The following is a 285,943-nucleotide window of genomic DNA, read 5'->3' as shown; positions in this document are numbered from 1 at the left end:
TGCACTCATAAAACTGGAAGTGTAACCTGGAAATTGAATGCATCCTCTTGGAATAATTTTTATCTATCTCATATGCTTACTGGGGTCGGTTAGTATGGCAATGTGTTCATTTGTTCCATCCTCCACCCCAGCACCCCCGCCTCCCCTCCCCAAAAGAATACCTTTTCACAGACCTTCTCTGCATCTTTCCCAGCAAGACTTATTCATGGTTGAAGGGAAGAATGCTATTGTGAAAAACAGTGGTACAAATGGTGGGTTAGAGGCCCTGGTCTCTCTCTGGCCTTCTGATCTAATTCCTAGCAAGTGTCAAGCCACCTAGGTAAAAGTGCACAGTCCAACTAAATCTACTTTTAAATGAGCCCCCACAACATTGCTATCCCAGTGATACCCTATGAAAAGGTCAAAGATGGCTGATTTCAGCCTACATTAAGGCAGACTTCCACTTCTGCTCTAGGAAGCACTGTTCACTGGGATTCCAGACGTTCTTGAGTTCTACTTTGCTGTGGGTAGAGAAAATGAAGACCGTTTCTTTGTTTGGAAAGAACACCTGGTGCCTTTAACCCAGGTGGACCTTGCTAACAAGTCATTCATATAAAAGAGGACGCTGAAGTCCCCCAGCCCTGCTCACAGCAGAAATGGCATTTCCTTATTTCTGTCTCTTCTACTCCTCCACAATGACACTTGGCACTCTCTCAAGCAATATTTCACCCTTAGCTCTCTGTGTACATAGCCTAGCTGTTGCAGAATATTTGTTTACACTGTGTGAAGATGTGACATTGTGACTGGTTTAATAAAGAGTTGAATGGCCAATAGCTATGTAGGAGAGAAGAAGTGTGACTTTGGGGCAGAAATAGGAACTGGGGATGAATCTAGGTTTTTGTGAGATGACAGCCAGACACTAAAGCAGTCTATATGGTGCAGAGGAGAGATAAACAATCACATGGCAGATCAATAAAAACAGGGTAATTTAAGTTACAAGAGCTAGATGGGAAAAAAGCCCAAGCCAAGGCCAAGCTTTCATAATTAGTAGTAAGTCTCTGTCATTATTGTGAGCTAGCAGCCCAAAAGAAAAGTCTGACTATACCTAGTAGTTAGAAAACTGCTTTTCCTACTGAGTGCCAAAGCCTTGGGACCCCTTCAGTGGTCTCCTGCTTGGCCAGGATCAGATCTTGAAACTTCATTATAGATGGCTGAAAATGAAAACTAAATGATGAGCAACACTCAGATGTCCACATAAGATAACTTTGAAACTAAACGGTCACTTGAGTGACAAACCTCAATGTCAAGAGATTCGACTCACCCTGACATTGCAGTTTAGACTTCATGGGGCTGACTGCTGCATATGACATTTGGGACTATTTGTGTGCTCTGCCTCATTTTCAAAATTGCTTTAAAAACAATGCTCTTGCAAGTCCACTGTGATTATGAGTTGCAAAGCAGTAGAGCTCTGGGACGATAAGAGAAAACCCATTAACAGGAAGATTTGGGCCTTGGGAGAGACGGCTCATCACTTAAGAGTATTTGCAGCTTTCCAGAGAGCATGGGATCATTTCCCAGCATTGACATCGTGGCTTACAACCAGCTTTAACTTCAGTTTCAGGAGTCTAATGCTCTCTTCTAGCCTCTGTAGCATCAACTAGTCACATAGTGCCCAGATAGAACTGCAGGCAAAACACCCCTATGATGGGGAAGTCCTGTGTATATGCCAATAAAGCACTGTTAGCCAATAGGGAAGCAAGATAGGTGGGACTAGGTGTCCAGGAGGACTCTGGGTAGGAGAAACACAGAGAGTCATCATGTAGGTGCCTTAGGGGTAAGAAGCCCGGACTCCTTTCTCCGGTAAGAGAAATAATTAGATGGGTTAAAATACTTAAGTCAGAGCTAGCCAGCAAGAAACAAGCAAATGGCCAATAGCTTCATAATTAATACAGCGTCTTGTGTGTTATTTGGGGACTACAATGTGGCAGAGCCCAGGAGACTGGTGGGGAAAACCAAAGTGGCTGGCAAGGAAAAGGCTTCACTCAACACCCCTACACATAAAATAATGTTTTTAAAGTGGGAAAATTGACCAAGCAATTTGTTCTTTCCTGTTATCACATTCTTCCATTAATCCCATGCTTCCTACCACCATCCCCACGAAGTCCCATTTGGCTTTGACTGAATGGTTCTGATCACGCCCTTTATTCCTCCAATAGCTACGTGTGCACTGATGTTCTATGTGGATGCTGTGCTTTATGGAATGTATCCATGGTGATGATACCTGCAATTAACCTGTTCAACTTAGAATAATGTCTGTTTGGAGCTGTTTAGAAGGCACATCCTGGCCTAAGTCAGCCACCATGTGTCTATGTGCTCACATGGAAAAAATGATTGGGCCAGGAGAAGCACACTCACCTCCAATTCTAACTAGGAAGTTTAAAGACAAGGTGCCACTGTGTATACATTTTAATCCTTCTTGTTAACAAATTTAAGCAGGCATGGTCATGAGAAGAGAGTGGCTGGATACAGAACTGGACTATCATAGTTTAGGGTAAGGTTCTAGCAGAAGTCAAAGCTTACTTCTAAGGTCTTGAAGAAACATAATAAGGGAAAGATAAATGAGAACTCTGAAATGTTGTAGAAGAAGGAAGATTCTATGAAAAATTATCAAATCAAATGTTGTGAAGTACATCATACATGGGTCAGAGAGAGTCAGATCTCCTGGAACTGGAGTTACAGGCAATTGTGAGCTGCATGATGGGGCATGAGGGTTAGGAACCAAACGCAGGACCACTACAAGAGTAGCTCATGCTCTTAGTCACAGAACCATCTCTCCAGTCACATGCTCAATATGTCAGTATGAGGTAAATGCACTTGTTTATTGATGTTCAGGGCAATACAATTACATAACTGTTGTTAAAGAGGAGTAGAAGTTTCTGGTACCTGGGAATTCTCCTAGTTAGACGCCTCCAGGAAGCCTTGTTCTGATAAAGGAAGTACTCATAATTTTCTGGTGTTTTTCACTAGTAATACATTTTCTCAGAAGCAGACAAATCAATAAAAGAAACACAATCAACACTTCATTCTGAGCAAAACCAGAATTTAATGGTAAACTGGAAATGAAGTGAAGGGGACCCTGGGAATAGTAGTGGATGTTGCTTGGTCTCCTGTAGTCTATCATATATCTGCCCCTCCCAGGAACACAGTCTCTCTCCCATTACAAGTAGTCTTATTCTCCAGGTATATTAAGGATCCCTGCTTTTCCCTGACCAACGGATAAATATCAGAACTAAGCTTGGCCATTCAGATTCTGTCCCCTAGGACTTCTAATCTTGGGTATATTAGCATGATGGCAGATTAGTTCCTGCTGAGTGGAGTCCTGGAGACACCCTTGGTTCTACTGGAGCTCAGTTCTGGCTTTTACCATCACAATGAGGTTTACATTTACCACCACAGTGACGTTTACCATCATAGGCTTCCAGCAATTTCCATTTAACTTAGCCAAGTGTTTTCTGTTGCTATGAACCTGGTAATCTTACTGCATACGAAAGCCCTACAGAGTTCCATGTTGTGAGAGCCAAGAGGAAAGTGGGGAGTTCTGAGTCAGTCATCTGAAATCTCAAACAATCTAGTCAGAGATAGGTATGTTGATAGTGCTGGAACCTATGAGTGCAGGAAGAGCTTAAGACGTGAGGAGAATATGGAAAAAAGGAAGAGGGACAGGAATATGAATGTCTGATGGTCAGGTCAATGGAACCAGGTTAGAAAAGGTCACGGTGGGAGGAGAGAGGGAGAACAGTGCATTCAGAGGAAGACTGGTGCATACCTGGGAAACAGAAGCTAAGAAGAAAAAAAATTAAAGTGCATAGAAGCATCTAGAAACATCAAAATAATATTTTGTTGGATGTGGCTAAAGTAAAACTGGACAGAATTGTGCACTGAGGCTCAGTTTCCAAAGTTGATGCATAGTTGGGGGGGGAGAGACAGAGAGAGGGGGGGACTCTCTTATGCTTCCCAGTTTCTGTCTACTCTATGGAAATAAGGCTTCCTTCAGATCAGGATGGGTAGATCGGTAGAGCAATCATTGTGAAGCCTGAGAATCTGAGAGGGCCAGATAGGAAGAAAACAGGATGCTCTACAAAGAACTCTGTTCTGCATATCTGGGTGAATTCCCCCCCTTGGTGTTGAGGGAATTAGCCAAAGACATGCAGAATCCTTACAGTTTCTTTTTGGAAAAGAAGAAAACTGCAGCTGGAAAACAATTTCTTTCTGAAGGAAATTAGGGTGGTGACTAGTAGGGGGTTGGGATCTACAAGTAATCAATGTAACATCATCAAACCTGGTTGGTTGAGAATCATGACACCGAGGGTCCTTGTGTTTCCTTCAGGACAGCGTGAAAAATGCCTGAGTACAGTTCTGTGCATTTCAACCTGGTTGGTAACTCCCACCCAGTGTGTGTGATGAGTCAGCTTCTTGAGGGTGGGTAGTGGGCTGGTAACTCCCACTGGTGTGTGTGATGAGTCAGAGTTCTGGAGGGTGGGTGGTGGGCTGTGCTGCAGGAGTCTGGGCTTACCCACACCACACAATGTTTTATCAACAACTCTCACAGAATACTGGAGTCGCTCTGTGGCTGACTCAGCTAGACGGAACAGCCTGTACACTGGATATACAAAGACGTCACAAAATGGCCTCTATGCGTCATTCATGTACAGAAACACATCAGTTTATTGGTTACTGGAAAGCTGTTTACTGAGGTTCTAGAAAGATGAACATCAACGTGTTCATGATGATCAACACTGAGTGGGTGGCTTAACACAGATACTAATGTTCTCTCTGCTCATCTCCACTTAATAAACTTGTAGTGAAGGCGTATTCCTCCCACAGGAAAATACTGTTTTAAAAGATACATTAAAATAAGTCAGATGAACTGTGTGAATAACTGTAGCTCAAGCAAGGACCGTACTTCCATAAGTGAGAGCGAGAGGTAAGGTTGGTCTGAGAGGAATATTCAGAAGTCTATTCCAGTTAGTGCTTTCTAAAGGGACAGATGGCTACATCGTGCCCTCAGTTAAGTGCTTGCCTTGCAAGTATGAAGCCTGAGTTCCAGCCCAGAACTGGTGTTTTAAAAGGCAAGACTTGGCTAGGGAGATGGTTCCATGGATGAAGATACTTGCAGGCACACCTGGCTAGCTGGGTTCAGTCCTTCCATATGACAAAGGAGGCAGCCAATTGCCGCAAGCTTTCCTTTGACTCCATAGTGCTCTCTCTCTCTCTCTCTCTCTCTCTCTCTCTCTCTCTCTCTCTCTCTCTCTCTCTCTCTCAAAGATAAATAAAAAAGAAAGAGAAAGAGAAAGAAGGAAGGAAGGAAAGGAAGGAAGAAATGAAGGAAGGAAGAAAGACAAATTTGAAGGCATGTAATCCCAATGTTGGAGAAGGAGAGACAGGTAGTTAGCTCTCTGGGACTCACTAGTGAGATAGCCTAGCTGAATCAGTGAGTGTCTAATCCTGTGAAAGATTCTGTATCCACAAAAACATAGTGGACAGCATCCTGAAAAGCAACATATGAAATTGACCTTTTGCCTCCCTACCCACCCACACACACACACACACACACACACACACACACACCAAAAGTTTTGGATAAATACTATAATGGTTTAATGAGGTGTGGTCAGAACTCATACAAAACACTGTGACAAGTTCTGAGTGCCGTATACTAATGAGGGCATTGTTGGTCCATAGCAAGAATAGTGGAAAGGTAAGTTTGACGTCCCTGTCACCTCAAAGCATATGTTTCAGATCAATTGTGATGGAGCAGAGAAGACTGAAAACAGAAAAAATATGTGATAACTGCCATAGAACAGACTTGCCATTGATGGAAAAGGACATAGTTAGAGACACAGACCTGATGGACTCACTGTGAAGTAACTACAGTTGGAAAAGTTTCCAGCATCTGAAAGTCGGGGAAGGTGGGTAAGAAACAGGAGTGACCATCTTGAAGATTACAAATGGAAGTTTCTGTTCTGCCTGGTCCTGAGCCCTTTTTGTCCCAAATAAACACACAGGGGCTTATATTAATTGTAAACTGTTTGGCCTATGGCTCATGCTTCTTATTGGCTAGCTCTCTCTTGATTACGAACCCATCCCTATATAGTCTTGGCATACCCAAGGATGCGTGGCATCCTATCTTCCCAGTAGCTACATGGTCTCTCTCTCTCTCTCTCTCTCTCTCTCGTGTGTGTGTGTGTGTGTGTGTGTGTGTGTGTGTGTGTGTGTACTCATTCTCTGTGCCCCTCTTCCCAGAATTCTCCTAGTCTGGTAGCCCCACCTATACTTCCTGCCTAGCTACATCCTGCCTGGCATTGACTGAAATAGCTTTATTAATCAACCAATAAGAGAAACATTATTCACAGCGTACAGAAAGACATTCCCCCATCAGAAGATAACAACAGAAGTCATGAATGGCAGTCCTATTAGGTACATCTGACAACATAGTGGCGATCCAGAAACATTCTGGAAGATGACAGAGAACCACCCAGCCCCCAAGGAGTTGGGATATTAAACAGGCAACAAAGGAGTTTATTAAGAAATGGGATTCAAGAGAAACATCCAGTCTGGGGTTGGTGGCACATGTCTTTAAAACCAGCACTCAGGAGGCAGAGGTGTGTGGATCTCTATGAGTTTGAGACTACCCTAGTCTACATAGTGAGTTCCAGGACAGCCAGGGCTACATAGAGAGACCCTGTCTCAAAAGAGAGTGGGGAGTCAAGGCAGCTGACCTTGTAATTCTTGAGTTGTAGTTTCCTAACTAGCACTACCAACATCACATGGTAACTAGTCAGAAATGAAAATTCCCCACGCTATTCCTTACAACCTAGGAGCCAAAGACACCCAGCAGCTTGTCTGAGCAGACCTTCTGAAATCCTAATACATGCTCAAGTTTGAAGACCATGAGGTTGGGGGACTCTATTAGCTACTTTTCCACTGCTATAAGACAGCATGACCATAGCAATTTAAGGAGGAAAAAGTTTATTTGAAGCTTACAGTTTCAGAGGGTTAGAGTCTTTGACCATCGTGGCTGGAGGCATGATAGCAGGCAGGCAAGGATGACACTAGAGCAGTAGCTGAGAGCTCACATCTTGAGACACAACCATGAGAGGGAGAAGGAGGGATGAAGTGAGCGACAGAGGGAAGGAGAGAAAGAGACTGGGAATGGTACAAGTCTTTTGAGACCTCAAAGCCTACCCGCATTGACACACCTCTTTCAACAAGACCACACCTCGTAAGCTTTCCCAAACAGTTCCATGGACTGGGAACCAAATGTTCAAATATAAGAGCCTGTGGGAGCCATTCCCATTCAAACCACCACAGAGACTAAGTTCATGGACTCTACAGCCAAAAGATCTAAGCTTAAATATTAGCTCTGCTAGCTTTGTGTTCTCAGTTTACTCGTCTGCAAAGTAGGGGTTCAAATGATATCCACTTAAAGGAGTAGCTATAAGGACTAATAACACACACACACACACACACACCTTTAAATGGTAGCTCTGACACTTGCATTTGTGAGCTAATATAATTTGCTTCATTAGTCATTATGGCGAGGGTATATTGGTAAAATGGAGCCTCCTATAACACTGCTTGATATGGAAGTACAGAAGCTTGGATTTGAGAATCCTTTCATATGGGTTCCTCAATAGCCCTCAGGGAGGAGTTAGCAATTCCCGCTGTGAAAGCTGTATGCTTGGAGACAGCAGGTTGAGTGCCGTATTTGCTTTAATATTCCAGAAGACTGAATGAGCTGCCTTCCCTTCCAAAGAAGCAGATGCTCTCTAGGTGAGGTATCATAGACAAGACGTAATAGAAACAGGTCTCTGGTGGGGAAAGACGCTAGAACCCTAGTGGTTCTGTCCACTTGTCTAACATTGTCCAGCCCTTAGCACTCGGGCTGGCACCAGGCCTGTGACTGCACTATGAAAGCCACCTCCATATCTCCATTCACACGAACACTTCCCTTTTCATTGTTGCCTACCATTTCCTCTTGGATAACAACTGCTTCAGCCTTGAAATCCAGATGAGACATGATTTTGAATCTGGAACTCATGTAGCAGATGTGTGTTTGTAACAGTGTGCTCTTTTGTGTGTTTTCTTCCCCTAACTATAGAGTTTTTCCAAGGAAATAAATGTGGCTCTACTCTCTTCACACAGATACAGGCAACGCTGTCAGGTGTTCTATTATATTAGAGCAGTTTTTTATGCTTCAATGAGATCACATACACACATAGTGCATGTGTGCACGTGCATACCCAAGGAGGGCTGTAGACCCCAATACGCCCATTCTCAAAGGACTAGGGATTGTCTCAGCATGGAGAAACTCATATTTTGAAGATAAAATAGGGGAATGTTTCTCATGAGATCCTTGGTTTCCAGAATTGTAGGAGAAAGAGAGAACTTGTGGGTTCCTGAGATTTAAAACTTTGGGACCTTTGGATTCATTTTAATTTCTGAGTTTCAAACCTTGAGACTATTCATGCCACACTGGTTGTGAGGAGCATGTTACACCATGTTTATGCTCTTGGAAAGTAAAAGCCAGGAAGGACACTGCTACTGTCTTCCAGCAATTCAGTTTCTTAGGTTTGCCCTAAGGAAATCGCTGGACACATGCAACTAAATGCAAATACAAAGAAATAGTGCTGAGAAATACCAATGTAAATACTCAGCTGAATAGATATAGTTAGATTCAAATAAGTGAGTGTTATCTATTAATAAAACGTGATAATATGTGCCTTGACATAAAAGGGTATTTTGGATGTGATGTCAATGCAACTTGAACAACGTGGAGAAAAGTCTACAAGATTGCATGCCAAAATGTTACAGAGAATTACCGGGGTTTTGTTTTCTTTTTTCCAGTAAATTTCTTGTTTCCATTATCTGAGTTTTTTAGTGTGACTGTAACAAACCTGCCTTCCTCTTATGACAAATAAATGAGCGCTACCTATTGATGGGGGAAGTCCTGTGTATATGTTGTCCTATTGGTTGATAAATAAAACACTGTTGGCCAATAGGGAAGCAAGATAGGTGGGACTAGGAGTTGAGGAGGGTTCTGGGAAATGTTGTCAAGGGTAGGGGTCACCGTGTGATCCTGGGAGGAGAGGGCACAAGTCTGGCATTCTTGGTAAGATAAGACCTTATAAAATATATATTAGTAATTATGGGTTAATATTTAAGTCAGAGCTAGCCATTAAGAAACCATAGCAAACAACCAACAGCTTCATAATTAATATAGTGTCTCGTGTGTTATTTGGGGGTTGAGACAGCGGTGGGACCCAGGCAGCTGGCAGGAAAGAAATCACGTACAACCAATGAGAAAAATATTAATAACTTTGCTTCATGAATGCAAGCTCCCTGGTCCCATGTCATTTCTAGCTTTGCTCCATTTTCTGTTCTGGTAGACAGCAAATCGTTGCCTGCTGTGTGTGCAGCCCTCCCTTTCCTTTCTCCTGAGCCTCCTCCATACCTGCCACTGCCCCTTCCTTGGGCCCCATTGACTCTCTCCTCAGCATTGGCAGGCCACCTCCTCCAGTGTGAAACACGCTGACTCTGTGTTGTACCTCTCTGTGTGCTTTCGCCCTCCTTCATCGATGACATGTTCTCCATCTGCTCTCCTGGTCCTTCTCACCCTGCTGACCTCGGCTGTTAGGGATCCTCTACATGCAGTCCAATCTTGTGGGCTTGTTTTTTTGTTTTTGATTTTTGTTCTGTTGTTGTTGTTGTTGTTTTGGTTTGGGTTTTTTGTTTTGTTTTTTGAGACAGTCTCACTGTGTATCTCTGGCTGGGTTGGAACTCTCTATGTAGACCCAGCTGGTCTTGAACTCACAGAGATCTTCCTGCCTCTGTCTCCCAAGTACTGGGATTAAAGCTGTGTGCCATCATGCTCTGTCTTAAATGAAATCCTATCTTTACATACATACCCTCAAGTCTCAGGCTAGTATCTCCAGGCCTCTAAAGGTCTACTGCCTTCTCCACATGCCTGGTTGAATACATAAGCAGCATCTCAAAGAAACACTTTTTAAAAAAATTTCAAACCTATTCATCTCCTGCACTCTGATAAATCAGCAAACCTTAAAAGTTCTGTCTTCAAAGTATCCTGTGAATCGGTCCCTGTCTCTGCCACTCCTTCTATTACTACCTGAGTTCAAGTCACCCCATTCATCCCTGGGAAGAGCTGCCACAGACTCCCACATCCATGTGTTCCACTCACTCTGACCTTGCTGCTCCCGAAACTGGTCAGGGCCCTTGTCCTTAACATATCCTCTACCTAAAATGTTCTGTCCTTAGCTGTCCCATGATTCATCCTCCTGCTTTCTCCTGTTTTCTGCTCAAATGTCTGTTTTCCTGCCTGTGACATCCCATCACACCCACACTTCCTTATTCACAGTGCTCACTGACATCTCATATGAGATGAGCAAGAGCCGCAGAAGCACAGTCTCGAGAAACTGCTCCTTCGCAAACATTACGGAAAAGTTGATTCTCCCAAACTGTATTCTGACAAAGCTGTTTGCTCCCTGCAGAGCAGTGAGAGAAACAGTCTGTTGATTGACACGTCGCCTGTCTCTCTGAGATGTTAAGTCTGTCTTGCCAGGAGCTTGCCATGTCCACTGATGCACCCTCCGTACCTGGAGCAAAACCTGAGCTATAGTAAGAATTCAGTAAAGATTTGAGTGATCTGCTCACTTAGTCTCAGACTGGAATTTCTTTTTCCTTGCAACTCTCTTAAGTCTCAGAGCTTGGCGTGGCAGGATCAGGCTAATAGGAATGTCCATGCAGCACAGAGTGGGGAACGGAGCTGTAGCCCTCTTCTGGATGTCTCCAGCGTCTACTGAGATGTGGTGACAGAACAGTGTGGAACAGTAGAAGTAGGCTTGGATAGACCCCAGCACTTCCAGTCTGGGCTGGGGTCTCAGTCCACTGTCATGGAGGTTTCCTTTTGAGCAGTTAGGTTAAGAATAGAAGGAAGAAACGTTCACTCTGCCGCAACTAACCCTAGACCAGATTGGTTCAATCAAATTAAAACTTAGACGAGAAGAGCCCAGCATGTGTAGCTATCCTGAGCCTGCTCTCCCACAGCCCCTGAGAATAGTCACATTTCTATACCTGTATCTCTCACTCCTGGTTCCCTTAGCTTAGCTTTGGTCCTGCAGGTGTCCCAAGTCACCCCTGCACCAACATTAGTGTCTGCCATTGCTGAAGTCCTTTATCCAATCGTGTAAATAACTTGGTACCTACTCCCAAACACTTTATCTCTAGGCTGGTACATCATGTATGTGGGGCGGACAAGTGTTAATTTGGGAGCGCATATGTGTGTATGTTTGTGAGACAGGAAAGTGTCAATTTGGGAGCACATATATGTATGTGGGGAGGACAAGTGTTAGGTTGGGAGCACATATGTGTGTATGTGTGTATGTGTGTGGGATGGGCAAGTGTTAACTTGGGAGCATGCATATGTGTGTATACATGTGGACCCAGAACTCAGCTTCAGGTATTAACCCTTGGGAACTGTCGTGTGGTTTTGAGGCAGGGTTTATCACTAGCCTGTATCTCATCAGGTGAGCTAGGCTGACTGGCCAGTAGGTCCCAGTTATTTTCCTGCCTCTACCTCTTCACTGCTGGGAATACAAGTGTTTCCATCATGCCAGCTTAAAAAAAAAACAAAATCAAAAACCAAGTTTTTCTGAGAATTTCATACATGAGTACTGTATTTATGTAATTTTTCACCTAACCCTTTTCATCCTCCAACTCCTCCCATGTCCCCATGTCTCCTACATTTCCCCTCAAATTCATTACTTCTTTATTATTGGTGTATGTGTGTGTGTGTGAGAGAGAGAGAGAGAGAGACAGAGACAGAGACAGAGAGACAGAGAGAGAGAGACAGAGACAGAGACAGAGACAGAGATCAGATATTTTATATTTTTGCATGAGTTCTGGAACTCAAAAGTTCCACACAGCAGCAAAATGCCTCTGACCCATTACAATGACCATATTCTTTCTCTGTCATCACTCTAGTTATTTGGGTAAACTGAATACAAATCAAGAGTCCAGTGATGGGTGTTGTTCTTTTGTTTAAGTTAAAGGCAGGTGATCGCGATGGAACACAAACCAGGAGCTATATAACCATGGAGATTATTACAGCGCAAGAGAAGATAGAGAAAGGGGTGAAGGGCAAGAGAGCAAGAGAGTAAGAGAAGAGAAGAGAGGAAGGGGTAAGAGGAAGAGCAAGGGAGCAAAGGGGGGGGGTGTCTGTTTTTTAAAGGAGTCCTTTACACCTGTGTGCAGACTTAGAACCTGGGCTGACCAGAGCACTGCCTGAGTGCATTATGCCAGGTAATAGGGTGGGCAGACCAGCATAATGCCTGAATCCTTACAACGGCAACTCCAGATCCGTCTGCACCTCTGATTTGCTAGGCCTCTGATACTATGCTCTAAGGGAGCCTGAGCCCAGGGACTGGGGCAAGGGGACATGGTGTCCCTAACACACTGTCTCGTATGGACATAAAACTACGTGCTATGCTTCCTTTCCATGGGCTCCTAGAACTCTTTATTTACTTAAGACGACATAGTCTTTGGTCTGACTCTACCACGTGTTAACGGATTGCTTTGTTTGAAATGTGTTTAGACACAGACTTGGGAAGCAGTCTTCCCCTGGGAAGAGCAAGTGCTGGCGTCTCAGGCAAATTTCAGAGCTGAAGACCTAGTTTGTGTTCACTTGTTTTGGAAACCCTGGGAAATGAAACAGTAAACAAGTGGCTAGCATTTGTTTCTGAAGAGCTGGGTTCACCCCGAATATTCCTTGATATAAATATAATTTTTCTAAATAGGTAGGTAAGGAAGGAAAAGCTAGACAACCAGACAGCAAGACAGCTAGATACGGGGCAGCTCCAGTCATTGACACCTCCAACCCTGGACTTCAATCTGCATCTCTTATTCCAAACCTGAAAAACCCTCAGAGACAAACCTGACCAGCTCCATTTGTGCCAGCGTCTCCCGCACAAGTCAGCTATGGTTAGAAAGAAGAGGGCCATGTCAATCAACACTGCAAGTGAGGACCCTGCCTGTGAAGGGAATCTGATTCCCTAAAGAGAGGCAGATTTCTTAGTTTTGCTTCACTAGGACCAAAATACCCAACAGAAACCAACGTGAAGAGACTTAATTGGTTCAGGGGTCCCAATCCATCATGGTGAATGTATGAGTTACTTTTCTTTTACTGTGATAAAATCCCACAACCAAGACAACTTCTATAAGAAAGAATTTAATCAGGCTTATGGTTTCAGAGGGTTAAAGTCCATGAGGGCAGAACAAAGGCAAGGCAGCAGGAACAGCTGAGAGCTCACATCTCAAACCACAAGCAGGAGTCAGAGGAGGACAGGAAGCTTTAAAACTTCAAAGTCCACTCCCTGGGCACACCTCCTCCAAGGCCACACCCCCTATCCTTCCCAAACAGTTCCACTACCTGAGGGGCAAGGGAAGGGGGTGTCATTCACATTCAAAGCACCACAGTGGAGATGCTCAGCAGAGAAACTGAGTTCATAGCAGTGGAAGCATGTGCCAGAGGCCATTCACAGCATGGAGAAAGGTGGGAGGGTCTTACAGCTCCAACAAAAGTCCAAGCTCAATGTCTGCTTGAAACCAAAGACACTGTCAGATGTGGGCTCCTTACAATAAAATGCCAAGCTGTGTACTTCAGAGGAGGTACAATGGCACAGAGGCGCCACTTCTCTCGGGGAAAGTCCTTCAAAAGAGTTCATAGTTACACGCCACCAAGCCTAGGATACGCAGAGCCTTGCCGATTTCCTGTAGTGCTCTTATGGAGCTCTTGCCGATTTCCCGTAGTCCTAGTGCGGAGCCCTTGTCGATTTCCTGTAGTCCTCGTGCGGAGCCCTTGGCTTCTTTTAATGGAACAAATCTAAAAATCGAGCTCTTTGTTCACAGCTTTCGACTTGCTCCTTTGCTGGACAACTGAGCATTTGAAAATCCCTCTGCTGTTCACTCCTGGTCCTCACTGTCAACCTGACTAAAAGCGGCCGGGCAACAGCCGTGTTGCAATCTGAATGATGGGATGCCGTGAAATTCCATCTTAATTATTATTAATCATCCCATTGCTTTTGCGTACAGCTGCAGTCAAATCTTCAAGGACATGGGCAAAATGTAGACTTTTTTTCTTTTAGAGAGAAAGTAACGTGAATGGCCTCTTGTTCCCAGCAGAGTCTTTGTTTCCATCTGAAATCTCATAACTGCAGTCTCTGCTGTCTGCGCGCCTTACGATGTGCTGGCTTTTTTTTTTTCTGCGTGCCTATCCGAGTCACCCATTCATTTTAGTCAGAGAATTCTACAGATTCTCTAGTTTACCTCTCCAAACTCTTCCAAATTCTCTAACCAGCTGTCAAGGTTTGTGACTACAATAGTCAGATTTGGTCACAGCAATTACCTTATTTCTCTGGTATTAATCTTCTGTGTTGGTTTACACAAGTGGCCAGAATGCCTGCCTGGAATGAGGGAGGAATGATTTCCGCTGGCTGATGGTGTTTAAACATTTCCATGCATGGCAGCGGTAAGGCAAGGGGAGCAGCCCACTTCGTGACCCATGACAGATACTGTTCACATCACGGTGGACCAGGGAGCTCTACATCAACCAGGAATCAGGGGCCAGGCTGCAACCGCTGCAAGTCTGCCCCAAGAGGCTATTCCCACTGGCCAGCCGCTACCTGCTAAAGAGTTCACAGACCCCCAAGACAGCACCAGCTGGAGAACAGCATTCAAAACACGAGTCTGTGTGGAACAGCTTGTATCCAAATCTCAACAAGGGGCCTCTACTCTCCTGACTCCTTTCCTTGGGGCTAACCTGGGAGCAGATCTTAAACTGACTCCTAAGCTAAGCCATTCCTGTCTGCCCTTCTCCACCCTCACACTCCCTTAGAGACCACGCCATTGCTGAAAAGTTTCCTGGGCCCCCTTCTCCCTGGCTCTCAGCCATGTGAATCTCTGACTCTTGTTCATCTGTCTCCTGAAGTCACTTCTGTGAAATTCCCATTCTGGAGGGAACTCCTTTAGGGCCAATGGGATGGTACTGCTTTTTGTACAAAGGACACTGGGAAACCAGAGCTCACACAGACTGCTTTGGATTACCTTTCTAATGGCAGTAACAGGTCAAGGGGAGTCACTCAAACTGGTTCTCTTTGTGGCTGCTGTTACAGAGTAGGGAGCAAACTGACTGACACCACACACAGGCTAACTGCAAAAGAAGGTTCTTCCTGGTGGGAGGGGCTATCTGGCTGTCACAGGGAGAGAAAGGTTATTCCTAATGGATTCTATACCCTATATAGAATGAATTACCAGGTGCAAAAAAAAATCAAAGCAGTTTTTTGTTCACCTTCATATTTTATTCTTCCTCTGTAGAAATTGCATTTGCACTCACATCATCAAACACTAAGTGCCGTAACGCATTTTTCTCACAAAGGTCATGAGAAGATGCCACAAGTCAGACATATTTTTCTCTGAATTGAACTAAGAGAAAACCCGGCATGCTTAGCTGACAATGTGTGCCATGAATGTTAGTTACATAGCCTCCTGCTGTCTCATTTCCTTCCTGTGGAGAGTTTTGAGGAGACTGAGTAAATGTTTAAAAGAAGAACCTAGATTAGTGCCTGTCATGTAACAAACACGTAAGACATGTTAGCCACCAGAAGTGTTTGTGACATCTGAAGGTAACATTTGTGCACCTCCTCTATAAAAGCTTCCTTCACTCTACCCTGATCTTTCTCCACCATTAGAGAAGGACACTCAATTGGAGCCCTTTGTACTATATCTCGGGTACCCAGGGTGATACTGGGTATGCGCATGAATGCTTGCTAGAAAGCCATCTATGTCACAGTAGCAAGAGGTAATAGGGTACACCATGAGCCCAGAGAGACTTCAGTCTGTGAAAGCAATGGATACTCTACTAGCGGAAGGCTGTGCATGACGATTGCAAAGGAGTGGAGAGAGCTAGCAAGGAGTTTTGTGTGAGTTTCAAAAGTTGTTTATCCCCTTTGTTGTTGTCTGCTTGCATTTTGTTTTATCGGACAGTGTCACATGCATTGCAGGCTGGCCTTGAACTCACTCTGCAAGAGATGATGGTCTTGAATTTCTGGTACTCCTGCCTCCGCCTCCCAAGTGCTGGGGTTATAGGAATGCACTACCACTTGGCGGCACTTTAACCCTTCTTATCCTTCTTCATCTGTAACATGGATATTAAGACTTACTCAAGGTATTTTATGAGGACTGGATATAGTAAGGAGAGTCTAGTGTTTTATTATAATAAGCATAAATGATAACTATGTGATTTAAAAAATTAGCTGTTCCAGAACTTCCTTTTCTCAAAGTAGGATAGCTCAATGACAAAAATCTGATAATACAATCAATTAATGCCTCTGTGTTTGATTTACCTTCACCAAATACTCTGCAGGCAGTAAGTTTGTTTCCTATACAGACACCTAGAGAGATACTTCAGTAGGAGGCCTGACTCTTTTGAGCCTTTTAGAAATGGACAGGTATGAGAGATGGTTCAGCAGTTAAGAGTGCTGGCTGCTTTTCTATAGGACCCAGCACTTTTAAATCCCCAGTACCTATATGGTGGCTGCCAACCATCTGTCACTCTTGCAGTTCCAAGACTTCTGACACCCTCTTCTAGCCTCCATGGGATGGAGCATACAGGTCAGTATACAGACATACATACAAGCAGAGCATTCATACATATAAAAATTAATTAAACATTAATAGTCGGGTGGTATAAATGGAAGCTTTTATGCATTCTGCCCAGTCCCACATGTGTTTCTAAAATAATCACTCTGAAGCTTAATATTAATTATAATTGTCTATCCAGTGGCTCAGGCATATTACTGGCTAGCTCTCGCAATTAATTAACCAATTTCTATTAGTTTATAGTTTACCATGAGGCTTGTGGCTTGTTAACTCACAGGGCAGTAGTGACACATGTTTCAATCCCAGTGCTTGGGAGACAGAGGTAGGAGGATCCTTAAGTTCAAGTCCAGTCTGATCTACAGAGAGAGTGGTAGGACAGCCAGGGCCACACAAAGTAACCCTGTCTCAGAAAACCTAGATAAATAAATGAAGTAAAATGGCTAGGTGCTTATAAATTTTCTCTGGGAGTCTCACTGAGCTAGACCAGTTCCTGTTGGAAGAGCGTATGGGGGACCTGGACTAGATGCTAGCATATGGCAGCCCCTTCTTGTTTAGACACTGGATATTCCTCCGAGATGCCTGCCCGATTCCCTCTTGCCTTGAGCAGTAGAGTCAGGACAGTTACAGAGGAGTGCTTTGTGAAGAGCTCCTTTTCACATTTGTCTTATCCCGGGAACACTGTGAGTACGTTTTCATACAGAATACTTCATTTTAATGAGCTGAGAGATGTATCATTAGGCTTAAGAAATGAGGCACAGAAGACTCCAAGGTCTGCTGAAAATCATGGCAAATTGTCTAAATGTGCAGGGCAGAGTGTCTCCAGAGAGAAATGGATGATAAGCTGATAGCCTCAGTGACCCGCAGAAAGAGAAGGTGGGTGACCTGAGAACACTTTCATGTACCCCCTCTGAACTTCAAATTTTTTGAACTATGTGAATATGGTCACTTGCTCAAATCTACAGTTTTTAAAGATGAAGAATTTAAATGGAAAGCCTACCCCTACCACATTAATTAAGCTTGATGCTTTAGCCGACTAGCTCAGAAAATACATTTTAGTTATTCCACTGGTGAGTCCTTTTAATGTTCTTTAAAGCGAACTTTGCCTTTGATCACAGATCTCTATGTTCACAGTTTTTAAACTTCAATTAACTTTTTGTGGGAAGAACTCTTAGATTTGAAAGGAAGCCTTGTTAGTTCCTGTGTTGACCTCTGACCTGATATTATAGGAAGGGCAATACTAAAAGCATGAAGAAAAGAAGAGCATTCTCTCTCTCTCTCTCTCTCTCTCTCTCTCTAGTGTGCATGTACATGTGTGTGTGTGTGTGTGTCGCGCGCATGTGCGTGTGTGTGTGTGTGTGTGTGTTACTGTTTCCATTCACTGTGACGTCATTCTGATATTGGGTTAAGTCTCCTGTGACTAAGATCAAAGAGTGGCTAACCTGGATGTTGTAGAAACGTCTTTCTCGACATTCCTTCATTCCTCGGCATGGGGTGTGTGGACTAGAACTTGATCCTGGATCCTATTTGGATTTTCCCATCTCCATCTTCACTCACCTTCTCTCTGCTCAGAGTGACTATGGCCTCCCAGGATCGCCACCACCGCCATCACCACCCCACCCCTGCCACACACACAACAAAGTCACAGTGCGCCCTCAATATCTCAGGTCTAGCAGTGTCATCAGACATGAGTATGTACTGGAATCACTTGGGGGTCTTACTAAGTCCCAGATTTCACAGCTGCACATCCAGCGTAAGTTTATGATCCAGAAGGTCCAGGGTAGGACTCACAACTTATCATTTCAAACAAGCCTCTGGCGTGGTATCAAGGACTTGAGATCCACACTGGACACCCTCTTGTGTATGTAATTCTTTAACTGGCATAAGGGGAGGAGCTTGGTCCTGTTTCAACTTGATACCCCATGCTCTGTGCAAGCCTATGGGAGGCCTGCCCCTTTCTAAATGGAGATGGAGGAGGGGTGGGTAGGGAGGGGGCAGATGGGAAAAGAGAGGGGATGGAAGGAGAGTGGGGAGGGGAAACTGGTTGGTACACTTTTAAAATGTTTTTAAATAGAATATATGTATATTTTAAAATCTGAACAACCTTTTGGAAAGGCTCCGTGGGACTGGCTGCTGTTGCAGTGGTCCTGGGTTCAGTTCCCAGCACCTGCACAGTGGCTCACAACCACCCACAGCTCCAGGTCCAGGGCATCTGACGCCCTCTGTGACCTCTTCTTCACCAGGCACACACATGGTACATATACATATATGCAGGCAAAATACTCACTCCCATAAATAAATCTTCTTTAAAAATAAGAAAGGCTCTGTATTTTATCAATAAATTAATTCTATAAGGTGGAAAGAGATTGGATATTTGGGACAAGTGAAATGGGTTCACAGACTGACCTTGTCATTTGCTACCTTGTTCATCTGATGATACAGAACAAGAGTTTCAACTTCCATCAGCCTTGCTTCTAATTTCTTCATCTGTAAAATGGGGACACTGGCAACTTCTTCACATAATCGACTAAGTACAAAGGCTGTGGACTGTTTCCTTAGCCCTATGCCCTTCCCTGACTAGCAACGGACTGTGCCTCAATTTGAAGGTTTCCTCAAATTTCACATGTTGGAAACTTAACCCCCAAAGTCATATATTAAAATTATTTGAAAAACAGGGCCTGTGGAAGGTGATTGCCAGAGCCCTCGAGAAAGGATTAGTCTCTCTTTGAATTTTTGGAATGATGGTTGTGGGTAGAGTGGTTTTGTAAAAGAAGTGAAGGCCTCTGGCAGGCTTGCTCCATCTCCCTCTCTGAAGCAGTCTACTGCCTGGGCCTCTGCAAAGTCTTCCCCAGCAGGAAGCCCTCATAAAATGACTCCTGCCCTCTAAGACTGTAACAGTTAAACTTCTCTTCTTTACAAATATCCCAGGTATTCTGTTATATGAACAGAAGACAGACCAAAACAAGCCACTTACCACTCAAAATATTAACCAGTCCAGGAATATCCAGGATGAGAGCAATTATTCAGGTACTTATGCCTCTTTGCACTTACAAAAGAAGTTGATCTACACTATCATGTGAAGGAAATGTAATAATTAACACCTTGACTAAACCCCCAAGATAATGTTTATGTATGCAGAGCTTGGAAGCCAGTAACATCTCATTTAAAGCTCACAATGACTGGAAGAATGGCATTATAAATCAGATTTTATACAGGAAAAAGAGGCATTTGACTTGCCACAATTGCAAAGCAGGGTCCCAAGCCTCTGACTTGTGAATTTGACTCTTCAATATGCACACAGAAATACTTAATGATGGTATTTTGAGCATGAGAGACAGGAAAGAGGGGTGGATATTTTTGCTTCAAAAGCTATTCTTGGAGCCACCTGATGCCTGGCAGATGATTTGCAGGGGAATTTGGGAGACTGTTGAGAGTGGCTGCATATATGACTCCTGGGCTGTCAACTCAGGAAGGATGCACCTGATCCAGGTGTCTCACGGACTTTCCACTCTGGATGGCGACTTAGTGCCAGTTGGCTTTCTAGAATGGAACATTCAGCGATCCTGCTGACAGACAAGCTTCCCCCTTTTCCCTTCGTTCCTTTATAGTTCAAGCCTTTATAAGGCAAGAAGGCACACAGTTGCTCCTAACCATGGCTTTGGAAAAAGGGAAAGAGCATATCTTGGCTTGGACTTTTGTAAGTGGAGCTGGCCATCAGCCAACATGCTACCAGTTGGGTTATTTATACTATAAAAGGAAATCATTTAATTGCAAGCTACTCATTTTTAGCTTTTGTCAAATCCAAAACAAACGTGTATCTGTAAACCAAAATTAATAAAACAAAATACTTAGTGGCTAGCCACATAGCTTCCTATCATAAACAAAAAGTCCCATGTAATTATCTATTTCTTAAGCTTGATGTCTAACTGGCCATGTTTAATCAAGACTGGCTTGATCCTGCCTCTGTCCTTCCCACCCCAGAACCATCTTTGCTTTTGAGAGGTTTTCTTAATTCAGATGTAAGAGTATCCATCAGGCTTTCATGTAGTTTACTTTTTAAATTTCATTTTGAGTTAAGGGATGATCGAGCAAGAAATATAACCTGTGGTCAAGTGCATTGAAACCAGCCAAGGGAGAAATTAATTCTCAAGCTGGCACAGAGTTCAATAACTAAAAATGGGGTTCTTGTACTTAAGGGCATTTGGAACTGAAGGGTAGTGACAACAAAATCATGTGAGTTAAAAATGGGCACCCTGAGTGTTGAGAGGAAAACCCCCACTGCCTTTCCTACCTCCAGCCTGAGACAGAACATAACTTCCTTGATGTTGGTATGCCTAGAATTCAGAGTAAGTCCCCTCTGGGACCATGTCACCAGGGCTCAGAAATGAGATCTGGTGCTTAGAGAAGAAAGCTTGAATGGGGCTGCCTGTACTAGACTGTGAAATCCACCAGGTTCAAAACCACCCTTTGCCCTCTTTCTGCAAGTGAGTGTGAGCCTCATTTGAAGTGAATAGAAATGAACTCTCAGAGGAACCAATAACTGTGAGGTGGATCATTTTTATATTGTAAACATGGAGCAATTCACAGAGCTCACAGACCTTGATTAAGCCAAATCAGAGACATTAAAACCTCTTTATGAAGTCTCAGTGAAGGGCTGAGGTGAAACCTGTTTGCTGGGCTGTTGAAAGAATCAGTACGGATGTGCCCCTGGTAAAATTCCTAAGGTCATGAAAATATGAATCACAAGACATGGCTGTCTCTATATTGTGAATTTCTCCAGCTGAGAGTGAGTGTTTTGAGGGAGGAAGATTGACCAGTTGAGTCAGTTGACATCCAAAGCACAACCTGTCTCCTGGGAACGTACAGAGTCAATTTTGTGAGCTGTCTCGGAAAGCGTGCTGTTTCCCAGCCAACTGGGATAACATCTGCCGCTGGGATTCTTGGTCAGTAATCCGCGACAAGGAATGAGCCAGACACTTCTCTGTTGCTATGATTTTTGCTTAGTACTAGATCTGCAATAATTTGCTCTACAGAATTCTGAACTTCAACTCTGTCTAGACTCAAATAAATCTGACACATGTCATAAATAAGGAAGACAAATGTGAGACAAACAGGCAGAAATGCGAATAACAAAGTCAAGCAGTCACACTCTTTCATTCAGTAAATATTGACAGAGCCCCAAGTTATAGAGGCTCTGCTGTATATAAAACACTGGAAGACAAAGACAGCCCCTGCTCTGGGAGGGGTGAGGGGTGTGGAGGGAGGGAGGCTGTCAGGCAGTTACAATACAGAATAGAAACGCTCAGGATGGAATGTTTACCACCAGTGGTCCTGGGAGCTCAAGTATCCTAGTCAAGAATCCTGCATGAAAGAGGCTGCACCTAAGAGTAGGAGAAGGGACCAAGGAGAAGAGGGAACAACTCAGGGTCAGCTGCAGCCTATCCAAAGGAAGATGGGAGAAGAGGTGGGGTACCAGAGCCATGCAGAGAGAGGTGGGGTACCAGAGCCACGCAGAAAAGAGGTGGGGTACCCAGAGCCACACAGAGAAGAGGTGGGGTACCCAGAGCCACACAGAGAAGAGGTGGGGTACCAAAGCCACGCAGAGAGAGGTGGGGTACCAGAGCCACGCAGAGAGAGGTGGGGTACCCAGAGCCACACAGAGAAGAGGTGGGGTACCCAGAGCCACACAGAGAAGAGGTGGGGTACCAGAGCCACGCAGAGAGAGGTGGGGTACCAGAGCCACGCAGAGAGAGGTGGGGTACCCAGAGCCACGCAGAGAAGAGGTGGGGTACCCAGAGCCACGCAGAGAGAGGTGGGGTACCAGAGCCACGCAGAGAGAGGTGGGGTACCCAGAGCCACGCAGAGGTGTAGTACCCAGAGCCACACAGAGAAGAGGTGGGGTACCAGAGCCACGCAGAGAAGAGGTGGGGTACCCAGAGCCACGCAGAGAAGAGGTGGGGTACCCAGAGCCACGCAGAGAGAGGTGGGGTACCAGAGCCACGCAGAGAGAGGTGGGGTACCAGAGCCACGCAGAGAAGAGATGGGGTACCAGAGCCACGCAGAGAGAGGTGGGGTACCAGAGCCACGAACAGAAGAGGTGGGGTACCCAGAGCCACGCAGAGAAGAGGTGGGGTACCAGAGCCATGCAGAGAGAGGTGGGGTACCAGAGCCACGCAGAGAAGAGATGGGGTACCAGAGCCACGCAGAGAGAGGTGGGGTACCCAGAGCCACGAAGAGAGAGGTGGGGTACCAGAGCCACGAAGAGAAGAGGTGGGGTACCAGAGCCACGAACAGAAGAGGTGGGGTACCCAGAGCCACGCAGAGAAGAGGTGGGGTACCAGAGCCATGCAGAGAGAGGTGGGGTACCAGAGCCACGCAGAGAAGAGATGGGGTACCAGAGCCACGCAGAGAGAGGTGGGGTACCCAGAGCCACGAAGAGAGAGGTGGGGTACCAGAGCCACGCAGAGAAGAGGTGGGGTACCAGAGCCACGCAGAGAGAGGTGGGGTACCAGAGCCACGCAGAGAATTTGGGACCGGCAGAGTAGACAAAGGAAGGAAGAGAATTCCAAGAAGGTGGGAAGAGGAGATTAGCTGGGCAGGATGAGGAGGAGGGAACTGAGGAGAGAGGTTGGGGGCAGCCACAGGCACAGCTGAATTGCTGTCACCTCCCCTCCGCCTAGCAGTTAGACTGCTGGGGGTGTCCACGGTCTTGCTGCCCTCCTACCAGAACAGCTCTAACTCCTACAGGGACTCTTGGTGTTCAGCAGGCTGAAAGGCAAGCAGGCCTTTAGAAAGAATTTTAAATTCATTTAAGAGGTCCTTTGGTTGCCTGTGTCTACAGTCCTAGCCACTCAAGAGGCTGGGAAAGAGGATCCTTTGAGTCCAGGAGTTCAAGACTAGCCTCAGTCTAAATAACTGGAAAACAAAAATGAGTGAGAAGGGGGTGTGGTTTGTACCCAGTAGATCAATTGACCTTCACCATTGATAGTCTGCAGACAGGTACCCCACTGAGGACCACAGTGGAAACAGCTCATTTTGTCCTCCCATGATTCTGTATGCATCCCTGTTCACTGGCCTCCATCGGCTCATTTGAGGAATGCTTGCTCGGAATTCCTGGTGTTCGCTGCTCCTTGGTTGAGCATCCATTTATAGAATAACTAGAGGGAAATGCAAGCTGGTAACTTTCCAAAGTCAAATTTTAACCCAATGTTCAACTATATTTTAGTGAGGAAAGTGTTATAAAAGAAGTCAGACAAAACAAGAGAGCATATGTCTTCCCAGATACTATGCCTTTTAGCTTCCTAGTTCCTGTGTTTAAGTGGGGGGAAGGGAGACCTATGGAGAAAGGAGGCCGTTCTCTCAGCAGCTCAAACCCGCAGTTTCCACCACTAACCATTTAACAAGCAGGTCCTCTTGGCTGCTTAGTGAGAAATGGACCAGAACAGCAGCTGGGGGCTTATAGTCTCGGAGTCAGAGATGACCAGCAGCAGGGGCTTTAAGCCGGCTCAAAACTGAAGGATCAACGGATACCAGTAAAAAGAATTAATTACCATTCCTGGCCCAGTGCTAACACAAGCTAAACTGTAAAGTCACGGTAGGAAACGAGATGGGCTCTCACAGAACAGCCGTTAGCCAGCTGCAAAGTTAAAACTAGCATCAGAGCATGGCTAATTACTTCTTCCTAGGTTGGCCAACGGGAAGTGGAGCAAAAGTTTTATGTTCAAGGAATCCATAGACCTAGACAGAATGTGTCCAGGTTGGTAAAAACCTCAATGGACAAAGTCTTGGTGGACACAGGCAATTCGTTTTTTGTTAATTTCCTAGTTTGTCTGCCCTCTTATCTCTTGCAAAGCAAGCTATTGTTTTCCTATATTCCAGTTTCATTAAAATCCCCCCTAACATTCTTTTGGTCTCCTTTGGTTGTCTGGAAGGTGCTCAGAGGATGGTACCCCAACTTTCGCTCACCTAAACCAAGAAAGGCGATCTTCCAATTTTTTGGCAACACTAGTTCAGTTTGGTGTTTGTTTTCTGTGGGTTGGATTTGGTAGGGGTGAGGCATGTGGCTTTTGTTGCATGTGTGTTGTGAGTGTTAATGCATATGAGTGCATGTGATATACACATATATGTGCATGCAAGCATGGAGTGGGGTGGAGGTCAATGCCAGATGTCTTTCCTTGACCATTCTCCATGTTTATTTTTTGAGGCAGGGTCTCACACGGGACCTGAAGTTCATGGGTTCAGTCGGGCTGACTGGCCAGCAGGCTTCAAGGATTTGCTGGTCTTCCATGTGCCTGTAATCTGTATCTCTGGGATTACTACTTCACTGCCAAGCCCAGCAGTTTACGTGGGTATTGGGGCTCTGAACGCAGGTCTGCGTGCATGTGGTACTCTATTGACTGAACCACCTCCAAGCCAGAATAATACCTGTGTAATAGCAATGGTAATTAAATAGTGAGAATCCACTCTTTTCTTTCCTCCTACTTCTTTCTGTTTGTTCACCACCTATTAATTTCTTTTAACGCACTCAGGAACCATAACGAAAAGTTAGCCAAATAAACATCTCTCCTCTACCTCTTTCTTGCAGTTTTGTTCCTCATTTTTCTTCCCACTTCCCCTTAAAGATTTCTCTGTCTCTCCTGCAGGGGCTGCAGGCCATAATTAGTCCTGTGAAAGTGAGCAGGACCTTAGTATCTTTTGGGCTTGTGCAAACTGGCTGTAGGGCCCCAATCCCAATGCAGTGATCTCTAAAATTACTTTTAGCTTTGGTTATCTGGGGGAAGAAGTCCAAAGAAGCCTACTTATAAATCTCCTTAGACGACATACCCCGTGAGAAGTTGCACTCATAAATTCCATGTGTGCAGTACTTGATAAACAGCTTGGTCTTTTTTAGCCACACACTGTAAACATAACCATCAACCCTCAACTATTAAGCAGCAACAATGCACCATGGAAGCCACCAGCATCAGCATCCCCCCCCCGCAGGATGTTTCCTTGTCTGCCTAACATCTTATTACTAATTGTTTTCAGCCCGCCCTGCTATTTCCTTTCTGCCACTAAGTAGACTGTGCCCAGCTGTGGTTAAAATGGAGTACCTAGCAATGAGATCCAGGCCTCGTTCCTCTGCCAGCCACAGGAGACCCTACCGTGTCCGGCAGAAGCCCTCACAATCCCATGTGATGTGAACCACACTATGTCTCTACTTCTCTCTGCAAGTTTCAATTCTTAAAACTTGGTGATGCTGAGTCCCTTCTTAGTTTCCCCCTAGCAAACTGAATTCCTCTCTGTGGGCACATTTCCTCTGCCTTGTTCTTCTAACCTCACCTCCTTTCCTTTCTGCTTCCCATTTTGTGAGCATCCTCCTGAACTGAGTCCACTTTGTTTAGGTGCTATCCCTTTCTGCTCATTTTAATTAGGCAAGCTATAGGTTCATTCTCTCTTTCTCTCTCTCTCTCTCTCTCTCTCTCTCTCTCTCTCTCTCTCTCTCTCTCCCACACACACACACACACACACACACACACACACACACACACCTTAACAACCTTAACAACAATGCTTTATTTATTTAGTTCTTTTTAGTATATGTTTAACACACACACACACACACACACACACACACAGCTTAACAACAATGCTTTATTTAGTTAGTTCTTTTTACTATATGTTTAAACAATGATTACTTCTTGGGAGTGGGGTTAGGGTGATTTGTGACTTGGGGTTAAGACTAGTGGACTAGAGTGTTTTTACATTCATTTAAACTGTTTTTCTATTGCTTAAAGTGTTTTGTTTGTTTGTGCCTAGGCGAAAACCACAGCTCTCATCTTAAAGGGAAATAGAGACAGTTTCTTCTGGAGTCATGAATGACCATAGTCCAGGAACACAGATTTAGGTTACCCCAAATTCCATGTCTCAACATGGATGCAGTTTTGTGACATTTTATAGTTTTATAGAACAAAGAAAGTCATAAACCAAGGTAAGCTTAGGATTCCATTGGTGGGTCCATCAGACAGTTGGATTCAGCAAGATGGGGGAAGATTTTCTACAGACCCAAGATGCTATCTAATGACATTCTTAGCTTTTGAGTTAGTGGGAGGTAGCTAAGTTAATAGATTGTGAAAAACTTTATTTTTTGTTAAGATGTTAATTGTGATACAGAGGTAGGCAAGGAATAGCTGTTCCAAAGGGCTAGAATAGCCCAAGATAAGGTAGTTAGCCTCTGAACCTGCAACACCCCCCATTTCTCTATGTCCTGAAATTCTAGCCAGCAGATCGTCTCTGCGGACACAGGAATTATCGTTCACATTTGGTTGGCCTTTGTTTTGAAACAAGGCTCACACAGGTCAGGCTGGTCTTGAGCTCCCGGTCCTCCTGCCTCCGCCTGTCAAATGCTGGTGTTACAAGTGTGTACACCTGGCATGCTTGAAGTTTTTACAATTATATGTTATTCCTTACAATGAAAACAGCATTTTTTTCTTCCATAACCCCTTTAAAGTCTTCAGAAGGGAAAATAATTCCTGCCCAATGCTTTAAAAATTCCTTTAAAAGTGTGGTTTTCTTTAGTAAAGACTCTCCAAAAAGAAGAGGGTAGACACAAGAGTGGGAAGCTGGGGAGGGGTAATATTTAAAGGCACCCTCCCTGCCCTTGCTTGTGTGTGTGTGTGTGTGTGCAAGTACTGTGACCTTTGAAGGCTGAGTACAGAAGTAATTTATATTATTATGAAATAAGGCAAGTTATGTTACTTTGAACTGTACATGGAGGTTCACATCTATAATCCCAGAACCCAAGAGGCTGAAGCAGAAAGATAATAAGTTTGGACTAGCCTTGGCAACATAAGGAGAAACTCCATCTTACAAACAAACAAACAAAAAACCAAATGGTTTTTGTTTATACTGATGAAAGACAAATGAAAATCCTGGTTCCTAATTGCCCCTGTAAATGTAGAACACTTTCAAAACCTGTATATGTTGCTATTGTAGTAACACACACACACACCTGCAAACCACACAAGACTCTTGTCTTTGTTGGAGGTTGACGAGTTTAACTAGGGTTCTTTTGCTCAATGCCTCTCACTGAAGTGTGGGGATATCACAGTCCTCACAGGAATTGAGGGGGTCAGTGGATGGACGAATGCCATCATCTATACAGGCCCATCTTCTAGGATGAGCATTAAGTGGAAAAGACAGAAAACAAAGGACAGATAAGGTCCAACACAGGCATGGATGTCTAAGTTATTTTAGCTGCTGCTTTTTAATACACTACCATACACAAAGATTTAATACACTACCATACACATGCATTTTTAAAATTCATTGACAGCCATTCTGTATGCCACAAATAAATCTGCCTGCTAGGTCTAAGCTGGAGGGTGGGTGGAGGCTAACAACTAGATTTGAAGGCCCAGAGACTTGGGGAGGAAATTGCTAGTCTCTAGAAGTACTCTTTCAATGGGTCTTACTTAATTATAACACGTGTGGGCCATGGTATTGCTCCAAGCTCAGATATCAACCCAAGTTACGTTATCTGTTTTTCAGCCACTTCCTGATTCTCATAAGCTACTCACAAATCTCTTTCTGCATTCCACCACTGTGTGTGACGTTGCCGTCAAACGCTATCACCTCTTGCAGCTTCCACTGGGTTTCTGTGTCCCCCTCCCCAGGTTTCAGTGAAAACAGAGTCCACTTTCATAATTAATTTTTTGCTTTTAGCATTTTTTAATGTGAGCTGGGTGCAGTGGCTCACACCCTTAGTCCTAGTACTCAGGAGGCAGAGACAGGCAGATCTCTGAAAGTCGAGGCCAGCCTCATCTACACAGCTAATTCCAGGACAGCCAGGGCTACAAAAAAAAAACCCTGTGTCAAAAAATCCAAACGACAACAATTTAGTATGAGCTTTTAAGAAGTGGCACTGTCACTTACATCTTTCTCTCCTAAGTGCAATCATTTGACTAATAAAATGCTTCCAGGTTTTTCTTATTTAACCTACTATTCTTCACCTCTCAACAGCTAAACTCCCTACATCACATGATGCTGGGGTCCTTTTCCAAGTATCTGGTTTCCAGATTGATGCTGAAATTTTTCTAGGTAATTGTTTTCCTTGCAAGTGTTCTGGAACCAGATGCCAGCACAAGGTAAATGCCACCTGCAGGCACTCTGGTACAGAATTTTCCTGAATCTGTGTGGTCTGCTAGGTTCTTGATAGGCAACGGTACATTCAGAAGTATATCTCCACTCCTGTTACCAGTGTGGAATCATTGCTTCATTTTAAAGTGAAAGAAGTAAGATCTAGGGACAAAGTATCCTGAGATAATTTAGCTATCTGGAGACAGAATCAGGAAATATGCCAATTGCCCACAATCCGCTCTAGTAAATATTATGACCAAAACATCTTAGGGAAGAGAGAGTTCATTTTGGATTACAGTTCCAGAGGAATGGATAGGGTCCATCATGACAGGGAAGGAAGAGCAAGACAGGGAAAGCTTGGTAACAGGATCAGGAAGCTGGCTGATCACATCTTCATCCACACAGGAAACAGAGAAAGAAAGAACAGGAGGTGGAACCAAACCACCTAAATCTCAAAGCTGACTCCTAGTGACACACTTCCTCCATCATGTGATGCTCTACCTCCTAAAGCTCCCCCAACTTTCCCAAACAACTCTACCAACCAGGGAAGAAAAATTTTAATGCATGAGCCTATGGGGGACATTTCTCATCCAAAACACATTCTAGTCCAACCTCAAAAGACCCCATAATGTTTAACTGTTCAAAAGTCCAAAGTTTCTTCTTAGACTCAAGGCAAGTCTGGTACCCTGTAATATTAATATAGAGAGATAGATTAGAGATAGATAGATAGATAGATAGATAGATAGATAGATAGATAGATAGATATGTAGATGGATGGATGGATGGATGGATGGATGGACAGACGGACGGACCGACAGATAGATGGATAGACAGACAGATGGATGGATGGATGTGTGTCTGCATGTACATATACCTTCAACAAAAAATGGCATGGAATATACATACACATTCAAAAGAGGAGGCAAAGGCAACAGTGAGAAGATAAGGACTCAAATTAAGATGGAAGCCCAGCAGAGCAAATTCCAAATTCTTTAGCTCCATGCCCAGAATCTGGAACTTCAATTTCACAGGTCTTGGATGGCTCCACTACTCCAGCATGGCTGCCTACAATATATATCTCTCTTGGGAAGTATGCTATTTGACATGGCTCTGCTATGCTATGCTAACCTCTTGAGACCTCCCCTTCACGGCTTCATTCAGTGGTCTTTCAGTGCCTCCTTGCTGGGGCTCCAACCCAACACATTACTTCCTGGTCTCTGGTTCTCTGACACTGTGGAGGATGAGATGAGTCCATGACCTCCTCAGTCTTGCATCATTCATGCTCCAGAGCTGGGGCCACACGAATGGCTCTGTCCCATTTGATTGCTTCCCCAGCACACAGTGGTAGAGGCTTCTGTAAGCTGAAGCTGATAAGTAGCATCCTGAGTCGTTGGTTTCTAGGAGCAAGGGACCCTGCGGGCTCTCTTTTCACATGGTAGGGGCTTATCTTGGTGACATCTTGCTCCTCTCTCTCTCTCTCTCTCTCTCTCTCTCTCTCTCTCTCTCTCTCTCTCTCTCTCTCGGGACACTTTTTCTGCTGTTTAAGAATGCTTCCCTTTTACAATTACAGCCTCCTTCCCAGCAACTGACGGCTGCGGCTGCAGCACTGAGCTTCCCAGTGCTCTTTTCCTTTCCAAACTGCACCTCCCCCCTTTTTGCTCCTTTTCACTGTAAACCTGCATCTGAGTTATCAGTAAGCACCACCCACACACTCAGTGTTGTGCTGTATTGGAATTTCCTTCTCAACAAAATTAGTCCAATGCTTTTAAATCCAGCCTCACACAGATTCTCCAGAGATGACAAAACACACACACACACACACACACACACACACACACACACATATATATATATATATATATATATATATATATATACACACACACACATACACATATACATATATGAAATTGTCCTGAGTGTCCTGTAGCTGTTCCTGATAGAGGGTTTCCCTTCTAAAAACCCACAACCCAGGGGTCTACTGTCCACATTTATTTCAGCACTCTTATCTTCTACTTCATTTTGGTTTGTGGTTCCAGAGAGACGAATCCATAAGGGCAGGGAAGGCAGAGAAGCCCTTAGGGGAAGCATGGCAGGCGGAGCAGAAAGCTGGCTGCTCACATCCTCATCCACACTCAGGATGAGGGAGAACAGGAAGCGGGGCGGGGCTATCAGCCATAGTCATACTCCATCAAGGCTCTGCCTTCTAACCGCCTCGGACAGTGCCAGCAAGTAAGAACGAAGTGATTGAATAGATGCGCTTCATTTGATCACCACAAGTATGACTTTAGTGTCACTCAATAATGTCTGTGTAAAAATCCAGTCTCTATTGAGAACTATTAAGAGGGTGGAAACTTAACCTGAATGTGGTGTTTAGAAATGTGGCTTCTGGGAAAGATTGTGATTTAATGCATTCATTGGGTGGAGACAGAATCCCAGCGGCTTCGCAAGCAAAAGAAAAAACATTACCATGTAGGACCCTGGTCACAGTTTTATTTTTATGATAAAATATCTTCAGTTGAATCTTCAACTCAAAATTTAAAAGCTCAGACTTAACAGGGATAAAGCTGTAAAATTCAGTGTCTTCTAAGAGCCACCAACTTAAACTGTTAAATTAAGACACATAAGTTAATTTATTTTCAAACTAAAGCCTGAACTCACATTTACTTGATAGATGGCCCTCCGACTCTTCAGAGAGATGCCGAATATGGCATTTAAAGTGTTTAATGGGGGGAACAATAAACAGAAATGTTCCTAGTAGGAACCCTAAGGTCTCCAAAGAAGACAGATGGGCACAACCACTCCACCTAAATTAAGGCAACACTAACCACTGGCAAAGCTGCCCCGTGCCTCGGCTGCTGCCCGGGCTTTGCCCAAGCTGTGGCACTTCTGGGTTGATTGCCCCGCTCTGCCTGGTCAAAATAAGGTCAGTCCCCCAAGGTTCTTCTCCAGAGGAGAATCTCAGAGATGTGGATCTGGTAGCCAGAGGCCAATACTGCTTTGCCTGTGTGACTGTCCTGTATGGGAGCTGAAGGCCTAGGACCACTGCCCAAGGAAGTCATCAAGACCAGGGCAGGCTAGGGCAACTGTCTAGGTAGTGGGGAAGCCTGTCACTTTAATTGATGTACATGCTATTCAGATTATACCTCCTGCTGTAGTTTACCCTTCTCGGGTCTCTGATGATACTAACTGTGGCTTTCACAGCAGCCAGCACACAACCAGCTCCTCCCCCAAGGTTGCAGCAGTCTCTTCTTCATAAGTAAAAATCAGGCCTCAGGCCTACATTTCCTGTGTCTCCAGCTGAGAAAACATTGGCCTTGCTGCCAGACTCTGAAAGGAGATAAACTCATGGATGCTTTTAACCCAGATCACGTTGGGGTTCCCAAGCTTTTCCTACCACTCAAAGGCATGAGTCTACTACCTTTTCACTTAAAAAAAAATATTGTAAGCGTCAGGGAATCACTTTGAATCCATCTTTCACAGTCAAATGCACTCTAGATAAGCACTCCTGTCAACCAACAGCCTGAGTTTGCCTGCCTACTCCTGAGGGTGGGATTTCTCACCCTTTCCCTGGCCTTGGGACCCCTTCACCAACTACCAGGACCATGGGTTCAGAAGTTCAAATGTACACTCAAAAAAACTTTACCCTAAACTCCTTAACTTTACCTTCTGTCCCTAATCTATATCTGTTCCAGCAGATTTTTCAACCAACCAAAGACTGCAAACTGCTCCAAACTGACCAGGCTTAGGTGCTTTGGACAGGATCCCCAACCAGCCTGAGCCAGGCATCTCCAGAGTGACCTGCCCCGTGGTCCAGCCACACAGAACGTCTGTACTTGCCTAGCCCCGGAGGGTCTGCAGAGCCTGCACCTGGACAGCAAGTGAAACAGCTTGCTATCCCCAGCCTTGAACAGCATTTAAGCTTTCTTGGGTCCCCAACAATGATGCCCCAGTGTCAGCAGGAAGGAAGTAGTCTTAGAAGAGATTATGTCATCCCTTATCATTTATTATCAACAGAAAGGCTGAAAGAGACCTTAGGTTTCAAACCCAGGACAAAAGGTACCTATTTTAACATATCAAGGGGGCCTGGCTGCCAGGTTCTCCCAGCATCTCTCAGTCCCTACCAGTTAAAGAGTTTGACTGGCCTACCCCGCCCTGTATCCTAAACTTCTCCAGCTAAGGGGCTGGGCTGCCCTTCCCTAGGCTTCCATTCCCTATATAATCCAGTCATTTTGGTTACCTGTCCTTTTGTCTTCCCTGTAATCTCCTGGCTTTTCCCTTTCCCCTTTCCCCTCTCCCTTCACCCCTCTCCTCACTTGGTCTGGCTCAGGGTCATGTTTACTCTGGACTCTCCAAGATATCCCTGCCTCTGACTATGCTCTCTCTTTTATCTACAATAGACTTTCTCCTCCACTATAATTAGGAGCAGTCACAGCCTCCTTTTTTTTTTCTTTTTCTTTTTTCTTTTCTTTACTCAAAGATAGAGCAAAGAAGACAGAGGAGAATGTCTGTTCCCATGCCACAGCTTATGGGAGAACACTAGGACCAAACAGGGGCAGCTGGCCCCATCAAAAGCAATACCTATAAGGTAGGGATAATTCTAAACAGGGGCATCTGGCCCCATCAAGAGCAATACCTATAAGGTAGGGATAATTCTAAACAGGGGCATCTGGCCCCATCAAGAGCAATACCTATAAGGTAGGGATAATTCTAAAAAGTGTTTGCATTTAAGAGGCCCTGATAAGAAAATGAAAATTCATACACTGGGAGAAAATGTTTCCAACTTATATATCTAAGTAAGGGGCTGGCTCCCACAACATTTAAGGAACTATAACTCAACAAAAAGAAAAAGACTCCAATCAAAATGTGATCAACAGATCTAAATAAATATTTCACCAAATAGGACATAGGCATTTCTGATAATCATAAGAACATGCACATTGGGAAAATGCACGTTAAAGCCATGGCTGTCTCTTTAAAAAGCATTACTTTATTTTTGTGTGCATGAGGGTCTTGTCTGCTTGTCTATTTGTGCATCCCCTGCAAGCCTGGCGCCTCTGGAGATCAGAAGAGGACGTCTGATTTCCTGAACTGGAGTTATGGATGGCTGGGCGTCACCACGTGGGCACAGGAACTGAACCCTGTCCTCTGCAAGAGCAACAAGTGCTCCTAGCCACTGAGCATCCCTGCAGCCCCACTACTTAATGTCTTCCACACCCACTAGCATGGCTGAAGCCAAAAAGAAAGGCAACAACAAGCGTTGCACAGGACTTGGAAAAATGACAACTTTCAGACCTCGTCGATGGGGACGGAAATGGTACAGTGCTTGGAAAACAGTTGGATGGTTTAAAAACAGACTAACACAAGTGCCACCGTTCTAGGTAAGCGCCTCAGAGAAAAAAAACTAAGCTGCTGTACGAGGACTTGTATACAGCCTCATTGTGGCATCTCTAATAGTCAAACACAATGCTAACTGAAAGAAGCCAGATCACAGGAAAGTCTGTTGTGTCGGGGATCTGACACGCTCAGCTGGCCTCACCAATGTATTCTGCTTACATGTATGGAGACAGATTCTAGAGAAGTGGCTGCCTGGAGTTAAGGGTCAAATGGGAACTTAGTACCAAAGAGAGGAGGTGAATTTTAGAGTTAATGACAAGTTCTAAAACCTGGCTGTGGTGCCGACTACATAACCCTGCTACTTATTAAAAGTAACTGAAGTAGCTGAACTTAGTGGTGCCTACTTTTAATCCTTGATCTTGGCTGGCAGAGCTCATTTCGTTGAGTCCAAGGCCACCATGGTCTACATAATGAGTTCCAAGGTAACCAAGGCTATGCCATAAGACCCTGTCTTAAAACATAATAAAATAAAGTAATCGAAGGACTGCAGAGATGGTTCGTGGTTAACAGTGCTCGCTGCTCTTCCAGAGGACCCGCATCACATCGGCCAGTCACAACCACCTGCAGCTCCAGCTTCAGGATATCCGACACCCTCAGCTGGACTCCTCAAGCACCTGCACACACATGTGCATATACGCACAGACACATGTGCATATACATACACACACTTGAGCACACATAAATAAAAAAATTCAAAAAATAATTGGACACTTACAATGGACACACAACATGTTCAAGAGCTTTAAAGTTTCACCTCTGCAGAATGTTTATCTTAGCCTTATTCATTGATGTCTGAACCTATGAGCCCAACTTAGTTTGTTATGCATTTCTTCATTTCGGACAAAGCTTGCATCGTGAAGGATGGTGTTGAAACCCTATTACTGCTTTGCCCCTGACATTATTTACCCTCGATTAACAACTGAGCACCTAAAGCTATGAATAAACTTTGAAGTATATGCTGGCTTTCTTCAGCACGCGGCCGTAAGCTGACAATGTTAGGCAATTTCTTCAGACTCTCACATTTCACAGGCAGATCTGTTTGAACTATTAAGCCCAAAAGAATGACTTCACTTCGTTCATTCAATTAAAAGCTAATTGCTAAAAAGAGATCACATATTTTAATCTTATTGCGGTCATCTTTTGCCACCAAAGTCTGGGTCCTCTTTTTCCTAGCAGCATGGCCTTCTTCCCACTAGGAGGACATTAGCTGACTCTGGTTTCGTGTTGGTAGCAGGTCAGCAATGTCTGCCATCTGCTCTAATGCCATCCAGACATCATGTGACCTGCTTAGAACTGTGCTATTTTAGTAATAAGAATTACCCACCTAGAAAAGGAGCCAGAGTAACAAGTGGCAAATTAGGTTTCAGTCATTGGAATGAAGCTACATCTCTTTATCAGACTATTTACGCAATTGTCTTTTCTAGGCAGGCCTTCACTGGGCTCTGTGCTGCACACAAAGACGATGATTTTGTCCCGAGTATCAATCCCAATCTCTCCTTTACCGAAAAATTGAAAACTACTATTTTCAGATTCTTTTCATATGGGATCCCAGATGCAAGCTAGAGCCTCCCAGCTGAAGACAACTGAGGGAGAGTTGCAAACAGAATGAGCTGGGGCCCCCAAAGTCCAACCATGGAAAACAAGCCCCTTCTTTTGCAATATGCCTTTTCATTCTGGTGTAAATCTTGTTGCTTCTGAGTCCATTACCAGGACTTAATCACAGTTTGTAATGTGCTTTCTATGTGGAAACTTTCTGGCTTGGCCTTTAAATTGTATTTTGGCAACAAATTATCCTTGGGGGGGAAAATGGACCCCATGATCTCATGCATCTCCTGGAGCTCGGAGAGCCCCATTCCCCTGTGGCTTCCTCCGTGGGGACAGAGGTGCCTCCTGTTAAATGTTCCACTCCCTCATTCTTGCCTCTTCCCCTGTGGGTTGTCACTTTCCTGCCTCTTTTCCTTCCATTATTTTCTCCACAACAAGTGTCTTCCTCCTCTCAGTGCCCTTTCCCTCCTCAGGGGACCGGAAGCACTCGCTGGCTCATGAGGAAAGAGACACCAGGCTGAGAAGGAACAGACCAAGCTTGGTGGCTTCCTTCATGCTTCAGGCCTCTGTTCTCTGTAAACCCGGTGTTTGCCATTCTTTTTAAATCATTCATATAATAACCTACCACAGCAAACTCTGTTACATGGACACTTTGTGTACTTGAAAATAACGTCCTCTGTGTTTACCCACAGGATCATGAATGGTAAAACAAATACACCCAAAGCTTGATGGCAATTTCATTAGAAAGCATGGGGTAGTCCTTAATTACTGACATAGGACAATGGCCACACAATAAAACCATTTGTGGAACAATATGGCTGGAGTAACCCACAGTTTTTTTGAGCTAGATGCTATTTGACTGTTGTTGGGAAGGAACCTGGAATAATTTTAGTGGCACACAGAAGCATTTACATGGGGTGGGAGACAAGTTCCAAGGAATAAGGAAGGAAGTTCACGTTTTGTTTACGTACTTCTACATTGGTTGAATGTTTTAAATTGGCATTTATTTAATACTTTAACCAGAATACCCATTTTAGTTACCTCTTGGAAACATCTTCTATATCATGGGTAGTGCTTTATTCATAAGCTCTAGTCACTAAAATAAATTTTCTTACCTATCAGGCATTATTTTAGTATTATTTAAAATATATCCTTAGATAGATAGATAAGATAGAAAGGATAGATAGATAGACAGATGGGTGGATAAGCAGGCAGGCAGGCAGACAGGCAGGCACATAGACAGACAAAAAGACAGAACTGTTTTTCTCTTTAAAAGAAAAAAGAAAAAGAGCCAAGTGACCCCAGCTTTTTATTTTGCCTCCAAATGACAAACCGACCTCCCTCTGGCTTCTCCCCATTAAAACCTCTTAATCACCTAACCACAATTAGCATCTAGTCCCATGTCCTAGCAAGTCACAGATTCCAGGGACTTAAGACGCAGTAGAAGTACATTTTGAGAAGGGAGCCTGGAGAGTTGGCTCGGTGGTTAAGAGCACTGGGTGGTTAAGAACACTGGGTGGTTAAGAGCACTGGGTGGTTAAGAGCACTGGGTGGTTAAGAGCACTGGGTGTTCTTGCAAAGGGCCCAGTTTTGATTCTTAGTGCCCACACAGAAGTTCCCTACCTCCTTGGGATTCAGACATGCAAACGGTGGAAAGCATCCACACACACAAAATAATAATAATAAAATAAATCTAAGTAAATAAAAACATAAAATAAAGAGGTCTTAAAAATATTTGAGAAGGGAAGTCACTGAGCTTTCTTTTCCCTTATTGAATTCAAGCCAAAGCTGTATATAACTTTCCATACAGCTCACATTATATGTAACTTTATATATTAACTCACCATCTAGAGAAGAGACTCAAGTTCTGTTTCACAGATTCTAGCTACCATAGATTGATTTTAAAGGTTATTTAAATTCTGTTTCATTTGCTGCCAAGAATTTTCAAGATACCATGAAGCCTACTATGGTGAGGTTTTCCATTTATTTCACCAAATAAAGCTATTTCCCCAAGTATGTTCTTGAAGGGGAACAGTTGGCTTTGTTAGTAGCAAGCTATGGTGATACATGGTCTACTACAGCAGCGGACGCATGAAAACACATATAAGCCTTATTCACTGCACCCTCCCCACATAACCTGACACATCTTCATGACAGAACCCTCCCCCTGCATCCAGTGCCCAAGGAGGAAGTCAGTAAGAATAACCTGAGAGTGTGATTTCCTCCCACTTCCCGACACTGTCCCGCCTGCTTAAAGACAGACAGCCCTGCATACACAAGCTTACTGCCATGTGACTGAGACTCATTTTTCCGGACAGGACAATGGCTCAGCACCTCAGAGTTCCTATGTTTAGGGTCAGAGCAGGCATTCTCTTCTGCCCAGATGTGATGAGTCAAAATGGAAAACACACGTCCCATCTACATGTCTCTGGAAGAGTGAGCCATTATTTATTTTATAGTAACTGTATTTCCTGGAAACAGCATGGGCCTGAAAATACTCATATCTCATAATTAGAGAATGTTGGTTTAACTATGTTGGTTTTACTTATATATCTCTAGATTTGTCCCACCCTTCCTCCTTGGAACTCTGCTGTCACTGGCCTCATGAAGCCACCTCCACTTTGACCCCCTACACTGTTTCCTGACTAGTCTCCTTCAAGTACTTGTCTCCACTATACCCATGTTCTCCACATAAATTTAAGAATGTAAATCAGATGCAATCCTAAACTTCCCACTGAGTATCTTGTGTTGTGTTCCCGCAATGGACCGCTCCCGTGCCCCGCCCCACCGTGGCCTTGGCACTGTCCCTATACCTCAGCCACCATGACCCAGCTACACTTCGGCAACCACACCTTGCCCACCCTGCCTTGGCCCTTTGACATGCTCTCCCTCCACCTCCTGCCTGAGACTTAACTTGCAGGGCTCTTCTCGGGACCCTCTTCTTCTCTTTCCTCTCATTCTCCTCAGAGATGTCTCCTCTCACCACCCTGTAGAAGAGGCTCTCTCTATTCTCCCCACAGCCTCTTCTCTTGGTTCACTCATCATCTCTATGGTTGTTTACCTCCATCTCTCCTGTGGAAGTGGGCTTATGGCTGTATCCCACTTAAGCTCTTCCAGCCTAGAGAAGACACCCTATCACCCGGGCAAGTTATCATGAGCTACTTTTCACACAGCCTTCTGTTCAACTACCAAATGGAAAGCAGTAGACCTTGAGAAAGGAGGGGTGCAGTTAACTGTGCACCAATTTGAAGGGTATGTTACAGGTCAAGTGTTGTGACAGGGAAAGATTCAGATACAGTTTTAGCACAGGGTGTAGAAGGCTCATTTCCTTCTCCCAAATTACACCAAAACATCAGTCACCTCACTGCTTTATTTGAAACAGTGAGACCTCCAAGATCCCCAGAAATAATGAGAACACTTTAATCTCTTAATCTCATTGTAAAACTACACCTTTCCCTTTATATAAGCCACCAGAGCTAATTTTTAAAAGTTTTTTTTGTTTGTTTGTTTGATTGATTTGGTTCTTTGAAACAGGGTTTCTCTGTGTAACCCTGGCTATCCTGAAGCTTTCTCTGTAGACCAGGCTGGCCTTGAACTCACAGATATCTGCCTACCTCTTCGTCCTGCATGCTGGGATTAAAGTTGTGTGCCGCCACCGACCAGCTAGTTTTTAATAATAAGGATTATTTGTGTATTTGTGAAAATTTAGTCAAAACTAGAGATGTGACTGTTTTTATAGGGACCTAGGTTTAAATATAAAAACTCAGCATGAAACTCACTAGATATATTTTACCTTGGCCAAACAATTCCAGTTTGGAAAGAAAAAAGGTCTTGATTGCAGCAGACAAAATGGAAGACTAATTAAGACAACGGCCTATTATGAATCCCGCTGTGCTATTCAGATGAGCTAGCATACGCCACTGAACCTCAACAATGCCTTAGGGAATGTAGGGCATGCCTCAGCCTTCAAAGAGCTAAATTTGGGGGAAGGGGCTAATATATTTTGCTCTTGTTACATTACTGAGCGTTTTCTAGCATTTATTGGGTGTTTGCCAGTGCCAACCTCTCTGCTAGAACTCTACGTGAATATTTTGATCTCATCCTTGTGACACCACTGGGTGCTTTGACTACATGGTGATTTAACAACTCAAGTACTGGAGGCTCAGAGCCATTCATCGACTCCTTCACCCATACCTAGCTAGTAGGTGGGAGAGCTTACATTCTACCCAGACCTGCCTGACGGAAGGGTGTAAAGCAACTCAAACTTGATTCATTCTTCTCACCGTATCTGAGATGGGTTGTGTGACTTTTCTCCTGCAGAGGATACACGGACTTGAGTTTCTGTCAATACATGGCTCTAACACCTTGGAGACTTCCATCTTCAGGGGAAAGTGGGCAGGGAGGCTGAAAGGGATGTCATAGGGCCTCACATTCACCTACATCCAATTGGAGAGTCCTCAGTAATCTGCTATCACCTGTCTGCATGGGAGACAGGAATGGCATCGTCCTATGTGCCCAGGACGATGTGGGACTGTCCTCATTCTCATTTCAGCAAAGTCCTCAGTCCCAGACCAACCAGGGTGGCTAATCACCCTAGTGCTGGAAGAAGGGAAGTAGCTTTGGTGAAGAAGCGAGGGTTGTGTGACAAGACAAGGGCAGATGGAGAGCCACAATAGTCACCTTTATCCCTGATGAAACTTGCTCATAAAACAGGGCTTTGATCTACCGCTGGTGAGGCAGAAGACACTGCCCACGTGGGGAGCCTGGCATTGGGACTCAAGACAAACCTCACTTTCTGCAAGCAGATCTGCCTCCAATAAGGAAACCGGAGCTGAGGCTCGCACATTTGCCAACAAAGAAGCTGCCCTATCTCCCTGAGGGGAGAAACGGAAGGATTATGAGGAAAGGCATGGAGGACAGGCCAGGTTAGTGTACCAATGGCTCTTCTCAAATAGAGAAAGAAACACCATGCAAAACAGGTGAGGGTAAAGCATTTTTATTAGCACATACTAATTATAAAAACAGTAGGTTGTATTGTGACATTTCCCTATATATGGGATGTATATATAATTTATATATACATATATATTCCATATAATACACATAGGAAAGAATTTTAAGCACAGATGTAAAACCCCACTGGAAGCATAGACTGAGTGAGGTATACAGAGGTCTTAAGAAATCCCACAGTTTGTAATGGAAACGTCCTTGTGACAAGAATAAATCATGGTCCTTACCATGAGTTAATCCCAGATAGGCAAGTGAGCTGCTGTGCTTGCCCAGCCAGCGAGTGTCAGAGCTCAAATACAAGATCCCTAACTCTGGACCAGGGTCTTTCTCCTTCTAGACTGTATCTCTTTCTAATCTAACTGTAAGAAGAGCTTTTCTTAGAAGATCATGGTTTTGGTTGCAGTTTTTTGTTTGTTTGTTTAAATTCCAGAAGTGACGTTAGTCACTGTAGTCGTCAAATTCCCTATAATGAAACCCCTGAAGCTATCTACTTTAGAAAGCAAAGAGGCTTCTTCAGCTCATGGTGAAGTCCAAACAGACAACTCTGGTGAGGCTGGCAGCCCCAACTGATCACTCATAGTAGACAGCCTCACAAGGATGAGAGAAATAATCACATGGTATGAACAGAAAGCCACAGTGCACAGAGGACATAGGAAAGCTTGGTCTTTCTAGAACTAACTTGGGGTCTCAAGAGAATTACAATAACCACCCCCCACTGACACATCAGCAGTTACCTTCCCCTAGGCCCTCCTTCTTAAAGCCCGTTCTTTAATCACCGCACTGAGAACCAAGATTCCAACACACACTTAAATCAGCCATCTCAAAGGAGGAACTGAGGCCGTGGAAATGAAATTATTTGCTTGGGGCCATAGGGATGAAAGGCACATGCCAATCACAGGGCTCTGGGGACCTGTTGTCCCATTGCCAAGGCAGGCTCTTTCTAGCATGTCTCTGAATTCTGCCACCAGGGTTGGCTGGGGGCATCTCTAAGTGTCACTGTGGACACTGTACAGGAGTCCCTCTCGTCCCACCACGTGGCTGGCGTCCTCAGAGCCAGCAGAAGAGTCTCTGAGGGCACTGTGTATCTGTCTTCAGAGGTGAAATAATGATTTTCCCTGTACCCCGAGAAAGCATTAGTTTGTCCCTTAAAGTGGTCTCACCTTGAGTTTTTTGAGTGATGGAAAAAGATGATCCTTTGGTGCTACAGGATCTGTGAGTTCTGAGATCTTATTCAATATTTTCAAAGTAGTTACATTTTATTTCCCCAGCACTAAAGTGTCTCAGGGCTTCTCTGCTGGCGTAATGAACACTGACATAATTTACCTAGAGACAGGGGCTTTTTCCCTTAGACACTGAGACAGCCTAGGGCCTAGGGAACTGGTCAAATGCTGGACCTGCTTACCCATCTCTGTCTCATGGCTTCTTGCTTCCAAAGCTGCTTCTGCTTAGTTTTCTCTGTCTGCTACTTGGTTGAGGCTGCGCGTTATAGGTTTATACACTTCCTGGACTGTGCCTTTGCATAGGTTCAGTGTGTCAGGTCCCCAACTGTCCCTCAGAGCATGTCTAGGGATACAGGACAAACCAAACTGCTTCTCCTACTATGTTCCCACAACACAGGCCTTGTCCTAGCCAAACATGTAGGGGTAGGGGTGTTGTCTCACAACCAAGCAAGCAATCAGCATGGAGGCAGGCATCAGCTCAGTTCTGACACTGTGCATGGGGACATACCATCAGATCCCAGGCTGAAAGCTCAGTCCCACGAGACGGCCCCCTCTTTAGAAGCCAGTTTTAAACCCTAGGTTGTTAGGACTGTACTTTCAATTGCCCATAAGTCAGCACTGCACTTGAATAAAGTGCTACAATGGCTTACAGAGCTCAGAGAAACATTTCCATCCACTGTTTGAATTGTAAAAGGTACCACAGATGCAGAGATGCTCAGGGCAGGTGGATGGGAAGGAGTGTTGAGACTCTAGCCCTCCCTGGGTAATCTCCTCAAAGGTTGGGGGATGGAGAATGGGGGTCAAACATCCCAATGCATCAATCCTACCTCAGTATGATCTATGACTAATCTCCATCCTGAAGCTTGTTAGAAGCTGCTAGACCATCAGTCATCTCATTAACATACAAAAGGCATCACTTTGAAGATTCCAGGGTCTTAGGAATTGTATACTAGGAAGCAAGGCTGGAGAACAAATGCATATTTCATCATATCACAGCACAGACCATTTCTACTCCTGTTGCCATGGGTTCATTCTTTTTTGTTTCCTTATTCCAGTTTTTGAAAGACAGGGAATCTGATTGGCCCAATTCATCGTTTTCAATAGCGCAGATGTCATACATAACACACATACTCTTGGGCTGCCTGTCAGTCAAGTGCCCACCTGTTGGCTTTACGGACGCTGTAACGATACGTGACACACAATTACGAATGAGAAATTACGAAATGAAGCTAAGTATTTAATGTAGAAAATTACTCACAAGATACCAAACCCCGAGAAGCCCAGCAGATCTCAGCTAGCGACTGGACCGGAAGCCGAACTCCAGGAAAAAAAAAGAGCGAGACTTCCTGTGCGCTGTCTTTTATGCCTTCCCCCGTAACGCCCCTAGCCATGCCCAAAAGTGGGCTTGGCTAGTGACGTAGTTCCACCTACGTACGTATACGTCTTTACGTCCAGCCGTATACGTCTTTAGTCCTGCCTAAAGTGGGTGTGGTTAGCGGTGTGGTAAACCGCCCTTTTACTACCTCATCTGTATGCGCCTCTAGTAAGTCACATGTTTAATGGCGGCATAGACTTAGTAAGTCACATGTTTAATGGCGGCATCAGACTTCCTCCTACACCCACCTTATACTTGTCAAAGACAGTTTCCATCACACAGTAAATTAAGAGTCTACTGGTAGGGCGGTTTCTTGAAAAAGAAGCAGAGACACTGTATGTCCAAAGCATTTGGTTTGTTTGTTTTGTTTTAATCTTCTAGAACTGAATTTCTTAATTGGCAGTTCTAATTTCTCATGATTTATACAAATATGTTATTCAGGAACTCTTTATTTAACTGAGCCCCAGCAACGCTGTTCCCATCTGTGAGCTGGTTGGCACTTTTCCAAGAGTCTATATTGGATTTCTCCCCCCTCAAGCTGAAATTTCAGTATGACTCTGGTGGGGAGTGAACGCGCTGAGCTCTGGCCTCTGAGGTTCTACTGAAGTCTGGTGACCTCTGACTCTTAGCCATTCCTTGATGACATCTTTCATAGAGGCCCTTAAGTACTAGCCCAGACCTTCATTCTCATGGACAGACCCTATCTTACGGCCCCTGATAGAAGCTGGTGGATTTAGGATCTTGAGGGGATACACATAAGTTAGCAAGAGAAACAAAAGAAGGGATTTAGTATTCATTAAGCATCAGTAATGGTGTGAGATTCTCATGGCACAGATAAGGCCCGGAGAAGCCACCAAGTGTAGGAAGGAGATTTGGAAATTAATTTAGATCTGTCCAACTCCCAATCTCATTCAGACCGGATAGCAGAGAAAATGTAAATATTCCAGGTGAAGAAAATGGAGAGGGTATCAGGCCGAGGTGCAGTGAAGAGCCGATAGAAAGGACCAGATTCTCATTGAGGACACAGAGAGGTTATCATCTGTGGTAGCCAGATTCTTATACAATAGAAGGGACAGAGTCACTGGCATATTTGGAGGTCACGGGCAGTCACAGAAGCAGGTCAAGAATGACGTCTCTGAGGCAGCTGTTTAGATTAGAGGATTAGTCTGGAGACAAGTGTCACACAGGTTGGACTAGGAAGCAGCTAAAGGTGATTTAGACATGCAGCTCTGGGGGCCCTTTTAATCTCAGAGAATGTTTCACAATTGGCTTCATCCTTTCAAGCATGAAACCCGTCCCATATCTCTTCTCTGTGACGTTCATGAGCCTTTGATGAAGAGAAATGCTGGTAGTTAGCACTGGTAGCCCACACCTTTAATCCCAGCACTAGGGAGGCAGAGGCAGGCGGATCTCTGAGTTCGAGGTCTAAAGAGTGAGTTCCAGGACAGCAAGAGCTACACAGAGAAACCCTGTCTCCACCTCCCCACCCTCATGTCCCACCTGCCCCACCACACCAAAGAAATGTTGGTAATTTCTTGTAGTAAATCCTACCAGAAGGGGCTGGAGAGATAGCTCAGAGGTTAAGAGCACTGACTGCTCTTCCAGAGGTCCTGAGTTCAATTCCCAGCAACCACATGGTGGCTCACAACCATCTGTAATGAGATCTGGTGCCGGTCCACATGCAGACAGAAAACTGTATACGTATATACATTTTAAAAAATCCTACCAGAAGCTTACAAAATTGAAGTTTGGGGGGACACGTGGGGTGTGTATATGCATGTATATACTGGTATATGTACACACATGACCATGGAGGCCAGAGGCCAGCTAGGGATATCAATTCCTCAGGATACACCCACTTTGTTTTTCTGACAGTCTCTCACTGGCAAGCAGGCTGGGCTTGAAGGTGAGTGAACCCTCGCTGGTCTCTATCTCCCCAACGCTGGCATTACAGGCGAGGGCCACCACTCCCAGCTTTTTTATTTAGGATCTGGGGATCAAACTCAGGTCTTCCTAGTGCTTGCATGCCAGAGGTTTACCTAAAATTGGGTTTTTGATTTTTAAAAACAGAACTCTTGGAAGAGTAGCGAGCACCGAGAAGCTGAGTCTGTGGTCTAAATTTCCCCTGAAAGTCTTAACCACTGGTGTGATTTTGTATCTGTATCAATCACACCATTTCCATCCCTGCTCTCTGTTCCTGTCAGGCAAGTGTGAGAAGAGAGATGATTAAGATAAAGGAGAAGTTCCCAGGACTTTACCTTCTACTTCTCCTTTTTCTTTCCAGAGTAAGATGACCCAGGGATTGCAAGAAGTCGTAGGCAGTAGCTACATTACTTGTGGATTTTCTTAGGGATGAACAAAAGGAACAAATTAAATTATTTTCTCCATGCATTTTGCAGCTACTGAGGCTAGTCATAAAATTTGGGTATGGTACACCAATTACTAGCTTTTAAGCATATATTTCTGTCACCAGAGGCTGAGTATAAGGTTTGGAGGTGAGTTAGTCAGCTTTTTTGGTGAGAGGAAGAAAGATTTTTAACTCCAAGACCCTCTGGAGGTCTGTAATTATGTAGCTTCAAAGCCAGTAAATCAATAACGAGTTCAATGACAGCGATAACAAAACCTTGCACGAAGCAGGGGTGAGTGGTTAAAATGTCCAATTCTATATGAAGACTCCAAGTACTTAGAATCTGGCTTGGCTCTAAAAATCAACTCTTAGCTTTCCCGGTTCCCAAAGCCTGGGCTATTATGACTCTACATATATGGACAGTTCAAGGACTGTGTAAGCATAAATGCAGGCCCTAGCTGACAAGTCAGGAGCTCTACTGTTGGGTGTGCATGAAGATCTTCTGTTGATATGCCCCATCCAGTAACTCCAAGTGGCCTGATGATTAAGGTCACCATGTCTTCCTCTTGGCCCCGTCATGGCTGGACTTAGTAGACATACAGTTTAGGAGTTTTAGGTAGGAATTGTTGGAAATAGTAACACAGAATACAACTGATTTGGTTAGAGCAAACTCTCTGCATTGTCCCAGTGGTAAGTAGTTCAAACCCAGGGAGGTTCAGGTAGGGTCTCATGTATGCATTTGCAAGTCTTAGAACTTTAGAATCTAAGCAGACTAGCCATGAGAGAATAATCGTTCGTGGTGTGTAAACTCCTTGGGAAAAAAAGTTAGTGACAGGATCTTGGTGATTCTTGAGCAAGGAGAAGAGGGAGGCTCGGCTCTGTGTCAGTCTCTCAGAAGGAGGATGAGCCCTCAGTGAGCATGGGATTCTCTCATTAGAGTGGAGAAGGGACACAGTTTATAGTACCCAAACTGAGACATTCATTTTTAGTTTTCTTAACAAAGGGGAATCTTTGAACATGACAAAGAGCTGTATCTCCCTTTCCAGGGAACTTGTAAATTCCTATGTGGTGACTATGTCAAGGGACCTTAAAATCTATGGTAATTCATGGCTCAGACAGTTCAAGGTTATCTGCAAGAAATTAAGTTGTTTGGGATGGGGTCAGGGTTGTGAAAGGAATAAGGCATGTCAGGGACGGAAGGATAATTGGGAATAGCGGTCAAGAATGAAAGCAATTATTGAGGAATAGAACACCCTAGAAGCAGTAGTAGACAGAGGTGGGTCAGTGGGTTTGGAAGGAGGTGACAGCAGAAGCCAGTGGGGGAGAGAAGGAGACGTGGGTTTTAATTACAGAAATACAGCCCAGTGGGAACCCAGAGCGTCTGTGCCCATAAACCAAGTTTGAATATCAATCAGTATGGGCTGTGTAGTCTACACAGACAAGGCTTCCTCTGAATTGCTGCTCATACATTGGCTCCTGTGAAAACACCACCATTTCCACCTATTTGGGGATGTGAAAGGTTTAGGATGGTGAACTCAAACAAGGTTAGCCTGGGAAGTTTGACAGCTGTTGTGGTGAGGGGACCCAGGGGGCACTCCAAAATGAGCTGTTGAGATCAGAATTGCCCTACTGTGTTGAGAAATCACCTACATGCCTGCCACAGTTACATAACATCAAAATATATGATCCAGTGTTTTCTGATTGTGTCCCTGAAAGTCTGCTTGCTGTGCACACAGCACCAGGAGGGCCTTCTGGTGACCCTTGGGTCAGATAAGGAGCCCGAAAGGCTATGTGGCTGCAAATGTCTACTTCAGTTATTGCTGCACATTTGAGCAAGGAGAAGAGGGAGGCTCGGATCTGTGTCAGTCTCTCAGAATTAGGAAAGCCCTAATTTTGTCACTGACTCTTTCATCCCATAGATTTTGTAACTTTAGAACAGTCAAAACCCAGGACTTAGCAGGCAAGGTACATGCTTTTACTGAGAGCCATCTAGCCATTTAGAATAATTCATTCATTCTTGCTTTGGAACAACTTTCCTTTGAAATGAGCAAGTTAAAACAACAGTAAATGTGTGTCTCATACAGTTTTTGTAGGTCAGAAATTCAGCAGGGGCTGACTTGTGAGGTAGCAGTCTAGATGTCAGTCAGGGCTACATCATTTGCAAGCACAACTGGGACTGGAGGGGCAGCCACCAGCATGGTCCACTCATGTGCTTCTCGGTATGGTAACATGATGCTGGCTGTGGGGAGGAAGCCTCAGCAGGTGGAATCTCTATGGGGTTTTGGAAGGGTCATGATTTCTGGCTACCTCATACCATGGGATACCAAAGGAGAGAGTAAGGTGGAAGCTTAGAAGACTTTTAGGCATTTGTTTCAGAAGCTACACTCCAACATTTCTTAAATTGGTCACAAGGTCAGCCCTACCTAGTGTTAGGAGGAAACTACCCAAACATATGAATGCCATGAGGCAAAGGCCATTGTTGGTCACAATGAAAGCTGTCTACTACAATCGGAAGGGTTACAATCTTTTGGGAGGTATGTGGCAACTTCCTTGTCAGTCACTGTATGTGCTAAGGCTGCTGTGATCTTATTGTTGTAGCTTAAATGGGAAATGTCTCCCATAGGCTCATATGCTGGATGCTTGGTCCCCAGATGCTGGTGCTATTTTGAGAAGTTCTGGAAATTTCTAAAGATGGGATCCAGTTGAAGGAAGTAGGTCCCTGGGGTGGGGCCCTATGTTGCTGGTGCCTTCCTGTCTCTCTGTAGTGAGAAAAAAATCCTTTGTCATGCCCTCCTGCACCATGGTGTTCTGTACAAATGCACGGGGCCAAGTAACTATCAAATGATCCCTTAGAAACCACGAGCCAAAGTAAATCCCTCTTCTCTTGTTTGTCAGGGCAGGAGTAGGGAGTTCCACCAGGTTCACCAATCACATAGAAATCTCCCACCTGCGTCTCTAAGCTCTCAGTCTGTTTGGTGAGGTCAAGTGATATTTTACCACAGTTGGCTGAACAGAAGTGTAGGCTCTGCGATCAGAAGACTCTGGTTTTCTTCCACTCCACTCCATCCACTACACACATCCCATCTACTCCATACACTGTACACACTGCACGCACTGCACACACTGCACACACTGCACACACTGCACGCGCTGCACACGCTGCACACACTGCACGCGCTGCACACGCTGCACACACTGCGCGCACGCTGCGCACACGCTGCGCACACGCTGCACGCACTGCGCGCACACACTGCACACACTGCACACTGCACACACTGCAGGCACTGCACACACTGCACACACTGCACGCACTGTACACACTGCACACACTGTACACACTGCACACACTCCACACCCTCCATCCATTCCATCCACTACACACACTGCACACACTCACACACTTCACACACTGTACACACTCCACACACTCCACACACTCCACACACTCCATCCACTCCATCCACTACACACACTCCACACACTACACACACTACACACACTGGACACACTGCACACACTGTACACACTCCACACCCTCCATCTACTCCATCCATTCCATACACTGCACACACTGCACACACACACACACTGCTCACACTGCACATACTCCACACACTGCACACACACTGCACACACTGCACATACTCCACACACTGCACACACACTGCACACACTGCACATACTCCACACACTGCACACACTGCATGCACTGCACACACTGCACACACTCCATCTACCCCATCCACTGCATCCACTGCACACACTATGGCTATGGCTTCTGTAATGAGGATTAAGCAATCTCTCCTGTCGTTGTGGGGAGAAGGCTGGCTGTGAGGATCAAACGTAGTAAGACATGCAAAGCACAGCCAGGCATTGGTGGCGCACGCCTTTAATCCCAGCACTCGGGAGGCAGAGGCAGGTGGATCTCTGTGAGTTCGAGGCCAGCCTGGTCTACAGAGTAAGTTCCAGAACAGCCTCCAACGCCACAGAGAAACCCTGCCTTGAAAAAAAAAAAAGACATGCAAAGCACTTCTGAGCTCAGAGCTTTCCTGCGAGACATCTGTCACCACAGGGGTCATCGCACTGCTGCACATCTTTGCTCTCCTCTAGCCACTCACCCACAGAGGAGAAGCTTCACCAGTGTACACTCCCATTTCGCAGTGTACACTCAGAAAACCGGGGATGCACCAACCGTTCCTGAGGATGCACCAGACTACCTCCGAGAAGTTCAGGGATGCTCCAGCTGCCCCTCTGAAATCGGGCTGCTGAAAATATTGCATGGCACAAGAAAAGAGAAAGAAGTGTCTGCAGCTGTGACGTGGCTCGTGCTTTGTGGAGCTCATTCAGGACAGCTATGGGGGGGTGGCACTTCAAAGCTCAGTGCTGTCTGGCATTCAGTTTGCTCTCTGAGAAGCCAGGCACATTCTTTTCTGACTTGATACTGCTATAACTTGTAAGTTATTGCATAAGCAAATGAGTGGTGTTTTTCTTGTAAACAGTGCTTTCTTGTATATGTAACCACAGCCTGTAGTTCCAGAGGTGTGTGGGAGGGGGTGTTATTGTCAAATGGCTCATTTATGCAAATGCTCATTTATGCTCCCCCTTACAAAGACCCCCACCCCAGTGTTCTCACTAGCATCAGAGCATATAACAGACAGGGTGAGAGGCAAATCCCCAGATATACTGATCATAGCACTGATGACAGGGCTCATATAACAATACATACAGGATGCCACTCTCCTGCAGAGTCAAGCCACCACGATCCCACGATGCTATATTCCAGGTCTGCCTGGAGTGGAAAGGAAGCACTACAGGCTCCTACAGGCTCTACCTTATCACACCTACGTATCCCTTCCAACTTCACAAGAGCTCCAGATGAGATCCCGAGACCTTGGGCACACCTCAAAGGACACAGGCCCAACTGCTCCAATGATTTCCAAGTTCTAGAAACATTTTCTCTTTCTGGGCAAGGAGGCCAAGATGATTCTGGGGTGAAACTTGGTAACCCTGGATTGAGAAGTGAAGATCACCTTGTTCTATGGAAAGTGAAAGAGGAATTGAAGCAAGAAGACTAATGCTCTTCATTTAGTCCCTGAATCTCAGCCTTCTTCTTCTCTTTCTTTGAGTGCTGCAATTATGAGCCATGGCTGCAACCCTGGGTTTAGATGATTTGCTATGTCTAGTAGAAGACACTCAATTACTCACAGCCCCTAGTCCTCTTCAGAGACTACATGGGGCTGGTTCAATTAAAGAATAGTAAAATTAACTTTTGGTATGCATTTTGAATTTTACACATGTATGGATTCATGCAACCAACAATACAATCAGGGTGCCCAACAGTTCTGACCACAAAATACAGTAGTGCCATCCCCTTATAATAATACTATAATAATACTACTAAGCTTCTTATAATCCAACCTAAGCATGCTCTTGTCTTTTCTGGAAAGTTCCAGAAATGGAATCAAAGAGTGTGCATCTTCTAAGACTGCCTTCCTTTTATTGCTATCCTGCCTCTGAGAGTCATACATACTTTTGCTTTACCAATAGCTATCTCTTTTTGATTGCTAAGTAATATTGTGCTGTTCTAATATGTATTTAAGATAGCATGTCTCAGTATAATGCAGATCCAATGAGCCCTAGGAAGAAATGGGGTCACCAAGTGAAGAAGCAGCTAAGGTTTGTTCCAAATTCGTTGGCTGCTCGTCATAGCTGTGTTGGATGATCTCGTGGGGATGAAGGGGGAACAAGCGGTTTTGTTCCAGAGCAAATGGAGTGCATGAAAGCAGAGGCTCTATACTTTGGACTCTCCACAGCCCCCTCCAATCAGCATTTGACAGTAACAACTCCACCCACAGCTGGCCACTATGTGTCTTGGTGGCACTCTCTGAAGCAATGACTCTCTACACAGGGTGATATTGCTCTCTCAAATGATACATGACAAAGTCTGGAGACACTATTGGCAGTGACTAAAGGATGCTACTAGCATCCAGTGGGTAGAGGCAACAGAGTCCTCCACACGGTCCACAAAACAACATGATCTCTCACAGCAAAGACTCATCTGGGGCCTGGAGAGATGGCTCAGCGGTTAAGAGCACTGACTGTTCTTCCAGAGATCCTGAGTTCAATTCCCAGCAACCGCATCGTGGCTCACAACCACCTTGAATGAGATCTGGTGCCCTCTGCTGGCATGCATGCAGAAGACTGTATACACAATACATAAATAAATAAAATATTAAAAAAAGACTCATCTGGCCCCAAATGATATCCTAAGATACCCCATCAAAGGACACTTCACAAAGTGCCTTGTGTCAGACCTGAAGATCCCAGAAGAAAAAGAGGTTGCCTTTCTGTGAAAACCTATTTGCTTTTCAATTTTAAATGACAACATGTGAAGGAGAGACAGAAAGATGACTATAGTGACTATTCAAATCTCATGAATTATCCCCTTTTCAATAACCCTCATGTTCCATTTGTTCTCAGTTGTTTCTTCCAAAAGCACACTGACCTCCTGCTCAGGTCAAGCAACTCATTCCACTCAACCTGTACCATCCTTCTCTGTAAGACTTGCCTGCCAGGCCACCATCTGAGCAAGCCTGGAATGGAGGCTTTTCCTTAGGGCTCACATTGCTGCTGCCAAGTACTTAGAATGTGGTACTCTACCTTGCTGCTGCCAAGTACCTATAATGTGGTACTCTTTACCTTGTCTTGACTCTGATGCCTCTCCTCCTGTGGTATCTTCTACCCAGAGTACAGTGGATAGCATAAGATGATGCTCAGTAAGTAGCTACTGAATTAAGAAAAGTACCTTATAGAACTATTTGGGCGGATTATATATTCATGTATTTGCTTGTTTGTTTAATATATATTTATTGAACACTTACTGAATTCCAGGCAACTTCCTATGTGCTTGAGATGGAAGAGTACAAACAGAGCTTCCAGTCTAGAGTAGGAACTTCTGTAAAGGTCCAGATAACAAAGACAGCCTTGTGAGCTGGGACAGTTACTGCATGACTCAGCCCTGTTGTTGTGCAGACACCAAAGACAAGAGAGTAGCTGCCGCCGGTGAAGACTTCTCTCACAAAAATAGACAAGTGGGATTTTTGAACACAGGCTGCAATAGGCCAACCCTTCTTCTAGAGGAATGACTATGAAGTAACTAGACAGAAAGTTTGAGTAGCAAGTATGACTTGATTAAGGGAGTAATCAGCAACAGAGAGCTGAGGGACAATGGAGAGTAGTTGACATGGGAAGGCCTCTTGGAGGAAAAAACAAGTGCAGACACCTAGGCATGTGTGTGCTGGGGTCATCTAGGAACTGGCAGAAGGTGCCTGTGTGGCTGAAAGAAGTTGCAAAGATCAGAGGGGCCAGTTGCCTCCTACATGAACTTTGGAGTCACTGCTCAGTGTGATGGAGGGTTTGTAAGAGTGAATAGCATGTTTCAAATGTTCTCTTTGTTGGCTGGTTTTTGCCAACTTGACGCAAGCCTAGGCATATCTGGGAATCCTAACTGAGAAAATGCCTCCATGCGTTTGGTCTGTAGGCAAGTCTGTAGGGCATTTTTTTAAATTAATGACTGAAGTGGAAGGACCTTACCCACTGTAAGCAGAGCCATCCCTGGGCGGGTAGTCTTGGATGGTAACAACAAATCAGGCTGAGCAAATCAGCAGGCAGTGTTCCTCCATGGCCTCTGCTTCAGTTCCTGTATCCAGGGTCCTGCCTTGACTTCCCTCAGTGATGGAGTGTGACCTGAGAGTCGGAAGCTGAAACAAACCCTTTCTTTGCCAAGTTGCTTTTGGTCATGGTGTTTTATCACGGCAATAGAAACCCTTCAACAATCTCTATCAAATGAGAGGGGAGAGGGTGGTAGTTTATAACCCCTGTGGTCTACACAGTGGGTTTGGGTGGCCGAGAAAGCTGCATCATCTTTTAGATGTGGCCTTGGCTGTCAGTTTCCCCTCCTCTGCTCTGCCAAATGCCCTTGGTTGAGAGACACAATACACAGCTGTGCACCATGGTCTGTGGTCTCCAGGGTTGCCAAGGTTAAACTGAATGGTAGTCCTGCCACTCTCTAGGTCTTTGCTATACATGGCATACAAGTTGTTGTTCTATAAGGAGACTTCAGGGGTTCCAAATTAGTGCCCGAGGAAAGATGGAAAGGGATATCATCTCATGGGTGCTTCCTCTTACAGCCCGGAGAAGAGTGTCAGCCCATTCTTGAAACTTGCAGCCATTAGGAACAGAGGTGTCTCTCCCACGTATAGAAACTCATGAAAAGGAACCTTACAGTGGTCATAGTGGTTTTCATTTTTATTCTTTGTGAAACTACTGGTTGCCAGGAAAGTGTTGCCATACACTTGCAGGTAAGCTAGGCTTCTCCAGCTCTGAGCCACTGAGGCTGCTAAGAGGTCTGCATGTCACTATTCAACTGTTGTTACTGTATAGTAGTTGCTGGCACTGACTGAAATCAACCAAGTCATGAGCTCCCTCGCCTTTAGCTGTTCTCACCTTTTATCGTTTTAGATGTGTAGTACAACTAAGGGGAAAGAATGAAAGGAACTGTTATTGTTATCATGAAATCCCCATGTGTGGTGGTGAGAATGCTTCCAAAACCACTCTAGACAAATGCACTGTGGTCCCATGTGTTGCCCCCTGCCCCACCCCCAGACATGAGCAAATGTCTGCTCACCCCAGAAAGGGCACCATCAACAGACCTAGGAAATGATTATACCCAAGGCTAGCTTGCTAAACCAATGAGTTTAACTGGAGTTATAGGAACAAGGGCAAGGAGATACCTACAGGAACATGGGCAGCTTACAGTTGGACACCAACAAAGAAAAACCCCCTCCCCAGCCAGCACCGATGATTTCCATATTATAGATACTCAAGGAGTGGTGGGGCTCTCTTGAACAGTCTTCTGTGCCACTCGTGGGCCTCTTGTAGATACATAGTGAGTGGGTCTGATTTTGTAGGTACTCACAGGGCTCTAGTTTTAAGAGAGCAATGAACATGACCAGAGGACAGCATTCCACAACACCCACATCTTCTCATTTTCCAATGTTCTATGGGAGACTGTGATACTGAGAACAAGTGCTTTCCGGGCAGGGAAGGCTTTCCCCAGAAGTGGGACCCACTGAGTCATAGTAAGTATGGCACTTCACTCTTTCCCCATCGTTGTCACTAGCTCTGAAATGTGCTCTAATCCCAGGTGCATACAGTTCTTCGCTTCCTGCCAGAGTGTGATTGAGTATCCTGTATTCATTCGTCAACCCTAAGAGCAAGTTGGATCAATTTAAGGATGAAAATTTCTCACTATCAAAGACAGTAATATTAATTAGGTGAAATTTCCAGGTAAAAGAAATGCTTGATAAATGTTCTTTGTTGAACAAAGTAGGAAGAGAGAAATGTACCTTGGGTTGCCGTAAAAATAGGGGCTAGCTTTTCTTGCCTATGCCTTCCTCTGAGAGGCGTAATTCATGTCAAAGGGTGCACAAGATGCTGGGCCTCGGAGACAGAGCTGAGAATAAATGTGCAGCTCCAGATGGCCTTGCTACTGTCCACGAGCAGCTGGAGAGGAAGATGGTTTTTCAGGATGTCGCTATTCTCATCTTGACCTGTTCAGTTCTTCTTTCTAATAGGGTTAGGCTAGGGAAAACACAGGACTGAAGCCAACCTTGTGTTACTACTAAATTCCAGTAAAGTGGTCCCTCCAAGTCAGGAGTGGAGGATGAAAGCACAGGAAGCCAAGCCCTGTCACCAAACAGCTCAAAGGGGACCCAACACTGTTCTTTCTTTTTCTTTTTTCCTTAAAGGGGGGGGGGAAGCATTAACAAAATGATGGGAAGACAGAAAATAAAGAACAGAAAAAGGGAAAAGAGGAAGTAGAACTCAAGGAGGACACAAGAGTCTAAAGACCTCACTCTACTGACACGTAACAGAAAGCACAGTTTCACCTGATCTGCTTTAGACTGGCTTGCTCCCTAATGCTGCAGCAGGAAGATGCAGAAGCTCATCTCACTCACTGACTTAGACCCATCACCACAGGGGAAGCTGGCAGTGTGCTGGCCCCTTTGGGTCCCATCCTCTGCCTCTCTACAAAGAGACTGCAAAAGAGCATATCAGTGGAATTAGATAATGGATAACTTGAAATACTTGGAGAGGAAAAAGACTTAAAGGTTGAGGCAGGAGGATCATGAGTTAGAGGCCAACATGGGCTTCATAGTGAGTTGCAAGCCAGTATGGGATACACAGCAAGGCCTTGCCTCAAAATAAATAAAGCAATGAATGCATATGAATAAGAGTTTTGTATCATTGGACTGCATCTATAATCCACTGTGCTCACTATTCAGTTCTGAGCAGATGGCAAGGCTGTGGGACCCACAGGGCTAGATCAATTTCTCTTCTTGTTCCTCTGGTAAAATGCCTGGCAGAAGCAACTTCAGGAAGAAATGATTTATCACAGTTTCTGAGATTTAAGTTCATCAGAGTGGGAAGGCACAGCGGGACAGCTCTGATCCTCCCATGGCAGTGGGGCAGGGAATAGAGAATACAGATGGTGTTGTGTCCAAATTCTGAAGCCCAAAATCACCATGAGGCCCATTTCCATGTAAAAGCAAAGAGTCTTTTATTGTAGATGTCTAACGAGCTAACCCCATTAGCTCGGGCCCTTCACCCTGCCACCATGGCGAATGGCTTGAGAAAGACCCCAAGCAACTTCGAGGCAGGGATCTTAAAGGGCAGCGTAAGGGGAGTGTCTAGGGGTATGAAACAGTCTCAGGATTGGTGCCTTTCCAGGTTTGGACGATCCGCCCTGTGTTGATTGGTCAACTGGTTATGGCCTATAGGCCCTCCCAGGGTGGTTGCTGTGTTCTGCATGTCACTGTTGTGCACTGTCCGTAAAACACACCCAGAGCTGTAAAGCACAGCCCTGCCAGCTAACTTCTGATTGGCTCCTTGCCACGAGGAGGTCATCTGACCTTAGTGACCAGGACAGGAGCGACAAGGTCATGCAAGCACATGTTAGCCTGTAATGGCTGCTAAAATGGGGGACTGGTCACTACAATGGGAACCAGGGCTTGGCCCCAATGACCTACTGTCAGACAGGTCACACCTTCTCCAGGTTCTACAGCCTTCAAAGTCATGCTATAAGCTAGGGGTCAAGCATCACAACATGATTCAGGGCATGATGAGGTATGGTAGCCCAGAGCTGCTATCCACCCAATGAGGTTACTGATTTTAACTTGTCAATTTGTCAAGAAAGACCCTGGTCAAGCATGGTGGCACATACTTACGGTCCTGGCAGTGACAGACGAAGGCAGGAGGACCTTGAGTTCAGAGAGAGCTATAAAAGACCCCCTCCTGCCCCACATGCCAAGAACACAGATCTTGTAGAAGCTTCCTGTTACAGATTGTGACAAGAGGCCATGGGTCTAAAGAGTCACCTCTCTGCACAGTGCAGTAGACTTTTCTCTACCTCAAGCCCTAAATACAAAAGCCTATGAAAAGCCTGCTTAACATCATATGTAGAGAAATAATTCTGGCCTTCAGATTTAATTTAACTTCAGATTTCTATAGGAATTGGGACAGTTGGCCATCATGTGGTTTTAAATACATATATGTGCGATTGTGGGCAACGTTGGAGGCCTTGAGTGAGTAAAGTCCTGAGTGAATGTGTATTGTTGACATGGGTATAGCCATGTTGAGGACCAAAGCCTCAGACACATGGGAAATGGCAGAGCCTTTCTGACTAGGCTCAAGGAAATGGTGAAGCCTCCCCCCCCCACCCCAATCTGAATGCCAGTACTGACGGTGTGTGCAGAGATTGTCCGCCACAGCTCTCGTCCTGAGATGGTCACAGCCTTAAAGCTGTTCTTCGGAGACTGCTCTGTGTTCAGCTTCACAGCCTCCTTCTGGTGCCCTGGAGGATGTTGAGAATCACTTATTGATTTCTCGGTAAGTCCTCTTGAGCAACCGCCTTCATTCTTCTGCTCCTCCCTGGTGTTCCGGTCTCTGGTAGGGGAGCTCTTCATTTGAATCTCATTAATATTAGTACTCTGAAGACTTAGTACACGAGTTCAATTCGTGGAATCAAAATGTGACTGCTGAACAATTCTTCGCTGAACTAATATTCCAGGATGCTATGCTTTTCCTCCCCTAAAATATGGAATATTCCAAAGGTGAGTGTTCCAGTGAATCATCTAGTGTTTTCCAGTGTGTACGAAGGCTCTCACTTGCATTCATGTATTTTCTGAGAAGGACCAACTCCAATGATTTCTCTTTTCCAAAAACACCCTTGCCACATTAGACAACTCTTAATCTAAGTGAAAACAACATTCTGCATCCATCCAAGACACATGGATACCTTACCTGTGTAGCCTGCAGTGTGAATCTATTCTCTTTGAGTTCCAGAAATGGAAGATATTTTTGAAAACTGGCACCCCCAACCCAAAGCAGAGACTTGGGGCGCCCTCTGCTGTCTTTTCTAAGTTTTGTAGGTTGGAAAAGAACAGCATAAATAAAAGTCACTCACCACACACACACACACACACACACACAATAAAAGTCACTCACCACACACACACACACACACACACACACACGCGCGCGCGCGCGCGCGCTACGCAGTACAGACATGTAATTAAAAACATGTTACCCAACTGTCTGCTTTTAAAAGCTGTTGTCTTCCGCCCTATGACATCAAATCTATGAACTTCAGTTTCTCCCAGGTAGTGGGGGTGATAGCTACCCCAGAGAGTTCCATCCAGGGTTCAGTGAGACACACATCTTGCTGTATGGTGGCCATTTCTTTCTTTAATCAACTCTGCCATGACAGGCCCTGCCTCTGTTGAATTCCATCACCCAAGTGCCTATAGAACAGTGGTTCTTGACCCTCCTAATGCCAGTTCCTATACGGTGGCAATCCCCAACCATAAAATGACTTGTTGCTACTTCATAACTGTAATTTTGCTACTCTTATGAATCAGTTTAATATCTGATATGCAAGATATCTACTGTGACCCCTGTGAAAGGGCTGTTTGACCCCAAAGGGGTAGTGACCCACAGGTTGAGAACCTCTGCCATAGCTCAAAGAAACAATCCTCTTTAATTTTTTTCTTTTAATTAGCACATTTTTCTTCCTTTTTTAAAATTTAAGTTAGAAACAAGCTTGTTTCACATGTCAATCCCAGCTTCCTCTCCCTCCCCTCCTCCCCGGCCCTCCACACCAGCTCCCCCAGTTCCCCACAGCCAAAGTCCATTTCTATGCCAGGGATAAATACTACCAAAGGGTTAATTAGCACATTTTAAGGAAGTGCCCACCTGTAACACTTCGTGACCTCAGCACTAAGACTTTAAACCATGGCTGACAGCTGTTTATCATCAGCCGCCCTCCTCTCAGGGACCATGTTAGGAAGGGTTGCTACTGTCCGCAGAGTTCTTTTTGTTTATTTCTCCTCCTCTTCCTCCTCCTTCTTTTTGCTAAGGAACGACTGTGACCTAGCAATCATCACTGCATTTGTTTAAGACATTACAGCCATTTAAATGCTCAGCAAGAAAAGACACAAGGTTAAGCTGGGGGACAGGTTCTAAGGGCCAAGACTGTAAAGCTTTGTTGTTTACAAAACACCACACACACAAATGCCAGTAAGCCAATATTTCCCTCCCTCCTGAAAAGTTTCTATGCCCCCATAAGCCTCTCCACCGATGCAGCAATCCAAATCAGACCAAATCAAACCGAATTAGGAAAAGGCCACGTTCATGGATACAACACCCAGAGACAAAGGGAGACAGTTTAAATATCCTGTGGGAGTGGTCTTGAGTCTTCATTTGGCAGGCTGAAATGCAGCAGGGTTTGGAGGGCCATAGGGGAGGGGGCTGGGACTTCTACCATAGCATCCCAGACTCTTTGGGTACATGGATGCCTGGGGCTGGGGTGAAGCTTCCACCATAACACCTCCCTCCTTCTGTCTCTGTCTCTCCCTCCTTCTGGCCTTTCTTTTTCATGACAGGGTTTCTCTGCAGCTTTGAAGGCTGTCCTGGAACTGGCTCTATAGACCAGGCTGGCCTTGAACTCAGAGATCCGCCTGCCTCTGCCTCCCGAGTGCTGGGATTAAAGGCGTGCGCCACAATGCCTGGCTCCATTTTCTTCTATCAAGACAGAATTTGTGCCGGGCGTTGGTGGCGCACGCCTTTAATCCCAGCACTCGGGAGGCAGAGGCAGGCGGATCTCTGTAAGTTCGAGACCAGCCTGGACTACAAGAGCTAGTTCCAGGACAGCCTCCAAAACAATACAGAGAAACCCTGTCTTGAAAACCAAAAAAAAAAAAAAAAAAAAAAAAAGACAGAACTTGTGGGGTTTTGTCTTTAAACAAGGATGTCTAACACTTCATTGAACAAATCCTTTTGAACTCTGTGAGATGGACTTCTGAGTACTGTCAGGACAGGAGGAAGGCCCCATTTGTTCACGTACCCCTCAACGAGGTGGGAATGCTCTGCCACCCACTAAGGTGGTAACCAGAGACGAGGAGACAGCACTTACCATGCCAGGCACAGCTGCCTGCTTTACGCTCTGGGTGAGTTCACAATTACTCTAAGTCAGTGAACTAAGAGCCCCACTTACCCAATGAGCAAACCTGACAACCTGAAGCCACGTAGGAAGCCACGGGAGTCCTTAATGGTCTGGAAAGATCTTAGGAGGAACTGTTTTAGCCTCAGAAGAGATATAATATGGCACTGTGGGAAGGATACCAGACCAGGAATCTAGTGTCCCACCCTAATTAGCTCTGCCAGTTTAGATAAGACATTTCCTCAACCTGAAAGATGAGGGATTAGGAGACGGGGGGAGACTCCTCTGACTCTACAGACAATTCTTGCCTGAGAGGAAATGGTCTAAAGCACACTTGGCCTCTGCTGCTGAGTTGTTCAACACCTGGCGGGGCCCTTCAGAAAAATGGCAGTGGATCAGTGCTTATCCCTCGAATACTAACAGACATCGTGTGTCCATAACACAAAGAGGGTTGCTCTCTCTGCCGGGACTCTTAGGGAAGTGCCTGGACCCTACCCTGAATGAAATGATAGACTCTAGATAAACCCTATGCGGAAGGAATTGGCAATAGGGTAGGAAGATGGGGGGGTGGGGGGTGCGGGAGGAGGGGAGGGAGAGGGAAATGGGATTGACATGTAAAACAAGCTATTTAAAATTAAAATAAAAAAAAAAAGAGTTACTCAAAAAGAAACATGAACACGTGAGATGGCTCCTGGCTATCTTTTGTAAATGATCACATGTGTATAATTCATCCAATACTTCATCTCAAATTGTCACGGAAATGGCCTGCTATCAAGAAAGTTTTATAATAATGGTAAAATCAAAGTAACAAAATAATGTGCGCAAAGAGCAAGTACATATCAAACATGGTGATACGAGGGATCAAGTATTTATGATATTAAATAGAAATTACCACAGAAAACTAAGCATCCCATAGTTTTAATCAGCACTCATGGCTTGCCAATGACAAAGGCAATAATCACTTAAACTTAGCATACTTACCAATTCTGAAAGCTAAAGTAACTTTTTTCTCATTTGGAGAAAGGAAAAACACAATCTCAAGTCTGTTCAGGTATCTTTTATTTCTTATTTTGGAGAAAGATTAACGCTACTGAACCGTGAATGAGAATGTCCAAGTACACACGGGCAATACTGTTTTGTAGATGGAAAAATGATGGCAGATGAGAGAAGGCCTTGGCCATTCCCACCACAGTAGAAGAGGGTTGCAGATCTCTCGACTTCAGCCAGGCTATCACTTGCAAGGGATTTCTCTGTGAAAGGTCAGTCAAGGTCGAGCAGGCTACGGGAAATTCCTTCTGCAGGTACTTCCCGAGTTTCCCTCTGGTGCTGGCTGCACTAATGGCGTGGCCCTTACTCTGGAGCGGCTGACACAGGGGAAGCTGCCTTTCTGTGGTAACGATGCTTCCTGCTTGAGCTAGCTCTTCACATCTCTCTGATCAGCAAGTCCCCACTCGGGGAACTCGGGACGTAGGAGACCAGGCATTAGCACGGTGCCTCTGAGGTGAGATGCCTGGCATCTTGGAGAAGCCAACGATTCACCGAAGCAGCGCCTGCAGACCTTGAGGTTGGAAACACAGTTACTCAGTCAGCAGGGACTGGCTGAGAGGTTGTAAGGTCCGTTGGCTGACAGTCCTCTTCTTCAACAGCAGTGCATTGGGTTTCTTGTCCCGGGGCACGTGGCAGAGCATAGCATCCAAAGTGCAATCGGTGACCTGGCCATTAATGTGCAGCTTCCCATAGACCTCATCAAATTTGGCTGTGAGGGTGAGGCTGTCCTTCAGTTTCTCCCTCACTTTGGCCAGCTGGAAAAAAAGAGTAATCATTACATCACAATGATATCTTCTTGTCCTCTAAGAAGCAGAAACAGTCAGAAATGTCCAGTGTACACATAAACACTGGGGCACATAGGCATGAGTGACTGTAAGAGTCTCTAAGCTACACACAAAGTTCAGAACTATAGCCATAGTATTTTACCTAATAAGAGGAACTCAAATAGCTCATGCCTTACGGCAAAACATAATTGGGAGAGGTCAAATGCCAGCAGAATCAACAAAGGAGGGTGAGGGTAGCAGGTGGGCCAGATCATTCGGGCTTTACGTATAGTTCCTGGAAAGATGCTTGGAATTTGCCCTTAAAGTCAGGGGATGACAAGGGTTATGGTCTGATCAAGACTTAACAAGCTGCACAGAGAGTAAATGGCGGGGAGGGCACAGGAATGTGGAGACAATTCCAGAGTCCCAGTCATGGGGGGGGGGTGGTGATGTAGACTGGGACATGCACAGGGAAGACGGAGAGGTGAATGCAAGTGAGGCACACTGAGTTACAGTGAGGCACTCACAAGGAAAGGAGGTCAATGCCACCTCCTTCGCTTGAGTAACAGGAACATGATATGGATGGACACTTCATTTACTGAGATAGGGACGACAGGGAGATGCAGAATTCTGTATGGAGGTGAAATAACAAGGTAGACATGCCAAGGAGACCATTGGCCAGACAGGCCTGAGATACAGAGCAGAAGCCAGATGTAGAAACAGCAGTAGTCACAAGTCCATGGTACTAACACTGTAAAAATGGTCAGCTCACAATCAGGATGTGAATGAAACCAACCTTTTACTTAATTCAATCCTGACTGAGGACTTAGCCTATCATTCCAATGAGAGTTAAGTGGGCATCCTTTGGGCAACTTCTAGATAAATCCTAATCTGCTTGACACCTATACATCGTCCTTCCAATGTGGGCTCCTGACTGAACTGCAGACAATCAGCTCCATGTTCTGTGAGAATGGGCTGCTTAGCACTCAGGTGGAGGTGGGATGGTGCATCCACATTCATGTGGGACACGGGCTCCCCAGAGAAGCAAAGCAAACAGACTGCAGGGCGTTCACCCAGCGGCACTGGCTACAGTGCTCCATCACTGCAGAGACCCTCATCGGTCTCCCGGCAGCTGTGCTTTCATTAACATTACCGCAGAAAACCAAAAGCTCAACTATCTACAATAGCTGGCAGACTCAACACACTTTTAATAGCTATTGGTATAAACATTAAGTACAGTATTTTCAAAATATAGAGTTTGGGACCTGGAGAGCTGGCTCAGCAATTACAAGCACTGATTGCTCTCCAGAGGACCCAGTTTTGGCTCCTGGCACTGACATGCTGGCTCGCAACCTGTCTGCAACCCCAGTTCCGGAGGATCTGGCATCCTCTTCTGGCATCCAAGGCTATGCCATTCATTAGGCGAACAGACATACATGTAGGCAAAAACTCAAGACACATAACATTTAGAAAAGAAAATCTTAAGTCCATATGCAATCGCTGTCTCTATCTCTCCCTCTCACACACACAGCCACACAGACATAAAGTCAGGCCCATTGGTGGAAATGCCAGCACCTGAGAGGCTAATGTCGGAGGTTCCCGGGTTTCAGGCCAGCCTGGACTGCATAGCAGGACCCTGCCTTGGAAAACAACAATGACAATACAACAAGAGACCCAAAGAAATAAATGAACAAAAAACTAGCTCAAAAGATCCTGGCATTGTATGAGTCACATTTCTCACCAAGCAATTCCCCGTGAGTCTCACAGTAACTAGGGGGACCAGGCTAAGTACAGGTTGAGTTTACTAAGTGAAAGAGTCTTAGGTCAGAATTTTCAGTGTAAGACTTATCTGCATGCTTTAGACATAGATGACTTATTAAAATTAACTACTGAGAAAAACGAAGTTGCATCAATATTGCTATCACACACAAATGTGTGTGTGCACATAAATGTGTGTGTGTGTGTGTGTGTGTGTGTACACACATGATCTCCAGCACACGGAAGCACAGCTGTGCACTTTACAATCTGTTCATATCTCCAAGGCCTCTGCTTTTTAAACTTACTCCAACACGGTCTGGGAAAATTACAACCCAGGCAGAGTGAAGACCTCTAGCAGAAGAAGCTAATCACGCCCAGTGAGAGTCCTGATAACACACTTGCCACCAGGAGAAGTCTATGGGCAGCAGCGAGGGAGCAGGTGGGACAGCTATGTAGCGTGATGAGGAATAAAGTGTGCTCTGCTCCCTAGTGCTTATCCTGCCAACTCAGCCGTCAGCCTGGACCAGGGCTGGCAAAGCACAGGAACATGGAACGAGGAAGGAGGACCAACCTCCAGGCCACTTGGCCAGAACAAATGACAGTGTGAACATGATTGCTAATGCAGGGTCAGTACGTTTTTAGTTCTTCATAGGCCCCACCCGCTACGGTTTGGGCTGGAGACACGGCTCAGTGGCTAAGGGTGCTTACTACTCTCACAGAGGAACTAGCTGCAGTTTCGGGCACTCACATCAGGTAGCTTAAAACCTCCTGCAAATGCCTTTTCAGGAGACCTGATGTCCTCTGACCTCTGAAGGCATCCAGCGCCTCACACAAATAAACTCAGAGGCACTCCCAGGTGTACGTAAGTAGTAAATAAAGCTTTTAAAACAGTGACTACATTTCAAATGGTCAGCAGTAACTTCTGCTGTGTGCTCATGTCCTCAGTGAGGCATAGGAGCTCATGTGTTTCATTCTGTTTTCAGGTTTTAGGAATTGCTGCTTTCTCTTCATTTTCGTGTTTGGGAGGCACTTACTTTCGTTGCAAAGCCAAAAACACAAAGCCCACTCAGGGACTACCACTTCCACTCCTCAGCCTCTCCTTTCATAGCTGTTTTGGTTACATTCTTGGTTTTCCTCATTAATTTAAATGTAAACATACAAATGTATCTGGCCATGTATCTCCCTTCATGGTGGGGATTCTGAGGAATGCGCTCTTAGGACTGAGAGTCTTCCCAAAGGCCTAAAGGCATTCTGAGTCCTAAGTGAACCCCACCTTTCTTCAGGGTTAGGTGTTGGTTCTTTTCTCCTAATTTCTAAAAAGAACTCTATATTAGGGTTGGCCAGCTCTTTGTTACATGATTAAAAATTGAAAGTATTTTTCTTTAAGATTACCTTTTATCTTTGCCAAAAAACGTGTCTGCTTTGCAAAAATAAGGACTTAAAATCTGATCTCCAGCACCCATGTAAGAAGCCAAAGTTGGGGAGGTAGAGAGAGGCAGAGCTCTGATGCTCATTGGTCTCTTCACCAGCTGGATCAGTGAATCCGGGACCTTGTGAAAGATACGAAAGGTGGACTCTGAGAGGTGGGGAAGAGAACTGCAAATCTGTATCTTCAAGTCACGCCCTCCTTTAAACAGACACTTTCCTGGTTTGTTTTAAGCCAAGCCACAGAACTCGGGAGGCAGAGGCAGGCGGATCTCTGTGAGTTCCAGGACAGCTAGAGCTGTTACACAGAGAAACCCTGTCTTGGGGAGGAGTGGAGGTTGGAAGAACCGGCATTTGTAAGGTCCAGCTTTTCTAGCTAAATCCAGCATGTGTCTTTCCGTGTGTAGGATAACTGTTTTCTTCAGATGACAGGTAATACACACGATAATGCTGATAGGACTGGTCCACAAGGAAGGCGAGGCCGACAGGCTTACGTGACAATGTCCAGGGGCAGGGAAAGAAGAACATGCAGTGGAGATGCTGGAGAGAGAGGCACATGCAGTCCCCACGCACACAGCAACCATGGCTGGTGGCTGACAGTGTACCAGTCACTCTCTTCAGCTTGTTTCTATTTCCTCCTCCAAGAGTGAGGAGCGAGGAGAAGGTACTGGATGCTGAGAGAAAAGAGGAAAGTGCCCACAGAAGCGTTCAGGGCAAGGGACCCAGAGGAGACGGTGCCCTGAGGATGCCAGGAGCCCCGGGTGTGGAGCCCTGTAACCGCAGGAGAGACTGCTGTGTGCCCTCCTGCTGAAGAGGGGCTCAGGGCGGCGACGCCAGGTGAGGATCTGGAGTGCCCCCGCACTGAGGGCCACCCGCAGCGCTGGCACACTTACCACTTCCTCTGAGAACATGTGTCTTTTCACAAATATGGATACGTTTCTATCAACATTGTCCTGTAAGATCTTTATCAGGCTTTCCAACATATTTGACCGGACATGGATTAAAATCTGAATAAAAGAACAGACAAGGGTGAGATGAGCCTGCACTGACAGGCACCCAGTTTTTAATACTATTTCCTAATTCATTAGCTCAGATACGTTTTAAGTGCTCTGCATGTGTGCTCACTAGCCAAAGTGTACTTTCCTATAGCTAATGGCATTGCTGCTGCTGGGCCCAGGGAGGTGCCTCATGGAGCAGAGGCACTTGCCACACAGGCCCGAGTTTGACTCCTGAATTCCACAGCAAGGGTGAGAAACAACTACACACACACACACACACACACACACACACACACACACACACAAATACACGAGAAACAACTATACACACACAGACATACACAGACACACAAAACACACGAGAAACAACTACACACACAGACAGACATAGACACACACACACACACACATGGATGAGAAACAACTACACACACACACACACACACACACACACACACACACACACTCAGGGTACCTGGATGAAAAACCTGGCAATCACTACTACGTGACTCCCAGCTGCAAACTCCACTTTTGCATTGCGTGTCTCAGTGAACATGAAGTGAGATACCAGCACACAGGAGGTTCATGTGAACACATCCGTTCTCTCCGTCCTCTCCCCTCCTCTGCTACTTACCTACAGCACACCGGAAGCTGGCTGCAGCGCCAGTGAAGCCTGTCTATCTGCACTGCACTCATTAAAGATGCTTCAAAACTGGGAGCCAAACCAAGCTTTCAAAATGGCCCTGCTAACGCCTTCCCATCAGCCTGGCACACACAGCACACGGGAAAGCAAGGCTCATTTCCCCTCTAATCATCTGTGCTCACCAGGACAATCCGAGACACAGAGAAAGGTTTAAAAATGAGACTAACTGAGACTTCACCAACCAGTGTTAGTCACTCTTTATAATTTGATGTACCTTCAAAGTGTATTTCCCCCAAAACTGGATCTTTCCTTTGCTAGTTTCTAAATAATTTTTGCTTAGCACTAGAAATAATGGAACTAAAGCTGCATATTGAATAAATGCATAGCAATTAGTCATGCATTAATAATTACCATGTTGCATTATAGTGATTGATGTGTATACATTAAAATAAAAAACCTAGTTATTTTTTAAACTTGAAATTATTAAACCAAAAATAAGCCCTTTTAAAGCCCAAATCCCTATGAAGGGCAGTGTTTTCTCCTCCACACTGAGCTAGCTGTATTGTTTCGCCCGCCTCCTTTATAACATCTGTTTGCTGGAGTTCCTGGGTTTTTACTGGCATAGCAGGAGGGAAGAAGGTCATTCACTCAGTCCTAGAGGTTCATGGCACGGAGCTGACCTGAGCCAGGGGAGGCCCTCTCACCAGAGTCACACCGCGGTATGACAGCAATGAGTAAGCACGTGAGGAAGCAGGGATCGTATCTCAAAGAGGAAACCAGAGAGCAGATGGTGGGGCCTGGCTAGGCTTCCAGAATATCCTTACAACCATCAACCTCCTGAGAGCCCACCCCCAGTGCCATCCTCTAGGGGACACCTTCATTTCTTCCCACTTTAAACATGCGCTTTAAGAACAATTTCCTGCACGTATATCATGAATTCTGACCACACCTTCTACTCCCTTCTCTTCTCCCCCCCACCACTCCCTCTGGAATACTTCCTCTTCCTGACACACCCCCTCCTACTTTCTTGTCCTTTTAAAACATAGTCCCCTGAGTTCAATTAGGGTTGCACACGCATGTGTTGTTTACTAGCTCACAGGTAGCTCATAGTGGCTACACTCCCGAAGGAAAATGAGTCTCTAGACGCCATTACTTGCCAACAGCTCCTTACATAAGGATGGAGCCTCATCTGGGCACCACCTCTTAAAGACCTCTTAGCTCATTCTCATCACACTAAGGGTCCAGCCTCCAACAGAGGGACTCCTGAGGACAAACAAATCTCAAGGCAGGCAGCTCACCGGGGCAGGGGTCACCTTTGGTCCTGAAGAATAGAGTGAAGGACTTCTCAGCATCAGCTACAACTTCAGAGCACTAAACCCTCACCTGTCCTAACAAATCAACACCTTTGCAAGGTAAATTCTGCTCCAAGTGAGTCTCTAATGTCTTCCCAGGTTTCTAGAGAAATGACAGGAATCCAAACGCAATCACAAAGTTGCCCTGTGCTGGCCTCGGTGCCCTTCAGATATTTCTGGGAGTGGAAACTCCTCCTGTGGTGCGAGTAGCACTGCCAAGGAGGGCTTGTGGGCCTTTTTGAGACTGGCAGCCTGGAGTCATGCAGGTGTCTTGATGAGCTCAGAGACTGAATGCAGGGTGCAGCAAGTATCAGCTGGGCACGGAAGAAACCAGCTCCTCTGGGTCACACAGGCAGCAGAAGCAATTCAGATAAGAAGAAAACTAAGTTGGGGGAGGTTAGGTAAGTTCAAATTCTAACACACAGCAGCAAAGGGTTAATGTAAGACACTGACTTTTAAGATAGACCAAGAAAAAGAAACTTCATCTATTTTTCCTTCCATTGACTCAACAGACTTTTGCTGTCAGCCCATTTGTCAGGTTAACAAACTATTTAAGGATTCCAAGTAGGATGACAGCCTCAGAAGCACTGAAGCCCTTTATGTCATTTAAAAAGCTTGGGCTAGTAAAAGACCCGGAATCTGAAAGCCTCCTCAATGAATGCAATCTGTCTCTTTCTCATCACCCCTGAGGATGAAGAAACAGGTTTATAATGTGACATGAGGAATTGAGAGTGGACATTTACAAACTTCCCAAGTGGGAATTTTTAAAGAATAAGACTATTTTATCCAAGTTTCCAAATAATGGATAATTCTTTGACTGCATTCACAAACAGAATCAAATTTAACATAAATTTGAGGTTCCTTATGTGTGGTCCTTAATCACAACACGCTGATCGCACTGTGTGCTGGCTGGTTTTCCTGCTACCTTGCAAGTGTGTGAGCCCCACACCCCAGCCACAGGGCATGGACACATTTCTCCCCACCCTTAACAGGCTCAAGATATATCCCACCAAAACATTTTCTATTGGAAAAAGAAATCACTACATTTCTGTAACAACTGGGTGGTGGGGGATGTCCTTCTGTATATATGTTTCTCTTACTGGTTGATGAATAAAATACTGTTCGGCCAATAGAGGCAGGAAGGTAGGTGGGGCTAGGAGACAAGGAGAATTCTGGGAAAGGTAGCCAGAGAGGGACCTCGAGAGATGCCGTGCAGAACTGGGTGGATAGGACATGCCAGATGTTCTCTGGTAAGATAAGACCATGTAGAAATACATAGATTAGTAGTTATGGGTTAATAATTAAGACGGAGCTAGTCAGTAAAAAGCGCTGGCCATCAGCCAACAGTTTAATAGCTAATACAGCATCTCTGTGTTCATTTGGGGCTGAAGTGGTGGGGCCTGGAGGGACAAGAAACTCCAGCAACAATCGTGAGCAACAGGTGTGAGCAGAAATCTAACCTTGCAGAATGGGCTACCTGCTCTGGCAGTGGGTTGTACCTGTCAGTCCTGTGCACTTTCCACGGCTACTCAGGAGTAGCGAGTCCCAGGCCTGGGTGACAGGCGTAGCCTTCCTTCCTATCTTCATGGGTCTCATCTCCTGGGAGAGGTGGGGGACCCAGGCTTTACAGTCTGCTGTCTGTGTGAAAACACTGGCTCTGCTGTCTCCTGAACTGTGAGGACTTGGCAGTTTACTTGTCCTGGATCATCCCTTTCCACAAGTGGTACAGAGTAACACTGTTCCAACAGGGCTCTACAAAACTAACGAATCACAAAGCACCTAGCCTGGTGCCTTAGCTAAAATTAAATGAAAATGCGCCCATTTCACCGTCTTCAGCTTCTCCCACCACACCGCCTCTACTCCAGGGAAAGCCAGCAGTAACCCATGCACTGCATTGCTCCCCGCATGCTCATGCAGAGGTTCTCTTCCTAATGCTACAGTCACTTGGCTAGCTTTGGTGCTAGTGGGAGAGTTCCTTCCTAGTCCCAGCAACTCTCCCATCCCCTCAGGAAATGAGCGCACTTGTAGTCACTCTCTAGGAAGCAGTTTCCCACCTGGACACAAGAGTTGTCCAGATAGCTGTCCTTTTGTGATGATGACTGAAGGAAAGAATGGACATGAAAGGTGCATGGAGCAGTTAGCCGGGGGCAGGAAGCAGCCAGGGTCAACACTAGGATAATAACAGGGGTCTTTTTGTAAAAAGTCCCAGAGTGGGACCGAGGCAGAGCTCTAAGCTTCTGAGGAAACAGTAACACTTATGGGTAAGAACTTTCAGCTCTGCCCACAAGGAATTACCCTCAGATGCCCTCCTGCACGGGTGCCCACAGAGCTTCCACGGTATACTTAGAAAACTAAGGTCAGACACAAAGCCTGAAGAATCTGTAGACTGGACCCAAGGACTCAGAGCTAGTAGGAGGAGGCTATAATCGTCCGTGTATTCTTTTCATGGGAAGCACTGTCCTTCCAGCTACATCCCTCAGATCCCATGCCCCGTCTTTCAGAACACCGCCCCACAGTTGACTTGTATTAGCTGCTTTTCTTGCCACGTGACAAAGCAGCCCACAGAAGCAAATGAAAGGAGGAGGGCTCGGGGCAGGAGCTCTTCCGTCTGGCTGGGTCTGGGTGAGCTCAGGCTGGAAGCAGAGCAGACGGCACCTTCAAGGTCCACCCCTTGACTCACTTCTACTATCGAGGCCGGCGTCCCGAAGGGCCCACAGCCCCTAACACAGCATCCCAGGAAGGAACCAAATACACAAGCCGACAGGAATGCTTCAGCCCAAACCCTAGCAGGTCCCCTCCACTCTCCTTAGTTGCCCTGCAGTCCAGCTGTGCCCTTCCTTCACGCCCCCCCATCTCGACACACCCACTGCGTGGGGTGGCCCGGTTCATGTCACACTGGCGCTGATATACTTCTAGTCAGCTTGACCCCTGGATTATTTTAGAAGACAAGACACTGAGAGGGCTCATAACACTTATATTTCTTGTGCAAGATCCAGGTCTGGTTCTTAGTACTAACAGGGCAGCTCATAGCCACCCATTAACTCCAGTTCTAGGGGATCTGATGCTCTCTTCTGACCTCCATAGGCACAGGGCATGCACATGGGGCACATATATACATACAGGCAAAACATTCGCATACATAAAATAAATGAATACTTTAGAAAAGTTGGGAGCTTGTCCTTCACAACTCCACCCAGCACAGACACACTCAGTACACAGGCAAGGGCTCAAATGGGGCTGACTGAGTGGAGGGTGTGTTTTCTTTAAAGACAAAACAGTCTTTGTTTCCATTGATCTAAAAGGCCTTAGTTGACTCACATTCAAAAACTAAAAGTAGTGACAGGATTTGCTGTGATTTTTATTACTGAAATGTACTTAGTGTTCTGGAAAAAAACTTTTGTTTTCGGTTTGACTATTCACATATCTTGGCTGAATGAGTGCAGCTGTAAGTGAGCCACCCCAATTAAAAGTTCTCTCTATAAGAGTTGCCATGAGCCGGGTGTTGGTGGCGCACGCCTTTAATCCCAGCACTGGTGAGGCAGAGACCAGCCTGGTCTACCGAGTGAGTTCCAGGACAGGCTCCAAAACAAAGAAACCCTGTCTCGAAAAACCAAAAAAGAGTTGCCGTGGTCATGGTGTCTCTTCACAGCAATAGAAACCCCAACTAAGACCGCATGTACACCAGCTTACCAGTCACAAGCACGCCACAAGTTAGCCACCACAGGTAGGATGCAGCTAGCACACAGGCTTCACCCAGTGCCTGGAAAGAGTCTGGCAAGTTCAACCACTCCTTCTTCTCAAACCTACTGCCTTCTCACCGTGCCTCAAATGTTCAGTGGGTAGCCTACCACACACCTAAGCAGACCCATTCACCCACCATTCATGAACTCCTGGAAGCCCTGTGGTGATGACTTCTCTCACAGAGGTGGCTCTTCCCAGAAGGAAGTTTTTTTTGTTTTTTTTTTTTTTTTGTTTTTGTTTTTCGAGACAGGGTTTCTCTGTGGCTTTGGAGGCTGTCCTGGAACTAGCTCTTGTAGGCCAGGCTGGTCTCGAACTCACAGAGATCCTCCTGCCTCTGCCTCCCAAGTGCTGGGATTAAAGGCATGCGCCACCAACGCCCGGCTCCCCGAAGGAAGTTTGACAAATGACTATTCTTTTAAACTGAGTGACAACCCTGGACAATCAAATCATTGCACACAGACAAAAACAGCAGACAGTTTACCACATTCCAACTCACTTTAAACTACAAAGAAATCACTTACATTTAAGTTAGCACAGGTTGTACTCTCTGGATTCATGATTTGAGAAAAAATGGACATGGCTTTTTCCACCTTGTCCTGGAAGGAAAAACAAAAGTCACACTCTACAGCCATCACTCTATTCGCCTACATATCACCTAGAGAAAGCAGGAGGTTCCTATGCACGGGCCTCGGAGTTTAAATCAACAATGGGAGTTTTAAAATAAGCAAACATTGTATAAAGGGTTTTTACTCAGTGGTGCGGTATCCTTGTTTTTAGCAATTTCACTGAGTCTTGTTTTTAGGATGGAGGCATTAGAGGCAGCTTTCCTTCTCCTGGTGGAATCAGCTTTAAGGAGAAATGACAATGAGAAACAGACAGCAAGCCTCACCACTGGCATAATTAGTGAAGCCTAAAATCAGACAAGATGTGGGAACATTGTGAGAATTCTTGGAGACGAAGCCCAGCAAGGTTGAGGAGGAAACAGGCAGAGGTCCTACACATTACAGAAAGGGGCTCCACATTCCTAGGGGCTCCTAGGTTCTAGGAGGTTCTCCACCAGCACAACCCAGAGTCCATGACCTAAGTGCCAGCCTGCAGTGAATGGAGTCAGGTAAGAGGCAAACTGGGGTCCCCAGGGATGCACAGGTGAGTGGTGAGGGCATCCATGACAAAGCTTGATGGGGGAAGTCCTTCTGTGTATATGTTTGTCTGGTTGGTTGATAAATAAAGCACTGTTGGCCAATAGGGAAGCAAGATAGGCGGGACTAAGAGTCGAGGAGGATTCTGGGAAATACAGTCAAGAGTGGGGAGTCACCATGTGATCCTGGGAGGAGAGGGCGCAAGTCTGGCGTTCTCAGTAAGATAAGACCTTATAAAAATATATATTAGTAATTATGGGTTAATGATTAAGTAAGAGCTAGCCATTAAGAAACCACAGCAAACGGCCCACAGCTTTATAATTAATACAGTGTCTTGTGTGTTATTTGGGGGCTAGAGTGGCAACAGGCCCCGGCGGGAATCCTGCAACAAAAGCTGGGTTTGCAGAAGGCAGTGTGCCTCTAGAGTAGCAGTGGAGCAAAGGCTGCATCCCAAATCCTGTTGGCATAGATTGGGGGAAGCAAGTGTGGGCATATATATGCAGGACCGCAGGTTACAATATGGAGTTGTTCTACATAGGAAAGCCTGCTCATCTGGACTAGGGCTCTGGTATTTCTGTCTCTCTGACATGAATTTACTGTCAATGGTGTTTGAAAAGAAATTTATATTTTTGAGGGGTGAGTAATCAAGAGAGAATCAGCATAAGAACTGTGTAAAGAAAGTTTTTTTTTTTAATGAGAGGAAAGGGACTCAATAAAACAAAAACTGAGATGGTAATTAGAGGAAACTCCAGTATGATATATGCTCATGGATATGATATAGAGGATAACAATGAGAAAGATGAACAAGATCACATCAAACAGTTCTCCACAGCAGTGAGCAAGATATAGGACAAAAGACCAAAGCTCAAAAACAAACAAAAAACCCTCAAGAAATTCTATTTCAAAATGTCAAATCTGACAAGACTGTAGGACAAGTACAAAAACAAATAACTTAAAATGGCAAGAACTCAGGTAATACGTTTGTTGGAGGAACTTATCAGAAGGCACATTGTAGGCTAGCACCCCGTGGCAACAAGCAGCAGACTGCCTTGCTGTCAAGGACCACAACTGCAGAGTGTAGATGCTATGCACCCGGGAAGGAAGGAACTATACTACACAAAAGGAGAATAAGGGCACAAGAAATTCAAAATACAGTGTCCATTTCCTCTCTTTTACTTCCTATTTAAACCTCATAAATTGGGTATATTTAAGAGAAAGGCAAACAATACAAGAGGTAGCATATCAACTAAAATTCCATGACGGAGATGAAGAAAGAGGAATAAGAAGAAAACACATTAACTTCACTATTGGCAGCTGTTGTCAGAGGAATAGAGTGAGGAAACTAGGAGATAACATGGTTTTGAAGTAACCAGTAGAGAGAACACAAGGACGTGTCACCTGTGACCGTGACCCTAGGATGGCAGAGGCTGTGCTAAGACCCAAAGTGGCCTTTCCATCCAATTCTCCAAAGTTTGCAACAAAATAAATTCTAATACTGAGAGAGTCTCTCAGAACTCTAGTGGCTAATAAGGAAACACAGGGACATAAGAAGAGAAAGCCCCATACCTCTTGGTTCCGGTTTGCAGCACGGGCTAACACCCAGTGTCTATAAACTGAGCAAACCACCTGCAGAAAAACACTGTCCTCCCCTTTCAGGCAAACAGCACAAAAATCACTGTCCTTCTTCAAGCACTTATCATGCTTCATTCATAAATTTGCCAACTTTGCTTTAAAAGTAACCAGTACAGCAGGAGTAGGAATCCATTGAAAACCACCATATGCCATATTTTAAGTTGTAAAAATACAGAGTATCAAATAAAATTCCACCTAAGACCATTCATGTCATATGAATACAAACAGATTCAGAAAGACTAGTATCATTATTATAAAGGCAAGCTGAGGTTCTGCGGCATGTAAGAGATACACCTAAACCAAAACATCTCAGAAAGACTTCAAATAAAATGATTAAAAGGTATTAGTACACAAATGCAAACGTGATAAAAATGAACAGATAACAAAAACAAAGGTGGTGATGCTATCAGACAAGGCTGAAGTCAGTAAAATGATTTTTGCAACCAAGGAGACATTCAGAAAGATGACAGGAGGGTTCATCTGAGTTCTGATGGGAAGGCTATGCTTCATAAGAGGAAAACTGCAGAGCTACATAAAGACTGGGGACATGTGTTTCAGATGAGACTTCAATCCATGTCACTCAGTCCCTGACAGAGTAGGAAGACATGAAACACCTTCCCTGACTGACAGGAAATCTGGTAAGCCAGAAGTGATCATGCGCAGTTGGTGCCTGGTGGGAGTGCATCCCCTTAAGCCTTCCCCAGCCTTAAGGAAACCATCACCCTTTAGTTTAAGTACCTATTCTAGTTAGTTTAAGTAAGAGCTCCCCAGCCTTGTTTTGTTAGTTGGGTAATAACCTACCTTGGTTAGAATTTTCCATCATGAGACTTTCATTTGCCACATGGAAAATATGCGAAGCATTTCATATATTTTGGGTCTTCTAAGAGGGTATCTCAGAGGTGGGGTTTGTAACACAGCAGGTGTCCCTGTGCTGTGGCCCTCACTGTGATCAACCTCAGGGATTTCACCTTGTTCCCCCGGGGCCTCGGTTGCTTCATTTGTCAATAAGAGGAAAAGGAACTAAGGGAATGGTGACTTCAACTAAATAATGGCAGATGGGTCTAACTAGCAAGGACTGACCCAGGAGTTCTTTCTCACGTAAAATGCTCTCTGAGAATGCTACACAGGAAGCCTGCGCGTCTTTGCTATAACAGGCTATTTCTCTCAGACTGTGGCTTCCTTCTTTGATTCTCCCCAAGATCTTGGTCCACCTACTCTAAATAAAAATGCATGCTGGGTCTTCAGCTATACGTAAAAACCCTCTTTACAGGCATAGATAGGCATAGCTGCAAATTGCTTTCATTACAGGATTTCTTTACAATACAGTTAGGAGGGAAAATAAATGAAAACAGGACAAAGGAGAGCAGCAGTGCCCTGCCCACTTCTATGCCACTGACGTCTCCTCTGCCCCGCAGCCTTACCTGATTCAGAGCCAATGCCACCGCAAAACACGATGCTCTCCTGGGGAGGATGTCTCCCTTAATTAGGGCTTCTTCTCTTAACGTTGTACAAATTTTAAAAGATTCCGGACTATTCTGTGAGGAGATGGGATTGCCCAGTCAATACCATGAACCTTCACGAGTAATGATTAACAGGACTTAGTTTGTCAGATTTCCTTCTGTAAGAATTTCCCAGAGCCTCCTGAAGTCACTTGGTAAATTAAGCTCAATAGATATGACAACGTGGACAGGGGAGAGATCACAGGCTTCCACCCTGTGCAAAAACTACAGCTTACTGAGGAACACTGAGAGTGGGACAAAAAGTCTGCCCCAGGGAAAACCACACCAACTGGTTATTCAATACCAGACGGTCAGCCCTGAACATACATACAAGTAACATACAGACTGAGTAGGCTTATTGAGGAATACATATGTATACACATATACATACATGCATGTAACAGCGATTGATGGAAAAAAGCCATGAATTTGAAAGGGAGCAAGGAGGGGTATATGGGAGGACTTAGAGGGAGGAAAAGGAAGAAGAAATGATTATATTATAATCTCAAAAATAGAAGAAAAAATTAAGCAATAAAGAGACCATCTGCAAACAGACTAGGTTATTCATATGGTAGCAGCTCAACTCTAAATTAATTTTATTGTTCAGCTTGTCTATTTCCATTGTAGGCCAGTTTTCACTTGTAAACATCTAGGCTTCTTTGTATGTTAGTAGGCTAGTTTCGTTTCCAGGCATAGCACCACAATGAAGTCAGCTGACTATTAACTGAATAGCATTGTAATGTACAGTCACACAGGGGACTTCCCTTTGGGGGAGTGCCAGCTTGAAATCTCCAGATAAGCCAAGTACTTGAAGATATCAACACTAACATAACATACATTATAGGAGAGTCCCATGCAAACAGAAAGCTAAAAAGAAAAACCAAGGGGGCTGAATAGAGGTCTCAGCAGTTAGGAGCACTTGTTGCTCTTGCAGAGGACCTGGGTTCAGTTCCCAGCTCCCACACAACTGTCTGTAACTCCAGCCCAGGTGAAGGTGAGGCCTTCTTCTGACCTCTGCCTGCACCAGGAACACACGCGGTGCACATACTTACAAACACATAAAGTAAAATAAATACGTCTAAAAAAGAAAATGTATTTTTAAATCCAAGAAAGGGATGCACTAGTCAGCCAGACAGCAACACAAACCCAGTCCCCTCCTCTGAGCTGCTACAGCTGGATGGGTTTACAGTGGCGGCAGCCCCACATCTGTGTGTCTGTGAAGACGGGCTGACCACTCAATCCTCTTAGTAAACTCTGAATGTATATGGGGTGGTTGCCAGGGGTAGCTGGGAACCTCAGCAGCCCTTTTAATGAAACAAGGTAGTCTTGGCTACAACTCAGGAAGAAACATGGTCTGGGCCTTCTTGAGAGGCACAACTAGATTCTCTACATGAGCATGCACCCCGGGAGGTATGTCTGTGCAGAGAACCGCCATTCAGAAAGACCGGTGTTCCAGCACCGGATGACTGGAAAGGATCATCGCATCCTGGTGCCAGCAAGCATAGCCCTTGGGTCAACTCTAACCTACAGCTAACGGTGCTTTAAAGGTTTATAAAGGCTTGGAAGCAAAAGTCAAAACTACATGGTAGAGGGCTCAAGAGATGGCTAAGTGGGTAAGAGCACTGGCTGCTCTTGTAGAGGACTGGGGTTCAGTTCCTAGCACCCACATGAAGGTTCTTAACTATCTGCAACTCTAGTTCTTCTGGTGTCCACAGGCACCAGGCATACGTATGGTGCAGGCACGCTTACAGACAAAGCACTTGTACGCATAAAATAATAGCAATAATAAGAAAGAATACACGACAGCAATCACATGTGGAGTCTGATTTCCAGAGGAAAGCAACAGTGAAGACGATCTCGTATAGCCCAACCTACAGGGGACTCTAGAGCTCAGCAGCAACTTGGCTCTTGTTTTCACAATCTACATCTACATGCTTGCCAAAGAGAGGCGAGAGATGATTGCCTTTCCCATGATAAAAATATCTGACAAGGCTAACTTGAGTTTTCTAAAAATGGATACAATTCGAATTAAAATATTTGCACCAGATGGAAAACAGACTCCAGAGGAACTGGAGTAAGAAAGAAAAAGAGAGAAGGAGGGAGAAGGGAGGAGAGAGAGAGAGAGAGAGAGAGAGAGAGAGAGAGAGAGAGAGAGAGAGAGAGAGAGAGAGAGAGAGAGAGAGAAAGGAAATCCTCTCCCAATACTATTCAATCCCAACGCCTGAGAGTTAAGTCTTACCAGTCTGTAGCAAACAGCGAAAGCAAGGATGTAGGTGTCTTTGCTGAACTTCACATCTTGGTTTTTCATTTCAATCAAAACTTGCAGGGCACCTGCCGAGTGAAGAGTGGTCAGCAGGGTTAAAGGCACCTATGGGCACTTCCCAAGGTCATAATCAGTTCAGCATTACCTACCAAAAAGCAGATTTTAGCATGATAAAAGCCATTCCTCAAGGTCAAATAGGAATTATCTTAATGTTCAATTAAATCATCAGGTCACGCAGGAAGACCGCATGGAAAACCTGCCAAGGTTTTAGATAATCTGAGGCGGCTCATTTCAGCCATCGTATGCATTTGATGTTTTCAGAGTTAAGGAGTGAGGTCACAGTGGGGCGCTTCAACAGGACTCTAAGGGCCACTTCTATGGTCCTTCCCACCCCAGCTGCTTTTCCAGTAGAGTTTTCCACAACCACAGACTGTAGTACTTACTTTCATATTTGCCTTTGGTAAATAACATATCCATCAAAATATTGAATGATGTTGAGTCTAGGAAGAAACCTCGTAAGTGCTAGTGAAGAGAAACAATACAGTTTGATCAAAAGTTAAACTGTTATGGGGGGTGTCACATACTGCATCCTTTTTTTTAGACCAGGTCTCACTAGGTAGCATTGGCTGTCCTGTAACTCACCATGTTCTTCACACAGATCCACCGACCTGAGTGCCTTGTGTTGGGATTAAAGGCATGAACCACTATGTAGGGCTTGCACCTTTACCGCCGTGGTTCCCAACCCTCCTAATGCTGTCACCCTTTAATACAGCTCCTCATGTTGTCGTGCCCCCAACCATGAAGTTATTTCATTGCGACTTCATAACTCTAATTTTGCTACTGTTATGAACTGCAATGTAAATATTGGTGTTTTCTGATGGTCTTAGTTGATCCCTGTGAAAGAATCGTTCAACCGCCAAAGAGGTGGGACCCATGGGTTGAGAACCTCTGCTCTACAGGTTTTTATTCTGTAGCTCCCTCAATTCCCTAGTAGTCTGGTACAACAAGGGTTTCTTTAAAGCTTCACTTTTAAACCCTGTTACAGCTTTGGGAATGGACACACTGGACAAGAAGCAAGAGAGCTCTCAGTATCATGAGTAGTGTACAAGCAGGAGGGTGGCCATGAACCTGGTACCAGGCAGCACCAAATGGCAGCGGCAAGTTGATTTTCGAATGAAGACAAGAATGTCTCAAAGAACTATAGTCATCACAAGCACGTCACACAGAGTTGCCATGTTTGAAAATCATCTGCTAAAACAGTGGCTCTCAACCTTGTTTTTGTCTTGTATTTAGTTCAATAGACTAAAACATCTGTATACTTATCTCATTATATTTGGTTTTAAAATACGTCAGCAGAATAGCTAAGTCAGAGAACATGTATTACGTCACACAGAAACTTAAGAGCTATTCTCTTCCTAATTTTTAAAGAATACATTGCTACTACGACCACCACATTTTACAAGTTCAATTCTTTGACATCAACTGTATAACCTTTGACCAGCATCTCTCTTTCTAACACCTTCCCAGCATTCTGAATGCCACAGTGTGACCTGATATTTAGGTGTCACTAGTGTTTTTCTCCTTTGTTCTTTCTACCTACCGCGCAGATCCTAGATGCTGAGAATAAGGAATGAGAAACGAGACAAGGTCTGCTCTAAGTGATAGCTGGGTTTTAGTGTAGACAGCTGAGTGGACAAGGGAGTATGAGAAGAGAGACAATAGAGCCCAATCCCAGTCACCACTAGGGGCTTCGGAGGACGAGGACAAGCATAAAGTGACAGCGGAGGGACACGACACTGTCACAGAGGCACGGTTAGCTCTCAACTCTTACTCAGTTCACTGCATCTCTATCACACATGCGATTCCACGTACAAGGTTAAAAAACCACTGACATTTTGTCTTTCCTGTCACAATCATGGATTTGACTATAACAAAGAAACTATTTGCTTTCTTTTAAGTATAAAATTAAAATATTTATTTAAAACACTAAGACACAAATTACATGAAAAAGTGAGGTTTTAATAATTCTAACCTTAAAGACACCATTTTTACCTTCCAGGTTTTAATACACGCACACAAGAATGTAATCGTGTATGTGTGGGTATGGCTGCACATATATGCCAGTGTATGTGAAGGCCAGAGAACAACCTTGGATACCATTTCTTAGTTACTGTTCACCTCTTTTGTTTCTAAGGCAGAGTCTCTTATTGGCTTATAACTCACAAATGGGCTAAGCTGGTTAGCCAATGAACCTCAAGAATCTACAAGTCCCCACTTCCCTGGTGTTATGACTGTAAGTACATACTGCCATGCTGGACTTTTTAAAAATATGGGTTCTGAGGAGGTTCCTTTCAAGCATTTTATCCACTGGGTATTCCGCCAGCCCTTGTATGGCTTCTCTCTTTATTTTAAAGTAGAAGGCAAGATCAAATGTTGAAACTGTTCTTAAACAACTTTTCCTCTCCTTGCAAATACATTATGACCATCCTTCTAATGCATGATGCGCTTAAGGAAGGGTAACCCTAATGCTAGGCATGGTGGTGCATATCTGTAATCACAGCATTCAGGAGGGTGAGGCAGGAGGACTGCAAGCTTGAGACCAGCCTGGTCACTCATCTCAAATACAAAGGTCAAACCTAGGGTCAGTTCCATTAGTAAAGAGCGCATTAAATGAAAGACAGTAGGAAGCAACGCCCAATCATTTCACCCCGGATTTCCTAAGCTGCACACGGCGGACACAGGCAAATTAAGAGTCCCTGGCCATGGAAGAACTTATAATGCCTCTAATGCACAGTTCCACCTTCTGTGAGACAGAGATAATAATCACACCTGTGACTGGGCTGCTGTGGGAATAGTAATTATATAATAATAACAACAATTGTGGGAAAGGGCTGAAGATTCAGTAAATATTCAGTAACCAACTAAAAATGTTTTTAGAATTTATTCATTGTTATTGTGTGTATGTTTGTGAGTGCATGTGCCACGGTGCATGCTTGGAGGCCAGGGGACAACTGTGTGGACCTGACTCTCCCCCTCCACATCTGCATGGGTCCCACAGGTTGGACTCAGATCGGGCTAGCATGAAAAGTTTCTTTAGCCAGGCACACACCTTTAGTCCCAGTACTCAAGAGGCAGAGGCAGGAGGATCTCCATGAGTTTGAGGGCAGTCTAGTCTACAGAGTGAGTTCCAGGATAGCCAGGGCTATTACACAGAGTAACCCTGTCTCCAAAATAAAAAAATAAAAATAAAACAAAAAAACACTTTAAAAAAAGTAAAAAGCAAGTGCCTCATCCATTGAGTTATCTTACTGATACACAAAATTATGTTGAGTTTAAAAAAAAGAAAACCAGGATATACAAAAGCATTTTAAAAGTTGACCAGCTATAAATACAGTCTTCAATCAAAAATAAAAAAATACAAAAAACAAGAGAGAGAGAGCAGGCGCAGGATAGGAAATCAATGGCTGGTCTTAAACTATTCGCCTCTGAACTCCAGAGACAGGCTACATTTCCTAGCACTACACACTATACAACAGCATATATAAGCATCAGCCTCTGTACTATGCTATGCCTCCTAAGATACCTCTAAGTCTCCTTGTGAGCCAACACTAAGGAAACATTTGAAAAGCAGACAGCTTATTTATTCAGCTCTGTGGCCTTTCCCTGAAAGTCTTACCCAGGAAACCATGTGGCATAAAAAGATGTCTTTCCTAACAGCACCAAGAATACCAGATCACATTGGCAGTAGAAGGAACCGGAAAACACTAACCTTGTCTTTGATGAGTTCTACTGCAGAGTCCTCAAGATCCAACTCGTAGCACAGTCTCATGAAAACTGGTCCAAACTTATATTCCCCCACAGTGAAGTTTCTGTTCTCTGAGTGGTACCTGGTGATTGAGATTATTCTATGAGCAAAGACACGGTACAGCAAGAACAGACACAGGGAGGGTAGAGATCTCAACTGGCAAGTAGAAGGACCCAAGTTTGGATCCCCAGCACCCACATAAAAGTCAGGCTTAGTAGCATGCACCTGGAACTCTATGTGGGGAACGGAGACAGGAGGATTCTTACTGCTTACTGGACAGCCAGAGTAGCCAGTCACTGAGCTCTGGGTTCAGTGAAACCTATTCTCAAAAAACAAGATATAGGGCAACTGAGGAAGATATCCGACTGTGACCTCTAACCATGTGTGTGCACCCTCACATGCACATGTACACATACGTGAATATATAAATATATATATATATATATATAAATATAAATATATACATACATATCCCACACATACCCACACACCCATGAGGACAGACACAAACAACAGTGTACACTCAGTACTGGGAACACAATAAAGAATAAGGAACTCCCATTTTTAGAGAAACAGGAATTTGAATAAATTCAGGGGTTCCAGAGTTTAATATCCTGGGCATTGAAACAAAGAGTTTGCTAGAGGCCAAAACACTCTGAAAATTAAAAGAAATAAAACACACACTGTAATCATCCCCTAAACTAAGCAACTACCTGCTGGGCTGAGAATGTGTATCAGCATGTTATATAACAGCAGGGCTGCCTTCGAATGGGCCCCACAGAAAAGGCCCTGGGAGGTGTTCCATGATTTTTTAGGAGGTGACTTTGTGCCCATATAGGATGTTGTCACACAATCAAAAGGCACATTGTAACTTACATCAACCCCTGCTTCTCAAAATTCAGGTAAAGGCCAACATGAACTACAGCCACCCAGGCAAAAGAAATTAAATGCACTTGGAAATTTTAAGTCCTGGGAGAAGGCTACTTTTAATGGCAGTGACATCTTACTATGTGGCGTAAGTTCTACAGGTCGTCAGTCAGTCATCTGAAACCGACCAACACAAACCTACTTTCAGTAACCAGCCATTGCTGCTGTAGGCACCAAAGATGACAATCTGGTGACCAAAGGAGCTCCTCATGATTACACACACGATTTTCACGATGTGAAAGACTTTAAAACAGTAGCAGAACAAGCTGAATTTACTAGGAAACCTTCTGCTGAACCAGAGGAAAGATGGAATGGTGTTAGGGCTGGGGTGTTGTAAACACACACACTGCCAAATACGGTGAAGGTAAATATGTAAGCTGCTCCATTATAATGCTTGAGAACTGAGTTATCAAGGACAATAAAGTGTAGTGATTAAGGACTTTGGACTGGTTCCGAATGATGGTTCCAGTCTAGTTCTTCTGCGTATAAACTATGTAGCTGCAAGAAAAATCAATAAATTCTTCAGAGGCTCCCTTCCTCATCTGCGAAGTAGAGATAAGAACTCAGGGAACCTGGTGATAACTGGGTAAGTTTTGCTTGGCACATGTCAATTCTTTAATGTTAGTTATTACAACATGTGAGGCATCTTCAAAATCTATAGATTTCATTAGATGAGAAGCTGGTGCCAGATTAAAAACAGAAAGCAAAAGTTTCCCTGATTTGACCTCTACATCTAAAAGGAAGGGAGGATCTAGAGTCTCCCCATAAACGAAACAGCACTGGAGCAAGGTTAGGAGGGGGATCACATCACTCCCACTTGTGACTCCATAAAGGTGAGCTTCTGCTTCAGCTTATGACCTCCTTTCCCCGCGGCGGGCTGCGTGTCTCAGGAAGACCGCCAACAGGTGGTTAGACCACGGATGCACCAACCTGCCCAGCTGTTCACAAAAGAGGCAAAGGAAGGCAACTGGGCTGCATCATGAGCACCTGTGAAGAGCTATGAGTCACTTTGGTTGTGTGTGATGGATGTAAAAGCTGAGTGTTCACAACTGTTATCCTGCTGTGTTATCCTATGGAGGGTAATAATAGGAAAAACAAGAGAAAAAAAGCCAGAGTCAAATGACAATGTAGCAATAGTTTTGCTGACACAACCTGAAGGTTTATTAGCAGGCTGTGCCATAGTTTGAATCTGGTTTGTTTCACAAAGGTTTGTGCATTCCAGTCTGTTCCCCAATGTGGAATCTAATAGGATGTCCTTAGACCAACTGAGGCTATTGCTCTCAGAAAGGATTAGGTATTTCTCATGTGACCCCCGCCTTCCGTGCTAGAGGAGATACTATAAAAGCCGAGGCTGGCCCACCCAGCTCTCTGGCTTCCTATATTGAGACATGAGCGCTTTTCACCAGCACAGTGAGCAACAGCCAAAGGTCTTCAGTAGAACCGAGATGAAGGCAGTGTCACGCCCAAGAATGTCCGAAACTACTGTGAGGCAGTGTCACGCCCAAGAATGTCCGAAACTACTGTGAGGCAGTGTCACGCCCAAGAATGTCCGAAACTACTGTGAGGCAGTGTCACGCCCAAGAATGTCCAAAACTACTGTGAGGCAGTGTCACGCCCAAGAATGTCCGAAACTACTGTGAGGCAGTGTCACGCCCAAGAATGTCCGAAACTACTGTGAGGCAGTGTCACGCCCAAGAATGTCCGAAACTACTGTGAGGCAGTGTCACGCCCAAGAATGTCCGAAACTGTGAGGCAGTGTCACGCCCAAGAATGTCTGAAACTGTGAGTCAAATAAGTGTCCCTTTTTCATATGCAGATTATCCCAGGCACTTTGTTATAGTCATGAAAAACTGACAGATACACTCTTTGAGCCAAAACACAAACAAAGAGTAGCTAAGTCTTCCAGAGCAACTCACCATGGCATTAGTTGTGCTGAGGAAAACCTAGAAGTAATTCAGATGTCTACTAACAGGGCACAGCTGACTAAAAGACCTAAGGTATGGTGGAATGCTGCTCTGGTTACTTTTGTGTGTCTACCTGACACGAGTTAGAGTCATCAGAGAGGAAACACGTCCACGAGATCCAGCTGTAAGGAATTTTCTCAATTGGTGATCAATGGGGGAGGGCTCAGGCCATGGTATTCGTAACAGTAGCAAAATATAGCTATGAAGTAGCAACAAAAGTAATTTTATGGTTGGGGTTACCACACTGCCATCATGCAGACAAACCTGGCCCCACCTCTGACATAGTGAGTCACCCCGTCTCTGTGCAAAAGGTCCGATTTCTCCGAAGAGGCAGACAGGTTTCTGTCTGTCTGTCTGTCTGTCTGTCTGTCTGTCTGTCTGTCTGTCTGTCTCTCTCTCTTTTTTCTCTCCCTCTTTCTTCCCTTCCCCCATTAAGTTCTGTTCTGTCAGCATGGTGTATTTATCCCTCACCTGCCATAGCGTCTCACATCAGGACGGGCTACTGGAGGGACTGGACACTCAGTTGGTAGTTTAGGAGTTGCTTTCCTACACTTGGCCCCCCAATAAGTATCAATGTCCGAGGCTGAAGGCAGGCATTAGGGTAAGATACGTCATCGCAGAGGTGAAGTGGGCCCTGGGAAGAGCGGAGTGAGAAGAGGTGAGGCTGGCAGGGTTCTCGGGAAACCCCTCACCTGTAAATGACACTTTTCGCCAGTTCCACATCGTCCCGGGACTGACACAGGTGAAGCACTGTTTTCAACTCTTCCTTCAAGATGAGCTTGTTCTGGGTCAACTTCTCCTCCAAGCTTCTGAAGTAGATGGCTGAAAAGAAGCACAAGGTGGTGGCAGTGACTCAGGATGGCTGGGGCTGCAAGGAGGCTGACCTCAGGGAGAAGAAACTCAGCCACAGCTCGAGGCACAGAGGCACCGAGGGAACACCTCAGGGCACGGCTCCCCTCCAAGTAAGCAATGGCGCTGGCGACCTCACTCTCATCTCACGCCTGTTTAACCTGGACAACTCAATTTTAGAGACTTCTAAGCAACTGCTCACCTAAAAGATTTCAAAGCCATGAATTTGCATTCTCCACCTCTTAATCATTAATAAGCCCAGTGAATTTAAAACATTAAGAAACGAACATTAGGACTTAAATAGTTTGACTTTCAAGTATTTACCAGATAATCCCAATCAGAGCAATGTGCCTCTCACACAAAGTTATGGCTCCTCCCACAGAGCTTAAAGTCTACCCGGCAAGGCAGGCTGTTGTTACACAAAAGGTGTGAAGGACACAGGCACAGTAAGAAGAGGTGACTTTGGTATCTGGACGATGAAGCTTCACGGAAGTGGAGGGTATCGCTGAACTGTTCTGGAAAAATACGTGCAAAGTGCGGTATGTGAAAGGGTGCCATTGTGGGTTCCTAAAAGTGCTGAAATGGTGTGTGACGTAGATATCAGTCAACAACAGAGTACACTGACTCTTAAGATTGCATTCAAATCTGTTCAAAGCAGTTGCAGCTTTATGAAGGCCACAAGCAGACATAACAAACAGCCCACAGTGGGGAGTCCTTCCTACCTGCACACCTCACAGAGCCCAAAAGTACCCAAGATGAAAAGGATGGTTTGGGGGCTGGAGGTGGCTGAGCAGTTAAGAGCACTGTTTGTTCTTGCAGAGGACTCAGGCTCAGTGCCCAGGATCTACACGGCAGCTAACAAGTATCCGTAACTTCACTTTTAGAGGGTTCAACACCCTCTTCTGTGTTGCCTGTGAGCACCGCACACATGATACACAGGCATGCATACGGGCAAAACACCCGCACACATAAAGTCAAAATAAATAAATCTTTAGAAAAACATAAGGGGAATAAAAAGGAGACACTTCAGTGAACCCATATTGAGTGTGCTCAGCTGGAGATGAAAGTATTTTCCCTGACTGCCAAGGCTTGTCTTGGAGTCCCACAGTGGCATTCCACGACTGGCAGAGCAGAGAGAGGAGACTGGGACGGGAGAGATGGAGACACGAAGGGTTGGTATGCTGCTCAACAGCATCTGGCAGCAAGGGGAAGGAGAGCGGGCCTATATCCAAAGAAGTCAACAGGGTCTCAGAACAAACAGGCATGGGTGTGAGAGGAGGATCCGGAAGGTAGTGAGGCGGACGGTGACAGTGGCTGGTATGAATAGTGGACAGACATGAAATTGTCTTCTAAGAACAAATTTACATAACAACACAAAGAGTTGTTTAAAAACCAAAACAACAACAAAAGTCAGAGGAAGTCTTAAATATGCTTATAAAGGACTCTGAAGTTCTAAAAAAAAATTCCACCTGCAGGACACAGGGAATGAATGCAGCAAGATTGCCAAGGTGCAAAAGGCACTAGAGCCCCTGGCACTGGTGTGCTCACGGTTTTGGTGCTTTTTACAATTTTAAAAAATTTAAATTATACACATTCTGTGTGTATGAGCTTGGGTTTGTGCATGTTTCTGCCCGCAAAGACTAAATGAGGACACTGAACCACTTGAAGCTAGGGTTCTAGGCAGATATGAGCCATCCCATGTGGGTGCTAGGAACCAAACTCAGATTCTCTGGAACAGCAGCAAACACTGTTAACTCCTGAACTACCTCTCAGAAGTAAAAAACAAAACAAAACAACAATATAAGGACCATCAAGTACCAACTGGTCTCAACAGTTGCTAACTTTGATTCTTCTATATACTCTAAACACAATGGACTTTACAAAATAAATTCCCCAGATTTTACAATGTAAACATGCCAAAAATGCACTATCACACCATGGTCTCATTTACCTACAAATATATCATAAAGTCTATGTTTCACCAAAAGTTAAACAACATTTCAAAGCGAGTAATCTGGATTCTTGAACTATATAGTGTATACAAATCATCTGCCTTTCCATTTGTGTCTCCATCAGTCTCCCAATTGATGCTGATGCTGGTCCTCAATCATATTCTGAGTGGCACAGATCTAGATGACTGGCCACAGGGCTCATTTCACTATTTCCCTGGGATCCTGGGGGCAGGGCTAAGAGAAGAGTTGTAGACTTTCAGTAGTAGTGTGTGAGATGAAAGGTAGACTAGGAAACGAAGCAAATGCTCTCTCGCGCTCTCTCTCTCTCTCTCTCGCTCTCTCTAAGAGGCAGGTCTTGGAAGAATAAATAGAGACAGAGAGGAAGTTTGAATGAGAATCGATAAAAGAATTAATGAAACAAATACTATTTATTACCTTTGGTACTGGGAAGGTTACGTGCAATAGTCACTTTCTTTTGTTGGAATTCCTTTAATTTCACAATGCTGTCTGTGAGTAGGTATCTTTTAGCTAAAAAAAAAAAAAACCAAAAGAGAAAATAATTGAAATTATTTTGATTGTTCTTTCCCCTAGCAAATAGCATGTTAAAGCTTGGCTGCCTCTAATGAACTCATCCTCACCTATTAGAGTAATAAATGGTCCATCTTGATATATACAAACATGATAGTATCCCTGGTGGGGAAACAAACATCTCCAGTCTACTACTGACTGCAAATCTTGGCAAAAGTTTTACGTTTCAAAGTAGGTAATGATTAATGGAGTGTGAAGACTAGTTGACATGATAAGACACAAAGAAGAAATGGTCATCTCCCATCTAGTTAAGCAACTGCATACACACACACATACACACACCACGTTTGGTTTATCTTGGTTCAAGAACCATGGGATATTGGGAAAAGCTACATTGTGACCTCCAGTTTTGTAAGTTCCGAATTGAAGACGGCCTTTCAGATCTGGACTCAAGCAGCCTTAAATCAGAAGTCACCGACTACAGCTTAGTAAATCTGGACTGTATCCTTCAGCATCTTTGGCTATGCACGAGATAAAAACAAATGAAGCTTAGCCAAAAAAATCGTGCACGGATTCTGCTAAGATAAAGTAATAATAAAAGTAGCTATTTATGAAAAGCTAATCCTGCGAAGCTGTCAGACCATGTCTTTTGTTCAAATACTCCCCTAGCCAGCTCCTTGTGACCTTGGGCAAGTGACAACCGTGTCTGTTTCCTAGTCTGTGAATGTTATTACCTCTACGATTGGATGATGACTGAAGGAAAAAAAAAAAAGCTCATATATGTAAAGTACACCAGAACGTTAAACACTTTTATTACCACTCAGTAGCAGTCTCACGTTTACTATTTACAGAAAGGCAGCAAGGAATAACTTGGGGGATGAGGAAGCCTGTCTTTTAGCATGTAAGCAGCACGGCTGGGGTTCCCATCTCTTAAATCCTCCCACAAGGTGAGGAGTGCTCTCCAAGAGCAACGTGGACCTTTGAGTCCAGACCCTAGCTGCCCTTTGCACCAAGGCACCAAGTGGAGGTGTTCACGGTCTCTCGCAAACGGGGCTGCAAACACGTGCAACCAGAGGAAAAGGTCGCCGGAACCTGCTCCAAAGACACCGCTGGGGTCACATGCTCCTCCTCTTCCCCCTCCCTCCTTCCACAGGGTGAAGCCGCGGGTACCTCCGAGAGTGCAGCGGCCGCAGGCAGAGCCTGAGCCTGTCACCCCGGGATGCCACGAAGGACGTGGCGCTCGCAACTGTTCCAGGGGCCGAAATACCGTAGCCATATTGTCCCGGCCCGGACCGCACCAACTGCGGGACCCGGCAAGGGGGAACGCCCTAAGTGGTCCACTTCCGGCGGAGGTGACACCCCCCCGGGCCGGCGTTCCACTTGGTACGCTTCAAGATGGCGGCCCCCATGGTGCGGTGTGGGATGCTACTGGCTCGGAGACTATCTACGCCTCGCCTTTCCCTGGCAGGTTGGTGGCTGCTGCCTTGGAGGGGCCCCTCCAGTAGGCCCCCCAAAACGCTGTTCACTGAAGGAAGGGAGCGGTAGACTTTCAAGAAGAGCACAATGCTTCTGGGATCCGGTTGCTAGAGAAGCCTTTTAGGTTATTGGTAGTGTAGAAAGGAGAACTAACGCATTTTTCTTTAAGGGTAGTGCTCGCCAGTCCAAGATTACAAAAAGTAGAGGAAGGCTATGGCATGAGAGATTTTGCGTATACCTTTCAGGTTTAATGTGTTATGTCAGTAGACATTTTGCTAACCATGTAAAACCCAAATATATTCGCCCCTGGGGATAGAACCGTTTTCTTCCTCCTGAAGTTTCTTTGGAGGGGCATCAGGCAAGTTTTCCTTACTACCTGGTACTTGATGGTCGGAACCCCGGTTTTTACCTAGCGAAAGGACCTCTCAGTACTAACTTCATTTTCCCCGATGACCTTGGTCACAGCTTCTACCTGACATTTCCTTGTTACCGTTTTCCACATGTAGGTGAACAAGTATTAATAGTTATTTGTAGAGCACGTTGATGTCTGAGTTGAATCGCACGACACCCAAAGCCTTTTTAGTGCATCTGATGATGAAAACACGTTTTCAAATATTTACAAAAGCCAAGTTTGCAATGGCTACAACCTCATGTTTGAAGATGTGCCGGATTATAGGAGTAAAATGTACTAACCACACCGGGATGTTTCCAGTGCCGCTTATCTCCTCTTTTCAATGAACCTCCCGTAACACCACCTAAAAAAAAAAAAAAAGCAATATACACTTGCTCACATATTTAATATACAGCCATTAAAAAACTTTATAGTTGACCTAAAGAGTTTTCTGAAGATTAACTGATTGAACTACCTGGTAGTTCATATCACACATTTGGTCAATTAATATGAACAATACTTGGTACTAAAGTAAGAATGTTCTGTAGAGTTACTTAATATTTTGGTTTATGTTTGCTAGTAATTCTTTGAAATCCATTAAGATCCCTATCTAGTAGATAAGGAAGGTATGTTGGTGGCTTATAATGTCTGGGACAACCATTCTAACAAGGGAATGAAAATTTCTTAGAGCAACTTGAGAGAACCTTTAATTGAGTAGTTTGATTTTGGTTTAAACTAGTAAACATACTGTGCCTGTGCTATTCCAACACAGTAGATGCTAGTACCTGTAGCTATTTAAATTTAAGGTGAAGATACATAAAATTAAAAACTTAAGTTTCTTGGTAGTAGAAGGTGTTTTAAGTGTTCATTGGATCTATGTAGCTGATGGCTTTTGTCTTGAACAATTTAGAAGATTTTCATCACTGCAGTAAGTTGTATCAGACAAACACTACATTAGGCCATAGGTGGAGGCTTTAGGGAGGCAATATAAGTACACAGGACTCATTACTTGGGTTGTGGATAAATAACTTGATTTAGAGACATTGAAATGTTTGATCTGAAAATTACTCTGCTTTGTACAAATGTGTAACAGATCAGTCAGTCTATGCAACACTTTGAGACTTCTACTTATTCTACTTAAAATATGATGAAATGATCAAAAAGATGGAAGAAAAATTGGCTGAGATAGAACAACAAAGAAGAGTATATGGAAAGGATAGAGGAAGGAAGCTTACTCCCTTGTTTAGCAGACGTTAATACACTAGTGAGTCCTTAACTACCATGCTGAGATAGGTAGTGTTCCTTCATTCTGTGCATGACGAAAGACAGAGGTACTGCACAACCTGACTAGTCATTCATAGCATTATTGGCAAGGCAAGGGTTAGAAGTTAAAGTGTGACTCTGAAGCTTGTGTGTTTCCACAATCACATTATTTCCTTTTTTGTTTTTTGTTTTTGTTTTTCGAGACATGGTTTCTCTGTGGCTTTGGAGGCTGTCCTGGAACTAGCTCTGTAGACCAGGCTGGTCTCAAACTCAACAGAGATCCGCCTGCCTCTGCCTCCCGAGTGCTGAGATTAAAGGCATGTGCCACCAACGCCAGGCTTCCTTTTTTCAACAACAACAACAAAAACCACTTGGAGACATTTCATTAAAGGCCCAAATAATGAGCCAGGCCTGGAGGCTCACACCTTTAATCCAAGTACCTGGGAGGCAGAAGTAGGTGGATCTCTGAGTTCAGGGCCACCCTGTACTACAAAGTTCCAGGACAGCCAGGGCTGAAACAGAGAAATCCTGTCTCAAAAATAAATAAATAAATACAAGCAAGCAAACAAACAAACAATAAAGGCTGAAATGAAATAACAATAAAATGTATAAGGAACAGATGTGTTTTTTTCACTAAATTTTGGTCTTTAAAAGTATTATAGAAGTCAGCTGGGCGGTGGTGGGTGGTGCACGCCTTTAATTCCAGCACTCGGGAAGCAGAGGCAGGTGGATCTCTGTGAGTTCAAGGCCGGCCTGGACAGATAGCCTCCAAAACAATACAGAGAAACCCTGTCTCGAAAAACCAAAAAAAAAAAGTATTATAGAAGTCAATGGACAGAATATTTCTTTTTTATTGAGGATACTTATTTTAAAGAATATTGTTGCTCAAGGGAAAGCGTGGGAAATTGTAAACTCGAGTTCTTTGAAATAGAGTCTCACTATGTTTGGTTGGTTGGCCCGAAATTCTGTATAGGGCAGATTGACCTTGAACTTGCAGATACTCCCACCTTTGCCTCAGCCTGGCTCAGTAAACATTTTGAGTGGCACCTGTAGAGAGGAATTGGGCAGGCTGAGCCCTAAGCCTGTGAGTCTGAAGCCTGTTTGTCCCTCTTACTCATTCTTATGTAGTGTGAGGACTTTCATTGTCATTACCCCAAACTACTGTCTGCATTTTAGTGAGATTCATATGCATACTAAAGTTTGAGAGTCTAGATTTTCCACTTTGTTTCTGGTTGGCTTCGTTTAATCCTTTGCCCTGGCTGTGGAAGTTCTATGCTTGTAACATTAATATACAGACCCCCCCCCCCAGAGTGTAGTGATGGAAAGACCTTTGTGACATCTATAAAGCATTATACAAAGATGAATGTGCTGTTTTATTTTATTTTTTAAAAAGTTTATGTGTGTGTGCATGCACACGTGTGTGCTTCTTTGCACATGCTTGTATGTGTGCATGTATGTAGAGGCTAGGAGTGGGCAGATATCATCTTCCGTCATTCTCCTCCGATGTACAGCTCAGGTTGTCATGCCTGTGTGTCTGTTATGATCTCTGGGTAGCTGCTTTCCCTTCATTGAATTCACATGCCATACAACTCACTCATTGAAGGACAAAGTTATGACTCATAGTAGAAACACTGAGCTGTGCAAACATCTTTACAACCAACTTAGGATATTTTTATCACACCTCAAATCTATATCTCTTATACTCTCACTTTCCCAGATCCCATTCCCAGTTCTAGGCAACAAGTAACCTACTTCCTCTCTACATTCGCCTATTCGGATATATTTCATTTGAGTGGGATATGATATGTGTTCTTTTGAGACTGATATCTTTTCACTTAACATAATGTTTCAATATTCTTATTTTTAAATTGCTAAATAATATGATGTAGAAAGCCTTGGTATATAACCTGTGGATATTTCAGGCACTTCTGCTTTTTATCCATTATTAATAATACTTCCATGAACGTTGGTATATAAATGTGATGCAAATTTAAGTTTTCATTCTTATAGCTACCTAGGAGTAGAATTGTAAGGTCACTTGGTAATTGTGATAACACTTGGGGCTCCACCTTTTTCCCAGTCACCTTCACCACAGTATTGTCTCACCAGTGATGTATACAGTTTTGTTTTCACCCATTACTGTATTTTCTGCTTTAAGATTGTGGTCTTCAAGAGGCAGCTTTGCTTTGTATTTTCCTACTGGCCAGTGATGGCAAACATCTTGGTGTGTGCGGGTGACTGTGTGTGTATGCATGTATTCAGCTGTCCATAGTCACAGGTTCTGCATTTTTCTTAATTCAGTTAACCTCAAATAAAAAGTACTTTTTAAAAAAATTACACTTGCACTGAACATGTAGCTTTTTTTCTTTCTTGTCACTATTCCCTAAATAATCAAACAAAATAGCTTTTTACTGTAGCAGAAATTTTAAAAATTGAGAAAGGTATGCCTCTGTTATATTCAAATTCTACATCACTTTATGTCAGTTTTAAAATGTCATTTTATGTCAGGACTTTTTGTGTGTCCATGGGAAATCCTGGAACTAATTCCTCAGAAATGGAGGAACAATTTTGTGTGTGTGTGTGTGTGTAGTGTGTATGAGAGTGTGTGTATGTATGTGTGTGTAGTGTGGTGTGTGAAATGTGTATGAGTGTATGTGTGTGTGTAGTGTGGTGTGTGTATGTATGTATGTGTATGAGTGAGTGTGTGTGTGTAGTGTGTATGTATGTATGTGTATGAGTGAGTGTGTGTGTAGTGTGTATGTATGTATGTATGTGTATGAGTGAGTGTGTGTGTGTAGTGTGTATGTATGTATGTGTATGAGTGAGTGTGTGTGTGTGTGTGTGTGTGTGTGTGTGTGTGTGTGTGTGTGTGTGTGGTATTGGGATTGAACAGAGACCTCACATATGCTGGGTTAGCACTCTGTCAGTAATAGCCCCAACCCCTTTTGTACTATTAAATTTTTCTTTCTTTCTTCCTTCCTTCTTCCTTTCTTTCTTTTTTTTTTTTTTTTTTTTTGATCTTAACTTGGATGTCTTTCTCCCCCCCTTTTTAGTTTAAATTAGAAACAAGCTTGTTTTACATGTCAATCCCAATTCCCTTTTCCTCCTCTCCTCCCCTGCCCCCCACTGACTTCCTATCCCATTCCCTTTCTGCTCCCCAGGGAGGGTGAGGCCTTCCATGGGGGAATCTTCAAAGTTTGCCACATCATTTGGAGCAGGGCCTAGACCTTCCCCCCGTGTGTCTAGGCTGAGAGAGCATCCCTCTATGTGGAGTGGGCTCGCAAATTCCATTCATGTACTAGAGATAAATACTGATCCACTACCAGAGGCCCCATAGATTAACCAGACCTCCAAACTGACATCCACATTCAGGGGTCCTATGCTGGTTTCCCAGCTATCAGTCTGGGGTCCATGAACAACCCCCTATTTCTGAGGGTTTCTCCAGCCTGGTCTTGATCCTTTTGATCATCTCTCCTCCCTCTTTGCAACTGGATTCTAGAGTTCACCTCAGTGTTTAGCTGTGGGTGTCTGCTTCTGCTTCCATCAGCTACTGGATGAAGGCTCTAGGATGGCATAGAAGGTAGTCATCAATCTCATTATCAGAGAAGGCATTTAAGATAGCCTCTTGACTATTACTTAATTTATTATTTGGGGTCAACCTTGTAGATCTCTGGACATTTCCTTAGTGCCAGATTTCTCTTTAAACCTATAATGGCTCCCTCTATTATGGTATCTCTTTTCTTGTTCTCCTCTATTCTTCCCTTGACTCAATCTTTCTGCTCTCTTCTGTCCTCCTCTCCCCTCCACTTCTCCTTTTCTCTTTCTTCTAACTCCCTCTCCCCTTCCCCCACGCTCCTAATTAGCTCAGGAGATCTTGTCTCTTTCCTCTTTTCTGGGGGACCATGTATGTCTGTCTCTCTTAGGGTCCTCCTTGTTTCCTTGTTTCTCCAATGGTGTGGATTGTAGGCTAGTACTCCTTTGCTCTGTGTCTAATATCCATATATGAGTGAGTACATACCATTTTTGTCTTTTTGTTACTGGGTTACCTCACTCAGGATGGTTTCTTCTAGTTCCATCCATTTGCCTGCGAATTTCAAGATTCCATTGTTTTTTTTTTTTCCTCTGAATAGTACTCCATTGTGTAAGTGTAACACATTTTTTCTATCTACTCTTCAGTTGAGAGGCATCTAGGTTGCTTCCATGTTCTGGGTATTACAAATAATGCTGTTATAAACATGATAGAACAGATATCCTTATTGTATGAATGTGCATCTTTTGGGTATATGCCTAAGAGTGGGATTGCTGGATCCTGTGGTAGACTTGATTCCCATTTTCCTGAGGAACCGCTATGCTGATTTCCAAAGTAATTGTATGAGTTTGCAATCCCACCAGCAGTGGAGGAGTGTTCCCCTTTCTCCATATCCTCTCCAGCATAAACTGTCATTGGTGTTTTTGATTTTAACCATTCTGACAGGAGTAAGATGGTATCTCAGAGTTGTTTTGATTTGCATTTCCTTGATGGCTAAGGAAACTGAGCACTTTCTTATGTGTCTCTCAGCCATTTTAAATTCCTCTATTGAGAATTCTCTATTTAGTTCTGTAGACCACTTTTTAATTGAATTATTTGGTGTTTTGGTGACTAGCTTCTTGTGTTCTTTATATTTTGGAAATCAGCCCTCTGTCAGATGTGGGGTTGGTGAATATCTTTTCCCATTCTGTGGGCTGCCTTTTTGTTTTGTTGACCGTGTCCTTTGCCTTAGAAAAGCTTCTCAGTTTCAGAAGGTCCCCCCCCCGGTTTTTTTTCAAGACAAGGTTTCTCTGTGACATTGGAGACTGTCCTAAAACTCTCTTTGAAGGCCAGGCTGGCCTGGAACTCACAGAGATCTGCCTGCCTCTGCCTCCCAACTGCTGGGATTAAAAGCGTGCACCACCACCGCCCAGCAGTAAAAATTTTAATTACATTTATTTATTTACTTTGTAGGAGAGGGGAACATATATATGCTGTGTCTCCATGTGGAGGCCAGAGAATCAATGACTGGGATTATAAACTTGTGTTACCAGGTCCAGAACATCCCACTCCCCCTTTTTTTGAAATATATGCTCAAATCCTTTGCCTACCTTTTCAGTTGGGTTGTTTTATATTATTAAGTTGTAAAGGTACACTTATTTTTTTTCTATGTTGTAGATTTCTAGCATCCCTGCGAGTGTCCTTTACTTTGGTTGAGACTGTCATCAGGCCTTCCTCATTTATTCTAGGAGGTTATGTGTATTGAGTGTTCATTGAGTACTGTTGAAGCCAGGCACTGTGCCAGCCACCAGGAATTGAGCTCTGTCACCTGTGTGATGGTTCCAGTTTAGCTTTCATCTCCTCATGGGGCTCTGAGTCATTGATAAGATACTTCTCCTTATGCAAAATAAGGGTAAATATGTTAATCAGAATCAAATGGAAATGTTTTCAGGATTGATAACTATAACATCTAGTTAATGACTTAGCAATAGTTCTGCAGGTTATTTGGGGTCTATGAAGGATTTTTAAGACCCTGAAGGCCGGGCGTTGGTGGCGCACGCCTTTAATCCCAGCACTTGGGAGGCAGAGGCAGGTGGATCTCTGTGAGTTCGAGGCCAGCCTGGTCTACGAGAGCTAGTTCCAGGACAGCCTCCAAAGCTACAGAGAAACCCTGTCTCGAAAAACCAAAATAAATAAATTAATAAACTTTTGCCAGGCGTTGGTGGCGCACGCCTTTAATCCCAGCACTTGGGAGGCAGAGGCAGGCGGATCTCTGTGAGTTCGAGACCAGCCTGGTCTACAGAACTAGTTCCAGGATAGCCTCCAAAACAATACAGAGAAACCCTGTCTCGAAAAACCAAAAAAAAAAAAAAAAAAAAAAAAGACCCTGAAAACCTGGGCTGTAATTTAAGTGTATAAATAACTTTCAGTTTTAACATTAATAGGTTAAAAATACCAACATTTTTACGAATAAAATTGCTGAGGAGTTTTTCAGATTTTTCTGCATTTTGTTGTGAACTGTGCAGTACTCACAGAATTTTTATTAAAAATACATAAGCTAGAGATTGCAAATACAATAGAAGTCGTATTCAGTAAAGCAGATCTTTTTTTAAACACTTTTTTAAAATTATACATTTAAATTAGAAACAAGCTTGCTTCAAATGTCAGTCCCAGGTCCCTCTCCCTCCCCTCCACGCCCGTTCACCCCCACCAGCCCCCCAGACCCCCACCCAATCCCCACTCCATTCCCCAGGGAGGATAAGGCCCTCCATGGGGGATCTCTAGAGTCTGTCATTTCGTTCTGGGGAGAGCCTTGGTCCTCCCCCAAGTGTCCAGATTGAGAGAGCATCCCCCATTGTGGGATGGGCACCCAAAGTCCATTTGTGAGCCAGGGATAAATACTGATCTACTACCCAAAGCCCCGTAGATTGCCTAGGTCTCCTCACTGACACCCACATTCAGGGGTTCTGGATAAGTCCCATATTGGCCTCTCAGCACTTGTTCAGGTCAGTTGTTTCTCTGGATTTCACCAGCTCAGTCTTGACCCCTTTGCTCATCACTCCTCCCTCGCTGTCACTGGGTTCCAGAAGTTCAGTTCCGTGTTTAGCTGTGGGTGTCTGCCTCTGCTTGTGTCTGTCACTGGATGGAGGTTCTAGGATGGTATGTAAGATAGTCATCAAAATCATTATCAGGGAGGGGCATTTAAGGTAGTCTCTCCACTATTGCTTAGCTTGCCAATTGGTGTCATCCTTGTAGATCTCTGGAGATCTCACTAGTGCCAGATCTCCCCTCAAACCTAGAATGACTCCCTCTATTATGGTATCTCTCATCCTGCTCTCCTCTGTTCTTCCCCCAACTCAACCTTCCTGCTCCCCCATGTCCTCTCCCCTCCTCTTCTCTCCCTCTCTTTTTCTTGGCTCCCCCTCTCCCCCCATGCTCCCAATCTGCTCAGGAGATCTTGTACCTTTCCCCTTCTCTAGGGTACCATGCATTTCTCTCTTAGGGTCCTTCCTGTTTACCACACTCTCTGGCAGTGGGATTGTAGGCTAGCACTCCCCTGTTCCATGTCTAAAATCCATATCTGAGTGAGTACATACCATGTTTGTTTTTTTGTGACTGGGTTACCTCACTCAGGATGGTTTCTTCTAGTGCTATCCATTTGCCAAAGTGGATCTTTTAAACAACATGCCTGTTGAGATGATTGTCTTTTCCCTCAGGTAAAAGATGCCTACTTTCTGCAGCGTACATGGACAGCCACCAGTGGGAAGCAAGAGAGAAGGAGCAGTGCCACCTGGGTAGGTGCCGCCTTCTATCCTGTCATTCACGGTCACTCCACGTGTCTCACATCATGTGCTCCCATGAAGCATACCTGAAAAGATACTGTTGCTTACAGAAGTGCATCTTAAGACCTAAAAAGAATTATGTTCACACTTGGCACACCATTGCTGCCCACTACATTCCTCATCCTGTCTTAGTGATATTTGCCTTGATGATCACACGCTGAGGTTGTGTGAGCAAATCTTGCTTTTTGCTCATGTAGTTTCATGCAGCCTGTCTCTGTTTTACAGAATTTTATACCTTATACTATTTTTTAAAAATTTTCAATCCCATTATTTTCTTAACTTATCATTACTAAGTGACAGATCTTCTCATGGAAGCCATGAGAAGACAGTGAACATCTTCCCAGGAGTAAGCTCATGTTTGCCTCCTATTCCCCTTCTTTCTTTGTCACAGTTCACAGATAGTGGCCTTTCTTGTCTACGTTATCAGGGCTTAAAAGAAGTCACTGACCCCACAAGCACATTTTGCAAATGTACTAGCAGACTTCTGGCTGTCCTGTAATAGATAGGACATGGTCAGGACACCGCAGAGTGAATAGATCGGAGGTGAGCGATGAGACTGGTGTCGAGCACGTGAGTTCCAGGACTGACCTAACATCACCCCACCCTTGTGCTGCTGTTAGTAAGAGCAAAGCCCTCTTTGTGATGGAGTCTTCAATGCAGGCAGGTAGATGACAGCTCTGGCTACCTTTGGGATGTTAAGAATGATCATGGTCTTCCCTGAGAATGTGAGTTGCAGGGTTAGCCAGCAGCTCTGGAATGGGTGTGTAGACAGGACCAGCCAAAGCAGAGCTGAGTAGGGGTGAAAGTGAGTGATCAAGCTCTGCATAGGGAGTTCACAGTTTGACTCTTGCTTTAAAGGGTTAAACAGCACTGTATAGTGTCTTGAAATTAAATTCAAAGCTAATATAATGTTCCTATACATAATACTTTTAAATTTACATAATTACCATGATATAAATAGAAACAAAAATGAAATAATTTGGTGTATAGTAGTGTTTCAAAATGTAATGAGCTGTTTAGGCCTTACTGAGGAGTCAGAAGGAGCTACACGCTTGCGTTCTGAGTGCACAGCTACTGACATAAAGGACAGTGGGCGTGGTCACAGATGTACTGTACAGGCAAAATCAGACACGGCAAGTGGCTGTAGAATGACAATTTTATTTACAAAATGAACAGTTTTGGGTAAGGCGCTGGATAACTTAAAAGTCTGTATTTAGTCAGTTTGCATTGAAGATGCATTGAAATGCAGCTTATTTTTAATTATGAAAGAAGTACTTTGTGTTTATATGTAAAATAAAATTAGTTCTGTTAATTAGAAACAGGTTTTAAAGTAGTAAAAACATCTCTCACTCAACTTGGAGGTGAGTTAACCACCAACAAACACAAGCTTCCCATCAGTAAGTACCCCAGCCCCCCAGTAATGGGATTATAGGCCATTTTTTGTTTTTATATGGGTGATGGGGATTCACACTCAAGTTTTCATGTGTGTGCAACAAGCACTCTTACTGAATTATATCTAACCCCTGGAAGTGTTGTTGACTCAGAAAACTAGCAAGTTCCTCCCTACCCTTTGCCCATAGTCACTTTCTGTTACCATTTTGATAAATTTGTTTTTGCTTTCTCGTTTTGTGGTGTGCACATGTGTGAGCCTGTGTGTGTAAAACCTATTGTGTCCCTTTCAAAGAGGTGTGCACATGCTATTTTTTAATTATCTGAGTTTGTTTCACGCATTATAAATCTCTATCTTACATTCTTCAGCATGCATTACCCAACATATTATATGCCATAGCATATTTATGGAGTTCATTAGTCAATGCTTCTTTCCCTATCTTTTTTGTCATTTGACTCTAAAAATGTCCTTTATCACATTTTTTCCTCCTCCAATACAGGAACCATCCGTTCACATTGCATTTAAATCAAGTCTTCTTTAATATGAAGTTATTTCTTATGCTGTTATCTTTCCTTTTTAAATAATTTATTCACTTTTAGTCTATGTGCATTAGTGCTTTGCTTGCATATGTGCCTATGTGAGGGTGTCAGATCCCATAGAACTGGAGTTCCACGGTTGTGAGCTGCCATGTGGGTGCTGGGAATTTATCTGGGACCTCTGAAAGAGCAGCCAGTGCTCTTAGCCGATGAGCCACCTCTCCAGCCCCCCATCCATCTGTGCTACCCTGTTCTTATCTTTATGGTAGGTTCCTGTTTCGCCTCCCCAGCCAGACTGCTCTTTGATGTTGTGGCTGTCAGGGTGTGTCATCTGGACACAGGGATGTCTGTCTGTCTGCCTCCACTAGCTGTGTCGGCTTCCATCTTGTAGTCATGTGCATCTGATTCTCCACTGCAACCCTGACTGGCTTCCCTCCCTCTTGACTAGCAGCCTGTAAGTAGGGAGACATTTAACATAATGATGATTTCCTGCTGCTTCTCAAGTTTGCCCTTGGATTTTTTTCCCCCATTCATGCTTCTGGCCTGAGTCAGTCTATACTGTGAAGGCTGCAATGAATGATTTTCCAACTCCCCCAACCCCTCCTCTTACTGTTCGGCACTCAGTGTTCTCCTTAGGCAACAGACCTTTTTCCTGTTGTGGTTCTCACTTATCTGTCACGCATTAATTATGTTGACATCTTGTGGATTTATTGGTGGGATGTTTTTAGTGGTTCATTGCTATCACTACTTGGAAGTCCAGTGTCCCATGCCTGGCTGGCTAGTATAAATGCTTTCCAGTTAGCTTCGATATTCTCATTCTCACCATTGCTTCTTACTCACTTAGCAGTGTGTTGTAGGCTTATCTTGTACCTTCCCTTCCCTAGTCCTGGACTCAGCCCTGTCTTGGGAGCTCTCACTCCTTATAGTGGGGAGTGTATTAGAGGCAGGATCTGGGTGTTGAATGTCACTTGATCCTTACCCAGAAATGCTAAGTTTCACACCAGTACCTCTGCTCTCCACCCATCTGCATGGGTTTTCCCCTGGCCTTGCCGTGATCTCCCTTCTCTGCTTAGACCTTGGCTCCCGGCCGAGGCAGGGCTTTGTGGGGAGAGTCACAGCATTGCATGCTATACCAGCTGTCTGTCTTCTTTCCACAAAGTATCAGCTATGCCTTCCAGTCATTGTGGACGCCATAAATAACCTACACACCTGCTGAGACGCCCTCTGAAGTCAGTGATTCACCTCTTTAGAAGCCGCTGTACTAGTAATAATCCCAGTGCAGCTTCAGACTTAGAAAGATTGTGCCATACATGAATTCTCCACAATGCTATGGAAATACAAATAGAGGAATGGTGCATTCTGGGAAAACTTCTAAACATTTTCCTAGGTATGAAGAAAAGATGAGGAAATGGAGACAGCCACTGTTTGTGTCTTGTGTTAGGTATAGTTAGATCTATTATATGAACACAAATCCAGGGATCTTTGTCCTGGCTACATGAATAAACAAGTTACTTACCAAAGAATGAGGATGATAGTCTGTGACATAAATGTCACGGGAGCAATTGTGCGTCCTGTGTTAAGAGCAATACTTGGAAAAGCAGATTAAATTACTGTTTACCGAACACCTTCTGTCATTGTTGCCCCTCTGCCTCCTACTTTGTTTTGAAAAAGGGTTTCTTTGTGTAGCCCAGACTGTCCTGAAACTTACTCTGTTTCAGGCTAGCCTTAAACTCACAGAGATCCAATGGCTTCTGCCTCTTGAGTGCTGGGATCAAAAGCATGGGCCACCACTGCCTTGTATGTTTTCCTCCTGTGCCTTTCTTAAGAAGTGTCATGTGGGTTCTGCACCTAAGAGACTGGCATCTGAGTTTGTGTCCCCGTCTACCACTTTCAGTTGTCTCTGTCCATATCTATAGCTATAGATTGGGGGTGTGTGGTGTCTGCCTTAGTTCCTAAACATTCAGCTTAGAAATAAGTGGAATGAGTCCCTGGCCGGCCCCTGGATATAATATTTGATGTGAAATGAAGTTTGGTATTCAGACTGCTAGAAGACTGTATTTTCCCATTGTGTAGCAGAAAGTAACTGCTGCCGCCTCTGGTTCATACAAGCACTTCTTGTGTGTGGCATGACTGCTTGCAGGGAGGCTGCCTGCTCCGGGTGCTCCTGTGGCTGCATCTCCGCTGACCAGGCAGTAGATGGCAGTGTGGTCCTTGCGAGAAATGATCTTCCTTCTGCGCTGGGCGCGGACCTATCAGGAAGCGCGCGCTCATGTGGAGCGCCGTGATTGGACATCGGTATGGGCGGGCCGTGAGTTGCTCGGGTCCGGCTCGCTGATTGGTGGAGAGAGGAGGGCCGATATGAGGCTTTTGCTCCTGTGGCCCCCATTGGTGAGGCAGCCGGTGTGGCGTCTTTGGCGCCGCCCGCCGGCCCTGGAGAGGCTGCTTCTGGAGTCCTTGATGGTTAAAACGCTGCGTTTCTCTTTTCCTGAAAGTTGCTTGTTGCATTGCCTTGTACATTCCAAATCCACTGGTTCTCATTTATGTCTAGCCTGCCCCTGAGCTTGCTGCTTGCTTGCTTGCTTTTTGAGACAAGCTCATGATGTGCAGTATAGTCTGGCCTCAGACTCCCGGGTACTAGGATTATAGACATCAGTACTATGCCTGTTTTTTCCTATCTGTCCCTTTCATTTGAGCTTTGCTGCAGTATTTACATAAAACCAAACCATACCTAAAGCACACGGTTTAATAAGTTTTGACGGATATGAAGCTGTACATGACCTTACACATCACAGTCCTATCACTATCCAAAGGCAGTTTTCTCTAGTCTCTTAAAATTGTTCCCTTCTTTCTGCTCCACACTCAGGCCCCCAAGCAATGGTTGCTATGCTTCTTATCCTTTAGATTAGTTAGCTATTTTTAGATTCTGTGTAAAAGAATACCCCTTTGAGCAATATCCTTAGCTTGGCATATTTTGAAGGTTTCAGAGGCTTCAGAGGTGACTTGTGGTTTAAAATTCTCAGAGAGCAGCAGTCCTGTTTATAGAGGCATTGTTTTCCAGTTTCTCTTTTCAGTACAAATACAGCTCCAGACTCTGACGAGAGCCCCCTAACCAGCTTCATCTTGTTGCCCTCTGATACTGCCCATTATTAAAACCAAGGGTCTATGCCACAGGGTCTCCCCAATGCCATGGGGAGAGTGCCACAGTAATTATTCCCTCAGCCCTCCACGTGTGAATGTCTGTGTGCCCTGGCAATTATACCTACCTTTTTCAAAGCTCAGTTGTATATGTGAAAACAATTACTATTTAAGTGCATTATTTTTTGGTAAGAAGGGTGGCTAAGACAATATAGTTCATCTTATTCCAGAGATAAATTCTACTTAGCATCTTCTTTGAGCTTCTGAAACCTGCCTCCTCCCTCTTTTACATTCTTCTCAACTGCCTGCACCTCCAGCTGCTGGCTCTTGCTGACAGACCTGGATGCCCCTGGTTTACGGCAAACCTATAGAATATGACTCTTACTCTGGGTGGGAGGCCTGGAACCTCACAGGATTGTTTTTGTTTTTAAACGTTTTTATGTTGTGCCCCCACCCCAGGCAAGTTTCTCTGTGCGGCCCTGACTGTCCTGGAATTTGCTCTGTAGATCAGGCTGGCCTCAAACTCAGAGATCCTTCTGCCTCCACCGCAATCCTGCTTACAGTTTTAGGGAGTTCACACCATCATTATAGAAAGCCAGGGTCCTCACTAAAACCTTTTATGTCCTTAGATCCTTGGTGCTATTGCTATCTTCAAACAAGAACAGTTTACTACTGTCCTGTGTTTCATCTTCTAAACATGTTTCCATGTTCTGTAGTTGAACTCCTGCTAAATGAAGAATTCTTACTTCTGGTCCATTTTCCCATAGTCCGTGTTGTCCACAGCCCTCAGCTTCAGTGTGTATTCCTGGGGAGCTGAGGACCCAGCAAAACAGCGTCTTTGGCACAGGCCCTTGAACAGAACTCGGGCATCTGTTGGCCCTCACTCGTGCATGAAGTGTGACTTTGGCTGTGGAAGGCCACGGTCCAGAAGCCTGTGGTGCTGGCCCTCCATATGCTGCAGCTGTCCCGCTGTCCTAGTCCTCCCGCCCTTGGCTGTTTTCTGCCTCATCCATCACAACAGCGCTGTAAGGCAAGGTGATTGGTCCCATAGTGTGTTTGCAGCAAACCTTTCTGACTTGCAGTATGTAAATGCTATTCATCAGATGAGGGCTTGGCAGCTCTTGCCTTTTTTGAAGCCCTGGCCAATTCCACTTGACTGAAGATGCCTGGGTGTGAAGGCTTCAGATAGAATCTGGTTACTATGCCTGGAGGTGACCAACGAAGCTGTCTCAGTCCTGTGATGAGTGAGATGCTGTGCGTACCGTGAAAAGGACAAGGGAAGGGTGCTTGCTGGCCATTTCAGTTAGGCCAGTAGCTCCTGATCCTGTCTTTGCTTGCTTGCTTGAATACAGTAGACATTTTCAATAAAGGGAAGTGATTCCTCATACTGATCATTAATGTAAGAGTGGCCATAAGTGTAGACTTGAGAGAACTGTTTGGTATCTAATTATGAGCAACTAACTATACTCGACAATATTGGTCCCCTAATAGGAAGGGGTTTTAAGGATCTGTTTGTGGGTTTTCTAGATGCTGTAGCCACCTGTTTCAATACAGGGGTGGGGTTGAGAGGACAAACATTTCCTTAAGAATAGCTCTGGCTAAAGAGAGAGCTCAAGTAAAATGAGAATGGAAACTTAACCACTGGGTTTAGCAATCTGGAGGTGTGCATCAGTGTTAGAAACCCAAATCTGAGAGAGCCTGGAAATACTAACTGTCCTGTCGGGTGAGTCTGGGAGAGGCTTGCTGTTAGGGGCACAGAAGAAAGAAGTGACTGTGAGGATAACGAGAGCATGGGGAGTTTTTGTTGTTTATACCATTTATCCCTAGAAGGCAGGGTGTCTCGGCACAGAGGTCACGGCCTGGTAGATCTGATAGGATGATGTTCTTTAGATAACTTTTAGTGAAATAGGATTGAATCATGAGCAGAGAATGAGGGGAGCTAGAAAATATTGTAAGTTTGAGAAGCAGTGGTATGATGTGACATAAACCATTTGGAATGTGTGTTGTCCAGGATCACAGGTATCTTAGGGTGAGTGTGACATCACAAGTTCCAAGTGTTCTTACTGGTGTTCTATTGAGAGGAGCCAACACCTGGGTGGTGGAGGCTACTAATCAGGAAGGAGATAGTCAAGGGAATTCTGCTTTCTTTGTTCAGAAATATCTGAAGGCCCTTTGTAAATGGCCATTACAAAACCTTTAGAGTGCTAACGTAAATTTGACTGCTGTACACCTCTGGGGAGTCAGCGATGGTGACTGTTACGATAAGGCGTAAGGGGAATTTTGTGTGTGGTACCTTGGCGGATTCCATGTCAGGAAAGGTTGACCAAGGCAAGGCGAGGGACAAACATGCCAGGCAGCTTAAGTGAGAAGTTCTATTAGAAAGGGGGTGGGGGGGAAGATGGGGGAGAGGTAAATCGACACAGAGACAGAGGGAGGACAGAAGAAAAGGGGAACCATAGGGAAGAGAGCGGGAAAGAGAGAGCAGAAAGAGAGGAGCCGGCAAAGAGAGTTTGGAAGTGGGCAGGGGTCTTTCTTTTAAAGGGGTCCTTTGCACCTGGGCTGACTGGGGTACTGCCTGAGTGCATTCTTCCAGGTGACAGGGACAGGCCAGCATAATGCCTGGATCCTTATAGTGACAGGTTAACTGCACCTGCCCGATCTCGAGTTTCTTTTTTTGGAGTCTGACAAATGTAATACTTTGTGTTTACTTACAGAGGTACCTTATTGATCCACTTTTAAGAGCTAAATTTGTATTTTTTAATTATTATTTTACATTCTCTAGTTCAACAAATCATTTAAAATTGTGACTAACTAATGTCAGTTGTCCTCAGTATCTGAAAAAGAGCAAGAGTGAGCATCTGTTTTGATACTGACTTTGTAATGTGTGCGGCCATCTGGCAGAAGTCGGATCTGGGAATTTTTCTGGAGAAATGTGTGTGTTTAACAAGGTTCTTTCTCCTTTGTCTTACAGCTGATCTTGCATCCTTAATGGACAAAGCTTATGAAAGGAAGTTGCCTGTTAGCTCTTTATCGATATCACGGGTAAGACCTTTGTAAAAGAAAGTTGGCTGTTAGTTCTTTAGCAGTATCACAGGTGAGAACATTTCAAACACATTTTCAAAGAAGGAAACAAGCAAGACTATAGACAAGGCTGTGTTGTAGAAATAATAGTAACCATGGGAACCATCTTCCCCCAGTATAGTATGTTTTTATAATTACCAGTAGATACTTTATGATGTAGTGGCTGAAAGGAAAGGAAATAAATATACCAGACTCAAGTTAGCGGTCACTGATTTAGTTTTCATCTGGTTACACTATAATGTGTTTTTAAAGCTAATCTATCTTCAGTGTAAGAATAGTAAACATACTTTCAGTAGCCGACTAGCTATGAAACAGTGGGTACCAATGTTGAACTGACTGCCGCTAGCTAGTGGGGAGAACGAATGTCAGGCCGGCGGCAGTCGGGAGTAGGAGCTGGTGGGAGCCTCTCCAGAGCACTTCCATGGCAGGCGCTCTTTTAGTTTTCTGTCACCGTCATGCGTGTGCGTTTGTGAGGGGCATGGTGTTTGTGAGGTACAAATGACGAGGGAACTCCACATTCGCACAGCTTGTAAGCAGAAAGACTGGGACATCAAAGTCCACCTCTGTTGCCCCTATCAAATGTACCTGGTCTGGTCTCCATGGTGATTTCAGGTTATGATACCGGAAGTGAGCAGGATCCTCCAGTAGGAGGTATTAAATCTGGACAAGGGGAAGGAAAGAAACTTTCCTTCCAGTCCTGATCCTTTCTCTGTGCCTTTTGCCCTCTTAATAGGGAAACAGTTCAAATGTCATCACTTATTTGAGGGATTCATGTCCAGCAGGCAGGAGAAGAATTGGGAGGCCATTGTTTTCAGGGTGGCCAGCCTTCTGCGGGCTGTAACGTCTGATTTTTGTTTAGGCAGCACTTGGAACTTGAGAGAGCTTTTGTGTGCATGTTCCAGTCTGAGACTCAAGCTCCGCAGGGCGGAAGCCTGTAGCTGTTTATACAGATGGAGCAATAAGTCCCAGAGGGGCTGTGCCATCTGTTTGCGCCACAGCAAGCCATCAGGAGAGCCGCTTCTCAAGCTCAGGGCCTGTGTTTGCACCACGTGTTATCTGCCCTTAGTGGATTTCTAAATCAAACCCACGGTCCTGGTTATTTTTAGAAAGTCTCCCCTTCTTCCCTTCTCTCTCTTCATGAGGTTCTACACTGTCCGCACGCCTGGGCTCTTACTCTATCTTCCTGCTTCTGATTTCCCACTTGAGGGCAGAATCCATCCTTGGGTAATATTTTCTGCTCATTTTGATAATAGGTAAGGAACATACTTGCAGATTTTTTTCATTTTTTTTCTCAAGTGTTGGAGATTGAACCTACGGCCTCATGAATGTTAGTCAAGTGCTCTCCACCAATGAGCTGCATCCCCAGGCCCAATGCTTAGTAGATGCTATAGCTTGAAGGGAGCCTTCAATCCTAAAACAGTTGTTCCATATCAACACTAAAACCAGAGTGAAAGTGGTTACACACTGAATTCTCTACGTTAGGTTTTTATGTTCTGAACAATATTGTTCCAGCCTAAGAGTCTGCACCATTTCAACCATGTATTTGGAGGATGAGATGTAAAGACAGAGATAAAGGTAATGATAACTGTAAATAGTACTATAAAAAAAACTCGCACCTTGTTCGTCTTATATGAGCAGGGTTCATGTTTGGCTTTTACTTGGTGCTTTATTGTTCTGTTTTGTTTTGAACCAGAGTTGTTCTATACATAGAAGACAAGCTGTGTTGTATGATTTGTTCTCACCAGTATGAAGTATTTTCAGGATGGAGCCATACTAATGGAACATCGTTCCAATAAGAAGAGTACATGTCTTTTAAGGATCAGTGTATGAACTCAACCAAACATATGGCATAATATATATTTAACCAAAACTTTTTTTCCCTTTAGTTTGTGGACAACATTTCGTCTAGAGAAGATATAGATTCTGCAGAGTACTATCTTTACAAGTAAGCTCGCCCCTTACCTCTGCTTCACACCCGCTTCTAACACTGGCTGTTTGTTTTTCTTCTGTAGTACTAAGGGGTGTGTGTGTGATTGAACCCAGTAGCATGTGGCCCAGAGCATTAGCAGAAGATTCATGTAGTTGCTGGATTCTGTTTCCATGTAGACCATGTGTAAGACCCTTGCTCCATTCATGACCATGCTGCTGTAATTTGACATCTTGTGGTTTACTTTTTTTTTTTTTTTTTTTTTTTTTTTGGTTTTTCGAGACAGGGTTTCTCTGTATTGTTTTGGAGGCTGTCCTGGAACTCGATCTGTAGACCAGGCTGGCCTTGAACTCACAGAGATCCGCCTGCCTCTGCCTCCCGAGTGCTGGGATTAAAGGCGTGTGCCACCAACGCCCAGCAAGAAATCATTTTTTAAATTCTGTTCATTATCAAGAAAATTAGCTGCTTTTCTCAGCTTTTTTTTTTAAACATTCTTGTGACATCATAGATCCTTTTTTGTGTTTAAGAATCTGGGTAACCTGTACAAAGATAGTGGTAATGATGCTTACTCATTGTCTAAATGACTTCTGCTTCCCAGCTTCAGAGAATATACACAAACATACTAAGGCCTTAGAAAAATGTTTGTGAAAATTGAAAGTCAGGAACTATGGACTCTTGGAGTTTCTCTTGAGTAACTGAAATCAGAGGTAGAGCTTGGACACGTGGACACCAGAGACCTGATACTCTGTGGTACTTCTACTAGGTAGGCCTTCTCTGGTTGTTGTGGCTAAGATCTTTACAGAGTGACTTTTATCCTCTCAGAATGACCAAAAAGTCACATGCCTAACATGAATATCAAGCAACTTCTTAATCTTAAATTGCCCACAGCTTCCGGCTGTCCTGCCTGCAGGCAGCATTTCTTATTCCATGAGGGGAGTTCCATCACTTAGAACAGTGGTTCTCAACCTATGGGTTGTGCCTTTTGGGGATCAAGTGACCCTTTTACAGGGGTCACCTAAGACCATCAGAAAACACATATTTCCATTATGATTCATAATAGTAGCAAAGTTATATTTATGAAGTAGTAATGAAAATAAATTTATGGTTGGGGTTCACCACAACATGGGGGGCTGCATTAAAGGATTACAGCGTTAGTCAGGTTGAGAAGCACTAGCTTAGAGTAAAGCTTATTGCTACCTGTAGTATAGGCTTACGTCCTTCCCTGCCATGGCCTGTGGCCACCATCATAGTTTTATTGACCAGTGGAGAGCTGATGGACTTTCTGCCATAGAATCTGGGCATGGATACCAGCAGGTTCCAGGACTTGTGGCACACACTTGCCTTCTCATCTTCTCATCCCTAGAGAACATTTAAAATATCTAGACATCACAGACATGAAAGCTTGGGAACTCCAGCATCTTGGGGTACCAACAATCATTGTAGAAAGGCTACTTTTGGGACAGCAGAAGGGACATCTGGACATTTGGTGTGGGCCATGCACTGCTCTCTGGGAGCCAGCCACACTGGAGTCCTCTGCTTAGGGTAGAAAAGGAAGCATGGAGGAAAAGGAGTGGGTGCCGTAGTTACCACAGCACAGCACACAGTGGGTGTTTAAGGCAATCTATGCGTGCACAAAAATCCAAAACAGTGATACCCTGCATCTGAAGGGAAAATAAGCCAGGATAAAAGTGATTCAGACAGCGGGAAGATTGAAGCTATGTGAGAGTCAACACTTGGAAGACAGGGCATGCTAACAATTCCATGTCTTGGTGTTGCAGAGATGCTTCAGTTGAAGTGAGGCATCAAAAAGGTAAAAATTGACACAGTAGGAAGGACCTGAGGCAGAGGCTTCATGGGATGGGTGTGGTTTGTCTGGGAAGCTGGGGAAACAAGCCCGAGAGCTCAACACACGTGCTCCCTGTGGTCTGTAATACACTCTGTCCTGTGGTCTGTAATACACTCTGTTAGGAGGTGCCTTCTGGCTCCTGGGGCATGGGGAGGGGGATGAGGACCAGAGAGTGGGAGAAACCCAGCTGTGCTGCCACAGGCCCTTTGCTTCTGCCAGAGAAGCCACACTTCCTGCTACTTTCTATATCGGAGTCAGCAGAGAACATTTTATAGAGATCTGCAAATTGGGTTAGCATAAAAAGCACATTTTAGTGTCTTAGCATTTGCTTCCGTTATGTGTAGATGACAGATGCCTGCACTATTTGCAGCATTTGTCTTTCTCACCAATTAAAGTCATTGATTTTTTTTAACTGTATCACATTTGTAGCAGATTTCTGAAAAGCACTCATGGCAGCTCAGAAGCCGGTAATTAGACCTGGTTCTGGCTCTGGGGTTCCACGCACTAATGAGGCAGCACATATGTTGCCTTATCTCAGAACCTCTTAGTATCTTGATAGTTGTATTTCAGTGTAATTGATTTCAGTTGTGAAAAACCAGTTTGGAGAAGGGGTTCCCACACCCACTTAACAGAGGTGCAAAATACAAAAGGTTGAGGGCCTCCCCTGAGGCCTTGCGAGCTATAGGTTCCTTTGCCTGGTCTTAGGCCTGCTTCTTTCTGTGGCCTTTGAAGTATTCTATCTTTGTGCTCTTTTCATACAAACACTTTCTCTTCTTATTCCAGCTTGCCCTGTGAAGGAAGACAAGCACATGATTGATAGGTACTCTGTCTCCAAATGAAAGATTAGGTGCAGTCAGTCCCTTGGATCCCCATCAAGATGAGGTGGGTGAGAAGATTCGGCAGGCCCCAACAGGCTGTCTGGAGAGCAGGGTTGGGGAGCAGGGCATTTCTGTTGTATTTTGGTATCATCAGCACCCGGTATGCGGTGAGGTCAGAAAGCAGCAGCAAGTGAAGGTTATGTGGTGCAGGAACAGTCAGCCAACGGCAGCTGACACAGAGGCCATTCAGCGGCCAGAGTCTGGGGTGGCGCTTATTCTTTTGACTTAAGAGCTTCCATATCCTCTGCCAATTTTTAAAACAGCCAGGCTCCTAACACTTTTCTCCCAAGCAGAGGATTTCAGTTTACTGTTCTGCTGCCCTTTAAGAGGGGAAGATTTCCTGCCTTTACTGTCGCTGACAGCATTCCTAGGCGTTAGCTTTGTAGCCCTGTTTACTGACACGAAGGCTAAGCGAGGTTGCCCCAGTGGTGAGTATGATGTGTGGGAGCTGCCTGTCCTGAGCTGGGAGGCCACAAGCTCCAGATGGAGGCAGAAGGCAGCTCTGTGAAGGCAGCATGGGCCTTGCCCGGAGCAGGGCGATCATGAAGGACCCCGCAGGGTGCCGGTTGCTCCTAAGGGAGCTACAGCAGGATTCAAGAGTGTGATGCAGAGCACAGTGTGGTGGGGGAATTGGGATTACAAACGAAAGGAAATCCCTGGAATGTCTTGTGGACTGCTCCTCTGTTTATTGTGAGACTGTCACTCTTTATTCCTTTTGGAATACTCCTGCTTAGGGTCAGGGTTATTGTATGGTGACTGTCTATAAGTTTCATACAGTGAACACCTCTTTTCCATTTTTGGAGACCACCTTTCCTGGGCTTTCTAGTCAGGTTCTGAGCTGGACTCCCCTGTCAATGTCTACTGTCTACACTTAGACAGTGAACCCAGAGGCTGATTGTGTCTCCATATTCAGGAGACAAAACTACATGCCATAGGGAAAGCATGCCATCAATAAAGCCGTTATCTGTGTGGCTACAGCAAGCTTTGACAACTCCAGTGTTAGCATTTTAGGACTGTAGTAATGACATACAACTCCAGCTACCGTACTTCTGCTCTCCCTTTTGGTGTCCTCTTTAATGAGAATGTGTGCACATTGCAGTTTTAAAGGCTTATTTAGGCTTCTCCATCATTTGGGGGACTGGTGTTTACAAAAGCATGAAATTGAACTTGTTCCCCTTTCCCTCAGAGCATCAGTCATCAGAACTGGTTATTTAATCCACAATGTGATGGTCATTCTTGAAGGGTTGGACAGGCCTCTCCAGTTAGACAACGTATTCTCCATTGAGAATTTTACCATTACAAAGTGACCCATGGTTTCCAGAGAAAACATGGAGAATGTGGACTCCATTGTTACACAGTACAAAAGGCTGCAGAGCTTCGGGGACAGATCTTTCCCTCAGAATCAGACTCCTGGGTTGTCATGGAGAGCAACATGCTACCCAATCATGAGAGGAGGGCTAAGCTGGGAGGCTCTCTGTGGTGTGGCCTCACCCATCCATGCTGTGCTGTGGCCTCAAGCGTCCTTCAGCAGTTGCTCAGATAGCAGGACAGGTTAGGAACAGCTGGGAGGAGGCATGTCTCCAGGTCCTAGGTTGGCAGCCTGTGGAAGGACCAAAATAGCTTCATCTTTCAGTGAGCAAAAGTGCTATGATGACTCCTTGGAAGGAGTGTTAAAGGAATCTGTGTCTGTGGGGAAGGGGGAGGGAGGTCATGCCAAGTATGCAGTAGTAGTTTTCCTCTGAGGTCTTGGAGATTGTATTCTATAGCTGTCTTAAATTTTTCTGTTAACATTGCTTAGTCTCTGGGAAACTCAAACTTTTTTTTTTTAAGTTTAAAAGTCACAGGGCAGCAAGCAATTCCTAACTGTTTTTAGGAACAGTTCCCTGCTTTAACACTGCTGCATGCTGTAGTTGTTTTTATTTGCTGATCTTAACCCCAAGCCAGAGAGAGAGTCGATATTATTAATACTCTGTATTAGACAGTGGCAAATTGGCCAATTTAGTTTCTGCCTCACCAGAGAGTCACGGTTTGGTGATGAGAGTAAGAGCCTTTGGCCCCTGCTCCTTCAGTCTGTACTTTTCTCTCTGATCTACTTAACAAGAGTATGGCGTCAAGTTCCTTTACTGCGCTTACACTTCTCAGTATTGCTTATGGTTCCCAGAGTGATCCGAGATGACTGCCGTCTTTTCTGCATCGAGGTGATCCCACATCCTGTTCTAGCAGGCTGTAGCAGCCCAGGCTGCTGAGAATACCTACAGATCCGACTTTGTATTGACGTGTCCTTTTGTTACTCCGGGGCGAATTTGTAGTAGAATGGCTGGAACACATAGAAGATAAGTATTTAACTTTTAAAGAACTTGACGGTTGTTTTACAAAGTCCTTAGCCTATTGTAAAATCCTAGTGCAATCTCCTCTGCACTTTCCATGACAGACAGAGCTGGATCAGTGTTTTTATTGTGGTTTAAATTTGTAATTGCCTGATGGTCCCTTCTTTGGCAAATTTTTCACTCTGTTCTGGGGGTTATTTTTTTTTCACTGAATTTGAAAATTCTTTTTCTTAGTCTTGTGTTTTTATTCACTTAGCATATTTTTCAAATATGGTTTCAACTTCTATAGAAATCCAGTTTTTTTTCCTTTTATGTTTTTGGTGTCATCTAAGAAATCTTAGCCCAAGTCAACACATACATATTTTTCTCTAATATTTTGCTTTAGAATTTTGTAGTTTTAGGTTCTAGAGTTAGATCTATAATTAATTATGAGGGTTTTTTTGGTTTGCTTGTTTACATAGGATAGAAGATAAGGCTCAAAGGTTTTTTTTTTTGGTATAAAACACCTAATTTTATCTAAGCCATTTACTGTAAACATAATACTCTTTCACATTGCCTGGAACCTCGTGGTAATAATTTCTTCATATGATTTTTTGTTCTGGTGATCTCTGCTTTGCTTTCTTTGGTGATACAAATATATTGTTTTAGTAGCTGTAGTTTTTGGTCTTTTCAATTAAATAACATGGATCTTCTAACCTGGCTCTGGTTTATCAACGTCCTTTTGGATAATCAAGTCTTTTCCATTCTATATTTATCTACACATTTACATCTCCAGGTGGTTTTTAATATTTATTTTTATTTTGTCTATGAATGTTTTGCCTACACATAAATATGTGTACCATGTGCAGCTTGGTGTCTACAGAGGCCACAAGAGGCCATCAGATTACCTGAAACTGGAGTTATTGGTGGGTGTGGGCTGCCATGTGGGTGCTTGGAACCAAACCTTAGTCTTCTGCAAGAGTGGCTGATGCTCTTAACTTCTGAGTCATCTCTCCAGCCCACAGATGCATTCTTTCTTCTTGTTTGGTTGGTTGGTTGATTTTTGTTTGTGTATTGAGATAATGTCTTAATATGTAGCCTTGGCGGTCCTGGAGCTTGCTATGTAGATGAGGCTGACATCAAACTTACAGAGATCACCTACCTCTCCTCCCAAGTGCTGTAATTAAAAAACATGTGCCACCATGCCTGTTATATACCCATAATGTAGAGGAACTAGGAATAAACAACTCAAACAATATTATTGAATGTCTACTATATATTTAGAAGTAAAGGGAGAAGGAGAGAATATGAAGAGAAAGATTAATTTTGTGAGTCAGCTATTCTTTTTCCATTGAAACAAATAAACTGCTCTGACAGTGTTTGAGATGAAAATACAGGAGGACCAATACCAATTACTGTGTCCGTAAGATGTATCAGCTCTGTGTATAGGGGAAATTTAAAGCCAATAGGGGGAAATCTAAAGCCAATAGGAGATGGGAGAGCTTTTTTTTTTTAATTCACTTAAACTGTGGGGTATTCAAAGGAAGGATGTGCTGTAATCACTACAAATCAAAAAGATTGGAAATTGTTGAGGATGAGTATATATGTGAAGCAGTTCGAAGTCCAAATTCTGAATATAACAGGTAACACTGTATATTTATATAACAAAGTTGATGTTTTAAAATATGTTTGGGGCAGACTGAAAGAGGGATAGAGGGATTAATGTTGTCATCAACAAATACACATTTAAAAGTTGGAGCTTGAGTTGGAAAGCTGCAGTAAGAACTGACTCTGTGGGGCCTGCCATCAGAGAGAGAGGGCCTGTGGGGAGAACTGAGAAATAAGGCTGGTAAATAGAGGGAGAAAATGACTGCAGAAAAGATAGTGTTAATCTGTCATGATCAGACAGTGATACTAAATTTGTAAGTTGGCACATTATCCAAGTTGGGCTTAGTAGCACATACCTAACAACATTGCTCAGGAAGCTAAGGCAAGAGGATCACGAGTTCAAGACTAGCTTAGGCGAGATCCTGTCTCAAAAACAAACGCAAATTTATAGAGTATCTGCAGAGAGAACTTTGGCAACACAAAATTATAAATGCCATGTATTTTTTAAGCTAATGGTAGTTTCAGATATTTAACCTAATACAGCCCCATATATATGAAATATGGTCCATTGTAAATAGTAAGACTTTGCCTATTAGCAGAAGCATGCTTAAATTATTATTCTATAGCCATGTAGTAAAATTGTTCTATAACCATGTAGTACATGTTATGCAGTGACTGAAAAGAATGAGGGCTTAATGTATATTTGTATTTCCTAAGAAGTAGGTTACAGAATTACTAGGTGAAAAGTTATGGTTTGTGTGGTGTATGCTGTGATGTGAGTATGTGCATAGCATGTCTTGGAGTGGTAAGCACTGTCATACAAAAGCTGTTAACAATGCTTTCTTTCAGAAAATACTCCTGGGTGTCTTTACATTGAATTCTCTCTTGACCTTTTGAATTTTATGTTGTGAGTGTGTATTTGTCAAGAAGGATTTTTTTAATGATCCAAGAGATAATTAATCATCATTAGACTCTTGAAAAATGTAACAAAGGTATTCCATAAAGAATAATAATTTTTTATTAGTGGATAAATGTAGGAAGAAAATTAATTTTCCCTGCTTGCAGTGATAAAAGCCCTGACCTGCGGTAATCAGCAGTAGAAATGAAGAGAGAAATGTGTTATACATGGGGGAGGGAACAAATAGATCAGCAAAGTTAATGAAAAGTTGAAAATTAAGCCCTGGCTAATGGGAAAATGGCTAGTACATTGGTTCAAGTGGGAAGAAAATTAGGTGACAAGAGACTGGGTATTTCACCTTTTTATTGTACTCATACATGTTTCTAAGTTGCCTATTTTCTACCTACTGGCCACACTTAGGCTTTAAAGAAGAGCTGACCTGATGCTGTAACAATACACAGCACACTTATTGAAAGTAAAACTAAGTATGTAGAAATTAATCACAAGAGCCGGGTGTTGGTAGCGGACGCTTTTAATCCCAGCACTTGGGAGGCAGAGGCAGGCGGATCTCTGTGAGTTCGAGGCCAGCCTGGTCTACAAAGTGAGTTTCAGGACAGCCTCCAAAGCCACAGAGAAACCCTGTCTCGAAAAACCACAAAAAAAAAAAAAAAAAAAGAAATTACTCACAAGATACCAAACAAGTAACACAGATGAGCCCAGTAGTTTTCCGCTGCCGAACCGGAAGCCGAACTCTCGGAAAAGAGACCAAGACTTCCTTTGTGCAGTCTTTTATGCCTTCCCCCGTAATGCCCCCTAGCCATGCCCAAAAGTGGGCCTGGCTAGTGACATAGTTCACTACCTACGTACGTATACGTCTTTACATCCATCCGTATACGTCTTTAGTCATGCCTAAAGTGGGTGTGGTTAGCGGTGTGGTAAACTGCTCTTTTATTACCTCATCTATATGCGCCTCTAGTAAGTCACATGGTTAATGGCGGCATACAGGCTTCCTCCTACACTGACCATAAACTTTGGAGGAAAAACAATCACCAAAACATACCATTAGGCTTTCCTGGCATTCTGGCACCAGCTGGGAAGTTGGATTCTAGGTGGCTTCTGATGCTTGTCAACTTTAGCATCTGAAGCTGACGTTGAAATGACTTCTGTAAGGCCAAGGGAGTCAAGTTGTTGCAGCTGTGGTGGGGTCTTGACTCAGTTCCTAGGCTTATCAAGCAGGCCAGTGTGTCTGCCTGTGCCTGGTCTCTTTAGAGGTAGTCTCAGTAGTATCAGGACAGAGAAGTAATGAGCACTTAAGATCCTTTGATACAGTGACAGTCAGCCTGAAGAAAGTCTAACATAAAGATGCCAACAGTAAAAGTCCATTGTGCTGTGCAGGGGAAGTGCTTAAACACCCTAAGACATCAGAATGGTGTGACCAGTGTAAGCTCCAGTATGATCTGTAGATGGAGCCTGTTAAGTTAGCTGTAGATACCAGCTACCCAGAGGAATGCCTGGCCTTCTCTCATTAAATTGAAGCCTCAAGTGGTGGGGCACATGTCTTTGATCCCAGAGGCAGAGGCAGGTAGATCTCCTGAGTCACAGGCCAGCCTGGTCTACAGAGTGAGATCCAGAACATCCATGGCTACATAGTGAGACCCTTATCCAAAAAAAAAAAAAAAAAAAAAAACAAAGATGGAAGCCTCAGACTTTGTGAGCATGAGGGTACGATCTGCTTAGCTTCTCAGAAACTGCTAAATGGTATTATAAACATTTCAGTTCTTTCATGATTTTCAGAAGGAAAAGCAGGATATATAAGACTAGATCAGAGAAGGATGGGGTTTCTGATCTACTGTGGGTCTTAGTCATAAAAGCTGCTTACTTTACACAGCTAATTTTTATGTCACATTTTCTACCTCTGAAAAGTTCATGAAGCATATTTTTGATAAACTGAACATAAATGGGAAAGGAAAGGACTAAAGTAAAGCTATTCTGATAGCTGCCAAACCTTTTAAGAGTGTAAAAAGGTATTCTCTGAGTTCTGTTTTTGCAGTGTAGTCCTGGGGCCAACAGCTCTTTCTATTAGCTCTTTTCATGACTGCAAGATAGGGCTCCTGGAACGTGGCTCGTGGACACAGCCTCCTCTATCGATTGAGCAGCCCTCCTTGGATAGAATTTTGCCTGTGAGCTTGCAGATAGTTCTGGGGAGCTGGCAGAGGTTAAAGGAGAGCGGAGTAGATAAACAGAGGCTTCAGGGAGATCTTTGGGAGCAGAAGTTGCAGTTGATTGCATCATGATTTTTGAGGCCAAAAGCAAATAAATTCTTAAGTATTTCCAGATGCTCTGTGTCTAGGGAAGTGGACACTTAGGAGGTTTGATGCGAATTCTCTTCATTGATGGTGACTGCTGTCCTTTTCATGGTAGAGTTCCCCTTATGTTTGTTTTAACCAGGCAGGGGTTTGGAGGCCTGGAATGTTCCTTGTAATATCAATGCTGGTTTGAAGACAGCAGCCCTATCTCCTAGCTGGGAACTTAAAATTCAGACTTTGAACTCCAGACTAAGCAACACTGTCTTCTACTGCATATTCCATTCTTGGAGTGTGTGTATGGAAGGTCATTACTCTTCATTGCTAAAGCCTTGGCACAGTCGCTAGGGAAGACTTGGAAAGCATTTGTTAAAATGAGACCCTGGGATCGCATAGGCACAGATCCCTCCAGTCCTCCACTCGCTGAGTTAATGACAGATAGTGAGAGGAATGGTGTCTGACACACATATACATGCTGTCAGAGCACGACCACAATGGCCTGCCGTCCCCAGAGTGCCCTGGCCTTTCTGTCTTTGCTTGTTTCCTGTTCCCCATTTTGCCTCATCCATACTTGTCCTACTTTTTTTTTAAGTTTTTTTAAAAGATTTGTTTATTTGTTATGAATACAACATCTTGGCTTATGTATGTCTGCACACCAGAAGAGGGCACCAGATCTCATTATGGATGGCTGTGAGCCACCATGTGGTTGCTGGGAATTGAACTCAGGACCTCTTAACCTCTGAGCCATCTCTCCAGCCCTTGTCCTGACTTTTAATGTAATTTCTGACCTTTCCTTAAAAGTCTACTTCAGCTGTTTATTGACTCGTCAGAGATCTGTTTTCCTTTCCTTGAGAAACAGTTTTGGAGAGTAGTTTGAGCATGGACTCTGGAGTCAGTCTGCAGGGCTTTGCCTGTCAGGTGTGCATATGCTAGCCATGTGGTTTAGCTACAGGCTCCAACCTCTTTCTTCACTGGTAAAATGGATATTAATAGTACTTCTGCCCCTGGGTAGGTGGAGGCTTGGAGAGACTGTTAAAAGCGGCTACAAGGGTCTTGGGGCAGAGGAGGGGAGTGCTTAGTTAGATTTAGCTTTAATATTGTCTGTGCTTTGTCCTGGAAGACCAAGGACTACTCCCTTCACTTTTAGAGAAAATGTACTTTAAATTCAGATTTTGATTTTTAAACACATTATTCCCCAGTGATCTTTACCAGTTTTCACTGAGGGACATCACAGTCCAGGCTTCATTGGGATTATGAAAAATACTAGGTCGACACCCAGAGGGAAAGGATGTCACATTTTGGGCTTGTGTTCTGCAACTTAAAGACAGCTACTCCAAGCTGCCATAGTTAGTTGCTAAGTTGCTAAGCTTAAGGCAGCCATAGCAGACCAAAAGGGGGCAGCAGAGAGTCATCTGTGTTAATGTATGAAGTGATTCCCAGGTAGGAAAAAGCGAGCCCAGATCCAGCCGTGACCAGGTGTTGCAAGTAGGTAAAGCACAGAATAGACACCGAGTGGATACAGGCTAGTCTGGACTGGGGTATTCAGACGGCTGATAGAGAGCCTGTATGTCTGTTCTGATGACAGGGCTAAGCAGAAGCTTGGTGTGGCTGAAGCTGTGGGCTCTTGTCAGCCCTCCCTTTCCTGATGGAAATGGAGTAACCTGTTTGTGTAACCATTGCTACCTGGCAGATTGGTCTACTGTGACCTGAAGGCTGTACTGAAGCAGACAGGTTTTTCCATATTTTAAAAATGATGAAAAAAGTGATTCTTTTGAGTTGTAAAGTAAAAAACTGCATTTTAATGTTTCCAGGCAAGCTTTTTTATTAAATTTCCATTTATCTGTTTTAAGCTACTTGAAATATTCAGATTTCATCTATAAAGTTAATGCAGTGTTTTTGTTGTTGTTGTTGTTGGTTTGTTTTGTTTTTCGAGACAGGGTTTCTCTGTGGCTTTGGAGGATGTCCTGAAACTCGCTGGTCTCAAACTCACAGAGATCCTCCTGCCTCTGCCTCCTGAGTGCTGGGATTAAAGGCGTGTGCCACCCATGCCGGCTAGTTAATGCAATTTTTGTGAAATTATTTGAGAACTAAGAAGATAATCCTAAAATCATGTGGAAGAATGAAGGGGCGAGAGTAACTACAATCTGCCGGACAGCTAACACGGCTTATTAGAATGCTGTGGTCGGTGAAAAATGATGCGCTGGTACAGGTCTGATGACGATGCCCAGGCCAGCAGGACAGAATAGAGAGGAACGAGAAATAGATCTACACACATGGAACCTTGAAAGCTCTATGTGTCAAAGGGAGAAACTGGTAGTGAGCTCATAAATGCTACTTGGATGCCAAGTTATATGGAGAAATATGCACAGGTGTACACTTTTTTAAGCTTAGAGCAGCAGTCTAAATGAGAAAAACAAGCTATACTTCTTTCTGGGAATACAGACTTCTAGACATGTGACAGTGAAGGTGTATTTTGAGTATGATGCTAGAAAAACTAACGTTATAGGCTGGTAATTTCAGTGTATGAAAATTTAAGTACACCATAAAGAGAATATTGACACAGTAAAGACAAGCAAGATTTACAGCCTACCTATGATTGTTGAGATAAGATGACCAAATACAAGAGTCTATAGTGACGCATTTACAAAGAGCTTATTATTCTGATGTATTGTTAAAGTTAGGCTTGTACTTTGGGAAGATAGTATTGTACCTATATTAATAATACTACCTGTGATTTTATTTGTTTTGCTCATGTCTGTTGGTTTTGACATCAGGGTTATATAATGTCAGAAAATGTATCAGAAATATTCCCTCATTTGTTTTCTCAAAGTTTGCATAAAACATATTATTCCTTCAGTATTTGATAGCATTCACCAGTGAAGTCATCTGAACTTAGATTTTAATTTTAAGTGTTTTAAATTGCAAGTTAGTATTTTAATAGATAAATGGCTTATCAAAGTCCTAGTTTGTCTTGTTCAATGGTAGTAAGATTTGCTTGTTCTTAATAAGAACCTATATTCCTATGAAATTTCTTTTATCTTTTCAACATTCTGCTAGGTTATTGGGGGTTTTGTCTTTGTTGTTTTTCTAATTTATTGGATTTCTTTTAATGTTTACAGAATAGCTTTGAATTAATATTTTCTCATTTCTCCATTTTTTAAATTGTTTTACTTTATAGTAGTGTTTCCTGTGTACATGTATAATTTAATTTTTTTCTCAATATATGTTTTTATTTAAATTAGAAACATGCATACTTCACATGTCAATCCCAGCTCCCTCTCCCACCCTTCCTCCCTTGTCTCTCCACCAGCACCCCCTAGCCCCCAGCCCAATCCCCACATCATTCCCTAGGGAGGGTGAGGCCCTCCTTGGGGGGGAACTCTAGAGTCTGTCATTTCATCCAGGGCAGGACTAGGCCCTTCCCCATGTGTCCAGGCTGAGAGAGCATCCCTCCATGTGGAATGTGCTCCCAAAGTTCATTTGTACTCCATGGTGAACACTAATCTATGACCCAAGGCCCCAGAGATTTCTGAGGCCTCCTCACTGACACTACATTCGTGGAGTCTGGATCAGTCCCCTGTTGGCCTCTCAGCCATCAGTCTGGGGTTAAGAGCTCCCCCTTGTCTGGTCAGCTGTCTTTGTCGGTTTCACCAGCACAGTCTTGACCCCCTTTGCTCATCACTCCTCCATCTCTGTCACTGGGTTCCAGAGTTTCAGTTCAGTGTTTAGCTGTGGTTATGTCTCTGCTTCCATCAGTCACTGGATGAGTGTAATTTAATTTTTAAACTTGTCTTTATGAGTTTTATGTGAGACTGACATTTTTATCCCAATAAATTTTCCTCAATTAATGTGTGCTTTTGCTTTTCACATGTAAGTATATGATTCATGTGGAATTACTTTGAGTTAATTGTTGTGGAATAATCTTTTTGTACATTGTGAAAATGTGTCCTTGCCAAGGCACCTTCTGATTGGTTTAATAAAGAGCTGATTAATTTATGAAAGAGCTGAATGGTCAATAACTAGGCAGGAAGAGGTTAGGCAGGACTTCTGGGAGAGAGAGGAATTCAGGGATGAAACACTGGGGAAGTTGGATGTACAGAATGAGAGAAAGGTAGAAAGCCATGTGGTAGAATCTAGATTAATAGAAACTAGCTAATTTAAGTTGTAAGAGCTAGTTGGAAACAAGCCTAAGCTAAAAGCCAAGCTTTCATAATTAATAATGTCTCAGTGTCATTATTGGGGTGCTGGAGGTCCCACAGAAGGGGCTGCTTACATTAGCTCTGTCCTTGAGGGTGCCCGGTCAGATAGGCCCCTTAGCCCTCCAAACCCCAGCTGGCTGCGCATCAACTAGAGTTACAGTATGTCGTCAGATAAATGCCAAGTGCTGACAGTTATTTGTATCTGTACAAAAGTCACTGGCCTCTCCTCTTCATCCTTCTCATAGAAGAGCCTGCAGATCTCAAAGGCAGGCATTATATGTCCCCCTCTTTTGTAGATGGAAGATACAAACAAAAGAAACCTTCCCAAGGCCGAACAGCTAGAGACTGACCAAAGACTTCATCCTGGATTCTTTGGTTTCTTCCTCTAAGACCGAAGGAACATTTGGTCTCATAAAAACCTTGTTTGCCAGCTCCACAAATGTCCAGTCAATTTAACTTTACGTCATCTCAGTGGCATGTTCATCTCCTGTAAGCACACTGGTATTTCTGGGGTGTTTATGTCACCTTCTCTAGCCGTGTCAAAACACCGCTTTCTACTCAGGAACACTCACGTAAAAAGAGAAGAACATCTTTTAAAGAGAGGCTGAAGTGCCTACATTTGTTTCACATGTCGTCTGCAGAGGTCATGTCTGGGGAGGTCTATAAACTTCTGACTTTTAGGAGATGTTTTAGAAGAGGATGGTTTTCAAGTTAAGGCTGTACTCTGATAAAAATGCTTGTTTATCAGATTTATGATTCCTAGATTTTAAAGAATTGGCTGAAAGACTTTTGAGGGGGGCTCTTTCCCAGCCACAAAGCAAAGTTAGCTTTCACCTTGGGACACAGTATGATTTGAAGCCAAGGGTGGCTCCTTGGGGCTTATTTAATGTACACATTTATTAAGTGGGAATCTCTGGGGGTGCTCTAAGGCATGTCCTCCACCCCCATCCTCCTCCCACCCTCTCTTGATTTTCCTTTTTGCATATTACCTTTCTTTGTCAATAGTAATCATTTGGGCTCTGCTCTCAGAGTCTTCAAGCCAAGTATATTGTCGTGACTCTGGGTTCCCTACACACTTATTTGGAAAGCAACATTAGAGCACTTTATTTTTCAGTATGGTAAGATAATACAGAGTCTCTTTCATTTGTTTTGATGTCTTCATCTTTGGCAGCAATAAATCTGTCCTCCAGTCCCTTGGACAGAGTGTGTTGATATCCTGGAGAATTGCTAGCTAAGGTTGACTTTTTCAGAATAATTATATCTTAGTGACTTTTTATTCTCAGCACCTGGCCATTCTCGGAACAGTGCTGATCTTCAGTAAATATTTGTTGACTAAATGATGGGATGTGATTTATAAAGCCAGTGAATGTTTAAATTTCTGATTGTGTTCATGCTGTTTTCCTCTGTTCATACATCGTTTGAACTCATTTGATGAACAAATAAGGATAATTTGGGGGGCACATTTTCTAATAAATTGCATAGTGAAGCATAGATTATCTATCAGTGTAGAGTGATGGTGTTTAGCAGTAAGCACTGGGCTGGAACCAAACGATCTGTGTGGTTCCACCAACATAATCATAGTCTGATTCTTTTCAGGCTACTTAAGACTTGCTGATCTCAGCTTCTTCATCTTTAAAGGAAATAAAGAAAATGTAGAAACCACTCTCCCCTGGTCCCAGTGTGGGGAAGTGCCCTGGGAAGGGTAAAACCTGGCACAGATACAGAGGAACCATGTTCTCTGGGGGCTGTCTCTAGGGTTCTGAGCTCTACTTCAGGGTTACATGGAGACTCCTCAGCCATAAAGCCCGGCATATTTGCTAAGGTGAGAGAAGACTCAGGAACCCAGTGGTAGCACATTTCTGGCTCCATGTGTATGTTCCCTTCCCAGCTCAATACTGTTTTCCTTGTCGTTTTGGCCTGTAGTTATGAACTCAACCCACTGCAGACTCAGAGCATGGGGGAAAATACAGGACTGTTTGGGGATCTTCTATTATACTCAGTACAAGTTCCTGGAGTGTTGCTCTTGGGTTCCTTTGCTCAGTTGGGTACAGGGCAACCATGTGTATGCTGTATCTCAAAGCCTTGGGGAACTTCTATGGTTTCTCTTCCTCACTGAGTTTAGAATTGTTCAGATACGGAGCTTGTGGGCTTTGGAGGAGGATGAAAAGGTTGTGGACACATCTGCTTGTGTGTCTGGAGCGCCAGGGCCAGTTGCTTTTCTCTGCTGTCTCTCTGCCCATGGACCGAGTGCCAAACTATTTTCTTATTTTGTTTGTACTATCTGTATATGTTTTTTTTTTCATAGCACCTTCAAAGACAAGAATAACAAATAAAATCATTAACCAATGTATCAGGGTCATGCATGGTAGTGTACAGCTTTAATCCAGCATTAAGAAGACCGGCAAGTGGAGCTTAGAGTTCAAGGATAGTCTGGTCTGCAGAGAGCACTGGTACACAGTGCTGTGTAGTGAGACCCTGTCTTAGTGAATAAGCAGATCTTTGAACCACCCTTCCGTTTCACATGGTTATTGCATGCAAGTTATGCTCATGGTTTCCTGGATTTGTGAATCCCAATTATAGAACAGACAGGTGAGCATCATTACCCAGTTATTTTACAACTTTGTGAGACATCTGAGAAAACTTTGCTATTGAGGTAATAAAACAGTGTCACTCATGTGCTCTGTGTTCAGTCATCAGTAGGTCCACTGCAGTAAGATGATCATCCAATCACAAAGCCCCTGGCTGCCCCTTTCTTGGTGCAGGAAGAACATAAACTGTTTAATCAGTTCCAGCCAGGTATCTCCATCCCTAAAATGTCTCTCCTGGCTTCTCCATTTTACTCAGCAAGTATTAGTCATACTTTCTGTCTAAACTGAGCAGTGCTCTGGCCATGGGAACTCATCCCTTTGAAGTCTGCCACATCTTAAATGAGTCCCGTCCCTCTCCCCCCATGATTCCACATCACTCCAGCTAGCAGTGGCCTTTGGCTTGTACAGCTGCCCTTTTCTCACTTCTCCCAGGTACACTGATCACAGGGACCTGGCTGTGTGACATTCTCAAGCCCTCGGAGTAGCAGTGTTTTAAGAACACTTGTTGACTAAAACCTCAGAGTTTTCATAGGGTCTTCTGTCTTCAAATACTGCATCTGGTGACTGTAGGGGGCAGGGGTGAGTATGCACCACTCAGCTTTGCTGAAGTCCACCTGCCATGTAAGTCCCAGCTTAGACTAATGTCCTCCAGCTCTCCTCATGGAAATGTTTCGACTTTTATATCTGCGCTCTCCTCAGGCTAGTAGATTTATGCACTTCTCACACTAGCCTCCTTGAAGCCTGCTACCAGCCTTATTTATTTTTCCATTGCACAGTACTCCCCTAAGGCTGCCACTACAAAGTACCACAGACTGGGTGGCTTAAAAACCTAAGAAATTTATTTGGACCAAAAGTATGAGCTCAGAGTGTCTTGGGGCAAGACTCTCTCCAAAGTCTCCAGGGGACCATCTGTTGCATAGTATCCTTCTGGCTTCCTTGACATTACATGGCTTATAGATGCATCATTCTGTCTGTTTCACCACCCAACACTCTCCTGTGTATGTGTGGGGGTCTCTTTTAAGAATACCAGTTGTATTAAATTAGGACACACACCCCACACCCCCAGTAATCTCCATCTAACTTGATTACTGTCTTTCTTAATAAAGTCATGTTCATAGCTGCTGGAGATTAAGATTTTAGTATCTCTTTTCAAGGGTTGTAATTCGGCCTGTAATTTTGATAAAATGCACATAATGTAAAACTCACCATTTTAAAAGTACATCATGATTTTGTGTAATAACTACCTGTATCTAAAATATTTTCATCACTCCAAAGAAAAGCCATTGCAGTTAATCCTACTCATTTCTCTACCATTTGGCAGAGACCAAGTGAAGCAATTGCTATTCACCACCTCTAGTCCCTGGCAGCCTCGGGTCTTCCTTCTCTTTCTGTGGATTTATCGTTCTATTATTATCTATTATTGCATGTATTATGTATATCGATAAAATATTCCTTTTTGTGTCTGCCTTCTTCAGCATAATGTTTTCAAAGTTCATTTTCATTGTAGCATATATGCTTCTTTGTAGGTGGAGTTTTTCTGTGTTCCAGCAGCCACACCCAAATAACCACACAGAAACTTAATATTAATTATAAATGCTCGGTCAAGAGCTCAGGCTTATTACAACTAGCACTTACAACTTAAGTGAACCCATTTCTGTTAATCTACATTCTGCCACATGGTGTTAGCTCTCTTTCATCTTGTACCTCCTGTTTCCTCTCTGTGTCTGGTTGGCAACTCCTGACTCTGCCCTCCTTCCCAGCGTTTTCTCTGCCCCGAAAATCCTGCCTACCCATCGGCCAGTCAGCTTTTTATTAACAATGAGATCACTACTTATTTACAGTGAAAAAAGATTGTTCCACAGCACTTCTTTTCTTTTGAGTCTTAAAAATACTCCATTGTATATGTATACTCCCATTTGCCCATCAGTCTACCTGCTGCTGAGCATTGGAGTTGCTTCTGTCTTTGAATTTTGTGGCTAGTACTGTTGTAGACACATGTGTGCATGCATTTGTTTAATTACCTGTTTTCAAAAGTGGTTCTATGACAATTCTGTGCGTAACTGTTTTAATAACTGCCAAAGTTTTCCATAGTAGCTGAACCATATTGCCACTGTAAATATAAAGTGTTTCAGTTTTTCCATAGTCTCACCAACATTGTTCTACTAGGGTAGTATAATAGCTGTCTTAGTTGGTATTTTTTTCAATTTCATTGTGGTTTCAAGTTGTATTTCTATGTGATATTGAGCATCCTTGAGGTCTGGGGGACATTTCTTTGAAAAAATAACTTTAAGGTACTTTCCCATATTTTGTTTAGACTGTTTTTGTTGTTGATTTATAAAAATTGTATTCTCTATACTACTATCCCCTTACTAAATAGTTTGTAGATTTTTCAACTTCATAGGTTTTCTATAATCTATTTTATAGGTTTTACCCCTTTATAATGATAATATCTCTTAATATACAAATGTTTTAAATTTGAATAGATTCTAATTAATGTTCATTATCATATCTTAGACTCCATTGCTAAATCACGTGTTGAGAAGACTTAACCTATCTTTTCATATGAGGGCTTTATTGCTTTTGAATCTTGTGATTAGGCCGCTGATGCATTTTTAGTTTATGGTACCACTGTTCCATGTACTGAGAAATGCCCCAATACTGAGAAATGTCTGCCCTCAGTAATAAGCTGTTTTAAAATATACTTTATAAATGCAAAAGGAGCAATAGGAGACCTTTGGGACCTGCTTCCTTTCACTAGACATTTTATAGAGGAGCCTGCCTTTCGTTGCATGAAAAGGGGTCTAACTCTCGGTGTCCTCAAGGTCTCAGAGCGGGAAGTCTTGTTGGTTGTGCTCCTAAGACTGGTGTCGGCAGCTGTCCTCCAGTCTTAGGACCCTGCTCAGTGCTGTACTGAGACTCAGTGCAGTGGCCTACAATTACAGTTTGTTCTGCTTGTCTTCAGGCCGTAGTAGAAAGTGGAGTAGTGGGCAGCTGACAGGACAGGAAAGAAGTGATGGCTAGTGATCTCCAGTCACTGCATCCCAGGAGAGCTCTCGTGTCCACTCTCACGTCTGTAACATGGAGCTTGTCTCTCTTCCTTTCTTCTACCATTTGCTTTCATTGCCCCCATCACGTGGAGAATCGGCTCATTATTGATGATAGTGCAGATATTCTGTGTAACCCTGGGCTGTCCTAGTGTCTAGCAACAGTCCAGAAATCAGAAATGGCCCTGTGGTGTTATCTTTGCATCCTTAGCATTCAGTGCCCAATACATGGTGAGGATTTGTTGCTCGCTGAGCTGTTCTTGCTGAATTCTGTAATGCCTCTTTAGGCGTGTTTGTTTATGGTGTGTATTGGAGGTAGTGGGATGCCACAGGTCACAGACCTGATAAAAAGCCTCACTGGATCGAGAGTTTTCCAGTCGCAGCAGCTTGGCTGAGTGCTGACCACATGATCATATGTTCTAAGAGCACAAAAAGTTTTTTCTTGAAAAAAAAAACTGTTCTTAATATAATATAGTACAAAATGTAAATACATCTTCCCGGCACACTCAGTTGTGGTTGTTGGGTTGGGAGGGGGTTGTTTTGTTTTTTCATGAATCTTTAGCAGTTTTTTAAAAATGTTTTTATTTTATTTATTTTTTATATTCCAGTCCTAGTTCCCTCTTCTCTCCCCCCACTTCCCCCCTACGCCACCTCCCATCTCTAGCAGGTTTTTTTCATTGTTGTTCAGTTTCTGATCGACAACATTATTATCACACTAGTGAAGTGATTTTTTTCCAGAATCATATGCAAGATGCCACCTAAATGTAAATTATTTAGTTAATTATGGCAGAAAATAGCTTGAAACTTGGTAATTTTGTTGCCATGGAAACAGCCAAGCATTCCATGCATATTTTGAGTGACCTAATTAACTTAGAACATTCTGAATGATTACTTCATCAGTTAGTTCAAATGTTTTTGTACATGATAAAATTTTCATTATGTAATGAATTTTACTCTCTTTCTCAACCAGTGCTCATTTTATTCAGTGCAGTTTTTAGCTCCAAAATAAAAATGGGTAAAAATAAACTGTGTAGTCGGGTATAGCACAGAGATGGACCCTCTTCTTCCAGTTACAGGTGGTGAGCTTTTATCCCCTATTTCACTCAGAACACAGCAGTTAAATAGTAAATGTGAAATAAATCTTGAAGTTATGGATCTGTAAATGGGAAGAAGAAATAAACCAGCAGGGTAAATGGAGGCTGATGCCTGGAAGACAAGAAATGTAGTTTAAGAGATTTACAGCGGAAAAAAGACTAAAAAGAAATAAGATCAATCGATTGTTATGTATGCAGTACTGCATGTATCCCTGCACGACAGAAGAGGGCGCCAGATCTCATTACAGATGGTTGTGAGCCACCATGTGGTTGTTGGGAATTGGACTCAGGACCTGTGGAAGAGCAGCTGGTGCTCATAACCTCTGAGCCACCTCTCCAGCCCCAGAAAAAGACTTTTAAGGCAGTATTGAATCTCACAGAATTTCTAGCATATGGACCAAAGATTTTGACTTAAAAAGTGAAATCATCCAAATGTATGAAAATGTAACAAGAAAATATGTATTTATAATCTTGAAGCATGGGCTTTTTTAATATGATGTGAATGTCCAAAAATCATATTAGTAAAACTGGGTTTGTCTTAGGAATTATAAATTCAAATGTAGCAAAATCTAAGTCAAATGATATTAAAAAATGAGGAATTAATTATAGTATTGGTTTTTTATTAATAACCTTAAGAAACTATTAATATAGGAATATAAACATTGCAATAGGGGGAAAATGACCAGAAAAGACAATTTTTAAAAAAAGACAAGTAGCCAATAAACATAATGAAGTATGTCCAACCTTGTCAGTAAATATGCAAGTAAATAACATGATGCAAAAAATGTAAAAATTAATAGTACTGTTCTCATGGAAGCAAATATTCCCCCACACCAAATACAGTCACTGGCTAAAAACTTAAATCGGTAATTTTTAAAAGGAACTTGTCCTATAAAGAAATAGATACATCACTCAAGAAAATTAATTGTAGTTTTATTTACAGTAAGAAACTAGGAACACCTTAAATCATTAAATGACTGGTTAAGTGAGCAATGGAAGATCAGCTCTTCATGAATCTCGATTATTTGTACTTCTCTATACTTTTTCTGTAATGACTAAACTTACATAAAATCACTAGAGTATGTCAGAAAAGTGAGCTTCAAATGGAAGCTTATGAGAACTGGTTTTTAGAGTACACAGATTAGTAGCTAAGGTGTTCAGGACTCCAGTTCTAAGATTGAGAGCACGGAGTTTCAGGTACATTTAAGTGAAAGAGAGAAGAGGTTTAGCTTGGGCTGTGATATTTGAAGACCTGGGTGAAGGACAGATGGAGATGGCCCTGAGGTGACATGATACAGTCTGCCCCTTCAAGGTGCTTGGGCTGCAGACATGGGTTCAGTAGTTGTCTGCAGTTAAGCTATCTCATTACCTTTGTGTTCCTCCATATTGTGCTGCTGCAACAGAATTCCTGAGACTGGGCTGTGACTATAGAAACATTTTCCCTGCGCTGTGAGAACAAGGCACCCAAGTGTGGTGTCTGTCCCCAGTGTGGCACTCCTCACCTCACAAGAACAGAAGGACCTACTCCAAGCCCTCTTCATGGTGCTGTTAGCCCATTGGTCAGGCTCTGCCCTCCTGACCTCAGCCTCCCATCAGGCCCCACCTTCCTGAAACACTTGCATTAAGAGTTAAGTTCCAAGCCAGACATGGTAGTGCACATTTTTACTCCCCGAACTTGGGGGGTGGAGGCAGGTGGATCTCCAAGTTGAGGTCAGCCTGATCTACAGCATGAGTTCTAGGACAGCCAGAGCTATACAGTGAAACCCTATTTCCAGAAAAGAAAAAGGAGGTGGGGGGGGGGTGGAGTTGAGTTCCAGTTTGAGATTTAGAAGAGAGGAAGCATTTAAACCTATTTCCCCAGTGTATTTGGTCATTGAAATACCAACAAAATGCTTAAGTGAAAGCACAACATTTTCAGTTGCCTTTTGCTTGGTGAGTTTCTAACGCAAACAAAAAATCAGAACATAATAGAACACACTCTTTTCATATTAGATGCCACAGAATGCTGGTCTGTTCTCTTAGATTTATGGGCTCGCCTGGCAGTCTTTCTAGACTGTTCTGTGATACCTCCCTCTTTTTCTTGGCCTCTTCCCTGAAGATACTCTGGTGCCAGGCACTCTGTAAGCTCAGTTAACTCTAAGTTCTTGTCAATCTTGTAGATCAAGTCCTTGAGTAGGTAAGTAGTGACTTCTAAATCTGACCTCAACCAAGGCAGTCATCTTTAAAACCTTTGTTTTCTTTACCTCTGCCACGTCAGTCCACCCTGAGCAAAGAGCAAAGGCACAGAGGCCCAGCTCTTCTTTATCCCAGCACAGCTTGGAATATGAAATGCTGATCTGAAGCAATCTCCATACAGCAGTGTCCATGGATCTCCATGGGTGCAGTGGAGCTGTTACAGCCAGCGTCACTTGATTCAGGGTAGTAGGCGACGATAGCAGCCGCAGTGGCCACTTTCTCACATGGTGGGAAGAGTCAGATTTCCCACCCCATGGTAGAGGGGAAGGAAATGACCACCCGAGCCTCTGTGATGAACCTCACAGGGCAGGGCTTTGTGTAGATTCTTAGTCTCCTCAGAGTCATCTATTTAACCTCATCTCACTGAGCTCAAACTGTAGTGGAGAAGAAGTAAAAGGTTTTGTTAAAGGTACAAACCTGTCTGTAATAGGGCTGATGTGTATAGAGCTATGAATATTCCACTAAGACACAGTAAGATAATAAAAATGATGTGGAAGGCTGGCGGTTTGGCTCTGGAGAAGAGCACTTGCCTATTATGCTGGCCCTGGGTTTAATTCCCACCGAACAAAGTTGGGGGCCGGGGTTGAATCAAAGCCATGTTTGAGTATCTGGGGCAGCTTAGGTGTAATTCTTCCCTGGCACATGATGCACTTATTCTTTTGTTATTTCAGAAGATGAACAGGTTACATGGCTCTTATAGCCTTTGATTATCAGCAGTATCCTTCGCATAATAAAGCTATTCATCCATGCCATTACGTTTATTAGTGTTTGACAATCTCATACATGTATGTAATATATTTTGATACATTCACTCACACTGTTTTCCTCTAATCTGTGTCCCCACCCACAAGCTCTTCATCCCAACAAATCTTTGATGTCTTTTCCTTCTTTGACGTCTTTTCTTTTTACTATATAACCCACTAACTTTAATTAGGGTTGTTTGCGTGTTCATGAATGTGGGGTTTTCTTACTAGATGTCGCCACACCTCTCCCCCAGCAGTAGCTTCTCGGTAGGGAGGGGCCTCCTGTGCTCCTCACATACTGTACTTACTCTTACATTCCTTCTATTGAGGAAGTCCTGGGGACTTTCTTAAACCCCAGACCTTACAGAGGATGGCATGTGGGTCATTCTGTACAGATATTAGGGATGATCCGAATATATGCGCATTAGGCTGTTAAGAGCCATGGAGTTTGTCTTATTATGAAAATCTGATAGCATAACACTAGTCAACATAGAGGCTGCAAGAAAATGGGAGAATAGCAGGCCCATTGTTTTAAGGTTCACTTAGGCAAGTGGCTAAAATCAGATCACACAGTAATTCCCTGGTTGTGATGAGTCGTCCTGTGGCTTCTCCATCTGGCCTGTGTATTTCTGCAGTTCCAGCCATCATGTTTTCGTGCCACTTTGGATAGCTGGGTGAAAAGAGTGTTCAGTTAATATATTTTACACTATAAAATTATCGAAGTGCTCATGGTCAAGGCTGAGCTTGCTTGTTTGTCAGTGAAGAAAGCTAAGGCACTTGGTGGGTAGTATGAAGATATTTCCCAGGTCTCTGCATTCAGTCACAGGGCATTCTGCAGTTGAGTCAGCCTGCATCCTTTCCCTCATCATCCCTTCCTTAGATTTTACTTATCCCTTTATTAATACCTGTAAGGACTTAAAATTTTGGAATAGCTCCACCTCTTCTTAATTATATGGTGCTGTTATTCCATTTAATAGCAGATTCTTTGTATGACTATGCATGCTGACCTGTCAGGATACACAATACAGGTCCATAATGCAAGAACACGTTAGGCATGTACCAGTAAGCATATCTATGGCATCCTTAGGCTGGAGATTGATTATGGTACTTGATTGTTATTAATGAATCATAATAGAAATTTTAGAGCTGAGGAGGTTTTCTCATAAGCCTATTGATAACACTGTGTTCTAGAACCAGGAGCAAAACAAGATAATGCCGCTCATTCTTTATAATGCTGCTCATTCTTTATCATTGAATCCATTTGATGGTATTTTCAGCCACCAAAATGGCAAGTGAGATTTTTTTCTAGCCAAAAGTCCCACTTCTGTAGAATAAATTTAATTAGATTATAACCTCGTGGTTTGTTGTTGATACTCTGGTTGGGGCATGAAAAGGCCCAGCTGCTAGTGGGAAACTGAGAGAGACTTTGTTACCCACCCCACTCCAGTCATCTAATTTTAGCACCAGGCAATTGATGGTTGAAACTCCAGGACTCTACTCTCCTGGTTTGAATTCTGCCTTGTTTCCTATGACTATATGACCTAGTGAAAGTTTTGGTCTTGGGACTCCTTGTCTGTAAAATGATCCTAATATACTTATAGAAGTTTGCTTTGGTAAGTAAATACATAGTCTTTAGGAAGTGGTGAGTACAGTGACTAAAAATGGTGACATACTGGTTGTAGTATTTGTGTTATCAGTTTGAGTGCCTAAGAAAAACGGATTTTGTGAGACCTAGGTATGCACAGTGATTGGGAGTGATGAGCATCCTGACAGGTTAATACTGACTTAAAATAGCTGGCAATTCATCTGATTATCTGTATTATTTAATGATGTCCAGCCTGACCTCAGAGTCCTGGGCTCAGGTGACTCTCCTATGTCAGCCTCCTCAGCAGTGGGACCATAGTCATGCTCCACTGCCCCTGGTTATGCTCTTAGCTCTTCGTTCATGTCTGCTGCTCTTTCAGAGATATTTTGTGCATACTGAATGAATGACAAAAATATTTCCCATTTTAGATGTGACAGGTAAGCTCTGAATAGAGCAACTAAATCTTGCATTTTACTGTAATTCCGTAAAGTAAAATGGCATTCCTATTTCTGAGCAGCAGGCACCCCTCTAAAGAAAAGCACAGTGGTAACCAGAAAGCAAAAGACCATTAAACATTTCTAACAGCAGTCCTGATTCAAATTTGAATGACCTAAATTCACTAAAGCAGAATTTTTAACTCAACCCTTGGAGGCATTGTAATCCCTTGAATTGGTAGAAAATGAAAGTACCTAATGACATGACTTGTGTATAGTGTCAATCCCACATGGCATTCAAAAGGAATGAACAGTTTAAACAGATTTCCTACAGGAAGCAGGTGCTATTATGCACCGTAGCATCATGGGAATAAGAACGTGCGATCTCTGTCCCCTGTTCTACTGTGCTTGTGAATTCAGAATTTCTCAAATCCCCTGCCCAGCATCTGCATTCTGAATTCCAGGATCGGGGAAAGGAATTTCACTATCTGTCAACCTTGAGGATATTAAGTAAGGCCGGTTTCCTTTCGCTGTTTGCCCTTTTACTTTTTCTCCTTCTCCCTCATTTCCTTCTTCCTTCTCTCTCTTCTGTAAACACACACACTGTGTGCACTCACACACACACATGTGCTAGTCAAAGCTAGGCAACGACCTCCCTGATTTCTGAGGTCATGCAGCCTTCTATAAGAAGTTGCCTTACAAGTGTTCCAGGCTTCCTTGTAGGTAGATGTCCCTGCTGTGTTTTCTAAATCTTGTAGGAGTCATCCCCTAGCTTCTTGGCCCTTTCAGTATAGGTAAAACATTTCATTTAAATATATGCACATATATGTATGTGTGGAAACAGGTCCTATGACTATTTCAGAAGTTTCACCATTTTAAATTAAGACATTGTGCTAGGCATTTTGACTTAAACCTAAAAATCTCAGTGCTTAGGCTAAGACAAGATGACCTCTGAAGTTCAAGGCTAGTGAGCATTAAGCCATCCTATGTTACATAGCAAGAAAGACTTCTAAAAGCAAGTGAGTGAATGAATGATTGCAATGTTACGTAGTTTGCAGTATAGTTAAAAGAGATATAATTAAGGTAGGTATGACAGCTTGTACCTATAATCTTTCACTTAGGAGACTGAGGCAGAAGGATTATAGTGTTTGAGATTACTAGCCTGAGCTACAAAGCAGGACTCTATCTCCAAAAAACAAGGGGTGGGGAAGAATTTATTAAGCTCGATTTACTATATTTTATCTTTCAGAGTAATCCTGCATAATGCTAGTATGTAATTTTCCTTAGTTTCTCAGAAGAAACAAATAATATTACAGTTTGAGACTGCATCAGCATTTCCCACTAACACTTCACCATCTATCCAACTACTGGGATCTGAGTACATATGCATTTTGTGGTTTAAATAACTTTAAGTTCTGCCTTTAATGTCTGCCATCTTACAGGTGTCTTAATAAAGCATTTACGTTTGTGAACAGCGTTGGAATTTGCTCCTGGATTTCCCAGAAGGATGTTAGAGATGAAGGAATGTTGCAGGTCTTAAGTGTCGTTTTATTTTCTGACCTACTAAGTTAGAGTTTATAACCATACCATCCTGAGCATGCCTGGTTTCTAGTTAAAGTTGAAATCCAAATGTCTTAAATGTTTCTCTTTAAATTAAGGGGAATATACTTGAATATGTTATTTTGCCTTCTGTGTTTAGATTATTATATAATCATTAAATGGTTTGTGGACATGCCATGCAGGTGGTAATGTCTTCTACCTAAACATGACAGATTGAACATGTATGCTTATAGCTGTTCCCTTTTGAAAACTCTGCAGACAAGACAATAAAAAGTAGACTGGATAAAAGTCCAGGAAATAAAAAGCAGAGATCTTACATAACAGAAAAGGAAAGCAGCAAGAATTAAGGAGGTAGCAGGAAAGGATGGCACAAAGCTCTTGGTGTCCTTGGCCCCCAGGAGGCTCATAATTAAGACTCGATCCAAACATGAAGTAGAGGTTAGTAGGCCGAGCCAGGAACACCGAGTGAGAGGCACAACAAGAGGCTGTGGGCCTTGCAGATTGTCTTCCCAACCCTAGAGGAGAACTGGCAGGTCCTTCTGTAGAGATGAGCCAGAGGGACCCTGACCTGGAGACAGATGTAAAGCTTAATTGTACCTCTCGGTGAGGAAATGAAGGGGTCCCCTCCAGGGAAACAGACCATCCCAGAGAAGAGATCAGCGTGGTTTGGGGGATCCTCCCAACAAAATAGTATTACCAGACCTCCCTGACCAAGGCTTGAGTTAAAGAGATGAGAATTTGGCCTTATTCTCTGTCCCCATCATGAACTGAGTGCCCCCTCCTACTACACACAATTCAGTCTCACATGTCTTATAGAGTAGACCATCTAACACAAGGTTGGATGTGACTCCTGAGGCCTAATAACCAACAGACCAGCAGTTTCAAATGCTGTAGGAAAGCCCACCTGTATTGTATTCATTGTGGGCTCTTAGGCTAGATTTCTTTTTTAATTACATTATTTGAGGGAGAAGAGGGAGCACTTGCCACAGAGTGCTTGTTGAGTCTAAGGATATCTTTCCATAGTCTGTTCTAGCCTTCTGCTATGCAGTTCCTGGGATCCAAGTCAGGTTGTTTAACTTGGCAGCAGGCAACTTTACCTCCTTAGCTGTTTGGCAAGCCTATAGGCTAGGTTGTTTTTATCTCCACTTTCATTTCCTAGACTGTAAAAGGACAGATGGGGGACTACATTGAAGTATGAATGTCATGCCTGGCATTTCAGAAGGATCTAAGTCCATTGCAGTAAGCATTATTTAGCACCGTTGCCATCGTCATTCTCAGTCATAGCAAAGATTTAGCACCAGGTGATCAGGGCAAAGCAGCTGTCATTCTTCTCTGTGTTACCTTCCTATTCATTTGTTTTTAGAGATTTAAACGTTGAGGAGAAACTCAGGAGTTCCTGAATATAAGTTCCATTCATTCACACGATCTGAGGAATAAACTCAAAACAGGCTTGCCAACGAACTTGACTTTGTTAGGATTGTGAAGGTTTTCGTGTGTGTCCTGGAGGCATTCAGATTCTGTCAGTCACCATAGCAGCAGTTCACCCTGTCGTTCTCTCATTTTTCTAAAGATCTTTTGTTTTTGTTTGTTTGTTTTGAGACAGGGTTTCTCTGTATAGTTTTAGAGCCTGTCCTGGAACTTGCTCTGTAGACCAGGCTGACCTCGAACTCACAGAGATTCACCTGCCTCTGCCTCCCGAGTGCTGGGATTAAAGGTGTGTGCCACCAACTCCCGGCTTAAATGTCTATCTTAACATAGCATCCTAAATCACAATTAGTGGTTATCTATGGATTTATAGATAAATTTATATGTCTATAATCTTCTCAATACAACAAACCCATTCTGTATTTGGTTTTCATAGATATTCTATTAAGCCCTTTACTGTCATGGGACTGCTATCAGCTCACACATGTTCTCATGTGCAACCAAGTTGACCTTTATCTCCTGAACTTCCCTCTATTGTCTTAGTGCTGGGATTGGACACGTGTGCCAGCACACACAGCTAGCTAATTGTCCACATTGTCTAAAAGCTGTGCTGTGACTCCTGTGAAGCTGGGAGCAGCCATGTGAGCTTTTGGCTCTAAAGGCTTTCATGTTGCTCTTGTGGGTGAGTGATGAGAATGGGTATTCTTAGCTACTCAGAGGAGTAGAAGTCCCAGGTTGGGGCAGTGGCTTGTGCAGCCACAAATGCTTTCCCTTCTCTTCATTTCATTTATTTAGGCCTTGGGTGATGGCATGTTCTACACTCAAGTGAGATCTTGCCCCTAGCCCCAGGTTCAGTGTGTTTATTCTAGGCATCCTTACCCTGGAGTTGTCTAGTCCATGCAGAGGCTGGTGAGGGCTAATCTGCCCCCAGGGCTCCAGATAGGGCTCACTTGTCCTATAATTGTCTCACCATACTTGGAGAAATGAGTCCAAAGGAAAAGGGACACTAATGGGTAAATAATTCCCTATTTGGTCACCCAGCCCTGAATCCTTTGTTCTCTTTGACTGTTCCCTGTCATAAATAAACCAGAAACCCCACTACCAGTTACCAGTCTAGGTGGCACACCCCTGCTCTGACTGGTGTGAGCCTTTGTGTCTGTGAGAAGCCTGTTTGTTCTCTGTGTTTCACCTTCTTTGACTGTCTGTGGAGGAATGAGGGAGCAAAGGACTCATCACCTTCTTACTGACTCTGTCCTAACCCTGTGCCGTTCATTCTGGCTAGTGGTAGTTAGTTGTTTGCTGTATATGTGCACTGAGCATATATTGGATGTGACCAGAAATATTCATAGTAGCTCACATTTTACTCACTGATCTGTTGAGTGTAGCTGCTATTGGATGTTCTGTCTGGGATACCTGAAAATACCATGCATCAAGTATTGTGCTCAGTTTACATGGATTGTCTCTTTAATCTTCATTATCAACCCAAGTTCTACCATATCAAGTAGGTATAACTTACACCCTCATTTTATAGATTAGGGCCCTGAACCAGTTTCCTGAACTAGGAGGAGCAAATCATGTCTAGTACTGTGTCTTGTATCTTAACTTCTCTACTACCAAGAGCAGTTATGCCATAGTCCTTAGTGTGATGGATTGAGTGAATGTCTTGCAAGGTCCATATGTAAAACCTTGTTCCTCAGGTCAGTGCTATTGGAAGATGCTGTGTACCTTTAATAGGTGGGAGATAATGAAAGGTCCTTGGGTCTTTGGGGGAATGTGCCATCAGAAGGGATTATGGTCTTAATAATAAAAACCCAAGCTGGGCGTTGGTGGTGCACACCTTTAATCCCAGCACTTGGGAGGCAGAGGCAGGCCAATCTCTGTGAGTTCGAGGCCAGCTCGAGGTCTACAGAGCAAGTTCCAGGACAGCCTCCAAAACAATACAAAGAAACCCTGCCTCGAAAAACCAAAATAATAACAACAATAATAATAATTAAAAACCCAGAGTCAGATACTGGGGTAAATGCTGAAAGGTCAGAGAAGTAAAGGAGCCAGCCACTAGAGAGACTTCTTAGCTCTACCAAATCCTCGAACCAATTGCATGATCCTGTCTCTAGGAATCCTCATACTGAATTCTGTCTCTACAAAACCTCAGACTGAATGCAGTGAGCTCCTGTCTCCTCCTACCTTATATTCCTCTCTCTGCTCAGCCATATCTCTCCTGTCTCTACCTCCCTAGTGCTGGGATTAAAGGCGTGTGATCCCAAGTGTGGGGATCAAAAGTGTGAGCTGTTTCTTAGACTTGATCAATCTCATGTAGCCGAGAGTGGCCTCGAACTCACAGAGATCCGCCTGCCTCTGCCTCCCAAGTGCTGGGATTAAAGGTGTGCGCCACCACTGCCTGACCTCTATGGCTAACTAAAGCTCCAAACTCTGATCTTCAAGCAAGTTTATTAGATCACAAACAAAATATCACAAGTTTCTTTTCCTTTTCTTGTGATAAAATACTCCTACAAAGCCACTTAAGAGGAAGGGAGTTTACTCTCACAATTCCAGTTTATAGTTCATCATTTGGGTAAATCACAGCAGTAAGATATTGAGGCACATTGCTTCCACAGGCAAGAACCTAAGAGTAGGGGCTGGAGAGATAGCTTACAGTTAAAGCACTTGCTGAGGTCCTGGATTCGGTTTCCAGAACCCACATGGCAGTTTACAACTGTCTGAGATTCCATTTCCAGTAACACCTTCTTCTGACCTTCAAGGCCACAGGCAGGCATACAGTACACACTCACACGTGCAGTCAAAACACTCATACACAGGAAACTAAACTAAAATCTGAGGAGGAAGAGAAGTGTGCAGTGAATGCGCATTGTCACTCAGTTCCCTTTCAATGATGACATAGTCCTGGATCCCAGCTAGGGAAAGGCTGAGTTTCATCTTCCCATCTCGGTTAGTGGAGCTAATTCTGCACAGGTGTGCTCAAAGGTCTATCTCCCAGATTCTACATTCTGTTGGCAAGAAACACTAATCATCACACATGCATCCCCACCGTTCAGTGCTGCCTCATCAGAGATTCAAAGATCCTCTGAAGCCATAAGCAAAAAGAAACCTTCCCTCATAAACAGACTGTGCCAGGTCTGTCACTGCAGTGACAGAAAGCTGCTTGGCTGGTGTACTTAGCATTAAAAAGGATTTTGATAAGCAGTACCGGGCGCAGTGCCCCCAATGCCCCATCAAGGAGACTCTAATCACAACACTGCTCGGATGTGTACATATTTGCCCTTTGTTGCTTCAGCTGTCAGACACATGCCTACTTCTCTTGATTTTCATGTAACCCAGTGATTACAGCATTATCACTTCTGCTTTATTAATGACAAAAGTAATTCTCATGATAAATGACTTAAGCCAGCCAGTGAGACAGGGCTGTTCTCTAACAGAGCCGCATCTTGTCAGGGAGCTCCTGGTGACAATGCCAGTTGTTTGCCACCGTCCAAGTGGCTTGGTCCTCTCGTGTGGCTGAGCAGATTTTATCTGTTGGTTATCCCTTCTCACCCCTGCCCTTGTCTGGTCACTTTTCTGTGTAACAGGCCTTTAAATGTAAAGGTAAAGGGGCACTCACATTCGTGTGCTCAGTGCAGGATACGGTCCAGGAGTTTCACAGGGTAAAAACTTGCATGAGGAAGGGGACCCTGTCTCGTCCTCATTTCTAATACTTTACAGAAATAAAGAAAGAGTATCAGGAAAAGGAGGGAACAGCTGTGTGACTGACACATCATGCACGTGGACAACTATCCTACTGTCATGCTTGAGTTGCCACTTCACATACATCCGTACAGGACAGGCTCCACCCTTCCTGCTCAGTGACTGTCCAGTATGTGAGCTGATGACATTAGGTAACCCAGGAAACAGGTGTTTGCATGGCCATTTCTCAGTGCTCACCTGCAAAGCATAACCACGACTCTGCATCTTCAGGGTATAGAGGATAGATAACTCAGGGACTGCAGCTCACAGTCTGAACAGTAGACTCTTCTGCCATGATACTTTGTCCCCAAGCTGGTCTTACTTCCTTGGGTAAGCCTTTCTGGAATCTGCTTAACTATTACCCATCAGGCCTTTTTAAAAAAATAAAAGAGGGAGCGGGGCTAGGACCAGGAAGGAAAGACTAGAATTTTGCCTGGTTCTCGCTCCTTTCCTTATGACTCATACTTAGCAATGCGGAGGCTCGTTGGAAGGCTGCCTGCAGTTATAGTCGAGCCGCTCTCCTGGCCCTTTCAGGCACTGTTTTCATTTTCTCAGGCAGTAAAAGGTGTTTTTCAGATTGTTCATTCCCTCGTTCTGGGCCAGCTAGAAGCTTTTGTTTTGCCGAAGCATGTTGTTTTATGGAAGATCAGCCGGAACAGTTAACTCAGACTTTTGTGTTTGATGTATCACTAAAGAAACTGCTCTTTCTGGTAGATGTCATAGTGCCAAGAGGAGTTGTATGTGGTCTTTAGCCTTCCCATGAGGTAAAGTTTACATTCGGTCATTCTTAATTATATTCTTAGCATTTTATGTTTATATATTTTAGATATTCAGTTTTTTAAACATTTGGTTTTGATATGGAAGCTGGCTTGAGTTAAACAGAAGAATTGTCTATTATTTGTCCTCATCTAGATCCTGACCATTTGGCAGTACAATAAAGAAGCAGGTTAATGAGCTTTCCACCATCATAAGGGATAAACTTACAAAGAGAAAGGGGCTATGTTTGGCTTATGGCATTAGAAGTTTGAATCTTCGATGTGTGGACCCATTACGTTTCAGCTTCTGGTAGGGTTGCTGGTGGCAAGAGAACGACTTACCTCATGGCTGAGATTTAGAAAAAGGCAAGGAGCTAGTCAGGATCTCACAACCCTCTTCAGTGGAACTGTGGCATCAACCTGCACCCACTAGGTCCCACCCCTTAAAGGGTGCCACCACCTCCTAGCAGTGCCCCAACAAAGGGGCCTATGGGCTAGAAAGAACATGTATCTGCTTTTCCAGGGGACCTGAGTTTGGTTCACATGAGCGTACATGTGAGACAGTTCACAGCAGCCTATAATTCCAGCTCTGGGTGATCGGACACCCTTTGGGGGTCTGTGGTCACCTGTACATGTGGATATACATATATATTAAGGAATCCTTTTTTTTCTTAAGTGACAAATTAAACTTTCTGAAAACCAATTGGACTGACAAATGCAAATCTCAGTATGCAAACTTGCTTCTTTTTTTAAACCGAAGACAATGGTTAGATCCTTTTTATGGTTCCAGAAACTGTCAAGTAAGTCCTTATTATCTTTATGCCCATGCCATCTTGAGACTTGTTAGAGAAGTCAAGTATTTCTGCTGTAGGAATTGCCAGATAACAGGAATTTCATAATATAAGTAATGGTGTGTAACATGAAAAATAAGAACCCAGAGATAGATATTTGTATTCTAGCTGATGGTCAGATAAGCAAAGCAGCCAGCCACTAGCTCTTACCTCTACGTCAGACTGAAAGGGTGATCCTGGCTCCACGAATTCTCAGAGACAATACCTCTGTCTGTCTGAAAACTGAATCTCCACATGAGACACCCTTTGCTTCTTCCTTTTCCCCTTCTCCACCCGGCCATAACACTCCTGTCTCCACCTCCTGGTGCTAGGATTAATGTGATCCCAAGTGCTGAAATCAAAGGTGTGAGCTCTATTACCTTTCACTCATGTAGGCCAGGATGACCTTGAATTTAGAGAGATCATCTGTCTTCTGAGTCCTGGGATTAAAGGTGTGTGCCATCACTGCCTGGCCCTGTGGCTAGCTGGGTATGACTGCTGGGATTATAGGTGTGTGTCATCACTGCCTGGCTCTATGACTTGTGGCTAGCTTTGTGGTCTGAACCCACAGGCGAGCTTTATTAAATCATAAATAATAATATCACCACAATGGTGGATGATTATCAGCAGTGAACTTACAGAATAAAAACAGTAACAGATTCAAGGCCTGGCTCAGGCCAGACAAAGGCTGTTCCCAGCCTTAAAGAAGCTTCTTGGAGATGGAGATAAAGACTGAAGCCCATGACTTTACAAGATGCTAAGAATAAAGGACCGCTGAGGGTTAAACCTTATATAAGACATTTCTATAACCCCTTTATGGCTCAGGGCACATTTTGGGATAAGGTGCAGAGAGAGTGTAAGTGTCAGGATGGGGAGAGGGCTTGTGAAATTCCATTTCCTAATCAGGACATAGATATGGGAACCACAAACTCAGCACTGTGCATACTGGCAGTGAGTTCACAGAAATCGGGCTTTCTTCACAGTCAGCTGTGGAGGGTGAAGGACCCCTAGGGGCCGTACTACATTCTGTTGATATGTTGGCAGTCGGCAGATTCTGAGAGAAGGGGAGACATGGTAGGAGGTTGTATATCCACTGTGGAGCCCACTAAACTCTGGTAGTTCTAAACTCAGGGTCACACAGAGGATCCTTATTAAACTCAGTGGGACGCAGGCTAATGACTAGGGGAAGGAGAGTTACAGGAATGCGGGGGAGCCGGTATGAGCAGGAGAGAAATGGGAGAAGATGGGGGAAGAGCTACCAAAATACACGTGTGGATGACGTTGCAGAAGAACAAAATTTATTAATGAAGAATTTAAATAGTAACAGTATATGAAACAGTAATTTATATCACATAAAAGAATTACTTTGGCTAAGTCTTTATATCTAAATTGGATGTAGTGAAATAGGCAATTGAGTAGACAATGCTTTGCTTGTGGAAGAGTCCATTGTTGCAACATTTTATTTCCTACAAAACTTGACCTTCAGTTAAAATGTACTCAGGGACCTTGGGTTTAACTTTCATGATTGTATCATTTCAATGTGTAGTTATAGATGGCTGCTTGCAGGCTCTGGCATCCCCATGATCTTTGACAGTGGGTTGAGAGTACTCCTAAGGTGCTTAGCTTCTGCCTGGTATGCTCAAGGTCCCCGTACCAACAGCCTCACCTTCTTCCTGATTTTAGTGGAATTGCTCTGAGTTTCTCTCCAGCTAAGGTGATGTTGGCTATGGATTTGCTCTAAACTGCCTTTATTATGTTGAGGTAGGTCCCTGTGTCTCTAGTCTCTTCAGGACTTTTGTTATGAAGGGTGTTGGATTTTGTCAAAGGATTTTCCTGCGTCTAAGGAGATGATCATGTGATTTTTGTCTTTCATTTTGTTGATAGTGGATTATATTGATCAGTTTCTGTATGTTTGAGCCATCCCTGCATCTCTGTGATGAAGCCTTCTTGATTATGATGGATGACCTTTCTGCTGTGTGCTTGGATCAGTTTGCAGTTATTTACTGGGAATTTTTGAATCTATGTTCAGAAGGGAGACTGGTCTATAATTCTCTTTCTTTGTTGGGTCTTTATATGGTTTGAGTATCAGGACAACTGTGGCCTTGTAAATTAAATTGTGCAGTGTTCTTTCTGTTTCTATTTTGTGGAATGTTGGCATTAACTCTTCTTTAAAAGTCTAGTAGAATTCTTCATTACTGCTTATATTCCAATATGAGTAGGGGCTGTAAGTCTATTAAAATTGCTTATCTAAAAAAATGAAATTGCTTATCTAATCTTGATTTAATTTTGGTAGGTGGCATATATCAAGAAAATTATCCTTTTTTATTTTATTTTGTTTTGTTTAGATTTTCCAATCTGATAGAGTGTGGGTTTTTAATGTATGTCCTTATGATTCTCAGCGTTTGTTGTTAATGTCCCTCTTTTTGTTTGATTCTTTTTTATTTGGACATTCTCTCTTCCCCTCTTTGTTACTTTGAATAAGGGTTTGTCAATCTTACTGATTTTCTCAAAGAACCATTGATTTCATTGATTCTTTGTATTTTTGTTGGTTTGTTTCTGGTTTATTGATTTCAACCCTGAGTTTGATTACTTATTACCATCCACTCCCTTTGGATATGATTTCTTCCTTTTGTTTTAGTTTTCCCTTTTAAAGACTCCTTCAGTGTTAAAGACTTTGAGCAGTTTTTGTTTCGTTTTATTAAGATCTTGTTAGTTGGATTCTTTGGACCCTTAGACCCCATTTTTGCCAGCATCTTATTACTTTCCCTCCAGTCAGCACCTCTGTTCCCTAAGGCAGAGTCCACATCATCCTTCAGTCCATGGACTCTACAAAGGAAACACAGAGGAAGGACATGATCGGCGGTTTTCCTGTTAGTCTGCTTCCTGTGCCTCTGCTTTGTAGGAAAGGGGCAATGTTTCTTCCTGGCTTCAGCTCTATTTATAGGCAGGGCACCCAAAACTGGCAGTGGGTGAGTGTGCCCATGTAAATAACACTCACAAATGTCAGCATATGCATTGGCATTGGTAAATCCTAGTGGTCCTAGCCACTGTTGCCACAGCATCAGGTACCCGAGGTTGTTTTGAGTACAGGCTGATAGATGACATGTCTCCTGCCTAAAAGCTGAGCTGGGGGGGGGGTCAGTAGTTGTAGTTACAGAAATAGAATCTGGCTCTGATTGGATCGTGAGACCGAAAAGGAGCCCAGTCTCCTTTCCTGATAAACGGAAGAAGTCCTGGAGATTTGACTTTGTCATGCACTAAGAGAGCCAGAGTGCTGAGAGCTCCAAAGGTGCTTTTCTTCTTTATTTGAGAAACACAAATCTGATTCTTAAGAAATCCTGATTAGTGTTGAGCCTCTCTCCCCTCCGAAATGGCCCAAAGGCCTCTGTAACCCCAGGGCGGCCTCGTCAGATGTGCTCACACTGGCTTCCTTCTCTACCTTTCACCGGTGTGCTTCCTCTCCTGGGCCTGCTCACTTCCTGTGGCAGATGGAATCTTGCCTGCTTTGATAATCCTACAATATTCTGGAAACCTGGACTTTTATTCAGTCAGACCAATATCCTATTGATTTTGTCTCCTTTCTGTCTCTCTTCCTTTCTTCTTCAGAGTTATTCCAGTGTAGCCATGACTAATCAGTGTGTGGTTTTCCTGCCTTAGTTATATTATTCATGACTTTGTAGTTTTGTCCGGTGCCCCTAGCTTTAAAACACACTAAGACACGTTGGTATCTCTTTGAACTCACTTGCTTAAAACTGAAAACATTCCGTTATCTCTGCCCAAACCAAGCCAGTTCCCACAACTTTTATATTTTTATAAAGAAGGTAAGTTCCAGGATCTAATTTTTTTTTTCAGTTTTCTGCCTCTCCTAGCCAGAGGCCCTCTCCTGGTTGTGACCCTCAGCCTTCCATGGTACTTTAAGCTAACCTGTAAGCCTGTGTATGAGTCGTGTTCCTTCCAGTGGCCTTATAGTCCCCACAGTGACTTCTGGGTGCAGTTTCACCAGCTGCCGATTGATGGCCACAGAGGCAGCCATTTCTGCGTTGGGGACCTTTACCAGGAGCATCAGTGATCATCTTAAATATTTTTTTCTCTCCTTCTCTCCCCATCTAGCTATACATATTGCCTTTTTGGAAGCAGATAAACTACCGTTCCCAGCATCAAAGTACAACAGGCTTTGTTCTGATTGGCTCTCTTAGGTCCCATGAAAGAAGGAGTCAAAGGACCATATGGTCTGTCTAAAGTTTTGGTTTTTTTCCTGCACCAGAAAAAAAAGAGAGATTTCATCTCCAGACTAGAGTTAGGGTCATTGCTAGACCAGCAGGGGTGGAATTTGGGTCATTGTACCTCACACAGTACTACTAGTCATTTCATGGGTGTGGTCTCTGTCTCCTGTATAGATCTGGCAAAACAGTAAAACAAAAGCTCCAACAAAAGAGATAGAGCAACATAGCACATGGTGACACGTGTCCTACTTGTCATTGCTCTCTGGCCCATGGAAGTCTTCCTCTTGCAGGAGGTTCTAGTATGTTTTACACATCATCATATTTCCTGTGAAATGCCAGGGACCTCATTTTTAAGCTTTGGGTCTAACAAATGCAGACTTTGATAGCTAAGAAGTCCCTCTGGCATGTGTCTTCATTTTAAAAAATTGTGTTAGTATGCTGCATTAGTTTAACGCTGCATATTGTAAAATTCTCTACCTGTGTTATTCTACCAAAAGCCCCCTTGCTTGTCCTCTTTCAGGCTGTCCAACGAAATGCCTGGGGACTAGACACTGTGGAGCATGCAGGATGCTGCTTCCAAACTGCATTGTAATTTTTTTTCAAGTTCCTTATGGAAACTGACAGAATACAAATTATAAACCAACCAACAGATGCAAATTTGGTTCCTGTTTGTTTGTTTGAGACAGGGTCTTTCTATGTTGCTCTGGCTGTCCTGGAACTCACTCTGTAGATCAGGTTGGCCTTGCAGTCACAGGCATCCCCCTGCCTCTGTCTCTCGGGCACTGGGATTAAAGGCACGTGCCACTACACCTAGCTTTTGAGAATCTTCTTATAAAGTACTACTTCTGGTTCTGGAAGGAGACCCAAGGAAACAATCTGTATAAAAGTCTTGCAATGACCAGAAAGTCCTGTGAAGTTGACTGCTAAGAGAACATGAGGGACTTCTGGGGTGACGAACTCTCCTTGTGTCTTTATTGTGGGGCGGTGGTTGTGCAGCTGCTATCTGTAAAATGTGCATTGGTAAAACTGAAAGATTGGAACTTTGGGATTTGAACATCACAACTCTGTAAACCCAACTCACAAACTACCTAGACATTTAATCAAAGGCATTTCCTCTCCACTGGGGTAGCTAGTAAATTGTGGGTGTTCAGATCCAGGCTCTTTTTAAAAATGACATATTTATTTAATAGAAGGTTAGTGTATGTTTATTGAAAGTTAAAATTAACTGACTTCTTTAATAATAAAAATATAGGGTCTCGAGCAGCAAAGAGATTTTAATCTGTGATAGTGATATTTTCATTTTGTATTTGTGATAATTTGAAGGAGTTGAAGATCATGAGTTCTGAAATGAATAATTCTGAAAGCAGAACTATCTTTCTAATTACCTTTTTAGGATGACAAAGTGGGCAGCAACAAGGGAATCAGAGTCTGGGTTAGTCACACGATACTCTCCTGCTTTTTGGTGGGAGGAACGCTTGACCCTGTTGATAATTGCAAACTTGACAGCATGGGTTTGACTCACACTCCACAGGACAACCATGGGAGCAGCTGCATTCTCTCCTGCCCCTCCTCCATGCCCTTCTCATTTAGAGGCTGAGGTTCCCATCTGGAAAGCCTGTTGCCACAGGATACAGAATCCACTGGGAAAGAGAGAATTCTATGTGTATGGTTAGGCTTGGCTGGTGGCTCATATAATCAGGGAAACCATGTGGAAAGCTTGTTCATTCGTGTGCAAGAGCCTGTGCTGTATCTAAGTGAGAGGGCTGCAGTGTGGCTAGGCCCTGCCATTGTGCTTGAGGCCTGCAGCATTTGTAGTTGTGATCCTAAGTACTGGTTGGCGAGTGTCGCCACTTCTGTCCTTCAGCAATAATGAGGTGTGCATTTGACTCCCGTGAAGAACAACCATAGCCCAGTGTTCTTATGTTTTTGATAAAATGACTCAACACGTGAATAGGTACAGAGTCTCTTTGGTGGTTTCCCGTTTACTCTCAGCCTCTTTTAAATGACTTCTCTTACCTTCTAAGAAGTCTGAGGTGGCTTTGGATCCAGGTCTGTTTGACAAACTGTGACTCCACTCTGCTGCCTTCTTGGTGCTGTCCCCTTTAGTGCGCACTGAAGTGGGGGAATGTCCTGAGCACTTCCAGACTAGGCCTGGTGAGAGAACTGTAATCTTCTCAGGTCTTGCTATTGGCTCAATCATGGTTTGGGCTTCTAGAAAGCTCGGAAACCCCAGTTAGCACTGGGAATGGAAATCTATTCTGCCATGAGTACCAGCTTTAGAGCCAGAATGGAAACGTGACAGCACACTTCTTCCATCCCCTTTTATATCCATTCCCCCTTTCTCTAAGAAATAGATGTCCGCAGAACTGAGCTGCGAACTGTCTTGTTGGTGTTAGCTGAGTTTCATTTCTTCATCTTTTATATACTCACACAGTTTTCCAGTCTTGGCAGCAGGCTTCGGCTATAGTAAAGGTTCTGTTGAGATGTGTCCCCAGCTGATGGCACCAGGTGAGAAGTGTATCCTATAGTGGCCTCTGTAACCGCCAGTCTGGAGCAGAGGAGAGCACAGGTCAGCCTACCTACAGGCCGTTTGGAAATCAGTGTATTGGTTTGTGTCTTCTGTGCCCTTCCTGACTGTTGTGCTGGGCAGTAGTCATAGCGTCATCCAGGTGAGGCCCATTCCAGAGCCTGACCTGCCCCTAGCAAGGATTCCCACCAAGCTGCTTGTGAAATTCGCTGAGGAATTTCTCTCATACTATTCAGACTTCGTTCTTTTTTAGCCTAGAAATTATACACTAAAAGTATCCTGAACAAGGCAGAGGTAGATGTATCTTTGTGAGTTCAAGGTCAGCCAGGTCTACAGAATGAGTTCCAGGACAGGCTCCAAAGCTATACAGAGAAACCCTATCTTGGGGGAAAAACATGTCCTAGACATTTGTGATGCATATGAACTGTTAGACCTTACAGTCCAGAGGTCTCACTGGCCTGACCTCCTGTTAGCAAACAGCTTGAAATAAATGTTAATTTAAGCTATAAGGGTCCATAGCTAGGGTCTCACTGTCAATCATCAAAGTCTCAAAATTGCTTGCTGATCATGAATAAGAAAAAAGGTGCTTGAATGTGTTCACGAATGTAGCCACCAATGTGGTTTAAAGTCTGTCAACAGCCAAAAAACTATAACATCTAGCCATCCAAGACATTCTAAGGCAGGAGATTAAAATGGAGATTAGGTTTAAAGTGCTCCTGGCTAGAAGAGATGGTTGGCATTTTTTATCTGTTTTAAAATGAGAAATAGACTAAACCACCAAAGCCACAAACCCTGCACCTAGCAATGCCTTTGGGTTTATGCCCTCCTTTATTATTAGAGGTGCATGTAATGAGGCTATAATGCCCCAGGCAAAGGAGTCACCATTCTTCATATGTACAATAATAGGTGCTATCAGTATAATGGTGTACGTAATTATATAGCATTTAAATGTCTTCATTGAAGCTCTGCTTTATTCTCTGAAAACCTGTGTGGGCTAAAAAGTGCCAGGCACCAAGGAATCATATGGAATAAGTGGGTCCCGGGTACCACATGAGTTTTTACCAAAGTGGGAACGTGATCGTCATTGAGAAACACGTCTGCTGTTTTACCTAGCATGTATACTGTCCTTGATTCAATCCTCAGTACCCATAAAATTAAATAAAAATAAAAGTGACTATTAATTGACTACATTTTAAATCTCAGTGTTTTCCAGAGTAACAAGGGGAGGGTCTCAAGTAGCTTAACTGTTGATTTGAAAATGTGAGGGAACATGTGGAATACTAAAATGTATGTTTTATCTCTATACAAAGGATTGTGTAAAGTGTGTGTGTGTGTGTGTTTGTGTTTCTAGTTTTAAAAGAGCTAATTTTACAAAGAAACATTTTCATGCCAAATCTAAGATAAACAGACAGACAGATGAAGCAAACTGAGTGTGTAACTGTGATAGTACATGACTTTCACACTCAAGAGGCAGAGGCAGCAGTCATGAGCTCAAGGCTAGCCTGTACTACATGACAAGACCCTCCCTGTCTCAAAGTCTCAAGAAAGGATGTTGAAGACAGCAGCATGACTCCACGCCTGTAAAACATTTTCAGATTTATTTTTGGCATGTCTCTCCCCCAGAACACTAGCAACCCAAATTAAACACTATCCTGTCCCTCCTCCAAAGCTTTTCCTTTGTTACTCAGAGAAAGGAAACAAACCCAAAGTCACATGGCTGGACCTAGCTGGTGGCACACTGAAGAATCACTTCTGAAACAGTATTAGTATGTGCCCATAGCTCTTAAGGTCTGTACCTCCAAGTTTCTGTCTCCTCGGTATCCTATTTCTGTTGTTGTTGTTGTTGTTGTTGTTTTGCAAGAGTTTAACCTTTGTGGGGCCCAGAGACGAGCTTGCTTTCTGAGTGGCTAAAGAAAATGCGGGGATTTCTGTTGTCTGAATAGGATGTATGAAATTCTGCCCTAGTGAAAACAGATAAACGTTTAGATATTCCCAGATAGTGCAACCTCCTCTGCAGCCTTGGGGCGGTGAGGGAAGTACTGTCCAGCCCAGGTACTAGCCATGTGTGAGGACTCAGGCCAGAGCTATCCAGGAGCCATTCCTCCCAGTGACTCCATTTCAGTCTGCCTATAACATAGGTCCATGAGGGCTGCTGTGGAACGAAGAGGGACTGGACTGAGGGGCTCCAGTGGGGCTATCAAGAAGGCAGTAGGGCTGTGGCTCCTGAAGGACCTGAATGTGAGATCTTGTTCAGCCTGTTTATGTGTTGTCTTGGTTGTTCCTGAATATACAAGAAATACTGCTGCCACTCAAAGCTGATTTCCCACAGAGTTCTGTGCTGTTCTGGTTTTCTTCGCCTGTTTTACTTCATTTTCAAAGTATCAACTTCAGTTTCACACATCCCTTCTCGTGAGCTATGGATTTGCATAATGTTGTGATTAATATTTCCATATTAATTTCATATTAAAGCAAGAAGTTGAGGCAAGGGTATTAAATAAATAATAAATCTGAGTGTAGTAACACACACCTTTTATCACAGCACTTAGGAGGTAGACGCAGATCTGTGAGGCCAGCCAGGACTACATAGAGACCATATCTTAAAACAAATAAATGAATAGGTTTACATTTTTTATGATTTTGACTTCTCTTTCCATTTCAGAATTATAGTTAAGAGTTTCAATGTCAACTTTTTATTAGTTGTCAACTCTCATGACTTCTGAGCACATTGACTGTACCCAATGCTATTTCATGAGAAGGACCTGCTGACGGAAGATGCTTGGGTTTAAATAATAAGAGATAACACCAGTACTGCCTCTTGTGTTTTATTAGGTTTCGGCACAGTCCCAACTGCTGGTACCTGAGAGACTGGACCATCCACAGCTGGATTAGACAGTGTCTGAAGTATGGCGCACAGGACAAAGCCTTGTACACCCTTGTGAATAAGGTAAGGTGCGCTGCCGAGCTTCCCGGGTGTATGTGACCTGCTGTTTGTACCTCAGAGGTAGCAAAGAGAAGCACCAGAAGCCACTCTCTTAGTGGTCTCCTCAGATTCCTTATCATTCTCTTTTCAGACTACAGCTGTTATAAACAATCGACAAACTAAAAACGCAAAGCTCCTGTCTCTGCCTTTTTTCCGAACAGTGGTCAGGGAAGGGCAGGTGAGAGTGAGATGTAGTCCAGTCAGAACTCTGCACTGGTGGTCACTCGTTTTCATCCTCAAGCCTTGGATTTCTTGCCTGCTTCCCTTTTATAAACTTGGGTACATGGTGAGCATTTTTAATGGAGTGTAATCTCAAGCTTGTTCAGACTTTTTTTAGACTATGGTATTCCTGGATAATAATTTGTCAGACCATATTACACTGTTTTTAGACTATGGTATTCCTGGGTAATAATTCGTCCTTTCTCCTAAGCTTCATGGCTCTTCCTTCCCACAAGCCCCAGAGTTCCCAGAAGTAAGGTTTTTCTGATGTTACACTCCACCCAGCACTTCAGTCTTCATTGACTGCTTAAAGAATTATAACAGGGCTGGAGAGATACCTTAGTGGTTAAGAGCACTGGCTGTTCTTCAGAGGACTCAGGTTCAATTCCCAGCACCAAAATGGTAGATCACAACTGTCTGTAACTCCAGATCCAGGGATTTGTACCCTTGTGTAGACATACATGTAGGCAAAACAACAATGCACAAAAAATAAAGATAAATTATTAACTTTAAATAGAAAACAAACCATGAAGTTTTAAGCCTGGCAGTGGTGGCGCACACCTTTAATCCTAGCACTCAGGAGGCAGAGGCAGGCGGATCTCTGTGAGTTCAAAGCCAGCCTGGTCTACAAATCCGAGTTCCAAGGCAGCCAGGACTGTTAAAGAAAATATTTAGCAATATTATTTAACAATACTTTTATGAAAATATATTTTCATAATGTTACTGGACCTTGAAAATTGGAGTTAAAATGGAATACTGATTTTTATCTTTGACTCCTTCCTCTCTGTGAAAAATGATTTTCATCAGTAACTTAGGCTCAAGTCAAATCAACATATATTTGCCCTACATGTTATTTGTGTGCGATGGGGAAGTGATGATGGAGACAGAAATGAACAGTATTACTCTCTTCCTTGCCTTGTGGAAATAAAGCAGATATCCCCTCTCATCGGCAAACCTCACATTAGAGGATTCTCAGTGTCACACAAGAGGAATTCAGAAGATGGAGTCCAGCTGGAAGGGACAAGTTGAGGGTAGGAGTACCATGTAAGCTGTCTTCAAAAGTGCACACGGAGCAGCATGTGTGGCCTTTTACCTGCAGCGATGGTATATTTTGAGGGGGACTGAGTGAGAGAGAGGCTGAACTAGATCTAGCACAGTCAAGGTTCAGACCTTCAGTCTGGACAAAGAAAGGATGGGCCTGGGGGAAGGAAGAGATGAAATCTTGTTGTCTTCATCCCAGAAATTATGCTCAGAGTTGAAGATCCCTGTGGAAACAGATCCAGAAAGGGCAAGAAAAGTAGAGCAAAGAGTCTCGTTTCTGTTGCTTCCAGGCCTTTAAGAAGAGAAGTCATTGGGTGAGGGGTCAGAAGACCCAGCCTGTAAACCCTTAGGTTCTGTCGTTGCCTGGAACATCAGCCTACTGGTCCTGGTTTTCTTAACTCCAACCTGAGTGAGTTGTATTATCAGTGATTGACAACCTGAGCTGCCCACTGGAGTCACCCAAGGATTTTAGATTGACGGATGCTTCCATGTGGAGAGACAGCTGAGTCTGTGTGTACTACAGGAGCATGTTTGGAGTTTGGAATCCTAGCACCCACAGAAGAAATTGAGCAGAGCAGCCCATGCCTATGTGTGTGCTTGGGTGACCACGAACACACACACACACACACACACACACACACACACACACACACACACATCATTATAAATACTTGTATTTACCCCTAATATTCTAATGTACTTGGTCTTTCTGGGCCTAGGCATTTGGGGTTCAACACATCACTGAGTGGAAAGCACAGGCATTCTCACACATGTCCCAGCACACACAAGCCTTCCCTAACCAGCATCCTGCTCCTGGAATGGTACGTCTGCTGGCTCCTTTCTAATGCACTTATAGTGTTGTGTTCTTGATGTGGGTGTGGATGAAATGCCATGAGTCTAGCAGAAGTAGACACTGTGATCTGCCTTTTCATCCCTCTTAGGGACTTTTATTTTAGGCTTCACTTGATCCATGGTCAAGGTTAAGAATCCTAAACTGACTGGCTAACTTCTTTTTCTTTGTTCTACAAACTTTACCCTGTACCCCAGATTGGATCTTACTAGCCCAAATTGCCCTAGATCCCACCTCAGTTCTGCCTCAGCCTTCTGAGGAATTAATAGGTGTTTGGCACCACACTCAGCCTGAACCAGTTAATTTCAAAGGTCCTTTCTAGCTCTAATCAGTTCCCATTCTAGAATGTTTTGGATTGGATTCATGCTAATGGGGGTGAGTTCTCTGAGAATCACAGGCCCCGCCCCTGAGCTGCAGCCTTCCTGGGGGTGTTGACTTCAACCCACCTGAGGCATCCTGTGTGCTGTCATGAGTCAGTGTGGGTGATTCACAGGAGAGGTTCCCCAGGTGTTTCTGTTGGTTGGTGATGCTGTGGAACAAGGACGTTAATCCTATTGAAGTAAGAATTGAGGGTGAAGCTGTAACCATGGTCTAGGCAGTAGGAAATCAGTCAGGCTCAAGTGTATATGAAAATCATAGAAGCCTGCTAAAACTTCAGGGTGCCATCCCAGATCTGATGCTATGGGCCTGATGCTTCGAGAGTTGAATCATTAATATGCTCCTGCCAAAGCCTGAGGCAGACCCTGAAGCATCTTTATTCATTCCTAAAATATGACTCCTAAATTCTGACATCTTAAATATGCAGGTAAACAGAACCCAAGGGGCTTGATTCATAACAAAGCATTGGCATCATTTCTTGGGCATTTAGAAGCCTGAGCCAGAATATATGCTGTATATTCGTGATTTTTCTTATGATCTATTTTTGCATTTTCATTTACTGGACCAGCTATGTGTGGAGGAAGGGGATGGGCTCTTGTTGCTGCTGCTGCTGCTGCTGTTTTTAGCTATGACAAGGTGTTAGAACTGAGCCCTATTTTCACCTGTCAGTTGTCATCTGTGAGACATTCACTCACAACTTTCTCACCCTGACCACCAGTTCCAATTACCAAACCTCGTGAGTCACAGCTTCAGTTTCACTGTCACAGATGCTGCAGAATGGTAGTCACATGGTTTAACTCAAATGGGGCCAGGTTTCGTCCTGAATAATATGTGGGCATATATTACAGACTGAATTAGAGGATTTTTTTTCTTTCTCCATTTTCATTTTTATACAGGTTCAGTATGGAATTTTTCCAGATAACTTTACATTCAATTTACTGATGGATTCTTTCATAAAGAAAGAAAATTACAAAGGTAAGAAACCAGATCACCATTCATTTAATACAGGGCTTTCAGCTCCCAAATGGAAGTGCACAAATGCAGACAGCTTCCTCCTTCTTAATTCTTAATTACATCTCTTCCTATTGCTCTTTTAGTCAGAAAAGTTTGCATGAAGATTATTATCATTATTCAAAAAACTTCAAGTATCACCCTTTTATTGCTGGGGTAAGGAAAAGTGATTATAGAGGAAACGTTAATTGTACAAACCAATCTGATTCCATGTCCCAAGCTGATTGAAATGCAGAATATAAAGAATAAAGTAAAAATTGATTTAGTTTTCATGTGTAATTTTGGAATCTGTAATGAACAGTTGACAAAATTAGGTTTGCAAGTAGAAAAAGGCCAGTGAAATGGCCTAGTGGGTAATGGCTCCTGCTGCCAAGACCTAAGCTAGATGTCTGGAGCCCACACAGTGGAAGGGAGAACGGACTCCAGAAAGTTGTCCTCTGACTCCACACTTGCGTGAAATAAATAGTAAGTAAGATAGTAACGTGATAAAAATAATAAATATGTGATCTCAGGAGGAAAAAGAGTGGGGACTTAGAACTACAGTGTCAGAGCTCTGATTGCTCTTGAACAGGACATACATAGTTCAGTTCCCAGCACCCACATGGCAGCCAACCTCTCTCTCTCTCTCTCTCTCTCTCTCTCTCTCTCTCTCTCTCTCTCTCTCTCTCTCTCTCTCTCTCTCTCTCTCTCTCTCTGCTAGAGGATCTGATGCCCTCTTCTTGCCATCTCAGGCACTGCACGTATATTGCACAGACACACATTCAGACAACACCCATACTCATGAAGTTAAAAATAAATAAATCTTAACAAAATAGGCTTTAATTCTTTTGTTCTGTGAAAATATTGATGTGATTATTTAAAAGAAAATCTCACCCAGCCTGGTGGCGCACGCCTTTAATCCTAGCACTCGGAGAGCAGAGGCAGGCCCATCTCTGAGTTCAAGTCCAGCCTGTCTGTCTAGAGAGTTTCAGACTCACAAATGATACATAATGAGACCAAGTCTCAAATAAGAAAAGAAAAATTTCTTCCAGGGCCTTATTTTGCTAGATTTAGTAGATGCTTTATTGGTCTGTCTATCTCAGTTTCCCCATTTGCAAAAAGGGCAAGAAATTGAAGACTCTTAGCCTCCCATAAAACCATCGCAGCATTTGCAAAAGCAGCTAGCCAGGGACAGCTGCACATCATGCTAACTCTTCTGTGATTACAAGTGTGTGCAAAGTGAGCAGAGGAGCACATGCACGCAGTTGACAACATCTGTTGGGCTTGTGACATGTGCAAGCATTATGTTTCAACGTCAGCATTAACATTCTCTACCTGGGCCACAAATTACTGAGGAAAGCAATTGTTTGAACTTAGTTTTCTTAGCTTTTGTCTATGTTATAGAATATATGGGAAAATAGGAATCATCTGGGGGCCTGTTCTTGTATGACTAGCTTTCATGTAGAAATAAATAACATATGCTGTATGTTATACTTAGGGGCTTATAATTTATGAAGAAACATTTTTCTCTGCCTTCTTTCAGTTCTTTTAAACTGATCTTTATTATCCCTGTTTCTGTCTTTGGACAAATTCCCAGGGTTTGGGAGTTCCTCTAGCCTTTGTCTTGTTTTTGCCTCAACAGCTAGAAAGCATCGTAACAGAGATAGAAGTAGACAGCCTCCTTGCTTGTCAGGGTGACCATGACAGTGACGTGCCTCTTTCCCCATGCCTTAGCTCTTCTGGCTGATGGACATTGTGTGAGGCATGATCTTGTTGAAGTAAACAGAGCAGGCAGTATTTGATAATTATGAAGGTGCTACTTACTGGGAGCCAAAGACGTTCAGTGCTTTGGTGCATGTTTGAAGTCACTGATGCAAGAGCCCCTGGTGCAGTGTGTGCACAGTGTGTGTCGTAGGTATGAATGGCTTGGAAAGGACCTGCTTCGTAGAAAAACTTGGACCAAAGCCCATGTTTCCTAGATCTTGATTCTGCTTATTTTGTCACTGTGCTGCACTTTGAAAGAGTGTATTAGAGATTCGATGATGTTACCTACAACTAATTTCATCTCTTCATCTTCTTGCCAGATGCTTTATCTGTGGTTTTTGAGATCATGATGCAAGAAGCCTTTGAAATGCCCTCCACCCAGTTTCTCTCTCTCTATGTTCTATACCATTGCCTGGCAGAGAAGACAGACCTCACAGTAAGTGATGTGCCCTGACACGGAACTGAGAGCTAGGGGAAAGTTAGGCGGTGACCACAGGTAGTAGAAGAGGGCAGAGGAAGCCTTGCCCTCAGAATCTGGAGAAAAATGTCCATGTGCAGCCAGAAATGAACATTCAGTGTGTTTTCTTTTCTACAAAGTGTAACTGAACACTTCCCAAGTGAAAGCCCGTACATACGTTTTGTGGAGGCAGGAGAGATTGGTTTTGTTTTGATATTGGGGGGTTGAACCTAGGGCTCCTTGCATGCTAGGTGAGGGTTTTACTACTGAGCTACAACCCTAGCCCCTTGTGCACAGTTTGAAACTTGAGCCAAGTCAGGTGACCCCAGACATTCTGCAGTGAGTCATTGATAATCACCGACAGCCAGACAGGGCAGGCTAAAGAAGCAGGTGGACAGCCAATTTTAACCATGAGCTAGTGTGTTTAACACTGACCATTTTGTTTGTGTCAGTGTTTTCCTGCAGTTGCTCCACACCAATTGTGTTCCAGAATGTGCAGCATGCCAAGCTTTGGCTTCAGCTCATGAGTAGGATATTTACTTATGGTTTACTGTTATCCTAAGGAAATAGGGGTGAGAACAGCAGTGACTGATATTGAATAGCACTTGCTCTATACTACACTGTGTTCTTGGGTTTTAGATGAATTAGTGCCTTTAATCTTCACAGTAACTCTACAGAGATCAGGAGACTGAGGTGTAGAGATACCACAGAATAACCATGGCACCAGTAGATAATGCAAGGCATTGTGGCCCTGTGATTGCCCCTTAATTTCAGTACCAGATCAGAAAATCTCAGTTTGGATAGAGATGAAGTGGCATCTAAGCCAGCCCTCATTGTGCAGACCGTAAATATTCTGCTTTACCTGTGATATACCTTATATTCACAATAAAGTTAAGTATATATTGAACCTAGTTTTTTGGTGTGTGTGGTTTTTTTTTTTTTCTTTTTTGGTTTTTTGAGACAGGGTTTCTCTGTATTGTTTGGAGCCTGTCCTGGAACTGGCTCTGTAGACCAGGCTGGCCTCGAACTCACAGAGATCCACCTGTCTCTGCCTCCCGAGTACTGGGATTAAAGGCATGCGCCACCAACGCCCGGCTTGAACCAAGTTTTTTAATCACTTGCCAAGTACTGTATATTTAGCAGTTAATCAGACATTTTCTGCTTATAGCCTAGCACTTTAAAACAAAACAAAAGGCTGGAGAGATAGCTTAATGCTTAAGAGCACCTTGCACTTGCAGAGGGACTGGGTTCAGACCCCAGCACCCACATAGTGCTCATAGCCATCTAAAACTCGAGTTCCAGAGGATCAGCTACCCTGTTTCACCCTCCACAGACTCCAGGCATGCACATGGTGCACATACACACCTGTAGGCAAAAGAAGCGTGCAGCTATGAAATTATGATCTAATGAATACAAAGCAAGATAAGTCAATGAAAAACCCTTATTGAAGTGTTTTCTTTGTGTTTTCAGTTGATTAGAAAGGGACTTTGGAGGTGCTTATAAGGTCAGTATTTGAAAGATGAATCATAAGCTAGTTAAAGAGGAAATGCAAAATGCCAGACTGGCAGAAAAGGTGCTAAAGGAAGCTGGGCACAGTGGTACATGTCTGTAACCCCTGCTCGTGGTGAGGCTGAAACAGGATTGCTTGAGTTCCCAGATGTGGGCTCAGGGTTACCTAGGCAACCTAGTGAGACCCAGATAGGGCCAGGGGAATAGACTGTAAGAAAATGGACCATGTCACTTACCTGGCAGGGAAATACCATGATCATGATGGTGATGCCCCTACAGCAAAGAGAATGTCAAGGGCATGAGGTTTGAGTGAGTTAAGACTGAGAGCATAGGCCATGCTAGGCTATTCTGCTGTCATCCAAAAATAGTGAGGAGTTGCCTACAGTTCTAAACAGGGGGTATTATAATCAGATTTGTGTTCGGAAGTCCTCCCTGAGCTGTAAGGTGAGGTGGGTCAGAGAAGGGGAGGGCTAGCTGTGGGCAGACCAGTTTAGAGATGCTTACAGGCTGAAGGAGCTAGTGACAGAGGAGCGGCCACAGGAGGCGGAACTAGAGTGCCCACTCGATACTGGTGAGGCAAATGTCAGGTGAGAAGGAGCTGGATACAGACAGGCAGAGGTGGGGATCAGATGTCAGAGCCTCAGTTTGCAAGGGGAACTCTGGGGGAAAGACAGGGTTTTGTGAGGAAATGCTTCATTGGGCCCTGACCATGTTGCAAACTTGGGATACCCTGAAGCAGTCCAAAGATTTCTCAGTTGAACCACAAGACATTTGGAGCTCTACATCCATATATAAATGTGTGCAAATGATCCAAAGAGAAAATCAAATGGAAGTCAACATCTGGGTGTGTGTGTGTGTGTGTGTGTGTGTGTGTGTGTGTGTGTGTGTGTATGTATGTGTGTGTGTGTATGAGATATCAGCATACTTATGTCAAATGCATAAACACAAATTTGTGTCAGTCACAAGTTAGAAGGAAAATTTGGAGTGCGTTGGGCCACACAAGCCATGGAAAGAATGTCCTAGGAGAAAAGGTAGTATAACACAGGAATAACGCAGTCATTGAATTTAATGACATCAGAGCTATAAGTGGTTCTTTTTATCTCCATAGAGAAAGAAACAGCTGGGAGCCAGATTGGAATGGATTAATGGAGGACTTAGAAGTGTACAGACAAGACATTGAGTATAGTGACTCAGGGTGTATCGTTTGTGAAAGGAAGAAGAGGAGAGAAGGTGAAGGCTTCCTTGATGCTGATAGGCAAGGCATGGCGTAAAACGGGCATGCTTGCTGGTGCCGGCTTCAGTCCGCACTACCAGGAGAGTATGCTCGAAAGTGCTTAGGACCAAAACTTGTTTTGGAGTTCATTTGTTTAAATTGTTTAAATACATTGGAGAAGGAACCAAATCTTCATCCATGTTTTATGTATACTTTAGACACATACCCTAAAGGCATGTTTATGCATTATGTTTAATTTGTACATGAAATGTTCCATGTAATGTGGCATTTTCTGCTTGCAGTATCATTTCAGAGTTCAAAGAGTGTTAGAGCTTGAAACGTTTTGCATTTTCAGATTAGAGATGCTCATCTTGTGTCATCTCAGACCCTGTCAACTTTGGTCCCAGCATGTCAGCTTGTATATTTGCTGTTCATTCAGTTTCTATTCCCTGTTGTATCCTTATACTGTAGCTCATCTTTTCTGCTCAGGGAGAAAAAGGCTTCAGACAGTGAGATGGTTCAGTGGGTAAGGTACTCTGATGACATGATTGGATCCCTAGAATCCACATGGTGCTGAGAGAACTGACCTTTGCATGTTGTCATCCTGTCCTATCTATCCCCCCTCCTCACACACACACACACACACACACACACACACACACACACACACACACACACACAGAGAGAGAGATGTGCTCACACTGTTGTGCCCAAACTATACACAGACCTACTAAAACAAATAAAATTTGAAGCCAGCCTGGTCTACATAGTAGACACTTCCAGGCTAGCCAGAACTACATAGTGAAACTTTTCTCAAAAGCAAAGTTAAATTGAAAAATAAGTGTAAGAAAAGGTTTTCAGGCTTCTTGTTTATTTTCAGGTATCAGTGGGAGAAGCAAACTTGCCTAGATTATAGTGTCAGCTTTGGGAAGTGTAGCTCAGTGTTGCGGGGCGCAAGTCCCTGGCTTTGCTCTCCAGCATGTCCCCAAAAGCCAGAATGTTTTGCATTGGAAAAGTGACTAGGCCCTTAATTAACACATCTTCTTTATCTGTGCTAGGGAAGCCTATGAGGAATTTCCCTTTCCAGGGATCCACTGTTTTCCAAGGTCTAGGGAAATCCCAAGAACTGGGGCTTGTGCCGCATGAGCATGGTCAGGAGATCTTTAAAACCGAAGAGCCTCTCTCCATGGCAACAGTTGTAGCTGCAGACCCTTCTCTGCCTCTCTCCCAGCTTCTCAGGGCAGAGACCAGCCAGCCAGCATGTGTGCTGTGGGGGAAGGACTGCAGCCCCCCACCCCCTCCTTGGGTGGGACTCTGTCTGGAGGATTAGAGCTCCTGCTGTCTGGGTTGTTGCCACGCCCCCTCCTCTGAGCTTTGCTTTCTAAGGACTGCCCCAGTCACATCTGTTACTGGTGTGTGGCAGCTCAGCAAGGCTTGTGTCTTTGCCCTTTTTTTTTTCTTTTCATGTCTCAAAAGGCTTCAATTTTGTTGAAGTACAATTTTATACCCTAGGTTGAAAGACATAGTCACTAAGTGTTTCTGATTGCCTAATTTGTTTTCAAGAGGCACAAATCTATCTAAAAGCAACTTAATGGTGGTACTTACTTTAACACTGTGAAGCAGTCTTATTGTTGCTGTGTTGTTGGTGACTCCCTCCCTCTGGAGCAGTGGTAGTAAGAAGCCATCAGCCTGTGGGGCATCTCTGATACTCTCAAGTCAGTATGGGTCCTCTGACTGTAAAAGGCACCGGTTCATTACCAAAAGTATGGAAAATAAGGAGAAGCACAAAGAAGAAAACCAAAACAACCTCATGATTTTACCAGCTGGGATTCTTTTTAGCTACATGTAGGGCATTTTCTGTTCTGATTTTTTCTAATAATTCACATTTTTCTAAAGTTCGCATTTTACTTGAAGTATCCATGGCTGTAATAGACAATGATCTGTTGTTGTCTTCTGTTGCAGTGGGAAGAGGAAAGGAACTTTGGTGTGTCTCTGTTGCTTCCAGGCCTAAAACAAAAGAACACAGTGGGCTTGAGTTCCCAACTGTATGGCTATGCACTTCTTGGTAAGCTAAATGAGCCTTATTAATATTGTTCTTTGTAAGAAGATGTGTCATGACTTTTTATCTCAATAAAATTAAAACTTCGTTAAAATTTACTATTCATAACCTAAATGTACAGACAACAAAGTAACCCTCAGTGGCCTTACAATTACGGACAGCCAAGAGATGTTATAACACCTGTCACCAGTGACAGTGTTAGAACTGGCTCTGTTAGCTGTAGTAAAATTCATTTATGATCAGCGTGAGGAAGAGGAAAGCATAAAGAAAGTTCTGGCACTCTAGCAGAAGAATTGGCCAGTACTCTTAGTCCTGGAGGTAAGAAAGAGAGTTAGAGTTAAGGTGTGTCTCTGACTTTGTTTCAGGTGAGGGAACAGAGCACACTTCCTTGGGGGAGTCACCTGTTGGTCCCGTGTGATTGTACAGACAGGCGCAATGGTGGCGGGTGCAGAGAGCAGCCTCGACGCCTGGGGTTCACAGGGATTCATCAGATGTGTGCTATTTCGTACTCTGCTCCCCTTCTAAAGTCAGGTCTCCATGAAAGTGACTTTTCTTTGCCCCTTGCTTCTGCCTGTCCTTCTAAGGTATAGCTCTTTGCTGCTGAAGCTTTGCCAACAAAATGTAGTGTGGATTCTTGGATGCTGGATCTAATGTAAACTTCTGAGAAACTGTCCCTCTCAGTGTGTCAGACTGGCTAGCAAGCTAACATGCGTGTTCACTCTTTTTGTTGTTTAGTTTGATTTGAGGATTTTGTTGTTTTATTTGGAGAGTTTGTTTGGGGTGGTTGGTTGGTTGAGACAAAGTTTCATACATCTCCACCTGACCTTGAACTCACTATGTAGTCACGGAGGAATACTTTGAACTTCTGATCCTCCAGCCTCTGCCTCTTAAGTGCTAGAATTATAAGCATGCCTGATTAACGTGATGGTTGAGTTGAACCCAAGATCTTAGGCAAGCCCTTTACCAACTGAGCTATATCCTCAGCCTTGGGATTTGGCCTTCAGAGACAAGTTCTTGCTATAGCCCAGGCTAGCGTCAAACTTGAGTCCTCCCTGTGTCCACTCCCTGTGTCCACTCCCTGTGTCCTCCCTGTGTCCACTCCCTGTGTCCACTCCCTGTGTCCACTCCCTGTGTCCACTCCCTGTGTCCACTCCCTGTGTCCACTCCCTGTGTCCACTCCCTGTGTCCACTCCCTGTGTCCACTCCCTGTGTCCTCCCTGTGTCCTCCCTGTGTCCACTCCCTGTGTCCTCCCTGTGTCCACTCCCTGTGTCCACTCCCTGTGTCCACTCCCTGTGTCCACTCCCTGTGTCCACTCCCTGTGTCCTCCTGTGTCCACTCCCTGTGTCCACTCCCTGTGTCCCTCCCTGTGTCCACTCCCTGTGTCCTCCCTGTGTCCACTCCCTGTGTCCTCCTGTCCTCCTGTGTCCACTCCCTGTGTCCACTCCCTGTGTCCTCCCTGTGTCCACTCCCTGTGTCCTCCCTGTGTCCACTCCCTGTGTCCACTCCCTGTGTCCTCCCTGTGTCCACTCCCTGTGTCCTCCCTGTGTCCACTCCCTGTGTCCACTCCCTGTGTCCACTCCCTGTGTCCTCCCTGTGTCCACTCCCTGTGTCCTCCCTGTGTCCACTCCTGTGTCCTCCCTGTGTCCACTCCTGTGTCCTCCCTGTGTCCACTCCTGTGTCCACTCCCTGTGTCCACTCCCTGTGTCCACTCCCTGTGTCCACTCCCTGTGTCCACTCCCTGTGTCCACTCCCTGTGTCCTCCCTGTGTCCACTCCTGTGTCCACTCCCTGTGTCCTCCTGTGTCCACTCCCTGTGTCCACTCCCTGTGTCCACTCCCTGTGTCCACTCCCTGTGTCCACTCCCTGTGTCCTCCCTGTGTCCACTCCCTGTGTCCTCCCTGTGTCCACTCCCTGTGTCCACTCCCTGTGTCCTCCCTGTGTCCACTCCCTGTGTCCACTCCCTGTGTCCACTCCTGTGTCCACTCCCTGTGTCCACTCCCTGTGTCCACTCCCTGTGTCCACTCCTGTGTCCTCCTGTGTCCACTCCCTGTGTCCACTCCCTGTGTCCACTCCTGTGTCCACTCCTGTGTCCACTCCTGTGTCCTCCCTGTGTCCACTCCCTGTGTCCTCCCTGTGTCCACTCCCTGTGTCCTCCCTGTGTCCACTCCCTGTGTCCACTCCCTGTGTCCTCTCCCTGTGTCCACTCCCTGTGTCCACTCCCTGTGTCCTCCCTGTGTCCACTCCCTGTGTCCACTCCTGTGTCCACTCCCTGTGTCCTCCCTGTGTCCACTCCTGTGTCCTCCCTGTGTCCACTCCTGTGTCCACTCCCTGTGTCCACTCCCTGTGTCCTCCCTGTGTCCTCCCTGTGTCCACTCCCTGTGTCCTCCCTGTGTCCACTCCCTGTGTCCTCCCTGTGTCCCTCCCTGTGTCCACTCCTGTGTCCACTCCCTGTGTCCACTCCCTGTGTCCACTCCCTGTGTCCACTCCCTGTGTCCACTCCTGTGTCCTCCTGTGTCCACTCCCTGTGTCCTCCCTGTGTCCTCCTGTGTCCTCCTGTGTCCACTCCCTGTGTCCACTCCCTGTGTCCTCCTGTGTCCACTCCCTGTGTCCACTCCCTGTGTCCACTCCTGTGTCCACTCCCTGTGTCCACTCCCTGTGTCCTCCTGTGTCCACTCCCTGTGTCCACTCCCTGTGTCCACTCCCTGTGTCCTCCCTGTGTCCTCCCTGTGTCCTCCCTGTGTCCACTCCCTGTGTCCACTCCCTGTGTCCACTCCCTGTGTCCTCCCTGTGTCCACTCCCTGTGTCCTCCTGTGTCCTCCTGTGTCCACTCCCTGTGTCCACTCCTGTGTCCTCCTGTGTCCACTCCCTGTGTCCACTCCCTGTGTCCTCCTGTGTCCACTCCCTGTGTCCACTCCCTGTGTCCACTCCTGTGTCCACTCCCTGTGTCCTCCCTGTGTCCACTCCCTGTGTCCACTCCCTGTGTCCACTCCTGTGTCCACTCCCTGTGTCCACTCCCTGTGTCCACTCCCTGTGTCCACTCCCTGTGTCCACTCCCTGTGTCCACTCCCTGTGTCCTCCCTGTGTCCACTCCTGTGTCCACTCCTGTGTCCACTCCCTGTGTCCACCTGTGTCCTCCTGTGTCCACTCCTGTGTCCTCCCTGTGTCCACTCCCTGTGTCCACTCCCTGTGTCCACTCCCTGTGTCCACTCCCTGTGTCCACTCCCTGTGTCCTCCCTGTGTCCACTCCCTGTGTCCACTCCCTGTGTCCACTCCCTGTGTCCACTCCCTGTGTCCTCCCTGTGTCCACTCCCTGTGTCCACTCCCTGTGTCCACTCCCTGTGTCCACTCCCTGTGTCCTCCCTGTGTCCACTCCCTGTGTCCACTCCCTGTGTCCACTCCCTGTGTCCACTCCCTGTGTCCACTCCCTGTGTCCACTCCCTGTGTCCACTCCCTGTGTCCTCCTGTGTCCACTCCCTGTGTCCTCTCCCTGTGTCCTCTCCTGTGTCCACTCCCTGTGTCCTCCCTGTGTCCACTCCCTGTGTCCACTCCCTGTGTCCACTCCCTGTGTCCACTCCCTGTGTCCACTCCCTGTGTCCACTCCCTGTGTCCTCTCCCTGTGTCCACTCCCTGTGTCCCTCCCTGTGTCCACTCCCTGTGTCCACTCCCTGTGTCCACTCCCTGTGTCCACTCCCTGTGTCCACTCCCTGTGTCCACTCCCTGTGTCCTCCCTGTGTCCACTCCCTGTGTCCTCCCTGTGTCCACTCCCTGTGTCCTCCCTGTGTCCTCCCTGTGTCCTCCCTGTGTCCTCCCTGTGTCCTCTCCCTAGGCACTGTTACTGCAGGTGTATGACACCACACCCAACCTGCGGCTCTTCTTTAAAATCATATTTTGCTTATTTGCTTCCTATTTAGATATTTATTTGCATTTTCCCCCTTTCATCTTCAGATTAATGTCCAGGACTACTCTCCTACATGGATCGTTTAGAAAGTGGCAAGACTGAGAAAATGTGCTTGGCTGTTGTTTGTGGTAGAAGCACTGGTCCCTTGTAATTGACAGCCGTGCCATCAGACACCCCCACTCCATCCCTGCTCTCATTGTATCCTGCCCTGCAGCCTCATTCAACTCAGGCTGGCAACCCAGCATGAGCCCTGTGCAGCCCAAGCACCTTAAGATCTAAAATTAGCCATCTCCTGATGAGCTTTGTCTATTAGCATCCTCCTACAGCTTCCCAAATCCTCCTTTCCAGGAAAGATGGGTGGAGGCAGACTTAAGACTCAGCTGCTCAAGGTGACTTTGCTCATCATTGTGGAAAGGCTCTGTCTCCTGGTGCATAGACTCTGCACTTCCCAGGACCACAGCCTGCATGACAGTTTGAGGGACCCAGAGGAAATTCAGGCCTTGTGAGCCAGAAGACTTAAGAACTGATAATACTCAAAGAAAAGGAGATTTGGGGATTTGTCTTTGTTTGTCTGTTTGTTCCTTTCTCTTTTCATGAAGACAATAGATTGGATATTTGGCATCTTTCAAAAATATCACACATTTCCTGGAAGGGGAAAGTCGTCGGATGTTCATAGAGTTTCCACAGTTGGAAAGTTGTGAGGTTTCTTTTTCTTGAGAAGGTTTGGCCTTGAAACAAAAATAGTATTACCATTTTCTTGTGTAGAAAGAACTATCAGTCTCTCAAAATTCCTCAGCCCAGTGCTTCATGGGCTCTGGTGGATCTCCAGCCTGATGAAACATGTAAAGCAAGTTCACAAAACTTGAACTTAAAATGTGCAGGGTGCGTTCCTCATCTAGGCTGGTGTTTGCTGGTGTCCTCCAAGCCTTTGGCTGCAGACATGCTGGGGGCATAGCTAAGCAGTCTTATGGTTCTTTTGGCCACAGGGAAGGTGGAACTACAGCGTGGACTGCAGGCTGTATACCGAGACATGCCCCTGATATGGACACCAGGCTACCTTGACAGAGCCCTTCAAGTGATGGAGAAGGTGGCCTCCTCCCCTGGAGACCTCAAGCTATGTAGAGAAGCGGTATGTTCCTGCACCCCCACTCAGATGGAACCAGCGCTGTTCTTCTGGGTGGTTTGAATTTGTATCTTTGGCTTTCCCCTTCCCCTGCTCTCTATATTTGTATAGAATTGGTATTTATTCTGTTAAAAAGGATGAAAAGAAACTGCAAACATTTTCAATGTTGCTGACAAAAAGGCAATGGAAAATAAGATTATTGTTGATTCATATCTGTTATATAAGAGGAGAACTATCCGTTTCCCTGAAATTCAAACTCAGCTCAATAAATCCTATCCTCTTCACCATCCCTTCCCCCATCCAAAAGGAATTAAGGTGGTATAAGAGAAAGATTGAATAATTTTGGTGGATTTATCCCTCTAGCCTGGAGAGACTAGAGAGTAATTTTCTTTATAATCCTTGGCTGTTGGTATTTGCCTCACAAGTTTAAGTACCTGAGTTCAGATCCCCAGAGCCCCCTACAAGGTGCATGCTACATCCCCAGCAATGGCGGAGTGGGAGGCAGAGAGACATGCTGGAAGCTTACTGGCTGGCTAGCCTAGACTACTCAGTGAGGTTCCAAGCCAAGAGGCTCCATCTCAAACAAAAAAGCAGGGCATGCCCAAGAGTGACACTTGAGATTGTCTTCTGAAGTCCACGTGCAGACACAGACACACACACACTCAGTCTTCATTAGCCACATAGAACTTGGGGACTGGAGGTCTTCCTTCCTTCTCATTGGACTGTCCTGTGGTACGTGTGTGATGTTGAATCTATGTCACAGGGCCCTTTCATTGGTCTAAGGTGTTCACTTTGCCTGTCCTACCTGTGCCAAAGTTCATTTCTAGTCACTTAAACCCCCTGACACTGAGTTCACCAGGCATAGCCAGACTAGGAAACATAGCCTTACACCAAACACAGAGCTGTAGTGTCCCCTCCCGGCCCTGCTGCTCCATCCAGAGAGAGGCCCAGAGACTGTTTTACCAAGATGAAAGGTTGCCTTGGAGCTACTCATCTGTGTGGACTTGACCCTGAACACACTGAGGCTCACCCGAAGCTTTCATTTTAGTCACTCAGTCCAGATCCTACTGTGGCACCTTATGCTGACTATGTCCTTTGAATTCTTCTCCAGTCATTATAACCAAGGATACACACTTGTAAATGTCCAAGGATACGCACTTCTAAATGTGTGTATTTGAAGCTAGCTGTATCCAGTGTTGCTAATTGAAAACACAAAATTATGCACAAATCCTTCACCAGGGATAATTCCTCCTAATTTTAGCCAACTTTGCATTCTTTTTATTCTAATTTATTGGAATGTACTTGAATGTCAGCAAGAAAGTGATATATAAGTATAAGAAGCAGTAAAGCCTTGGGGTAGCATTGGTGCTTTGTTGTACTGTGATGTTGCTGGGTTACTCTGTATCCACGCAGGTGTTTGTGCAGGCCTTGCTGCTGTCTCCTCGTCCCTGGGACAGACCAAGCCCTGCACGGGTTAAGGGAGGTGTGCAAACAGTGGAGATGGAGGAGTAAGAGAGCGAACAAAAGGAACCTCCCTGTTTTCAGTTGCTTGCTACCTAAGTCACAGAACCCCTCATTAAAAGTGAATTTCCTATGTGCGTCTATGGCCTTGGCCAGCAGCTTGTGTGGATTAGGTTGATCCCTAATTTATACTACTCTGTGAGCTGGATCTTGGGGGTGGGGGGTGTTGCCTATAGCCAGCGACTTTAATGTGCATTCAGAGTAGCCTTTTGTTGCCTGTGGTCTGTGGTGGTCTTTTCTTTCCCTTTGTCCCAATTCCAGACTGACTCCAAAGAAAGACATGAAAGTGGAGGAGGCCCTTTAATGCCCATCAAACATAATTCCTGGATTCCTACCTCGTTAATTAAAAGCACACTTCATTTGCCATTATGCTCATGCACTCCTTAGCCCATGTCTGTAGCTTCTGTTTTGTACTGAGCTCCTCGTGCTGTCTGAGAGGACATTGCTAATGCACAAAACATAATTGTTGGGTTTCCTTATCTTTCCACGTGCAGCACTGGGGACTGAACTCCACACCACATGCATGTTGAGCCATTCCAGTAACCCCTAGTTATTCAGGAACCCCAGTACCCACAAGATTATCTTCAGTCTTGAGGGTCCCCCTTTCCTCTTTCTTTGTCTCTGCCCTTCACAAAGTCAAGCCCATAACAAATGATGTCATGCTGACCTTTTGTGCCCCACAGCTCAGTGTGCTGGACGCAGTCCTGAAGGAGGTGATGTCTCCAGCTGACCAGGTGACATCTCCAGCTGACCAGGCCTCAGAGACACAACCCCAGGAAGGTGAAGGCAGTTTGGGCTCAGCAAACCTGGTGGAGCAGCTAGACACCGAGGAACCAGAGCATTCCAAGCTTCCCCAATACCTGGAGCGATTTAAGGTGATTCAGAGCAGAAGTTGAGCCTCTCCCAGCCCTAGATGAACATTCTTCTCTCTGGTGATGGGTAGGCAGTCTTTTCCTGCATCAGTCACACACAGCAGCATCAAAAACTCACACCAAGAATTGCATCTGTGTTTCTTCCCGCAGTCTGTGGCCTTAAGAGAAACAGGTGGAATTTTTCTGTTTGTACTTGAGCTAATCAGTCCCAGTCTTGTTCCCTAGGGCACACACCATCCCCAGTGATCCCTTGCCTCCTCCTAACAATGGCCTGACTCCCACTCGGTGTGGAAGGTGTCTGGTCATTTCTCTACACTACACCAAAGGAAACCCAGTTAGACACTAGTCATGTTTTCAGCATGCAGTGATAAGATTCAGGCACCCTTTGTGGCTCGTGGATGGCAGCTTCGTGCTATTCAGGGGGCCAATAGAGACACTGCCTGACACTACATGACACGCAAACACGTTTCCAGAACAGCTCTGAGCACTCAAACTGGCTTTGAACTCTGTGTCCTAAGGGAAGAAAATCATGGTCCTCCTCCCTGCCTTGCTTCTTGTCTATTTAATACAAAAAGAAAAAAACACTTTCTAATTATAAGGTCATTGCATAGCAGAAAATTTTCCCACCCATGCCAGCTAGTCTGCTGGACCTGGGTAGGGAGAGCTGTTGCTGGGTTCTTACACCTAGGTCTGTGTCTTCTGAAGCAGCAATGGGCAGCCTTTCCCCTTATGGTTATGGGGCCCCATTGTATTTTAGGCGTTGTTTCTCCTGGTACTTCTGTAAGGGAAGTCACTGCCCAGCTTCCCCTCTGTAATCTGAAACTAAATAAAGTAGTAATGTTCCCATCATACCCTGAGGACAAATGAAGTGGAGAGCTTATACATGGCCCTTCCTTCCCTCTTGGCTTCGCCTGTCTGTGTACAAAGCTTGAAGAAAGCAATCTCCTTCCCCTACAGATTCTCATCCACCATGTTCTCTTTAACAGTTCCCGGGTTTTGGCATCAAAGGATGGAAACCTGTGCCTTCATTGGCTTCTCGGCCCTCATACTTCCACAGGACCCTTTATGAAAACTCAGGAAAGGACAGAAACAATACTTGTAGCTTGCTAGCTGTGTTGGGCCCCACTGCCCTTCCCTTATCCTCACAGGACGCCTGGGGGGGAAGAGTCTGGTTTACATGACACAGCACTGAACCTGTCCATAACTGAAGCTGGCTTTGGACCAAGCTCTGCTCCCTCACAGTTGAGATTTCCTCTTGGTAACCCTGGCTATCTCTTTGGCTTCAGACTACCTGGAAAATGATGTCAGAAAGAAATCATTTTCAGGTTCTATTTCCTTTTCTTCCTGTTACCTGATTTTCATTAGTCTAAGGTAATCTGTTTGGGACTTAGTTCTCTGTAATTAGAGCTGTCTGTCCCTGGAGCTCATGGGCCTTGCCTCCTTCCACCATTCTTGCTGGCCAGGCCTTGTCCTGTACCCTACGTCATCTCGGGTTGAGAACATGGACATCTGCCACTAAGCTGCAGCTGGGGCCCTACAAGCCCTCTTGGTGATGTACATCTTGAAGCACTTAGGTAGATGAATGTGTTTAGTACTTCTTTGGGAATACTGTGCTACCCAACCAGGCAGCCGTCTCAGATGGAACTGTAAGCAGGCAGGAGGTAATGGCCAATCTGCAGGGGAGCCCAGCAGGTGGAGGCCTGCCCTGTGCTTGCACTCAGAAAGCTGGTTAGCATTAGTGAGAAATTCCTGAAATGAGTTCCATCTGTTGAAAGGAGCCAAAGGTAGGGACTCAACTGAAGTCACTTAAATGAAGACCGGATGAGCTGGCTCTGGTTTCAGAAGTCTCTGCCATCTTGTTTGCAAACTAGAATTCTGTTACTTTGAGCTCACTGCTTGATTAGGAGCAAGCCCGAGTGGAAATGTGGATTACACCTCTGCTGTCCTTGTGGTTTAAATAAGAACTGACAATGACGCAGGGAGTAGGGGCTGCAGAGCTGCACTCGGTGAGTCAAGGTGGTATGATTACCCGTGCTGCTGCCCTCGTCTTTGCGTAACTGCTGAGCTGGGGAAACCAGCTCAAGGCAGCTGCACCTGGAGAAGATGCCTGGAGCTTCCAACAAAGCGTCTTTTCTTGCAAGCAGATTGTGTGGCTCCTTGGTGGAGAACCTAATTGCTTCTCATTTCCTCTTTTTTTCTCCCACCTGCTCCCTTATCTTTATTTATTTTTCTTTGTTTCCAACAGGCCTCTCATTCTAAACTGCTGGAGTTGGGCAGAGTTGAATCAGAAAGTCTTTTGACTCTGACCACCCAGCTTGTTAAAGAAAAGCTCCCAGCATGTGAGGCCGAGGACCTGGCCGCTTATGGGCAGAAGTTGCGTGAGTGGCACTTGGAGCTGGTGCAGTTGATCCAGAGGGAACAGGAGCAGAGGGAGAGAGCTAAGCAAGAACACCAGGCACGGAATTCAGCAAAGACTGCAGCCTAAAGGACCCCAGGCTGGCCCTGCTCAAGGACTGTGTGGGCCACCTCAGCATTCAGCCGGGACAGGATGGGACTTGGGACTGTGTGGGCCACTCCAGCGTTCAGCCCGGACAGATGGAACTCGGCCTCTGCTCTCCATCTTCTCCTTTTCCCACAGCAAGCCATGCAGTAGCCTGAAAGCCACCATGCGCTGCATGTCAAGACACCACCCATCCAGGTGCCCAGGGCCAGGGAACTAAGTGGCGAATGATTGGGCTAAGGCCGCCAGCTAAATCTCTTAATGAGCTTTCAGGGCTCTGTGGAGTCCTGGGCACAGAGTGTAAAACGTTCCCAATATCTAGTGAGGGTGATGGAAGAAATGATAGCTGGGGAATCAGTCTACAGCACGCGGGGGAGGGGGAATGGTGTCCTGCCCTGCCCGGGCACACAGGGCCACAAGCTGCATGTCCTGAGAGCTTGTGCTTCATAGTCGCTGACCAGTGCGGATATCCTGGTGACTGGGTGCTGGGTGCTCACACATTCCCACTGCCTCTTCCCACTGCACCTTGCCCTCTTTCCCTCTGGGAGAAGTCCAGCACAGGTCTCCAGACCACAGCCTCAATAGATTTCTGACTGTCCGAACCCATGATGACTTACAGAATGTGGGGGCTTCTGCGGAGAAACTTGACCCTGGGTGTGAGGTCCATGTGGACTTCTTTGGCGTATTGGAATAGCTTTTCCCCAGACATTGTCAGATATGTAAAATGAACCTTTGGTATAGGTGTGTGCGCCCGTGTGCACACACAGACAACTTGAGAGCAAACCTTTCTATTGAAGCAGGAAAGGAGAAGAGATGGAACTTGAAGTGCAGAGCTGATGGAAGTCAGTGCCGTCTGTCAGATGGAGAGGGTCAGGGGCTTTACCTGCTGTGTATTGATGCTGCCTTTGAGTGCAGGGGTTCCTCTTAATCAAGGTTGTACTCTTCTATCAGAGCCTGTAGAAATAAAGATGCCAAAGTAATCTCAGGACATTTTTCTTTGATGAAAAGAAGGGACAGGATCTTGCCTTTAATTCTACACAGCACATTTTAGCCCTCTTCCATCAGACTATGATGAGTGTAATAATAGCAGTCATTACTCACAGAGACATGTGTTGTGCCAGCATCTTGAGCCCTGTGAGGTAGGGCTCACCATTATCCCTATGCTATAAGGAAGGAGGTAAAGCTAAGTACCTCGCCTAAGCTCAGCTGCTGCTACCCCAACCCACACTGCGTTCACCACATCTAACCTCAGCCAGGGCACTCCAGGCTAGCAGCACTGACTTGGGTCATCATGAAAAGTCAGGACTGGCACTCTGGGTTATCAGAGGCAGGCTTCTCTCAGCCATTCCTTCATAGATTCAGGATAAATCCAGCGGCAACCAAGGAATGACTATTTGCTGTTGAAGCATCTTGTTCATTTTTTTGGCTCCTAATTTTGCCTTCATTCTTCTTCCCCTAATGCCTCTATTACAGTGTCAATCCTTGCTCAAAGAGACATTCCTGTCCCTGAGTCCCTGTCCCCCGTGAGAGCTTGTAAACTCCCCCTCCTTAGATTCCTCTATGACTGTCTCCATCCTGGGAACTCTTGGCTTTCCATTCTTCTATCCCTTCCCCACTCTCTTGTCTCCTAAACTATGATGTCCTCCTCTCTTACTTGACAACTGAAGCTTCTAGCTATAGTTGACCTCGGTCCCTTCCATTGATGTCTTCTGTGCAGTGGACAAACTTGGTAACCTAACCCACTTTCCCCTGAGTTCAATCTGGGAGAATCTAGGGCAAACTATCCAAGACCTTAGATTTGAGGTGCCTTTCTCTGCCTTTGCCTCCTACCGTGACCCCTGTTGAACCAGCTTGTCCCTGTTCCTCCCACCTGTAACCCCTTCACCTGTACTCTGCCACCCAAACTTGATCTGCAGCATCTGGATTCTTACTTGCCTCCCTCCAGCCTGGGCAGTTCTTTACGTTGGGGTGACCCCCAGCCATAGAGTTATTTTGTCCCTAGTTCATAATTTTGCTACTGTTATGAATCATAGTGTAAATATCTGATACACAGGATATCTGAGATGTGCCCCCTGCCCCCCAAAGCAGTCATGACCCACTGGTTGAGAACTACTGTATTAGCATCTTTCCTTCTGATTGTATTCATGGACCTACATCTGGAATAGTCACAATTGTGTCCCCTAAAAATGATCTGTTGGTTGAGGCCCTAGCCCCCAGTACCTTGGAATCTGGCCTTAGTTGGGAATAAGACCTTTTGTGGAGGGAATCAAATTAAAATGGGATTCCTAACCCACAAAGACTAGTGTTCTTTAAAGGGGGAGTGTGGATGCGGAAGGCAGGCAGTGTGGAAACTGACAGGGTGACTGGTAAGTGGAACAGCTACAAGCCAGCAGGCCCGCCAGCCTCAGGATGGGAGGAGTTTCTCCTGGAGGCTTCAGACAGCCAGCCCTGCTATGACTGGGCTTTTGAGCCTCCAGAATATTTTGTCCATTTTAAGCCCCTCAGGGGTTTGGTTCTTTGTAACAGTGCTGGTGTTAGTGCAGAGTAATAATTGGATGCTATTAAATTCCTCCTCACAGTTACCGCTGTCCTCTGAACTCATTGATCATTTGGTTCAGTGGCAGACTCATTGACTTCAGTAGCCTCACTACTCCACATGAGCCCAAGACCCTGGATGCCTTCCTTCTACTTCATCAGGAAAAGGAGGCCACATCATATAGCGTTGGTCTCCCTTCTCTCGCCCTTAATAGTGCCCTAACCCTGCCATTCTCTCCACCACCTCCCCTCTTTGAAGGGACAACTTACCATCCCTTCCTCCTTGACAAGGTTATTTGTAGCCTCAGTCCATACTTGCTGATGCTCTGGGAGCCATCGAGAATTCCCTTTCTACATGACATTGTCCCTGTGATGTCATCCATCTAGGTTGAAGTCTGATTTAAGTGCCCCTCCCTCCTGTCATTAATCAAGCCCATCCCTCTGCTTCCATATGTCAGCAAACTCCTTGACACGGACCAGCTGGTGGTTCATTGACTAGACGTGGGGAATTTGGCTTTCAGCCTTATCAGTCGGTGGTGCCACCCGATCTTTAGCCATAGCTAGTTATGTCTTCCTGAGCTGCTGCACTTGTCCCCACCAGCCACCACCTGGTGAACCTGTGGTCTGCATCACACACATTCTACGCACAGTTTTTTATTCAGCTTGTCCTGTATGCAGCGCATCATGCTAAGTGCTACGGAACAGACGGTGATGAGTGATACCGATCCTACCTCCAGATAGCTTACGTTCCAGGGACTGGAGAGATGGCTTAGTGGTTAAGAGCACTGGCTGCACTTCCAGAGGACCAATGTTCAGTTCCCAGCACCCACATGGTGCTTCACAACCATCTCTAACTCCATTTCCAGGGGACCTGGTGCCCTCGTCAGGCAGCCAGGCACACATGTACACAAACATACATGCAGGGAACACTCATACAGATAGAGTATATATAAACGTGTAAAAATAATGTTTCAGAAGTTGAGGGAGCTGGCTACCCACACCTGTCGACACACAGCTGAGAGGTGTCAGGCACAGATAAAGTGCCAGGAGCAGCATAAAAGCCAGGCAGACAGGGAGATGGACAAGCACTAATGATGGGAAATATCTACTTAATTTAATTAGCCCCCACATGCCACAAGCTGTCATCTGTAGATGGCCCTCATGAACACGGTCTTGTGCAGAGTAAATGTGCTCAGACAAAAAGATTTTAAATTGAGTGAGGGGGAAAAAGACAGTTTGGAATGAACCTGTTTGAGCCCATAACCTACTCACCTTACTATAAAAGCAAAGAAAAATGAAAAGACAAGAAAACAACAGTAAGGGTCAAATGTTCCATGTCCTTTCCTTAGGGCATTGTGTCTCATCTGCCTTTTACTGGACCATGGGTATCCCATATGGGGGTGGGAAGGTTGTAGATTGGTGTGTGTGTGTGTGTGTGTGTGTGTGTGTGTGTGTGTGTGTGTGAACCAGAAATTGATGTTGTATGTCCTCGATCGTGCCTTTTCTCTTTTCTCACTGGATATCAATTCACCTAGACTAACTGGCCAGCGAGCTCCAGAATCCACATCTACACACACACACACACCCCTCTACACACATAGCACTGGGGTTATTTATAGATGTAGGTTGTATTGAACCATTTGGATTGTAACTCATGTCCTCATGTTTGCACAGCAAGCACCCTACCCTTTGCAACCTTAGGTAGCCTGAGACTATAGATTTCATGAGAAATCACCAGTGGCCTTGAAAATGAACAGCTTACACCTCCTTTCACACTGACCGAAAACCTCCAGCCCTGACAGCCTCCTGGTTTTGCTTTCAATACTGATAACTAACCATGGTGTTTTTTGTTTTGTTTTCTTTAAACTACAGCTGTATGATGCCCTTTAGGGACTCTTTAACCACTGCAGAAAATAAGTGTATATAAATGGCTGCTGAGGTGGAGCAAGGAATTAGAAATGGCTGTAAGGAACATTTTTAGAAGCCCACATCGTTTGGGCCCTGGAATAGATGAAGTCAGAAGTTCAGGGGAAGCGGGTTTCCTGCCTGTGCCAGCCTACAATCCCACTCCCAAAGAGTCTGGGAAACAGGGAGGACCCTAGGAGATGTGCATGGTACCCCCAGAGAAGGGGAATGGGACAGGATCTCTTGAGCGGATAGGGAGCATGGGGAGAGGGGAGGAGCTGGTAAAGAGAGGTGGGGAGAAGAATAGGAGAGAGGAGGACATGGGGGAGCAGGAAGATTGAGTCAAGGGAAGAATGGAGGAGAGCAGGATGAGAGAAACCATAATGGAGTCGCTATAGGTTGGAGGAAAGATCTGGCACTGGTGAGATTTCCAGAGATCTACAAGGATAACACCAACTGGCAATCTAAGCAATAGTGGGAAGGCTACCTTAAATGCCCTTTCCCAATAATAAAATTCATGACTACCTTATATGCCATCCTAGAGCCTTCATCCAGTGGTTGATGGAAACAGAAGCAGACACCCACAGCTAAACACTGAACTGAACTTCTGGAACAGTTGCAGAGAGGGAGGAGTGATGAGCAAAGGGGTCAAAACCGGACTGGTGAAACCCACAGAAACTGCTGATCTGAACAAGGGGGAGCTCATGGACCCCAGGCTGATGGCTGAGAGGCCAACATGGGACTTATCCAGACCCCCTAAATTTGGGTATCAGTGAGGAGACTCAGACAATCTATGGGGCCTTGGGTAGTAGATCATAGTATCCCTGGCATATGAATGAACTTTGGGAGCCCATTCCACATGGAGGAATGCTCTCTCGGCCTGGACACATGAGGGAGGTCCAAGGCCCTGCCCTGGATATGACAGACTTTGGAGATCCCCCATGGAGGAGGATAGGGTAGGGAACTGGAGGGGTTGGGGGGGAGGAGAGGAGGGAGAGAGAACTAGGATTGACATGTGAAGCAAGCTTGTTTCTAATTTAAACAAAAATAAAAAAGGAAAACATGAAATAATTAAAATATATACTTTAATAACACTGACTTAAAATTCAAAAACAAGACAAAGAATGTAGAAGTGAACCTGGTAGAGAAGCATCCACAGGGGCTAACACCTCCTGCTTCTGCCGCCTAGAGATGCTTGAGGACCTCGTAACCAATGCCAGTGAATCGAGGTTAGGATTATCTCCTACTGCGAGCTCTGAATCACCACTTAAGGGCCCTCTACCTGCTTCTGATGACCTTCTGGAATGTGACCCTGGCTCTGCTGGCTCTCCTGGCTTCCTGTGACATAGACATCACTCTAACAAGCCCATTTTCCTGAGACTTAAATCTGTAGCTCCTGACATAGCGGGAGTAAGTAAGGTGTTTCAACTTTGCTCTGTGTGGGTCTTCCCTATCTCCAGGCTCTTCTGTTTTGGTTAGAAAGACAGAGTCTTGCTATGTAGCCCAGGCTAGCCTCGTGCTCAAGATCATCCATCCTCTGCCTCCTAAATACTAAGATTGCAGGTGTATGCCCTGGAGAAGTGGGCATCGTTTGGAACTAAATGACGCCAGTGAGGAGAAAAGAATATTCATTTTGATTTCCTTGCCTTGCTTCCCACTGGCACGGGATTAAAGAGATTGAACCCAGGAGCTCATCCTCATTCCTCCAGGTTTTATGAGCCCTCCCAGCCCGTGTGCAGCACCCCTTCGCCTGGCGGCTCCTGTCCATTGTATGAATTCTGAATGAATTCTCTGAACTCATCAGGGAGAGTGCCACCAGACTCTAAACTCCATGAAGGCAGGAACTCTTCTAAAGCACTGTATCCAGAGAACAGTCCTCACCATGAGGGAAGCTCTTCTATTTACTGAGTATAATTTCCTCTAAGGTTCAAGGTCTGAGGACCCAGCTGTATTATTCTCCCAAGAGAACTACTGACACACTGAAAGTTGTGTATGTGTGTGTGTACACATATATACATGCATGCACGTGCGCACACACACTGTGAGGTTTTAGCCAAAAGAAACCTCTGCAAGTAATGCAGACCAAGTGAAATGTGTTGGGTAGAGGTTTTATGGGGAGAGTGTGTCCTGTGACACATTATCACTGTCACTTGTATCCTACTTATCTGCTTACCTGCCTCCAAGCAGAAACCTGAGAGGTTGAAGAATCTGGAAGCCTGCAGCACCACACCCAGCAAAAGCTAGTATTTACTGATCGTTCCTAGCCATATGTATTACTATATTTAATCCATTGTTACAGCCGTGCTTCACACAATATGAAAACCAAGTCTTAGAAAAGTGATGGAGCACCAAGGCCGCCCTCCATGGGCTGGAGAGCCCGAGTCCAGCAGGCTCAGACTTGGCAGATCATTGTCTGGGAATACTCACACACACACACACTCTCCCACACAAAAGCAGGAGAGAAGACAAGGACTTCATTGGAGGGATCCCGAGAAGGCAGGTGAAAGGGGGAGAAATTCAACAGGGAAAGAAGGAAAACTGGCTGGGATTTTGCACAATTAATGGGAGTAGGGCAGGCTCACTCCTGCTGGGGACTCTGGTGCACATCTCAGCAGCTTCCACCAAGGGAAAGTATAAATGTTGTAAAACCCCACTTTTTAAACGAAGGCCATGAGGAGGGCTTTCCAACAGAGTGACATCTGGAAGCTCGCCTTGGAGTCTAACAATTTCTTGGCTCAAAAGTAACCTTTTCTTTGCTTTTGGTTTTGCTTATGGCGCTGAAGATGCTATTCCCTGTACAAAAATGAAGAAACTTTAAAAAAATCACTGTGGATAATCCTTATACACTGTGACTATGTATTTCTCTTATTGGTTAATAATAGAGCTGATTGGCCAATGGTAAGACAGGATAAAGTTAGGTGGGCCAATCAGACTGAGGACTCGAATGAAGAGGGTGAAGTCATGAGAGGTGCCAGTGAGCCACCCAAGAAATAAGATGCTAGAGGACAGGTAAAGCTATGAGCCACGTGGCAATACATGGGTAAGTTTAGATGTAAGAGCTAGTTAGTGATAAGCCTGAGCTATTGCCCAAGCATTGACAATTAATTAATAAAGACTGTGTGGTAATTTGGGAAATGGCCACAGGCTATTTGGGAATAGGCAGGTTGGAGAGAAATGTCCATTTACAAAAATTAGTGGCAATGTCCCTTTTACCATGTGAATAGACATCTTTTTAAATATTTTTAAAGCAAGATTATTACTTAGCCTGTGTGCTTATTGACATTGAGTATGCACAACAGATTCCAGATCTTCACATGTTCAGAAGGCAGTTTATTTTTGTAAAGCTTACTGGAAAATAAATTCCATTATGGGCTTTCAATGCCGGATAAAGGGCTATGGAGAAAATAATTATATATGATTTATAAACAGAAACTGTCTTTTGATTGCCTAATGGTATAAGAATTTTTTTCCTCATCTCCAGAGTTCCGAATACTAACCCTTAAATGCCCTCAGAAATTGTCTACCACGTGACATCTCTAGTGTGTGGGGGCCACTGCTGGGGTGTGTGTTCCCCAGGCAATGGTTCACCAGTCATCAAATGCCCACTTGATTACAAAAATCATATTCAGAAGCCTCCTTGTGGGCACAAAGTCCCTCCCCTGGGGAGCTATTCGCTCAACTATAAAAGACACCAAAAAATAAGTTACAGAAATCAGTTTGGGTCCCTCTAGACCGATCACCCATAGCCAGGGAGCCCACCGTGACCAACCTGATCATGGTGGCAAAGTCCAGGTAACAAGGAAGCCAAAGATGTCTCAGCACACGAGTTAACTTTTGCCACTTTGTATTTTATTGTGGAACTGAATTTCTGGTTTTGTTGTTTTTTGTTTTTTTTTTCCTTTACATCAAATATCCTCAGTAGAAGAGGGGATATTGCACACAAATATCATAAAAGCACTACATATTACTTTCACTGGAAACTAGTTTTTCTACATTAGATATGACTGGATAGGATGAAGTGATGCGGGATTATAAGACATAATACCATACACAGCTGCAGACCGACACAAACACCATTCAGAACAAGAGAGAGGAGTGAGCCGCCTCTCCACAGCTGGCCCGGGACTGTATGCTGTCTGCAGTGCAGGAAAGCGAGACTCCAAACCGTCGCTGGGAGAGGGCAGCTGAGCAGAGCTCTTCTCCAGGACTCCCGTTTTGGGGAGCTCCACACTGCGGAGAAGCCGATTCTTAGCTGTTGCTTTCCTTCCTTTTCAGTTTTGATGCTGCCTTTGAAATGAATTCATAAAGTCGCAGTTTTTTGTTGTTGCTTGTTTTGTTTTGAAACAGTGAATAGCTTTAACACCAGGTGAAGAAAACCTAATTACTATCAAAGCATTGCTCATCCCTAGGCTGCTTTTGATGTGTTGTTCAGCTGGTTAAATGATAAAAGCTTACAGTTCCTTTCACATAGAAACAGAATCTTTTCTCCTAAATATGAAGTACAAAAGGAAAAAAGAAAGAAAAGTCATTATTCCAACTCACAAATACCATTGCCAAGCAGGAACCTCTTGTGACAGGTGACAGAAGAGGCAAGAAAAGCAACTCCACAATTGTAGTGTCGCTCTCACAGGAGCTGAGTTTGGTAACAGAAATGGAAGGTGGTAAAATTTCCATTAGCAAATAATTAAATTTATAAAATAAGTATTAGAAAGCTCCTAAATCTCATAAGCTATTGGAAACACTTAAAACATCCATATACACTGGGGAAACCATTCACTAGGATATGTAACATTAAGAAAAAATGTTTTCTTTGAATCCGTGGGAAATGGTGTTTGGGGTGAGGGGTCGGGCACTGTATCCAGTCCCACCACAAGACTGAGAAAGCATGCATGGGAATTGGGGTTTGGAAAGAGGACAGAATTGGTTAAACTTGGAATGGAGGATTCTCTCTAAGATTTAGTCTCTGTGGAATTTTGTTTACAAACACTACCAAAAAGGTCATGATTGGGAGTGCTAGCTCAATAGAATCCCATCATTTAAAGAGTGTAGAAATCCCTTCCACTCAAATATTCAATCTATACAATTGGATTAAGAATCATATGCACAAATCTTCTAGAAGTCTGTGTCGGGTTTTAGCTCTCACCACAAATGCACATGGTCCATTGTGATGGCTACTTCTAAACTAATTGTGTACGTATGGAACTAGCAAAATCAGATTAGCCACGCAGGTAGGAGAGGTGCCTGGGACATCAGGAGTCACCCGTAAAGCAAATGTAGTTCACCCTGGTGTCCTCGGCCCCATGGCCATCACTGAGAACGGGGTGCAGGAGGGTGCTGCCAGATTGTGTAAGAAATCAGAGCCAGGGGATTGATGGCAGTATTGTCCCCATTCAATTCTGTAGAAATAACAATAACAAGCGTGGGGTCGAGGGGTTGTAACTGAAGGCTGACTAGGGCTCTGGTTGGATATTTGCATCTTTAAAACAAAATAATATACAGGATAAATAAATCTAATTTGGGAAACTGGAAAGTAACTCTGTCTTCTATGAAAGAAAAGTCAACCAGTGGTTTGGATTTGGCAAGAAGGCTGGAAACTGCTTCTTTTCTCGTGCATTATGCGGACAACCCAACATTAATTAACTGTATGCAGCTTGTCTCATGAAGTGTGAAGCATATGAGTTTATAGTCAATGAAGTCTGCTTTCATCACAATGACTTTTCCATCATATATGACATTTCTGTACCTTAATGTGTCACTTTTACGGGTTTGAAAAAAATAGGATAATAAATAAAAACTGCATTCCTAGAGACGCCTAACAAAAATATAATATTAATTTTCTTTAAAAAATTAAACATTTGGAAAATGTGATTCACAGCATTAAGTAGACTGCATGGGTCCTCAGTGAGGGGACCTAGAGAAGCATTGTTTAAACCCTTAGAGGAAATAGCAGTGCGAAACATATACTTCACAGGCGAAAATAAACTCAAATGTAAATTCTGAAATAAATAACTAACATAGAAAATAAAATGAGGTCATTGTTCACTACTCTGTAGATCTTAAGAGTCTGCAGGAAATGTAGTGTGACAGAGCACAGCACAGTTGTCGCTGAGAAGCAAGCGTGCCACCTCTGAACCCCCGCACATGGGTCGGCCACTTGAGACTTGTGATCTGACTTCACAGGGTTGTGGTTCAGGGATGACAACGATGGACATCTCTACATGGTGAACGGAGGAGTTGGGAATTCATTTGTTTTCAATCTATTCTTTCTTTCATGTAATGTTTTCCAGAAAAGAAAGCCCCCAAGCAAACTGGGTGCTAGTGTTCTTCCAGACTTGGCTCTTCTAACCTCATGGTGGACAATGTTGAAAGGAGGAGGTGGGACAGCACTGGGTAATGATGCACTTAACACCCTCAACAATAACCTACCCTGCCATCCACCCACTCCCAGACAGCACGAACTCAGACTTCCATGATATGAGTCGAGGGGTGGGAGGTATTACCATTTCTGGTAGTTATAGGTTTTTAATAAATATTATGACTTCAATATCAGACTTCAAACCTTGCCAGAACCTCAAAAAAAAAAAACCTTCAATATTTTGTGTTATAAAACACTCAAAATAAAAAAGACCATCACTTGAAATTTTTCTTTGCATTTTCCTGTAAATGAAAACATTCGGTAAAAAGTTCATCTATGAAAAGTTCTCACGTATCTAAAAGAAAAATCTTCTGTACATGTATTCCCGTAACAGTGTTGAAGTGAATGGAAAATTAAAATAGCCAAAGCAAGACAAAGGAAGGCAAATACTGTACACTTGCTGGGAAGCTCTTCCACCAGAAGATTCAGTTTCCCCAGTTCCGGTCACAGAAGCCATTTCAATCTTGAAGTAGTTAAAGAAGCTATGAGAGGCGCAACGCGTTTGGCTGAGGGGCCATGGGAGCATCAGAAGCGGTGGTATTCAACGAGCATGACTCAGCACTGAACTGTTGACCAATCACAGGAGCTTCTAGTACCTTCCCTCCCCACACGCTCCTTTACCTGGAGTGTCTACAATCCTACATGGATGTTTTAAAAACTTGCTGTCTCACATTAAAAAATAAGTGCATCGAGTGTCTTTTTGTACATTCAAGTCACTTCCTAAGGCAAAATGTCTCCCATATGTACTCCCAACTGCTTTGGTATTTGCTTCAGTGAATTGGGGTGGACATGGCTGTTGCTGCATGCAGGTCGACTTGGTGTGGACTAAGTGGGTGGACAGATGCTGGGAGCATGCCTTAGATCAACCTACTCAGTGTTTGAAAAGTCGGAGAGTTCTGAACGGGGCTCAAGCCACTCGCACGTCCAGTCTACACTTGCTACATTATGCCGTGTGCAGCCTTTATAGTAAAGGCGTTGATTAAGGCGTGAAAAATCTCATGCCCTCATAACAGGCTTCGCTCTTTTTGTTCTTTAGAAACATGCTTTAGGAGATTAAACTCTTTCTGATGACTCTGATGAAAATGGAAAACTTCACCAGTGTAGACCACACAGTAGCTGCTGTCTGAGAAAATGCAGACCTGGTTGCTGGTGTCTTCGGAATGCCCCATCCTGCCCACTCTTTCTCCCTGGGCATCATATCAGAACTCTCCACCATTACATCTCTTTCTATTGCATTCTTTTTCTTTCTCATCCTTTCATTCTCATTCTCTCTCTCCTGCATTCTCTTTGTCCCTCGCTCCCCGCTCTCTCCCTCCCCTCCCTCTGCCTCTCTTGCCCTCTCTTTCTCTCTCAAAACAAATGCCAATACCTAGCAGAAGTCAGTTGGGTGCGCGAGTGCATGGCTTCCAAATGTTCAGCAGAGATGAACAGGGGTAGGTAATTTTGCAGTAACTTGAATTCTAGTGTGGGAATACGGTTACTTCCCTTAGCGATCAGCAAAAATTGAGAAATATTAGTGACTTGCATCATCATGACACAGTATAGCATTTGGCAGGTCATTGTTCAGTGACTTAATTAGATGAATGGACGTTTTAGAAAAGGTAGTTTCAAATTCAGGAGTTTCTGGAAACAAAGTTCAAATCCTGTGGTGTGGCCGGCTGCGGTTTCTACAGTTCTATCTTGCATGCAGGGAAGGACTCGTCTTGCATGACCACTGTGCTGCTGCTTGCTAAAACCATGATGTTGAGGTCTTGCTGCTGCTCATGGGTCTCCTGGTACCATTCCCTCATCACCTCTGAGTCATGTGTTGGGATCAGAGTCACCTACACAGGGGGTGAAAAGGAGATACTGAGATATTTCAAGGGCATAGAGAGATGCCAGAAGTAAAAACAGAGCAACGTATTAGTTGGATGTCTAAAAATGCAAATGAAGTTTGCAACTGATATTTTCCAGGAACCATAACCAAGCTGTAAAAATAAAAAGGTTTTTGTTTTGTTTTGTTTTCATTGAGGGGAGGGGTTGGAAACTAGAATCTAAATCAGCTAGGGACTTGTCATTTCATTCATCTAAATTTCATTGTTGGTTTTTCAATGCTGGAGTATTAACATGTGTTTGGATTAGGTACAGCTTCTCATATTTAGACTATATTCCATACTTAATACAAGAAGTTTTAGATATCGTAGCTCAAAACCTTCAGACGCTCACCCCTTGGCCTGAAAACTGTGATACAGGGGTGGAGTGCTGATTGGTACTTCTCATGTTAAAACTATGGACATATTATAAATTAATCTTAATTAAGATGCATTGCTAGGTAATTACATGAAAAAAAAAGCAACTACAAATCAGATAACCAGTGATCACAGCCCAATAGAAAGACACAGAGACTAGGTGGTTCGTGGCCAGACTTGAGGGTCTGCAATTGAATAAACAGTGGCTCCACTCTGGAATTCCACCTATAGACTGGATCCCCATGTCACTAGCCCAATGACCATGTTCCCAGTTTTAGTCTACTAGTAAAACACACATGAGTAAAACAATTCCTTAGCAACAATTCCACAGATACGGACAACTTTGATCACATGTACAATACTTAGCATGCTGGAGAACAGCAGTTCATTTCAGGTCATTGTACAGATGCATGAACTCTGTCTTAATAAGGTGGTTCTCCACTACCACTAAATGGTGGACCTTTCAAGAATTTTACTTTGGGACAAGTATGGCAGCACACGCCTTTAATCCCAGCACTGGGGAGGCAGAGGCAGTCGGATCTCCGTGAGTTCAAGGCCAGTCTGGTTTACAAATGGAGTCCCAGGACAGCTAGAGCTGCTACACAGAGAAAACAAACAAAGAATTCCACTTTGGGCTATCTTCTGTATGTTAAACTGACTTTCTGTGCACATGCAACACTCAGGAGGCACCCCATGTGAATCTACAATCACAAAGATTCCCATTTAAACTTGGTTCTGTCTCTGACCCTAGACTTAGCTCAAGTGCAGCTCAGACGGTGGACTTGTACTCTTACCTGCATGTTGCTTCCCCACTGAGCCTTCCCTTCCAGCAAGGCATCCAGGACAGCCCGGCTGGGCTCCTCAGCAGCAGGGTCATTCCCACTCACCACGTAGTAAGATGACCTCACTCTCTTGAAAAATTCCACATCAACATTCTTACTGTTGCTGTGGTTGGGAATATAGCACAGGTCCAAATACACGGGAAGGCCTGGAGGCACAGTGGATGACTTGGCCGTCTTTGTGGTTCCTGGTCCTTTGGTAACAAAAACAAAGCAAGGGTCATAGCAGTGTGAAGGCACCGATGCATCCACTTGTCCCCAGCTGGGTCCTCTGGGACATGGAAAGGCTGGTACCATTACTATTTCCCTGGCACCTTGTACAGGTCACCAAACACTGGGAATCTGAGAAAATACAGCATGGTTGTTTATCATCTCAATAAGAAAAATTGAGGATGAGTTGTTGGTTTCCCTTTGCAGACAACCCATTAGGAAGCAAAAAGTTTTCAGGACTTTTCAAAAGAAGGAATTAGATAGTAAGCCTCTCCCAAGGATCTATTGATGTGCAATTTAAATTGAAAAACTCTATAAGATGGTGGCTTGAACCATGGGTCCTGATGCCATATGGGTTGAACAGCTAAACATGGAAGGATTGATAACAATTTTCTACAGTGAGAGATTTATGGTCACCAGTGACCAAAAATTAATTCAAAATCAGATGTGTAGTGAATGCTGGGGTCTCTGGCAGGGCTTGCCAGTGTGGCTCACTGCACTTGCAGCCTTGGTTCTGGATCAAGGCATGCCCACTATGAGATGTGCCTGCTGTCATACTGTGTGGGCAATGGATGGTGTCCAAAGCACACTGCTATTGTAGAAACATAGTAGTTTAATTATAGAAAGACTTTGCATAGTTTTCTACCATCACCTCAGCATGCAAGTATCAAATGAGTGTATCTTAGATTGGCTTGTGCTAAAATGCTTGATTTAAAACTACAACACTGCTTGAGCTTCAGAAAAAAAATTGTTTAAAGTTTTGGGTTGGAGCTGGGAAATAATTTCCAATAATTTCTGAAATGGCCCTAAACATACTTCTGCCATTCTCTACTACATATTTATGTGAGGCGATATTCTCAGCATTGATGATAAGAAAACAAAAATACTGGTCAACTCTGAAAAATGGTGATGATCAAGAACTCAAATAGAATTCAATTCTTCATGGAATATTCACTTCCCCAGTATGCAGATTTTCATCTTTAATAAATTCTATATATGATGCATATATACACATATATATATATAAAACCAAGAATAGGTTTGAAATAATTACTATATGAGTGTGTATCAATAAATGCTTGTATACCTATTTATATACCTGGACACCCAGGGTTATATAAAAATTTCTTTTTTTATACAAAGGAAAAAGAAAAAGGCAAAATGGAAAAAGTTTAAGAAGTCCTAATTAATAAACATTTTAAAAATCCAAAGGAAGCATTTGTATTTGGCAAACCATAATTTAGTGGCCTTAAGAATCCTTTTTTGGGTCTCTTAAAAGTAATCTTATCCATAGCTCACCGGGATTCCCTAATGTGTGATCAAGGAGGTAGTTCAGACCTCAACCCCATATGAGCCATAGGGTCCTCAGCATCTCAGGCTTATCTAGTAAATGGATGAGCTGGCCCAGTCTTCTTAGAAAATGGAAATGTCTCTCCCTAGACAGGGTTAAACACCAGCCTCTGGCAAAGGAGGGTCCAGAAAGACTAGGCTTTGCTAACCAACTGGGCCAGATCAGTCTGGGGAAACACCTGACAGCCAAAAGTCCCAGCCTAACTCAGAAAGCTCTGGGAAAAGCCAAGATTTAGATGATACCCCCCCCCAGTTTGGTTTAGTATTCTGGAAACACTAGCAGAAGGAGCAGCCTGGATCTGCCTCACTGCACACCACCACAGACAGAACCACCTCAGATAGTGCCACTGGCCCATCTTACAGAGTCTGACCTAACTGTTACAGGGCCTGGACATGCCTGATGATTCAGATGATTCAGGACACTGATACAAACCCATTCAAAACAGCTAGATTCTATCTGCCGATTCTTTCCTTTCTCCATGGAAAGTTGAAACACTGCCACCCCAAAGTCAAAACAACCTGTGAATTCCATCAACCAATCCGATTTTACTTTGGGGGGCGTGGGAGCAGGGAAAGTGGAGATGGTGAAAACGGGCCAGACTTGGATTTAAATAAGTAAATTCACTTTATAAATAGGTTGGAAGACCGTGTGTGTGTGTGTGTGTGTGTGTGTGTGTGTGTGTGTGTGTGTGATAGTGATGGAGGCAGAGACAGAGACACAGAGACTTTGAACTGAAAACCCTCAAAATATCCATTTGAGGACCCCGTAAGAAATTTTGACTTATAAGCCAGGTGTGGTAGCACACGCCTATAATCATAGAACCTGGGAAGTGGTAAATGCATATTATTTTGTGGTCAAAGATCTTGGGGCAATTATGTGATATAAACAAAGTGTATCACTATAAATGATGAAAGCAACAGGATGAAATTGTGTTATCCAGGAGCCATTCCATCAAAACCCTACTCACACCAGCTCTGGTGGGGCACTCCTGTGATCCCAGAACAGGAGGCTGAGGCAGGAGGATCACAAGACCAAAACCAGTCTGGGTTATAAGGCTAGAACCTATCACACAAAATGGAAGCCTCAGTTACTGCTAAGAAATGGAGACTGCTGGGTATCAGTGGCAAATTGGGAACTCTCAGGCATCTCTACTTAGCTCCTGTTGAGTTGAATTCCAGTCTGGAAAAGCAGTGTGTTAGTGAGGCCATGGGCAGGAAGGAAGAAGAAAACAGCCTTTAATTTGTCCTTCTCTTTGTACTAGACACTATTAAGTCAACTGGAATTTCACTGTTCATGAGCAGGTAAGAAAACAGCAAATGTTTAAATGGGCACAGATTGCCCAAATGATAGTTTTTTTTAAATGTATAAATTTTTATAATTTTACATTTCAAATTTTTCAGAAGAAATAAATATTGTGCCTAGAATGAACATTGCATGTTTGCTAGGTAACCTCTGGTTTTCTCTAGGCCTTTGGGTGCTCCTGGCCTATCACCTCAATTTTGGAGCTCCTGGCTCAATTTTTAGGCAAATGCGCCTGAAGTCTCCCTGCACAGCCTGAGACATATTCTTTCTTCTGAAGGTTTGCAACAGGCCTGCAGCTGCATCAGAATGATACTAACCCAGCAATCCCACTTGGTGGATTCCAGCAGCACTGGATATACTCTGCTATCTCTAAACCTGGGAGCCACACTCGGCCAAGAAGGTGTACCTTTAGGCAGAAGAGGAAGGCAGAGGAAAGGGACCCTGCTCCCTGGTCTTCCCAGCAAAAAGCCAAATAGTGTGTAGACAGGCTTCAAGTGCAAATGCAGCCATGGTCTGTAAAGGGACACCTCCACCTACCTGCTGTTGCTGTTTTCGCTGACTTGGATGCGGAGGCATTTGCGGCATTCTTAGTCTCCTTGTCTTTCTCTTCCCCGCGTGTGGCTTTGATCTCGGGAGTGGTGGTGGTCTTTGTTGCCTTTTCCACAGATTCTTTCTTCTTGGGAGAAGCCACTCTGGACACCTTGTCAGAGGATTCCTTCAAGGCTCCTGGTTTAGGAGACGCTGCCAGGGGCTTGGACTTCCCATCAGCCTTCTTCACAGGGGAAGAGGACTTGGTCTTCGTGCCTGGTTTCTTGGTCTTGGTCTTCTCTTTCAGGTCTTTCTTCAGAGCTTTGCCCAGGTTCTGCTCAATGGCCAAGGCCTCTGGGTCCACCATGGACACATCAGGGTGGCGCGGAGAAGGGCTTCGGTCTTGCATGGGGGCCGGAGGTGGGTCCATGTGTTTGTATGTGACAGTTTTGTCGGTCGGGATGGTCTCCGACTCGTCTTCAGAGTCGATGTTGGCATCAGCTGTGATGGAGGGGCACTCTTCCGTCTCTGGGGGCACATCAGAGTCAGTCTGGGATGGGGCTGACTCACTGACTGAGGTGGGTGGAGTTTCATCGCATTGTCGGCCCTGTTGCTTTCCTCCTGAAGGTGGAGGGGCTCCTCCGGACTGAGTGAGGGGCTTCTCAGAATCTTCAGTGGACTCTTCACTGGCAAACCACTCGAGAGGATTTGGATTGATGAAGGAAGGCGAGAGCTCCGTCTTGGGGTGTTTGTATTCACAGGAGGACACAAGACATAAATCAACATCCTGGCGTGCCTCTGAGGGAGACTTCTTTTCTGGAGTGTAGCATCGGTCTGAAGTCTCATAGGAGTATGTGGATGCCTGTGGCGTCTTGGTGATCTTCTCCATGGTCTCATAACAGTACGTGGCGGTATCTGGACTTCGTGTTGTTTTTGTAGATGTCTCGTAGGAATAGCTCTCAGACTCAGGAAAGCTGCTAATTTTCTCTGTGGTTTCATAGGAGTAGCTACAGTCTGCAAGTGTGTGGCCACCATCCTCAGAGTCATCATAGCCATTGCTAATGTCATCCAGGAGCCTTCTAGATCTCTCAGTCTTTTCATAGGTGTAGCCACTCACTTCGGAGGTACGTGTTGTCTTCTCGCTGGTCTCATATGAATACCCACCCTCTTCGGAGGTCCTAGTGGTTTTCTCAGTAATTTCACAGGCGTAGCCACCGTCTTCTTGGGGCTTGGTGGTCTTCTCAATGGTCTCATAGGAGTATCCACTGTCACACGGGGATTTCATGGTTCTCTCCGTCTTCTCATAGTAATAACCACCCATATCAGGGGGCCCGGAGGTTTTCTCATATGATTCATAGTCATAATCTTCTTCATCTGGGGATCTGGTGGTTTTCTCGGGCTTTTCATAGGCATAGTCAAAGTCACCAGGTGTCTTCCCTCCACTATCCTTCTCCCCACTAGATGTGGTCAAGTCTCTATTCAAGGCCAGATGATGTTGCATTGTATCAAACAGCATTGAGGCACGGAAGCCATAGGGCTCTGCAGATGCGGCGTCCATCGGTGGGGAAGAGGTTTGTCGACCTGCTGCATTCTCTGTGGTTGCAGAGGTAGAATCTGAAAAGCCAGGTGAATATAAAGGTGAGGACTCCCGTGGGGTGAGTGGAGAAATATCGGATTTTGGAGAGAGCTTCTCTCCTTCCAGACTTTGCGCTTTCTCGGAGGTGAGTGAGGCATATAAGGACATATCTCTGGGAGGAACAACATCAGACAGAGTGTCTTCCTGAAGAGGAGAGGCTATCTGAGAAGGGGTGTGAGCAGAAGAGGTGGACGGGGAAGCCTCCACCTGAGACACAGAGATGAGCTCAGACAGATCATTATCTTGGGTGTAGGATGGTTCCTCCATTGGTGGGATCTTATGTGATAAACTAGAATCCTGGATATCAGAAGGACTATAGTCCACTTCAGTTGGCCCATTTTCGGTGATGTGAAGCATACTCGCACCCACAGTAGGGTGATCAGGAGACTGTCGACTAAAGTCCATAGCAAGGGAGTGCTCAGGGGATTCCTGGCCAAATTCAATAGACATCGAAGACTGTTCAGATCGGTGATCTTGAACTGGTGTCCTGGACTTGGCTGTCTTCGGGGAGAAGTCTGGAGGAGAAATGGACATTGGTCTTGGGCACTCTTCTTTAGATGGAGACATTTCTGTTTCCTGGAAAGTGGTAGGTGTCTGCACAACAGATACTGAAAGGGAGTCGTCTACCTCTGTGGAGTGTGGGGAGCCCACTTCAGCATGCAGAGAAGGAGACACATCATCTGTGGTTGGCTCTGGAAATGAGCTTGTGGCCACAGAGGCAGTAGAGACTGAGGCCACACCCTCCATGTGAGAATAAGTATCTTCTGCCACACCCTCATCCACGGGAGTGGCTGATTTGTCTGAGACAGTGCCTTCTGAAATGGACATCTTGGTGTCTTCTTTGAAGGAGCCAAACTGACTGACATCTATTTGTGTTGGAGATACATCTCCTCCCAATTTTCTTTCATCCAAAGCCAGAGCTGACTGAGAGCTCATGATTTCAACATCACTGGCTTTCTTTTCCAGGCCAAAGTCTTCCTTTATTGGTATGAAGCCTGTGCTTTTTTCTTCCTGTTCATCTTGGTAAAGATCAGTGGAAGTCACTTCAGACACTGGGCTTTCTCCTTGCTTTCCATTCTTTCCTTCAAAGGGGCTTTCAGTACCTCTGCCAAGAGCCATGCCATCAGCACTGAGAAAGTCTTCATAGGCAGACTCAGTTCCGATAAGAGGAGGACTGCGTAGAGGAGACAGAACTTTCTCAATAGGAGACTCCGAGTCAGGCACAGGCTCATCCATGGGGCTTATGGAAGCTCTCTCATTCTCATCTTTGGCCTCCTCACTGAATTCAAAACTCACTGGAACCGCCTGTGGTTTCTCAGTGGCTTCTGAAGGTAAGTGACTGGCCTTCTCATCAGTAGGAGATTGGTAGTAAGGTGTGTGGCCAGCACTGCCAGTCACAGACTGAGATGGTGAGGCTACTTCCAGGGTCTTCTCCTCAGGACTCGCACAATGCTCTTCAACTACTGCTTGGGTAACTCCGGGAGACACTGATGTCACTTCTGCCTCTGCAGAGACTTTAATCTCATTGGGGGTCAGAGAGAAGTTCACGCTACGTTCACCCAGGGGAGTCTTCTCTATGGGTGATGGCGGAGAAGGACTCAGGGATGGGCTCTTGGTTGGGCTAAGTCTCTCATCTGAAACATCTTTGATGTCCAACACAGCACTGGTTTTCACTTCTTTGTCTTCTGAGCAGTAAGCGTCACGCAGAGCAGACTTGCTGAATTTGTCTTCTTCCATGGAGGAAGGTGGTGATATGGTGGAGGCAGAAGCATTATAGTCCTTGCCTTCAGTAGCATCTGTTTTTGACCCTTCTGACAAGCCATTGAATGATGCAACAACAGGTTTGTATTCCTGAGAATACAGTGAAGACTCATATTTGGTAATGTTTACGAACTCCTGAGATGGGGACTCGGTCTCCTCATTGTTGGTCTCATCACTCATCACATCACGAGGAGTAGACATATCATCCATTGGAGTAGGCTCACTGGATATCTCAATGGTAGACTGGGTATATCCGGAGGTGGCAGTGAATTCCTCGGGCTGATCTTCTCGATTCTCCTCATCAGAAGCCGTGGCCTCACTCTCGGAGCCTCCAGGTAGAGTCTCATCATGAATTGAAGATGCAGGTTCTCGGCCAGGAGACTGGGCTCCGGCTTGCTTGGTTGGTGTGCTCAGGAACCCGTACTGCTCTTCAGCAACACCAGCCTCCGCAGCCTTGTCAACCACAGCCATCACATAATCTTCACCCTCAAGTTTTTCAGGCTCATAGTCTTCCTCTCTAGCATCCTCTGCTTTGTCCTCCTCCTCAGCCTCCTCTTCAGATTGTTCAGCCTCCTCTTTCTCAAGGGCTTCATCCATGTCTTCTTCTGCCCGGTCATCGCCGCTGGTCACGGACTCCCTCTTCTCCTTGATGTGCACATCTGCCTCAGCCTTTGTGCTTTCATCGTCTTCTGTGGGGCTGTGCTTAGAGGCACTCCCACTCACATTGTCTTCCCCATCCTCTTCTGGCTCCTCGGCCTCCTCAGTTTCTGCCTTCTCTTCATAGTCTCCGGTCTCTGAGGATTCTTCAAAACCAGCTCCCTCATCTTCAAATTTCTCAATGTCATCCACTCCCTGCTTCTCAGCTGGATCCAGCTCCTCCGGGGTTTGCTCACATTCACCTTCCCCTTCGGTGGTAGTGATCCCCTCATCAGGTGACTCAGCAGAACTTTTGATGACTTCTGTCTCTTTCTGGATGACATAGGCTTCCACGGGCTCGGTTTCCTTCAGTTTTTCTTCATCTTCAATGAGCTCCAGCTGAGGCTTGATGTCCCTTGCCACATCAATCTCCTCAGCCTTTAACTCCTCAAAGTCCTTGGTTAGATCCTCAGGGGATGACATAAGGGACCTCTCAGCTTCAAGTTCTTTGGCGGGACCAGTGGCCGCTATTCCAGCCGCTGCCACCGCAGCAGCTGTGGTGGCCGCAGTGCCAACAGCCGTGGCAGCTGCCTCTGTGGCCTTGCCTTCCTTCTTAATGACTTTAACTTTGCCCTTATCCTTGAGCTTGCTAGCAGCAGCAGGCTCCTTCTTGGTGGCCTCTTCTTTCTTGGCTACTTTTGGTTTCAATGCCGCTGGTTTCTTTGTTTCTGACAGAGGAGTGGATTTCTTGATGTCTTTGGAGATCTTCTTAATTTCCTTTTTGGGTTCCTTCTCTTCCTTTTTAACTTCTTTCTTTTCCTCTTTCTTCACTTCCTTCTTGGCCTCCTTCAGGGGTGTCTCCTTCTTGACCTCTTTTTTCAGCTCCTTTTTCTCCTCTTTTTTGATTTCCTTTTTGACCTCCTTCTTCGCCTCTTCCTTCTTCGGCTTCTCGTCTTTCTTGAGGGGTGTTGTTTTGTCTTCCTTCTTAGCCACTTCTTTCTTGGGCTTCTCCTTCTCGTCTTTCTTTTCTTCAGGTTTTGCCTTTACTTCTTTCTTCACCACTTTCTCTTTGGTGACTTTAGGTTTGCTCTCGGTGGCCTGCTTCTCGGCCACCTCAGCCTTCACAGGGGACTGCTCCTCTTTGCTGGGCACCTCCTTCTCTGTCACTGAAGGTTTGGTTTCTGTCTTTATCGGCTTGTCTTTTTTCACTGTTACTTTCTCTTTGCTTTCAACTTTGGGAGTTTTCTCCACTTGGCTAGGTTTTGTGACTTCAGGGGCCTCTTCTTTGGACTCCTTCCTCGCCGATTTAGTGGGAAGTGGTTTCGTAGCTGGCTTCAGGCTTTCTCGGCTGTCAGCCCTCTGTTTCAATTTGACTTGTTTCACTGTGGGGGTGGGCACCTGGCCAGTGAGATCTTTTTGGGTGGCCAGTGGCTGCTTTAGGAAGTCTAAGTGCTTGAGTTTTTCCAGTCCTTCCAGGATGTTGTACTGGGTGCTGTTTCCGGGAAACAGAACTCGGATGATTTTCTCAGCGGGGTTGGCTGGATGCCACACAATCAAAGATGAGACCGAAGTTAAGTAGGAAATTGGGATATCTACTTCTTGACCATTGGGCAGGATTAGTTCAGCCTTGTCTTTGCTGGTGCCAGTCCACTGCTGCATAAAATATTGCATTTCTTTGCTGCTCTTGACTGGGTTAAGCACGTACATCTCAAGTTTGCCCACTCCCATTTTTTGGAATAGGATGACAGGCTCAATGGTATTGCCTACGCTTCTAAACAGAGGCTCTGGTTTCATGGACAGTTTGTTCAGATATTGGAGGGTGAAGCATGCTTCTTCTATGCTCCTCTTCATCTTGGTGTTGGGCTCTGGGTTTTTCAGATTTTCAGGTACATTGAGAAACACAACCCCCAAGTCAGGGGAGATGAGGTTCTTCATCCAGTCGCTGTTGCTGGTGGAGCCCTGGGACCGCTCCTCTTCCAGCTCTGCAATCTTCCGCTGCAGCATGCTGTTTATGCCAGGCAAATTGTCATCCCCAATGTGAGTGAGCAGGATGGAGTCCACACGGTCCAGGTGCCGAATGAGCTTCCAGAAGCAAGACCTCCTTTCCGACCCTCCGTTGATGAGCATATTGAATCCGTTCACTGCAAACAGGGCAGAATCACCCCGGCCTCCTGGGAAAATGTAGCAGCAGGGCTTGGAGAGCTTGAGAAACCCGCCCGAGGTCGGCGGTTCCAGGATATCAAAGGGAGAAGGGACTTCCACAGACTCTGAGAGATACTCGGTAAACTCAGAAAGTCCCTCCATTTCTGGCAAGATAGAAGCTGAGTTGAGCTTAATGTTGATGAAGTCTTGGAGATTGTGTCTGTCAAGGTTGGAGTTCTTCCAGTCTCCCTCCTCGGGGCAGAAGAGGGTGAGGCTGGCTTTGTTGGCAGGGTGGGTGGTGCTCAGCAGCTCCCCAATCTGGGTTTGTGAAAAAGGAAGAAAGGAAGAAAAGGGTTAAGTGACGTCATCAATGAGCCATCACTGACTTTACATTAGGCTAATAACAAAACTTTGGCCACGTTTCTGATTAAAATATTGATAAACCTTCATTTTGGAAGGAGGATAGCCTCTGTTCTGGGTCCCCGTTTGTACCCTTTGCCACCTCCTGACCTCTGCTCTCAAATCCTCTCTGCATATGTCCTTGCCCCAGAACCCTGCTCAGGTTCCAGAGCCCGGGACCATCTGGGTGATTGGTGCTTGCACTGCAGCAGTTATAAAGTAATCTGAATGCTGCCTCTGGATGTTTGCCATGCAAAGATGCTCATTAACAAATACTAGGCTATCCCAGGAGAAAGCTGTAGCCATCGTTTCACGATGGGTTAGAAGCCTTTACCTTAGCCTAAGCCACACAGAATGCCAGCATGGAGAGGAGGTTAGATGTGAAGTCCCACTAACAGTTAAGGAGCTATTGTGATTGATAGCTGCTAGAAAGGGGGCTGCCGGTTTCTTTTAAGGGTGTGGCAGGCACACATGCAAGAATATATGGGCAGCCGTTCCTCATAATGAACTTGACATCTACCTTATATGTCATCCTGGACCCTTCATCTTGACGTCTACCTTATATGTCATCCTGGACCCTTCATCCAGTGACTGATGGAAGCAGAGGCAAACACCCACAGTTAAACACTGAACTGAACCCAAGGAACCCAGTGACAGAGAGAGAGGAGTGATGAACAAATTGGCAAAAGAATGGGCTGGCGAAACCAGCAGACACAGATGATCTGAATAAGGGGGAGCTCTTGGACCCCAGACCGACAGCTGGCAGGCCAGCATGGGACTGATCCAGTCCCCCTGAGTGTGAGAGTCAGTGAGGAGGCCTGGGTAACCTATGGGGTCCTGGGCAGTGGATCAGTGTTTATCCCTGGCATACAAACGGACTTTGTGTGTCCATAACACAAAGAGGGATGCTTTCTCAGCCTGGATTCTTAGGGGAGTGCCTGGACCCTGCCCTGAGTGAAATGACAGACTCTGGATAGTCCCTATGTGGAAGGAAGTGAGGATAGGGTGGGAGGCTGAGGGTGTTGGGGGGTGTGGGAGGAGGGGAGGGAGAGGGAACTGGGATTGACATGTGAAGCAAGCTATTTAAAAATTAAAGTAATAAAAAAAGTTCAAAAAAGAAAAAGAATATATGGGCAGCATAAACTGAAGAAAGTGGGTTTTAAAAACATGAAACAGAGGACATAATGTTAATTGGTATGGGAAAGGGTCAGATCTGGGAGGCGTTATGAAGAAGTGAATATGATCAAAATACATTGTACAATTCTCAAAGAAATAATAAAAATAAACCCTTGGTTTTAACCCACTGGACTTGACAAAAAAAGGGTGTGAATGATGCATTTGAGGAATTCATATAATAGTATATTTCTTGATGTCTCCTTTCAGAATTCAATAGGCACAAAAGAAAACACTTAGGTTTATTTTTATTTATTTATTTATTGCTCTAGGAGACAGGAAGTTATTGATTGCCCACTACTACAACAAATTACTAGGTTCTGGCACCCACATTCTATAAGTGCCAGGCCCAGCAAATCCTCTGCAAACACAAATGCTCCTATTGAAGTCATGATGACAAAGTCGTCTGGCAGTTATACAAACCAGTGGCCACATTTATTCCTCCATTTAAATTTAACTCCAAGGTGAAAAAAAATCAAAATAAATAATTCCAAGGGGAGACTCTCAGCCCTCTCCATGATCTCAATGGATTCAGGACAAGCTGGTTGTCAGTGACTAAGATCTCATTTGGTTTAAACATTTTTCAACGTGTTATTCATTACTTCCCAATGAAGGAAATATGAAAAACTGAATCAAGACCAAAGCAAGTATGGTTCTGGAAACAGTTTTCTTTTTCAATATCTAGGTCATGTATTTCTTGGTTTTGGCTCAGCAAATGCAAATAATGCCATATGCTCCAAACTTCTGTTTCAACAAATCTCACACATCAGTCAGAGGTCAAGTGACAAAGGTTCTATATCCAGATGCAAATGATTCTGGGACAAAACTAATGGCCATTCTTGAGCCATAGGCTCTGAACCCTTGCCCTTGGTTTCTTGTATCAATGAATTCCAGAATACTATCACTCTTAAGCTATGGGTGTGAGGGTGTGCATGCAGAAGCAATGCATAGAAGCCGAACTTTCCTATACTAGTTTTCATGAGAACAGTCATCTTTGTTTTGTTAGACTATCAAATCCTGAGTGTACCGTGTAATCTTCCCACCAGCCGCCTGGGCCCTGTTGCTGCTTTAGCCCCCAAATAACACATGAGACACTATATTAATTATGAAACTGTTGGCTGTTTGCTATGGTTTCTTAATGGCTAGCTCTGACTTAACTATTAGCCCATAATTACTAATATGTATTTTTATAAGGATTTATCTTACTAAGGATGCAGCCTCATGCATCCTCTCCCCGCTATCACATGGCGATGACTCTCTTCACTACATTTCCCAGAATCCTCTGAGACAGTCCCACCTATCTTGCTACAGTTGAAGTCACAAAATACCAGAATAACAATGCTTTGCTATTCTCCTCTGACTTTCCTGTTCCATGAAACAGTTAAGAGTCAACTCCTATTTTGGGAACTAAGAAAGCTAACACAGAAAATGGCAAATATCCATGGGGGTAAAGGGCACCACTGATCAAATCATTCCTTGGGGGAATCTTTTTTTTTTTTTCAGATTATTTGCTGGCCAAAGCAAACATGAATAAGGTTTCATTTTTATTGCATTCGTTCATTCATTCATTCATCCATTAGCTATGTATGTGGCTTGTGTGTGAAGGTCAGAGGATAACTTGCTGGAGTTGGTTTTTCTTTATACCATGTGGATCCTGGGAAGAAGTAAGGGGGAAATCAGACTCAAGTTAGCAGGCATGGTAGTGTCTTTCCCCACACAGCCATCTCATTGGTTCTTTAAATTTTTTTCTTACTCCATTTTATTTATGTATCTTAAAATATGGTTTCTTGTCCAGTAATTGGCATAGGCCCTCATCACCATAATTTCAGCACAATAAGGATTCTGTCATTCCCAACTTTCACACAGTACATGAGAACTATTCATATTTACATATTAGGGAGCAAATCAAGGATAATGCACGCTGCTAAAACTTTCACAATGGAAATTTTAAAATAAGTTGAGTTAATTTTAATCTCTGAGATCCAGTCTAGCTGAGTTGAAGCAAGCTGAAGGTATAATCTAGCTGTGTGTGCCTGAGCTTATTCACTTATTAAGTTGTGCCAATGATTTAATGCTTTTTTAGATTTATTTATTTTATATGTATGAGTGTTTTGCCTCCACATATGTATGGGCATTTCATGCATGCCTGGTGCTTATGAGGGACAGAAAAGGGTACGAACTACCATGTGGGTGCTTGGAACAGAACCTGAGTCCTCTGGAAGAACAGCCAGTTCTCTTAGCTGCTGAGTCATCTCTGCAGCCCCAATTTGTAGCTTTCTAATAGGAAATATACAGTCACCTAATTCAAGGAGAAAGTAAAAAGCCTTGAGGGATATTATCCTACTTTCCAGCTCTTAACCTGTCCCAAAGAGTTCCTACGAGAAGCAGAAAATCACTCAAAAGCAGATAAGGTTGCCGAGAATTCTGAGGAAGTCAGAGAGTACGGAAGACAGTCAACAGCCATCGCTGGCTAGAAAACGATGATTTAATGAGATCAGGAAAGCAAGCCAGAGAGTGAAAATCTAATCATTCTGGGAAAACATCAGCATGCTGTGCCCGATGAGAGAAGAACACAAAGACAAAGGTTGGAGAGAGCCAGTCCAGGAGACAGATGGGCTAGGGCAGGAGATAGGAGGGTATCACAGCATCCTTGGGGCTACCCAATAGAACTAAAGCCCCTGGTTTTTCCCATAGCCCAGCTCCAGGCCTTTGTGACAAGTATCATGAAGAGGACAGAATTCAAGGACAGCAGATGACTGAAGATGCCCAGTCCATGTTGATGCTCAGTTCACATCCAGTCAGTGAATGGTGGGATCAGTAAGCAGTATATGAGAACCCTAGTTCTTTGAAACCGGGACTACTTCAAAATGAACCAGAAGCCATGTTAACAGTAACAACGGCGACATGGCACACCCTTATACAATGGAAGTTTCTAGTTAGCAAAAACATTTGCTCTCCTTTTGTATTTTACTTGTCTTTGTTTCCTCAGTGTATAAGCAGACTCAGTGCACTAGATTATATACTGCACTTAATTTGATCAGTTCACCAATGATGTCTTCCTGCAGCTGTGACAAGTACCTGTTGATGCTTATCAAACACAGAGACAGTCCCCATGCTTCTTACAAAGATGGATGGCAGACAGGAGTAGGAGAAACAACTGCTTTGGAGTAAAATCATCTCTTTTGTTAACTACCTTTCCTGATAAATTCAGGCACACTTAAAGAGGAAGGAAGATAAAGGAATACATGGCCTTACTGTTGATACTAACAAAACAAGATTGTAATCTCTAAACCACAGCTGTATTTACTTTGTCGATTAAGTAGCTTGCTTAGCTGAAGAGGAACTAGTGTAGACAGTATATCTCTGGGCTTTGGCCAGACATTTAACAGGGTCTTGGGACAGTGTGATAACAGAATTAGGTGGGTTTATAAGCAGCTCCATAAATAGTGCTCCTCAGTGTCAGCCTGGAGGGAGCTCTGTGATAGGCTACTTCAAGCTTCACTTCTGTCCTGTTGAGTGCTGACTAGGATGAAAATGGAGCAGAATGCTTGTCAGATCTGTGCACGGCTTCAAAATGGGAGACATAATGGGATGTGGGACGGTAGAACTAAGGTGTTTAAGAAAGCTTTGGACTTGCTATAATGCCAAGGCAACCGTGAACAGTGTGGCACGGTAAAGAGATAAATGTAAGGTTCAATAAGCAGCAGAGGAAAGGATTGAAGATGTGGCTGAATGACAATATCCCTGGAAAACCTCGGGGGTTTTAGCTGACAACCAAACGGATTTACACGAAGCCAAAGAAGCTTAAACTTCAAGGTCCCCCACTAGCCTGGTCCTCTATTGAAGTACGGTACTTTAGAAGTGTATTAATAATGGGTTTTCTTTTCTTAGTGGGAATCTCCATATCATGTTAAGTTGCAGAATGCCTCAAGGCTGTATTTCTTCTCCATTGACATTTAATTATGCTTGGAGAAAGTTGGAAGCTCTTAGACTTATCAACTCGACTGGAAACTACGAATTACTGGCTCTGGTCACATGACTTCTGGAATATGGTGTCTAGGTTAGGTCAGGATTCCCAACAAGTTGTATGTATGTATATTTTTATGTCTTCTCTCTCTCCCTCTCCCTCTCTCTCTCTCTGCCTCTCCCTGTCTGTGTGTGTGTGTGTGTTTGTGTGTGTATATATGTATGCGTGTGTGTGTGTGTGTGTGTGTGTGTGTGTATGTGTGTGATCTCATGGGGGGAAATCTCGTGTGTGTGTGTGTGTGTGTGTGTGTGTGTGTGTGTGTGTGTGTGTGTGTGTGTTGACACTGGGCAAGCACTCTACCATTGAGCTATATCACCTACCGAAATTGTGGCATTTTAGAGAAACTTGATTAAACAAACAAAACTCCTGAGACAAGTCTCTCTTGCTGGATCCTTCTCTTTGATTTTAGCCTCTAGAGTTCTTCATGTTTCTCTTTCTAGAGTACAACATCTGTCTTCTGGGCTTTAAATGTACATATCACACAAATGAATATCTCTAGACAAGTCAATGATTCTTAGCTCTGGGCTCAAATAGCTACCTGTCTGATAACCTCCAAGATGTGTCAAAGAATGACCAGTGCTGAAAGCTTGAATTCGCCCCATACCTACTTTGACAGGGAACACACAGGCCAACCGGGCAAAACCCACCGTGATTAATCTAGGAAATGAGTGTGAAGTGTGGGTGGACACAGGGTCAAGGTCCCTCCTTGAAGATACAATAAACAAACAAGAAAATCTTTCCTGCCAGGCGGTGGTGGCGCACGCCTTTAATCCCAGCACTCGGGAGGCAGAGGCAGGCGGATCTCTGTGAGTTCGAGGCTGGGCTGGACCAATAGCCTCCAAAACAATACAGAGAAACCCTGTCTCGTAAAAGCCAAAAAAAAAAAATCTTTCCTATGGAAAGGTTGAAAACTGTTCTGAGAAATGTTTGCCCTTCTAATGTTATGTTTCTGGTTAATTTTCTTTTTCAGTCGACTAGTATGTTTCAAGGATTGGAGAAATGCATGGAGACTGGACAGCAAATGACCTCACTGAGTCATTCAGCAAGCCTTCTTCCAAGGCCACAGTAAGAATCATAGCTCCAAACATGAACATCCTCTAGTCTAGTCCAGTAAGTTTTAAAACATTTTGTTAATTCCCCTGCATGCCCGACTGTCTGTGTAGTACATGCATGTGGTGCCCTAAGAGGTGAGAAAAAAGGGTTGGGTCCCCTGACACCCGAGCCACAGAATGTTGTGAGCTGCCACGTGGGTGCTGGGAATTGAACCTGGGTCCTCTGGAAGAGCAGTCATTGCTCTTAACCACTGCCATCTCTCCAGTCCCTAGTCTAGTAATTTTTAACCCACTTTATCTGTGACATCCTTTCCTCAGTGTGTAGGTAAAAGAAACACAGGCTGAGTTCCCTTGGCTTGGTAGGAAGTCAAGCATGAATTCCACCCGCCCCCCTATTGCCCTAATACTAATGAGCTAATCTATTAAAGAAAACTCTGGCAATCCTTTTGTGTGCACTGAGCATGACTTCCTCCAGAGAAGATGGGGTAGGAGAGGAGAATATGACCGCCCGTGACCTCAGTGATGGCTGCCCCTTTATCACTACAAACCCCTTCTATAGAACTTGAATTCTTTAGATAAGGTTGTCCTTTTCTTTAGAATTAATGGTAAAATTGGGCACCTGCACAGCCCATTGTACAAAACCTCCATTTCCACGACTTTTAGAAGTGATTTAAGTAGCAACTTTATAAAACTACTTCTTATGTTAAAAGGGGGGATTACTTGAGGCCCAGATCAGTGGCATGTGATGCCTCCTTATGAAAAATCTTGGCAATGATAAAATGTTTTTCCTTACGCATTTCCCTTGTTTAGTTTTCATGGAAAAAAAAAAAAACCATGACGTGGGCAGAAAGCAAACACCAGGAGGGCACTGCAGAACTGGGCAGGAATGCGGGAAGGCGCCCATGTGCATGGAAATAGCCCAGGCCTCAGGGCTGAGCTGAGCTTACCAACAGGGCCCAACACTACACAGAGGCCCACGCCTCTACTGCCTGCTCCCCTCCCTGGGACAAGATGCTGACAGCTGAAATGCCAGACAAAGGCCCGAGTGCCCTCAGCAGCACACGATCTAAGAACATGGTCTTGAAAAAGAGCTGGCACTGCCGTGACTATTCACCAATTTCACCAATTTCAGGGCAGTCTAAACAGGGGAAGCCGTAGCTCTTTGTCTCGGCATTTCAGGGCAATTGAGCAATGCGGGTGCGATGCATCAGGGTGTTCGATTCAGCCCTGGAGGAAGAGAGAGCACAGCTCTGGAGAAGGACGCAGGCAAAGCTTCCTCCTTGAGGCAGGAAGACAGGCCGGCTGTGAGTGAGCCCCAGGCCTCTGAGCAAGGAACCACTTGCCAGCCAGGGGTCTGTTTCTCACTCTGCTGATCTCACTCTGCTGATCGGGTGCTATGTGCCTCCAGGTACAGATGACCTCACACCCTTTGAGAGCATGCGCGTGTGTGTGTGTGTGTGTGTGTGTGTGTGTGTGTGTGTGTGTGTAGGGAGAGGGAAAACTGTTGTGTCACTCGCCAGGGTTTCACTGAGGCCTTCAGGTGGAACCGGACGAAGGGGGGCAGCTTGCTGAGGGACAAGCACAGAGACGTCTCTGTCAAGTGAGGTGCGGAGGAAGCTTGGATGCAGGAAGACAAGACGGAAAGTCCTTCCCAGCATGCGTGACGCCAAGGCTGCCATCTCAGGGAGACAGAGCTAAAAGGCTGTGGTAACTCCTGCCAGCACATCCATCAGCCCACCCCACCCCACTCCACTCCACCCCACCCCAAGCTTTTCAGAGCGCTTCACTCTAAACACTGGGTCCAATCATTAGAGGTAAGAGAAATTAGACATAATCAGGCCAGGCAAAGTGGCAGAAATCCTAGCAGAGATCAAGGCAGGGACTTCCTGCTGAAGCCCAAGAGATCTAAGGAGGAGTCTCTGGGAATGCAGGGAAGCTGGGTTTCTTCTGGAGTGTTGTCCTTTCTACTGTCTCCGGCAATTCTGTCATCTGTAAATGTTGATCATTCCAATGCTCCCACTGTCGCCTGCATCTCCAACACACCAGCAATGGTCCCACTGTCTGCCTGTGTATGTCTCCAGCACACTGGTAGTGGTTCCAACTCTCCTCCGATTGGAACTGTGGTCTAGCCCAGGCCCAAGTCATTTTGCATCATAATTTTGTCTATTCCAAAGGGACCCACCCCTCCTGTCTTCCCCCACACAGGACACGCTGTGTGGAACCTACCTCTTGATCGGTAAAAATCTCTATGAAGTTCTGGAAGGAGAAAGAGCCTGACTGCAGAATGAGCTCTCCAGTGTTCTCAAAGCACTGTCCTGTGAGCACCAGCAGTTTATGGCGGGCCGCGTCAGTGATCATCAAGCGCACCTGAAACACAGCGGGAGTGCAGAGCATAAATGAGGACGCACAGAGTGGGAGTCGGTCCCTGTACCCCAACACCAGGCCCAATGCCTGAAACTGATTACCAACCAAACACGCTCATTCCAAGAGTGTAATTTCTTCAGCAGAGACTGGGGCAGGGATGTTGGACAGAGCCTTGGCTGTAGGAGTTATTCATAAAATTAATCGTGGTTATTAGTACGCCCGTGAATACTATTTCAGAGCTTTGCATCAACCGGAGACAGAAGTGACTGCTGACTTTCTCCCCTGAGTTCCCTCCTCTTTTCAAAGCAGTCTTCACAGCTGGCAAGCATTTGTTCCACAGCTGTTGGAAAGTGTCTGCTAGCAGCCTGCAGCCTATGAGGCCAGGGGAGACTTACAGATATGTCAGTTCAGGTCCCCAGCTACCGTCAGAAAAGAGGTTTCCAAGCAGGGCCTCAAAGTTACTCATTCCTACCCAGGATTCCTTCCTTCCGAGCCACAGAGCAAGCACACCGTGGTGACTGCCGACTCCAGGGCTAGAGGCAAGGTGCTTGACATTGAGCACAAAGGAAAGGGGACCCCTGAATGGCAAGCTGGGAAACTGAATTGAAAACAGTCTGTGCTACAGAGCTCTCAGTGAACTGTCGGTTACAGGGAAGCCAGCTGTCTCCCAGCACCAATGCTCGCAGCCCGGTTTGTGAATAGTTAGCACACACTATGTGCCCACATCATGTTCTGCACTGCGGAGAATTCAAAACTAAACAAGCATGACCTCTGCTCAACAACCCCACAGGCCACTCCTGGAAAAACTTGCATGCCTAAATAGTTGTTTCAGACTCATCTGATCCACAGACTAGCTGGATTAAAAAAAAAAGCAGCTTTTATTTTATTTTACTTTTCCTTTTTTTCACAGCTATTCTAGGCAGCCTCCTGGGTATACTCTCCACCTGTTTTTGGCCATCTCAATGCTTTTCACAACTCCAAGCCTTAAGGGATTGTCAGAGCTTTTGCAGGCAGAAGAAGGTCAACGCAGGCCGGATTATGACAGCCCCAAAGTGAAAGCAACTAAGAAATGAGCGTGCAGATGTGGTACATGTATGCAAAAGGATACTACACAACCATTAAAAGGAGTGCAGAATTGACCCGTGCTGCAACGCAATCAAAGCTTAAAGCAGTTAAGCTAAGAAAGTTAAGCTGAACCAAAAAAGGCCACATGTTTGTATGATGCCATGTACATGAAATGTCTGACCTAGAAAATTCTGGAGAGGAAAAATAGGGGTTTCCAGAAGCCAAGGGGTAGTGGAGTGACTGCTAGTAGGTTTAGGACATTTTAGGGAGTGACAGGCATGTTTTGGAGTTAGATGGTGATCATATCTGTTCAATTTTGTAAACATTCTTTTAAAAAATCACAAAATTATCTACTTTCAGTGGATGGATCCTGCGGTTTATAAATCATATCCCAGTCTGAAACACCACATAGACAGGGGTGCAAAGGCGTGGACAGAAGACACCACAGCGATGATGCTCCAGAGCCTCTGGTTTCGCTAACGGCCAGGAAGCAACTCAATCTCTAAGGAGGTGGGAGGGAGCTCTGTCAACACCTGGCCAGAGGGATGAGATTCTTCTGTCAAAATGGGTCCTGAAATTCCCAGTTACTCTCTCTAGAAATAATTTCATGTCGTGCTAATGATACAGTACCAATGGCCACCGTGTGCCACTCTGTTCTGAGCTCTGGGCACTTCAAAGCACACAGTAGGGGCATTAAATGGGGGACTGTTATGATCCCCTTTGCACAGAGGTGTGAAACGAAGCTGCAAGATATCTTGAGGGAGGCCACCAGCTTGTAAATGGCAGACCTTGGATGATGAAGCCAGGAGATCTGGCCTGGGCTAGAGACCATGTTTCTGATGCTTGTGCTGGCCTGCCTTCCAACCATGGCTGAGGGATACTAGGATGCTAGCCTTCTCTGAGTTCCATCCCTATATGTTCCAGGCTTACAGTCTATTTCCTCTGCTACATTCCTGTTCCCCATCCTGGCAACAACACACCCGATGCGTGCCCCCAATGCTACACCTCTCCACAAAGACGCTTCCAGCTGGCACTGTCCGCTGTGTCCTGAATGGAAGAGGCTTTCCAAGGTGATACTAGATGCAGAGAGCCGGTGTATCAAGGAAGACTGGAACCTGGGACTTCTCCTGCTTGCCTCCTTCTCCAACTACCACCCACCTAGCCCCTCCAATCAGTCAAGTCTCTGTTCTGTGAGGCTCCGAGGAAGACCTCACAGCACTGAATACTCACCTCAGTGCTGACTGCTTCATCCGAAGGGTTGATTAGGACTACTGTTTCCAAGACGTCACTTCGGTGATGAAGGATCTTTTGTCCTGAAGGCACAAAACACACACAAAGACGAGACCTTTAGCTTTTCCAGACAAGGCTGCTCGCCTGCTCCTGGGACAGCAGAGGAATTTCCACCTCTGATGTGGCCCTGGAATCTGGGAAACACAGTGGGTGCTACTGAGAAAGAGGGTGTACACACAGCAGGCTGAACTCGGAGCTTCTTGGTGCAGCCTGGGGCCCCCAGGCTCTCACACTGCTTCTTTCATGGTCAATGGTGAGGCAGCCTCCCGACCCAATGGCGGGGGTTTTCATCTGAGACCAGGGAGGGATGCCAGCAAAACTCAACGGGGCTCTTGACATTTCCTTTCTCATGGTAATTGGGGATGTTTCTCCCTAACGGCCTTTCTTCTGGTGAGAACTGCGCGGAGATTAATTAGGAGCCTCATTGTGAAATGAATGACGGCCAGAAACCCGGCTAACAATTAACCCAGCAGCCAGAATGGCTGTCTGAGGCAGGCTCACGGTCTGTTGGGGTATTCACTAATTAATTCACTTGCTTGTAGAAAAGTGAAGAAACTGTGGGCAAATGAGAAGCAGGGAACAACCCTCCCACAGGACAGGGTGGCCGAACTGCCCGCCAAGACAAAATGGATGGGGAACAAAAAAAGCAAGGTGTGGTCTGGGATGAGGGGACCTGTTTAGGGAAGCACAAGCAGGGCCTTGGGTAGCCCACTCCTTATAGGGTCATCCCAAGACTGACCAGCCTCCGCCTTAAGTCAGCAGAGACCTAGCCTACAAATACTACCCTGCCTTGACAAGGAGACGAAAGACATCGAGTGAATGCAATCCCAGTCACTGATGTATGGATGCTCTACCAACAAACAAGGGACAGAGCAGGGCGGTCCCTCGGAAATGTGGGAGGAAGCCACGTGGTTGGGAGGAGAACATGCCTGCTGTTTGGAAGTACAATGAAGCTTGGAAGACAGGAGGAAACAGAAGAGACTCTGAGGGAGACACCAACAGAGAGAAACACAAAAAGAGAAATGGAAAAATAGATCTAGGGTCCTTCGAAAAACTAAAATAGAATCGCGTATGACCCAACCATTCTGCTTGTTGCAGTTTGAAAGCCAAAACTTGAACAAATACTTTTTTTTTAGTTTTTCAGGACCTGGTTTCTCTATGCAACAGCCCTATCAGTCCTGGAACTGGTTCTGTAGACCAGGTGGGCATGGAACTCACAGAGATCCTCCCTTTTCCTCTGCCTCCCTACTGCTGGGATTAAAGGCTAGTGCGCTGCCACCTGACTGAACAAACACTTTTATGCTAATGGTAATTACAACTTTATTTTAATAGCCAAAAGGTAAAAACAACCCACGTCTGTCTGTAGGTGACTGGATAAAATGTGGTCTACTCAGTGCAACACTAGTCAGGCACAGAAAAAATGAAGCTCTGATAACGTTTGCCAGGATGAAGCTGGAGCACACTATACTAAATGCAAAGAGCTGGACACAATGGGCAAATAAAATACGATTTCTCTTCCATGAAACACCAAGAATAGCCAAGCAGTGGTGGCGCATGCCTTTAATCCCAGTGCTTGAGAGGCAGAGACAGGCAGATCTCAGTGAGTTCAAGACTAGCCTGGTCTACAAAGTGACTTCCAGGACAGCCAGGACTGTTACACAGAGAAGCCCTATCTTGAAAAACCAAAATTAAAAAGAAAAGAAAAAAAAAGAAATATCCAGAATAGGTAAATTCAAACTCCAAGGGGAGATTAGAGATTAGTAATCACCAGAAGTTGAAGGAGGGGGAATTGGGGAGCTATTTCTTAATGGGTAGTATTTCATGCTTGGGGTAATGAAACCTTATGGGTGTAATGATCACTCCTGAGTTGTACATCTAAAAAAATAGTTAAAATGGCAATTTTTTTCTCTATACATATTTTATCGCAAGATGAATCAATGTGGCAGAGCACTTCCCATGGGTGAGTGGTCATGTATGGACTCTGCCTCAGTGAGACAACTAGAAAGAGACTGTTGCATGCACAGCTTGACTGGATTTCCCTTTGTATCACCAAGGATCAGAGAACACAGAAACATCTACACAGTGACATTCTTACCATGTCACCATCATTGATCAGTCTTGCTTTTCCTAACAGTAATATCTACCAATAAACTCTAATGAGGCATAGGAGCAGCCCAAACTAAGTCATAATGGTCCCAAGCACAGTTCTGAGACATATACAGTTTCACTTAATCCCCTCCATCGCTCACACACACGGCACTAGGGCCATCGCCCACTATTGCTGAAGACAAAGAGTTGACAGAAGACCACGAGTAACTCAAGACTCCACAACAAGCAAATGGTCAAGCCTGGGTCTGGCCCCAGTTGCCTGGCTCTAGATTCCTTCTGGATTACCACTTTCTATGATGCTAGGACTTGGATTTGGCAAAACGGACATCAAATGCTGAAGAGGAGCTCAGACAAAGACCCACAGAATAAAAGCAGAGGTGGTGCCCAAAGAAGCAGGAAGTCAGCAGAGAACACCGGGCGGTCAGGTGGAGCAGAGCACCTACACACAGCAAAGAAAATGACGTGGAATCATGCCAATGTCCTACTCCAAGACTGGTGACAAAGAAATCCCAGACACGGACAGCTCTGACTGCTTGAGCAGGCAAAGACCCGAGGCTCAGGAAAAAGATGCCCAGCCGTGGGAAACAAAGTTCCTTTCGTATGAATGCTATAATCTGTAATTAATTTAAAAACTGCCTTTTGGCTTTTTGGTTGTTTTCCCTTTTGACAACCATGCCCACTTAAAGCTAAAGCAAAGACAATGCAAATAAGCAGACGATCGAGTGAAAAATCGCACAAACACATCCTTGATCAAGGGTCTCTATGCCCTTCCCTCTGTGTTGTCCTTGGAACAAAGACTTGAGGATCTTTGAAGACATGCACTTAAGACAACATGAAGTTGGCACTTAAAAGCAAGACCTGAAAGGCTATTTCTTCACCATATCTTTGATGTGAGTATGCAGACAGTGCGAGACTAGGTATGACCACTGTCATTAACTGTGCTCTGTCTGCAGAAGAAACCCCCTTCCCAAGAGTCCCTAATGGAGCCCTTCCCCTGCTGCCTTCAGGGTTGCTGACTGCACCCTTCCAAAGCGACAACAGGCAACACACTCCTGCCCACACAGTCCAGTCTCCCCAGAGAGGTCTCCAGCCGCTCCCTGACAGGGGCTTCTTACCATCCACCAGACATTCTCTTCCTCCTTGGCTTCCTCACTTGCAGACAAAACAAATAAATGCCAAGTAACAGCTGCTGGTAACCTCCACTCTTCCTTAGTCATTTTCAGAGCAGTTGGCCCAGGAATTCAGCCAATGGTCGCCTCCCCATCTTTGTAAGTACTGGGGAAAGGCACTGACAACGCGTGTGCAGCAAGATGCCTCTTGAGAGGGTTGATCCAAATGCAGAGAGGGACATAAAGGCAGCCAGAGAAGCTTCCAGCTCTTGTCTCAGCTGGAATGTTGTCCAGATTCAACCTCGAGACTCAAGCAGGCGTCAGGCCTCCTCAGCACTTGGCAAGGCCAGGGCCCTGACTGAGGGACCTGTCAGGCCCCCACACCCAGCACCCCGTGGGTGCCCGCTCTCTGGCAGCAGGCGACTGTCTGCTCAGGCAGCTGGGACGCTCACAACGCCGCATATTTGGGGAATGTTTCACACTGGGAAGACGGCCAGGCATTCTGAGGGAGAAGCCACCACCCTTGCCTGTAAAGGTCCCATTGAGTTGCTTCAGAAAAGGAATTCCCAGCCTCTCTCCTCACTCTCTTGTCTGCCCTCCCCATAGATACCTTACAAAGAAAGCAAGGGGCATCCCATGAATAGTTAACCCTCCTCAGCCTTGTGGAGGCTGGGCATGAAGTGATGGAGTTCTGTCACTCAGTTTCCATATTAGTCTTTGAATTCTTCCTCAAAAATATCCCACATAGCCATGAGGCTGGACCTGGTGAGGTGGGGGCGGCAGAGAGGGCCATTGTGTGACAAAGGGTCTGCTTCGCTTCAGAATCAAAAGAGGGTGAGGACCCCTTGAAGCAGCAGGGCCCTTCAGACAATGGGGCTTTTGTCTGTGGTCGCCCTGAGCTGAATTTGAAATTCAAACAGTCCATACTTTCCAGTTATTGATGGGATTTTATTTTCCTTTTTGAAAATCTGATAGATTAACTAAATCGTCACGCCTTTTAAAGGTGGGTTGTTTTGGTGGTTTATGTTTCACTACATCTGGGCCGATGTTTGAAATTTCTTAAGGCGAAAATGACATTTCCTAAGCTAAAAATGACATTTTCTGTGCTCCTAGGACAGCTCTGGATCTCTTCAGGGAGTTTAAGATTTTTCTCTCAGCATGGGTGTGGCATGAAAAACAGAGTCTCTCTCCTGGGTTTCAGAGGTTGACCTTGGCTAAATTCGGGCAGACTCTTCACTGAGAATCTCCAAAGAGTGCCTGGGCTGGGATGTAGCTCGGTTGACAGAACACATGTCTAGCACACACTAAAGACCTAGGCTTGGTCTCTGGTGCTACATAAAATGCATAATGATGGTGCATGCTTGTAACCTCATCACTTCGGAGGTGGTGGTTAGAGGACCAGAAATTTAAGATCATCCTCGACTACCTATTGAATTCAAAGCCGCTTGGGACTACCCAAAACCCTGTCTCAAAAAAATCTAGAATCTTCTTTTATACATGGGTAAGTATCCTCTCCCCCCCCCCTCCCCACAGAGCCCATAATACAGTAACAGGGAGATTGTAGCATCTTTGCTGGGCCAGAGCAACCCTCAGCATCCTCAGTCTAGGCCAGAGGTAACTGAGAAACCTCCTGACGGACACAGAACTGCTAAAAGTGTCTAAGTTGCTCTTGAATTCCCTCTCAATGATTACAAGCCAGAACTTTATTTGAACGGCTATTCAGTTAGTAAATTGTGCGATAGGGGAAAGACGAAGAGAGTCCTGAATCACCGGCAGTCAAGATGGCGGATGGTGGTCTCCAGCAAGGAGAAAAGCCCTGTTGCTCCATCCCTTCCTCTGCTGGTTCCCCTGCTGTCATGCCTTTGCCAGTCACCTGTCTCAGACTTTGCAGGTGAAAACTAGAGTGCCTCTTTCTGGAAAAGGCATCTGGTCTTGTGAAGCAACACTAGATAGACCCCCTATTGTAAAGGACATTCTAGGGATACACAGGGAAACGTGTGTTAAAGGCCTGAGACTGTTTAGTTAAACATAGGCCTGGTCACTCAAGCACCACAAGAACCCCAGATGTTAAAGCAGGGAGGGAGACATGGAGAGTGCTTCTGTCCTTACAGTAAGGCTGCAGAGGGGAAGCCTCTCGCCTCAAACCTTGGCACTCAAAATACTATGCTAGTAAAGTTTAGTTAAATGGATAAAAGCAAAAAACAGGAGGTGTGCTTCACAGGCATGGAAATGACAGACCTGTGGTAGGTAATTACCTACAGGTCTCTAGACAGCTTTTAGTAACAGCTTTTTATTTAAAACCATACCCAGGCTCCTTTACTCTAGGAATCCATATGATATGCAGGGCAAATGTGTGGTCAGTTTAAAGAGACAGGGAGCTGGTAGGGAAAGAATTAGCTCTGGGCAGAGGGCAAGCCCTGACTCAGCAGGAACTGGGCTACACATCCCTCAGAGAAGGGTGGTGCCTGCGAGTGAGGGAGGAAGCTGCATGGAAAGTCCCTGAGCACCTCTGCCCCACCTGTTTTTGAACAGGAAAACCAGAGAAAGTGAGGGGGCTTCTGAGAGGCCACAATTAGCAGATCCCATCCCCTGCACTCAGGGTTAGAGACGGGAAGAAGTATCTAGAGGAGAGGCTGAGGCAACCTGGGAATAAGCAATGCCACCTTGCTCCCTAGAGCAAGAAATCACCTCAGCCTAGAGATACAGGACCACAAGGCAGGGCAGACGCTAAATCCTTTCTGACTGCTTCTGAGGAACTCGAGAAAACAAAGGTGCTGGGGGACTTGGCATCTCCTGATTGCCATGATCCCCAAAGACCAAAGGCGTCAGCACAGAAAACAGAAAGCCAACTGTTACCAGGAAATGATGTAGCCTCCCTCTGGGGAGACAAAACCTCTCACCCTATAGGGAGTTTGATTTCTCCGAGGCCCTCTCACATCAAATCAACGTGTTCCTCTCTTCCGACTTACCCTTTCAACCCTAGGCTTAACAAAGGAACCTCTTCTAGCTTGGCATCTCTGAGGCAATGGGGACCACAGCTTAAAGGCAGCACAAGCATAATCCAATGGATAGGATGACATCATAGTCATGGTTGAGTAAGAGAACCTTCCATGTGGTTGGTATCCATCTATCTGAGTCAAAGAGGCTGAAAGCCCATCCCAGGAGCACAGCAATTAAACGTTAAGCATGGAGAGTAATGTAGGATAGCTAAGCATTTGATCTTGGCTGGGGCTGGGGTAGTGGCAGGGAAGGGGCATGCTGTGTTTAAGTCTTCTAACACTCCTAAGACATCCTGAGTGTGAATATTCTCTCTTCTTCATGGACCACAAACTGGGGGTCTAATGACTTGGCCCCACATCTCACTCCTGGCCAAGGTCAGGAATGTGACAGTATCCCTTTCCTTCCTTCTCCTGATTCACTTACCCCAAAGAAAGGTTGCCCAAGCGTAATGCCAAGACTTCCCTTTGTAAGAGGTTAACACACAGTGTGGGCCAGCTGATAGTCGTCCAAAGCCTGCTGGATGCCTTGATCAACCCTCCTACCAGGTTGTTTCTGCTAAATGGTCGGCCAAGTTCTCTCCTCCCCCTATACTCCCAGAAATGACATTTCTTTTCTGTTGAAAATGAATTTTTGTTTCTGACATTTCAGCTCTGAGTAATGTCACTTGATTTCATCATCTTGGCTTTTGGAGTTGCAGAACATTCAATGGTTTGAGTCTATATCTCATTTTCCCTATACACCCTTGCTGTTAACTGGTTGCTGTTTTTCTTTTCCGCTATCACTTGCTTTGGTCTTGGTTTCCATGGATGCTGGGCCTTCAGGCCATCCTCCCCTTGGGAGCTCTTCCCTCCTGGACTGTATGTATCCCCAGCCTGGAAACAAATAACTAAACGCCCCTGACTCCCAAGGTTCTCTCTGTCCCAAGCTGGTCCAAGTAGGTAGAAAACCACAACAGTCTGGCTTTTCCCTGTTGGCGAGAGCATCCTTGTTTGACATTCTGCATGCCTCCTGTCTCAGCGGAGCACCAGGAGCAGAACTTGCAGGAGTGGGGTGCACGGTAGTGGCTTCTTTTCCCTTTGCAGAGCTCTTGCTCACCCTCTAAATCCTCTGCCATGTTCGCCCACCTCTGACCTCCCCAGGCTCTTCTTTGCTTTTTCATTTCTTCCTTCCACCATCTCCCTTAAATCTTCTTTTCGTTTTATTTATGTGTATGCGTGTGTATGTATGTGTCTGCACATACTTATGCACAGGTATGTATGTGTGCATGCCTGTGGAGGCCAGAAGAGGGCATTGGCTCTTCTGGAGCTAGAGTTGTTGGTGACTGTGAGCTGTCTGACGTGGGAACCAAACTCTAGGCCTCTGCAAGAAGATCAAGCACTTTTACCCACTGAGCCATCTCTCCAGCCTGCTGGCTTTGGAGCCAGAGTTTCACTACTTGGCTCAAGCTAGCCTCTAACTCACCATCCTCCTGTCTCAGCCTCTTGAAGACTTAAGATTGCAGGCATTTGCCACCATGCCCAGAACATCTTCACTAGGCTTTCTACCTTCTGTTTTGTTTTATGGTTTTTGAGATTTATAACTGGGTGGTGGTGGAGCACACCTTTAGTTCCAGCATTAGCACTGAGGAGGCAGAAGCAAGTGGGTCTCTGAGTCCAAGGCCAGCCTGGTCTACAGAGCTAGTTCCGGATAGCCAGGGGTACACAGAGAAATTCTGACTCAATAAACCACTAAATAAATAAATAGATAAATTGCAGACATACACATATATGTACTTGTGTGTGTGTGTATATGTGTGTCCCTCATATATGGGGGTTATGAGGGATATATTTTCTTAGAATAAACAATAAGTCCATTCTCTGATATATAATGTTGGGGGCTCTTATTTTTAAATCTACCTACATGTCTTTGTCAAAAGTTAGGTAGAACCAGAAGATTACCAATATCAGCACTTTCACCTTTAAACAATATTTTACAATTTGATGTAACTTTTTGGTTTTGTGGTTGCTGACTCTGGGGACATTGTTTATTATGGTGTACTGGGTATTGACCTAGGGCCTTAAGCATGCTAAACAAGAGCTCTGCCATTGACCTATACCCCTGGTCATTTTTACTTTTTTACTTTGAGTAAAGGTCTCATCAGTTGAGCAGGGAAGCCTTGAGTTTGTGGTGCTCTCCTATATCAGCCTCTTGAGTAGCTGGGATTTCAGGCCTGGGCTTTATTGAGAATAAAGTTTCTGGGAGAGTTTTTGAAATCATAAGGGCCCCCTGCTGCCTTTGTAAAAAGATGTATTTCTTATTTGTGAAGACAAGTAAGACTTTCAGAGGATAGACATTTCTGGAATTTAGTTCAAACAGATCAGTGGAACTTTCATAAATGAAGCTCTGGAGTTAAAACGTGAATGGACACTGCCTGTGTCCTGAGGAGAAGGCCTGTTTACAGGGACATTTGGCAGGCATTCTGAGCAGTCAGTAAACGGAAACTGCAACAGTGTCTCATACACAGCACACGTTCAATCACTATTCGATAAAGGGATAAATAATAACAATGGCCATGATATATTGACTATCTGCCCAAGGTCAAACCCTGACCTAAGGTCCACCCATCTCTAGCAATGTGCACTTGAGGCCTGTGGGAAGACACCTCCCATTGTACAGGTGAAGATGAGGAACTTGAAACCCAGGACTGTGACTGCCGCATGGTGTGAGGACCAGAGTTCCGCACAGGCCAGGGACTGGGTTACCATTTTATTTTATCATTTCTTTTTTGTTTTTGTTTTTTCAAGACAGGGATTCTCTGTATTGCTTTGGTGGCTGTCCTGGAACTCGCTCTGTAGACCAGGTTGGCCTCAAACTCACAGAGATCGTCCTGCCTCTGCCTCCTGAGTGCTGGGATTACAGGCATGCACCACCAACTCCCGGCTTATCATTCATTTTTTAAAGGCTGGCTTTCACTATACACAGCCCAAATGTTAGGCACGTTTGTCCTTAAACTCACAATCTTCCTACCTCATTAGTCTCCCGAGTGCTTGAGATTACTGGTAGGGTTCAACCATGAGGCACCATCTTAAAGGAGTTAGGCTTGAGAAGGACTGGAGAGAGAGTCTGGGGAGGGGGGGGAGTCAGATAGCAAAGGCAGACAGTGAGTTTCACATGGGGTGTGCTGCATTTGATGTCTCCATGGGCTGCCCAGGTGGCTATGTCCAGTAGCAGACAGAAATATGGATCTGAAGTTTGGGTTGCAGAGTGAGCCAGATCAGGGTCTATTTCTAGTTGATGCTGTTGGAGATTGCTGCATGCTTCTCCCTGATTACAGTCTTGAGAAATGCCCATAATTAAAGGGCAGGCAAAGGCAGGAAAAGGCTGATGGAGGAGCCGGAGCAAACAAAGGGCACATGAACTCCCAACCTCTTCCACTCACTTTCACCCCACACGAGGTAACCTGTAACTGCAGCCTGTTCTAAGACCAAGTTCAAACCACCTCTGCCTAGAATTAGGCAGAATATCTCAGATACCAGGTAACCTGATGAGAACTCATATCCGGCACTCAAATTCAATCCGAAAAGCTCTTGGTTTGACCTCCATAGATACTGTGATATGTTAATATATAGGTCTGACAAAATAGTCCAGCTACCAATGGGCTTCATAACATTCTCCTATGTGTGACCTGCCCTTAGGTGTTTTGATTCAGGAGGCCTGAGGGTCTGGAGCCCTATGCTTCTGCAATCTCCTGGGTGGGTCAGATGGGTCCGTGTTCTCTTCTTTGAGAAACACCACAGTGTGATAATGACTGTTCTGATGATCAATAAGAACGCAGTGAGTAGCTGCATTAAAAATCAACTTTATATTGTTTTCCTGTTACTCTCTTAATATCTGAGCATAATGCTAGAGTTATTTCCCTTGGACAAAATATGATCATTAAAGGCTCAATTAACTTTTCACACCACCTATTGATTCTCAGAATCCTTTGATAGGTTTATCTGACATTGAATTTGTTACCAAAAACTCTACCCATTGCTTAAAAATCCAAGGAAACAGCTGGTCTTTTCAAATCCCCTTCTGTTGTTCTCAGAATCAAATTAACACATGCTACTCATCCTCAAATCCACCTGCCCTAAAAACAAAAGCTGTGCTAGTCCTTTTTACTATTTGGTTATTGAAGGGGGGAGGAGGAAAAGATCCAGAGCACACATTAAACCCAGAATTTAACAATTACCCACTCGGGGCAAGCCTTTTTTGGTTCTTGATCATGGAGAAATAATATGAATTGGATTTGGTTTGCTTGTTTTTGTTTTGTTTTGAGACAATGTCTAATGTATGCCAGGCTAACCTCAGAGTCACTATGCAACTGAGGATGACCTTGAACTCTTGAGTGCTAGGATTACAAGTGTGTGCCACCACACGTGATTTATACAGTGTGGGAGATCAAAACTTGGGCTTCGCGCATGTCAGCAAGCACTCTACCGACTGACCCATATCACTAGCCTCATGAGCCAGATTTTTTTCCCTAGTAAAGACTAAGTGAGCAAAACTACCCACAATGGCAGCAATCAGTCTAGTGGTCCATCAAGAAGGGACTCCTGGGATTCTAGATCTTGACCTAAAAGGCTGAGACTCAAAAGACTGGAGCCTTTAATCTAACTGAAGTGAGGTTCCAGGGGCTGCCAACCCTAACAAGTGATATACAGGTGGTTCCTTGGGTCCGCCCATAACTAAATCTGGTCATTTCTACAGATATGTAACACATAGTCTCAGCCCATGTCTTAGTTAGGGGTTCTATTTCTGTGAAGAGACATCATGACCACAGCAACTCTTCTAGGTTTATGCTTAGGTTTTAGTTTAGCTTTAGGTTCATAAGTTTAGCTTCATAGATTTAGGTTTTAGTTTAGGTTTAGGGTCATAGGTTTAGGTCCATTATTGTCATGGCAAGAAGCATGGTGGCATGCAGGCAGACACAGTGCTAGAGAAGGAGCTGAGAGTTCTATATCTTAATCCACAAGCAGCAGAAGGAGACTACGTACCACACTGGGCATAGCTTGAGCATATGAGACCTCAAAGCCCACCCACACAGTGAAACACTTCTTCCAACAAGATCACACCCACTCCAACAAAGCCACACCTCCTAATAGTGCCACTCCCTATGGGCCAAACATTTGAATACATGAGTCTATGGAGGGCTCTATCTATTCAAACCACCACAGCCCACCTCCAAGGAATGTGATTTTTATTGCTTGCTTGCTGTGTTTGTTTATACACTGACTCATTCAAAGGAGGAAGTAGGATGGTTAACTTATTTGTAGACAGACCCAGCACCTGCTTTCCCATCAGTGGTACTGGCATTACTCAGTCATGGTTGGACACTTGGCTACCCAGACAAGTACACCCAGTTCTCAATGACCTTGGCCTTCCTGATGATAGAGCCAAAGGCCTTGCCTGTTCTTTACCCTGAATTGCACTTTCTGTCTGGGGAACCAAATGCCTCCCTGCAGTCTGATTATCAACTTCAGTAAGTTGGGTTTGAGTGAATCCGAAGTGTGTTCTTTCCATTTTTAAGTGCCACTCTTTAAATCCAAGACCCACGGACAGGCATTCAAGGTCTCTGCTACATCTGCAGGTTCTATCTTTTTCTGGATAAGCTCACGTGTAAACATGAAAACCCAAATCTGCTTGTGTGTTTTCCTCCTTATCATCCCTCTCATTTATTCTAAGTAAGGAAGCAGTGAGTCTTCCTCATGTCTAGTTCACCTTTCTACCTTGTATGTTGTCCTGGACAACTGAGAGAAATGGTATCATTTTCTACAGACTCGATAAGCTTCCTGAACAGGAAGCCTTGGAGGGTGTGCTAGCCATCTATTTATTTGTTTGTTTATATTTTTTAAGCATGGTCTCTCTAAATAGCACTGGCTGTCCTGGAGCCCACCATGTAGACCAGGCTGGCCTCAAATTCACAGATATCCACCTGCTTCTGCTTCCCAAGTGCTGGAATTAAAAGTATGCACCACCATGCCTGGTATAGTCCTTTATCCAGCATTGAGGAAGACCACACAACAAATCCACAAGTCAACTGCTCTTACTATGTCCCCCAAAAACTCTGCCACAGGGAATGCTGAGCCCCATGTATGAGGTCTTTCTTAATGGACACAGAGAGTGAAATCCAATAGAACAACTCCTACTAAATTCACCTGTTCCCCTTGCTCAACTCTATCCAATTTTGTATTTAATAGTAAAATACCTCAGGATTTTTACCCTGCCTTTGTTTATTCTAGGCTTTTGAGTTTTAAAAGAATCCAGTCCCAAGCACTGAACTCATCTCCGTGAGAGGAGCAGCACACGGTGGGCCACGGCCTCTGCACACTGACAGCTGACCAGGTGTGCAGGAATCTAAGGCACTGAGCAGCACAGTGGCAGCCATCTTGCAAACCCGATTTCCTATTTCCCTTTGTTTCTCCTCTGAGTTCTCTAAACTCTGCATCTGCCATTTTTGCTTTGCCTCATTGGTTGAGAGAGAGAGAGAGAGAGAGAGAGAGAGAGAGAGAGAGAGAGAGAGAGAGAGAGAGAGATCTAGCAATTAGCATACATTATGTGGCTGCACCAATCTGATAGACTGGCAAACATGTCTGCATGGCAGAACAGAGGCCCTGTTTTGTATTGTTTCCTGGCCTGCCCTGCCTAGCTCACAGCCTGCCATTTGCCAATTGGAGACGCCCACCCTTCCCTTCCTCTGCTTGAAGTTAGCTTTCCAGGCAGCTAGGACTCTGCCTTCCTTGCTAAGTACTTAATGAGGTTTTAATTCAGTTTTGGGTCTGGAACTGAGCCAGTCACTGCTGCTGAGGTGCCCTTTCTACATCATCTGAGAATACTCATAAAGACAAGCTGGGTCATCACTAGCTTCCTGGGGGGCTCTAGGGGAGGACTCACTGGGCCTTAGGTTAGCAAAGGTCTTGCTGGCTTTAGATAACAAAAAGGTTGACCAGGAAGATGAGGAAAACAAGTGTTGAGACAATTTCTTTGACCTTTATAAGTGTGATACAGCTCTGGGTGTCAGTGGACCTTGGTCCAGTTGGAAGACAAAGGAATACAGTACATGCAATATGCTTTGGGTCAGAATCATATTTATTTTTACAGAAACGTGCCTGTCACATAGGAGAGTTGTGGAATATCCCTCTTGCCCATAACTCTGTTGCTGGAAAGGGGTCTGAGTGTTTCTCTTATTTCCTTAGACCCTGGTGCAGAGCACAAAAAGCTTACTGAAGCTTATGTACTGAGCCATACCTCTACATGTTGCAGTTTTTCTATTATTTTCCCAGCCATGGTTAGCATGCCATACATAATCTAGAGTTTCAGAGCCTGGGACTGCAGTCAGAAAAACTAGGTTTAAGTCCCCTTGCCAGCTCTGTGAACCTCGGGTCTCTGGACAAGTGATTCCGAGTCATATGAAAAGCTGACTGTAATAATGCCTATCTCTAACAGCCAGTGGGACATCAGAGCTTTGGAAAAGATTCCCGATGACCATGAGTTCTCCTGCCCAGATCCACTAGTGATCAGTTAGAAAATTCCCTCTTTGGTACTTCTTGGCATGTTCTGCCACCTCACCGTCCAACAGGCACATACTTTCTTGTGTATATGAGTACAAGTGCTCTTGGAAGACTGGAGTTACAGGTTACTGTGAGCAATCAAACTCAATCCTCTGCAGGAGCAATACATGCTCTTAACCACTGAGCCACCTTTCCAGCCCCATTCCAGTTTTTTCTGTGGAAGGCAATAACCTAACCCCAGGTCCTTTTGCCTGACTGGCAAGCACTTTATCAACTGAGCCAGTCACCTGATACACATCTTTTTAAAATCCTGGTTTGTTATAGATGCTTGATCTGATGACCTGATTGAAACATGATCTAATCGTGTTTTAAATATCCACTCAGCCATTCGTTCATTAGTAAATATACACTAAGAAGTTTTATGTGCCAGGACATGAGAATACAATGGCCAGCAAGACTCCAGCTACAGTTGGTGTAAAAAGGCAAAGCAAACAAATCACCGAGAAAAAAATGATCAGTTGGTGACTGGCAAAGAATTAAAATAGAGCACATGACTATTTCTCTGATCAAGGGACCAAGGCAGATTACATCAAAAAGTCATTAAATTATTAAAAAGTCATTACCTGACCAAATATCATTTTAGTTTTAAAGAGCTGGTTTCCTTGGTTCCTATTCTTCAGTTTAAAACTATCAAGATTCTCTCATGGTATTCAAAACCCAACAGCAGAGCAATATATGATCCATGACCTATGTGCCTGATTGCGGTAAATGAGGACTTTAAAACAAAAAGGAAGAAAAAGGGCTGGGTGGTGGTACATGCCTTTAATCCCAACACATGGGAGGCAGAGGCAGGTGGATCTGTTGAGCTCAGGGCCAACCTGATTTACACAATGAGTTCCAGGACAGCCACAGTGAAACCCTATCTCAGGGGAAAAGGAAAAAGGGAAATCCTCCAAGAAAAATATTAATAACTATTCCTAAAAGACAATACTCCACAACAAACAAATAATAAAGTTGTTGGGATACAATATCCTTAACCATCCATCCCAGTGGCCAGAGTAACAATGGTTCCCCCAATGGACAGGAAGACCCCTGAGATCCTTCTGCCTCAGCCTCCTGCGTTCTGTGATAGTGGCCACTCACCACCGCGATGGTTCTGAAAGTCTTCAATTACTTCAGGCACCTGCTCCAGCTTCCTGGCTACCCTACAGCAGATCTTCATGAGGTTTGCCAAGAAAGCTGGCCCCCAGCAAAGAGCCAAGGTGCCAATACCAGCAAGGAAATTGTTTCCACCTGGCTCATCACCAGTCCCTTTTTCAAATGCAAGAAGAGACCCAGGAGAACGGGCAAATTGTGAAATGCCTCCTACCTAACTTGTCGTCTCCAGGTAGCTGACCCAGTCTATAAACTCCGCCAAAAGGATCTTTTTATATATGAATTAACTCATGGTCATGAGTTCAACTTTGCAACCAGACCTCTCCTAAGTTCAAATCCAGGCTCTAGGGACCTGTGAAAATGGTTCAGAGAGTAAGAGCGCTGGCTGTGCTAGCAGAAAGAGCTGAGTTCAACTCCCAGCCTCCTAAGAAAAAAGCTGAGCATGGTTGCACATGCCTCTAACTCCAGCTCTCAGAGGAGGTGGAGAAACTATTGCTGGCCACTAACCAAGCTCCAGGTTCAGTAAGACACCCCATGTCAAGAAAATAAGTCAGAGGGGCTGGGTAGATGGCTCAGTAGTTAACAACACTGACTGCTCTTTCAAAGGATCAGAGTTCAATTCTCAGCACCCACACAGCAGCTTACAAGTGTCTGTAACTCCAGTTCCAGGGCATCTGATGTCTTCTTCTGGCCTCCACTGGCATCAGGCATGCATGTGGCGCACATACATGCAGGAAAAATGCCTATTTACACACAGATTTTTCAATTAAAAGAAATAAAGTTAAGAGTAATAGAACAGGATGTCCTTTTTCTGGCCTTTGCACACATACAATCACATCCACCCATACACCTACCCCCTACACACATATGATCACATCCAACCATACACCTACCTCCCACACACATATGATCAAATCCACCTATACACCTACGCACCACACACATACGATCACATCCACCCATAGGCCTACCCATCACACATATATGATCACATCCGTACATACACCTGCTACACACACACACATATACACATTCAAATTCCAGTTCAGCTCTAGTTTAAGGACTTTGCTGACTCCAAGAAAGTTACTTCTTAGTAACTCCATCTCCATGTCCACAAAGTGGGAAGGCTAATAACAGTACCTGCCTTGTTGATTCACTGCACAAAGTAAATACATTATTAGGTAATCAGCAAACAGAATAGAGGTAAAATAGTGTTATCCCAATGTGAGTGGTCAATGAAAACTTAACATTTCATTATGGACCTTGTGGTAGTTTGAAAACAATAATGGCCCCCATAGGTTCATAGGGAATGGCACTATTAGGAGATGTGGCCTTGTTAGAGTAGGTGTGGCCTTGTTGGAGGAAGTATGTCATTGAGGGTGGGCTTTGAGGTCTCAGATGTTCAAGCCAGGCCCAGTGTGAAACTTTCTTCCTGCTATCTGCCAATCCAGATGTGGAACTCTCAGCTCCTCTCCAGCACCATGTCTACAGTTGCCATGCTTCCCACCATGGTGATAATGAACTAAAGCTCTGAACTGTAATCCAGCCCCAATTAAATGTTTTCCTTTATAAGAGTTGCCATGGTCATAGTGTCTCTTCACATCAATAGAACCCTAAATAATTTAGACCTCAACATGGCCCTGTTATTCTTAGCTATGTTTAAAGTGCTTCCAGTGTCTTCTAGATAAAGCTAAACTCCTTAATGTTCATGACCTGGCCCACTTTCAGAAGTCCTCACCTGAAGGGAAAAACAAAAAACAAAACAAAACAAAACAAAAACTACTTCCAGCCCTGGAACTGTTCTCTCTCTCTTTACACTTGCTGTTCTGTCTAGTGAACTCATGTCTTCCTATGCATGCAATTGCTTCCTCCAAGGCCTGCATGTCTTGAGAGATTGCCCTTCCAGGAGGTATTCCTCAGAATACTTGGTGTTCACTCGTAAGCCCCGGATACCACACTGTATTCCTCTGCTCTGGTGTCAGAGATCAGGTCACAAGACAGTGTCAGGTGTGTCTTACAAATAGAGACACTTGGCATTATTTATTATTCATCCATGGGGATGGCACCAAGGAAAAGCCTTCCTGACTGAGAATGTGGGTTTGAGTTTTGTGAAAGAAAGAAAGAAGGAAGGAAAGAAAGGAAGAAAGAAGGAAAGGAAAGAAGAGAAAAGAAAAAGAAAAATAAATTACAGTAAATGAATGTGGTAGAGTAGAACAGAGGCTTTGCAAAGGGTGCCTAGATAAAGAGACTGAAAGTTACAGTCAGTGTTTTTTAAGTTTCTATGTTGAGTGTGTGTGTGTGTGTGTGTGTGTGTGTGTGTGTGTGTGTGTGTGAATGCAGAAGCCTGTAGAAGCACTGTATTCTCCTGCAGCTTAAGTTAAAGAGTACACGCTGTTATGAGTTGGTTGACATGGGCGCCAGGATCTGAACTCTGGTTCTCTGTAAAACTAGTAAATACCCTTAAGCAGCAAGCTATCCCTCCATCCCCTATAGTCAATATTTTTAAATAAGCACATAAATACATCCCACACATACCATAATTCTTCCTGTTTATAAAAAACCTGAGGATGTTGTTAAACATAGCTATCTGGCTTAATTTGGACATCAATACATTACTAGGTTTTCACCTTAATCTTTTATTGTTGTTGTTTTGAGACAGAGTCTCTCCATGTCATCCTAGCTGTCTTGGATCTTACTATGTAGACAAGGCCTCAACACAGAGATCTGCCTTCCTCTGACTCCTGAGTGCTGGGATTAAATGTGTGCGTCATTGTGCCTGGCAACCTCAAATATTTTTAAAGCTGACAGACTGAGTGGGTTTTATAGTTCAGGTGTACTGCCAGACAGAAGAAATGGGTTATAGACATCTTGTGAGAAAGTAAGTTCCCCTTGTGGAGATGCATATGATGAACCTACTGGTCTACCAGTCTGTGGATCCAGAATGGGTCCTGGTCTTGGTGACCCTCAGAAACAAAGGAGTATCTCTTAAAATGATGGATTAAGCCTCCACCTGCCCACTGGGAGTATCTAGGTGGGTGGGGCCTACCCAGAGTGGGAGCCTGTGTTGTGAAGGTTGCTAACTGACAGCTGAAGGGCTAACTGCCATGAAACATGCTGTCTAAACTTTAAATTTGTCCCTATTCAAATGAAAGAAATAACGTATCACATGCTTCATAAGAATCTTTTGTTAGGTAGAAAAGAAGGAAGAAATAACTTCAAAAGGAGAGAAAAGACCTCTAAACAAGGGAAAACCAGGAAAAAAGAGGTTTAAAAATAATAAATAATAATAATAATAGGAAGAAGCACAGGTTAATGTGAGAGGAAACAAACACTTGGATGGATGGAATTCAACCTGTCAAATACTGACAGAGCTGCTCTTCAACACTGGGGAATAGAGACCAGCAGAAAACACAAGCTGGCTACCACCTTCTGTTTCACACACACTCTGGAGAGGACATGAAGCTCTTAAGGACAAAAGAGAACCACAGTGAGAAGGAGGGCTTGGAAGGCATTCTGGGTAAGATAGCATTAAGGTAGGGCTTAATGGATATTGGATAATAAGTTAGGAGAGAGGGATGTAGTAAAGAAACTGCAAGAGGCTATAATAAAGTCCCAGGGAACTTGTCCTCTAGGGACAAGAGTTTGGCAGTCCAAACAGAATCCCTGCAGCCTGTATCTCAAGGGATGGTATGGGCGGACTCGGGGGTTTCCAGGAGAAGACACTAAGGTTCAAAAAAGCTGATGTGCCCAGTGGCACACTGTAAGATAACGGCAGAGCTTGCAGCCAGGGGTGTGCATTCAGATCCTCATGGTGCCCAATACAATCACTGCAGAGGCTAAGGTCTCCTCTACCTGATCTGGAAACCTTTCCCCTCTGTGATGGGAATCTCCCTCCCGCCCCTGCCTTCCATCCCATGTTAATGGCGGCATTCTATCAAGCGATAGCATCCCAAACAGTATGAAAGATGTCTTTGATTCTTAATCTAAATATTTCTCAAATTCCTCCCTGGAAGCCAGAGCTGGACTTCAAGAGAAGTTCAAATTCAATTCTTAGGTTACTGATTTGAGTCACTGAGGGCAAAAACATGGAATCTCATCCACTTGGCTAAAACTGTTTGCTTAGATCTGCCCTTCTTTTGGACAGGGAACAGCTAGAAAACATAACTGACTGCTTTACAAACCATTTTTAAGCAGTTGGAGAGATGGCTCAACAGCTATGAGCATTTACTACTCTTGCAGGGGACAAGAGTCTGGTTCCCAGCTTCCATGTTAGGCAGCTCACAACCATCTGTAACCCCAGTTCAAGGGGACCTGACACTCTCTCCTGGCCTCCAAGGGCTCCACACAGGCACGCGATTCACTCACAAAGATGCAGGCACAACACCAGTTTTATACAGATAAAATAAAAATAAGTCCAAAAGAAGAAAAAAAGCTAAACTATTTCGAAGGAAGCAGGGAGATCCTAAGAGCAGCTTCCAGTGGCTTTATGTGGCTTTGGTTCCAGGCTTCTGAGACTTCTTGTAGAGATCTGCATGTGACGGATGAAAAAGTCTCACATACCACACAAGGGAGCTTGGAGCTGGGTGATACAATCCCCCTTAGCAACACTCACTGGGTGATAATTAATATTCTACTCATGTGCATTCATGAAATGAAAAGGGTTCTTGGTGAAAAGGGAAGGAAATAGCGATGAGTTCATATTTGGTTTTTTTTTTCCATGTCAGATCACTTACCCTGCATGCAAACAGCTAATACCCCAGGCTTTCAGAGGTGAGAGGACCTATTCAATCAAGCAAAAATTCTATAAACATCTTTGTATTTCCTTAGAAATTCTTCCAAATTACACCACAAGGTGATGTATGTAGCTTCAAGGAACAAGTACTTTTTTTTCCCTTTAAGGTCATTTTGTTTTCATTTCTTCTCCCAAGAGTGAAAGGAAATGGGGAGACAAAGGAAAAGGCCACACAAAGCTCTTTGAAAGTATGATGTATGGAGAAAGTGAGGGACAGGGAAGCTGAGTGATTGGTTCAAGGGATCAGACACACCTGGCACCAACGCGTGCCTTTCTTCCTCACACACAGAGTACCACTGAGTCAAACGCTTTGACTGACTCGGGGCTGGCTCTTCTCTGTACCCTAGCCTGGGGTTCCTAAATGTGAATGTCTTAAACAACTTGGGAGAAAGTAACAAGTTCTCCTCTAGGGCCAGTGTGTTGCCCAGGCCCAAGGGCATCTCTCAACCATTGTATGATATAAATACTATTCAGTAGTTATGCTGAAGGGAAATGTGGTCTGGGTTTCTCTGACCTGAATAGAAAAACTCTCATCTCTCTCTGAGCCAAGACTAGACCTACACCCTCATTTGGTGACACTATGAGGTCCATGACAAGTGAGCCATTCATGGTCAGTCTGGTTTGCTCTTTAATATCAGAGACAAGGGTTCTGTCAGCCTCTCCAAGTCATACCCAAGACCTATGGCCTTCTAGTAGAAAGCGGGAGCCCTACTGTTTGCCCTATTCTCTGCTTTCAGAGGGTGAAGAAAGTCTTCATAGGTCATTTTGGAGACGAGGAGTACTGACACAGGGTCCTGCTGTGCACCCTAAGCAGGCCTCGAACTCACGGCAGACTCCTTCCATTGTTGGGATTACAGGCTTGCATCGCCCCACTCAGCTTCTCGAGTCTTGGATGCTCTCTCTATATTTATCTCAAGGAATAGGACTGGTCCTATTCACTCTACAAAAGGCTTAAAATTACATAGAATAAAATGATTATATCTTTAGACTACTACATTGACATAAAGAGAAGACACAGTGGAGCAATCACAAGGACATCTCTGAACCCTTCCTACCTCAAAAGAGTGCAAAAAATACAGTTTATTTCTAAACAGTGTAATCATTGAGTCTATTCCCAGCCTACACTCGTTGGTTAGATAACAGTCATGATTGTTTAAATAACTTCAGCTATTTCTAGCTGGGCAAATAAGTATAGGCTCACAGAAAAATATAACGTGTAGTAAAAGACCCAATGCTACCTACCACTGCTCTTGATTAGAGATGCTATTGGCTTTTATGTCTTTTCAAAAATAGCTAGGAAGGAGCTACAGGAAGTGTTTGGGTTTGGGAGGATTTGTTTCATTCCTAACACGCGCTCAGAACCCTCCTTTATAAACGCTCCACCCCTAGTCCACAATAAGGAAAAGTTTCCCACCTGTTTCCAGATTCCCATTCATGCTGAAACTGAAAACGGAAGCACAAAGAAGAGAAAATGCAGAAATAGCTGAAACGCTTTCCCTCATTCAATTCAAAGACACATTTTAGTGCCACCCATTAAAAATCCCGCAAGTCACAGTGTACTCTCAAAGATACCAATAAAAACAGGTGAAGGGTAAACAGCCAGTTGGCATTCATTCTGGTGGAGCGCCATCCTCTCTCAGCTGAAAACAAGTTTCCTGCAGACAGAGGCTCTGTGTGACACTGGCTCTTCCCTCATCCCAAGTCAAAATGATCATGAGTAAGTTCTGCACCTCACTCTAGTTAGTCTCAGGAAAGCGATCCCTTTATAATTAGACTCCAGTGTGAATTTAGTGTGAAACACTAGTTCCTGGGGCCCTTGAAGTTCCTGTGAAATCTTTGCAAAGGTTCCCTTCTTCATTTTCAAAAACTGATGTGTTAAAAAACTTTCCCTAAAACCCATCAACGCAAACTTTCCATGACCATTTGGAGAACAGGACAGCACTTTTCTCCAGGGCACAAGTTAAATTACGGGTATGATGGCGTTTACCAACAATATAACACCAGATGGCCAATGTGCAACAGATAATTGTGCACACACAGCCCAGTGAATGATGACCTGAACAGATAATTGTGTATACACACAGCCCAGTGAATGGTGACCTGAGCTAATGATGTGCCAGTCCACACAAGTCATTGGCCAGCGGCAAGGCGGGGACTCATACAATCTGCCTTCTCAGAGACTGCCAGACCCTGGATGGTTCTGTTCTTTCTAAAGAGTCCAACAAGGTTGGACAAGACTCCTGAGAAGAAAGCAGGCACAACTGGCCAGCAACACTCCATTTTGACTAATTCCTACACTCTCATGAAAGTTCACAGCTATCTTTTACCAGGAACTGATTGACCTTTTTCAGTTCTGATTGTAGAAGGTTCCTTGCAGGCGTGAAATCATCTTTGGAAACTGGCTGCTTTCGGTTCATATCTCAGTGTTAGATCTTGCTAGCTACGACCTTGGGTAGGTTATTTCATCTTTCTGGACCTCAGGTTTCTCATTGGTCAATGGGATTACTGTCACTCAGACTTCCTAGGGCTGCTGAGGAGACTAAGTAGGATCTTCAACACAAGGAGGCTGCCATGCGAAGGCTCAGTACAGTGGGTTGGCTCCAATGGCTGTGGTAACTAGACTTGTATGTAGTGACCCACTCTAACTTTCTGTAGAAATAAGCTTTCTAGTCCCAAACTTACATTTTTATATGATTTCTTTGGTTAGGGCAGGTAAGATAGCTCAGCAGGAAAAGGCACCTGCTACCAAGTTGATGACCTGAGTTTGACCCCAAGGCCCACATGATAGAAAGAGAGAACTGACTCCCAAAAGTCTTCCCCTGGCCTCTTACACAAGTGTACACTCATGCCCACACATATACCCACAGTAAATGCATGTATGTGTATGTGTATGTATGTATATAGATCAATGATAGATAGATAGATAGAAAGAAAGAAGAAAGATAGATAGACAGATAGATAGGATAGATAGATGCTTACGAACTTCCTTGGACCCAGTTCCTCTCTCCTCCCTTAGCAAGGTCCCATCGTCACTACACACTCTACACACCAGCCTCTCTCCCATGAGCCCTTGCTTCTAAACTGCTGCACCAGTCAGAGTGATGAACCAAAAACAGCAGCAGTTTCTTCTTGCCTGGGTTTTACCTGTTGCTTATTTCCACGGAGCACCAGCTCTGCACCTCACTTGTCAGTCATCAGAATTCCAAGCCACCCTTATTTTTCCAGCCCACACACACATCTCCGAACTCATCACCACCACCTTCACAGGAGTTCAACACCGCCGAAAACCTTGCTTGTTCAGCCACTTGGCAGGGCCCGTGTGTATCTCCTGCTTGCGGTGTGTAAGTGGGTCCAGTCAGTTTTCAGACACTTCCCTCCTCCTCCAACTGCTCTAACTGCTTAGAATAGTTGTGTGAAGCAAGGACAAGATGGAAGGCTAATTTTGGTTTGCATTGTCCTGAGATTTCCAGCACCCCTTACTGACCCATCCGATTACTAGGAAGAGCTAGCCTTTACTAACCCTTTCCAGGGTGCAAAGCAGAATTCCAGGTGCTGTGCACACTGCATTTCCTTCGCCACCACTCATTCCTTCTCATTCATCTAGAAGCAATTACAGGAAGGTTGGGAATTGCTTTTACCGCACTCATTAGGCATGGCTATGAATCTTATCAGGAAGGTGACGCTAGCTAGTCATCATTGTCCAGTCTCAGGGATTGGGATCAATAATTTCTCTTAGTTCTGATGCCCACTTGCCTGAGAAAGCCACTCCCTCCCGGGCAGTGAAAAGCATGCTGCCCAGACCTCAGCTGGCTGTCCTCAGCATTCCATTTCCATCCTTGGCTCCCACGCAGCACCCACAGCTACAGCTGCTGACCTGTGTCTTGCTGCTATTTGCATTCCAAATAAGTGCATGAAAACGACAGTCGAGAGAGTAAATTGGAGATTTGTGCTTACCAGCAACAACAAAGCCTTTGATTAATCCACAATACGGTAGGAAAGCAGCTCATTGCACCATCGCTGGCCCTTCACAGACTCGGGGAACCTGTCAGTGGACTATCTAATCTGGGATTTCCAAACTGAGCGAAAACAACATCTTTGGGTAGGAAAGTGGATCAAGACAAAGAAAAGGAAATGTGTTGCTTTGCATACGGTTTCAATTAAAGTCAGACAGCCAGGCAGCCATCTGCTTAGAACACATTCACTAAGTCCTGGCTAAGTGATGGCCCCAACCCATTGGATTATTTCAGGGATGCTGATTCCAAATCGATTCCCGTCTACAAGTAAACCCCGGGGTCTGACCCACAGCATGCCATCTTTGACTTGTGACTTATGCGGTACCCCTAGACTTGTGTTCTCATCTGAAAAAAATGTTGAGGAACATGGGACAGAAGTTTGCACTGCCTGCTCGGAGAGTCCCTCAGCCAGAGCTGTGGCATCCTAGGGTCTTGCCCAGTGTCTCTGTGCATGTCAGAGAAAGTGCTGCACCCATACTGAGCCCTGAAATTAATGAAATTCAGAATCATACATGAGTCCCTAAATCCTACCAGGTATTGGTTTCTTTGTATTCAAATGGAAATACTGGCGATTCTTAGCTACGCAGAAGATTCGATTTAAATGAGATAACCCACAAAAGCCCCACTGTACCATAGAGATGTGAGTTATCACCAACACCCTGAGGCCTAACAGCCACTTCAGGTTCAAAAGTCAACAGCTTGTCTTTCTGCTGTCCCTATGCATCTCTACTTATGCTTTGTTTGAAAGAAAAAAGATCTATTTGTCTTATGTGTATACGTGTTTTTCCTGCATGTATACATGTATATTACATGGTACCCTTGGAAGTCACAAGAGGTCCCAAGATCTCTTAGAAATGGAATCACAGATGGCTGTGAGCCACCCAATGGGTGCTGGGAACTGAACCAGGTCCTCTGTAAGAACAGCAAGTGCTCTTAACCACTGAGCCCTTCACCACTCAGGTTTCTGGTTCCCAGGGTTATGCCTTTAGTGCCAACTGGTGTCCTGTGGCTCTGTTGTGGGCCATGCCAATTCCAGTTGCAGGTTACAGTTTTAGAGGACTTTTTGGTTTGCTTTTGTGGATTTAGAAAAGTCTTGCCTCTTTGACTGAGGCCTTTTGGATCACAATCAAGCATCATCGAACAACTCTGTCTTCTCTTTGTCAAGAAAAGGTTGAAGAAGTTTATCAGGTAAGGGGCTGAGACTGAGGAGCAGAGCAGGTCAGTGTGTGTGTCACAGGCCAGGTCTGCAGTGCTTCATGGGACTCCCCTGCTGCCTTTAGTGTTATGTAAGAGATGAAGAAAATCAAGGCTCCAGAAAGGGAGGAGGGAAAATGCGAAGGCAAAAACCGCCTTTGGGTCAAGTGTTCAAGATGAAAACCCTTCAATGACCCCTTGAACACTGCCCATAAAGTTTGCTACTGAAGGCCACTCAAAGGTGGCAGGAAAAGCAAATACAGTGCATTAGAAAACATTTCTAAGCAACCACAGTGGGTAGACCAGAACATTACAGTCCTTGGGAATGTGACAGGGAGAGGCCCAGATCGAGGCTGTATATGCCTGACATGAGGCTGCAGGGTTTTACCAAGGATATTACCTTTGTAAAGATGAACACTCTGCCCTATTTACTGATTTTCACCTATTTCATCACATACGTTTGTCCTTAATAAAACTACCAGTTTCTTCCTCAGGATAGGAGCATACCAAGCCACCGCCTCACCAAGTCACAATCCTCATGCCAACACATTCTCAGCAAGTCACATCCTCAGTCACTGCCCTTAAGTCATTGCCCAGCTTGAGTGTCTCCAAGCTTCTTGGCCTAAGCTATTTTACCAACTTGGAAGCTCCTAGAAATTGGGAAACAAACAAACAAACATGGGATTATGACTTTCAAGGAGCTTAACAAGGAAGTGTGTGAGGTCCGATGGGGTAGGTAAACTATTTAGGTAATAGTATATGCCACTACACAGTCAAACCCTGAGCCTGTGAAGGGATACACTAAAAGATGGCAAGAACACACTTCCAGTCACCAGAGCATCCAGGCTTTCTTGAGTAGCTAGTACTTTCTTCCTGGAAGTATCCAATCCACTTGTTCCCCCTCCACTCTAGAATAATCTGTACTTTCCAGCACATGGTTGACATTCCCAAAGTTTTGGATGCACCCATGTGATGGTTTACTGGAAGTGGGAACTTGACTGGGTTAAGGAGCAGCAGGGGAATGGGTTCGTCTGAGGACTTCCCAATGAGGCTGGTATGTGTATCAGTGGACGAGTGGGGAAGACCTTCCTTCAGTATGGGAGGCACCATCCTGTCAGCTGGGGGCCTCCACAGAACAAGCCAGAGAAAAGGTGAATTTGTTCTGGATCTGGGACACTCTTCTTCTGCCCTGGTTTTCTGCCTTTTTTATTCGTTTTTTAAGTTTTTATGTGTATGGATGTTTCACCTGCAAGTATGTCTGTACACCACATGCATTCTTGGTGCCCCCAGAAGCTTAGTGTTGTATCCCCTACAGCAGTGAGTGGTTTTCAATCTGTGGGTCACGATCCCTTTGGCTGAACTCTATGTCCAAAAATATTTACATTGCAACTCATAACAGTAGCAAAACTACAGTTATGAAGAAGCAACAAAAATAATTTTATAATTGGGGGTCAACACAACATGAAGAGCTGTATTAAGGTAAATTGAGAACCACTGTCTAGAGGGGGTCAGATCCCCTAACATTGAAGTTATATAGGGATGTGACCCACCATGCAGATGCTGGGAATCGAACTCAGGCCCTTTAGCACAGCAGTTAGTAATTTTTAGCCACTGAGCCATTTCTCCAGACTTTTTCTGACCTTTTGAACTGTAGGACAGCACTGATGGCTCCTAGGTTCTTATGCTTTTTCTGCCTTGGAATGAGAGCTACATTGTTAGATTCTCTAATTCCGAAGTCTTCAGATCTGGACTAACCCATAACCATCCCAGTGTCTCTAGCTTATGGAACTACATGTCCTCCACCATCATGCTAGTCAACTACCCTAGTAGATTCCCTCTTACATTATGCAGGTATTTTCACAAACACAAACATGTATATTTACATCCCTGATTGGTTCTGTCTCTCTGGGAATCCCTGGCAAATACAACATGGATTTCTCAGACAAAAGCTTCCCAAAGGACATCTAACTTAGATGACACTTATCACAAGTGCAGCCCTCAGCAGCAGAACTTGGTAGGTAGTTTGTTCACAGCATAGAGAAGGTCACTCAAGAAAAGAAGGAATGAGACAGCTCAGTACCAGTGGAGTCCCAGAACTAGCAGATCTAGGGGAGGAGAGGCCCAGGTGAACATACAGCTACCCCTAAGCCCGGTCTCACAGAGTGGCTCTGATCCCCAAGCCCAGAGGTCCCATCCCTACCTAGCTCTTCACCATCTGGTTGGAGACCTGTTCGTTTACTCAGGGAAACCCTTGTTGGCAAAGTTCATGAGCTCAGCTGGGGAGGGTTCTGATGCAGCTGAATTATAAACTCTGATTATTCCTATGTTTCCCTCCAATTCTTCCCTTCTCGTGGCCATCTGTACTGACCAAATTAACTACAACTTGTCAAACCCCCCTTCTTCTCCTGGAGACACTACCTCTGTCTGTTTATAAATAGATGAAGTTGTTAACAGCACGCTGGAAAAGGACCAAAACCAAAACACTCGATTGGTCCAAAAACATGTCAGGCTAACTCCGCCTTGGAGGAAAGTCCGTCAGCGTGGGTGGCATCGTACGTGGGCACTGGGACCTTCCCAGTCCTCTAGACCTAAATTGTGTTCCCTTTGGTCATGAAAACACTTCACATACATATTTCTAGAAATCTTATCACGTGTACTACACTTGCAAGTGACAGAGGGCTGAGAGGGGCTGGGGACAGGAGACAGAAATGCAGCAATTGAATCTCCCGGAGTCAGAAGCAAAATGAAAACGGAACAAAAATTCCACACAAACAGAATTTTGTCTTTGCTTTTTTTCTTTCAATATACAAGTTCTAACCTGCAGACTGTGGTCAGAAATGTTTTCATTTTTCCAGTTTTTTTTAAATTGAGACATTATTGGGCATTTGTTGGTTTATTTTTTGTTTGTTTGTTTTTCGAGGCAGGGTTTCTCTGTATTGTTTTGGAGGCTGTCTTGGAATTTACTCTGTAGACCAGGCTGGCCTCGAACTCACAGAGATCCGCAGGCCTCTGCCTCCTGAGTGCTGGGATTAAAGGCATGAGCCACCAATGCCCAGCTTCATTTGTTGGTTTTTGAGACAGTTTCTCCCTCTGCAGCCCAGAATGGGACCACAGGAATGAGCCATCAGGCTGGGTTATTTATTACTGTTGAAAAGTGTGTGTATTGAAGGCCATCTTGTCAGTTTCTGTGGGAAAGGTATTGTTATTTTTTTTCCTACTGTTTTACTGGGCATCATAAAAACAAAACAAACAGATCCTGTGAGGCTCTGAGAGAGCAGGGTGTCTCTGGAAAGCACTGGGCACAAGGACCCCAGCTCAGAATGGAGATGTTTCCATCATTTCCATTCTTTGTTGTTATTCAAAGCCCAGCCGTCCCCAAGTAAAGGGGAGGGGGTCCCCTTTCTCTCCTTGACCAAAGACCAACAGAAGTGACCCAGGCAACAGGGAGAAGAAAGGAGACCCCTGTATGCTATCTGCAGCCATCAGTGGTGACTGATATGTGTGGTCCCACCAGAACTTTCCCATGGTCATTATAAAGAATCCCCACACGATTCTAGGCCTCAGTTATACTAGTAGTTGATTTATTTTGGGTAAGATGATCATGAAAATTGGTATCCACAGATACCAAAAACATACAACGGTCTCTAACAAACTAGTTGTAAAGTTTAGCCAATGAAAAGACCTCACACCTGTACCTGATTCAGTAAATGATTCTAATCAAGTTCAATGTGATCTCCGAATATCTGTGCAACTGTTTTCTGTAGGGAGGATGGCATGGGCTTGGCATATCCACAACCTCACTCCAAGGCTCTCCTGTGAGAATGCTGCTCAGGCAAGCAACACAGCCTGTTGCTAGGTAACAGAGCACAGCTAACATGTTGCCTCGTGTTTGTAAGTGGCAAGGAAAGAAAGGCAAACCTGTGCATAAGGTTCAGCAAACACAGATGGAGAGCAAATATGAGGCTGCTCAATCAATCTTTGGCTAAACGTCGAGTCAGAATTCACAGACCCAGACATCAGACATAGCCACAGTACAATTTCCTCGCTGTTTTGCTTTCTTACATTCACTCCTGGGGCCTTAGACAAGCTTTCTCCTCAGACTGTAGACAGCCTTGGTTTCCTTGTGGTTCCCCTGGCGGAACCATGTTACCACTTCCTGTTCAAGCAAGATCAGCAAGTGGGCACTGCGGTGAGGGCAGGGGGGCACTGAGCCCAACCTACCTCCAAGGGCATAGCTGTACAGTGGATGCCACCTTCACTCAAAATGTTATTTCTATGCTAAAATTAGAAACTTTTCCGTCCAGACCTGCTACTGGTCAACATAAGGTTCAAGGGTAAGGAAAAAGAAAAGAAACAGGGTCATAGTCTTTGTAGAAGAAGGGATGCTGTTCCCAGAATCAAGAGACCGATTTCATCATTGTCATTGGCTCCACTCCCAGAGGAAAACCAGGTAGTCTTTATGTAGATATAACAGTCAGAAAAAGGGTAACTGACATACACTGTCTGATTTGTACCTTTAAGAAACGTCATCTAAATGACATGTGAGACCCTACAATGGCCTAAGAAAACTTCATGGGCAAACCTGTACTTTAATTAATACCATTCTATGAGTGTCAATTTCTTTGTTTTTAACAAAAAGCTACATGGCAAGCCAGGCATTGGTAGTACACGCCTTTAATCCCAGCACTCGGGAGGCAGAGGCAGGTGGATCTCTGTGAGTTCGAGGCCAGCCTAGTCTACAGAGTGAGTTCCAGGACAGGGTCCAAAACAATACAGAGAAACCATGTCTTGAAAAAACAAATAAAAAATAAATAAATAAAGCAACATGGCAGAGCCAATTGCAACAGGGGGCAAAGGAGATAGTTGAGGATACAAAATCCACATTGTCTTTGCAACTGTCTCATAAGTTGAAAATTACTCAAAAACTAGACTTTAAGAGAGTCCACCTGAAGTGTCAGAAATGGTCAGTTACACAGTCATATTCTGGTAGTTCCTTTTCATCTAAAACAAAATAATAATAATGATAATAAAACACAAAGTGAGGAGGGACTTATAAAAACCACAGAGACAGAAATCCTGGGTTTCACCCATTCAGCACTGCCAGTTTGATACCATATTTACTTCAGCCTCACAGCTAAGAAGTTCCCTCTGAACTCTTAAAACTTCACGAGTGCCCACTGTGAACAGTTAACTACCACTGACGAAGCAGCAGCTGTGGGGAGTAGTCACTCACCCAGGAGCAGTCACTGCACACCTTTGATCAGGTCCGTCACTCCTCCACAAGGGCAGTTTTCACACAGTGGGGAGTCACGTGCTCTGGGCTTTGTTTCTTCACTGAATTTCTCTGGTCAAAGGCTTCCCTGTACCTCTCTGCTCTACCCAGTGCCAATCCACATGTGACCTACCTCAGTGCCAACTGTCACAGAGCTAAGACTCAAGGACTTTTGATGCCACATTATTACCACAGAGATAGCTGAAGGGATAAAGTCACCCTGTGCCTACTTTTCTCTGGGCTTAGAGGTATCTCACTGGTAAACAGGCAGGACATGGCTATTCATGGGTTTGTGGTCGGCCATGTCTGCTTATAGCCAGTTGGTAACATTTAAAATAAAACACACACCATCACCAGAGAAAAGGTTAGACCAAATGAGAACAACTTGAAAACTGTTTTGAGTAATAATGATGTGAAAATATTGAGTGACTTTTGCATCAGTAATATATAATAACAACAACAACAAAAAGAGTCGTAGGTAACCATGGTGTTGTCTTACTCAAGATAGGCTGTTTATATTGACACCAAGTCAGCATTCATTTTGGTCAAAACTAAGTGGGAATAAATTTCAGTTCAATTTCAAGAGAATGGCTGAAAAGCTAGATAATATAAAAGATGCAGAATGGCCTAGATCTAGCTCTTATTGTAGAAAATAAAAATAAGACACTGATATACTTACAAACATAACTAAATCCTGAAACCAACTTTATGAACTTAACATTTAGTAGGATTAAGAGGTTACATCAATATTTAGGAAGAAAATATAAACTCAAAGAGGTCAGCTGCTTCCTCGAGGGGTGCATTTCAGTTTGTACTGGAATCATGGTCTCTCTCCCTTCTCGATCTTATGTGTACAGAACATAAGCCATCCCCCTTGTGCCCATCTCCTGAGCTCCCTCCACCCTGTTTTCTATTCCAAGCAATCATCCCACTGTCTCTATGATAAGTCCAGAGGAGGCCCAAGGCAGCCCCACTGAACCAGAAGACACTATGTGGAGAGCTCCCTGGAGACTTAGAGCAATCTGGCTCGAAAACCAAGTTCTTCAATCTTCGGGTTCTAAACCAGAGTCTCACCAACGAGATAGCAATCTCACCAACACTTCCTGTGAAATTCAGGGTTCTCCAGACAGACACTGAGAGTTTGGCACAAAAACAAATGACTGTTTTGGAAAAGGGGAAATCTGAGATGTGTGCATGCCACCCCTCCAAGCACTCAGCAGGCTTAACTAATATACATATATATGTTCCCAGGATGGGGGAAATTGCTTGGTCAAAACATAACATTTCTTTCCAAGTTACTTTGGAGGGACAGTGACACCTTGTAGCATTGTGAAGTCTAGAGAAGACATCATCAACAACAACAACAAAACAATGCTGGGAATTCCAGAGCACTCAACCAAAAGACACAGTGTAATGAGCATCTGCGGAGTGCCAGGCACTGCCCTGAGTGCTGCTGGCACAAGACACAGCCTCTGGGGTGATGCAGTAACCAGCTAATCACACAAAGTGTGTGGGAGCCCTTGAGAGTGAGAATGCCTGACCAGAAAGCAGTAGGGAGGGTGGGCTCCTGAAGACAGAGTTCCTAGCTAAGTGAGAACAAGGGGAAAACTCAGGTACCAGTTCTAAATGGTCCCATTTGAAGACGGACAGGTGGGCGGGGCAGGAGTCTCCTCCCTCCTGACTGTACCTTAGCACACTACTGGACATGTTCTCTTCTCAGAACCTGTTTCTCTATCACCACAAATCCTCCTATCTGCCTTTTGTTTCTATTCCCATCTCAGCATCTCACAGATGTGTCCCCAGCATCCAAAGCAGCATGAAGCAACAGTGATGCTTAAAACATAAACCAGAAAAGTCACCTGGCGGTGAGAATAATCTGGTGAACCTGTTACAAATGCAGACTCCTGGCTCCCGTGCTGAGTGAGGTACAGAGACTCCACACCCTTACATTGCTAACAGCCCCTCTGCTCTGCCACGTAATTCTGGAACATCCTTGAGCTATTCTAGGCCTCTGCTACCTTTCTTAAAAGAAAATTCAAAACTAGCAGGATAATACCTTAGACATGATTAACAGCGACCTCCCTCCCTCCCTGTGGATGCCTGATGGGTCTCCATGAACATAGGGCTTTGGGGATGAAGAATTTTTGAGAGTCATGTAGCCTCTGGGTGGAATGGGAAATGCAATGGGATAGAGTTCTGAAGGGTAGTCAATGAACTAAGTTTTATAAACTATGCCTTTGAGTAAGATTCCCGTTTCCAAATCTTCACTTTCATTGTAATTACTCTACAGTTTATAGTGAGTTAATGTGGAGTGTTTGCTATACATGAGGTTAACACCTTTATAGACAACTGGTCTTTCATTTAGGGACCTTATGGGTCCTCTAATCTGGGAGGTTTCCCCTCCTCTGTAAGGAAAGGGAACTTGAGACCAAAGTTGAACTCTACTCTATGACACCAGTATATTAACACACACACACACACACACACACACTCTGCCTGCATTTCAGAAGAGGGCACCAAGTCTCGTTATAATGGTTATGGGTGCTGGAAATTGAACTCAAAACCTCTGGAAGAGCAGTCAGTGCTCCTAACCTCTGCTAAGTTCTTATATGAGCTGGTTAGAGGCTTTGTCTCAAGCAGGGGCTTTATCATGTGGGAATCAAGATTCCACTAGACTCAGTACAGGTTAAGTGAAGTTTATTTGGAGAGATTTCGCTTACACAAGAGGCATGTGGCAGCCACAGGTTCCAGCTCCAACGATCCTCTCCGGCTCTCTGTGACCCAACCAGCAGCAAGAGAGTGAGCTCTGGGGTCTCCCAGATCTAGTCCTATTCTCCGTCAAGTTCTCACCTGTGACCATGCCCAGGATGGGCGCATGGGGGGTGGGAGGGTGGGTATCTCACTACAGGCCTTCCCCTGGTGCATCCTGCTGTCCATGGGCTTCCCAGGAAGTGCACCAATGCCATTCCACGCAGTAGTCCCCCAGCTTTCCTCTCTGACATAACTTTTAAGGCCTCCCTTGCCACCTGGCCACCAGACCACACCACTTCTACCTGTGGTAGAAGGAAAGAACAGGCAGGGACAGACAGTCGTCTAGACAATGGGAAGGGCAGAGCCAGCAATGTCCTCTGCCGCCTCAGCCTGGACTTCAGTGCCTTGCCAAGAGCTTGCCAGTCTTTCCCAACTACTTCCCTCCTCTCTTTCGGTAATTGGTGAAAATGGTTCACATTGGAAGTCCCATTTCTTGGGAGAAAAGTCACTGGAGCAGAGAGAATGGCGCACGGGTGAGCTCTGAAACAAAGCCCACTGACAAAGCCAGACCTTCCAATGCAGCTTTCTTACCAAAAATGATACTGGGGCCTGGAGAGATGACTCTGTAGTTAAGCGCACTGTCTGCTCTTCCAGAGGACCCAGGTTCAATTCCCAGCATCCACATGACAGCTCACGACTGTAACTCCAGCTCCAGGGGGCTTGACACCCTCACACAGACATACATAAAAGTAAAATACCAATGCACATAAAATAAAAATAAATAAACCATTAAAAATACTACTGGCGGCTTGGTTATAAACTTGGGACGGGGACTCAAACTGTAGGTAGCCCAGGCTGGCCTTGAACTTGTAGCAATCCTCCATCCTCCTGCCATGGCTTCCCAATGTTGGGGTTGCAAGTTCCCTATCAAAGATACCAGAGGTATCTGAGGGCCTTTAGGATGGAGCTCTCCAGAGCCTAAACCTCATCTCTGCTACTCCTTCATGTGTGACCTTGGACCTGCTACTCACACACGCAGCACTTCAGGTTCCTCAAACACACCCACGCCGTGTGAGCCCTCGGTGAAAGTCATGTAAGCTTTGTTCTAGCTCTTGGCAATCAAGGCTGAGGACACAACCCAGTTAGTACACTTGGTTAATGTGTCCTGGCTTTGATTCTCAGCGCCAATCAACTTGAAGTAGTGTAATCAAGAAATATAAGTGTGTGTAGGGAGGGGGAGTCAGGAGTTCAAGATTATCTTTGGCCACATAGTCAGTTCCAGGCCAGCCTATGCTACACATGAGACAGCCTCTCTAAAGACAATAAAGATCACAAGGCTGAGGATGGTGGCATAGGCTTCTAATCCCAGCCCTAGAGGTGCTAAGGCAGGGAGGAGGAGTGGGAGCCACAGGCCACCCTGGGTTGCATATTGAGACAAGTCAAAAAGATGACAAAGATCCTCGAAGCACCGAGAAGGCTGATAGCATCACAAAGCGAAGAGACGGCCAGAATCACACAGTACCAGCACTACCTGAGAAAGACAAAACCTCTTCCCCCGGATACAATCCCCTCCCAGAAATCTCTAGAAAGATGGCCTGCCTGAATTATTTTTAGATTTAATGAAAAAGGCAATCTACTTCAAATTAGGTGAGTGGGGTGGCTGTGCACTCCAGCCCCGGGGCACTATTCGGATTCCTGACTCGGTTATCATGCTGGGCTGAAAGAACCTGATTTAAATGAGCTAATGAAAAATTCAGTTCTCCCTCCTCATAACTGGCAGAACAAAGCTCAAATGAACAAGCTACCTTCTTGTGAGAGAGACTCTGAAAAAAAAGAAAGAAAGTAGATTTAGGGCAGGTAGCTCTCAAGTCATTCCCAGGGAGTTTTTTGTTCGGCACATCTTTACCCAATCTCAGGTGTTCTGCAGACTCCTCCCCTACAGTCCCCATTCCCAGGTCTCCCTAGACTCCTGAATATAGCTTAGTGGATGCGTTTTATGGGTCAGTGCTGGACCTAGGAGAGCAGTACACTTCATGAATAATAAATCGATGACATTTCTGAAACAATAGGGATAGATATGATCCAAGATCTAGAACAGGACTCTGGGAGTACCACAAGGAATCCACTAAATTAGCGAATGATTCAAGATCATGCAATTTCGTACCATCACTGCCTGCAGCCATCCCTGGTACTCCCCTGCTCCACAGAGAGGAGATGCCTAGAGTCTGAATGGAATATTGTCAGGTGACATGAGGCCACTTCTGAGTTCTGCAACATTTCCCTTCAAAATCTTGCTGATTGTGCCAACACTGGATAATCACACTGATTCATGTACTGTGCTCTATCAGGGACAGCACATAGCACCGCCACATCGCTAATGAAAACCAGCAAGCTTCTAAGACCACCATCCATCCAGAGAGAAGAAGACTTCATTCAGAACATGACAGGTGCATGGCAATGGAAACAGGGCTTTAAAAAAAAAAAGTATGTGAACGAATGCCAAAGATTAAAACCATTCTATGTTTAATATCATTCTCTTTGTGTTCCTCCAATGTTTAGTATTTCCTTTCAACAAAGAAACACAGAAGTTGATACAAGAGAGCCCAGCTCCCTGAGACCTTTCTATAACTTCATACTGGGTTGGGTAGCACTTCTCACTGGGGTTTCTATGGCTTTATTTAGAGACTCATGTTGCCCCCTCCAACAAACCAGGGGCTGAGTGGGCACTAAAGTAATTCTCAAAAAAAACCAAACCCTCAAATAAGTTGATCTGAAAAGGGAGGCTGGTGCCAAACAGTGTCCCCCACAGCTGTACAGAGAATGACTTTCACCCCAACAATGTAATTCACAGGAAGCGCCAGGGATAGGCCGGGACATGCTCTTCAGCTCCGCACACAAGCATCGACAGTCTCCGGCAGCTCCAATGGCCGAGAAGAGAGGGATCTGTGTCCGACCCAGAAAAAGGGACCCATTCTAGCACCCTTTCACACAGCCTAGCTAGGGCCCAGGCCACCTCTCTGAGCACCCTGTGGCTGAAACTCCCTCTAGCATTCACAAACCCTCGATGTGAAAGACCCAAGCCTAACAGTGTATCAGAAGCTCTTTATCTAGCTGCCTCAGCTGCAAGAAACTCAGTTTAGAATCTAGTTGCAGAATGGCATGCCAGGGTGAAGGCTTGGAAGAGGCCAGCTAGCGTAGAACCCGCTCAGCCCAAGGATATGAAGTTCAAGGACTTCACAACCTGAAGACGCTCCCCCCCACACACACCTCAACACTGCTTCTGTAGCCAGGAGTCCTACCGAGCCGAGTCATCTCCTAGGTTTTGTGATCCACAGCAGACTCAAGAGGTCACAGAAGGAAAGCTGCCGAATTGACTGGCCTAGACCCACAACGTATGACCTATGCTCGAAGTCAGAGATCATACAAGATTAGGGGAAGCCTGAATCCAATGGCTGGTGTGCTGAAATGAAGGGACAATAGAGGACTTGGGAGACGGCTTGGTGATTGAGAGAGCTTCTTGTTCTTCCAAGAGATCCAAATTCAGTTCCCAGGATCCACACTGAGCAGCTTCCACCTGCCAACTCCAGCTCCAGGAGATCTGGCATCCTCTTCTGGACTCCACAGGCACCCACACACCAGGATACTCACACAGACACACTCATACACATATAAGCAAAAATGCGTCTTTAAAAAGTGAGAGGGAACCGGCAGACCCAGGGAGGAGATGCCGTGTGACAGCAGAGGCAGGCGCCAGAGCGACTATTGTAAGAGGAGGTCAGGGGCGGTCTTCCTCAGAGCCCTGAAGGAACCAGTCTCACCAACAACCCAAGACAGGAACTTCTTGTTCTTCTAAGCCACCTGGTTTGTGACATTTCGTTACAGTAGCTTGAGGAACATGGAGGAGGTTTAAGAAGAAACTTCTGCAGTACGATAAAGCGAGAGGAGAGCCTTGTCTGATTCCAGGGCAGGCGAGGGTGACCGAGGCGAGGGATAAACAGGCCAGGCACACAGAGCTTAAGTGAGCAGTTTTATTAGAAGGGGGAGGGGGGAAGGAAAGAGAAAAGAGGTAAAGAGACACAGATACAGATAGAGGACCGAAGAGAAGAGGGAGACAGGAAAAATCCTGTCTTCCCCAGGGGAACGGAAGGAAAAGCTGGAAAAGAAGAGAGCATAAGTGTCTTTCTTGTAAAGGGGTCCTTTGTACCTGCGTGCAGACTAAGTAACCATGGAACTCTGGGCTGACCAGGGTACTGACTGAATGCCTTCTGCCAGGTGACAGGGGCAGGCCAGCATAATGCCTGAATCTTTACAGTGTGGTTCCTAGGGGAAGCCAGGAAGACTTTCACGACCTGGAGACACCCCCTTCCTCTACACACACACTCACTTACACACACACACTCACACACACACACACACACACACACTCACATACACAGCTCAACAAGGTACCGGGGTGCTGTGGAAGTGTTTGTTTTTGTCTCTCACTTCACTAAACACTCTATTATACTTGGCCTCTATTATACTGACTGAAATTTCACGTTTTCTTTGGGTGGGGGAGATCCCAATCAAGTCATACTGATTGTCTAGGGTGCGTGTAAAGGTTTCTCTACACCTTATCAACATTGGCATCTTTCTAGCCACTATACACATACCCTAAGAACAGCAAAGAGTCATATATTAGTGTCTGAATGTGTCAAGACCACAACAGTCCACATTCCACTGTGGATTTCATCTTTGAAAAGCCTTATTTCTGCTGGATGGGCTAGGGCATCAGAATAATTAGAAGTTGTCATCAAATCACTCACAAACTATGCCTGTACCACCCTCCCATCTGGTAAGAAGGAAAACAGGTAGCTGGGTACAGTGGTGCACACTGGTAACCCAGCACTTCAGGAGGCTGAGGCAAGAGAACTGCCATGAGTTTGAGGTCAGCCTGGGCTACATAAGGAGTCTATGGCCAACCTGGGCTACGCACCTACACCCTGTCTCAAAAAGGAAAACAAGATCACAGCAGAAAATATTTCACCGTGGACTGCATTCCACAGCAGCCCCGAGTTGCTTCTGATCCTTCTCCTCCACAGCCTGTACCAAGCTCAGCTAACCTCTTAATTCACAATATTGTAAAAATCATTTAAAAATTATTTTCTTTTTTATGTGTAGGGGTGTTGTCCCTGAGTATGCCTCTGTGTACCACGTGCATGCCTGCTGTCCATAGAGGCCAGAAGTGGGCATCAGTCCCCTGGTACTGGAGTCACAGATTGTTGTGATCCACCTTGGGGATGCTGAGAGTCAGACCCAGTCCTTTGGAAAAACAGCCAGTGCTCCTAAACTCTGAGTCCTCACTCCAGCCCCCTAAATCAATCAATCAATCTATCTATCTGTCTGTCTGTCTGTCTGTCTGTCTATCTAACTATCTATCTATCTGCTGGGAGGGAATATGTCATGGCACATGTATGGAGGTCAGAGGACACCTTGCAGGAATAGGTTCTCTCATTCCCCCATATGGGTCCTGGGATTGAACTCTGAACACCAGGCTTGGCAGCAGGTGCCTTTCCCTGCCGAACTACCCCGATGGACCCAGTTTAGGTTTTTTTGTTTTAATTCAGACTTATGCTTGTCACCTTTTATGAGAGGTGGAAAGGTCACAGGGTCATGCAGGCAGAGCACCCCACTCATTAAGCCCATCACTGTTGCTGCCCCTGGGCTCCTCCAGACAGTTGAGCAGGGCACAGAGCCAAGGTGGGGAGGGCCACCAGCCTGTCACTGGATAGGGTCTCCTTTGCTTTGCTTTGTCAGCATTTTAGGATTTAGGACTGGGGGCTGAGCTCCTGCAATAACAAAAAAAGCAGCCATTACAGAAGCACATGGCCAGGCATTGCAGGCTCTGCAGGGCTGCAGAGGAGAAGCACTGAGAGTTCCTGGTCCAAAGCCACAAAGCACGGAGAAGGTCAGCCCGGAGCAGTGGATGGATGGCAAGCTGCCACCTAAGTGCAGGATGAGGGTGGGAAGGCCTGCACAGAGTGTTTTCTTCTTTATCCAAGCCTCTTAGTAACCCGCTGCCTTAGGCTTTTCTTTCTTTTCCGTGTTTTAAAAAAAAAAACGTAATCGTCTTACAAACACAAAAATAGTCTCAAGACCTCTCCATATAAGGCATCTCCAGACAGATGGATGCTGAGCCCTTCTTGGGTTCGGTGGAGGAAGTCACTCTTCTGAGCGGGACATGGGGACAGACCTGGAGGCTCACAATGGATAGGGTCTGGTCTGAAACACAGCAGGTTAGCAGCAGGAAAGGTCACTCTCTGCTTACTTGTCTCCAGGTCATGCTCACGATTTCCAAATAAGCCCTGAGCCCAGAGGCTAGGTGCAACTGTCAGGACACACCTTAGGCAGAGACTCTGAAGCCATGGCTCCTTCCTGTTTCTAACTGAGCAGCAGAAGCCATTGCACTCCTGCTGAAGAGACGCAAGGTGTAGCTCTCCCAAGTCCTGCTCAAGGACCGACAGCCGCTTTCCTTCTGGAGCTCCAGTGACCATTGCTCAGCTCCTCCAGCTATGTTACAGGTGACCAAACTGGCAGCACAATTAACAGACAATGACAAAAGACACCACTGAAGGAAGACTGCATTTTCCCCCATTGAGCCAAACCAAAATGCAATGTCACGAAAGATAACATGTGCAGATTGAGTGGGGAAAAAACTCACAAATAACCAAAATCAGAAAAGAAAGCAAAAATAATATAGAGGCCAGATATAAGGGATTAGAAGAGGACCGGTGGCAACTCACGTAAAAGTAATGCTGCTGCACATCGTATACCCCATGCAGATGAAAGAAATCGCCGTCACCTTTAGTCTTGTGAAAAAAATAAATAAAAGCTGAGATCTAAGTTGTTGTGGGTTTTTGTTTTGAGTGTCCATTTTGGACTTTCCTTTTCCAAATCAATCCCAGAGTCACAGTGTATGAGTCACCATGAACAAAGGGTGACCAGCAAGTTAATCAGCTCCAGGCAGGAAGTCCTGGGGGGAGGCAGGCGTGCATTCACTGTCAGTTAACTACTACCTGCATGGCTGCAATCCAGAGGCCACTGGTAACTGCACAAGCCCAGCAGCCTGCCATGTTCAAAGTACTTGGCACACCTCTTCTGACGTCTGAGACGTCAAAGCATGGGACAGGACACACAGAGTGAAGGCTCTTGCACCCCAAACTTTACTCCTATTATAGCCTGCTCTGCCTCCTCATGGTCTCTTCTCACACTCTCATCTGCCAAAGCCGTGTCTTTTCATTCCCTTTCTAATTTCCTGCAAAGAAATCTGTAAGTACTATTCAAAGTTTGTCCCAATATATAGTCCCCCACACACATCTTTTTCTCTCTCCATCCTGGACATCTTTTCCAAAAGCTCTGTGCCAGTGTCTTGCAAAATGAGTACTGCAATACTTTGACATAGCATGAACAGAACTAGGAGACCAAAATTACAGTAATTCTACCAGGCTAAAATAAAATTAACTGCAAATGTCATGTTGTATTACAGATAGCAGGAACAGATACTGCTAATGTTTAGTTAAACTTTTGCTTCAATTTATGTAAATATGAGTCACCATATGTTTTATATATTGGGGTCAAGATGAAATGAAGATTATAAAAGATGTTCCTATATTAATACATTACCCCAATGTGGTAGTTTGAATGTAACGATCCCCATAAACTCACAGGGAGTGGCATTATTGGGAGGTGTGGTTTTGTTAAAGTAGGTATGGCCTTGTTGGAGGAAGTGTGTCACTGTGGGGGTGGGCTTTGAGGTCCCATGTTCAAGCCACACTCAGTGCGGCACTCAGTTCCCTTCCTGTTGCTTGTGGATCAAGATGTAGAACTCTCAGCTCCTGCTCCAGCACCAAGTCTGCCTGCATGCCACTATGTCCTACCATGATGATGATGGACTAAACCTCTGAAACTATAAGCCACCCACAATTACATGTTTTCCTTTATAAGAGCTGCCATGGTCAAAGTGTCCCTTCACAGCCAGAGAAACCCTCTGTGGATCTCTGTGAATTTGAGACAGCCTGATCTACATATCGAGTTCCAGATCTGCAAAAACTATTACTGGGGACCATACGACCCCAGACACACGCGATTCAAGAATGTGATGGGGAACGAGGCTCTGTCTGCCTTGGCACTGGCCGGTCACCTCCAGAGTCACACCTGCTATGCAGGGCTAGAAATGGTACCAGAAAGCCAAATAATAAAAATTCCAAACAATAGTAATCATCCAACACTGAAAAAACCCTCAAGTTCAGAGAGTTTGGTGGCACGCCCAAGGTCAAGTTAGCAACAATCAGCCAGAGCAGAAACCTGGGCTCCTCAGGGTCAGACCCAGCACCATCCATTTTGATACAGATTTCCTATGGAGGCAGCACAATCCAGGGTTCCTAGATGTCAGGGTCCATTTTTTCTGTGCTGGCTGTTTTATGCATCTGCTCAAGCCTCCTTAACTCAGACTGACATCGTGGGTTTCCTTGCTGTGTCATTACACAAGTTTGAGGTTTCTGAGGTTAGAGTCTGAAGAGCTTTTCAACCTCTGACTCAAGCGTACTGTATTTCCCCCAGACACAGAACTTACTACTGGATCTCATTTCCATCAGAAAACAAAGGGGGTAGTGATTCATGCCTCAAATGCTAGGCTTATCTTTGTAAAAAACTGCTTACGCCTTTTCCTGGTGGTAAAGTGACATCAGACGGCTGCACAAAATACAGAAGGCACACGGAAGATGCAGGTGCAAATATCCCGCTGACGACCCAAGTCAGACTCCCAGCTTGTTTTGCAAAGACAGTGCTTTGGTACTAAACTGAGATCAAACTGTAAATGGCTTCCGTGAACTTTGCCCTTTTACTCACAACCACCATGTGTCCGATGACACAGAATTTGTAATGATTTGCAATGTGGGTTGAACATTGCATCCTCTTGACTAACCACCATCAATTGCACCATTCACTCCTGGCGAGAATTTCAGTGGGTTTTTGGTTTTGTTTTTGTTGTTGTTGTCCCCCCCCCCGGGGTTTGTCACATTTGTAAATGATAAGACAGCAAGCCATTTTTACACAATTTTTGTGCACGTCTCTGCTTATCCCGATAGGATAAATGTCTGACCAGGAGCGACTGATTTTTACTGAAATTCCCCTTTCACAAAAGCAGCCCGGATCCAGTAGCAGAGCAGGATCTGCTCTGCTTGTGCTCTCTGCCAACACTGTGCAGTACCATTTTCAAAGCCGCATGGTTTGCAGGTAAAACTGTATCTTCTTGTATCCACTCAGATTTCTTCACTCATAGGGGTTGAGTGCTTTTCAGAGGTGTACTGGCCATTCTCTCTCTCTCTCTCTCTCTCTCTCTCTCTCTCTCTCTCTCTCTCTCTCTCTCTCTCTCTCTCTCCCTCCCAATCACCTGTATGCATATCACCTGTGTGCATATAAATAGTGTTCATACCCTATGCCCATTTTTAAGGTTTTATTTAGTCATTTGTAAGAGTGCCTTATAAAACAAGCATATTAAATTTTGACTATGAAATGTGGAGCAAATACTTTCAGCATTATTTTTAATTGTGTGGTAATTTAAAGTAATATTTTTTCTTTTACACTGTCACCAGCATAGAAATAATTCATGCTATCAGCTGGTAAAAACAGAATAGTTGGGAATTTCTCATGTTTCCATGGTAGTTGCTTTACCACACCAATTAATTTAATACCAGATGCCAAAGATGAACAGCTAATGGGGTTTTTATGACATTCTGGAAGTTCACATAATCTCCAATCACATTCAAATATTAAGGCTATTTAAGTTGGGCAGGAGAAGGGAGGGAAAGGCTTCAGGAAGTTCTAATCTCTATCATAGCTACTTCTGGGGTGAATTTTGCACACAGCTATGTGAGCCCTGTTAATTCTGCAATTTGTAATGAGACAATTAAGGGAAGGAGCCTTTAGCATTTACATTAGTGGCAGCTCCAAAGGAGAGGTTTTTAGAACCAATGCTTGTAGCTGGTATTGGGGAAGCTGCTGCCGTTTGGTTCTGGATGAAGGCGGTCTTACCAGCTAACGATTACATGTCTTCCGTGGAGTTAACCAGAGAGTGCAACTTAATGCGGGACTCACATATAACAAGGGCTGCGATTCTTGTTTACTGCTTACAAACTCCCTTGGGAGCAGGTCTAGGAAAAGCAGTGTGTTCAAAGGTGCTGTGGAAACCGACTCTGTCAAGACGTCAGCTGAATATAGTAAGAGGACAGACCAAGTGGTTGTTGACTGTACTCGGATTCACGCAGGTCCATAGCCAAGTACCAGAGCCAGCACTGACCTGTCTTGACAGACATCAACTAAGTAGCCACCCTCTATAGGAAGCTGCCCTTAGGAGTGCACTGATCTTTTGGGACTGTGAATCATTACTCAGTCCCCAGGAGTTCTATTGAAAACCAAACACAAACTATCCTGAGAAGTCCTGCTCTTGAGTGCCATGAACACAGTCCACAGTAGCAGGGAGGGGTGCTTGAGCCTCAGGTAACAGACCTGACCCTTTCTATAACTGGAAACACAAATACTCTGAACTGGGGACATTGAGTTTTGACAATAAAATTAATACAGACGCTTGAGAGTATAGCTAAGTGGCATAAGCATGGAGCCCGGGACTCAACCCTCAACACTAGAAAAAAAAAAAAAAAGCAACTTCCAGACAAGATTTTCTCTGTTGGGATTGTTAGCTTGAGCTAAATGAACAAAATTTTAAGACTGTCGTTCATTTTTAAAAAATCCAGGGGTGTATGAAAAACCTTATGTGGTGGTACACACCTATAATCCCAGCACTCTGGAGGCAGAGGCAGACAGAGGGAGAGCGAGGCCAGGCTGGGCAACATAGCAAGACTTTGTCTCAAAGACAAAAAAATAAAAAGAGAGAAAAAGGTTGAAAACCAAGCCTGGACACACCCTGATCGGGAAGCACCTCTAGCCAGCAACTGAGTAAATGGAACAAAACATCAGGCTTGGTTGGCCTGGAGCAGGATCTGGAAGAAGGCAGGAGTAAAGGATTATGAAAAGCAACGAAGACTAGTTCCCTCTTCCCACCATCCAGGCTAGGGGACAGATTCAACGTTATCTGGGAGACCCAAACCACAGATGAGTCAGATGACGGCCATATCGAAAGCTTGGAAGGGCCACAAGTGGAGTAACAGGGGAGATGACCTTAATGTCCCTTCTGCAACCTGGGAGAGGAGGATGTGGCCAACTCCAGGCAGTAATTTCAGTTCCCCAGAGCAAGTAATGAGTACATGTCTGTAACAGCCTTGCTATGATGACAAGGCAGGAGAGCTATTCCAAGCGACCCAGGGAGTTCGGACAATTGGAGTAGAAGCAACATTGTATGGATCAAGAAGAAAGTTCAGGAGAAATTGAGATAAGAATGTCTGAAGTTGGATTTGGTGAACCCCCTGACTCTGCATGGAGCAGTTACAGAGCTGGTACACAGCTGTGGAATCTCCCTTCTTCCCACACAGGGCAGCATGACAGGTAACCCTGACAATGTAGTGTTTCTAGAACCCTCATACCAAGCCTGGTACGTCCCAGGGTCTTTCCAACCAAATAGCCACCCCAATCCTCAAAGAATTGTAGCTGAAGACTTTCACTTAAATTAATATCGTTCAGAATCTTAGCCCTAAAGTATCACTCATATAAACAAAGGCAGCTAGAGAAACTCCTGGGAAAAAAGGGTGGGGGGGCACGATGGAGTGGCTCACCAACCACCCTTCCAGACAGAACAAGGAGAGGAACGGGAAAGTGGGATATATGTATGCAATGTCATTCCTGGCAAAGAAATCTGGTCTGCACCCAACAGAACTAAATGGTAAGAAGGGTCTGGTTTTACAAACACAGAGACCTGATCGAGACCACTGAGGCAAGTAAGTTACTGTGGACTTCTTCCTTTCAATGCTTTGGACAACGTTTTTAAAATGTCAATTTCCAGGGCTGGAGAGGTGGCTCAGTGGTCAAGAGCACTGGCTGCTTTTACAGAGGACCAGAATTCAATTCCCAGCACCACATGGCAACTGTCTGTAACTCTAGTTCCGGGGCATCTGACACCATTACACGAATGCACATGAAATAAAGTTTACATAGTTAAATAAACTATGTAAAAAAGTATGAAAAATTTTATAAAATGTTAATTTCCAAACAAGCAAACCGCGCCCCCCCCCTGCAAGTTCAAAGGCTCTCTATCTCAAGGTCCCTGTGTCTTCTCCGAAAGGAGAGGAGCTAGACAGGCTGCAGTTAGTTCCCTTGCCTGATTCTGCAAAAGCCTTACAGAAAATGGGGGAGCAAAAGGAGAAGAGGGTCGGGAGGCAGAGGCAGGCGGATCTCTGTGAGTTCGAGACCAGCCTGGACTACCAAGCGAGTTCCAGGACAGCCTCCAAAACAACACAGAGAAACCCTGTCTCGAAAAAAAAAAAATTAAAAAAAAAAAAGGAGAAGAGGGCCTTTAAAGTGAAGGGGAATTCTAGTCTGATATCTGGAAGGAAATGGTCTCAGAAGGTGAAAACAACCTTTGACAGTTCCTGGACCCAGCCTGTGAGGAGTAGCTACTTAGTTAACACCATCCCACAGGTGAGCAGCCTGTGAGGAGTAGCTACTCAGTTAACACCATCCCACAGGTGAGCAGCCTGTGAGGAGTAGCTACTCAGTTAACACCATCCCACAGGTGAGCAGCCTGTGAGGAGTAGCTACTTAGTTAACACCATCCCACAGGTGAGCAGCCTGTGAGGAGTAGCTACTCAGTTAACACCATCCCACAGGTGAGCAGCCTGTGAGGAGTAGCTACTCAGTTAACACCATCCCACAGGTGAGCAGCCTGTGAGGAGTAGCTACTCAGTTAACACCATCCCACAGGTGAGCAGCCTGTGAGGAGTAGCTACTCAGTTAACACCATCCCACAGGTGAGCAGCCTGTGAGGAGTAGCTACTCAGTTAACACCATCCCACAGGTGAGCAGCCTGTGAGGAGTAGCTACTCAGTTAACACCATCCCACAGGTGAGCAGCCTGTGAGGAGTAGCTACTCAGTTAACACCATCCCACAGGTGAGCAGCCTGTGAGGAGTAGCTACTCAGTTAACACCATCCCACAGGTGAGCAGCCTGTGAGGAGTAGCTACTCAGTTAACACCATCCCACAGGTGAGCAGCCTGTGAGGAGTAGCTACTCAGTTAACACCATCCCACAGGTGAGCAGCCTGTGAGGAGTAGCTACTCAGTTAACACCATCCCACAGGTGAGCAGCCTGTGAGGAGTAGCTACTTAGTTAACACCATCCCACAGGTGAGCAGCCTGTGAGGAGTAGCTACTCAGTTAACACCATCCCACAGGTGAGCAGCCTGTGAGGAGTAGCTACTTAGTTAACACCATCCCACAGGTGAGCAGCTCTGGGTAGCTCGTGAGTTCTCTAGGGTCACACAGTTAAGCCAAAGCCGGGTTGTACTTGAGTCTAACTTTTCCAACTCAGAGCTATCAGTTGCTCCAAACAAGGAAAAGATTCCCCTTCCCCCACATCAGAAAGGGATTTTCTTCTTATTTTTTAAATTAGTGATTTTACTTATTTTTCCACACGTCTATGTTTACTTTTGTTGGAAAACGTGAAAACTGTTGATAAGCTTCAATCCGAACTCAGAAACTTGTGACACTTGGCCTTGACTTTTTTGGGGGGAGAGGGTGGGTAGGAAGGGAATGAAGAGTTCTACCCTGAAACATAACAAATAAGACCTCGAAGACATCCTCCATCAATGCCAATCATGAAAAATGAAAGAAAAAAGAAACATTTCAGAGGCGGAGGGGACCAGCTGCCTGTGTCCCCTATGGCTGTGCCTTCACTTTTCAGAGCCATTTGCTGCAGCATGGCCTAGGGCTATTGTGGACTTTCAGAAGACTGATGCTTGGCTTTTGTAAGGCAAGGAAGAGATTTCCCAGGCACGCTTTGTGTCCCTGAGCTTTCACTAATTGATAGGCGGGGCTGCGGTGCTTATCTCTGTTCACTCAGCCTCCTGTGTGTGTGTGTGTGTGTGTGTGTGTGTGTGTGTGTGTGTGTGTGTGTGTGAGAGAGAGAGAGAGAGAGAGAGAGAGAGAGAGAGAGAGCACATTTCTCTGTTTTCAAGTTTTGATTGGCTTTTTTTTCTCTCCTTTTTAAAAACCTCTATGAAGTAAGACAACCAGTCATGGGTAGCAAAATTTATTAAAACCAAATTCTTCTTAGTGGAAATGAAAAAAAAAGTAGAATTTCTCTCCTCGTGCTAATCTCCTGTTTAACATGCGATGACATCATCCTATGGGGAGGGCGGCTGTGGACAGAAGACAATGTAGTGTCTGCTATAATTACAGGGCTTAGCATGCAGGATCAGGGAGGTGGCTGTGAGCAGCTCAAACCCTTCTCACTGGGCCTTCCCGGGGATACAATAGGACACAGCAATGCAGTAGGGGTCTTGCTGTGGCAGTACCAAAGGAGCAGAAATCAAAGGACTGCGCTGACCAGCTTTTTATTTTCTGATGCAAATACATTTCCAACAAGAGACCACTGAAGTAAAACTGCATCCCCCTCCCCACACCATTGAGCCAATCTGAACTGCAGTGTCACAAAAGGCAACGTGTGCATATTTTTAAAAAATCACAAACAAGCAAAAACAGAAAAGAAAGCAATTTTAGAAGCATGGTGACACCGTACATTCACAACACAAAATAAGTGTGCATCGCTTGCTGTAAGGGCAGGCGCTGTGCTGATTCCTAGGAAGCAATTAACCTTCCCAGAGGACACTGTTTTCTTTTTTTTTTTTTAAAGGAAAAAAAAACACTCATAAATTCCCCTTTCAAAACACAGGTATTGCAGGGCCGCAGTGGCGCACGCTTTTAATCCCAGAACTCAGGAGGCAGAGGCAGGTGGATTTCTTTGAGTTCCAGACCAGCCTCGAAAAAACCAAAATCAAAAATCACAGGCTTTGATGTGTATCAAAAAATGTCGAGAGAGTAGCTAGCACATTCTCTAACCATGAGGAATTCCCACAAATGAAGATTCCATTTTACAGAATTCCTCCAGTCAGACAGGACTAAAGAAGCCAGTGGGATACAAGGCAGCAGACTTGAACAATCAAATGTATCTTGTCCAAATTTATGCATTCTCAAGCAATGCATAAAAAGCAACTTCTAGAGTAACACTAAGAGTGAATGTGACACTTTGGTTATGTACTGGGGCTACAGGAAGGGATTAGTTTTTGAACCACACGGTAAGGAGGACAGAGATCTCAATCAGTTTCAAAACTTGAAGAGCCCTGATTAGACAAAGAGAAATGGAAAAACTTGGCTCTCAGGAACTTTGAGCTAACACTGTAAGGAAATTATAAGCTCAAAGCAGCTACTTATATGAGTGATGCTATCAATCACTTTGCAGAGTTGCCAATGGTACAATCAGCGTCAAGATGAAGCAACTTTCCTAACATTTCTTAGCATTTCCCCAAAGGGTAAAAAGCGCTCCTCATCACTATAGATATTTTCCTTTTTAAGAATGTGTATCCCAAAACCTGAAAAATAGAAGATATCATACTTGGTGGAATACTAGTTTATAGTTCAAAATATGTGCATATTACTTAGACAAAGAACGCCACGCCAGAGTTCACCATAGTGTCACAGGCCTGTGATCCCAGCACTGGAAATACAAGGGGGAGAGGATCTCGGTAAGTTAAAGGCTAGCCTGGTCTACATGGTGAGACTTGCCTCAGAAGCACAAGACACAAACAAAAAGAGGATGTTCTGCAATTACCATGGAGCCCGTCAACCTGGCTTTTCAATAAATGAAAATAAATAAAATGAATGAAAGCGAAATAAGTACGTAACTCACTCTTGCAATTACGGCTTTTGAATTATCTCAAAGATTCTAACATGGTGACAGCTGTGAATGGCAGATTTTCACAAACAGATTCTGTAACACAATGACTGCTTCAACTTAGGCTGAGTTAGCGTGGGTGCCGTGGGGACAGAAAAGAATATGCTCTTGTCTTTGAAAAATTAATGAAAATACATAAAACCACCACTACCAACAACAAACATGTCCATGGTGATTTAAAGTAAACTGATGCTAAAAGGCACGGCAAGGGAGAAGGGTCACAGGAGACGAAATAGATAAAAAGTGATTGAAGCACACATTTAAAAATGTTTCACCCAAGGAAAAAAGTGCCAGGTGACATTCATGGATCATTCAATATGGTCTCACTACCTCTACCCTTCACATGACCTGGAGCCTCTGAGTACTCATTAATCCTCGGTAGGGCAGGCTCATCAGTAGGGAAACTGAGGCCCAGAGAACTAAAGTATGAAGTGGAGCTTGCATTTGAACCTGTGTATTCCAGCACCAAGTGCTTGTCTTCAACTGGTCTGTCTGTCAGACTCAAGGAGGCTAGACAGGCTTGAACTCCTGTCCTTCAATTCTAGGCTACAAGACACTTCAGCAGAAACTGGCACCCGTTTCTTGAGGCTTTCTCCCCTTAAGAACCAGACAGAGCGGGGTATAGAGGAGGTTTCTGTGGGCATGGCAGCCTGAGCTGAGTGGTATTTCAGGAAAAGCCCCTGTAAAGGGAGGCAGCATTTGGGCAAAAACTCAGGACTCCAGGGATATAATGAGATGCCCCAAGGAGGCTATGCAACCTTGTTAACCTTGTCTGTTGACGCATGCTAAGCCTGGGTGGACATTTCCATGTCCAGGAAGAGAACAACAGCACTCAAAGCGGGGCATTTGGAAAAGGTCTACCGTACAAGAGTTGGTAGAAAATCATATCTCAAAAAATGGCTTTCTCTAAGGAAAAAGGTGAAGTTCTGGAAAATAACTGACATCCAAAGATATAAGACATCTCTATGAGACGATAGAGAACCATCCACATGGGGTGAGCTATGATGCACGGAAGCAGCATGACACTGACCTACGGAAAGGAAATGGTGGAGATAGCTGGCCTGGCAGAGACTGGACCAGCATCACCTCCTAAGCATCCTGTAAGCAAGTGCAGACACGAAGATGCAAAGTAACTTATCCACAAGAGCACAAATCTGCTTAGCAGAGGCCATTAAAGCCCAGGTTCTCTGTCCCATTGTTCTCAGCCATGGCCACTTGCCTTTGCCAAGTCTCTGTTACTAACTAGTTTGTAAATAAATGTCCTGCTACACCTTGGTGTTTAGAGGAAACCTATAGCTAGGAAATTGCTTATAGTGTAAGTAATCACTGAACCTTTTTGTTTTCTAATGTGGCTTGTTTTCCACTCTATAAGGTGACTGTAATTTCTTGAGCCTGTGACACCTCATGATTCACCCTTGTAGACCTAGTTCCTGGCATTACCCTAAGGCTCTTTAACTTAAAGCCTCTTTGTCTCCATGGTTAAAAGATACCCACATCGTTCCTACAAGTTTGCTGCCACCTGGAAACAGAACCACATATGAAATTAGACTCCTGAAGGACTTTGTTCTGAAACCTGCTCTGTGGTTAATTTAAAGTCTCTGGTCTCTCTTTTTCTTATTCAAAGTATGGTTTTGTTTATTGTTTTTTAATTTCCTTCTTTTTGAGTTGTAAATTGGAACTTTTTGTTGCTAACTAGTTTCAGATTTGTAAGGAGGCTGCTTACCAGGCATAGGAAATCCATTTACTGGGTAAAGTTTGCCAGCAGTGAAACTTCTAAGGATAGAATCCTATTTCTAGATGATCCCACAGAGTGAGCCAATTTGACACATTATTTCATTTGTATTTATATATTGAGTGATATATTCCAAAGGTTCTAAATAATCTGTGCTCTACGACTAAAGCAACAAAAGAAAAAGCAGACAGGGTATAATAGCATATCGAACGGGCCATGATATATGGCCTATTTAAATAACAAATATGCTAGGTGTCTAAAAATAACCCAAACTAATATTATTTGTAGAAAATCTGGCCCTGATGGATAGTGGGGAGACACAGAGATGAAAAATGAGAGAGCAGGTGACATGGGGGGTGAATGACAGTCGAGGCAGCACAACGGAAGAACAAGAGACCACTGGAGTGATGCATGGGGCTATAGCCGCGCACACTCTGACAGAAAATACTTTTCTCATAGGTAGGAGTGCATTCTGAAGTCGCAATAAGAGCTGTACTTTAGCAAACACACTAGCCAGCGATGGCTACTGTCATTATGAAGCACGATGTATGCATTGTCACAGTAGTAGATGCTACACTTTCACACGGCGGGCAGGCAGTATGGACAGGAACCCGTAACGTTTCACTATGTTATGGCATCCTTAAACAATAGTTTCCCAGCTAGGTCATGAGCCGGTGGAACCTCTGTGGTGTGCTCACATACAAACACACAGACATGTACATACACTATGACTCATGAACTTGTGAGTGGCTGCAAAACGTAGCCTTAAAATTGTAATTTAAAGATATTCTGGGCAATAAGCTTTTTAAAATAACTTAATTTTGCATTCCTTTTAGATCAGTGGGTTCTGAACCAGTGGGTCGAGACCCCTTTGGGGTCCCATATCAGATATTGTGTATATCAGATATTTATACTATGATTCACAACAGTAGCAAAATTACAGTTATGAAGTAGCAAACAAAATAGTTTGTGGTTGGGGGTTACCACAACAGAGGAACTGTATTAAAGGGTCTCAGCATTAGAAAGGTTGAGAACCATGTTGTTGATCCAGGCTGGATTTTGCGTTTAGTGGCTTACTATAGGATCATGTAATGGAGGAAACAGCTATGTACTATAAACATTACTCTTTCATAGAGAAGGCATACAGGAAAAAGGAACATGTGGCAGAGACTCAGCGAACATCCCTGTTGTACATGGATCAGAACATCAGGAATATAACATACTAGTGCATAGTCTTCAAATTCTGAGTTTCAAGCTACATAAAAGACAGACAGGGTCTCTTTTCCACCCACTCCCTCTGCAATAGTTCTGAGTTTCTCTGTGTCATGCAGAACCAGTGATTCCTCAGAAGCATTAGCAGTGACACAGAGAGCCACAGCTCTGTACTAAAAGACAATCCCATCAGTTCTGAAGTGGCCATTCACCGGAAGCCGTGCCACTGCTGCTTCCAGTCTATGGTGGAATTGCCGCCGTGGTTCATACTAAGGACCTGAAGGCATCTGTAAGTGGGTTGGACTGAGCCTGGATTCCAAACTGACAGCAAGGTGTGTTCTCTAGAGTGAGGATGTCTTTTGGCCTGTGTTTCCAATAAATGGCAATATATGCTTAAAGGGTGAACTAAATCTGAGAAAGGTAGAGAAATCTGCCTCCACTCTCTCTCTGTCTCCTGTCTCCACTCTCTCCTCTCTCCTCTCTCTCTCTGTCTCTCTCTCTCTCTCTGTCTCCTCTCTCTCTCTGTCTCCTCTCTCCTCTTTTTCATCTCTCTCTCTGTCTCTCTGTCTCTGTCTCAAATATCACTCCAAAAAGGAGAAAGAATAATGAATTTCCAAATTCATATAGACTACAAGTAGTTTAAATACATCTTAGGCTGATATTTAATTTGATTTAGGGTTCTAAGTCAATTCTGAGATGCTTGCCTTAAAAAAAAAAAACGACTGTTATCATTGGTTTCTAAACTTGGAAAAGCATAATCCTACATGGATTTATCATCAGAATCATTGAATGACTGGTCACCATACTGTCATCTATGCACATTATTACCATTGAAGCTATTATACGTAAATAAGTTTCTTTCAAGTTTTAGCATGCTATGTATAGTTTGCTGTAAACACACAATAATGTCATATAAGTATTACTAAGTTAATTAAAGTAAGTTTTAGAAAAAAAATGATCAAATTAGAGACGGGACAAATGAAACCAGTACCTTAAAGGCCTCAGATGTAAGTGGGTGGGGGTGGCTCACACCTGTGATGCCGGCACTCACTTAGGAGGCAGAGGCAGGCAGATCTCAGAGTTTGAGGCCAGCCTCGTCTATAGAGTTCCAGAATACCCAGAGCTAAACAGGGAAACCCTGCCTCAAAAAAAAAAAAAAAGCCTAAACAAACAAACAACAAGGTCTCAAACGTCAATAGCCAATCATAAGCCCTATTACCATAAAAATCACTTTCTGTTTGGATAATCACGGCTTTCTGGTGATGATCACCTGAATGCACTTTGTTGATAATAATGCGATTTGAGCGAGACTCCCCAAGGGTATTCATGTCTGCATGTACTGACTTGTTAAATTATGCTATGCTAATAGATGGTTCACATGACAAGACATGCATAGCTGGTCATGAGCACTAAAATGCAGGCCATTCTCAATTATGTACAGCACACTCAAACTACAGTCAATCCCCAAATCTATATGCCACAGTCCTCCAGCCTCCTTCCAAACACTTTAAACAAGCAGCTAGTCCGAGGTGCAAAGCAGCGCCGACTGCCAACATGTGAGCTCTTGTTTAAAGGGGAAAAGACAGTGGAGTTATTTCTGATTTGGCACTGTATAGATAAAACACCCACAAATTTGACTTTTGAAATACTTTCCACACAGGTGTCTGCCATTGTGCAAACACACATAGTTTTATCTGGCTTGCACTTTCCACAAAGATAGGAAAAGGCAAGGGCAAGAGTTGCGATGCTGGGAAGTCAACGCTCTGAGCATCTTAAGGCTGTGACTTTTTCCTGATTGACAGTCCTAGTAGGTGAGACAGACAGATTTTTCTAGATCAATTTTTTCATAGGCCTTTTAAACCTGGTTTTAAAAACATATTAAGCTGCATGGAAGACAAGCCCCCATCTGCATTTCAGTGCTGACCCACTGTGTAGCGTTCATGGCGTCCTGGGTTACAATCAGCTTCTCCCTTTTGCAAACTGTGTTCTGCAGAAGTCTGCTCCACCATGGAAGTGACAGGTCTAAGTTTATGCTTCAATAAAATTGAAGCGGTTCACTCAGAGTAGCTTACGCAGACACAAAAATAAGATGGGAGAGCATGCCACTGTATCCCACAGAATTTTTGTCCATTTTTTTGAGTGTTCTGCAGGACATTTACATGGACCTAACATAGTTTAATCCCTTTATTTTCAGAAAAGGAAAGGACACAGCAACTTTCCAGAAAGCTCCAGGGCTGACAATAGATAGATAGGCTTCTGTGCAGCCAGGGCTGTTGCACAGGCCAGGCTTTCAAGACCTGAGGAGGAAGGGAGCAGTCCTCCCTGCTTTCCCAGACGAAGTGTGCACTCCAGCCTCAGGGCAGTGAGCCTGCTAATTCACGTTCGTCTCCAGGGAACTCCGCACGATCACAATCACCCCCGTGTCTCCAGCTCTACCGCTTCCTTAGCACTCAGAGATGAAGAATTAAGCACCTGTGTCCTGCCAGAGTTTGGTTCCTTCATCAGGGATCACCAGTCCTTACAATAGCTGCTTCCATTGGTGAGCTGAAGGACTTGGCTCTAAACAGAGTTTCCAACTAGGGAACACTTGAGTTTGGGTTCAAATCTTCCCAGGCCACAAAGAGATGTCAACACCCATGTCCCAAACTGCATATCGTATATGTCCGAGCATATTCTATGCACATGTTTTTCTTTGTTTGTTTGTTTGTTTGTTTGTTTAGTGTATCCTCAATGAAAAGAATTTACAGGGCTCTCTTACAAAGGTCTGATTTACACACTGTAAGCTTAGTTGACTTGTTTACGAAGATAATTATAGCCAACTCTCAGGCTAGGATTTATCAGTGAGTTGTCTATGTCGTCTTATGCCTACAGGATTCCAAACTGAACTGCGCTTGCTGCCCATGTTTTTAATGACAGACTGCCTGGCAATGGACTCCATCCCAAGACATACCACAGACCACCAGGAGCGCCTCTCCCTTCCAGCGGATCAGGCGGCGGGGTACATAATCCATCTTTAATCTTTTGCTAGCAGGGTTTTTGTTTGTTCGTTGTTTTGCTTTGTTTTTGCCAAATGTGATATTTTTTGCTGAATTTCAGGAACCCCAAAGCAAAACTGTGAGGCGGGGTATCAGGGCCAGGGGTGCAGTGTTCTGAGAGCTCAGCTACTCCATCCCACACTCGCCTGGGAGGCTCCCACAGGAGTCTGTGAATTTGGACCAGTGGCCTAACAGTGACTGTTTTTGTAACCACTGAAATCCCACTTTATTAAGGAAACCCTGGCTTAAGGCAAAGGGCAGATGTAGGGACAACAAAGGCAGTCCTTAGGATGCTGTATTTTATCTTGGTCCCTCCAGGAAGCAGACCTCATCAGACAACCGAGGTGTGGTGGACCCTGATGCCTACTTTTCATCGCGTACTTCTCCTCCCAAGTCACATATGGGCTCTCTCGCCTTGTTTTCCGTGAGCATTCACCTCACTAGCCCTAAGTACAGGCAGTCCTGTAAGCCCCGGAAGAGTCGATTAAAGCCACGTTATTCTTGTTTTGTCTTCCTGTTAGCTGCCCAGGCCCTGCAGCTCATTTTTAAGGTGCTTTCCCGGGCAGGGGTACTTCTTACTTTGCCACATGTCTCCAGAACCAGGGAAACATGACCTCACACACATAGTGATTGCCCTCAGACCGCAGTGCGCAAACAAAAGCCCCGGAGTGCGATGCTTGGAGATGCTTGATGGTTGCCCCGGTAACGGCTCGTTAGTCTTGGGCTGCTGCTGGGGGCGGAGAGCTGGCACCTGGGCAACCTTTGTCAACATGACTAGTCCCGGGTTGGAGCAATCAAAACGTGGGACTTGTTTGGCTTTCCATCTTCACTCCTGAGTTTTAGGAATCAGAGTAAATCCCCTCCCCACACACAAAATCGGTAACTGAAGAAAGCGCTTTCTTTGTAAAATAGTGCCGAGTTTTAAAGGAGTGAATGGTGTCTCTTCCTAACTAAATTATGAAGAGTGGGGATATCTTCTCCCACATTTCCCTTCACACTTCTTTGCTTATTAGTAAGTACTCAGTGTCGTTTGCATGAAGTTCGAGACTCGATCTTCCTCCCTCATTTGCCATTCTCTCGCGTGCATCACCACAAATGCAAAACGTGGCCCAAAAGGTGGCAGTGCGCGGGGCTGGGGCTGCCTGGCAACTGCTGCGTGCTTTTAAAACCTGACTAAAATCATGGACACATTAGCCCTGAAAAGGAAGCGAAAAGCACGGAGGCCGCCTGCAATACCACCCTTGGTGAGCAGTGACAGCTGCCTTTCTGGCCTGCACTTAGCTGGACTTAATGGATGGTTATTGGCGTTCCCTAACACGGCTGCTGAGCCCAGGCAGCCCGCTTCCTGCCACCTCCCTGCCTATGCCGGTCTGTATCGAGTAGTTCCATAGTGCCCATTAGGAACCCTTGAGAGCCATTACTGTCGGCAGACTAAAACATCCTTTCTACTCAGGTTTAAAAGAAAAAAAAAGTGAGATGAATAGTTATTTCTAGGTGGTCCGAATGAGCCATCATTAACTCCCTAAGGAATGAAGGTGCCTGAACACAGCAATGACACGATGTTTTTTCCTTTATGTTGGCCACACCTGTACCAAAGGGGGGAAATCTCCTAGTGTGTTAGGATGTGCATATAAAAAAGCCCCTGACATTTCAAAGCGGAGAGGAATGCCGATCTCACAGGAACTGAGTCTTGAGTCTTGTGCTATATACACCACAAGATTCTGAATAGGTCAGCTCTTGGGCTACGTTGGAAATTGCAGGCTATATGCTGCAGTGTGGACCCTGCAGTCTAAAAGGGAACAATAGGACAGGAGCAGGTAGGGCCAAGGGATGCTAAGCACACAGCCATCCCTGCCAGTGGGCTGGGTAGGCTTGAGCAGGAGGGCCAGGATGAGCCTAGGAGTTTGCATTAAAATAGCTCCTTCCCAGGCAAGCACCATTTACCCCAGTGAGTACTGAACAGAGAGGCCTGGCTATTTCATGAAAAAAAAAAAAAAGACTTTCCATCTTAACATCAGAGTTCCTCCTGTCATCTTGGACAATAACACGATGAAAAAGAACGAGGGAGCCATGTGAGCTTGGGGACAGGGACCCTGCCCTGACTATGTACCTAGGACAAAGGAAGCAGCAGGGTGAAGCCTTGGCTTTGCAGAGGTCGCAGGTTCCCTGAGTGATAAGTCGGTCTCCTGAATGCAATGGGGGCTTGTGTTTGTGTGCTTTATTGCTTCAAGGCTGAGAGCAAAGCTGACGATACACCCATAATTCACCATCACAGAGCAGGGGGGATACTCTGCACATGCCACTAAGCCATAATTCTATGCAATGACTAAATATACAGGACAGGATGCAGAAATATGATAAACACATCGTAAGAATAGCTGTATCTGTCTTATGACTTTGAAGGCAAACGTTGGTCATGAGACCTCAACTCATGAACCTGAAAGGAACTCGCATGAATGCAGCCGAAAGGGTTGGTTTTAATTCTCCACCTACATCAAGCTCCGGAAAGGATATTTTTAGCAGTCACTGAGCACAGACCTAAAGATGCTCACCTGCAGTTTGTTTGTCTTTCATCCTCTACAGGAGAGACACCAGTGCTTAAACAGAACCACCCAGGTACACGTTCCAAAATCAGTCACAACCGTATGAAGGCTTTTGTGAATGTGATCTCGTAGCAATAAAACTAGTCACAGAATGTAAATACGCCAAAGTTGTACTGTTTATTCAGCTGAGTGAGGAAATAAACCACAGGAAATCTGAGTTTCTTAAAATTGGCAGAGACTCTAGGTCCTGGTGTGTTGAAGAGAGAAGAGGAAATGGTGGTGGGATTGAAAGGACGAGGCTTGGAAGGGAGACAGCTAGGGCTGTCACCATCCTTGCTTTCAGTGTGGCAGGCCATGCTGCAAGCGGTCTAACCTCTGCTCTGCTCGTCAGTACGCCAGCACATTGCCTTCATTTTGCTCTGGTGCCCAAAGGACTGAGATTACTGAAAATGTACCTGTGACTAAACTCAAAGGATCTGGCTGCCACTACACAAAAGGAGCAGAGCCACGCCTCCTGAGAATGCCAAAGGCAACTGTGTCTGAGGCGTATTGTTGATGTAAACTAAAATTTATTTCAGGAAGGAAGCCAGCCATATATCTGAACTTGGTATTTCCCACAGACAATAAGAATCAGCACACATACAAGCCACAGATATTCTTTGTGAAGATGGGAAATAGCTACTCAATGTGTTTGTACACATTAATTCAATTGCTCTTCATGAAAACTATGAAGTAGAAGTAAGCATTTTGCTTTACAAGCCAGGAAAGTAAGATGAATGTCCAAGGTCATTCAGAAAAAGAGTCCATTACACGACTACCAGCAAATGTGGGGAGCTGGCTCCAGAATCTATACTGTTACACTGTGCTGGTGACAAGGAACTGGGGTATCAGAAAATTTAACTATGCTAAAGAATATATAAAAGTGGCAAAGGCAGAGAAAGGAGAAACTGGTGCCCTTTCCCATTGGGGAATGACTTCCTTCTCTCCCTCCCTCCCTCCTTTCCTTCCTTCCTTCCTTCCTTCCTTCCTTCCTTCCTTCCTTCCTTCCTTCCTTCCCTTTTTTGTTTTTGTATGAGAGGGGTGTCTCTCCATCACGGTCGTGCAATACTTCCTATGCCCTCAGAAGATAGCATCCCCTGTAACTATATGTTTCCAAGATCTACAGTTAAGCTTGGGAAAGAAAAAATAGAAATGGAAGTGAATAGAATTCTATACACCATGGTAAGCCTGAGCTTCCATGTAAGGTCTTGCAGATTCTTACTCCTGGAGACCTGCAACATTGACTCAAATCCAACATCATTAAGGCACAAAAATCATATAAACAAACAACAGCTTCCTGATGGCATGGGGACTCAGAATAGAAGGGCATATAACATGTTGCTTTATGTTATGAAAACTCCGCTGCTGAGCTGTCTCTTGAGTGAAAGATAAGCTGTTGTCTCAGGACCTCTGTGCCTCCTAGGCCAGGTCTCACACGGCCAGAAAGCTTCAATCAGGGAAAATCTGCAGGGAATGGCTTTGGTACACAGCAGCAGGAGTGTGCCAAGTGATCGTGAGGCAAGTCCATGCTCAGCTGGTTAGAGACACTGGTGTAGACCTCAGTGGCTGACCAGTCCCAAAAGTATATAGTCTGCCAATGCTATAGGATAGGACTTCAAGACCTCTGGACTGTTGTTCTGAAGGACTCACACTGTGCCAACCCATCTAGTGTACAAAAGGACACCTATGTCCCAGGACCTGAATGACAAATCAGACTACTTTTGAGTGAGACATGATTGGACTCCCCCTGAGCCCCAAAGCCCCAATACAAAGTCTATATTAGTATGAGAGTGAGGGCCTATTTCCACCCACATGGTCTGTCCTTTGCAATTAAGGCAACATCTATATATGACCACTGACTCTTAAACATAATAAAGGAATTAACAACCAACATAAATGTACAATGGGTTTGACCTCCAACTGGGCCCTTGACTTCTGAGTCACGGATGGTAACAAATATTTTACAGTAAGACTGCTAGTTAAAAACTCACCAAACCAAATCAACCAAGCAATGAACAACAAATTTGGGTTGTTTGGGGTTTTGTTGTTATTGTTGTCTGTTGTTTTTCAAGACAGAGTTTCTCTGTGCAGCCTTGGTTGTCCTGGATCTCACGCTGTAGACCAGGCTGGTCTCTAATTCAGAGATCCACCTGCCTCTGCCTCCCCAGTGCTGGGATTAAAGGCGTGTGCCACCAACACCTGGTCAAATAGACCTATTTTATGCCTAGGGTGCAGGGCTTTATGCCTTCATGTGACTGCTAGATGCCTGTTACTCACTTCACCCTTCAGAGTTCATGGCATGTGCTAGGCTCCATTTAATAGTGCTAGGTGATGGTTTTTGTTTTGTTTTCTTTGTTTGTTTTGTTATTGTTGTTTTTTTAGGACTCCATCATTCACTGGATTCCTTGTCACTAAACAGACTTAGATTTTTGAAACTAAATGAGGTGTGGCTGATCCCACTGTAAGTAGCCTGAGAGACACAACTCGGCTTTTAGTGAGTTTCAAGTGAGTGGGGAGGAGCTGGTAGATGAGAATCACACTAAATTTCTCCAGTGTGTTCAGGAATCTTGGATAAAGGTTTCCTTGAGTTCAAAGCAAGGATCATCTTGCTATCTCCACCCACCCCAATCTCTATTGCCCTTGAGCCTCTTTCCACAGCACATGAGAGTCAATATGAATTGTGCCTTCATCATTGGCAGACTTTACAATTTGGATTATAATTTTATAATTATAATTTTAGATTTGGGGGTTAAAGATGCAAAGGCCCCAAACCCCAAATCTCCAAAAATTTGAGACTCTTCTGGTCCCAAACATTTTAGATATGGAATATTTGACCTGTAGTAGAGTCTTGGTTTGAAAACTTCATGCCTCCACAGGGGCACCATGCATGGCTTTGCTGAGAGGGAAGCTGGGCACTAAGGGACTGTTTAAATATTAACTCATTCTGCAGCTGCCCAGAATGCTAAGGGCACTGTTCATATAGAAGCCGGTCCCCAAACCCAACAACGACACTACTAGATAGGTGACATGTTCTTATAGCAGGAAGAACAGGATAAGTCAGGCTAACACGGTAATTTGGCAAGATTTCTCTTTCTAGTTTCCAGAGCAGCTCACGCTAGGCCTTTAGTTCGGAAAGTGTTAACTCTTGAGCAGTTTTTTGCAGTCTTTCATTTTGCAATACACATTTGTCATCACATAAAGACAATCCAAATATGAACATATATAATGAAAGCCACATGTTTACAAAAGAAAGAAAAAAGCCTTGCAAAACAGAAAGCAGGAAGAACCTACAGAGACGCTTGGCTTTTACTTGTTGAAACAAACATACTTGTTGTCAAAGAGCACTTATCTTTTATGAGATGGTTACAGGGATTTGCAAGACATAAAACACAATAATGAGAAAATACCTTAAGTTGCAGCAAAGTAGGGGCTGATGGTCCCTAGGTAGCGTCCTCCCCACACCCCACCTACCATCTTCTCTAAGTTCTGTACTGGGAAGCTACAGTTGCAGGTCACTGAAATATGCGGGGTTTTATTCTAATCTCAAATTCAAGAGGAAAAGCAGGGGACAGTCTCATGGCCATATTACTAAGCTAAGAATGACTCATGAAGGCATCGACATTATACACACATGGTTTGGAATCTCAGTACACATGGATAACAACGGAATATGATCTAATCATCTAAAAAGTCCAACCTTCTTTCCTGATGTTCTGTCAGTGCCAGTAAGAGCAGAGAAGAGAGGCATGTAGACAGAAAACTCTTGATTTTACACAAGATTCAGATAATAGTCAAGAAATAAAATGTTACCATTTCAATGGCAACCCTTTTGACAGACACACCTGGGTTTAGAAAGTTCATGACTGAGAAAACTGTTTTATGATGCCCAAATGGGACCAGATGGGAGAAATGCATCGCTCACAAAGGAAAAAAAGATGAGTCTGCATAAATAACCACCAAAGCCCAGAGCCGTGGGCAGGAAACATCCTCACCGAGAGGCTTGTCAGGGAATAACTTCGTTTATGACCATTGTTTGTGTCCTTACCTTCGATTCTCTTACTGAGTTCTTTTTTATTCTGAAATAATAAGGCTGGAACATCAGACTCTTCCCCACACTGAGGAAGATCTGTGAGCTGAAAAACACCTTTTGTGTCTGAAATGCCATGTGGCCTTTTTCTTTCTAGAGAAGGGAGTTGGAGGATCATAAGGGCACCCAATTTGTACTCATAGCTTTGAGTAAAATTAATATTGAAGTAGTCTGTAATCCCCCTTGAGGTCAGAGACATTGAAACAAAAAAGGGAAATAACCTGAACTTTGAAACCTCTCACCTTGAGTCCATTCCCTAAATAACCTACACGGTAATCACTTAAATTCTACTTTCTTAGGTTGTGGCTACTGGCTAAAGTCACTGACACAAACACAATACAAAGAAACTTGTAGCAATGAGACGAGGCTTTTTGTTGTTATTATTATTGTTTTGTGGTGCCCCTCCTTCCCTCTGCACCCCCCCCCCACCCCACATGCTAGGCAAAGCTTTCCTCGCCAATGGTCACACCCCTCATCCTGTCAAGGTCTGGGCTAATGCTACTAGAAGCCTCACCTGGAACTTCAGGAGAGAATCTTGCAGAGTGTCGAGATACAAAAAGTTTGAGTTCTTGGTCCAAGTTGCATTCAATCAGGTTTGTGTCCCATGATCGGATCCCTGCGGAGGAAAAGGAAGACAGTTGGCAGGCTTCCAGTGAGGCATCTCCCAGTGGACCTGGAAAGCATCCCCACAAAGGTTTCTTTTTCTGTAGAGTCCCTTAACTAGCAATGGATGCCCACGAATGGAGAAGGGGAGGTCCCTCCACTGAGCTGACAGTGGGGCTGAGCTTCTGCCCTTCGTAAAACCTAAACACAGCGCTGCTGGAGGCTGGGGAGAAAACAGTTATTAGGGAAATGGCAGACTGGAGAACAGAGAGAAAGGGCAAAGGATGCCAGTTCTGGCTAAGAGGCTGCAGAGCAACGCCGGCTTCTTCGGGATCCACGACTACGTAACCGTGTCAGGCGCAAGTGGGATAGGAAGCCTCCATTCAAGGCCAGGCCTCTGGTTTCCGGAGGATGTTCCTGCGGTGTGCTTGTGTGGTTTCTTCCTTACCCATTTTTCACCTTAGCTTTTTAACCTCTGGATGTCAATCCAGAATTGTGTGACCTGTAATAAGCACGTGGAACCCCAGGCGTGGCCTAGGACTCCTTCTATCTGATCAACTTGTCAGGGAGTGTTTTCATTCGCAATTGGAAGTCGTGCTGATTTTTTTTTTTTATCCAGAAGGAAAAAAAGGAGAAAAGTGGCAACTCCGTATACTTGATAAGACTCTGATGGGATTGGGAGTGGGTATGACCTTCCTTGCGCTAGTCTGGAAGGAACAATTAGGGTCCAGAGTAACCCACAGTCAAGAATGAGAATGATGGTGGTTTCTGGTTCAGGCCACACCTCTTAAGTCTTCCTTACCTCCCCTTCCCGTCCTCATCCCAAAGGGGATGCCTCAGAGGGAACACAGAGAACATCAAGTCAGGAGAACACTGGGCAGAAGCCAGGAAAACCTGTGAACCCCAGAACCCAAGACAGCTTATGTGTATTTGTGTTCATGTGTATGTGCTTAGACTTTCCCCACAGATCGCTCATGATGGAGCCAGCACATCATGCCATGACTATACATTGGTATGAGCATCCTTAACTGCCAGGGGTCAACTTCTGAACTAGCAAATATTTATTATCCTACTCCTAAGAGAGGGGCTTGAGCCCTTAGGTCTAACTCTGCAAGCGAACTATCTCTAACCAAATGGCCAATGCTTGGTTGACTGATTGATTGATTGATTGACTGATTGATTGATTGGCTGATTAATATTTGTGCCATCAGCCTAGAGGGTTTAAATAGCAGAGCATGAAACCCACCTCTAAATCCTTAATGTATGCCTGTATTTACCATCACTTATGATGATTAAGTGTTCTTATCTTAGGAGTAATCGTGTGCATTATACATACAATAAAGATATATAAAAATATCATAATTACATGTAATATCTTAATTAAAGATATATCAGATATATATCTTTTAAAAGAGTGTGGATCTCAGTTCACTGTACATGTAAAGCTATCTTCAACATCATTCTCTCTCATTTTTGCTTTTTTTTTTTGAGACAGGATCTTACTAAACAATCAAACCAGCCCAGAACTTACTCTATCTAGTCCAGACTGCCCTTGAAATTGTAATTTTGATACCTGAGCTTCTAGATTGTTGGACAAAGACTGTTTCCATCAGAGGGAGATTTTTTTTCAAACAGCCATATGCCCCTTAGACAGAGGCAGAATCTCTCATAGGAATAACAGGAAGAATTCAGACAAGAAAGTGTTAACATTCCCAAGGAGCATTCCTAAGGAGAGGCTAAATTATAAGGGGAAATTTTATGAGTCTCCCTGGAAACATTAAATGGCCTCAGTTTGCATTTGTGCTAATGGAATATTTAAATTTTAACAAGAAAGGCGTGTTGAGGGTTTGTGGGTTTTTTAGTGGAGAAATGATAAATGGCTTCTTTTTGTTCCCCACAGAGCTTGACAGGTTGAGAGGTCTGAATTCATTAGAATATTTTACTTCAACATATACACTCTATACTAGCCTCGTGTGGAAAGCCATTGAGTTCCTGTCTAAGCGGCTTAATTGGGACTGTGGACGGAGCTCCACTTTGTCTTCCGGCTTGTCGAGCTGGGTCAATAAGTTAATAATGAGACATATGTATTTAAATTAAATTCATACTATCTTTCCATCTTTGTTCTAAGTAACATCTAAATGGCTGCATTACTTGAGTGACTTCATCTGGGGCTAGGTACCCACTAGCCCTCACACTGTTGTTCGTCATTTTCCCCTTGTCACGACACAAGTGGTGAAATGTTCGCTTTACATTCATTTATGTGTTTTGCATTTATATCTTGACAATACAAAAAATGTTCAACCTTAAGAAATCATTGAGCTAATTTTTAAATTAAACCAGTAGACAGCTAATAAAAATAACTTCTCGTGTGCAAACTCCCAATGAAATGAAAACTTCAAGGTTCTTTCTTTCTAAGACAGCAATTTCCAGACAACGTATTTCTCAATGATGCACAATTGCTGCTGCGATTTATAAAATAAAGATTACAGTGAACTCCCTGGTTGCTTTAGGTGGAAATGACCATTTTAGAGTCATATCATTTTTGGAAATAAGAGACTTAGTAGAGACTGGGTCCCTTATGCTAGATATTATTAATAAAGGGACTAATCTCAATAAGAGTTGATTGCTTTTTTACTAATCTTCTAGATCTGCCCCCTTTATTGGCAGTCAAAGTCGGAGACCTGATGCTGATAAGCTGTTGTCACGTTCTCCCTCTGGACTCCATAGCCAGAGGGGGATATGCAGGTGTTGTTAGGAGGTTCTGAACAGGTTTGGAAGAAGCAGGGAATGCATGCTGTATGCCTGACCTTTTTTTTTTTTTTCTCGTGATGATCCTCTATTTCTCAGGACAAGCTCTTGATTGAGGCTTTGATTTTGTAGCAATAAGAGGACTTTGCTCTAACTGGACTACCCAGGGGCTAACAACTGGAGCCACTGGAGGTAGTAAATAAGCCTCTGTGTTTCAAACGCCTGGGTTCCAGGGGCATCTGGCCCTCAAAAAATGCTCCTTTCTGGCTCAGCCCTGGGAAGTAAGCACTACTACTTGTCCATCCCAGGTGACTAGGAAGCTATCTTTTCTTTTCTCACCCCAGGTGGTAGTAGTGCACAAAGACGCCAACATGCATGTGGTTTTAACAGATGGAAGAAGGGGAAGGCCATTTCAGAACAAGGAAGAAAGATGAGGAGCATCGGTCTCTGGTTCTGCAGGCTAGATTGTGCCAAGTGTACCCTGATGATGGAGGAATGTGGGGTTTCACAAAACCAAAAAAGCACCCCTCCTTTAATGGATGAAAACTGCATGCTTCTAATAGAAGCAGTCTACCAAAGGAAGGAAAATGAATGGACCCCGCAGTGCATGCAATGCTCAGGGGTTCTGTGTGACAGTTACGTGGGCCTTTCACAAGCTGTTTTCCTCAATGGGTCCAATTTAATTGTTCCCTTTGAGAAACAGGCTTTTGAGTTTTTCCTGTAAATATCGGAAAGGCCAGCCTATAATCCTATGATTCTGTTTGGGAAACGAGACTAAAAGGTAACCTGAACCTAGAACACAAGCATAAATCCAGAGAAACAATTAAAAAGAAAATGCTAAGCGGCTTTTTAGAGAAAAGCTTTCCCTGGTTTCCTTTGACCCAACCTTTGGTTTGCTTTTCTCTTTACAAAGCTTGCAATCTAATGTCTGTCACGCATTGGTGTGTAATGCAAATGACATCTTACAGCACTTCATTTCAAAGCATTGGCAGTGAAAAATTCACTGTCTTAGATAACATCTTACAACAGAAGCAAACAAACAGTGATTTATAAGAATTTTTTTCTTAATCTAAAAGTTAGAGATTACTTTAAGAAGTAAGCTCTTGGGAAGGTTAACAGGAAAGCATCAATTTAATGACCTTCCATTTGGGGACTGCCCGGCTTGTGTTTCAACTTGGATCACAGAGCCCTTAGTAGGTAATGCCAATTAGGCAGTACAAGCAAAAATCCATCTGCCTTCTGCCTTTGGAAGTGTGAAGATGAATATAATAAAAGTAACACATTCTAGCATCTCTTTAACTCCCACCATATATGGTTTTCACTTTTTTTTCTTGCTAGAAGAAAATGAAAATTAAATTCCAAAGCTTTCCCAGGCTCGTAATTTTCTGACTGCCATCTTGGACAGAACCATAGTGGGTAAAGCAACATCAGACTGTTACAATGTAACCAGCTCAACACACATCTAAAGATCCAAGGTAGTGGATATTACAGTTATCTGCCTTCTCACGAGCACATCTTGTTCATTCCCAATGTCACCTAGAGGGACAGTTGCATTATAATAGCAATCGAAAGCGTCAAGCTGACATGTAGATGGTTTCATTAAAAGAATGACATGAAACAGTGAAAACACATTGCACCAGGCTTTAAAATTCAGCTTGCCAGGGACTGCTGTATAGAGTCTATGTATTAAAATATACCTATGACAGCATTTTGCTAAAAATAAATCAAGCTAACTCCACACTGGGGCCAGCCAGGGAGGGGCTAATCAGTCAATTGTAGGTGGTCACTATGGTTTGGAATCAAGTCCCATATAACTACATCAGTGTGGCTACACCGGTGCAAGGGAGAGCTATTGTTTGAAGCTCTGGAGAAGAAATGATCCACCCTGACTTTGACTTTGTGCTTTTCAAACACAACTGAGCAAGTGAGAGTGACCAGTTTTCTTCCCTGGTCTCAGGAAGCACTTAGCATCCATACTGGGGTGTTTCGGGCCAATTGCTTTACTGTATTATCTACCGTCTCTCTGTAGGGGTGGAGACTATTTTCTCCCTTTTCCAGAGTGGCCTGTGTAATCCATCAGATGGCAAATACGCCAGTCTCCAGGGTCTCTAACCACACAGCGCCTGAGTTTGGAAGGGAAAGGAAGAGGAAATGAATGAGAAGCTGCTTTCCCAGCCGGCAGGCAGCTCACAGAGCTGAGCCCCCTGGAGCAGCTCCATCTTGCTTCACATAATGTAGCCTGCAGGCACCAGCAACAATAGCAGTGGCATCGGAGTGACCTCTGGAGGAGGCCCAGCTGCGATCTGCCAGCTGAAGCAGCAGTGTGTCATGCCAAGGAAACAGAGCCTGCCTCCCTGTTGCTAAGTCATCTCCGACTGTCTGAAAAGCTGGGAAGCAGGATTTTCACTTATCCTTGAAAGGCAGGGCAATGTGAGCTGCATAGGAGAGTCCAGGACCCAGGAGAGCCCTCTCCAGAGGGTCAGCAACATCTGTTACTAGCCTGGAGGAAATGGCCGTGCTCACACACTTGGCTGATTCTTAGTGAGATCGATATAACCATTTCAGAGATCTATGGAAAAACCTGACCAAATTAGGGAATTAAAAATCAGAAAAGCATGCTGATTGCAAAGTGAACATTGGGGTTGGTGGGCGGGGTGGCTTCTGGGATGACTACGGCTGTTTCTTATCTGGACAACACAGGTATGCTCACTTCTCGAAAATTCAGTGAACTGCTAGCCTATGGTCTGTGCTTTTCCCTCTCTAATACTTACATTGAAACTTTTTTTTACGTTAAAAGACAAATCTAGATTTTAGCACTAAATGCTAGCTGTGTAAAACGAAGTAAAGCTAGGACGAACATCACAGGATTCCTTGGCTGCATATTTTCTCCTCCGACAGAAAGAGGCTTGAATAAACCCTGGTAAAGGATGATCAGACCAGTAACAAAGCAGGAAGAAAACTGTAGTCAGCAGGTGATGGCCGAGCCGCCTCCCTGTAAGGAGCGCTGCCCACAAGTGGATGACTGTACAAAGACAAGGTCTGAAGACTGCCCCCTGAATCTTTCTCTGACGTTAGCCTGCCCGCACCACCATCTGACCCGGCCAAGCGAGTAGACACTGCGGTACCGGTCCTCCTGTCGCTGCTTCACAATATGACCTTGAGTCTGTCTCTCACCCTTCCTGCCTCCCCAACCTCTAAAACTGGGCGTGATGATTCCTCTCCTGGCACCACCATGGGTGATCCTGAAAATTATGGAGACGAAAAGACACTTCTTAATACGTTATTTTCCAGCAATGCTAGGTAAAGAAAATAATTTTAAAACACCCAGCCATTAATTCCCACAACAGCCACACCCAAAATCAGTACGTGTGAGTTTTTCCAAGGAGTAAAATGTGCAAATAAACACAGTTTGAGAAGCAGATCAAAGGCTTATAGCCTGAAAATGGATTGCTGAGATGTTCAGATAAAGAATTCCACTTCTGAAATCTCTTATTCTTGATTTTTTTTTCCCGAATGAAAAATCATGACTGGCTTTCTGCTCACTTTTTGTTGTTGTTGTTGTTGTTTTTCTTTTTAGCTGAAAGGGAAAATCCGTGCTTTAAAGTTAAACAAAAGAACCGGGTCTGCAACTCCAGTCCCCACCCTGCAGCCTTTTGTTCTGGGGAAAAGTGGCCATTTCCAAATGCAGAGGCAGGTAACAAGCTTTTGTTTATTTATTTATTCATCTAAACCAAAATCATTTCATCCATCTTTCATTGGTGTGTGTGGGAGCGGGAAAGGAGGGCTGCGTGAACGCTCTTTGTCCGCCTCGGGCTGCCGTAGAGACCGCAGTGCGGACTGCACCACGCCCACCAGCCGGTGTCTCCTGGCAGAAACGTTTCAGCACCACCCCGAGAGAATAGAGCGCTCAGGCTGCGCTGCACGGGGACCCGGCGATCTCTGCCAGGGATGAAGTGAAGGGAAGGATGGGGAGGAGGGCGGAATAAGGCAGAGGCCAGAGCTGCCCACCGGGGGGCTGGGAGCTCAACAAAGCGGCTCTCAGCCAAAGGTGGGCGCAAGGCCCCCGATCACGCGCAGCTCCGGCAGAGTGATCTCCGGGCCAGCCGGGGGCGCCGCAGTGCGGGGGCAGGTGCGACTGCCCGGTGCGGGCACTGCGGCAGGCCGGGTGGGGCTGAATGAAGGGCGGGGCCGATCGCTGCCCGCCGGAGACTGTGCCCTCCCGGGCCCTCCCAGCCCCGCCCAGGGTTCCCCAGGAACCGCTATTCGGCCTCTGCAGAGCTCGCTCCCGGTGCGCGCAGCAGCCCAGGAGCTGGCCCTACCCACTCCATCCCCTCTTCCCATTCAAGCTATGGTTTCTGAAGCTGAGACTTTTCAAAGAAGCCCACCTCGCTCCCTGGGGTCCCATTGTCCTTTCTGAAAGCTGAAGCCAGGACCTCAGGGGCAGGACGAGGCCGGACTTCGTCTGGGAACCGAGTGCAGACGGGTTCCGTGCCTGTGTCCTCGGGGGTGGGGGTGGGGTGAGGCGGGCGTGGCACTAGGACTAGCCTAGTCATTCCCAGGAAAGAAAGGATCTGGATGTTTAACCTCAGAATGGGCATTCACCATTCTCAGAAAGTGTGTTTGTGTGTGTGTGCGTGTGTGCGTGTGTGTGGTGTCAGGGGTGGGTGGCACAGGGTGGCTATGATAAGGACGATTAACATGAGGGCCTTGGCACATGGTATTTCAACCCCAGGTTTTCGGGTAAGGAGAGGAGGGTCCCAGCCTTTGCTTAGGGCGAGAGGGGAGCTGACAAGAGAGGTTGCGCTAGGTCCACCCCACCCTTTCTCCGCCTGCGGTTGCGGTTTTATTATGGCCTCCCTCCTCTGACACCTGCATTTCACTGAGCATGAGAGGAGGTGGCCAAGTCGGCGGTGGCCGCAAACCCAGCCAGGTGATCCATCCCTCAGGGCTATTAAAAATTCTCTCTTTTGGGTCTCAAATATAATAATTTGGAAATTAGCTCAGAAAAGAGTCCAAATGGAGTGTGGGAGGTGGCCTGGAGAGGCGTGGGTGCGGGGCGCGCGGGAGAACAAGGTGGCCGTCGCGCCCTGGGTGGGGTCGTTCTGGCGCATCTGCCTATATGCACGTCCCTGGGGGGCCGCGGGACTGCTTACCCAGCTCGATGTTGCCGATGGCACGCCTCAGGTGCTCTTCGGTCACCGTCTCGCCGACCACCACCAGCAAGTAGAACTTGCTGTCTAGGAAGCGGTGCGACAGGCTGGGCGAGGTGGACGCCGCCGGGTTGGCGATGCTGCCCGATGGCTCCGGCTCGGTGGCTTCCACCACCACGGTCGCCATCCTGCCGGCGCTGCTAAAGCCTGGGCGAAGTGTTCCTCTCCCGCCGCTCCTCTGCTCTGCGGCAGGAGAAAAGATTATCTCCGAAGGTGCTGTCTCCGCTCCGCCCCCTGCGTCCCCCCTCCTCCCGGCGCGCGCGTCGCCTCCTCCTCCGCCCTCTCCCGGCGCGGAAGAGAGGAGCGGGGAGTGAGAGGCCGGGGAGGCGGTGCCGTTTATATGGAGACTAGGCTAGGAGCCTGGGAGGAGGAGGAGGAAGAGGAGGAGGAAAGGACCACTCGGCACATCCTCGTGGTAGCTGCCTCCACTCCTGTAGCCCTTGGCCCAGGGCTGATGTCATCTGCAGCAAATCATTTCGCCGGCGGCCCGGAAGCTGGAGGGACGAGGTGTGTGGACAATGGTCTGGGCAGGGCCAGGAGCCAGGCTCTGGGGGACCCAAAGAACTCTGCTGTATCCCTGAGGGGGACCCGCACCACCACCCTTCCATATGCACACCTTCTTTGCCCCAAACCATCAACTCTTCCGTACTGGAGAGGGGATGACTTCCTGTTTCAGAGTGAGATTATGTCCTGAGTCCCGAGTGCACATCAGGCCTCTTTCTGTGCCCCATCCACCATGAAGTCGGGATTTTCGTAGCTGCAGCAATCACCGTGGGCGCTGGGCTAGGGTACCCCCCTCAAGAAGACTGGAACATGTCTTTTTGACCTTGTAGATTTAGGAAGGCTTAATTGTCATTTTTTGTTTGTTACAAACAACAGGAATATTTACCACCTTCACTTAAAGGATACTTTGCAAGCCCTAAACCTAATGCGTTCAGTCTTTGGAGTCTAGTCTGGAAAAGAACTGGCCTTTGGTGCTCGTGGGAAAAGAACGAGAGGAGGCAGACTTATTATGTTAGATACAGATTTCTTTTTTTTATTAATATGCTGAATAGATAGCATCAGGCATAACAAAGAATAGAGAAGATACAGTCTCTGCCCAGCAGGGTTACAATGACTATAATGTGCTTTTCAGTTCCTTGGGGATACACAGGCAGAATTATTTTATGTGACAATGATGTCTTTTAAGATACACATGGAGTTGGGAGTTTTTATTGCTTTTGTCTATATTTAGAAGAACTCATAATAATGTTTCTAAAGGCCACCATATACATCCACTTTTCACAAATCTAATGAATACATTTCTGTCTTAGGACAGGAGGGCAGGCACTGCATCATCATACAAACTGGGGATTAGAGTTTTAGGGAAGAAAGTTAGATGAAAATAGGAGTAGTCGATACATTTAATAATAGAGTATATACTAGTTTTAAGATGCCAACTGGAGGGGCTGGAGCTCAGCTGGTAGGATGCAGGCCCATTTCAGAACCCTAACCACTGGGCAGTGTAGTCTAAGCACTCAGGCTGTTTCAGGCAAGGAGGATCAAAAGTTCAAGGTCATCCTCAGCTTCTCATGAGTTCAAGACCAGTCTGGGATGCATAAGACCCTATCTGAAAACAAAACATCTATTGTAAGATTTCTCAAAATAACCCAGTGTCTTAGGTGTGCTCTGTCATGACTTACTAGTTACATGCCTTTTGCCGTGTTTCTTTCTTGAAGCCTAGATAGGCTATCCAGTGGACAGCCAAAGACTATGCCAGTCTGATCAATGGAGACTAAAGTTAACGTCTGACTTAAGGCATTAGGGGTCTGCAGCAAGCTTGCTACAGAGATTTGGCCACCAGTGAACAGAAACTATACTTAAGTGAGAAGCTGCCTGCCGTTACTCTTAGGTAAGGGCAGTGGGGTGGTCCATGGTGAGGGTGAGGAGGTAAACAACATCTTTCCAGAGGTCAGCCATCAGAGTGGCTTCCTTGGGTGAGTTGCTTCCATTTCTCAGAACCACCATTACTCCTATGTGTGTGGGAGTGTTCATGGTACTTTTTGTCACAAATGCCTGTGAGAGACTGGTGGTAGGAAGATTTATTTCTGCTCACAGGTTCCTATGTTTCTGACCATGGTCTGTTGCTTCCATTTCTCTGGACCTGAGATAGGACAGAATGTTGTGGTGGGAGGAGTGTGGAATGGAAGAGTCCTGCTCACCTCGTTGCAGCCAGGAAACAGACACGCTGCTTCTCCCCCTTTCTTCCACCTGTGCCCAGCCTAGGGAGTAGTGCTACCCACATCTAAGGCAGTTCTTATCCTATCAGCTAGTCCTCTAGACACACCCCAGCAGACACACCCCGAGGTGTGCTTTACTAATAGCCTAGGGGTCTCTCAACCCGGTTAAATTAATTATCAAGTTGATATCAGTGTTCTTTTACCTAATTTATTCTACTTAAATTTATTTTGGAAAAAAAGTCTATGTTTCTGGGTACACGGAAACACTACTATCACAAAAAAATAGGACGTAGCCCTCAAAATATCTAGAATGAAAATAAGATGCTAATTAAATTTCTGCTATAAATTGTTCCTATTTGCTCAATATTGAGCCTGAGGTGCATACTATCTTAGACAAAAGCAGAAGTGTTGAAATATGCTAGCACCTAACTGAATTGTTCCATACGTTGCAATGGAATGTTGGATGAAAAGTACAACAGGAGGCCAATGAGATGACTCAGTGGGTAAAGGTGCTTGCTGCCAAGCCTGGGAACCTAGGAAGTTTAATCCCCAGGACCCATAAGGAGAGAACAGACTACCAAAAACTTGTCCTCTGACCTCCACACACATCAATGAATCAATTAAAAAGGAAAAGCACGTCCAAAGGGCTGCTTCACTGTGGTGGTCTGCACAAGGAAGCCATGACCGTAAACCACTCCGGTCTTCACCCTTGCTGTGCAAACCAGAGGCACCATGGCAGAGATGGCAGAGCACAGACTAGCAATGTGGACTGCTGCTTTACACCCCTGTGGCCTCAAGCGAGTAGTTTGGCTCTTCTTTTTATGTTCCGTCCCTTTGATGCAAGAGTGGGAAGAATCAAGACTGTGTGTCTGCGGAGTGGACAGTGGATGACTCCAGGGCTCTTAATCCAGGAGGAACACAGAAGACAATCAAGGTCTGGCTGAATGAGTGCTGTCCCCACCTGAGTTTCCTTAGACAATGGAGTAAACGTAGCTTTACAAGAGGTACAGGTGACTCCTTCAACGATACATCTGGGAGAAAAACAAAAATAAAAAACAACATACTCAGCTACTCTTCGAAACTAGATAAGTCCCCAACCCCAACACAATTCTAAGGAAAAAGTAAACTAACATCTAAGGGAGCCTGCCTGTATGACCTGTGACCCCACCCAAGTGTCCCAAAGGCACTGTACACTGGGCATGCTCCAGACACAAGTCATCTTTACCCTCTAGACCTGAGCGCTCACATCTCTGATTCCACTGGACAGTGGCGCCATCCATCCCACTGTGAAAGCTGGAAACCTCACAGAGACCTTGGACTCTCCCCTGAACCTTACTTAACTGCCTGTTCAGCCAGCTCTGCATGGAGTCTGGTCAGTTTCACCTTCACCTTCTAGATGCCTCCTCAGCCATCCACTTCTATCCATTATCACAACCCTAGTCCTCCTGTTATGAGAGGTACTATATACATAGGTTTAAAAAAAAAGTTTTGGACTCAAGGTTCCCCTCATCCAGACATGTGGGTGATAAACCCATTACTTAGAGTATACTCTGCTACTTATTCCCTGAAGGCATAATGTATTAGCTCTGTGACCTTGGACAAGGTGTTTAAGCACTCTGTCCTGGTTTCTTCTTTGTAGCAGCAATAGGTACTAGCTTCCTGGCAGGGTGCTAATGGGGTTTTTGTTCATTTGTTGCCATGCTGGGCAGGGCATTGAGTAGTCAGACACTCTCACCAGTTTAGGCTCCACCCCCACCCAAGGGGATAGTTTAAGTAAGTGCTTAAAAGTGTCTTGTATATATATGTAGTGAGCACTCAATATATAAGTTAATTGATGTTTTATTGTTTTACCATTCAGCATAGACATATACAAATGTATTTCAAATATATACAAATGAGACAACTTCATGTCAGATTATAATTCTTGGGGATGATGTTTTTAATAGTTTGTTTAAGTCAAGGTCAGAGTAAGTTTGTATTTAAGCTAACCAGGTGTTTGTTTGTTTGTCTTGAGACAGGGTCTCTCTACATAGCCCTGGCTATCTTACAACTCACTATGTAGACCAGGATGACCTTGAACTCACAAAAGATCTAGCTGCCTCTGCCTCCAGAGTGCTAGGATTAAAGGCGTGCACCGCCAGGCCCTGTTCCAAGTGTTAATCTTTACTCTGTGTGTCCTGACTCTTCTTGCTTTCTTTGTTATGTCTTTGTTGCAACATTTGTTGGCATCAAGAGCTTCATAGAGTCTGAATTTTGCTGGGCACATGAATGTTTCGTTACTGAATACCTCTTCGTCATTTCCTGAAGTTTTTGTGTCTTAATCGGGAGATCTGAGAGCTCCATCAGAGGGCTGGGGTAGCCTAGTTGGGTAATGCTGCCCTACCATGAATGAGGCACTGGATTTGATCCCTGTAATCCTAGCTCCTGGAGGAAGAAGTAAGAGACACAGAAAGCCAAGGTCATCTTCGGCTATGCAGCAAATCTTCAGAGACCAGTGTGAGCAATATGAGACCTTGTCTCTAAGTCATGTAATTAATTAAAAGATTGGCCAGAGTTGGGTTTTTTTGTAACTCTTCTTCATAGATGATAGTTGTTTCATTGTACGATTTTCATTAGGTCATGACCTAGTCCATTACTTCTTAAGAATTTGAAAATTCTAATATTCTATTATTTATTTGACAGCAAGAAGGCATCAATTGGGAGAAGTCCTATCAGTTGGTTAACCTAAGATGCAGTCTGTATAGGAACAAAGCAGACAAGCACATGGCTCTTTATTTGCTAATTCTAACATCCGTTCACTCCACCCCATTAACCCAAAATGACTGATATCTAACGTGGATATTTTCATCTTGGCCAGGGGTAGGCAGAATACTTCCCACCTACCTTATATTTAGCCACAGGATCAGGGTTTATCTGTTTCCCTAAGGAACCCCCATTACTTAAGTAAAAACATAGGATTTAGAAACCATAATCTTGATTGAAGGTCGCTACCATCTTGGTCATTGTTTCCAGATATTTTCAGTTAACACAAATGAAGGATTTTTTTTCCCTTTTCTTTTCTCAAGATGAAAGACGCTATGGGTTGGTTGACCGTGATGTCAGTAACAAAGGTCAAGGCCACAGGGGTTTTGCCTCCCTTTCATCTTTCTCATACACCTGGAATTCCAGTTCTCAAGACTACAAGGACAGAGAGCTGCTCTTTTTCTCTGCCTTACACCCCAGTAGCTATTCAATAAAAATGAGATCCCCCATGGAGGGCCTCACCCTCCCTGGGGAACAGAGTGGGGGTTGGGTGGGGGGCTGGGGAAGGGGGAGGGAGTTGGGATTGACATGTGAAACAAGCTTGTTTCTAATTTAAGTAAAAAGAGATAAAATAGACAAAAATGCAACACTTTTGCCAGTCGTATGATTACTAAAAGACCATTTAAATATTTTTGCAATTATTTTCGTTTTTAGCTTGTATAGAAAACCAAAGCTCTCAGTCATCAGGCACTGGGGATGGTGGTTCTTTTCCACTCTTCATCATTATGAACACAGCACTGTTGAGACAGCAGCAAGATAGCAGTATCAACAGGATTAGCAAAAACAGCTTGCAATTTCTTTTTCCAATAGCTGTCTCCCCAAGGCATACAGTTTTATGCGGTCTAATTAATTAATTCCTTTTTATAGGATGATGCCATTAACTCAATACATAGATTCATTGGTTTCATTTGCAGTATTTCTGAGTTGATTTTTAAATTTAATTTTGCCTTATAGTTATGAATGTATGGTTTCAAGGTCAAATTTATAAGACAATTTTTCAGTCTCTACTTACACTTCCTCAACCATGTTTGCTGACTTTCCCTAGAAGCACATCCCATTCCCCATCCCCCACCCATTGCCTTAGTGTTTCCTTTTAAAAAGACAAATACAGGATTGAGGGTGCAGCTCCTTGGCACATCACCTACTCAGCATGCACTTGCTCTGGGCTCAATCCCCAGCACCAAAAAGAAACAGTAAATGCATGCTACCTAATAATGTATCCTGGTGAGAACTCTATAATGATATATATGTATAATCCTCATTCTTTTCTATTGCTACATAGTAATTCATTATGTTTATAACTTATTGATACTGGACATTTGAACTAGTTCTAACTTGATTTATATTGTAAATAATAGTTTTATTAGTTACTTTTCTCCTTGCTGTGTCAAAAGCAACTTGGGGAAATAAGAGCTCAGTTTTGGCTCACTGTTTCAAGGTACAGTCTTGGCCAGAGCCTGAGCTAGCCTGCCTTGTGTGTCCTCAGTGAGGAAGGAGAGGAAGGGGCTGCTCAAACTGTTCTGTTTCACTGTTTTCCTTTTTCTTCATTGTGGGACCCCCCCCACACACACACACACTAGTGAGATGATGCTGTCCACATTTAAGGTGTGTTTTTTCTGTTCAGTTAAAACTCCATGAAAATACCCACATAGTCATGCCAAAGATGTCCTCAAAGGGCTTTGGAATCCTGTTCCCGCTAACAGTGAAGATTAGTCACCACAGTAGTTGTTAAAACATTGTTTTCTCCCTTTGTAACAACTGGGTCACCTGACTAGCTCCCACACCCTCAGCCAGTTTGTGATTCACACCAGAAGGAGATTACCTGATTGGCTGTTTTACTCCACTCCCACTGGAAGTCCCATATTGTCTTCAGGATAAAGACCAAACTACTGCTGCAGCTACTACTGATACTATTTCTTCTTCTGGTTTTATCTTCCTCCTCCTCCTCCTCTTCCTCTTCCTCTTCCTCCTCCTCTTCCTCTTCTTCTTCCTCCTCCTCTTCCTCTTCCTCTTCTTCCTCTTCTCCTCCTCTTCTTCCTCTCCTCCTCCTCCTCCTCCTCCTTCTCCTCCTCATTCTCCTTCTTCTCCTCCTCCTCCTTCTCCTCCTCCTCCTTCTTCTTTTTCTTCTTCTTCTGGGGTGGGACATTTGAGACAGGGTTTCTCTGTGACTTTGGAGGCTGTCCTAGAACTAGCTCTTGTAGACCAGGCTGGTCTCGAACTCACAGAGATCCACCTGCCTCTGCCTCCCGAGTTCTGGGATTAAAGGCGTGTGCCACCACCACCCCACCAAGACCAAACTTCTTAACACAGCCTACAAGCCTCCTAGAAAAGTCTAGCCCCAGCTTATTTCCCCTGGGCAGCCCCTAACCCAGTTGACTTTTATCTTTCAGCCTCTGTCATAAGAGCCCATGTCAGCCTCTCCTCCCTCCCTTCCCCTTCCCCTCCTTTTCCTGGCACTCACTAGTTCACCCTCCTAGTTACTATGACCTAATCCTACAGATGACACCTCAGCTGTTACCTCTGTGGGAAGGCCCCTCAAACTAACCTTTTCATGAGCGCTTGTGTCTCCTGGTCTCAGTTATCTCCAGTACCGATCGCCTGTAGAAGTGATTTCTAAAATTTGTTGTCTTCTCTATTAGACTCCGTGCTCTGTATAGTGAAGGCCAAGTCTTCACTCCCAATGCA

The 285,943-nt window shown here is 44.6% G+C and overlaps 3 protein-coding genes and 1 long non-coding RNA gene across 6 annotated transcripts; 1 reads left to right on the top strand and 3 right to left on the bottom strand.

Moving 5' to 3' along the window:
* Positions 1-61,320: 61,320 nt before the first annotated feature.
* Ptcd2 (pentatricopeptide repeat domain 2) lies at positions 61,321-89,882 on the bottom strand (the record flags this gene model as incomplete). The annotated part of the gene is made up of 10 exons (XM_040728817.1): positions 61,321-62,080; positions 66,166-66,279; positions 72,528-72,602; positions 76,199-76,312; positions 78,516-78,607; positions 78,983-79,061; positions 82,309-82,426; positions 85,928-86,057; positions 88,472-88,564; positions 89,735-89,882. Coding segments are annotated over 10 exons (1,188 nt in total), but the record flags the coding sequence as incomplete, so codon positions are not given.
* On the top strand, positions 89,821-174,286 carry Mrps27 (mitochondrial ribosomal protein S27). 2 transcript variants are annotated; one of them, XM_040729103.1, is made up of 11 exons: positions 89,821-90,032; positions 98,919-98,996; positions 107,077-107,147; positions 109,073-109,131; positions 152,762-152,876; positions 156,297-156,375; positions 158,475-158,590; positions 163,296-163,398; positions 168,277-168,419; positions 170,618-170,809; positions 173,052-174,286. In XM_040729103.1, exons 1-11 carry the CDS (start codon positions 89,960-89,962, stop codon positions 173,289-173,291), a joined length of 1,269 nt encoding a protein of 422 aa, XP_040585037.1. In that variant the 5' UTR covers positions 89,821-89,959; the 3' UTR covers positions 173,292-174,286. The 2 variants fall into 2 exon arrangements, with proteins under 2 accessions (XP_040585037.1, XP_021078686.2); XM_021223027.2 differs by lacking the exons at positions 156,297-156,375; positions 158,475-158,590.
* A 7,287-nt stretch (positions 174,287-181,573) lies between these two features.
* On the bottom strand, positions 181,574-278,470 carry Map1b (microtubule associated protein 1B). 2 transcript variants are annotated; one of them, XM_040729101.1, is made up of 7 exons: positions 278,181-278,470; positions 270,191-270,292; positions 208,105-208,187; positions 205,672-205,812; positions 190,629-197,112; positions 187,184-187,422; positions 181,574-185,984 (listed from the first exon to the last, which is right to left on the bottom strand). In XM_040729101.1, exons 1-7 carry the CDS (start codon positions 278,362-278,364, stop codon positions 185,829-185,831), a joined length of 7,389 nt encoding a protein of 2,462 aa, XP_040585035.1. In that variant the 5' UTR covers positions 278,365-278,470; the 3' UTR covers positions 181,574-185,828. The 2 variants fall into 2 exon arrangements, with proteins under 2 accessions (XP_040585035.1, XP_040585036.1); XM_040729102.1 differs by lacking the exons at positions 270,191-270,292; positions 278,181-278,470 and adding an exon at positions 211,389-211,788.
* Positions 278,471-279,252: 782 nt separating this feature from the next.
* On the bottom strand, positions 279,253-285,220 carry LOC121133200. Its single transcript, XR_005869989.1, has 2 exons — positions 285,081-285,220; positions 279,253-281,487 (listed from the first exon to the last, which is right to left on the bottom strand). It is a non-coding gene; the product is annotated as an uncharacterized LOC121133200 (long non-coding RNA).
* Positions 285,221-285,943: the final 723 nt, after the last annotated feature.

The sequence above is a fragment of the Mesocricetus auratus genome, unplaced genomic scaffold (genome assembly GCF_017639785.1).
Source record: "Mesocricetus auratus isolate SY011 unplaced genomic scaffold, BCM_Maur_2.0 Super-Scaffold_100020, whole genome shotgun sequence".
In the NCBI taxonomy this organism is placed as follows: Eukaryota; Metazoa; Chordata; class Mammalia; order Rodentia; family Cricetidae; genus Mesocricetus; species Mesocricetus auratus.
Note: the sequence above shows the minus strand (reverse complement) of the source record. Positions and strands in the feature narration are given on the sequence as shown.

What these genes read in the sequence shown, in the direction of transcription:
- Map1b (XM_040729101.1), bottom strand. Translation starts at nt 278,364, where the DNA reads ATGGCGACCGTGGTGGTGGAAGCCACCGAGCCGGAGCCATCGGGCAGC. An exon ending in CATCGGCAACATCGAGCTGG is followed by an intron (nt 270,293 to 278,180) that starts GTAAGCAGTCCC and finishes TTTCCTCCGCAG; the next exon opens with GGATCCGATCATGGGACACA. An exon ending in ATTCTCTCCTGAAGTTCCAG is followed by an intron (nt 208,188 to 270,190) that starts GTGAGGCTTCTA and finishes TTGTGCCTTCAG; the next exon opens with GACAAAAGATCCTTCATCAC.
- Mrps27 (XM_040729103.1), top strand. Translation starts at nt 89,960, where the DNA reads ATGGCGGCCCCCATGGTGCGGTGTGGGATGCTACTGGCTCGGAGACTA. An exon ending in TCAAGCTATGTAGAGAAGCG is followed by an intron (nt 168,420 to 170,617) that starts GTATGTTCCTGC and finishes TGTGCCCCACAG; the next exon opens with CTCAGTGTGCTGGACGCAGT. An exon ending in AATACCTGGAGCGATTTAAG is followed by an intron (nt 170,810 to 173,051) that starts GTGATTCAGAGC and finishes TGTTTCCAACAG; the next exon opens with GCCTCTCATTCTAAACTGCT.